At 43.3% G+C, this 286,991-nt stretch overlaps 10 protein-coding genes across 26 annotated transcripts; 6 read left to right on the plus strand and 4 right to left on the minus strand.

Annotated features, from left to right (window-relative positions):
- The first annotated feature begins 18,928 nt into the window (after window positions 1–18,928).
- On the plus strand, window positions 18,929–35,914 carry dpy30 (dpy-30 histone methyltransferase complex regulatory subunit). Of its 3 annotated transcripts, none has more exons than XM_052024515.1 (5): window positions 18,929–18,982; window positions 28,017–28,063; window positions 28,166–28,213; window positions 31,644–31,786; window positions 35,598–35,914. In XM_052024515.1, the coding sequence occupies exons 1-5, from the start codon at window positions 18,973–18,975 to the stop codon at window positions 35,668–35,670; spliced, it is 321 nt and encodes a 106-aa protein (XP_051880475.1). In that variant the 5' UTR covers window positions 18,929–18,972; the 3' UTR covers window positions 35,671–35,914. The 3 variants fall into 3 exon arrangements, with proteins under 3 accessions (XP_051880475.1, XP_051880474.1, XP_051880476.1); XM_052024514.1 differs by having other exon boundaries at window positions 18,958–18,982; window positions 31,641–31,786; XM_052024516.1 differs by lacking the exon at window positions 28,166–28,213 and having other exon boundaries at window positions 18,964–18,982.
- psen2 (presenilin 2) lies at window positions 32,517–65,608 on the minus strand. Of its 5 annotated transcripts, none has more exons than XM_052024510.1 (12): window positions 65,381–65,608; window positions 58,384–58,526; window positions 57,596–57,828; window positions 56,759–56,900; window positions 54,625–54,692; window positions 54,313–54,533; window positions 52,110–52,208; window positions 50,975–51,052; window positions 43,649–43,777; window positions 42,676–42,794; window positions 41,476–41,583; window positions 32,536–32,679 (listed from the first exon to the last, which is right to left on the minus strand). In XM_052024510.1, the coding sequence occupies exons 2-12, from the start codon at window positions 58,513–58,515 to the stop codon at window positions 32,551–32,553; spliced, it is 1,458 nt and encodes a 485-aa protein (XP_051880470.1). In that variant the 5' UTR covers window positions 58,516–58,526; window positions 65,381–65,608; the 3' UTR covers window positions 32,536–32,550. The 5 variants fall into 5 exon arrangements, with proteins under 5 accessions (XP_051880473.1, XP_051880470.1, XP_051880469.1 ...); XM_052024509.1 differs by having other exon boundaries at window positions 58,384–58,567; XM_052024513.1 differs by lacking the exon at window positions 57,596–57,828 and having other exon boundaries at window positions 32,517–32,679.
- A 17,360-nt stretch (window positions 65,609–82,968) lies between these two features.
- On the minus strand, window positions 82,969–91,225 carry fam89a (family with sequence similarity 89 member A). The gene is made up of 2 exons (XM_052024724.1): window positions 90,835–91,225; window positions 82,969–85,641 (listed from the first exon to the last, which is right to left on the minus strand). The coding sequence occupies exons 1-2, from the start codon at window positions 91,147–91,149 to the stop codon at window positions 85,363–85,365; spliced, it is 594 nt and encodes a 197-aa protein (XP_051880684.1). The 5' UTR covers window positions 91,150–91,225; the 3' UTR covers window positions 82,969–85,362.
- A 4,696-nt stretch (window positions 91,226–95,921) lies between these two features.
- On the plus strand, window positions 95,922–134,882 carry LOC127574971 (E3 ubiquitin-protein ligase TRIM9). 3 transcript variants are annotated; one of them, XM_052024541.1, is made up of 11 exons: window positions 95,922–96,811; window positions 103,095–103,190; window positions 106,446–106,568; window positions 107,570–107,680; window positions 109,112–109,265; window positions 115,352–115,509; window positions 118,244–118,382; window positions 122,776–123,079; window positions 123,384–123,546; window positions 125,681–125,808; window positions 127,706–134,882. In XM_052024541.1, exons 1-10 carry the CDS (start codon window positions 96,017–96,019, stop codon window positions 125,771–125,773), a joined length of 2,136 nt encoding a protein of 711 aa, XP_051880501.1. In that variant the 5' UTR covers window positions 95,922–96,016; the 3' UTR covers window positions 125,774–125,808; window positions 127,706–134,882. The 3 variants fall into 3 exon arrangements, with proteins under 3 accessions (XP_051880501.1, XP_051880500.1, XP_051880502.1); XM_052024540.1 differs by having other exon boundaries at window positions 125,681–134,882; XM_052024542.1 differs by having other exon boundaries at window positions 115,364–115,509; window positions 125,681–134,882.
- Window positions 134,883–137,701: 2,819 nt separating this feature from the next.
- Window positions 137,702–146,439, minus strand: c10h1orf131 (chromosome 10 C1orf131 homolog). 2 transcript variants are annotated; one of them, XM_052024548.1, is made up of 7 exons: window positions 146,263–146,439; window positions 143,578–143,963; window positions 142,784–142,840; window positions 142,052–142,147; window positions 141,141–141,221; window positions 140,894–140,937; window positions 137,702–138,572 (listed from the first exon to the last, which is right to left on the minus strand). In XM_052024548.1, the coding sequence occupies exons 1-7, from the start codon at window positions 146,333–146,335 to the stop codon at window positions 138,449–138,451; spliced, it is 861 nt and encodes a 286-aa protein (XP_051880508.1). In that variant the 5' UTR covers window positions 146,336–146,439; the 3' UTR covers window positions 137,702–138,448. The 2 variants fall into 2 exon arrangements, with proteins under 2 accessions (XP_051880508.1, XP_051880509.1); XM_052024549.1 differs by lacking the exon at window positions 142,784–142,840.
- Window positions 146,440–147,054: 615 nt separating this feature from the next.
- On the plus strand, window positions 147,055–183,430 carry gnpat (glyceronephosphate O-acyltransferase). Its single transcript, XM_052024543.1, is given in 17 exon segments — window positions 147,055–147,181; window positions 158,761–158,952; window positions 159,595–159,771; window positions 161,087–161,216; window positions 161,350–161,477; window positions 168,567–168,642; window positions 170,779–170,897; window positions 170,899–170,931; window positions 171,027–171,157; window positions 171,720–171,943; window positions 174,266–174,511; window positions 175,748–175,827; window positions 176,300–176,440; window positions 179,059–179,161; window positions 179,688–179,781; window positions 179,889–179,950; window positions 181,271–183,430. Coding segments are annotated over 17 exon segments (2,037 nt in total). The 5' UTR covers window positions 147,055–147,124; the 3' UTR covers window positions 181,315–183,430.
- A 12,739-nt stretch (window positions 183,431–196,169) lies between these two features.
- On the plus strand, window positions 196,170–202,965 carry exoc8 (exocyst complex component 8). 2 transcript variants are annotated; one of them, XM_052024539.1, is made up of 2 exons: window positions 196,170–198,463; window positions 202,949–202,965. In XM_052024539.1, exon 1 carries the CDS (start codon window positions 196,298–196,300, stop codon window positions 198,440–198,442), a length of 2,145 nt encoding a protein of 714 aa, XP_051880499.1. In that variant the 5' UTR covers window positions 196,170–196,297; the 3' UTR covers window positions 198,443–198,463; window positions 202,949–202,965. The 2 variants fall into 2 exon arrangements, with proteins under 2 accessions (XP_051880499.1, XP_051880498.1); XM_052024538.1 differs by lacking the exon at window positions 202,949–202,965 and adding an exon at window positions 202,301–202,512.
- A 5,535-nt stretch (window positions 202,966–208,500) lies between these two features.
- On the plus strand, window positions 208,501–220,876 carry selenol (selenoprotein L). The gene is made up of 9 exons (XM_052024550.1): window positions 208,501–208,971; window positions 210,163–210,241; window positions 212,593–212,646; window positions 213,518–213,563; window positions 214,548–214,672; window positions 215,295–215,406; window positions 216,743–216,865; window positions 219,198–219,335; window positions 219,803–220,876. The coding sequence occupies exons 1-6, from the start codon at window positions 208,860–208,862 to the stop codon at window positions 215,362–215,364; spliced, it is 486 nt and encodes a 161-aa protein (XP_051880510.1). The 5' UTR covers window positions 208,501–208,859; the 3' UTR covers window positions 215,365–215,406; window positions 216,743–216,865; window positions 219,198–219,335; window positions 219,803–220,876.
- Window positions 220,877–224,560: 3,684 nt separating this feature from the next.
- epm2a (EPM2A glucan phosphatase, laforin) lies at window positions 224,561–277,839 on the plus strand. Of its 6 annotated transcripts, XR_007956985.1 has the most exons (7): window positions 224,561–225,023; window positions 230,843–231,017; window positions 240,099–240,340; window positions 248,056–248,767; window positions 249,405–249,499; window positions 269,180–269,304; window positions 277,708–277,839. XR_007956985.1 is itself a non-coding variant. In XM_052024544.1 (4 exons), exons 1-4 carry the CDS (start codon window positions 224,783–224,785, stop codon window positions 248,334–248,336), a joined length of 939 nt encoding a protein of 312 aa, XP_051880504.1. In that variant the 5' UTR covers window positions 224,561–224,782; the 3' UTR covers window positions 248,337–249,252. The 6 variants fall into 6 exon arrangements, 2 of the variants coding, with proteins under 2 accessions (XP_051880504.1, XP_051880505.1); XR_007956984.1 differs by lacking the exon at window positions 249,405–249,499; XR_007956982.1 differs by lacking the exons at window positions 249,405–249,499; window positions 277,708–277,839 and having other exon boundaries at window positions 269,180–270,982.
- Window positions 252,264–277,349, minus strand: tbp (TATA box binding protein). Of its 2 annotated transcripts, none has more exons than XM_052024547.1 (8): window positions 277,244–277,349; window positions 274,209–274,394; window positions 268,395–268,723; window positions 259,806–259,893; window positions 258,650–258,741; window positions 256,973–257,140; window positions 256,082–256,176; window positions 252,264–253,634 (listed from the first exon to the last, which is right to left on the minus strand). In XM_052024547.1, the coding sequence occupies exons 2-8, from the start codon at window positions 274,263–274,265 to the stop codon at window positions 253,555–253,557; spliced, it is 909 nt and encodes a 302-aa protein (XP_051880507.1). In that variant the 5' UTR covers window positions 274,266–274,394; window positions 277,244–277,349; the 3' UTR covers window positions 252,264–253,554. The 2 variants fall into 2 exon arrangements, with proteins under 2 accessions (XP_051880507.1, XP_051880506.1); XM_052024546.1 differs by having other exon boundaries at window positions 277,197–277,347.
- Window positions 277,840–286,991: the final 9,152 nt, after the last annotated feature.

A 286,991-nucleotide genomic window follows, 5' to 3' on the forward strand; every position in this document is an offset into this window, starting at 1 on the left:
TTGGCTTAATGGTGCAAACTTCATAAGTATTGCTGGAGTAGCACTTATCCACTAATAAATGGTGAAAAACTTTGGAAGGTAGGTCATTTGCTGCACTACATCCAATCTATTACCTGTTTTGTGGCCATAGTTCTTGATGTCATTGTCCAGTTATGTTTTGGATCAATAATGAGCCTTTTTGTTTGGTTACTTTGTTAATTTTTGGGGATGTAGACTTTGCTGGCAAGGTCAGCATTTATTTCCTGTACTTAATTGCTCTTCAAAGATCAATGGTGAGCTGCTTTGCTGAGCTCGTGAAGGGACTTGCAAAATGCGGTTGAGTAGGGAACTCCAGGATTTAGAATTGTCACAAAGAAGAAATGACAATATTATATCAGAATCCGGGTGGTATGCTGCCTGGAGGAGAACCAGCAGGCAGTGGTGTTCCATGTGCCAGATGACATTGTCTTTTCTTGGTGCTGGAGCTCACATGTTTGGAAGGTGGTGCTGGAATAGTTTAGGAAAGTAACTGCAGTACCCGGTGCGCCAATGGAGGGAGTAAATATTCTGGGTGGTGGATATGTTGCAAATCAATTGGGCTGCCTTGAGGTTCTTGAATGTTGTTGAAGGTGCATTTATCTGGGCAAGTAGAGAATATTCCATCATGCTCCTGACCTGTGCTTTATAGATGATGGAAAGACTTTTACATGTCAGGAGGCAAGTCACACACTGCAGGATACCTAGCCTCTATCTTGTTCTTGTAGCTAAAGTATTTGTGGCTAGTCCACTTTAATTTGTAGTCAATGCTGTGCCCAAGATATTGATGGTGGGGGACAGGAAGTCATTGGTTGTCAAGAAAAAGTTAGATTCTCTTGTTGGAGATGATTGTTGCCTGGAACTTTTGTCGGTGGGATAATTTGGTAAAGATAGCGATCTTTAATGTGACTGGGAAGTGGTTAGATTTTCTTGCTCTCTTGAGGTTTGTCATTCCCTAGCACTTAAGCTGCAAACAACATCTATGCCACAAATCACCTAAAGGCTGAATACTGCCTAGATGTTGACCTATGTCCATCACTAAGGACCCCCACCACCCGGGACATGCCCTTTTCATGTTACTACCATCAGGGAGGAGGTACAGGAGCCTGAAGACCCACACTCAACATTTCAGGAACAGCTTCTTCCCCTCTGCCATCAGATTTCTGAACAGTCCATGAACACTACCTCATTAGTCCTCTTTTGCATTATTTATTTATTTTTATGATTTACAGTAATTTTTTTATGTCTTTATTTCTTGCACTGTACTGTTGCCACAAAACAGCAAATTTCACGACATATATCAGTGATAATAAACCTGATTCTGATGTGTGCAAAGACAGTTTCATTATCTGAAGGACATATGAATCTGCAGGCACGGTAGTGTAGCGGTTAGCGTAACGCTATTACAGCACCAGCGACCCAAGTTCAATTCCGGCCGCTGTCTGTAAAGAGTTTGTACGTTCTCCCCGTGTTTGCATGGGTTTCCTCCAGGTGCTTTGGTTTCCTCCCATATTCCAAAGACATACGGGTTAGGAAGTTGTGGGCATGCTATGTTGGCACCGGAAGTGTGGCGACACTTGCGGGCTGCCCCCAGAACACTCTACGCAAAGATGCACTTCACTGTGTGTTTCAATGTACGTGTGATTAATAAAGGTACCTTATCAAATTAGGATAAGTAGTCTTCTTGATTCTTCACCCTGCACTGCCATTTAATAAGACAATGGATAGTCTGAAGTAACCTCTACTTCTCATTCCTGAACAGCCTGGAGTAACGTTTTATTGCCTGGCTCATCAAGAATCTATCTATTGCTGCCTTAAAAATATTCAAATTCTCTCTTCCTCAAATTGTAATGAAAGGATATTTGCAAAGATTCACAACACTGAAGAAATTTCACTTTATCTTTGTTTTAAATGGCGAGTCCTAATTTTCAACAGGGACTCTAGTTCTATATTTTCCCCACAGGAAAAGACATCCTATCCACATTCACCCTGTCAAGGTGCCTCACTTTTGTATGTTTCAATCAAGTCCCCTCTCCTTCTAAACTGCAAAGACAGAGTTATAGAGCAGCAGCAGCATTTTACAAATGAGCAGAATGAGAAGAGTTGGCAAAAGAGATGGGGAATGAATAGAATGGGTTGGCAAGTGTTTGAATAAAGAAACAAATTACTATTAAATAGATGTAATATTAGCAAGAGTTTAATGGGGTACATTCAAACCAATAAGGCAGAGTACATGAACAGCTGAAGAGGTATTCGTAAATACTTGAATTTTTGTACTGCCTATTTTCCAGTTACACCAATAATTACATTTTTGGAATTTTTACTACATTAAAATTGGTACTATAAATTGATACTGGTTTATTATCGTCACATGTACCAAGATACAGTGAAAAACTTAGTTTTGCATGCCATCCATACAGATCATTTCAAAACATAAATACTTTAAGGTAGTACAAGGGTAAAGCAATAACAGAGAAAGTACAGCGCAGGAAGACAATAAAGTGCAAGGGTCACGACGAGGTAAATTGTGAGGTCAGGAGTTCATCTTTAATGTACAAGAGGTTCATTCAAGAGCCTTATAACAGTGGGATAGAAGCTGTCCTTGTAAATGAAAGTTATTGCTGTGCTATGGAAGATTTTTTTCAACACAAGATCACAAGACAAGGGAGCAGAAGCAGGCCGTTCGGCCCATCGAGTCTGCTCCAAGGAAAAGGGAAAAAGAAATGGGGTGGGAAAAAAAACCTATTCTAATCCCATTTTCCAGCCTTATCCCCATATCCCTTGATACCCTGACTATTTAGATATCTGTCTATCTCCTCCTTGAACACCCCCACTGATCTGGCCTCCACTGCTGTGCGTGGCAAGGAGTTCTACAATTTCACCACCCTCTGGGTAAAGAAATTTCTCCTCATCTCTGTCTTGAAACTGTACCCTCTAATTCTAAGATTGTGCCCTCTGGTCCTGGACTCGCCCACCAAGGGAAACAGCCTAGCCACATCTACTCTATCCTTTCCTGTCAACATTTTAAATGTCGCTACGAGGTCCCCCTCATCCTTCTGTACTCCAGTGAGTACAGTCCAAGAGCCGACAAACGCTCATCATACGTAAGCCCTTTCATTCCCGGAATCATTCTCGTAAATCTCCTCTGAACCCTCTCCAAAGTCAGCACATCCTTCCTAAGATGTGGGGCCCAAAACTGCGCACAGTATTCCAAATGAGGCCTCACTAGTGCCCCGTAGAGCCTCATCAACACTTCCTTACTTTTATACACTATACCTCTCGAGATGAATGCCAACATAGCATTCGCTTTCTTAACCACCGATCCAACCTGGTGGTTAACTTTTAAGGTATCTTGTACGAGTACCCCCAAGTTCCTTTGTACTACCGTACTTTCAATCTTCTCTCCTTCTAGATAATAATCTACCCGCTTATTTCTGCTTCCAAAGTGTACAACTGCACATTTCTCAACATTGAATCTCATCTGCCATTTCCTTGCCCATTCTCCTAAACTGTCTAGGTCCCTCTGCATCCTTTCTATTTCCTCTATGCTCCCTACTCCTCCACTTATCTTGGTGTCATCCACAAACTTAGCCACACAACCATTTATTCCATCATCCAAATCATTGATGTACAAGGTAAAAAGGAGCGGCCCCAACACCGACCCCTGCGGCACACCACTAGTAACCGGTAACCAACCAGAACGAGATCCTTTTATTTCCACCCTTTGCTTCCTGCCAACCAGCCAATGCTCCACCCATTCTGCTATCCTACCCATAACTCCATGACCTCTCATCTTATTAATCAGTCTCTTGTGAGGCACCTTATCGAAGGCCTTTTGAAAGTCTAAATACACAACGTCTACCGCCTCTCCCTTATCCACCCTACCTGTGATTTCTTCAAAAAACTCCAATAGGTTGGTCAGACAGGACCTCCCCTTCACAAAACCATGTTGACTAGGTCCAATCTTGCCTTGCGCCTCTAGGTATTCGGTAACCTCCTCCTTGAGGATAGATTCCAATAATTTTCCCACCACTGTACATTCCCAAAATTGCACTTTCTGTTCCTTATGATATAGTTTTCCTCTTTGCACTAGTTTAAACCAGACTAAGGTATCAAATAGTTAACAGTTATTAGGCCAGCTTATCACCACATTTCCTCTCTCAATCTGCAGATTTACAATGGAAATTCTAGCTACAAAACATTTTTTTTAAATTGGCCTGGCCAATAAACAATCTGTGCAAAATTGTATATTTGTAGTTACTGCATACAGTTTGTCAATGATGTAACAAAATAAAGGTTCTGTTATTTTAGTGACTGCAAACAGTACAGAATCACAGACTCTCACCTGGCTTCACACAGTTTGAAAACTCAGAAGCAGGGTGCTGGGTCCCCTGTTTGTCATATACCGTATATTAACAGTTTGGATAAGAGTGTAGGTGGCATGATTAGTAAGTTTGCAGATGACACCAAAATTGGTGGTGCAGTGGACAGTGAAGAAGGTTAGAACAGGATCTAGATCAACTGGGAAAGAGGGCAAGGGAAAAGGCTGATAGAACTTAACTTGGACAAATATGAAGTGATGCATTTTGGGAGGTTAAACCAGGGCAGGACATACACAGTGAATGGCAGGGTCCTGGGGAGTGTTGTAGAACAGAGATACCAGGGAGTACAAGTGCATAGTTCCCCAGAAGTGGCAACAGAGGTAGATGGTGGTGAACAAGGCAGACCATCAGTCAGAGCACTGAGATGTCATGTTACAGCAGTACAAGATGTTGGTGAGACCACACCTCAAGTGTTGTGTGCCATTCTGGTCACCATGTTATTGGAAGTCTGTGATTAAACTAGAGATGATGCAGAAAAGATTCACAGGGTTGCTGGAACTGGATGGCTTGAGTTATAAGGCAAGACTGGATGGGCTTCCCCAGAACATAGAATGTTGAAAAATGACCCAATGGAAATTTATCCTAGTCGTTTTTTTTCCCAATATTGGGGAGTCTAAAACTAGAGGGCATAGGTTTAGGGTGAGAGGGGAAAGATTTAAAGGGACGTGAGGGGCAAATTTTTCACACAGGGTGGTGGGATGATTGAATGGAAATGAGCTGCCAGAGGAAGTGGTAGAGGTGGGGATAATTATGTTAAAATACATTTGGACAAGTTCATGGATAGGAAAGGTTGAGAAGGATATGAATCTAGTGCAGGCAGATGGGACCAGCTCAGGTAGGCACCTTGGTCGGCAGAGACAAGTTGGGCCGAAGTGTCTATTTCCATGCTGTACAACTCTGACTCTATGGACTTCCAGTTAGGGAGCCATTGGTCAAAACATTGTAGCCAATTATTGTTCAAGCACCCATTCCCTGGCCAGTGATATAGATGTCAATCTCAGGTTTAAACAAATCAAAATAAAACCTGCAAATGTTGTAAATATGAAATTTTAAAAAAAAGAAAATGAAGATCGGGCAGCTTCTGTGGAGAGGAAAAAAATGTAACATTTCAGGTCATCAACCTGGTCAATAGTAGAAAAATTAATCAGTAAATTAGAACATAGAAAAACTACAGCACAATTCAGGCCCTTCGGCCCACAAAGCTGTGCCGAACATGTCCCTACCCTAGAAATTACTAGGCTTACCCATAGCCCTCTATTTTACTCAGCTCCATGTACTGATCTAACAGTCTCTTGAAAGACCCTATCGTATCCGCCTCCACCACCGTTTCCGGCAGCCCATTCCACACACTCACCACTCTCTGAATAAAAAACTTACCCCTGACATCTCCTCTATATCTACTCCCCAGCACCTTAAACCTATGTCCTCTTGTGGCCACCAATTCAGCCCTGGGGAAAAGCCTCTGACTATCTATCCTATCAATACCTCTCATCATCTTACACACCTCTATTAGGTCCCCCCTCATCCTCCGTCTCTCCAAGGACAAAAAGGCCGAGTTCCCTCAGCCTGCTTTCATAAGGCATGCTCCGCATTCCAGGCAGCATCCTTGTAAATCTCCTCTGCACCCTCTCTATGGCTTCCACATCTTTCCCGTAGTGAGGCAACCAGAACTGAGCACAATACTCCAAGTGTGGTCTGACCAGGGACCTATATAGCTGCAATAATACCTCGATTCACAATTAAAGTACCTTAATTTCTGTCAGATTTGTACCGAGTCATTCTCCAGCTACAACACACTAACCAGATGTACAATCCTCCAAATGCACCATTTCATTATGCAAAATAATCATTCAATACATAGCTAGAATTACTATTTTTCCCAATTAGAGCAATACACCATCAGATATTCAGCAGGACTCCATTATATCAGGTGTTTAATCCCAGTAGATGGACTCTTGTTATGTAGGGTGTTTACTCCAAGCATATTCCCTATGCTGTCATAGGAAAACAGAAATAAAAGTAAACTATTCAGCCCCTTGAGTCTGTTCCACCAATAAATTATGTCACAAAAGGGGTAAGACCAAGACCAAGGTCAGCACACTGACTTAAACAATTGTCGTTGTCATGTACTGCATAATGTTTGAGATGAGATAGATAGTCCCTTTTCTTGTCCTAATTGGAAATCTTCAAGTGAATTTAAATTTTGAATGCAAAGGTTCTGCTTGCGTGTTTTGTTAATGGAAAATGACTAACGTCAAATAGAGCGAAGGAAGGAACAAAATAATCAGATGGGCAAATAAGGAGAATTTAGAGGTTAAGAATAATTTAAGTGAATGAAGGATATCTTTATTAGTCACATGTACATCGAGACACACAGTGAAATGCATCTTTTGCATAGAGTGTTCTGGGGTCAGTCTGCAAGTGTCGCCACAATTCCAGCACCAACGTAGCATGCCCACAACTTCTTAACCTGTAGGTTTTTGGAATGTGGGAGGAAATCAGAGCGAGATGGGGAGAATGTACAAACTCCTTACAGACAGCAGCCGAAATTGAACATTGAGCTAATCACCTCACTAACGTGGAGGGAACATAGCAGGAACATGAAATTAAACAACAATTCTTTACAGATTTCTTTGAAGGTTTTAAAGAAAACATTTCTGATAGCTGGGGGAGTGCCTTTGATGGTATTGCATTCATACCCACATGACTCCTGTCAGCGTTGTGAGTCATGAAGAATCCTTCTGTGAGCCAGGCACTATACTTCACCTGCACTTCTGCAAAACACCAGGCATGTCCTTCACACTGAAAACAAGCCAGATACTTTCTACAGTTCTACCAAACACCGCAGATCCCAGCTCAGATCTGGCAGTGGGAGGTGATCCCAAGCCTTCCCAATATAGCCAAATTCCATTCCCATATCCTGTATTAGTTATCGGAATCCAACTGAAGGCTTAAGCAGCTTCAATATGAGCATAGATCTGAGCTGAAAGGTCTATTTTACTGTTACAAACATATCTAATTTATCTATGTCAATGTCTAATTGAATATCTTCCAATCCTTCATTTAACTCTTATCAACATAACCATCTATTCCTCTCTCCTTCATCCAGCTTCTCCTAAAATGCATCAATGCTATTCACCTCATGCAGATTCCACGTACTCTTTACTCTCTGCATAAAGAACTTTCTCCTGAATTACTTCATGGAAAGAATAGTGACAATAATGTTTTAGTCTCACCTCATGAACAGAAAAACTTAAAGAATATCCATTTTATTAAACTTTTTGCAACTTCAAAGACCTCTGTCACGTCATCACTGAGGCATATCTTTTTTTTGCCATGGATGAGGCATCAAAACTATTTGGGTGAGAACACTTTCTTAGAGTCAGGGATAAGGCATAGAAATGGGCCCTTCGGCCCACCGAGTCCATGCTGACCATCAAACACCCATTTACATTAATCCTATTTTTATTCTCCCCATTGACTCATCAACTCTTCTTCTCCCCCCTCCCCACCCACTCAGGTTCTAGCACTCACCTACACACTAGGGGCAAGTTAAATTGCCTAGTTAACCTACCAACTCATATCTTTGGGATGTGGGAAGAAACCGGAGCAACCAGAGGAAACCCATGCAGTAACAGGGAGAACATGCAAATTCCACACAGACAACACCCGAGGTCAGGATCGAACCCTGGTCTCTAACACTCGGAGGCAGTGGCTTTACTAGCTACACCACCAGATGTTGGTTCATTTATTCTCTCACTGGATCTGGAGGAATTTGCAGAGAAGGTGTTGGTAGTACCTCCCCAGTGCTTTGAGGTGTCTTTAGTAGGTAATGCATATCTTAGAAGCATTGAGGAGCATCACTGCCCAGTAGACCAGGGGAACTTTGTGCTGGGTTTAAGGTCTTGATCATCAACCAATCTTTTCTAAATATACACCCTGAAAGTGGGGCCTCCCAATCCTTTTGACTACACCTGTCACTTCATAAAGCAGGTCTTCTGATGAGCTCGGGAAGAACCAAATCCTTCTGTAGAGCCGAAGGGCAAAAGCCTGTTCGATCTTGATTTCCAGCACAATTTCTCAACAAAGCTGGACTTCAGTGATGAAATTCACCATCATCTTTAATGTGGAAGCATCGCCATTGGGCGTTTCTGGAAAAGATTGGTTGATGATCAAGACCTTAAACCCAGCACAAAGTTCCCCTGGTCTACTGGGCAGTGATGCTCCTCAATGCTTCTAAGATATGCATTACCTACTAAAGACACCTCAAAGCACTGGGGAGGTACTACCAACACCTTCTCTGCAAATTCCTCCAGATCCAGTGAGAGAATAAATGAACCAACATCTGCAGTATTGGTGCCCAAATTACAGTAACATTCCTTTAATCCAGTATGCCCGGGAGCAAAAACAAATTCCTGGAGGAACTTGGTGGGTTAGGCAGAATCTGTGGAGGCAGACAGATGTGATATTTTGGGTCAAGACCCTGCATCAGGAACCTGGATCGTACTCAGGACTTTGGTGCTCCTGGACTAGCAGATTTTCTGAACTATCAGAACATGTACATTGAAACACACAGTGAAATGCATCTTTTGTGTAGAGTGTTCTGGGGGCAGCCCACAAGTGTCGCCACGCTTCCACTGCCAACATAGCATGCCCACAACTTCCTAACCCGTTCATCTTTGGAATGTGGGAGGAAACCAGAGCACCTGGAGGAAACCCATGCAGACACGGGGAGACCATACAAACTCCTTACAGAGAGTGGCCAGAATTGAACCCGGTCACTGGTGCTGTAATAGCATTATGCTAACCGCCACAAATTTAGTTCACTTTTTCTTTTAAATGTTATAAAGTATAATAATAAATTTTATGGTGTAGTGGTTGCTAACGCGAAATAAAACAAGACGCTAGTCGAAGGATTGCCAAACAAGAACTGGTTTATTTTCCCGCCTTGTGTGGGCCTTTTAAGGGAGACTGTTCCCGCTCAATGCAACCGGCAATGACGTATATGCTACGTCATCAAGTCTTTCCCACGCGCGGGTTCTCCCCGTTGCTCGGGGAAGACGAAGGCCCGCTGCCAACTTGGGCCTCGCCGCTCTGACGCCGTGCGACCAGACTGCCGAGCCGGTTTGCTCGCCCAGATGGTGAGTTGCTACACAACCACGCCCCCCCCAGAACTGGCGATACAGTCCCCAAGGTCCGCGGGCTGTGCCATCCGCCGCTTAGGGGGTCAGCCTCTGCGTCGTGGCGTTGAAACCTCGACTGGTTGTTGCAGATCTAAATGGGCCAATTTGAGGCGGTCCGTCATGAAAACCTGTTCCCTGCCCCCAACGTCCAAAATAAAGGTGGATCCATTATTCCTGATGACTCAGAACAGTCCCTCACATGGTCGTTGCAATGGCGCCCAAGGTGTGCCCCTGCGAATGAAAACAAACTTACAGTCTCGTAGTTCTTTGGGCTGACAGGATGGGGCTTAACCGTGCCACGAGGTGGGGATCGGGGCCAAGATGCCGAGCTTCTCGCGCAGTCTTTGTAGGACTGCTGGGAGTTGTTCCCCTTGGTCTCGAAGGGCAGGTATGAAATCCCCTGGGACAACTAGGGGCGCCCCGTACACAAGCTCAGCTGACTAAGTGCGGAAGTCTTCTTTGGGGGCAGTGCGTATGCCGAGCAGGACCCAAGGCAGTTCATCAACCCAGTTAGGACCCTTCAGGCGGGCCATCAAGGCTGATTTCAGATGGCGGTGAAAACGTTCCACTAACCCATTTGATTGAGGGTGGTAGGCCGTGGTGGTGTGCAGCTGCGTCCCCAGCATGTTCGCTAGTGCAGACCAGAGGCTGGAGGGAAATTGTGTGCCTCTGTCTGAAGTGATGTGAGCTGGAGCACCAAAACGTGAGATCCAAGTTGTGAGCAGCGCCCGGGCACAGGAATCAGTCATGATGTCAGATAGAGGGGTTGCCTCTGGCCACCTTGTGAACCGGTCCACGATGGTAAGGAGGTACCAAGCCCCTCTTGAAACCGGCAGAGGGCCTACGAAGTCGACGTGGATGTGGTCGAACCTTCTACGGGGGGTAGGCTCGAATTGCTGTGGCGGAACCTTGGTGTGTCGTTGGATTTTCGATGTCTGGCAGTGCTGACAATTCCTGGCCCACTCTCTGACCTGTTTGCGCAGGCCATGCCAGATGAACTTGCTGGCGACCTGTCGGACAGTGGATCTGATGGACGGGTGCGCCAACCCATGTATCGAATCAAAAACGCATTTCCGCCAGGCTGCAGGAACTATAGGGCGGGGTTGACCTGTTGCAATGTCGCAAAGGAGGGTCTGCTGACCAGGACCAACCAAGAAATCTTGGAGCTGCAGGCCCGAGATTGCGGTTTTGTAGCTGGGCAGTTCGTCGTCGGCTTGCTGTGCAGCAGCCAGGGCCTTGTATTCGATACCCAGGGACGAGCTGTGGATGGTTGGTCTGGAAAGTGCATCAGCAACGACATTGTCCTTCCCAGAGACATGTTAGACATCCGTTGTGAATTCAGAAATATAGGACAAATGTCTCTGCTGAAGAGCTGACCAGGGATCAGAGGCTTTGGAGAAGGCGAAGGACAAAGGCTTATGGTCAAGTGAAGGCGGTGAAAGGCCTGCCTTCCAAAAAGTACCGGAAATGCCGGACCGCCAGGTACAGTGCTAGAAGTTCCCGATCAAAAGCGCTGTATTTCAGTTCGGGTGGTCTAAGGTGCCTGCTGAAAAATGCTAAGGGTTGCCAACTGCCTTCGATTAGTTGTTCCAGTACTCCACCAACCGCAGTGTTGGATACGTCCACCGTGAGGGCGGTTGGGATGTCTGTCCTAGGGTGTACAAGCATCGCGGCATTTGCTAGGGCGTCCTTGGCCTTAACGAAGGCAGCCGCAGCCTCGTCGTTCCAGGCGATGTCCTTGCCCTTACCAGCCATCAGCACCAACAAAGGGTGCAGGCTGCTGCAGGGATGAACCGATGGTAAAAGTTGACCATCCCCAGGAATTCCTGTAGGCCTCTGACCGTGTTGGGACGGGCAAAATGGCGGATAGCGTCCACCTTGGCAGGTAGGGGTGTTGCCCTGTCGCTAGTGATTCTGTGGCCGAGGAAATCGATAGAGTCAAGCCCGAATTGGCACTTGGCCAGGTTGATTGTGAGGCCGAAATCACGGAGACGGGAATACAGCTGGTGGAGGTGGGAAAGGTGTTCTTGGCGGTCAAGGCTGGCGATTAGTATGTCATCTAAGTAAATGAACACGAAGTCCAGGTCTCGGCCTACCGCGTCCATCAGCCGCTGGAAGGTCTGCGCGGCGTTCTTAAGGCCAAATGGCATTCGAGGGAATTCAAAAAGGCCGAATGGGGTGATAATTGCAGTTTTGGGGACGTCATCCGGATGGACTGGGATTTGGTGGTATCCCCGAACGAGGTCCACCTTGGAAAAGATGCAGGCCCCATGTAGGCTCGCTGCGAAGTCCTGGATGTGAGAGATGGGATAGCGGTCCGGGGTGGTGGCGTCATTCAGCCTGCGGTAGTCGCCGCAGGGCCTCCACCCGCCGGTGGCTTTGGGGACCATGTGCAGGGGGTGGCCCAGGGGCTGTCTGACCTGCGAACAATTCCCAGTTGCTCCATGCGATGGAACTCTTCCTTTGCCAGGCAGAGCTTGTCTGGAGGTAGTCGTCGAGCTCGGGCATGAAGTGGTGGTCCTGTGGTGATGATGTGGTATTGGGCCCTGTGTTTGGGCATAGAATTCGTAAACTGAGGTGCCAAAACTGACGGGAATTCGGCTAGGAGCTTGGTGAACTCGTTGCCGGACAGGAAAATGGAGTCCAAGCGCGGGGCTGGTAGGCTGGTTTCTCCCAAGGGGTAGGTCTGGAAGGTTGTGGAGTGGACTAGCCGTTTCCCTCACAGGTCGACTAACAGGTTGTGGGCCCGAAGGAAATCGGCTCCTAGGAGTGGTCGGGCGACGGTGGCAAGGGTGAAGGTCCAGATGAAACAGCTGCCGCCGAATTGTAACTGAAGTGTACGGGTACCGAAAGTCCGTAGCGTTGTGCCGTTTGCGGCATTGAGTATTGGACCTTGTTGCCTGTTACGAATGTCACGGCCGGTCGGGGGCAAAATACTGACCTCTGCTCCAGTATCGACGAGGAAACGCAGCCCGGACTGCTTGTCCCGAACGAATAGGAGGCTTTGTCGGTGGCCAGCCGCCGTAGCTGTTAGTGGCAGCTGGCGCTGGCGTTTCCCTGACTTGCAGGGTGGGCGGCATCGACGGGCCTCCGCGCCCCACCTCTGATGGTAGAAACACAGTTGGTTGGCAGTGTCGTCGTCTGTGTTTCTGGGGCGTGGTCCCCCAGTTGCTGGGACTGGTTCAGGCGGGCGTTGGGCTCGCGGCCTGGCGATTTGGCTGACGGACGAACCGTGCTTGCGTTTGACCTTCCACAGGACGTCTGCCCGAACAGCCACCTCACGAGGGTTGCTGAAATCAGCGTCGGCCAACAACAGGTGAATGTCATCGGGTAGTCGTTCAAGGAAGGCCTGTTCGAACATTAGGCAGGGCTTGTGCCCCTCGGCCAATGCCAGCATCTCATTCATTAGCGCGGATGGGGATCTGTCCCCCAGGCCATCGAGATGAAGCGGGCGGGTGGCGCACTCATGACAGGAGAGGCCAAAGGTCTGAATCAGAAGGTCTTTGAAAGCTGGGTACTTATGTTCCTCCGGAGGGGACTGGGTGAAATCACTGACCTCGGCGGCTGTCTCCTGGTCCAGAGAGATGACCACATGGTAGTACTTTGTGGAGTCGGAGGTGATCCGCCGAAGGTGGAATTGCGCTTCGGCCTGGTGAAACCAGACGCTGGGACGAAGCGTCCAAAAGGTGGGCAGCTTGAGTGCCACTGCGTTGGATGCTGCGTTGCCGTCCATTGTGCAGGTCCAAAATTCATTTGGACCGTCAGGGTCACCAATGTAGCGGTTGCTACCGCGAAATAAAACAAGACGCTAGTCGAAGGATTGCCAAACAAGAACTGATTTATTTTCCCGCCTTGCGCGGGCCTTTTAAGGGAGACTGTTCCCGCCCAATGCAACCAGCAATGATGTATATGCTACGTCATCACGTCTTTCCCGCACGCGGGTTCTCCCCGTTGCTCGGGGAAGACGAAGGCCCGCCGCCATCTTGGGCCTTTCCTCTCCGACGCCGTGCGACCCGACTGCCAAGCCGGTTCGCTCACCCGGACGGTGAGTCGCTACAATGGTGAATCCTAACTTTAAAAGGAGTGTGGGTAGCGAGTCCCGGTAAGTTTAAAGGGAGTGCGGGAAACAGAACCGGGCAAGTTGCAAGAGGGTGCAGCCAACAGAACCAGTTTAAAGAGAGCACAGGATCCAGGGCCCCAGTGAGCAGAAAGGAAATGTGGCAAACATCACCTATGATGCAACAGGCAATCAATGATGCCTTTTTAAAAGTATCCGTTTGGTCAGCTGAGCTTGTCTAGTTGCCTCATTCCTTTCTTTCAGCAAAGTCAGATGATGAGCCTGACGCCAAACCACTGGGATTTACAAATAGTTGGATAGTGGATTATCGGAGTTCTACCATACACTCAAATGGCTCCTAATGGTCGGCCACAGTGTTCACATCCCCAAGACAGGGATCTCAAAACAGAGACTCTACTCATTCCATCATGGCAAGAGATTGTGTAACATTCCACTCACTAGTGGGAATCCCTGAACTGTAACGACTCAAAATGCAGAAGGATCTTTTGGGTTGGTACTGAGAACCTAGAGTGCATTCCTCAGAAGCCCTGTGTAAATGGAGAAAGGAATGCACCACCTCGCTAACTACCCACCAACCCACTCCAAGCACCTCCTACCCAACCTCTAGCAGAGCCTTCAGATCACACATTGGTCTTATCAACCACTGTAGAACCCATTGTCTAAGGAAATTCTCATGGATGGGCAGCTCCAACAACATCCAAGGTGAACACAGAACATTACAGCACAGTACAGGCCCTTCAGCCCACGATGTGCTGACATTTTATCCTGCTCTAAGATCTATCCCTTCCCTCCCACATAGCCCTCCATTTTTCTTTCCTTCATGTGGCTATCTAAGAGTCTTAAATGTCCCTAATGTATCTGCCTCCACCACCTCTGCCGGCAGTGTGTTCCATGCACCCATCACTCTCTGTGTAAAAAAAAAACCTTACCTCTGACTTCCCCCTTGTATCTTCCTCCAATCACGTTAAAATTATGCCCCCTCGTGTTAGCCATTTTCACCCTGGGAAAAAGTCTCTGCTTGTCCACTCGATCTATGCCTCTTATCATGTTGTACAGCTCTATCAAGTCACCTCTCATCCTCCTTCTCTCCAAAACAGAAAAGCCCTAGCTCACTCAACCTATCCTCATAAGACATGCTCTCCAATGCAGGCAGCATCCTGGTAAATCTCCTCTACACCTTCTCTAAAGCTTCCACATCCTTCCTATAATGAGGCAACCAGAACTGAACACAATACTCCAAATGTGGTCTAACCAGAGTTCTATAGAGCTGCAACATTACCTCGTGGCTCTTGAACTCAATACCCTGACTAATGAAGGCCAACACATCATACACCTCCTTAACAACCCTATCAACCTGCATGGCAACCTTATGGATGTGGACCCCAAGATCCCTCTGTTCCTCCACACTGCTAAGAGTCCTGCCATTAACCTTGTATTCTGCCTTCAAATTCAATCTGTCAAAGTGAATCAGTCCACACCTCTCTGGGCTGAACTCCATCTACCCCTTCTCAGCCCAACTCTGCATCCTATCAATGTCCTGTTGTAATCTACAGCAATCTTCTACACTATCCACAACACCACCAACCTTTGTATCATCTGCAAACTTACGAACTCACCCTTCCACATCATTATCCAAAAATCACAAAGAGCAGGAGTCCTAGAACAGATCCCTGTGGAACACCACTGGTCACCGACCTCCAGGCAGCATACGCTCCCTCTACCACCATCCTCTCTTCCATGGGCAAGCCAATTCTTAATCCACACAGCCAAGTTACCCTGGATCCCATGTCTTCTGATTTTCTGAATGAGTCTTCCATGAGGAACCTTATCAAATGCCAAGTACACCATATCGACTGCTCTACCTTCATCAATGTGCTTTGTCACATCCTCAAAGAATTCAAGCAGGCTCGTGAGGCACCAAGCCATACTGACTGTCCCTAACCAGACTATGCTTCTCCAAATGCCCATAAATCCTGTCTCTAAGAATCTTCACCAGTACTTTGCCCACCACTGAAGTAAGACTCACTGGCCTGTAATTCCCAGGGTTATCCCTACTCTCTTTCTTAAACAAAGGAACAACATTTGCCACCCTACAAACATCTGGCACTACTCCTGTGGCCAGTGAGGACGCAAAGATAATCGCCAAAGGTGCAGCGATCTCTTCCCTCGCTTCCTGTTATAACCTTGGATATTTCCCATCTGGCCCTGGTGACTTATCTCTCCTAATATTTTTCAAAAGTTCCAGCAAATCCTCCTTCCTCACGTCGACATGCCCTAGTGTATCAACCTGTCGTACACCATCCTCACAAACATCAAGGTCTCTCTCACTGGTGAATACTGAAGCAAAGTATTCATTAAGGACCTCTCCTATCTCTTCTGACTCCAGGCACATGTTTCCTCTTTTATCCCTGATCGGTCCTACCCTCACTCTAGTCATTCTCCTGAAATGTTGATAATTCCTTTGCTCCCACAGATACTGCCTGACCCGCTGAGTTCCTCCAAAAGATTTTGTTACAGCAGAAAATGATTCTATTTGGCATAAAATCCATCAGCCTGCTCTTTGAAAGATCTATCCAATATCCACTTTCCCTATCTATTCCCCACAGTTCCATAAATGTTCCACTTCAAGTATCTGTCCAATTTTCATTTGACTTTTTGTAATATATTCACTTACATTACCCTTTCATGCAGTGCCTTCCTGATTTCTCATTTTGAAAATAAATACATTAGCTGCCCCACCTCATCCACTCACTAGTTGAAGGAAAAAAGTTGTTAGTCAAAGACTATTTGCCTGAGAGAGAGAGAGAGAGAGAGAGAGAGAGAGAGAGAGATGCTACTTTTGTGCTAAAAGCAAGAAGATAATGAAGGTCAAATGTAATAGATGGATTAATGTAGGAAATGGGAGTTTATATGTGCCAAATTGTGCAGTTTGATCATAGGATCCTGGAGATCAATTATCAGGGCATGATTTTCATCAAAGGAGGCAACACATGTAAATGATGCAGCCACATATTGGTTACTGAGGAACACAAGTAAATCATTACTTCCTCAAATCCTTCCTGCCATTCACTTAGGTTTTGGCTGAATTGTACGTTGGTTCCATAAATCTGCTTTGGTTCTATAACCTTTAATCTAACAATTTCAGTTTTCAAAGGGTCTGGATTTCCTCTGCCTCTTCCTGACATCACCCTTGAAAACCTGACTCCATTTGTAAGATTACGTCTCCTTGTTCTGGATTCCCCACCAGAGAAAATTGTTTTTCTCTGTCCACCCCATAAACTGTATTCATCTTAAATGCCTCCTGTAAATCACCCTTAATCTACGTTCAAGAGAATATAAAACTAATCTCAGCAATTTACTCTTTTCATTTAATCCTTTTCATCCAGGTATCATTTTGGTGAACCTGCATTGCACCCCTTCCAATGATCAGAGGTGCCATGGTCACAACTGAATGTAGTGCTCTAGCTGGAATCCAACCAGCTGGGCAGCTCAAATAGAACTTTAATCCATTTGTATTCTCCTTAAGAAAAAGGCCAAAATTTCATGTGCCTTTTAAAATTACTGTTTGTGCCTGCCAACAAACTTGAAGTGATTTCTATAGTCAAACTAAATCTCTCAGATTCTCCACATTCCCAGTTTCTTCCCAATTAGGTGATATCCATCTTATGTTCAAAGTAGATGACCTAACATTCACTTACATTAAACTTCAACTACTCAAGTTTTGGCCACTCATTTAGTCAATGTCCTTGACACTTTTTTGTTCTGATCAATGTTATATTTATTTTCCCAAAAGGCAAAATACTGCAAATGCTGGAAACCTGATTTAAAAGTAGAAGATATTGGAAGTATTCAGCAGGTCAGCCAGAAACAATATTAACACTTCAGGCCATCAACCTGAAATGCTCTCTCTCCACAGATGCTGCCTGACCTGAGTATTTCTGCTTTTTATGATTTCATTTACCATGCCAACTAACATCGAGTCATCAATAAATGCTTCACTATTCCTTCATCCATTTAATTTGGTTACTATGATTGATGCACAGCAAAAGATAAACTCTGTATTTAATAAAATATTGTTGCTGATGTTATTAACTATATTAATAAATGAGATTACCTGAAATGCTTGATGTGTCTGAATGGTGGTTAGATAAGTTTAAAGTTTTCATGGCATAGTTCACAGGTTTCCCCTTGGGTGCAGATCTTTACATGGGAAAAAAACATAAAACTTAACCTAATTGGATAGGAAGTATACTTGGACGTAATTTGAAACTGACAAAATGGGCATGACACTGGACATATTTAAGGGTCTAATTTCCAGGTTCCAACAGAAACAAACTCCAGGCCTTGATGCCATGGTTGTCAATTCTGGGTGTGCATATTCCTGCTGGAATCATCAATAAAACGAGTCACCTACGACAAGGTGTAAGCAACAATCTGCTGGAAGCACTCAGCGGGTCAAGCAGCATCTGTGGGAGGAAAGGAAATGTCAATGTTTCAGGTCGAAACCCTGCATCAAGACTCCCACAGATGCTGGTTGACCCGCTGAGTTCTTCCAGCAGATCATTGGCCCAGATTCTAGCAGCTGCAGTCTCTTGTGTCTCTAACTTGTAAGCCAAAATGCCTTTCCTCCTGTCTCCAACAAATAAATTAACGGATTCAAGACAAATAACAAATACATTTCGTCTTATTGTCGCCTATTATGCAACATCCCTTGTAAAAGACCATTTAATAGACTCCAAAGAAATTCTGGAGATCAGCAACCCTACCTGGTGCCAATTTGGGACATTCTGTCTTAAGAGCCTTACTCATTACTATGCCTCATTTTAAGTAACAGATTTTGCCAGATTCAATAATGTTCCATGATATTAAGGTTTTTTTTCCTTCAGTGTTTAATGTTCTACCAATGGTGTATATTTACCAAACCCAACTGAAGCACCAACCTGCCCACCTCTTCTTTGTTGCTTCTACTGCGCATGCGCCAGGTGGACATAACATCACCCAACCTCTTGGCGTCACGCAATTTCTCCTATTCTCGACGCTTTAAGGCACTGGAGGGATGTAGTGTATTATAGACCGATGGTACAATAGTGAATTATATTTTATTTGTGTTCCAAATGAAACCATTTCTAGAAATTTAACAGAAAATCTCGCAAAGAAGAAGAAAAAAAGTTGCTTTCCCGCCCACCATCCAACCAACCAATTGGGTTCTTCCTCTCAGAGCGCACCAATCAGAGGTCCCCGCTAAAGGGGCGACCAATCGCCGGGCTCGTCTCATAGGGAGCCGCAGGACGCTGCGTAGAAACGGACAACAAACATGGCGGAAGGTGAGTCTGGAGAGGTCCGGCCTCTTGCCGCACGGCTGCTCGCTGCTTGTGCTCCGGCGGGGAGCCGCTCGATCAGCAGCACGGTCGGAACGCCTTCCGCGGGTTCCCAGCGACGGCGGGATTGGTCGCGGTGATGGGGAAAAGGAGCGGGAAGGCCGCAAGCCCCGCGCTAGGCGCCGCAGCTTCCTCGGCGCTGCATCTGGGCGACCGCAGGGCCCGGAGGTCCCAGGTCCCGCGCCCCGGTTTTCCAACCCCACCACCACACACCCCCTCAACCACCCCCCACCCCAACACCCAACACTCGCCCCACCACCACACACCCACTCAACCCCCACCCCACCACCACCACACACCCCCTCAACCACCCCCCACCCCAACACCCAACACTCGCCCCACCACCACACACCCACTCAACCCCCACCCCACCACCACCACACACCCCCTCAACCCCCAACACTGACCCTACCACACACCACCCCAACACCCCCACCCACCAACACCCACTACACACCCCCAACACTGACCCTACCACACACCACCCCAACACCCCCAACACTGACCCTACCACACACCACCCCAAAACCCCCACCCACCACACACCCCCAACACTGTTCCTACCACACACCACCCCAACACCCCCAACACTGACCCTACCACACACCACCCCAAAACCCCCACCCACCACACATTCCCAACACTGACCCTACCACACACCACCCCAACACCCCCCACCCACCAACATCCACTACACACCCCCAACACTGACCCTACCACACACCACCCCAACACCCCCCACCCACCAACACCCACTACACACCCCCAACACTGACCCTACCACACACCACCCCAACACCCCCCACCCACCAACACCCACTACACACCCCCAACACTGACCCTACCACACACCACCCCAACACCCACCTCACACCCCCAACACTCCCCACCCAACACCCATCCCACCACCAACACCCCCCAAAACCCACCCCATCACCACCCACCCCCCAACATCCACCCTACCCCCACTCAACACCCACCCCACCACACCACTATTCCCCGCCCCCAGGGTACCTCAGGTTCCGGTGTGGTCGTTTATTGTCGTGTGCACAAGTATGACTCGTGAGTTATATGGTCAGGTACAGGTACAGTGAAAACATTGCTTGCAGCATCATCACAGGCATGTAAACAACACACAGAACATAAGTTATATAAGACTGGGGGGGGGGGGGTGAAGTGTGCAAAAGAGCACAAGCTTTACAAGCGCATGGTAGTTCCAGAGGTGGTCTGTAGTGCTCAGTTGCTGAGGTAGGTTAGGATTGTGCAGGTCGGTTCATGAACTTGATAGTTGTAGGAAAGTAGTCGTTCTTGAAGCTGGTGGTATGGGACTTCAGGCTTTTGTGCCTCCTCCCTGACAGTAGCAGTGAGAAGATGGTATGACCTGGATAATGGGGATCCTTGATGAAAGATGCTGCCTTCTTGAGGTACTGCCTTCTGTAGATGCTGACCCGGAATTCCCACGTCTGTGTCCTGGGGTCCTGAGCCCCCTTTCCCCACCCACTCCATCTGGCTGGAGACTTCCTTGCCACTCTGCACCATCCTTCCTGCAGATCCTACCATCTCCATTCTTGAACTCGGGGGGCCCAATCTCTGTCTCACCCGCAACCCTGAACTCCTAAACATCTTCCACAGCATATGGGGGTCACGGGTAATGTCATTATTGATTATCTCCCAATTGCACCTCCACTGAGTAAGCAGTTTAAAAGTCTACCATGTTGCTTGGTACGGAGTCATATAGTTGTCGATTAAGGATGGCAGGTTTCCACCAGATGGGGTTTTAATAATCCAGTATTTTTGTGCTTGCTGTATTAAGACCAGCTTTTTTTAAATTCCAAATTAATATAGAGACTTTATATTCCAAAGTTCCTTTAGTGGGATTCAAATTCCCCTCTCAGTCAGTAGTCAAGTAACTTAACTCGGATTTAAAAGAGATGGGTGGGGGGGTGGGGGGGAAGCGAGAGGAGGAGGAGGGATGGTGTTACTGTTCAGGGATACTATTACAGCTGCAGAAAGGGTGGATAATGTAGCAGGATCCTCTCTAGAGTCAGTATGGGTGGAAGTTAGGAACAAGAAAGGAGCAGTTACTCTACTGGGAGTATTCTCTAGGCCCCCTGGTAGCAGCAAGGATACTGAGGAGCAGATCGGGAGGCAGATTTTTGAAAGGTGCAGAAGTAACAGGGTTGTTATCATGGGAAACTTCAACTTCCCAAGTATTGATTGGCACCTGCTTAGTACCAAAGGTTTAGACGGGGCAGAGTTTGTTAAGTGTGTCCAGGACAGATTCCTGTCACAGTATGTTGACAGGCTGACTAGAGGGAATGCCATGTTAGATCTAGTATTAGGTAATGAACCGGGTCAGGTGACAGATCTCTCAGTGGGTGAGTATTTGGGGGACAGTGACCACTGCTCCCTAACCTTTAGCGTTGTCATGGACAAGGATAGGAGCCAAGAGGACAGGAAAATATTTAATTGGGGAAGGGCAAATTATGAGGCTGTAAGGCTAGAACTTGCAAGTGTGAATTGGGATGACTTTTTTGAAGGGAATTGTACTATGGAGATGTGGTTGTTGTTCAGAGATCTCTTGCAGGATGTTAGGGATAAATTTGTCCTGGTGAAGCAGAGAAAGAATAGCAGGGTGAGGGAACCATGGTTGACGAGAGGTGGAACATCTAGTTCAGAGGAAGAAGGCAGCATACATAAGGTTTAGGCAGCAAGGATCAGATAGGTCTCTTGAGGAATATAGGGTAGCAAGGAAGGAACTGAAGAAGGGGCTGAGGAGAGCAGGAAGGGGACATGAACAGGCCTTGGCAAGTAGGGTTAAGGAAAACCCCAAGGCATTTTTCACTTATGTGAAGAGCAGAAGGATGACGAGCGTAAAGGTAGGACCGATGAGGGACAAAGGTGGGAAGATGTGTCTGGAGGTTGTGGAAGTGGGTGAGGTTCTCAATGAATACTTCTCTTCCGTATTTACCAAGGAGAGGGAACTCAGTGACACTGAGGACGGTGTTGGTAAGGTTAATGTTCTAGAGTATGTGGATATCAAGAGAGAGGATGTGTTGGAGCTGTTAGAAAATATTAAGACAGAAGTCCCTGGGGCCTGACGGAATATGCCCCAGGCTGCTCCACGAGGGAGGAAATTGCTGAACCATTGGCTGGGATCTTTGAGTCCTCGTTGTCCACGGGATTGGTACCAGAGGATTGGAGGGTTGCAAATGTTGTCCCCTTATTCAAGAAAGGTAGTAGGGATAGTCCAGGGAATTATAGACCAGTGAGCCTTGTGTCTGTGGTGGGCAGCTGTTAGAAAGGATTCTTAGAGGTAGGATTTATGGACATTTAGAGAATCATGGTCTGATCAGGAACAGCCAGCATAGCTTTGTGTAGGGCAGATCATGTCTCACAAGCCTGATAGTGTTCTTTGAGGAGGTGACCAGGCAGATTAATGAGGGTAGTGCAGTAGATGTGGTCTGCATGGATTTTAGTAAGGCATTTGACAAGGTTCCACATGGTAGGCTTCTTCAAAAGGTCAGAGAGCATGGGATCCAGGAAAGCTTGGCCGTGTGGATTCAGAATTGGCTTGCCTGTAGAAGGCAGAGGGTTGTGGTGGAGGGAGTGCATTCAGATTGGAGGGCTGTGACTAGCGGTGTCCCACAAGGATCGGTTCTGGGACCTCTGCTTTTCGTGACTTTTATTAATGATTTGGACGAGGGGGTAGAAGGGTGTGTTGGCAAGTTTGCAGATGACACAAAGGTCGGTGGTGTTGTGGATAGTGTGGAGGATTGTCGAAGATTGCTAAGGACATTGATAGGATGCAGAGTTGGGATGAGAAGTGGCAGATGGAGTTCAATCCGGAGAAGTGTGTGGTGGTACACTTTGGAAGGACAAACTCTCGGGTGGAGTACAAAGTCAATGGCAGGATTTTGGGCAGTGTGGAGGAGCAGAGGGATCTGGGGGTTCATATCCACAGATCACTGAAAGTTGCCTCACAGGTGGATAGGGTAGTTAAGAAAGCTTATGGGATGTTACCATTCATAAGTCGTGGGATCGAGTTTAAGAGCCGTGAGGTAATGATGCAGCTTTACAAAACTCTGGTTAGACCACACTTGGAGTACTGTGTCCAGTTCTGGTCGCCTCATTACAGGAAGGATGTGGAAGTGTTGGAGGGGATGCAGAGGAGATTTACCAGGATGCTGCCTGGTTTAGAGAGTATGCATTATGAGGAGAGACTAAGGCTTTACTCTTTGGGGAGAAGGAGGATGAGAGGAGACATGATAGAGGTGTACAAAATATTAAGAGGAATAGATAGAGTAGACAGCCAGTGCCTCTTTCCCAGGGCACCAATATTCAATACAAGAGGGCATGGCTTTAAAGTAATGGGTGGGAAGTTCAAGGGAGATATCAGGGGAAAGTTTTTTACCCAGAGAGTGGTTGGGGCATGGAATGCACTGCCTGGGGCAGTGGTGGAGGCAGGTACATTGGTCAAGTTCAAGAGATAAGTATATGGAGGAATTTGATATGTGGGAGGAAGGGGTTAGACAGTCTTAGGCGAGGTTTTAAAGTTTGGCACAACATTGTGGGCCTGTTTTGTGCTGTACTGTTCTATGATTAACCATTGTACCTACCACTCAGTAGACCCCACTTACCTTTTTTTTTCTCCTCCACAACCTCCACCCACTCCCTGAGGGGGAGAAAACTGGTCCTGTAGACCCCTCCCTCCAACAATCCTTGGCCTTGTTCTATTTGTGCTTTTTATTGTCTTGTTGGTGGACCATGAAGGATGGCTCTGGTGACAACAATGTCCATAGGTAGATGGAGACTCTCAACTCCGTGATCTGTTGGCAGCGACATTTGTTGAAGTGTCATGATGTCTGGGTTTCCTCTGGTGCCTTAAAATTCTCATTTTATGTGCAGCTCTTTTTTTCTCTCTGCCTCCATCCAAATTTTTGGCCACTTTGCATAATAACTATGCCTTGGTATGTATTTTTTTTGGTAATGCTTCCTTCAGTCATCTTGGAATGCTTTGTTGTTTTAAAGGTAATTTATAAATTTGAGTTGTTTAAATTCTTCAGTGTTCTAGCTTTCTAACTGATGTTCCATCCCTTGTATTAAAGTGAGCTTGCTGGTTTCTGTGATTGAGACAATATGGAATTGAGTTGCAGATTAGCTGTGATTTTGTTGTATGATAAGGCTTGAATGGCTGGTTCACCTGTTCTATTTCCTAGCCTTCCATCACACCTCTCGGGCATTCCAGCTATCAGCAGCTGTATTGGACTGCTTGTGTCCCATTCTTTGGAATGTTGTGCTGCATTTCAGTTTCCCTTCTTGAGACACTTTTTGACCTACCAAGGTTTTGGATATTGGTCTAAATCAATCCTATGATTCATTGTCTCTTGTCATGCCTGTGATAAGCCTTGGGTGTTTTTCTACATGGAAGAAGTTATATAGGTTATTATTGAAATAGCAACTAATGGCAGTATATATTTAATTTTTCCCCATGGGGTTTTGTGGTACAGAGGTGAGATCTTTGGTATGCTTGTCGTATCTGCTTTAGCTTTCCTGTCCAAATTTGCCTTTATGGCATCTTTGAGTTAATGCAAGTAACTGTGCTTTGAACAGGTTCTTTTACTGGTGTTTTATATTTCAAACATTGCTGAGGAGACCCAATGCATTTTTCAATGTTTAAAACCTACTGCTATACTTCCTTCTACTAGGGAACAATGGGAAACAAAGGTGTTTTAACAGTTTGACCTCTGTGCACTTGCCTGTTTATGAACTTGCAGAGATGTTCACACCTAGATCAATTTCAGGAATAATTAGGCTAGCAGCCAGTGTTAAAAGTCCCTAGGGACCAAAAGTTGTCTTAACATAAACCGATATGTTTTAACCTGTCTCTGCCTCTCCCCAACATATGTTGAGGCATTGGTTTGTCTAAAAGTAACCTAGAAGAGGTTTCATGCTAAACAGATGGTGATTATGGATAGGTAAAGGAGATCTTGTTATCGTGATAAAGTACTTGTGAAATATTATTCTAGAGGAACTCAGCAGGTCAGGCAGCATCCGTAGAAAAAAGCAGGCGGTCAACATTTCAGGTCAGGACCCTTCTTCAGGACTGAAAATAGGGAAAAAGGAAGCTCAATATATAGGAAGGAAATGCAGAGCAGTGATAGGTGGACAAAAGAGGGGAGGTGGGGTGGGTACAAGGTGGTGATAGGTAGATGCAGGTAAGAGAGTGATAGGCAGGTGCAGAGGAGAAGGAGAGAGCAGATCCACCGGGGGATGGGTCAAAGGTACGGAGGGAAAGGGAATTAAAAGAAAAGGGGGAGAAAAAAAAGAGGCTAGGAAAGGGAAGAAGAGGAGAAGCATGGTGGTGGGTAGGGGGATGGGAATTACTGAAGGTGGGAGAATTCAATGTATATGCCGTTAGGCTGCAAGGAAGATGAGGTGCTGTTCCTCCAGTTTGCGCTTGGAATTCTCCTCGCAGTGGAGAAGGCAGAGGACAGTCATATCAGTGATAGTTGGGGTGGGGAAAGAGTTAAAATGACTGGCAATGGGAAGATGCAGATCATGGTTACAGAGTGCAGGTGTTCTGGGAAGCGGTCACCTAGTCTTGTGTTTGGTCTCACCAATGTAATAGATCCAAATAGCACTGAATGCAATAGATGATATTAAGGGAGGTGCAGGTGAATCTCTCTCACCTGAAAGGACTGTTTGGCTCCCTGGATGGAGGTGGTGTAGGGGCAGGTGTTGCACCTATGGTGGGAGCAGTGGGAAGTTCTTGGGCAGGAGGGAGAGGAGTGAAGTGGAGAGAGCAGTCCCTGCGACAGACAGAAAGGGGTGGGGAGGGCAAGATGTGCTTGGTCCCATTGGAGGTGGCGGAGAATGATGTGTTGGATGTGTAGGCTGGTGGGATGAAATGTGAGGACAAAAGGGACCCTATCCCTTTTGGGTCTGGGAGGGGTGGGGGTGAGAGCGGAGGTGTGGGAAATGGCAGAGATATGGGTGCGAGCGCTCTAGACCACAGTCAGGGCTTTCTCCAGCTGCAACAATACCTCACGGCTCCTAAATTCAATCCCCCGATTGATGAAGGACAATACACAATATGCCTTCTTAACCACAGAGTCAACCTGCGCCGCCACTTTGAGCGTCCTATGGACTCGGACCCCAAGATCCCTCTGATCCTCCACACTGCCAAGAGTCCTACCATTAAGACTATATTCCGCCAACATATTTGACCTACCAAAATGAACCACTTCACACTTATCTGGTTGAACTGCATCTGCCACTTCTCAGCCCAACTCTGCATCCTATCGATATTCCTCTGTAACCTCTGACAGCCCTCCAAACTATCCACAACACCCCTAACCTTCATGTCATCCACAAACTTACTAACCCACCCCTCCACTTCCTCATCCAGGACATTTATAAAAATCACAAATAGTAAGGGTCCCAGTACAGATCCCTGAGGTATACCACTGGTCATCTCCTTTGCCACCAAGAGTATAGCAGGTAGTGCATTACTTTCCAGTGTGCTAGTTTTAAATACGGAATTAGAAACCTAAAAAGAGTAGGCCATTCGGCCCTTTGAGTCAGGCCTGCTGTTCATTGAGATTATGGCTGATCTGCATCTCCAGTCACCAGCTCTACCATTTTGTGGCTAGCACAAGTTTTTTTTTAAAACTGCTAATTGAACCTTTTGCTTCCTTTAGTGGGAGAGTTCCGCGCCTTTTATCTTTTGCATGAGGTAGTGCTTCCTAACTTTTCTCTCAAATGGGCTAGTAATGGTTATAAAGATCATTGCCCACTTCATCTAGAATCCACCACTGGTGGAAAAAGTTTCTCTCTTTACCCTATCGATTCCTTTCAAAATACTTAAACTCAATCAATTGTTCCTCAACCTTCCACATTCCAGGTACTTTTTCAAAAAAAAATCTTATATTTGGTGCTAATGACTAAGGATTCATTACTCTTTCCTTTGAAGTAATTTGGTTGGAAGGACTGAGTCTTCGCTTGACTTTTGTTTACTTGACTACATTTTAATGTATTCATGAACTCCTAGCACATTTTGGGTTTCAATGGCACCCTACACTACACCATTTAAATATTCATATTTGTCCCTTTTGGATCCTGCCACAGTTTTGCAGCACTTGCTTAATCTGTTGATGTCTCATTGTAATATTATTCTCCCATCTGTGCTACTTGGTGTCACAGGTCTTCTGTCATCAACAAAAGTGGGTGTATAACTGTGTTCTAGTGATTAAAGAAATTGACCTCAACATAAATCCCCTGTGGGATATTGCTTATAAGTCTGGCTATTAATACATTATACTTGCTTGATCATCTATTGTAAAGCCAGTATCCCAACCAGGTCAACAACTTTCCTTCAACTGCACTTGTAATACCTAATAGAAATTTTATGTAGACATTTATCCAGTTCCTCTGGAAGACCACTGGTTGGGGGGGGGGGGGGGGGTGGGGGTGGGGGGAGAAAGTTGATTTCATTATACATGATTTGCCCTTAAAATCTACATTGGCTTTTTGTGTTTTAGCTGCACTGTTTTAGCATTCCTTTCATCTTGAATGTTTACTTCATTGTATGTGGGTTCCCAGCTTTTTTGTATTTAAATTACAACTTTTACTACTACCAATTTAGCCCCTGCCTTCCCTTGCCATGCCTCTCAATTTGATAGTTTAAGATCCTTTTTGTTAACTTATCCTTTCTGATGGGACTTTGGTCTCATGTCTGATCAGATGCGGCCATCCTGCGAATTCAGTTATCTCCTGTGTTGCTGTCACTTCCTCCCACCTCTTTTAGTCGTATGTTCATCTTCCTGCTCTTTGTCCTCGTGCCGGTTGGCATGTGGCTCAGTTAAAAATGCTGAGATATTAAATGTTATTTGTATGAAGTTACAAAATGTCTGTATTATCGTTTTTCTTCCCATTGGCAATTCTCCAGCATCTAATTGTACTGCCTCTTGTTTCTTAGAACATGGTGAAACACTCACAGAGCCAAACTTGGAAGGACAGATACAGGTAATTATTGAAATAATTGACAAGCAAGACCATAAGTTCCTTGGCTTTTATTTGAATTGGACAGAAGCAGTAATTTTCTCAGATTAAATGTTTCTTTTTCAGATGTCAGAAAATCCTCATGCAGACTATGGTCTCACGGAGAATGTGCAGGTATAGATCCAAGATGTGGCTGTTTACTCCAAGGACAGCTTCATGTAGTCAAGCCTATGTACATGCAAGTTTTTACCATGCTGACAAATTGCAGAGTTATCCTTACTAAATATTTATAATGGTCTATATGTCATTATTTATAATGGCCTAAATACTGATGAGATCTTTGGTTTGTAACTAGCATTTGTATTTCTATAGCTGGCTGTTGCCCATGTAACGTTGTGTTACAAAAACAATGTAAATAAGCTTGACCACAGACTGTTTAAATATTTAAAAGGTCTTGCAGCACCTGACAGGAGAGAGGAAAACTATTTAATGTCAAATACATTTCATCAGAATAGTTGTGATTTGAAACATTAATCTTCTCTTCCCATAAAGAATATAATCTGGAGTTTTATTGTGCAGACACCTACTGGCAAGAAATGCTATTGTGTTAATATATTTACTAAATACAAATTTTGTATTAAATTCTGTGATTGTTACAGCATGGGTGACCATTTGGTCCATTGAGTTGATGTGACTCTTATCCCATTGAGCAATTTTATCAGTTTCTTTCCCCAAAGCTGTGCAATTTTTTCCCCCCACTTGCCTTCTAAAAGCCCTGATTGTTTCTATCACCCCAACAGGCTATGAGTTCCAGATAATAATTTCCCTCTATATTTTTGAGTTTTTCTTCACACTCCTTTTGGCTTAAGTTTGAAATTTGTCTCCTGGTCCTTGATCCATCTGCTGTGAAGGACAGTTTCCCTCTACCCTATCTAAACCGGTCATGATCTTGCATACCTCTAGTAAATCTCTCCTCTATTGTTATAAGGGAAACCTAAGCTTCTCACTCTAACCTTAGCTGTAAGTATTCTAAGAAATCCTTTCTGTATCCTCTCTATGGCCTTCGCATCTTAAAGCTGTGTGCTATGAACTGGGTGTATTGTTCTGGTCATGCCTAACCAGTGTTTCTTGCAGGTTCAGTGTATCAATAGCATCAATATAGCATTCCTGCTTTTGTAGATATATGAATCCCATGTGTTTTACTTTCTGAACATACCAACCATTTTCAAGGATTTGTGCACATATATATCCAGGACTCTCTCAGTTTCTGCACACCCTATTGACCTATACAATTGAGTGTATATTATCTCATTCCTTGTATAAAAAAAATTTCACTTCAATTTATGTTAAACTTTACCCACCAGTTGCCTGACAGCCTGACTGTCAACTTGTAGACTAGTACTATCCTCCTCACTGTTCGCACTTCCAGTCTTTGTTATTCAGAAATTCTACTCTGCCCACTCCATCTAAGTCTCTACAAATATAAAAATAAGCAGTGGTTCCAACACTATTTGTAGGAACACCATCCTCCACTGTGAGCTTGCATGTCAGACTTTACCTAATGTCCAGTATTGGATGAGCAGGAATTTCTTCCCAATTGTGTATTGGGAAGATTGAAGCCATTAACTTGTCATAAATTTATCCTGCTCTCTAACAATTGTTGCAACCTCACTGTTGTATTTTACCCTGAGTTGAGTTTCAGACCACGTGTGTCGTCTTTAAGTCTGTCTTTTTTTTAACCCACTTCCGTAATAATGACTCAGCACATCTTGGACTAACTCTTCATCCAAGCCATAGTTGCCCCAGACCTGACCATTCCAGTGCACTGGTTGGCCCCTCACCCCTCCTCATTCCATTTTGCAAACTTGAGGTCACTTAAAAACTCTGTAGCCTCTGTTGTAATTTGCACCATCCAATTCACTCGTCACTACTGTGTTTGCTGACCTTTACAAGGCTTAAGGTTAAACACCAACTCTTTAAATAAATTATCATTTCTTGTTTTCACATCCCTCCAGTCTTCTACCCTCTAAGATATCTGCATTTCTTTAGCATTAGCCTCTTGATCATTCCCAAACTTGATTGCTTCATAGTTGCAAGCTGCTCTCAGTTGCAAGGCTCTAAGTTTGAGAATTCCCTCTGGACCTCTTCACTCCTCTACCTGGCACTGTCTACCTCATTAAAATACTGGAGGAACTCAGCAGATCAAGCAGCATCTGTGGGGGCAAAGGAAGTTAATATTTTGGGTCAGGACCCTGCGTCAGGACTGAGAGTGTAAAGGTGAGATAGCCAGTATAAAGAGTTGAGGGGGAGAGGTGAGGCAGGACCTGGCAAGTGATGGATGGATCCAGGTGAGGAAAGGGTTGATGGGCAGATGGAGCCTGGTGGTGGAGGGAGGGATGGAGCCTGGTGGTGGAGGGAGGGATAGAGATGGCGGTAGAGGCTGGGCGGTGATTGCTGGTGCAGTTGATGGAATCTAATAAGAAAGGAAGGTGATGAGTGAAAACAGATAAGGGAGGGATGCTGGGCAGATGGGAGCGATGAAGGGATGGAGGATCAGGTGGGTAGTGTGGGTGATAGGAAGATGGGGGAGGGGAAAAAAACTGGGTAATGAGGGCTGGGGGTGTGGGGCAGGGAACTCTACTGGCTGTCTCCCCTTTGCACTCTAAGTCCTGATGCAGGGTCTTGACCTGAAATGACTCTCCCTTCTTTGCCTCAACAGATGCAACCAGATCCTCTGTCAGTTTGTTTGTTGCTTCAGTTTCCAGCGTCTGCAGTCCTTTGTCTCTTTAATTGAGGCTTTGGTCATTGGACATGTAGATCTGGGTGTGATCAGTATTTTTTGGGTAAATTCTATAAAGTACTTTGGGACACTTGCTATATTAAGGTCATGTATAAATGACAGATTTTATGTGGCTGACTTCTCTGGTTCATTACTTCATACAGCACTTCCCTGATTTTAAGCCTTTTCTGATCCCTTTGTATGTCTGTGTACATATTCCAGACAGCACCGAACCAACAATGTATTTTAAAATGCTCTCCCTCTTGTATTTATTCCAAAAATTTCCAAAGGATATAAATTGGCCTTTTCCTGATGATTGTGCCCTTCTAGTGTAACAATACATGAACAGGATCATGCTCTATCATGAAGGCCTTGCAGCCAAGTGGGCTGCTGACAATTGCTATTTGTGTTTGCTCAAACATTCTCACTTCAGTGAGGGAACAGTGATTTTTGTTCAGTGGATGTCACTGACAAAGCAGGTGTTTGAGGAATAACACTTTTACAAAGTTGGCTTGAACACTTCATGTGGTCCATACTGCCCTGCACATTGCCTCAATTTTGATCTCCATTACCTAACTGTAGGTGGTCTTCCTCAATAGTTGGCCTGAACTACAGTCATAAATGGAGGCAGATCAAAATGGTTGCCCTTGAGGCAATGATTAGAAGTACAAATCTTTTTGTTTGAAAGAAGCTTATTTTAAAAATTGTTATTAACAAAGAAATGGTGATTTAAGGCAAAACCTATTTGGATTACAAGTAGTGTACTAATTTGAAGATGCACTGAGGTCTAAAACTGAAGCTGTACATATTTTCTCACTGGAGCAGAGGATAGTTGAGAATGAAAAACTGAATGCAGAGAAAACATCTAAGCAGAAAGTGGATCTGCAGTCCCTTCCAACTCGGGCATATCTGGATCAAACAGTGGTGCCCATTCTTTTACAAGGCCTGTCGGTTCTGGCAAAAGAAAGGTAAGAGATGTTGTGGAAATTTGAGTAAACGCTGCTGTTTTGATCATCACTGCTTACTGGATGAAATGCTTCCTGTGTTAAATGGATGGAAAAGTTCCCTAAGTTCAAGGATAACTAGGAGCATATATTTTGTATCCACTAGTCATCAGACATTCGCAGATATTGTAAAATAAAGTGAGACTGTTAAACTGACAGTTTAACTGAATCATAATACTTAGGCTGGGTTCCAAGGCAGTAGTTATATTTTCATAGTTCGTATTTAACACTTTCTGTTAAGGTGGGATGGACAGTCCAAAAATGAGGGCAGCATGAGGTATTGGACTACCAACAAGTTGCTGCTTGTTGGTAGTCCAATATCTTATGCTGCCTTCATTTTTATAATCACGAGGACTATCTGTCCATCCCACCTTGGTTAGTGGCTGATTGCCCATACTCGCAGCTTCCCTGTCTTCATCAGTGGAATCCTGGACCTGAAGCTGCCTGCTGATCGGCAAGGCTCTGTCAATTGAAGGGCCTCCCCCCGAAAATGCCAGGACTGTTGCAGAACTGTTTTGACAGGTTAAGTCATATCCCCAGGCTTGCTGGATGTCAAAGGACGTTGAATGTCAGACATTCAGACAGAGGCATTCAGAACAAACTATTTTTAAATTCTATTTGCTTTTTAAAAAAAAAATCCTGTATTTCCCCTCTTATTCCTCTCAGTTGAAATGAATGGAGCTGATGAGCCTGTACCATTATTTACGGCTGATTGACTGATCAGCATATTAGTTGGGTAACTGCAGGAGATGGGGATCTGCTGCTGGATTCCAATGGTAATGATAACAAGTACCTTTTGTGGAGGTTTGGGATTCCCACATTCGTGAGTGATCCTCAGTGTTTCGATTCTTCATTTCCTGCAAAACAAAAAGCTGTGTACCATCCTCTTAACCTCCGGAGATAACAATGCGGGTTAATGTTTATTATTGAACAGTCTAACAGACAGGGGTATTACTTCCCTGAGAGATTTTCCCACTCTTTCAAATGTGACTCAACAAGATGTGATTCAGAGAGGGTAGAGCTCGATAGACAGAGCGAAAGGATAACTATGCTTGTATGATGCTATGTGCCCGTGATGCTGCTGCAAGTGAGGTTTTCATTGCACCTGTGCACACATGTACTTGTGCACATGACAATAAACTCGACTTTGACTTTGAACTAAACAAGGAATGCGCAACAGTAATGGGATGCAGGGTGACTGGAGGTATACCTCAACGTGAAGAGTTGCAGAGCAATGAGTCAACGTACCAGGTAGGGTGAAGTGAGAGAACTACTTTGAAGGCAGTGCAAAGTGAGAGTGAACTATGAGGGGACAGGCAGCAGGATGATCCGGAGTGGATCTGGCAGGCTGGAGCTCAAGCGGACCTGAAAGGGAGAAGGCAGGCTGAGGTTCAAGCGGACCTGAAAGGGTGGAGCTCAAGGGGACCCGATAGGGTGAAAGCCTAGCGGTCCGTGGAGGGTGAACCAGGAACAGGGATGGACAGAGCGAAGGGGCAACTAACCAAGGAACGCGTAGCAGTAATGGGCCGCAAGGTGAAGCAGGGAGAGCAGTGTGACTGGAGGTGGACCGGGTAATGTGAAGAGGGTGCGGACAAAGCAGGGTGAAGCAGAAAACGATATGGGTAAATGGGATTAGTTCCATTGTAGGTGGGATCAAGGGAAGCATAGACATGGTGGGCCGAAAAGCCTGTTTCTGTGCTGTTTGATGCTATAACTACCTGACTTATTAAATTGAAGATTTTCTTTTACCCCCCCCCCACCAATTTATCCAATTGCATTTTATTACCTTTTTTTTTTGCATGATTCAAATCCATTTGAGAAGACACAATACAACTTTCTGCTCTGACAAATGAGTTGTAGATGAAGTTACTTGAAAGATATCAAATCCATGGATCCAATGCACAGAACTGCCAGCAGTTTGCTGCACATGATGACCAGTGTGGAAACTGTACAATTCCTATCTGTATATTTGCTACTGCTTGTTCACGGTTGATAATGAGGTGACAGCAGAACTTCCCCCATCTTGTGGGTGATACCTGAATAGGAGTACCATATTCATTTTGAATGATTTATTTCTAAGTAAGCTGCAGCTTTGTTTCTCTGTAAAGTGCATCCCATTTTTTTCACCAATATGCAAGATTGAATGTGCAAAATTTTGTTAATTTTGGGGTCAGTATTAGATTCTAGACATTGAAGACCAAGTGATTGGTTGCTCCTGTGCTTAAGACTAGGTTGAAATCGTTTAAAGCCAAGCATCAAGTATTCCTGGTATCTTCAGCAGCACTGAACTTTCAAGAATGTTGTAGATATTGGCTTTCTCTTCACTGGTCCATTAATGACTATTGAAGCCCTCTCCACAAGGGTGTTCCACCACGGTAACTGTGGGATGAGATTCCAGGATTTCTGGCAGAACCAGAGTTTAATGTGGCAAGGGCTTCCCTGTTATCTCTCAATCTATTAAGAGGGCTAACTTGTCAATGAACTGTTAAAGCAAATCCATATTTGTGGCGGAGGGGCACTACTGATTGATCTCATCCATTTCAACTCTGAATAAACATATCAACCCAGGCAGTTGAAGAATGTGCTGAGGAATTCTATTCCCAAATTGTGTTCTCCACAGATTCTAGCTGTTCCATTCTTGTATTGCTCTGAGAACTTTATTTACTTTAAAAGGAATTTAAATGGGAGGGAAGAATCTAGAATACATTGGAATATTTTGGCATGGAAAAAATAGTTCTAGTTCCATGTTTATTTTACCAGCTCCTTCTTTAGAAACATGTATTCAGCAGTCTATGTGAAGTGAGCTGCTTTGGATCATGTTATTGCATCTATTTTGAACCTAAGCAGCTTCTGCAATCCATGGGATTAATTCTCTCAATAGAGTTTCTGTTGTGTTGTTATCTGGGAGAGTGAGGACCTCCCAGGACATATCATTCAACTTGGCTGATCAGCAAGTCTAGCCAACCTCAGCTGAATTTGAGTATTGCGGAAACTGTACCCCAGATTATTGCTTAGCATATACTGATTTTGCTGAGGACTTTTTATACCTCTGTTTTTGATGATGTTCTAGTTAAAAAGGGAGAGGTTAAACTTTTACAGAATAAAAAGCATCAATGTGTTGAAGTTGACGAGCATTACATCCAAAAGGATCATTTACAAAATTCTTTTTATTTAATATATATACTTAGCATCCTGCCCTGAATTCCCCCACTGGAATAGGAGAGAGCTGGAAATAACTAAAATTCTGAAGTCTGTAAACATCAGTACTATTTTGTACATCAAATCCAACAAGGCAGTAAAGAAATGTGGCAGGAAAATTCATGTAAATTTGACAATAGAATGGATGTGGCTAGCACCCAAGGAGCAGATATTCAGAACGATAACATAGGGAATTTTTCAAGTTTGCTACTTTAATTTTCAGAGTAGAAGTGTAGAGTGAGAATCCTCTTTTCTCTCCCGTTATCTATAACGTGGAGTTCAAATTGAGCTCAACTGATTTGGGCATATCTTCTGAACTTAGTTGCCCCTTTAAGCCTTCCTCATGTACGTATTACATGGGAGTCTCTTTTTCACAATTTGCTTTAGCAACTACTTGGTCACGTTTGCTATCAGTGGTGGTTTAAATTTGATGCCACTCTTATCCTTTGAATTATCTATATCTTAAATGAACCTGTAATGAAAATGCACAAGTACTTTCCTTTGGATATTTATTAATGGGAAGTTTGCTAACCCTGGTTTACATAAAACATGATCCAGTAAATGTTGTGCTTTCCAGACCTCCCAATCCAATTGAATTCTTGGCTGCCTACCTTCTGAAGAACAAGACACAATTTGAGGAGAGAAATTAGCTTGCACAGAACTCCAGATTTGGACCTCGCCAGTCCCGTACGATTGAGAGGGCAGAAGTGATTCTAGCTTTTAACATCAGTTTGTAGAAACAAATTTTAAAAAGAGAAATGGGCCAATGTGGAAGACCAGAATATGTATGGAATGGCCCATTATCGATATATTGTAACTGTGCAGGGTTCCCCATTTACTGTAATTTATGTAAACATTGTGATTCTAAATAAACCAAGTGTTTTTACATGTGCACTTCATTTTGCCTGTTTCTTCAGAAAACTAGTCACCTTTTTTTTAAAAAAAAGAATTTGGAAATGTGTGATGGATATATTTGAGGGGTTAAAAGATTATAATTCAACTAATAAGGGATAGGGATGGCCCTGGGCCAAATGTTCTGTTCTCACCATACAAGCTGGATATTATATTTTTCTATAACTTGTATTTTCTCCTTTGATATATTTTACTTTTAGTTAATGCACTAAAGTGACTTTTTTTCAGGTAGATGACCTTGAGGCAAGTTATTGTTTGTCTCGAAAGACAAGTTGACTTAATATACCACAAAACATTTGTTTTCCAGCTTGCAACAGCCTGCTTCATATGAGGTAATTTATAATTAATCTCCTGCATCCTAATCTGACAGGCCAGCATTTCTGCTTAAAAGCCTGACCACCAGCATCTAAAATGTGGGTAAAATATAATTCTGTACATAGAATCAAGGATGCATGCTTAGTCCACTGCCCTGCTCTCTCGCGCTCTCTACACTCCTGACCATGTGGCTAAGCACAACTCAAACGCCATCTATAAATTTGCCGATGACACCACTGTTCGTTGGCAGAATCTCAGATGGTGATGAGGAGGCGTACAGGACTAAGATAGATCGGCTGGTTGAGTGGTGTCGCAACAATAACCTCACACTCAACGTCAGCAAGACCGAGGAATTGATTGTGTACTTCAGGAAGGGGAAGTCAGGAGAACATACCAGTCCTCACTGAGGCGTCAGCAGTGGAAAGGGTGAGCAGCTTCAAGTTCCTGGGCATTAACATCTCAGAGGATCTATCCTGGGCCCAACACATAGATGCAATCATGAAGAAAGCACACCAGCAGCTCTACTTCATTAGGAGTTTGAGGAGATTTGGTACGTCACCAAAGACCCTTGCAAATTTCTATAGATGTATGGTTGTATCACTGCCTGGTATGGAGGCTCCAATGTGCAGGATCGCAAGAGGCTGAAGAGGGTTGTAGACTCAGCCAGCTCCATCATGGGCACAACCCTCCCCACCTTTTGAGGACATCTTCAAGAGGTGGTGTCTCAAGAAGGTGGCATCCATCATTAAAGGCCCTCACCATCTGGGACATACGCACTTCTAGTTACTACCATTGGGGAGGCGGCCCAGGAGCCTGAAGACCCACACTCAACATTTCAGGAACAGCTTCTTCCCCTCTGCCATCAGATTTCTGAACAGGCCATGAACACTGCCTCATTATTCCTCTTTTGCACTGTTTTATTTATTCTTTGGTAACATAGAAATTACTATGTCTTGCACTATACTGCTGCAAAACAATAAATTTCACAACATATGTCAGTGATGATAAACCTGATTCTGGAGCATTGAGATGCTGGGATGATGCCATGATGGCACATGCAGAGAGGCACAGTCAGGTCAGAAAGTAATGGCCAGAACAGTAGTACTGAACATGAGAGGAATCAGATCAAACAGAAATGCAGTGTGTGTACATAGCCCCATGGAATCCTGGCTAACTTTAGGACACTTGCTTAGAAATTATTAATGGGCTATTTATTTCTGGTCAGCTCAAGTTCAAAACGTGATACTGGTTCCATATAGTCCAGTGGTTAATGCAATTCATCCTGATCAATGATCCTTGAAAAATGTTCCTGTCAGAGTGAAGGGTAAGGTGGGTAAGATTAGGGAACCCTGGTTCACAAGGGATATCGAGGTTCTGATCAGGAAAAAAAGAGGCCTGTCAGGTATGGGCATCTGGAATCAAGCAAATCCCTCGAGTCTAAGGAATGTAGTATACACGAGTGAAATCAGGAGGGCAAAGAGGACATGAGATGGCTTTGGCACATTAGATAAAGGAGAATCTGAAGAGATTCTAAAAATATATTGAGTAATATACTTATAGAATATACAACAGGCAAGGACTGTAGTGTAGTGGTTAGCGTAATGCTCTACAGCGCCAACGACCTGGGTTCAAATCCGGCCAGTCTGTAAGGAATTTGTATGTTCTCCCTGTGTCTGCATGGGTTTCCTCCCACATTCCAAAGACGTACGGGTTAGGAAGTTGTAGGCGTGCTATGTTGGCGCCGGAAGTGTGGCGACATTTGAGGGTTGCCCCCAGAACACTGTGCAAAAAGATGTATTTCACTGTGTTTCGATGTACATGTGACTAATAAGAGGGTAACCAGGGAGAAACTAGGTCCCTTTAAGGATCAGTGTGGTTGTCTATGTGGAGCCACAGGAGATGGGTGAGATCTTAAATGAATATTTCTTGTCTCTATTTACCATGGTCATGGAAGCTAAGAAATTCTGGGAAGAGTAGTGATGTCTTGAAACATCCATGTTACAACAGAGGAGGTGCTGGCAGTCTTAAAGTGCATAAAGGTGGCTAAATCCTTGAGGCCTGACCAAATGCATCCTAGGACATTGTGGGAAGCAGTGATATTTGTACCATCATTAGCCACAGTAATGTTGTGCCTTTATTTAAGAAAGGCTGCAGGGACAAGCCAGGGAACCACAGGCCAGAGAACCTAACATAAGTGGTGAGTAAGTTACTGGAGGGGATTCTGAGGAACAGAATTGGTCCGCATTTGGACAGGCAAAGACTGATTAAGAATAGTCAGCATGACTGTGTGCGGGAAATAGTGTCCCACAAAACTGAGTTCTCTTGAAGAGGTGACCAAGAGGATTAATGAGGGCAGCGTGGTAGATGTTGTCTTCATGGGCTTTAGCAAGGTTCCTGCATGGTAGGCTAGTCCAGGTGGTTAGCTCACAGGATCCAGAGTGAGCTAGCCAACTGGAAACAAAATTAGTTTGGTGGTAGGAGTCAGAGAGTGGCAGTGAAGGGTTGTTTTTCAGATTGGAGGCCTGTGATCAATGGTGTGCCACGGGGATTAATGCTGAGTCTACTGTTGTTCTTGTCTATATTAATGATTTTGATGAGAATGTAGTTGGCCTGGTTTGTAAGTTTGTGGATGGCACCAAAATTTGTGATATAGTGGAGAGTGAAGAAGGTGATCTTAGGTTACAACAGAATCTAGAATCAACTGGGAAAGTGGACCAAGAATTGGCAGATAGAATATAACACAGACAAGTGTGAAGTGTTGCACTTTATAAACCAGGGCAGGACTTGCACAGTAAATGGCAGGGTCCTGGAGAGTGCTGTAGAACAGAGAGACCTAGGGGTACAGGTACATAGTTCCCTGAAAGTGGTAACACAAGTAGACAAGGTTGGTGAACAAGCCATTTGGCATGCTTGCCTTCACTGCTCAGGGCACTGAGTACAAGAGTTAGGACATCATGTTACAACTGTACAAGATGTTAGTGAGAACACACTAGGAGTATTGTGTGCATTTCAGGTCACTTGGCTATATGAAGAATGTCATAAAGCTGGAAAGGGTGTAGAAAAGATTCACAGTATGTTACTGGGACTGGTGGGCTTGAGTTATAAGGAAACTGGATAGGCTGGGACTTTTTTTTTCCTTGAGTGCAGGAGGCTGAGGGGTGACCTTATTAAGCTATATAAAGTCATGGGGTATAGATAGAGTGAATGGTCACAGTCTTTCTCCCAGGGTAGGGGAGTCTAGAACTAGAGGGCATAGGTTTAAGGTGAGAGCAGAGAAACTTAAAGGGGATCCCAGGGACAACTTTTACCACACAGGGTGATGAGTGTATGGAACGATCTACCAGAGGAAGTGGCAGAGACAGGTACATGATCAGAAAAGGTTTAGAGCGATTAAGGGCCAAACGTAGACAAACAGGACCAGCTCAGGTAGGCAGCTTGGTCGAGTTGGGCCGAAGGGCCTGTTTCCACGCTGTGCAACTCTCTGACTCTAATGTGAACAGAAGCACAATTCAATCCAGTAATAGAAGAAAAGGCAGGAAATGAAGTTTTTGTAATAATCAATTTTACTTGTCACTAAAAATCTCAGATCATTATAACTTCCAGATATGAAGCTGACATCTCATTCAGTTGCATGTTATGGAAAACCATCACAAACATCCTAGTTGTTCTGTGCCACCAGATACCTTCCAGTACCTTAAGTGATTTGCAATGGCCCAATGGTTTGGTAAAGTTGTTTGAGAATCCCAAAGGAGCTCCCTATACAAGTACTTCCACCCAAACAGGCAGAAGGGACTATAGTCACACAACTCTCATTAGTATTTTCATGCTGAGCCAATTTTTGTCAATATTTGCAAATTTGTGAACCCTCAACCTGTCACTTGAGCTTCATGAAGAGAGCCTCAGTGACTCGGCAAAGATGAGGAGGTCAATTTAAATTTACTGAGCAATAAAATTCTGGCTGTTCGCCAGGTTTCTGTAAGTAAATATTGAAATAATACACTACAGGAGTCCATCCAGCTGTTTGAAGCTCTCCAACCACTTCTCTTTGCTTCCTCATTGTCCTGTAAAATTTTCTCTAAGGATTTATCCAATTTTTTTTTTCAGTTACCATTAAACAACCTCCCCCATCCTTTCATACCTTTGTGTAAAACACAACCCTGCTATTTCTGGCTCTTTTGCCAATTAAAGTGAATATTCACCCTTTGCCTCATTCTTTTGAAGAGATGGGGATGATTTTACAAACGCTAGTGCCCAGCCATTATCAGGGTGCTTTGGCATTAATCACCAATACCTTTGTTCCGATAGCATTAATCTGGGGAATGCATCACAGTTACACTTTGAAGTCCTTTCAGAGAGGCTGAAATTTTACGATAGTTTGGCAAACATTTCCTTCAAGATGAATGTACTAATCAAAAGGCATGCAATTCTATTTTACTCACTGAAATGCTACAAAAACCTGAGGAAATATTTGGGCAAGATTGTTGCATAAAAATCACTTGTACAAAAAGTGCTTCCTGTTCTGTGCAAATTGGCCTGCTAGTGATCATATTATCACAATTAGTGACATTAAAAGATTTCCTTAAAGTAAATAGAAAATAGTTGAGCTTGTAGAGAATCATTCACATCCAATTAAAATGTAGGATAGATGCTACTCCCTTCATTTTAACTTGGGGTACCAGTTCCCCAATACCTCAGCTCACAAAATGTAAGGTAATGAGGATGAGATGCAATTATTCTGAAACAAGTGAGAATGTTGGAATAATTAACTCCTCATTTGACCCCTGTTCCACTTTATATTGCCTTTAAATTCTACCCTCAGTCTTAAAGGGATCAAGAACCTAAGGTTTCTCATTGATACAAGGGTTGCGTTTTGTAGGACACCACCTTTAAATCCTTGATGGCTAGTCAGAAGGATGACTAACTAAATACATTTCAGTTACTAATAGACCTGCTTTTATAATTTGTTTCTATGAAGACACCACAAAAATGGATCTTAACTGACAGTCTGCTTGCCAGAATCAAAATGGTTGCACCACTTTCATCATTAAATTACAACAAATATATATAAATGATAATATTTTGTTTTTCTTCTGAAGTTCTACAGTGTAACATTGCTGCAGGTGTTTCCCCAACTTTGCACCCAGCTCAAGGCGAGGTTTTATTCAAGTGTCATTTGCTTCCTAAATATAAAACTGGTGAAAAGCAAGAGTGTCCATGAAAGGACGCACCAGGTTGTCAGTGGAGAAGTAGAACACCAGGCCAAAGGTGATGGAGATAGGAAGGGCCGGCAGGGCTTTCTTAAACACGGCCAGCAGCAAGAGGGTGAGGCACAATCCCTGTTGAAAGGAAAGAGAAAGTGTGACTTTGCTGCAATTAACATGCCTAAAATTTGGGGTTGGAGGGAGAGGGCTGTACTTATTGCTAGGAACTATTATTGGATGTATTGTTACATGGCCTTCAATCACAAGGTTCCTCCCAATCGCACACCTCCATCCCTCTCTCAAGCTATCCCTTCCTGGGGCACATTTTCAATCAGATTACAAACTCGCCCTGCATTAGCCAAACAGATGATTAGAGTCACACAGCACGAAAACAGGCCCTTCAAACACCCATTTAAACTATTCCTCCACTGATCTCTTTTTAATTCTCCTCACCCTCCCATGAACTTCCCTCGCCCACTCCCACCAGATCGACTGCTCACCTACACACTGGGAGCAATTCACGGTGGCCGATTAACCTACCAACCCTCGCATCTTTGGAATGAGGGAGGAAACCAGAGCACCCCTCAAGGAACCCACACGGTCACAGGGAGAACGTGCAAACTTCACAGACAGCACCCGAGGTCAGGATTGAACCCGAGTCACTGGTGCTGTGAGGCAGCAGCTCCACCCACTGTGCTGCCCAAGTCAAAGCTAAGAGTTCATCCCAAGGACGAGGGCGCAAGTCATTCAATGATCTCATCAGAGTGGTTAAGGTCAGGGAATTCATCTTCAAACGCCCCACCCATCCATGGCATCATTTGCCTCAGACCTACTCAAATCACCTCAACACCCTCCCATCAATCTCGATACTCTAATATCCTTCCCCTTCAAATCACCCTCAAATGCTTGGGAGTGCTGCAAGCCCACATCTCACACATTGCCAACTATTCAGCTATGACAGCCACATGTATGGCAGTGTCATGTTAAATTCTTGACTATTAGTCAAAATGGCTTTATTCCTTCCAACCTCACGCCCGACAGTTTTAGAACTAACAAAATTATTCTGAAAATAAATAACATCTTAAAAGCACAAATCCTCAACGCCCCTAAAGAATTTCTCCAAGGGTTTGTGCTCACTGCTGCCTCTGGGAGATTAAGCTTTAGGACATTCCACGAAGGGAGGCAGTTCCTAGAGAAACATGCAAAGTGCTCCTTCTCTCGACTTACAATGAGAATTGCGATGAAGCAGGCCAAGGTTGTGTTCCAGTCTCCGCTGGCACCTGCCGCAGCCTTGCCCACAAGGACGCTGTAGAAGATGAAGTCTCCCAAGCCTAGCTTCACGCCCTCTGTGGAAAGAGCCACAACAGTGATAACAGTACCCAAAGGTTATGAAGATAATGAAAGGCTGACCAGGCTGATGCCGTTTCCACGTGGGGGGGGGGGGGGGGGGTGAAAACCAGAGGACACAAGTATGATCGTCGCTAAGAATCCAGCATGGAATTCAGAACAAATCTTACGAGAGATCGGGGGAAGATGGAACTCACTATTGCTAAGAGTAATTGGGGTCAACAGAGCAGATGCATTTACAGTCTTGTTATATACGCACCCAAAGGAAAGTGGAGTAGGAGACCAGGCAGATAGAGTAAGATGAAGAGGGATTGGCATTTTGATTGGAATACTAACAGCCCACACATATAGTGTATAAACTGAACTGGTACACTTTAATTTTTTTTTAAACAATGCTGCAGTTGCAGTGTAAATGCAGCTCATAGCTTGCAGGAGAGCGCAAAGATTTAAGATTCTGACTCTGCCTTGCTTTGGAGCCAACAACAAACCATTCGAGGCAGAACTGTTGGCAATTGAGAAAACTCCATGCTTTTCTTCCAGTAATACTAGCAGAAGAGTAGGTGAAGTTGGTGGTAATGAGTTAGTGGAATCTGTTGCATCCAACTTCAGTTCAATGTCCCTTCTGAAAGACAACCTCTGACTCAACAGAGAGAGTGCTATCACACCAAGTGGAGATCGAGGTGCAATAACTTGCATGCCAGGAGCGATGACCAAGAAGTTGGTCAACAAAATATGTTTCATTGAGGATTTTAAAAAGAGAAGTAGGCACACAGGTTTAGCGGGACCTAGACAGCTAACTGTATGGGAAGTGAAGAAGGGTTGGTGGTTCAATGAGCAGAACTAAGCCACATACTTTCCTCCTCCGGTTCCTCTGAAGCTGAACGGTGCACCCCCTCGACCTGGGCCTGGGGTAAATTGGTGATGTCATCCCATCCTTGGGCAGCTTCGTGGTTCACCTCAATATCCACATCGGGATAATTCTCTACATAGAAGAGCAAGAAGATAACAGCATCTAACTTGACTAAGATCTTCAGATGAAGAATTCCAGTTTAAATAATAAAGGATTTCACAGACATGTAGCTGCCAACACTGCTTCAATATTATTCCTACAGATATTATTCTGTTGCTACACCCCCACGTTCCCACCATTGGTCACTTAACATGTCCATCCTTATACTATCCAGCCAACTGGAAAGCAGACTTCTCATTACCTCATTGGTTGATTCCTCAGTATCAAAGTACCCTTTTCCCACACCTGTACTTCCAATATTTTTACGATAAAAGTACAGGGTTCTGGCTTACAAAAGAACGAACTTACAGAAATCTGCCTTTACACAAATTCCCCCAGACTCTGCTCTTGTGTATAGTACTTGAATCGCTTCAGTGCAAAGATCACCCACAGAAAAAGCCAATGCCTTCTCCAAACTCTCCTTCCGGTTCAATCAAATGTTCGAACCCTGAGCCACTTCCCGTTGGCGCACACTTTCTTTTAATAAACTACCAATAATTTTCTCATTGATTTGTGGATCAGCTCTGCCTCTCACTCCACCCAGGCTGCATTCCATCCAACATCTGTCACAGTTCACTTGCTGGTAACAACTATCACCTGCGCTGACCTGCCCCAGTCTACCCTTTGCAAATCAGTCCTCAAGGGCTGATAGACCAAAGATTTCACATTACAGTTCTGGGAGAAATAGTTTCTGACTCTCAGAAAATTCAGTTTACATACAGTTCTCAGGAACGGAACCCTTATGAAACTTGGGGACCAACCACATTCAAAAACACTTCCGCGAGTTCTCTCGCCTTTTTCACACTGGCTGCAGCATCCTTGAGATTCCAGGAGACACCAGGGCCGTCCTGAAAGGCTGGCAACCCTAAGGGACCCTTCCTTTTAGAAGGACTGGTGAAGAGTCTGGATTTCAATCTTAACAGCATAAACCCCTTCCCATAGATACCCACATAATAATTTCCACAGCTTTCCCTTTACAAGCTAGATTGACAAGGGCCATTTATAAGAAAGCACCATCTCGGTAGGCTCCCAAAGAGAGAACTCAAGGCAGAGCATTTCAGATAGTGTTGTATGTTGGCCAAATGCACCTGCATCAGCTCTTTGAATGAGCTAACTAATCAGTCCACTTGCTCCCATTCTTTCCCAGGATTCCGGCAGGGATTTGGAATTGGATATTATTGTCACTTGTACCGAGGTACAGTGAAAAACTTGTCTTGCATACCGTTCATACAGATCATTTCATTACACAGTCCATTGAGGTAGTACAGGGTAAAACAGTAACAGAATGCAGAATAAAGTGTAACAGCTACAGAGAAAGTGCAGCGCAGGTAGACAGTAAAGTGAAAGGTCATAACGAAGTAGATTGTGAGGTCAAGGGTCCATCTTATCGTACTAGTCTTATAACAGCAGGATAGAAGCTGTCCTTGAGCCTGGTGGAATGTGCATTCAGGCTTTTGTATCTTCTGCCTGATGGGAGAGGGGAGAAGAGAGAATGTCTGGGGTGAGTGGGGTCTTTGATTATGTTGGCTGCTTTACCAGGGCAGCAAGAAGTATAGACAGAGTCCATGAAGGGGAGGCTGGTTTCCATGATGAGCTGAGCTGTGTCCACAACTCTGTAGTTGCGATACCAAGCCATGATGCATCAAGATAGGATGCTTTCTATGGTGCATCGATAAAAGTTGGTGAGGGTCGAGGGAACATGCCAAATTTCTTTAGCCTCCTGAGGAAGTAGAGGCGCTGGTGAGCTTTCTTGGTTGTGGCATCTACATGGATGGACCAGGATAGACTATTGGTGATGTTCACTCCTAGGAGCTTGAAGCTCTCAACCCTCTTGACCTCAGCACCATTGATGTGAACAGGAGCATGTGCACCACCCCACTTCTTGAAGTCAATGACCAGTTTTATTATTTAGTATTTGTTTTTAAATGCTACACAGTCGCTGTTTGCAAAGTTACCAGTATTTCTTGATGGGACTCTCAGAACCAGTTGAAGATCTCATAGAATTCAGTCTGCTGGTAGGCAAGATCATTTGCTCTCCCAGGTCACATCAGGAAGCTGATCTGTTGCTCCCATGTGCTGGTCAAGCACATCATGCTGCACCTGATTTTCCATCATAGAACATCCTGCTCCCTACTTCCCAACACAGTGCCCTTTACGGAACAGGATGACGGTCACTCATCCTTGGGAGTAAGGAATGGGAATTAAAGAAAGTGAAAAATAAAACCTTGCGACTAAGCAACATTTATCCAATGTGTTTCAGTTACCAATGCAGGAATGACCCTTGCTGGTGAGATTCAGAACCGGCCAAGGACTAACTTACTGCTGGGCCCTTTATCACAGACACAAAAAAGGATTAGCACAAGATTTAGACCATGGTGTATTGTGTCGAGGATCGTCCTCTCATCAAACCCAGGGGCAATCCAACAAACATGAAACTCAACACACAAAGAGGCTCTCACTTGGCCCCACAGGTGCACGTGCACTAAATAAATCAGAAGCTTCCATAGCCTGTGGATGAGGCACAGATCCCACGAGTGAGTGGATCTGTGATTGATTTCCCGATGGGATGCAACTCTACATCTCTGACTGGCTGGTGAAGAGCAGGAACTCAGTTGTTACCCAATAGTTTCTGCAGTAATGGATCTACCAAGACGACTGTCATGTGGCCAAGGGCACCAGACCTGGACTTGGTCATTCAGTCTCTCAAGCCAATACTTCTAGAATTCCTTGACACCAAGTTATGCCACAATCTGAGAATCCTTCTACAGCTCACTTACCCGGCCATCTCTGAGCACAAAGGACAGACCAGCGTTACTTTAAAGCACCCATTCCTCACCACACAGTTTTATGGATAAAAACTGCACTGGTCTCCCGAATCTCAGCTCATGGAATGTTTTAAAATCATGGGCCGGCATGGACCTGATCGTCTGAAACAGCCTCCTTCTGTATCGTAAAGTAGTAAAGGAATATGTCACAGTGCAGACCATACCACAGCTTTCATTGCCAGTACAACAAAAAGCTAAGCATCAGCAACACAAGCTATTTCTAGGGGTTGATAACAACCATTTAACCCACTTTATCTGATCCACTCAAGCAATGCCCTCACATCCCACCTTCCCCCTTGCTAGGTACCCATTCCTCACATTTTTCACTCTCTGTACGTGAATAATTTTTGTGCCAAATCTTCTAGTGCAAACTAGCTCCTGACTACTTGATTTGAAGTAATACTCCTCTCCCTTAGAGATCACCAAGGCATTTCTGATTGCTGCACAGATGCTTCCTTTGCAAGGTTTTATAGAACATAGAATGATACAGCACAGGAACAGGCCCTTCAGCCCACAATGTTGTGCCAAATTAAATTAGTAATTAAACGCCCAACAAAACTAATCCCTTCTGCCTACACAATGTCCATATCCCTCCATTTCATAGAACATAGAAAAACTACAGCACAATTCAGGCCCTTTGGCCCACAACGTTGTGCCGAACATGCCCCTACCCTAGAAATTACTAGGCTTACCCAGAGCCCTCTGTTATTCTCAGCTCCACATACCTATCCAACAGTCTCTTAAAAGACCCTATCGTATCCGCCTCCACCACCGTCGCCGGCAGCCCACTTCCTGCACATTCATGTGCCTATCTAAGAGCCTCTTAAATGCCCCGATCATATCTGCCTCCACCACCACCCCTGGCAGTTTATTCCAGGCACCCACCACTCTCTGTGTAAAAAAACTTGCCCCGGACATTCCTTCGAACTTACTCCCTCCCACCTTAAATGCATGCCCTCTGGTATTAGGCATTTCAACCCTGGGGAAAAGATACCAGCTGTCTTTCTCTGCCTCTCATAATCTTATAAACCTCTGTCAGGTCTCCCCTCAGCCTCTGCCACTCCAGGGAAAACAACCCAAGTTTGTCCAGCCTATCCTCATAGCACATGCCTTTTCTTTCAGTTAATGAGAAAAAAAAAGAGAAAAATATAGCAGGCCCTAATGCTGCCTTTCAATAGCCATCCCCATCCCAAACAACGCCACCCCCACTATATCTCCCACTTTGCCAGGGAATTCAGGACGCAGCCCGCCCTCCGAGGGCCTTTCGGCTGTTTCCGTGGAACAGGCTGGCGAGCAGCAGCTTTCCTTCACTGGGTGACAACTGCTTTACAGAGGGTGGACTATGCACAAAATATTTACCCTTGTGAAGCCTGCAAGACCAATAGATTGCCCTTGTCTGCGTGCCCGAGAAGGTGATCTCCAGTTCACTTCTTGAATCCCTGCAGTGTTACAATGATGCAGCTCTACAAAACACGAGGTAATGATGCAGCTCTACAAAACTCTGGTTACACCATACTTGGAGTACTGTGTCCAGTTCTGGTCGCCTCGTTATAGGAAGAATGTGGAAGCGTTGGAAAGGGTGCAGAGGAGATTTACCAGGATGCTGCCTGGTTTGGAGAGTATGCATTTGGAGGAGAGACTAAGGGAGCTGGGGCTTTACACTTTGGAGAGAAGGAGGATGAGGGGAGACATGATAGAGGTGTACAAAATATTAAGAGGAATAGACAGAGTGGACAGCCAGTGCCTCTTTCCCAGGGCACCAATGCTCAATACAAGAGGGCATGGCTTTAAAGTAATGGGTGGGAGGTTCAAGGGAGATATCAGAGGGAGGTTTTTCACCCAGAGAGTGGTTGGGGCATGGAATGTGCTGCCTGGGGTAGTGGTGGAGGCAGGTACATTGGTCAAGTTCAAGAGATTGTTAGATAAGCATATGGAGGAATTTAAAGTAGGGGGATATGTGGGAGGAAGGGGTTAGAAAGTCTTAAGCGAGGTTTAAAGGTCGGCACAACATTGTGGGCCGAAGGGCCTGTATTGTGCTGTGTTGTTCTATGGTTACTGGCAGAGGTCCAGGATTTAGACCCAGCGACCCATGCAAGGACTGCAATACTGAGAAACTCCAATAACCTGGCACCCTCAGGACTTTGGTGGTGTTGGACCAACCAGTTTTCTGGACTATTGGATGTTATTTCTATTAATACCCAAACACACTTTTATTTCACTTTTTTTGTTACACAGTTGCACAATAAATTTTCTATTAAACCCGATGAGTTTGAAAAGGAGTGGAAAATACACAAGCACTCTGGATCCTGGTTCCAGTCACAAACCCGCCCACATTCCGGAGCCCCCGGCCCCGGCTCCAACTGCACACCCAACTCACAGTCCGGACCCCGACCCTGGCCACACACCAATCCCCAGCTCTAACCACACACTCAACTTGCACTCAGGCCCCCGGCTCACGTCTTGAACTAATGAGTGTGTCAGATGCCAGACCAACGGGACCTGTGAACAAATCGGATGCCAGATTATCGGAGTTTTACAGTACATTTCCAAGGCAAAAGGTTGCTGGCAATATATACATATATAAATCACAGAACCATGAGCAAAATGTGGGGGAAATGAATTTAATCTTAAGTGGGCTTGAATATAATGTGGGTGGAGATCATGTTATAATTGTAAATGGCACTAGTTAGTGCTGCTCCTGGAGAACTGTGTTCAGTTCTGGACCTTGCATGTCAGGGATGGATATCCTGAAATAAAAACAGAAAATGCTGCAACTGCTTGAAATGTTAACTCTCCACAGATGCAGCCTGACCTGCTGAATACTTCCAACATTTTCTGTATTTCCAGCATCTCCAATTTTTTTTTAACTTTCAAGGAATAAACTGACCTTGAAATGAATACAGCAGGGATTAGATTCACCAGAAGGACATCAGTCTACAAGGGATAATTATGAGAACCGATTTCAAAGGTATGGTTTGCATTTGAGTATAAAATATTAATTGACCTGTTTAAGGTCATAAAAGGAATTGAAACAGATAACCCGATTCCTCAGGTGAAGAGAAACCAAAACACGGCTTGGTACGGCAACTGCTCTGCCCGGGACCGCAAGAAGCTGCAGAGAGTTGTGGACACAGCCCAGTGCATCACGCAGAACAGCCTCCCCTCCTTGGACTCGGCCTTTACCTCTTGTTGTCTTGGTTAAGCAGCCAGCATGATCAAAGACCCCACCCACCCGGGTCATTCTCTCCTCCTCCATCAGGTAGAAGATACAGGAGCCTGAGAGCGCGCACCACCAGACTTAAGGACAGCTTCTACCCCACTGTGATAAGACTATTGAACAGTTCCCTTATACAATGAGATGGACTATGACCTCACGATCTACCTTGTTGTGACCTCGCACCTTATTGCACTGCACTTCCTTGTAACTGTGACAGTTTACTCTGTACTGTTATTGTTTTTACCTGTACTACATCAATGCACTCTCTGTACTAACTCAATGTAACTGCACTCTGTAATGAATTGACCTGTACAATCGGTTCGTAAGACAAGTTTTTCACTGTACCTCAGTAAAAGTGACGATAATAAACCAATACCAATACAAGGCGTGTGACCATAAAATTAGAGCTATGCTGCTCAGGGGGTGATGCTGGGAACCATTTCCTCACACATGGAGACAGAAGAGACTGCAGATGCTGGAATGTGGAGCAACACAAAGTGCTAGAGGAACTCAGCGGGTCGGGCAGCATCTGTGGAGGGAAATAGACAGTCGATGTTTCGGGGCGAGACCCTTCATCTGGACTGCAGTCTCGACTCGAAACATCAACTGTCCATTTCCCTCCACAGATGCTGCCCGACCCGCTGAGTTCCTCTAGCACTTTGTGTGTTATGTCCTCATACAGAAAGGAGGTGGAAAACAAACGCACTCTCCCCCATAATACCCAGGATAATAACTGCGACTGTCAGATTTTTGTCAGGCAAGAGTGCCAAGTTATGGAAGCAAGGATGAAGTTAAGGTACAGATATACCATGATCTAACTAAATGGTGGAACAGCCTCAAGGTCTCAATGGCCTTTTGCTCCAACACTTTGGGAGTTAGGTTTACTGTAGACTGCAATGTTTCAAGGACATTGCACCAACATCACCAACATCATGGGACTAATGAAAGCCAGTTCTTTCAGACCTCTGTAGGATTCCATGACAATCCATCATCACAATATTGTCATTGACATAACCCTTTATAAAAAGGGTCTTGGACCTGCCTTCTACAAATCGTCCACCTCCCAAGTTCAGACATAATATTTACATTGCCTAACTGTGAATCTCCACATGTCAGTCTTACACCTACCTGAATTGCATGGGTCATTCAGAGGCTCCTCTGTCCCCAAGTCTCGCTTTGCCATCGTCACCAGCCAGACCATGGTGGCTGTAGAGAAAGACAACTGGGTTAAAGAAGAGTGTCCGCTTGTTTGGGTCAAGGCCAATTTAATTTGACTTCCAGTCATCCCAAGCTCCACAGGATGGACCTGTGATCTGGCTCTCCCATGAACAGCACCTTGGAAATCTCAGATTCGTCCCATTCCACTGTGGACTGGGTCACAGATCCAGCCTTCAAAGCACAACCCAATGAATAATACACTGAGCAGTTTTAGACCAATGGATGAGCAACTCCCAGCCAAGTGAACAGACCAATCAGGGTGGCACCATGGCACAACCAGTACAGCCACTGCCTCACAACTCCAGCAACCCTGGCTCTCTTTCCTCACTGTCTTGTACAGTTTATAATTCTGTGTGTTGTCTGTACCTTCATGCCTGTGATGCTGCTGCAAGCAAGGTTTTCATTGTACCTGTACCTCACTGCACTTGTGCACATGACAGTAAACTCGACTTGACTCAGTCTTGACCACCAGCACTGTCTATGGAGTTTTCACGTTCTCCTTGTGACTATGAGGGCTTCCCCCCAGTTTCCTCCCACATCCCTGAATGTGCAGGTTGGTAAGTTAATTGGCTACTGTAAGTTGCCCTTAACGTGTAGGCAAGTGGCAGAATCTGGGAAGAGCTGAGCATTATTCAGGGAGAATAAAATGGGGTTAGTGTAAATGGGTGATTGACAGTCAGCATGGACTCTTGTGGGCCAAAGGACCTGCTTCTGTCCTGGATGACGACGACACTGTGACTCATTATGACACCAATGTTTAACAAATTACTGTTCCCAACATCAGCCATCAGAATACCTAACGAGAACTGCTACTCTTCTGTGCAGTGGCCTTATTACTTACCTGGACCCCACCAATCCTACTCCATCATTATTGCACTGAACGTCAATTCCACACAGTACCGTACTTCCCCCAAATCTACTTCCATTATCCCACTAGTGACTGCAACCTTCCCAGTGTCTGAGAATTTTCCTTTAACAATCAAGTGTGACGTCTGCTCTAAAATCAACCAAGTGTGAACAAGAAAATTAAAAAAAGTGGACTTACATGAATATATCAAGGCTGGGAAAATTGGTTCATTCCTCTCCTGGGCTGTCTCTACGAGCATCCTCAGGGGGCCTTTGGGGCACAGCACTGCAATAAGATCTGCAAGAAAACATGGGACAATCTAGCATCAATGTGTTTGTGGCCAACCCCTGTACTTAGAAGGCTCAAAGTGCATTGCTGATAAAAGCAAAGTATCTGTCATGGTCCTGTTACATTCCTCGTTGCTAGTTTATCGTTGGCACAATCTACTACTTTGCTTACACTTGGTTCTCAAGACATTGAATTAGCAATAAAGTCTTAAATTTATACATCACTTCTCATAAATTCACATAATGAGCATTCAGAGTGATGTCAAAGTAGATGGGGCGAGACGGTAGTGTAGCGGTTAGTGCGACGCTATTACAGCGCCAGCGATCAGGGTTCGATTCCCGTCACTGTCTGTAAGGAGTTTGTACGTTCTCCCCGTGTCTGCGTGGGTTTCCTCTGGGTGCTCCAGTTTCCTCCCACATTGCAAAGATGTACGGGTAGGTTAATTTGGGTTAAAATGGGCAGCGTGGACTCGTTGGGGCGGAAGGGCCTGTTACCACGCTGTAAATAAAATTTTAAACAATTTTAAAAATTAATTAATAAGTATGAGAGGACATGGCTTTAGGGTGAAAGGGGAAAGGTTTAGGGGGAACTTCTTCACTCAGAGTGGTGGGAGTGTGGAACAGGCTGCCATCTGACATGGTAAATGCAGGCTCACTCTTAAATTTTAAGAATAAATTGGATAGATACATGGATGGGAGAGGTCTGGAGGGCTATGGACTGGGTGCAGGTAAATGGGACTAGCAGAATAAAGTTTTGGCACAGACTAGAAGGGCCAAATGGCCTGTTTTCTGTGCTGTAGTGTTCTATGGTATTATGGTTCTAAAATGTGGCAGCCGTTTTATGCGCAGCAAACACCCACAAAAAGCAATATAACGGCCAGATTATTTGTTCCTCAAAGTTGGTTGTGAGCTAAATATTAGCCAGGATACCACAAAAACTTGAAAAATATCAAAAAACTGCAGATGCTGGAAATCTGAAATAAAAACAGAAAATACTGGAAACACTTAGAGGGTCGGGTGGCATCTGTGGAAAGAGAAAGAGAGATAATATTTCAGGAACGAGACCTCCCTATGGGCGTTTCCAGCATTCTGTGCTTTGGCAGCACTAAAACTTGCCTTGTGTACTTCCTAGTGGTATCTGTTCCGTCCGACTGGTCAGGCTGGGTGAACAGCCCCTCTGGCAGCACGGGCCCCCTCAGCACTGCACGCAAGTGTCAGTCTCGAACATCAGCACTGGGACACATCCAAACACCCCCTCTCAAAGGCAAGTCAATCCCCAGTCTGGCATGTCCGATGTTAATAGGGCAGATAATTCCCCTTTCTCCACTTCTTTCAGGTGCACGTTGCACCTCACTTTACATGCTTTCTGTCCTTCTGTCCTTGGCTCTTTGCTTAAGGGCTCTGCCTGAGCTCATCCTAATCGTAACAGAAGCACTAATTTGAATGTTAAGCAGTTTCTAGAAACATAGAAAACCTACAGCACAATACAGGCCCTTCGGCCCACAAAGTTGTACCGAACATGTCCCTACTTTAGAGATTACTAGGCTTACCCATAGCCCTCTATTTTTCTAAGCTCCATGTACCTATCCAAAAGTCTCTTAAAAGACCTTATCATATCCGCCTTCAACACTGTTGCTGGCAGCCCATTCCATGCACTCACCACTCTGAGTAAAAAACTTACCCCTGACATCTCCTCTATACCTACTCCCCAACACCTTAAACCTATGTCCTCTTGAGGCAACCATTTCAGCCCTCGGAAAAAGCCTCTGACTATCCACACAATCAATGCCTCTCACCATCTTATATACCTCTATCAGGTCCCCCCTCATCCTCCGTTGCTCCAAAGAGAAAAGGCCGAGTTCACTCAACCTGTTTTCATAAGGCATGCTCCCCAATCCAGGCAGCATCCTTGTAAATCTCCTCTGCACCCTTTCTATGGCTTCCACATCCTTCCTGTAATGAGGCAACCAGAACTGAGGACAGTATTTCAAGTGGGGTCTGACCAGGGACCTATAATAGCTGCAACAATTTACAATACATTACAATTTACAAACAAATCTACATTACAATGCAATTTCAAAGGCTGATGGCTATGTTGCCAATGACACACATACCATAAACAGATATTGCACCAAGAATGACCCAGGCTGACCATTCAGGAAGGTATTTAATGAAGACCAGGGCCATCAGTGCACTGATCATGATGAGGTATGCCTGCTGCAGCTGGAGGGGACCCTTCCAGTGGATGCAAATCATTCCAACCGCTCCAAAGTTCCAAATGATGAGGATCAGGGTGGGGTAGTCCATGGCCACGTTGTACGTCTTAAACACTTCACTGGATGGGGAATAGGTCAAACTGTTACCGCAGGAAACTACATCAAGCTGCAAAAAGCTGCTACGAAAGAGGCAGAAACACAAATACATACCCTAAGTATATGTAGGTGAAGAGGAAAAGTAACAGCAGAGAGGAGAGGATCAACCATCCGTGAATAAACTGGAAGACACAAGCATTGTGGTTAGGCAGCAGTCTGACGACATCCGTTTTATCTGCTGTTGGAGTTGGAGAACCTCACTTTTTAAGACCTGGTTGATGGTCACAAGGTCAAATTCCAACTGTACCATACCTTAAGGGATTTTATCATAGTAATCACAGGTCACAAATAGATTAGAAAAACTTGCCTTCCTCACAAGTTCACATTGTCCCAAAGTGCTTTATAGATAATGAAGTCTGGTCACTCTTGTAATGCAAGAAAGGAGGCAGGTAGTTTTTGCAAACACTTGTTCCTGATAATGATTGGATAATCTTTCTTATGATGTTGATTAAAGGATAAATATGTTACCCCAGAACACTGGGGAGAACCTGATGTTTATCGAATTTGTGCAATGGGATCTTCTCCGGCCAAGGGACACATGGTCTGTGTTTAATCTCTCTTCTGAAAAATGGCAGCCACAACAAAGCAGCTCTCTCTCGGTTTTCCTTGAAGCGTTAGCCTGGACTATATGTCAAAGTCTCGGGAATGAGGCTTGACTTTCCAACTCAACAGGTGAGAAAGCTACCACTGAGCCAGGGGTGAAGGTTTGTGAAATACTCATATTGATGGAAATTCTCACTTCCTTCCCTCTTGCTATTACTGTTCTGGGTTCAGGTGCTTGACCCGTGCAGTTGGCACCTGACGTCATGGTAGCTGATGGAGAGCTGAGTGTCACCTTCTGTGAGACAAAGCCTTGTTGTTTGGAGCCAGAGTGTGTGATGTGAAGGAGCCTGCAGAGGCTGAAATGAGATACTAAACCTCCCCTGTTGCATTTGCCAGTGAGGAATAATTGGAATTGGTTTATTATTGTCACTTGTACCGAGGTACAATGAAAAACTTGTCTTGCAAACCGTTCATTACACAGTGCATTGAGGTAGTACAAGGTAAAACAATAACAGAATGCAGAATAAAGTGTAACAGCTACACAGAAAGTGCAATGCAGGTAGACAATAAGGTGCAAGGTCATAATGAGGTAGATTGTGAGGTCAAGAGTCCATTTTATCGTACTAGATCTCCGTGTGGGTGACAAAATTGAAGGCGAATGACAAATGAGGTTGAGCCTAACGCTCTGACACAGTGCACGCCATCTTACTGTGCACCGTGTTGACCGCCTCTGCCAACATCAGCCCTGCAGAAGGTCAGTGAGATGAGGACAAAATAATTGGTTTCAAAAAGGAAATAAATCCACCCAAAACAGAAGCAATTACTGCTGTTTCGCAGAGTTTGATGAGTTCCATTTACACCAATTCCAAAAAGTTGCAGAACACAGCTCGTTACATTACACTGAGTGAACACAGCTCACATCTTTAAGCCCACGATCTCATACTGTTTGAACACAGCAAGTAATATTATATAGTTCACAATTCTATGCAAGCTATAAATTATCCAAAGTATAACATTTATCCTAGTTAATGCTTCTCCATTTTGGAATCACTGTAGCAACTCACCAAGACTCCATAGAAAGCACCGTCCAAACCCAGCTAGAAGGACAAGCATGGGAACACCAGCACTGGAAGTTGCTCTCCAAGTCACACGTCATCCTGACTTGGAAATATAGCGCCGTTCCTTCACTGTCACTGGGTCAAAATCCTGACACTCTCTCCCTAACAGCATTGTGGTCTTCAAGGACTGCGACAGTTCTAAAAGGCAGCTCACCACCACCTTCTCAAGGGCAACTAGAGATGGATGATTAAATGCTGGCTCAGCCTGTGAAGCCCACATCCCTTGAATGAGTAAAAAAAAACCAACGTGGGCTCGTATGATTTATCCGAAAGTACCACAGCCCTGACTCCAACTCCCAGTTGCTGAGATTCCCCCCTGGAGTGAGGACTGGTTTGACTTCCCTTCTGATTTAGCTGCAATACCTGGCTTCTTAATGTGTAGTTTAAGATATGAAGCCTACAGAACCTATTTAAGATAAGCTTTCATTATTAGCCACACGTACATCGAAATACACAGTGAAATGCAGCTTTTGCATAGTTTCACTAATTTGAATTTATTACATAAATAGAAATATAAAAATTCCTACCTTGTAACATCGATACTTGTAAAGAAAAACAAGAATTATTGTCATTACAACAATAACACTGATCATGATCAAAGTGTTAAGGATAGAGTTGAGAATCCGCTGCCCGACCGAATCGGTATCCTCTGTGAACGGGGTGTAGATTCTGTGGAAAGAGAAGTTCAAGCAGTTTAATGTATCTCCAATAATTAGTCTCAATTGTATCTGGATAGCAACTCCTGCTAAAACTTTAATTTTGCACTTACGATGTAATAAAGATATCCCAAGGCACCTCACGGGAACATTATCCACATAAAGAGATATTACAACAGGCAACCAACGAGGGTAAAGAGTTAACTTTTAAAGAGTGTCATAAGGAGGAAAGAGAGGTACAGATGTGGAGTGGTTTTGGGCAGCAGTTGCTAAGCCTGGGGCTTCCACATCAGTGATGGTATGAGAAGCAGCCTCCAGATTCAGAGGCATTTTACAATGGCGAAGGCTCTACATCAAGGCATGTTGTTATGTAATAAAAGATTTAAACCAGAAAGCTGCGGGATAGCTTCTGACAATAGTATCCGACTCAAAGCATGTCAATCACAATTCAGAAAGTCGTGAGTTCACATCCCACTCCAGAGAACGCAGCACAAAATTCCAGCCCTACCCTCCCAGTGTAATACCAAGGAAACGCTGCCTTGTCAAAGGTGCGGACATTCCAGTGAAATATTAAACTGCGCACTCTGGGCCTGATACAATGCCAGCTAAGGCAGGATGTGAGAAAACTTGTGCGCAGGTTTCTGGAAAGGCAGCCACCTGGGCAAGGCTTGCCCCAGAGATCCTTAAATTGCCGCGCAGGACACTTACAGCTGCCCGTCCTTCCTCGTGTAAAAGCTGACCGACTTGATTGTCACCACCACCACCACCATGCACAGAGTGACCGGCACAAACAGCATGATGACGTGCTTCGCCCCGTACTTCAGGATCAGCTCCTCCTCCTCTTCCTCACCTTCTCCGCCCGCATCCCTGCTTGCAGGCCCACCCCCTGAGCCCTCGCTCCCTTCCGACGGGTTCGTGGGGCGACTGGCTGCCGACCTGCGCTGCAAAGGTCAGAGAGCACGAGGTACAACACACAGCTACATTAACTCGCTTAGTCCTCCCTCCCAGGAGTGCCATGCACGTGGAACAGAAGGATGCAATGATAGGGCGCGATGAAGCTCAGCCGGAGAATGGACACTGGGGATAACCACGTGGGCAGACGGGCCCACTTCTGTAATAAAAGTGGGAAGAGTTGGAAACCTCAGCAGGTCAGGCAGCAACTGTGGAGACAGAAACAGGTCATTGACCAGAGATCAGAGAAAAGATCACTGACTTGAAATGTTAACTCAGTTTCTCTCTCCACAGGTGCTGCCTGACCTGCCGAGTGTTTCCAGCGTGCACAGCCTGCTTCAGTTCTGTAACCACCACGTAACGTGTGCAATTCTGTGCAGAGCTGTGTAATTCAAGATACTTCAAGTGATTCCAGTGTAATTCCATGTGGCACCATATTACATAGGTAATACTGTGTTCATTTTATTTAAGACTCCCGCCCGCTATCAGAACGGAACAGGCACTGAGATTAGCCGCAGCCCCACAACAGGTGTTGCAGCTCTTACCCGGTTAGTCCGCGTGTCGCTGGGGCCATGCACCCCGTCCATATTCTGGTGGGAGGGCATGGTGGAGGCGTTGGCTGATATCAGAGCCGTCCTCTCACTGTACAGTTCGTCTTCACCGTCTGATGAAATCATGAACGAGTTTTCTGCGGACAACAGCAAGTAATCTCACAGGCACTGGGCTAGGCTGAAACACGTAATGGGAATGGACAGAAAACATGAGTGGTTATTAATTGGTAGTTAGTTTATTACTGTCACATGTACCAAGGTACTGTGAAAAACTTTTTTCTGCATGCCATCCGTACAGAACATTTCACAGCATCAGTACATTGAGGTAGTACATTCACAGGTCGAGGACAAGCCAATCCCTTGATGACAATGAAAAGATTAAGAATACCCTTAAGAGGGAAATCAAAGGAGGACAAAGAGAGGGTATGAGATGGATCTGGCAGGTAAGGTTAAGGAAATTCCCAAGAGGTTCGATAGCTATTGTTACAGACTCAGTGAAAGTCCCTTTAAGATAGAGAGTGTGTGTGTATGTGTGTGTGGGGCGTGCTTACGTCAATAGAAGATAAAGGACGTAATGACGTTGTTGAAGAAGTCAGAAGAAGAGAAGAGAGAGAGAAGGGAGAGAGACACCAGCCTGCTTGTTTTCTCTATCGATGGATGAGAAACAATAACTGTGTCTGCCACTGAAATCCATGTATGGAAGTTGGAAGTAATCCGGTGGAGTTCACTTTGTTGCTGACCTGTAGAAGGAAACAGGTATTTGTGTGTGGACGACCACGGTTCGGATGCTTTTCAGGGTGAGGAAGTCACTACCGAGTAAACACTGGAGTGTCGTTTGGGGGTCCATCGTGGAACATTTGGATTTTGTATGTACTCTCTCTCTATGTTTTTCTACATCTACATCTTATCTTCAGACAACGGTGGTTGTTGAAGAAGCCCTTGCTCATGTTTCACCTTATGACTTGCGGAACTGAACTTTAAGAACCATTCCGGAACTTGGAGTTTGGGACTTTGTCACACACACACACGACGAGTTTAGTTTTGGGGTTAACGTTCGAGGTTTAACATTATTGAATTCTAACATACTAACATTTTTACTTTTATTTTACGTATTATCATAAGTAGTAATTAATAAAATAGTTTTTAACACTGAATCATGCTCAGTGTGTTTCTTTTGTTGCTGGTTCGTGACACTATTTTAAAAGGATGCCTAGGGAGAGAGTAGGTCCCCTTAGAGATCAGCAGGGCCACCTATGTCTCGAGCTGCAGGAGATGGGTGGGATTTTTTAACGAATATTTCTCCTCTGTGTTTACTGAGGAGAAAATCATGGTTGCTCAAGAGATAAGGGAAACAAGTGGAGATGTTTTGGAGGACACTCATATTACCAGGGAGGAGGTACCTGCAGCCTTACAGCCCATTAAGGTGGATAAATCCCCACGGCCTGATCGAGTGCATCCTCAGACCTTGTGGGAGGCTAGAGAAGAAATTGCGGAGGCCCTTGCGGAGATATTTACTTCATCGTAAGCCCCTGGTGAAGTTCCGGAAGGTGGCTAATGTTGTTCCGTTGTTTAAGAAAAGTAGCAAGGACAAGCCAGGGAACCACAGGCCGGTCAGCCTGACATCAGTGGTGGGGAAGTAACTGGAGGGAGTTCTGAGGGACAGGATCTACCAGCATTTGGATAGACAGAGTCGGATTAGGAGGAGTCAGCATGGCTTTGTGCGTGGAAAGTTGTGCTTGACAAACCTTTTAGATTTTTGAAGAGATAACCAGAAAGGGTAGATGAGGGTAGGGCAGTGTTGTCTGTTTAGACTGTAGCAAGGCCTTTGACAAGGCCCCACATGGTAGGCTGGTCTGGAAGGTTAGGTCCCATGGAATCCAGGGAGAACTAGTTAGGTGGATTCAAAATTGGCTCGGAGGTAGGAAGCAGAGGGTGGGGGATGAAGGTTGTTTCTCGGAATGGAGGCTGGTGACTAGTGGTGTGCCGCAGGGGTTGGTGTTGGGACCTTCATTATTCGTTATTTACATAAATGATTTGGATGAGAATGCTTGATCAGTAAGTTTGTGGGTGACATGAAAGTAGGAGGTGTTGTTGATGGTGAAGAAGTTATCGTATATTACAGGGAGATCTTGATCAGTTAGGGAAGTGGGCCGAGGAGCGGCAAATGGATTTCAATACAGATAAGAGCGAGATGTGCAATTTGGAAGGTCAAACCAGCATAGGACTTGTACTATGAATGGTAGGGCACTAAAGAGTGTAATGGAACAGAGGGACCTAAGAGTACAAGTGCATAGCTCGTTGAAAAAAGCATCACAGGTTGACAGTGTGGTGAAAAAGGTGTTTAGCATACTGGCCTTCATCAGTCAGGGCACTGACTATAGGAGCTGGGACATTACATTGCAGTTGTATAAGGCATTGGTGAGGCTGCACTTGGAGTACTGTGTACAGTTTTGGTCCCCCTGTTATAGGAAAGATGTGGTTAAACTAGAAAGAGCACAGAGAAGATTTACGAGGAGGTCGCCAGGACTGGAGGGCCTGAGTTATAGGGAGAGGTTGGCCAGGCTGGGTCTTTATTTCTTGGAACGTAGAAGAATGAGGGGAAACCTTATAGAAGTGTTGAAAATTATGAGAGGCATCGATAAGGTGGATGGTAACAGTCATTTGCCCAGGGTAGGGGAGTCCAAAACTAGAGGGCATAGATCTAGGGCGAAGGGGAAAGATTTAAGAGGCCTGAGGGGCAACCTTTTCACACAGAGGATGGTGAGTTTCTGGAACGAGCTGCCAGAGGAAGTGGTTGAGGCAGGTACAACAGTATCATTTAAGCAGCACTTGGATAGGTACATGGAGGGGAGGGGTTTAGAGGGATATGGGCCGAACACAGGAAATTGGGACTAGCTAGGTGGGCACCGTGGTTGGCATGGACTGGTTGGGCCGAAGGGTCTGTATCCATGCTGTATTGCCCTATGACTCTACGAGGGAAAAACAGTAACAGAATGCAGAATATAGTGTTACAGCTACAGAGAAAGTGCAGTGCAGGCCAACAATAAGGTACAAGGGCCATGATGAGGTAGATTGTGAGGTCAAAAGTCCATCTTATCATGCAAGAGGTCCATTCAATAGTCTTATAACAGCGGGATAGAAGCTGTCCTTGAGCCTGGTGGTACGTGCTTTCAGGCTTTTGTATCTTCTGCCCGATGGGAGAGGAGAAGAGAGAATGTCCGGGGGTGGGTGGGGTCTTTGATTATGCCGGCTGCTTCACCGAGGCAGTAGGAAGTGTAGACAGAATCCATGGAGGGGAGGCCGGTTTCCGTGATGTGCTGAGCTGTGTTCACAACTCTCTGCAGTTTCTTGCAGTCACAGCAGAGCAGTTGCCGTACCAAGCCGTGATACATCCAGATAGGAACACCTCCTGGAGTCATCATCTCCCTTTCAAAATCTTTCTTAATCAGAGACTAGGAAATGTGCTTCTGATTATCACTCAGTATCCTCCCTCTGCTGTTGAATCAGTATTCCTTCCATAATTTGGATGCAGCACCTCTACAATGCAGGACTTTTAACACCAGATGAGCAACATCATCAGTGCCCTTGCTGACTGAGTCTCAAAGAACATAGCTACCAGACTGGCTTGCAACAGGAGGGAAATTAAACAGCACACGACAAATTCCTCATCCTCGCCAATCAGACCCATGACTTCATGGTAGAAGTCACCACTGCATGGTCTTTGTGCAAAAGAACCAGGTTCACAATGAAAACACAGTCACAACATGACACAATGGCATGAATGTTGTGCTAAAGGAGATCGTTTCGGAATAGATCTGGCAGCTGAAGGGAGGCATGCAGTACCTCAGCAGCAGATCATGTTCCATTACATCTCACGGCACCAGGCGTATCTGTAAAATAAGGTGCCAACCCAAAGTTACGAGACAGGATCAGAGCTGAGCAACCTCACAACTTATGGATCAGATCAAAGTTCAGCAGTCTTTCCATTTCTTGTTGGACAAGCAAATAACTAATGAGAGGAAGCTTTACAAATTTCCCCATCTTGAATTATGGTGGAGTCCAGGAACCAAGTCGGGAAAAAAAAAGATCCTAACACTTGCAACCATCTTCAAGCAGAATTGCCATGGGGGTGACCCAAATTTCACAGAAGCCAGTCTTCACCATGAAGATATCACGAAGCAGCTGAGTGTACAGGATACACCACACACCGAACAACATCCTGCCTGCTGTACTGTCAAACTTCTCTAAACCAGCAGCAATGATTTTCTTCTTCTTGTTCTTGAACTTAATTCAGCAAATGATTTTGCTGCTTCACCCCGTCAGTTTGCTCTTATTGATTGGCCACTTCTATCTGACAATGTGCAGAATTGCCCAGATATTTCCAATCACAAACAGCAGGACAACTTCAATCCCAACAAATACCACCCAAACAGTCTCTTCTCAATCAGCAGCAGAGTAATGGAAAGAGTCATGAACTATGCTATTCTGTGTGAGCTCATCCAAGATCATTCAGCTCCACACCATGTCACTGCCTTGGTCCAAGTTGAATTCCAGAGGTGAAGTAAGAGACGCTCCCTTAGGCTGAGGCAACAATTGACCCAGTGTGGTATCAGAAGCCCTGGCAAAACTGAAGTCAAAAAGAATAAGCCAAATTTTGCCAACTAGGGTTACAACTCACACAAAAGAAGATGGTCGTAGTTGTTGGAAGTCAATTTGCTCAGCTCTCAGATATCACTGAAAAAGTTCCTCAGGACTAATGCCCTAAGCCCCTGCACCTGAAGCTGCTTCAATGATCTTCATTTGAGGAGGTTTGCTGACGACTGACGTTTCTTTCACAATGTCCATATCTCCAATGCAGCAAGTCCAAGACAGCATGCACGCTTGAGTTAATGATCACCTCCACCAAGAGAGAGCCTAAATACTGACCCTAAACAACTTACCATTTGCAAACCCTATAACCTATGCTCTGATGATTACCAGTCAGCAGTAACTTAGCTGATCTTGCTGCAAGAGGCTGGGTATCCTGTGATGAGTACATTTCCCAACCCCAGAGAGCTCTTCCACCACTGATAAAATCAGCCATGATCCTATTGAATGGCAGAGCAAGTTCAACAGGCCAGTTGGCCTACTCCTGCTCCTATTTCTTGTTCTTCAGACTCAAGTCAGGAGTGTGATGGAATACTTTTGATGTACGATGGAATAGTGGAGATTCGACGGTAAAGAAACTCAACACCGTCCAGGACAAAGCAGCTTGCTTGATTGACACCTCTTCTACAAGCATTCACCATCTGCGTACCGAACCCACAGGGTACAGAATCTACAAGAGACACACTGCGCCAACTTGGCAAGGCTTCTTCAACCAGCATTCCCAAATGTGTGACTTCTATTACTTAAAATCACAAGGGCAAACACCACTAGCTCTGAAGGTCCCATCCAATTAATAAACCCTGCTAACTGGGAAATATGATCCTATTCCTGAAACTTCCTGTAAAAGAGCATTGAGGAAAACCTTCACCACGTGGATTGTTACAGTTCAGGAAAGTGGCTTGCAATAACACTTTCACAATGGCAAGTGGAGACACTCACATTCCATGTGTCAATAAGGAAAAGAATAAATAAATGACTGTGAGGAGCAAGTTTTAATAATCTAAGCCAGCTAGCGCAGGACGCTGGATGAACAGGATGTGGTACGAGTTTGGACGAAGGAGAGTTTTGGAGGATCTCCAGTTTATTGGGCATAGGAGAGGGGCGAGCCAGAGGGCATTAGGATAGTCAAGGCCAAAGAAGGGCAAGGATGAAGGTTTCAGCATGAACGGGCTGAAGCAGGGATAGTAACACACAAGATGCTGGAGGAACTCACCGGGTCAGGCAGTAACTGTGGAAGGAAATGGACAGTCAATGTTTCGGGTCGAGACCCTTCACCTGGACTCAAGTCTTGACCTAAAATGTCAACTGTCCAAAGCAATAACTCCAAATGTTAACTGTCCATTTCCTTCCGCAGATGCTGCCTGACCTGCTGAGTTCCTCTAGCATCTTGTGTGTAGCTCCAGATTCCAGCATCTTGTGTCTCCATGAAGCAGGGAAAGAGTGAGGTGATGTTACAGGAGTACATATGGGTAACCTTCATGACTGAATAGCTAAAAGGGTCCAAATCATGTTAGAATCAGAGAATCGTGCACTTGTTTAGAATCAGAGAATCATACAGAGGCAGGGACCATTCGACCCGCTCTAGCTGTGCCAGCTCTTCAAAAGGACCATCCAATTAGTTCCACTCACCCTCCCTTATCCCATAATCCTGCAAGATCTCAAATTATGCAACTCCATTTTCCAAAAACTATTGATGAATCTGGTTCCACCACTTGTCCTGACTTTGCATTCCGTCCAGAATCATAAGGGCTTGTGGGTTGGGGAGGAGTTGGGGAGTGAGTGGGGGGTAGGTGGGGGGGGGGTGTTGGGGGGGGGGGGTTGGTGGGGGGGGGGGGCAGGGACTTTACTTAAAGCGGCCTAAGGGCAGGCAATCCCAGCCGGCTGTGTTCCCAAGGGGAAGTGAGAAAACTTCCTCACACAACTCGCCAGTGGGCTCAAAGTAAGGGGAAGTGCAAGGCAAATCTTTACATTTCCCTGCGATTTTTCTTCCGGATTCTTTTGGTCTCGAAAACGGAGTGGGATAAAATACTTGAAATCTTGCAGGGCTTTGGTAAGAGTGGGACCAGTTGCCCTGGAGCCTTAACCTCCGAGTCCCACCCACCCAATCAATCAATCCATGACTCGCGTGTGTGCTGCGCCCCGGAGAGTTACATTTAAGTGAACCCTCCTCAGCCCCGGCTGACGGCCGGTTCTCTTGTCGTCTGCCCGGCCGGAGCCCACAGAAGGCTCGCCCTGGACCGGCTCCCTTCGCCCTGCAAATCACACCGGGCAGAGAGGCCCGCAGTGCTTTGCATTGCATTCCCTCCCGGCCCGGCCCGGCCCAACCCTTCCCTTCTCTACTTGCCTGGAAGAAGAAGTGTGTGGCGGGGAAAGCCCAAAGCAAGGTCGGTGCTTTGATGTCGCTAAATATCTACCAGCGGGAGGGGCATTCCGCCGGCAGGAAGAATGCAAGAGGGAGGAGGCGACGACGGCAGTTCAGCAGCTCGGATCAAAACACAGAGAGCAAGGGCTTTCCCACAAGCCCCACGTCTCATGAGAAGCGTCGCTCCCCTGCACGGCGCTTGGCAGCGAGGGCTGCGTCTGGCAGGGTGACTGCCCCCTCGCTTGGCTGCACCGTGCAACTGTAGGCAGCGCACTGCAGCCGTCGGTTTAACGCCCTCAACTCTGACCGAAGCATCTTGAAATTTATCCATTTAAAAACACCCTCAAGAGATTAACTTAAATCTTATAAGAAAAATCTGGAAAAAGTTGTAAGGATCCCAATTAACTTTTTTTTCCCCCCAGAGTGAATTCAATTCCAAAACCAGATTTGCATTAAAAAAAAGCTGCTGGAGGAACTCAGCGGGTCGGGCAGCGGCTGTGGAGGGGAAATGGACGATTTCCTCCAGCAGTTTTGTTTTGCTCGGGATTCCAGCATCTGCAGTCTCCCGTGTTTGCATTACGTTCCGCAGACTGAGGTCAAATCTAAACTCTTGCATCCAACTCGGTACACTTGAAATGTCGGCACAATTCGATGCAGGGTTCAGGGAAGCCGATTTAATTTCCACAAATATACAAGGAAACTTTGTTTTTGTGATATTGGTTGTGGGGTAAATATTGTTCATTGTGTTGAGAAGCAAATGTTATTCAGTTCATGAGATATAACTCCCCCGCTCCTCTTCAAAATAAAGGCAATGGGATATTTTATTCCACCTGAGATAGCAGGTCAGGTCTCTGCATCGCATCTGACCCAACATAGAACATAGAACAGTACAGCACAATACAGGCCCATAGGCCCACAATGTTGTGCTGACCTTTAAACCTCACCTAAGACTATCTAACCCCTTCCTCCCACATATCCCTCTATTTTAAACTCCTCCATATGCTTATCTAGTAATCTCTTGAACTTGACCAATGTACCTGCCTCCACCACCGCCCCAGGCAGCATATTCCATGCACCAAAACCTTCCTTTGATATCTCCCTTGAACTTCCCACCCATTACTTTAAAGCCGTGCCCTCTTGTATTGAGCATTGGTGCCCTGGGAAAGAGGCGCTGGCTGTCCACTCTATCTATTCCTCTTAATACTTTGTACAGCTCTATCATGTCTCCCCTCATCCTCCTTCTCTCCAAAGAGTAAAGCCGTAGGTCCCTTAGTCTCTCCTCATTAATGCATAGTCTCTAAACCAGGCAGCATCCTGGTAAATCTCCTCTGCACCCTTTCTGACGCTTCCACATCCTTCCTATAATGAGGTGACCAGAACTGGATACAGTAATCTAAGTGTGGTCTAACCAGAGTTTTATAGAGCTGCATCATTATCTCACGACTCTTAAACTCGATCCCACGATTTATGAAAGCTAACACCCCATAAGCTTCCTTAACTACCCTATCCACCCGTGAGGCAACCTTCAGGGATCTGTGGATATGGACCCCCAGATCCCTCTGCTCCTCCACACTGCCCAGAATCCTGCCATTAACTTTGTACTCTGCCTTGGAGTTTGTCCTTCCAAAGTGTACCACCTCACATTTCTCAGGAGCATTTTTGACAGTGCATCCCTCCCTCAGTATTGGATCGGATTGACAGCATTGAATTCCTCAATTTCAGGTAACTTGCTCTCCCTCTGTCCCTTCACTGTCTCCTTCTGATCTAACTTGTTACTGGTAAACACACACTCCTCCCGCAGGGTCCCCATCCCACCCACTGTCCCCACCTGCCCACCCCACCTCCCTTACTTGGTTCCATGCCCCACCTTCCTTTCCTATCGGATTCCATCCTTTGTCACCTCCACCCATCACCTCCCAGCCCCTGTCGCTATTCCCACCCTTCCCTCCTCCGCCTGCCTATCACCCTTCCTCACCTACTGCATGGCCAACTCTTGCTTCACCCCTTCCCCCTCAACTCTTTATACCAGCCATCTCCCCTCTACCCTATCAATCCAGATGAAGGGTCTCGACCCAAAATATTGACTGTCCATTTCTGAAATCAGAATCAGGTTTATTATCACTGTCTTACATGACGTTAAATTTGTTGTTTTGCCGCAGCAGTATAGTGCCAAAGACATAAAAAACTATAAATTACAAAATAAATAAATAGTGCAAAATAAAAGGAACCATGTATTCATGGACTGTTCCGAAATAAGATTTCTTTATTAGTCACATGTACATTGAAAGATACAGTGAAATGCGTCTTTTGCGTAGAGTGATCTGGGGGCAGCCCGCAAGTGTCGCCACCACAGCATGCCCACAACTTCCTAACCCGTATGTCTTTGGAATGTGGGAGGAAACCGGAGCACCCAGAGGAAATCCATGCAGTCACGGGGAGAGCGTACAAACTCCTTACAGACAGCGGCCGGAATTGAACCCAGGTCACTGGCGCTGTAAAGCATTACAATAACCGCTACACTGCTGTGATGGAATCCGATGGCGGAGGGGAAGAAGCTGTTACTGAAACATTGAGTGTGGGTCTTCAGGCTCCTGTACCTCCTCCCTGATGGTAATAATGAGAAGAGGGCATGTCCCGGATGGTGAGGGTCCTTAGTGATGGATTCTGCCTTCTTGAGGCACCGCCTCTTGAAGATACCCTCGATGGTGGGGAGAATTGTGCCCATGATGGAGCTGGCTGGGTCTACAACCCTCTGCAGCCTCTTGCGATCCTGCACATTGGAGCCTCCATACCAGGCAGTGATGCAACCAGTCACAATGCTTTCCACTGTACATCTGTAGAAATTTGCAAGAGTCTTTGGTGATATTCCCTCCACAGATGCTGCCTGACCCACTGAGTTCCTCCAGTAGTTTGTTTTTTGCTTGTGACGGCCTAAATTGTTGTGCTCTGGAGTCAGAGGTGTTACCAAATGAGCCACAACTGAAACAGTTAAAAACTTCTTTTCAACATTATGGGCAGGGACTGTTTTCCCTGGAGTGAAGGAGGCTGAGGGCTGACCTTACAGAGATATATAAAATTGAGGGGCATAGATAGGGTAGATAGTCTTTTTCCCAGCACAGTGGAAATTTAAAAGTACAGGACATAGATTTAAGGTGAAAGGGGAAAGATTTAAAGGGGATCTGACAGGCAAGTTTTTCACACAGAGGGTGGTGGGAATGTGGAATGAGCTGCCAGAGGAAGTGGTAGAGGCAGGTATAATTACAACATTTAAAAAAAAATTGGACAGGTACATGGATAGGAAAGTTTTAGAGGGATATGGACCAAATACAAGCAAATAAGATTTGCTTAGACAGGCATCCTGGTCGGTGTGGACGAGTTAGGCTGAAGGCCTGTTTCCATGCTGTATAATCATAAATCTATTAGTATTTTTTGACAGTAGCTATGTAGCAATAAAGTCTCATTAGCCCCTTCTCATTGTTTTCAATGTTTGTCTATTTTGAAACTACTTCGAGCAGCACCATGGTGTAGCAGTCAGTGCTGCAGCCTCTCACCTTCAGGGTCCTGGGTCTGATCCTGACCTCTGGTACTGTGTGTAGAGTTTGCACATTCTGTCTGTGACTAGATGGGTTTCTCCCTGATGCTCCGGTTTCCTCCCACCTCATCACCAGAGCTGCTGTGGAGATGGTCAACATCTTCAAGTTCCTTGGTATCCACATCACCAGGGACCTCACCTGGTCCCTTCACACTGATGTGGAGATCAAGAAAGTGCATCAACATATTCACTTTCTTAGGTGTCTGAGAAGGTTCCATAGAACCATAGAACCATACAGCACAAAACAGGCCCTTCGGCCCACCATGTTGTGCCATCCATCAAACCACCCTCACACTATCTAACCCCTTCCTCCTGCATATCCCCCCATCCCACATTCCTCCATATGCCTATCCAACAAGCTCTTGAACCTGTCCAATGTATCTGCCTCCACCACCACCCCAGGTAGTGCATTCCATGCACCAACCACTCTCTGGGTGAAAAACCTCCCCCTGACATCCCTCTTGAACCTCCCACCCATAACCTTAAAGCCATGACCTCTCGTCTTGAGCACTGGTGCCCTGGGAAGGAGGCGCTGACTGTCTACTCTATCTATTCCTCTCAGTATTTTATATACCTCTATCATGTCTCCTCTCATCCTCCTCCTTTCCAGTGAATAAAGCCCTAGCACCTTAAGCCTCTCCTCATATTCAATACTCTCCAATCCAGGCAGCATCCTGGTAAATCTCCTCTGCACCCTCTCCAACGCCTCCACATCCTTCCTATAATGAGGCGACCAGAACTGAACACAGTACTCTAAGTGTGGCCTAACTAGAGTTTTGTAAAGCTGCATCATCACCTCGCGGCTCTTAAACTCAATCCCGCGACTTATGAAAGCCAACATCCCATTGGCCTTCTTAACTGCTCTTTCCACCTGTGAGGCAACTTTCAGTGAACTGTGAATATGAACCCCCAGATCCCTCTGCTCCTCCACACTGCCAAGTACCTTGCCATTTACCCAGTACTCTGCCCTGGAGTTTGTCCTTCCAAAGTGTACCACCTCACACTTCTCCGGATTGAACTCCATCTGCCACTTGTCAGCCCAGCTCTGCATCCTATCAATATCCCTCTGTAAGCTCCGACAGCCCTCCACACTATCCACAACACCACCTATCTTAGTGTCGTCTGCAAACTTACTAACCCAGCCCTCCACCCCCTCATCTATGACATCTATAAATGTCACAAAAAGTAGAGGTCCCAGAACCGATCCCTGTGGGACACCACTAGTCACTGCCTTCCAATCCGAGGGCACTCCCTCCACCACAGCCCTCTGCTTTCTACATGCAAGCCAATTCCTAATCCACACAGCCAAGCTTCCTTGGATCCCTTGGCCTCTGACCTTCTGAAGAAGCCTACCATGAGGAACCTTATCAAATGCCTTACTAAAATCCATGTAAACCACATCCACCGCACTGCCTTCATCAATCTTTCTGGTCACCTCCTCAAAGAACTCTATCAGGCTTGTGAGGCAAGATCTTCCCTTCACAAAGCCATGCTGGCTGTCCCTAATCAGTCCATGATTCTCAAGGTGTTCATAAATCCTATCCCTTAGAATCCTTTCTAACAGCTTACCCACCACAGACATGAGACTCACCGGTCTATAATTCCCTGGCCTATCCCTATTACCTTTTTTGAACAAGGGGACAACATTCGCAACCCTCCAATCCTCCGGCACCACCCCTGTGAACAACGAGGACTCAAAGATCCTTACCAACAGTTCAACAATCTCCTCCCTAGCCTCTTGAAGCAGCCTGGGGAAAATCCCATCAGGCCCCGGAGATTTATCTGTCTTAATATTATTTAACAACTTCAACACATCCTCTCTCTTGATATCTACAACCTCGAGAACATTACCCCTACCAGCACTCCCTTCCACATCATCAAGACCCCTCTCCCTGGTGAATACCGAAGAGAAGTACTCATTGAGAACTTCTCCCACTTCCGCCGCCTCCAGGCAAATTCTCCCACCTTTGTCCTTAATCGGACCTACCTGTACCCTAGCCATCCTCCTACCCTTCACGTACTTGAAAAAGGCCTTGGGATTTTCCTTAACCCTACTAGCCAAAGCCTTTTCATGTCCCCTTCTAGCTCTCCTCAGCCCTTTCTTAAGTTCCTTCCTCGCTACCCTATATTCCTCACGGGCCCTGTCTGAACCTTGCTGCTTATACCTCACGTATGCTACCTTCTTCTCCCTAACAAGTCGTTCCACCTCTCTCGTCACCCATGGCTCCTTCACCCTGCCTCACCGGGACATATTTATCCCTAACATCCTGCATAAGATCCCCAAACATCGACCACATCTCCATGGTACATTTTCCTTCAAAAAGGACATCCCAGTTTACACTCCCACGTTCTCTCCTTATAGCCTTGTAGTTCACCCTTCCCCAATTGAAAAACCTCTTGTCCTCTCTGCACCTGTCCCTGTCCATGACAATTTTAAAGGTTATGGACACGAGGATTCTCTCAAACTTGGGTTGCATCTCAGCCTGGTACGGCGACTGCTCTGCTCTTGACCACCTGAACCTGCAGAGAGTGGTAAACGCAGCCCAGTCCATCACAGGCTTGTCTCTTCCTTCCATCCGGTCCATCTTCACAGCGTAATGCTTCAGGAAAGCTAGTAGGATGCCTCCCACCCTGGCCATTCCCTTTACTCTCTTCTGTCTTCTGGGGGAAGGTGCAGCAACTTGAAAGCCCAGATGTCCAGACTTAAGAACAACTTCTTCTCCACTGCTAACAGACTCCTGAACCAATCACCTCTTTCACATGATGATACGATACGATACGATGAGATGGACTCTGACCCCACCATCTACCTTGTTGTGACCTCGCACCTTATTGCACTGCACTTTCTCTGTAGCTGTGACACTTCACTCTGTACTGTTACTGTTTTTACCTGTACTACATCAATGCACTCGGTACTGACTCAATGTAACTGCACTGTGTAATGAATTGACCTGTACGATCGGCGTGCAAGTTTTTCACTGTACCTCGGTACAAGTGACAATAATAAACCAATACCAACCCCCTTCTCGGTGGTGCTGCCATGTTCTCAGACTCTTAACTCTACGTCTCTCGGTTATTCCGCTATTGTCACTTTAGCGTTTTTTTTCTTCGCACTACCTCAGATTGAACTACCTTTTTCTGCTGTTTACTGCTCATCATTGTATTACCACCATACATATTGTTTCCTCTGTGAGCTTCATGTGAACAAGAAATTTCCTTGTACCCTGCTGTATTTGACAATAAACTAATCTAATCTAAAGATGTGCAAGTTGATTGGCCACTGTGCATTACTGCAAGTGTAGGTGGGTGGCAGGAAAAGCAGGGACTGTTGATGAGAATATACAAGAGAAAAGGTCACAAGAACTAAGTGGGCAGATGAAATTACTGAAAGCCAGCTTAGACTCAATGGGCCAAATAGACTACTCCTAATGCAATATGAAATATGAAACATTTTTTTTCCACCTGCTTTACAAAATAATTCTAGAAAAGGGTGTTCTTAACATATCATCAAAATTGTAACAAGGGAGACGGGCTGTTCAGTCCAATCAGTTGGTGTTGGTGTACACCCTACACACAATTAGTGGATTAATCCCACATTCTCCCTATATCCTGTTATCCCCTTTTCCTTCAACAAACTTGACTAATCTCATGCAACAAACAATCTGCTGGAAGAACTCAGCAGGTCAAGCAGCATCTGTGGGAGGAAAGGACCTGTCAATGGTACAGGTCTCGACCCGAAACATTGACCATTCCTTTCCTCCCACAGATGCTGCTCGACCCACTGAGTTCTTGCAGCAGGTTGTTTGTTGTTCTAGAGTCCAGCATTTGCGGTCTTTTGTGTCTCCATTAACTAATCGTATCACTGCTGAATGAGACTTTGTTGCAAATTAATTGGCTGTCACGTTTCTAAAACAACAACTTGCATCTCCAGTGACTGAATAATCTAGGGCACAGATAGTGCAAAGAAGTCCAGGAACCACGGCAACAGCCTGTCCCTGGTGACCATAGGCAATCCCCTAGGGTATCCACAGACATGCTGTGGATTGAACAGCCTGTTTTCCTTCTTACAATTTTGATAAAATTTTAGGAATGTCCTTATCCGGATTGTTTTTCGTTCTGCTTTGAATTAGGAATTCATTTATTCAGCCCATTGAGTCTATGCCAGCTCTTAGTAATCCCATCCCCCCACTTAGCTCCCCATAATCTGTTCCCTTGTGTGTTCCCAACAACACCCCTCGTTTCTTCTTGCACCAAGTACCTAGACAAATCTAAGAGCGTGTACCTGCTTGGTTTTAAAATTGGTGAATTTTCAAAATTAGATATTCTTAGACAGTGAGCCAATGTAGGTCATTAGAGTGAAGGATAAATTGACAGTTGGAGTGAGTGTGCTGACAGCAGAGTTTGATATAGTGCAACTCCGTGCAGAGCGGAAGAGGAGGCTGGTCAGTGGAGCATTGAGATAGCTTACAGTTAACAAAGGCAGGGATACGGTTTCAATTGCAGATGAGCTGATGCAAGTGTATAGATGCACAACATTAAATGTGGAAGCAGACAATCTTAAGTGATGTCGAGAGTATGGGGTTAGAACACCAAGTAGAAAGCCAAGATGTAATCAATCAGGTTGGGTCTCAGGATGAACGGGGATAAGATGGAAGGCAGCGCGACCAGCAATTTCATCCACACTTCCCAAAATCTAGGACGTTTCTGCTCTTCCGGTAATAGTGGAGAGTTTGAAAGAGGAATGCCAGTGAGTTCAGTGTCTATGTGGAGAATAACACTATTTTAGGAGGATGTTGCTACTTTTAATTAAAAGTAGCATTGATGACCCAGGATCATCAATAATATCTAATAAAAAAATTGACCTCTTTTTCAAGAAACAGAAATAATTGAATCACAATTGGCGATGAGGAGGCGTACAGGAGTGAAATGTTTCACCTGGTAGAGTAGTGTTGCAACAACAACCTCGCACTCGACGTCAGCAAGACCAAGGAATTGATTGTGGACTTGAAGGGGGAAGTCAGGAGAACACACACCAGTCCTCATTGAGGGGTCAGCGGTGGAAAGAGTGAGCAGCTTCAAGTTCCTGGCAGTCAACATCTCAGAGGATCTATCCTGGGCTCAACACATTGATGCAATCACGAGGGCGGCACGCCAGTGGCTCTATTTTGTTAGGAGTTTGAGGAGATTTGGTATGGCCTCAAGACCCACACTCAATGATTTAGGAACAGCTTCTTCCGCTCCATCAGATTTCTGAATAGTCCATGAACACTACGTCATTGTTGCTTTTTTTTTTGCATTATTTTGTAATTTATAGCAATTTTGTGTGTTTGAAACAACAAATTTCACAACATATACCTCTACATATACAAGTCAGTAATAATAAACCTGATTCTGGTTGAAGTACAAATCTTAGAATAGGAGTTGTAACATTTAACAAATTAAATAAAAATGTTACAACTCATGTTCCAGAATAGGGACTGGACTGGCATATTCCAGTCCCTATGGTGCTAACTATTTAAACGTCAAGCATACTCACGGATGCTATCTGCTTTTTATCTAGTGACAACCAGGCATGGACAAGGCAGCAGAAGGCAAGATCCTTGGGGATCTCCAGAGGTGCTGAAGCAGAATTAATATATCTTTCATTATATAGTGACAGCATTTACAAAGTACCTCATTGATTATAAAATGCTTTCAAACATTCTGATGAAGTGAAACAAGTTTTTTTTAAAAAAGCCATTATTTAATATTGTCGTTTCAGTGGAGAATTTTCTCTTTGTGGAGAATTCTGGTGCATTGCAGCCTTCTGTGTGAAAAACATTATTGACTTTCTGCCTTAAATCTTTAATCTTAGATCGATGTCCCCTCTTCCCTTCCTGTCGAACCATCCACTCACCACCCAAACACTGACCCATCTCTACATAAGCTTAGTCAGGCCCCGATTCCAGTTGGTGTGGTTTTTCCTCAGCACATGGCGAATATAATAGGCTAAATTCCTCAAGTAGCTGTCAAGCTTCCAAAGTAACCTGTAGACTAAGTGGTAGACAGCCTCCCCACACTGATTGTGATTTTACAGTTCGGTTTGCAGAGCCTTCTGCTAGAGGGCACCATTCAACCACTCATCTGAACAGTTTGCTCAGAACACAATAAAAAACACAAACAGGAACACAACATACAGGAAGAAAGCCTTGGACAGCTTTCAGCCTTGGGCTGATAAAAGACTAATAATATTTGCACCACACAGGTGATCATCTCCAGCCTAATCACTTGCCCTTGACATTCAATGAGATTACCACAGCTAAGTCTCTGTGCCCTTTCCTCCACTCTCTCCCTCTGTCAAGTCAACATCTGGGAGTCAACACTGACCAGAAACACAACAGGACCAGCCATATGATTACTGCAGAGGTTGGAATGCTGTGGAGAGTGACTCACCTCCCAATTCCCCCAAACCCTCTGCAAGGCACAAGGCAGGAATGCGATGAAATATGATGCTCTCGCCAGAATGAGCACAGCTCTGACAACTCAGGAACCTTGAACCCATCCAGAACAAACCAAGCCTGTTTGATCGGTACCCCTAGCTACCAGTCTCTCCCTCTACCACTGTGGTTATAGTGAATACAAGAGTTAATGAAGACATTTGCCAAGGAGCGGCAAAGGCTGAGGGGAGATCTGATAGCGGTTTATAAGATTATGAGAGGCATAGATAGACAGCCAGCATCTTTTCCCCAGGGTTGAAATGTCTAATGCCAGAGGGCATGCATTCAAGGTGTTGGGGGGTAAGTTCAAAGGAGATGTGCGGGGCAAGTTTTATTTTTTTCTTTACACAGAGTGGTGGGTGGTGGTGGAGGCAGATACGATGGGGGCGTTCAAGAAGTTCTTAGGTGAGGGAAATGGTAGGATAGGGATTAGTTTAGTCGGGCATTTTATTACCTAATGTAATTGGTTTGGCACAACATTGTGGGCCGAAGGGCCTGTTCCTGGCTGTACTGTTCTATGTTTCTTCAACAGCATCTCACAAACCAGAGACTTTCACTGGAGGGCAGCAAGTACAAGGAACACCTCTTTTCTCCTCCACCCCCCCCCTCCATTTTTAAATCCCTCAACAGCTCAGCCTGTTTTTGAAAATTCTTCTAGTCCTATCTGAAATATTTGTGTTCCTTCAAACATTGGCTCTTTATCATTCCCAGATTTTATCACATCACAGGCAGCTGTGTCTTCACTTGCCAAGGCAGTAAACTCTGGAATTCCCTTAAACCTCTGCTTTTTGCCTTTAATAGTCATTAAAACCTACCTCTTTGTCCAAGCGTTTATCCCCATTTGCTCTATTATCCCTTGCAGGGACAATAGACAAGCGTGTGTCAAATTTTGTTAGCACTTCTTGTAGCTGTTTTATACATGAAATTAGATATCTTTATTAGTCACACGTACATCGAAACACAGTGAAATGCATCTTTTGTGTGGAGTGTTCTGGGGGGCAACCCGCAAGTGTCGCCACGTTTCCGGCACCAACATAGCATGCCCACAACTTCCTAACCCGTACATCTTTGGAATGTGGGAGGAAACTGGAGCACCTGGAGGAAACCCACACAGACATGGGGAGAACGTACAAACTCCTTACAGACAGCGGTGGGAACTGAATCCAGGTTGCTGGCGCTGAACTAGCGTTACGCTAACAGCTACACTACCGTGCCTGCCATTAGTTGCTGGCCATTAAATGCTAGCCTTTCCAACACATACACATGAACATACAAAATAGGCCACTTGGCCCCTCAAGTCTGCTCTGCCATTGTCAGATCTTGGCTGATCTACAGAATATATAACCTTAATTCTGCATTCCCATTTACCTCTGATAATCTTTTACTCTTGCACGAAAATCTAACTCTGCCTTAAAAATATTCAGATATTCTGTTTTTAAGAATTCCAAAGACTCACTACCCTCTGAAAGAAAAGATTTTACTTCACTGCAGTCTTTAAGAGTGCAAGCCCTTATTCTTCCAACTGTGACCACTAATTCTAGGTTCTCCCACAAGAGGAAACATCCTCTCCACATCCGCACTGGTGAGATCCATCAAAACAGGAACACAAACAGGAAAACACAATACAGAAACACATCAAACAAACAGGAACACATCAGTTCCCAAAGGAAACATTTGAAATATGCTAAAATTAAGCCATTTTCATACATGCTAAAATCACAAAGCTTTACTGTTCTAATAGTAAAATTTAGCAAAACAGCAAGCTTTCTATTCTGCAAGTCACTGCCTCCTCTAAAAATGATGATCCCTGGGATTAGGCTGGGTTTAGTTGTTTAATGCATCGAAGCCATCAACCTCAATCACCAATTCTGGCTCACAGATTATTTTCTGTCAGTATCTGCTTAGACCAAGGAAGGCTATAGGATTTGAACAAACAGGAAGAATTGGAACATTCAGAAAATAAACCCACCAAAACCAGTTCCATTCAATTAGTTTGCTCCTGGTTACTTACTTACAAAGGGAGACCATTTAATTCATCAGGTCCATTCCAGCAATCAGTGTAATCCCGTCAGTCTCATTTCACTTGTTTCCTTATAACCCTGCAGTTTTTTTTCCCCTTTCATATGTCCATTTACTCCCAAAATAAACAAGGATTTAGAGGAGTGCTTTGCAGATTGAGCATCTAGATGGTCAAGATGCAATCAAACACAGATAAGTGGGAAATAGTCAATTTATAGATGGGCTTGACGAGAGGTTTCAAATGGATATTGAAGAGCTGAGTGGGTGTAAATGTGGCAGATGAAATACGATGTGCAGAGACGCAAAGTCATTCAATTCAGTGTACAAAAGCAAAGTTTTTTTTAAAAATATTGATATATTGGGAAATGTTGATGTTTGAAGGCGTCAGGACGACCTTCTGTCCACTGAAAGCTAACATGCAGGTGAAGCAAGCAATAGGAAGGCATTATTCCAACATTTCAGTATAGGAGTAAAGATGTCATACTGTAATTATAGAAGGCCTTGGGAAGACCACACTTTAAATAATGTACACGGTTTTTGGTCTGCTTACCAAAACATATATCCATGTCACAAGGGGAGTCCAGCGAAGATTCACTAGACTGATTCCTGGGGTTGGACGTTTGCATAAACTGGCAGTGCATTCTCTATGTTTTGAAAATGAGAGGTGATCTCATTGAAACCCAAGAAAAGTTCTTATAGGGCTCAACAGGGTGTATGTAGGAAAGATATTTCCCCTGGCTAAGGAGTCTAGAACCAGGAATCAAAGTCATAGAGGATCAGAATCAGGTTTATTATCACTGACATGTCATGAAATTTGTTGTTTTGTGGCAGCAGTACAGTGCAAGACATAAAAATTACTATAAGTTACCAAAAAATAAATAAAATACTGCAAAAGAGGAATAACGAGGTTGAGTTCATGGACCGTTCAGAAATCTGATGGCGGAGGGGAAGAAGTTGTTCCTGAAACAGAGTGTGGATCTTCATGCTCATTTACCTCCTCCCTGATGGTAGTAATGAGAAAGGGTATGTCCGGGGTGGTGAGGGCCTTTAATGATGGATGCTGCCTTCTTGAGGCATCGCCTCTTGAAGATGTCCTCGATGGTGGGAAGGGTTGTGCCCATGATGGAGCTGGCTGAGTCTACAACCCTCTGCAGCCTCTTTCACTGCAGCCAGTGAGATTGCATCCACTGTAGACCTGTTGTGGCTGTAGGCAAATTGCAGTAGATCCAGGTCCTTGCTCAAGCAGGAGTTAATTCTAACCATGACCAACCTCTCAAAGCACTTTAACACAGTACCAGTCAACAGTCATTGAGACAGCTCACCCTGCTCTTCTTGGACACTGGTCATACAGCATGGAAACAGGCCCTTTGGCCCAACTGGTCCATGCCAACCAAGAAGCCCCATCCAAGCTAGTCCCATTTGCCAGCATTTGGCCCATAACTTTCTAAACCTTTTCAATCTATGGACCTGTCCAAATGTATTTTAAAAGTTATTGTACCTGCCTCAACCACTTCCTCTGGCAGCTCATTCCACATAGATACTATCCGATGTTGTAGAAAAGAGAATAAAATGTTAGGCCATATAGGATTGAGATGAGAAGAAATTTCTTCATTCAAAAAGTAGCAAATCTTTGGAAATCAAACAGATTAGGATATAAGGACAGTGTGCCAGTTACCACCTATAAACGGCACTGCCATCACTCACCCAAACTACTGTCAACTTATTAGTTGTGAATGAAATTGAGAAAGTAAGTACGAGAGGACATGGCTTTAGGGTGAAAGGGGAAAGGTTTAGGGGGAACATTAGGGGGAAACTTGTTCATTCAGAAAGTGGTGGGAGTGTGGAACAGGCTGCCATCTGACGTGGTAAATGCCGGCTCACTCTGAAGTTTTAAGAATAAATTGGATAGATACGTGGATGGGAGAGGTCTGGAGGGCTATGGACTGGGTGCAGGTCAATGGGACTAGTGGAATAAAGTTTCAGCACAGACTAGAAGGGCCAAGTGGCCTGTTTTCTGTGCTGTAGTGTTCTATGGTTCTAAATTTAGTGAATGTTTGTGAACTTACGAGATGAGAGAGCTGGCAAGTGGATTTAAAAGGAGAAAAGGCGGCGGGGGGGGGGGGGTGGGGGGAAAGAGATGTCCCTCAAAACATACTAGAACTAGTAAATTTTTCCATGCAAGACAAAAAGGGAGGAACTGAGCCATCCCTGCCTAACCACCTGACACTCAGTTGATGTCATAGAGCCGCAAAGTCGTACAGCAAGCAAACAGGCCCTTCAGCCAACGGTGTCTGTATCAACCATTAAGCACCCATTTATACCAATCCCATCTTTTGAGGCGATATGAAATGGCATGCAATAACATTTTAGCCCACCTAAACTCCTCTGTCAAAATCCAATATACACTGATTCTTACCAGGTGCACATTATGAATAACTTTAAAAATACTGCAGATGCTAAAAATGTCAAATTAAGACACAAAATGCCAGATATTCAGCAGACCAGACAGCAACTGTGGAGAGAGAAACGGTTAATGTAGCAAGTGGACGCCATTTGCTTTGTTTAAAAATAAACCTTATAGTTAGAGTTGCATAATTACTACTCCCGTCACTGGAAACAGTTTCATCCATCATGATGAAGGTGGAATCAGGAAAGTGAATTGGAGAGAAGTACACTAAAGGAGATCAGGAAGAATGACTACCAGATCACCAGCAACACATGCAAGAAAGTTCCAAAGTGACCCAGAAGCCACAGACAGAACTACATTAAAGTAGACCAACTGAAGAACTACCTACTTCCAAAGCACTACATTCACTTTCAAATCCCAACCATTCTAACTTGGAGATGCATTCCTATAGCTTCAAAGTCTTTCGATCAAAATCCTGGAACCTTTCCCACAGGCACTACAACAGTTCAAGATAAATCGCCAATTTAAAAGGTTACTAGAGATGCTTATTGAATGCCAGCCTTGTTGTCAACACTTCTATAATCAAAAATTAGCAATCACTTAATTTAAGTGCCAGACCACGCACAGATCACCCTTCCCACATCCTCCACAGATCCCTGCCCCACACACCCTTCCCTCCAGCCAGCCACCAAACTAACTTGATGAAACTACTGGATCAAATCCAGACAAAGAAATGGACCTCCCTCCCTCCTTCTGAATCAGCTTCAGATGCTGCTACAAAAGATAACTTAAATTTGCCCAGTTAGTTTACCAAGTTCTTTAGGAAGAGGAAAACTGCTGTTAAAGACTCAAGATGAATCCTAGCAAGATGAAGATTCAGTCTCCCAAATTTCCTGATCAGCATATACCCTACTTATTGCAGCTTTGACCCTGATAACATGGGATAGGAACCAACTTCAGAACTTCTTGTACATCTTGAGGAGACTAATCATAATAGAATGTAGAACATAGAAAACTTACAGCACAATTCAGGCCCTTTGGCCCACAAAGCTGTGCCGAACATGTCCCTACCCTAGAAGTTACTAGGCTTACCCATAGCCTTCTATTTTACTCAGCTCCATATACCTATCTAACAGTCTCTTGAATGACCCCATCGTATCAGCCTCCACCACCGTTTCTGGCAGCCCATTCCACGCACTCACCACTCTGAGTAAAAAACTTACCCGACATCTCCTCTATATCTACTCCCCAGCACCTTAAACCTATGTCCTCTTGTGGCCACCAATTCAGCCCTGAGGAAAAGCTTCTGACTAACTACCCTATCAATACCTCTCATCATCTTATACACCTCTATCAGGTCCCCCCTCATCCTCTGTCTCTCCAAGGAGAAAAGGCCGAGTTCCCTCAACCTGTTTTCATAAGGCATGCTCCGTATTCCAGGCAGCATCCTTGTAACTCTCCTTTGCACCCTCTCTATGGCTTCCACATCTTTCCTGTAGTGAGGCGACCAGAACTGAGCACAGTACTCCAAGTGGGGTCTGACCAGGGACCTATATAACTGTAACAATACCTCACGGCTCCTAAGTTCAATTCCCCGACTGATGAAGGACAATACACTATATGCCTTCTTAACCACAGAGTCAACCTGTGCAGCCGCTTTGAGTGTCCTATGGACTCGGACCCCAAGATCCCTCTGATCCTCCACACTGCCAAGAGTCCTATCATTAATACTATATTCCGCCAACATATTTGACCTACCAAAATGAACCACCTCACTTATCATAAACAGTCCAATCCATGCTTCTATGAAGATTCCACCATCATCCTCGACTTCATTATACTGATAATAAATGCCTAGGGAAACTTCCATCAGACAGATGCAGATCCCATACAAGATGATATTAATAAAACAACTGCACTTAAGGCCAATTTAGTGGTGTTCACTTAACCCAGTAAAATCACAACCAAAATAGTCAATACACGTTGCAGACTTCAGCACTTTCTCAATCCTCGTCTCTGATAAGTGTAGTATTCTTATCCACTGATTACATACAAATGAAGGGAATCTAGACCCATGACTTTGAATAAGTATTAATAATAAATTGTTAAAAAACCAGATTACATTCCAAACATCACTCACAAAATAATGCAATGCCAAATAAAAATCTTACGGTTCACTGGAAGCACCTCATTTTTCCCCCATTTCCGTACAGTGGAATTGTTTAGAGTCTATGCCAGTTCAGAGAGCAATCCCAGTCTTGACTAATTTTACCTGAAACCCCATATACTCACAAATTCAATCCCAAAATGGAATTGGCTGTGCCAGATGGCTACCTTCCTCTACATAATCTGATCTGAACTTATTGGCCATGCACAGACACACTGCTCCCACTATTAGACCCATGGAAGATTTGCGAACCTCTTCATCTGAAAGATTGTAGGGCTGGAAGGAAGAGTAGAATAAAGGCAAAAAAACCTTTTTCCTATATAAAGAATTAATTTAAAAGTTTTATTAAAATTAAAGATCATTTTAACCACCTTTAGATGCTCTTAAATGTCAGACATTCAAAATCTTTGACAGATAGCAAAGCTAGGAACAGGATCTTGCTGAAGATACGCAGGGGAGAACAATGGACAAGACATGCTCTGGCAGAGAAATGATGACATGGGCCACTCTGCTACAGGCCTTGTTGCTCTATTCTGGGACCACCTGGTCCAGCAAGATTGGCCTTACAGATCTACAGAAGCCAAGGTCAGGGGATAGGGAGAGGAGCTGCAGGTCCTCTGCAAGGAAATGTGTGTCATCCCAATTAATTTGCCACATCCAGTCATGCTGCATCACTGTTAGGAGTGACACAGCTTGTACCATTCTCAAAAGCCTAGATCAGTGTCCGCTCAGACCGAGGTAAAAGGATCACAAGCGTCACCCAACAAGTAGGCGCAGTTAAGTCACTATTATCTGCAGGCTGAATTGCATCTCCCCCATGCCTCCACCACCACATTCTTTCATCCACAGTAAACACATTGCAGAAATATGCAAGAAATGCACATACACAAAACACAAGCCGAAAGCAAATCTGTTAGCAGTTTAGGTTTATTATCCTTTAGGAAAACATCCACTTTTCAACATGGTTTCTGTATTTGGTCACTGCATCTTTAAAAGTGAGGTTTAAACAAAAAAAATCACAGTAAAGTTTTATAATACGTGAAATACACTTGAAATGTGTGCATTCAGCAATAGGCTGGGCATCTAGAGTTCCTATGTTTCTTTGCTAACAAATGTAATGATGAAAGGTTTTTTCTTCCCAGGTTTTAGCCTAAACAAGTTAGAGCCCATTACACTGCATGCAGATTAGTCTCACGTATAACCACAACCACTCCAAAGAAGCCAAGAGCTAATATTTGAAATATACAAGTGCAAATGGACAAGAAGCACGTTTTATAATGAATGTCCCAGCTGCATAAAAACCTGCTTTCACTGGACACATTCAGTATAGTAAACTGGAAGACTTGTTGATTTTGCAGTTTTTTTTAAATAACAAATAGGACAGTCTTAAAATTGCACCAATTAAAAATCAAAACAGTTAATTGTGTAGGAGGCAAGAACAAATTACAAATCACAAGTGTCATTGTCTTTTTTGAAAACATTCTAGTGGTCAGTATAATCAAGTGATGTTAAATTCCCTTGCAATGTTGAAAGAAAAAAAATCAGTTACTCTCGAAAGGCCATGCACAAGTACCTAGTCAGAAAACTTAGTACAAATAGCTAGCACTTGAAATGCAAGTCCAAAAAAATCAGAAAGTCCTGTGCAAAAGTTATTGAACTGGATTTTCTATCCTCTTAAAGTGTCCTAAACAAAACATTTTCAATTATAATTCTGCACCAAACTTTATAAATTAGAAATATTAAAAAAGCTGAATTAACAGTTTCAAACATCAAACCTCACGATACAAAATGAGCAGATATAAAAACAGATTTGCAAACCATGAAAGAATTAAAGAAACTGCATTTTCAATATAGGTCTCTGTTTAGAGAAGAAAGTTCACTCTACGTGAAGTAGCCCCAGTTGCATGTTTATCTTCCATTTATAATAAAACAATTTAATTTGGTATAAAAGCTATTGATCTCCTTAATGAAATTTGTATACTCTTGCTGGGCTTTAATCCTTGGATTATTATTATTTTTAAAAACCCAGAGTACCTTTGCAGTACAAGTTTATAAAAATCAAGTAAATAAAATTCATTATGACTTGACCAAGGAGATTAGTTCCTGATGACAATTCAAGTAGTGCTGCAGTTAAGTGATGGGATTTGGTTGTCTCCTACTTCACACAAATACATTTTATTCTGCAGTAAAATATTGCTGTTGCTTTAATAAATTCAGATCATCCTATATTCAACTCATTCACCTCATGACCACCTCAGGGCTAATCTAATTATTTCATTTTCATTATTCACTAGCAGTTATGCAAATATTTAATTACATCTTTGTAATAATTAGTATTAAATCATTCTTTCTAGACAATTCCCAGGAACTCTTTCACAACAGCTTTATATTCTGCTGGCTACTTTCCAGCTTGCACATTACAATTTGTATTTTTCAGTGTGTTTTGGATCATTAGACCAGGTAAAAACCATCTTTTCTGGATTAGTGCAGAACAAGACAGCCCAGGTTAGGTGTAATGATACAAAAATTCCCAGTTTAATACATTCCTACTTCATGTTAAGGTCAATACACTCCAAATATACTGACAAGCTTAATCACTTTCCAGTTTACTCTAGTCCAGAACTGCTGTACATCTCTTCAAACAGGAAGGGCAGGACAGTCTGACATGCAGAACCGCATCAACATTTTATTGTCACCACAAAGTATTTACACATGGCAGGGGGTGGATTTTCATTCTGATACAACGCAATTAGAAGGATTGGTTTAATTCTTCTGTGACTGCAATTTTGCAAGATTTTTTAAACCAAACAAGTTCTCAGCCCTTAATATGGTAATCACAGTGTTTTATATTGTTTATGCCTACAAACTCATTTGTTCAACTTGAGAATTAAGCCTGCCACTTTGCTACTTTGATTACTCAAAGACCAAGTAACAACAGCCCAACACTAGTGCTTCGGCATCTAGAAATAGTAAGCCTGGCCTTAGCCACAAACTTAAGTCCCTGCTTTGGCATCAGCCAAAAACAAATAAATAGTACTTGGCTCAAAGCGATTTGCTCCTTTCAAATAAAAGACAGTTAAGTACCAATCTTATCAAATGATCCTTACATGAATGTGTACAATGCTACAAATGACACAGCTTAAGTAATTTAGCTTAATGAACTCTGGTTACTATAACTTTCTCTTTCCACCATCCACCCCATCATCTCCCCAGATCGCATTGACCCCCATTCTAACTGGTTTCAAAAATCTACAACAGTATTATCTTGGAAACAGTGTGAAGGTCAAGGCCACAGAACATCCCCTATATGATAATGTGAAAAGAATCCTGCATCCACTGGTCTCGGGAATTGAGAGTTTTAGGCACTGCAAGATTTGTCTCCAAGTTGTCAGCTTTCCCATTTTCCACACCTTCCTGGAAATATTCTTCCTCTTCATCGAAGTATCCATTTTCCAATCCATAGGAGCAATCTGAATTTGCTGCAGCTGATAAGTCTTGGCATGTTCCTTTATATTCCTGAATGGATTCATAAAGAGACCACAGCTGGCAGAGCAACGACATATCTAACTGGCGCAGACCAACCTGTTATATTTACAGAAAAAGATAGAACTTTTAAATGATTGACACAACATTTTGCACTTAGATTACAATGCAAGCTCAAACTAAAAATGTATTCAAATGAATGCATGCACAAAGTTATACAGGGAGAAGCAATGTTTCATGATGGTGCACTAGCAACTTGAATGAATCACCACTTTTGTTAAAGATATAGGGATGGGGCGGTGGGGGGGGGGGGGGGGGGGTGGTGGGTTGCAGCAAGGCAGTGGTTAGAAAAACAAAATTCCACAGCCTTCCAACACAGTTCCAGAACAAGCTTGGAAAGTGTGAATAAATGGTCAGAACAAGACTTGAGGCCCAAGATTTTCCCACCAGTTTCAAATGATACTTGAGGCAGAAGCCTCTATTGCCTTTAAACATATCCCAGCCCATTCCAGCAATTCTCTCCATGTTGTGCATCAGAAGGAGCGAACCAGGGTTGCGAGAATTCCTTGGTTCCTAGGGGATCTGCCAGAACATGCAAAAGATTGTGTTATGCATCTAACATGGTTTAACATAAAACTTAAAGGAACCATGATAAAATTAAGATTAGCAATATTAAGAAAATTATGAATATATTAAGGGAGTATAGATGAAGATGAGGAGAGACCAAACGAATATACCTGAAAAAGGCTAGAAAAGATGCAAGGAAATAAGGCCTTAAAAGAAAAATATAAACTTTGCTTTGAGCATTTGGGGATCATTCAAGAATGATAGGGGAACCTGGCTGTGGAGGATCTTAAATAAACTTAGCATCAGGTTTGACTGCACTTGTGCAAGATAGAGAGGAACAGTGGCACAAATGACCAATGGAAACGAGTTGATTATTTTGGGGGAAAAAGTAGTAGAACTCAGGCAGTCAGCATGCATCTTGGGATGCTAAAGGACATCAGTCAAAGAGATAGAGGCCCTGATTATATTATATATATTGATCTCCAATAGTTGAGCAAACTGCAAGATAGAATAGATAAAGTAATACCTTGGTTGAAGGTCAGTGACAGCTTAACATTTTACTATAAATATTCTTAGGTTTTAATGATACTAGGCCCCAACAGAAGAAATTCAGCCATTAGGTTTCAAGTGGGCTGATCTTTTGGACTTGATCCAAATTGGACATTTCAGTTTTACAAGTTTTCGTCTTTCACACATGCCCCTGCTTGGCTTTCTAATCATTTCTAAAGCTGGGCAAGCAAACATCCTGTAAAATAATCTTAAGATCTTTGAATTGGTTTGTTTCACAACAAGTTAATAGAGCAACAGTAATGATCAGATTTGCTCAAATTACTGGACCTGTGCAAAAATATGCATCTATACTTAAAAACTATTCTCACACCCAGTCAGTGAAAAACCAGCCCAAAGCTTTGCAAAAGGATGTACAACTAATACAACTACACCAGGTGTGAGGTAACCAGCATACTATAGATATCACAACCTACATTCATGGATTTTCAAGTTCAACTGAATATTTCCAACACATGTACAAATATCATTCAATTGAGAATGCAAGGAGCAAGGACATTTAAAAAAAAGCTGTTGATCTTCGTAAAAATAATTTTAGAAGCATAGTAAGGAAGAAATGTGGATACTACTTGGAATGAAACAGAATACACAGTGATCCGGGTTGGGGTGTAGCAGCAACAAAACATCTTCCAGGAGAAAATCAGTCACATCAAAAACAAAAGGGCATGGGTTTAAAGTGAGAAGAAGGAGCTTATCTGAAACTCTCTGCCAGAAGAGGTAGTGAAGTCAGATACAATCACCACATTCATTCAAGAGTCATTTAGACAGACACTTAAATATGCAAGTCTTAAAAAGATACAGATCTAAAGCAGGTAAATGGGATTAGTGTAGATGGGCAAAAAGGTCAGCATGGACATGGTGGGCTGAAGAGTTGTACAGCACAGAAACAGGCTCCAAGACTCTGTCTTGCACCATTTCATTTGCTAATTCTGACCCTAAACAGCCTCAGAAAGAAATATCAATAGCTCATAGGTGTACCTTGGTGAATTATTATGATGAAGCTAGCCATTGGCTTCGATTTGTATTCCACAGATTATTGCATCTATCTTATGGCTCACAATGTGCCACTACAATCCATATCCATTATTAACAAAGTCTTCTGATGGCTTGAACAAACATCAGGATCAGGAGGCAATCCTTTCTCCATTGATTTAACAAGGTGAGAACTGGAAAAGTGAAATAAATTCATGCAAGTTAGCGATTAGCATAGCTTCGCTAACTGACTGCTCAATAGCAAGGCCTTCATATTAAGTAATAGACTTGGAAACTTGATATTCCACTTATTAAATTAAGCAAAGCATGTAAATTCCAAAGATGGGAACAAGATTGTAATCAGTCAGGATAAGGATTCTAATAAAAAGAGCTTACATGAAGAGTCTGCAAAAAGAAAAGCAATCAATGCAATTCAGTTGATCTGCCATCTTAACTTCCATGAACAGGAGTAGTTAAACATTTCTAAATGCCAAAAGATGTCAAGTTAGTTGCTAATTTTAAATCTGACATTGGTTAGCAAAACTTATCAAATGAATTTAATGGATATGGGTAAGAGGAACTATAAATTTGAATCTCAGTTCAGCATGAACTTGAACGATGGAACCAGTTCGAGGAGTGATTGATCTACTCCTACTTCTATGGTCCTAACTGCAGTCAAAATTTGCCTTTATAATACAGCAACTATGCAGCTAACATGGGCAAGTCGTCTCTCCACAATAACAGAACAGTAGTTAGTCCAAGGCGTACTGTTCCAATTACTTTAAACATTAGGTCACACTATGGCTGCAAGCCAAATTTATACTCTGTATGGGAAACATACTGGTAAAGAGCTCAAATGGAAATAGAAAACAGTGATCTGTGTACTTCTGTGTATCACCAAGAACGGTGAAAAAGAGCTCACTGACAATAGACAAAACAATCCATTTTGGGATGAAAGCAGGGAAGGTTGGAGAAAGTGGGAAAGAAGCCAACTGGTGCAGATGCCCAGCAGTGGTCAGTTAAAGAGGCACTATTACAACCTAAGCAAGTGTAAAGTGTTTGCAATTTAGCCAAAAAGAAATCCAATCCATGAGTGCTAAAGTGTGTGTAAGTATATATATTTTATGGAGAAGAACAAGGTTAAATGTTTTCTTGGCTATAATATAATTCACTGAGTATTTTAAGAGATTTGAACCCACCCTAGGATGCAAGAGAGGATATGTCATGCAGAGGAAGGCACCAAATGATGCCAGCGCTAGTATACATTGGCTAGAATGATAGGAAAGGAATTTCAGATCTTTTTTTTCCTTGTTTAATTAGCCTTGGGTTTTGCCTCTTGCAAGAAATAACCATTGTGCCAAGATTTTGGTCCTGTTAAAACATCTGGAATACACAAGATGGAAATAAACTGTGGCAATTTTTTTCTGTATGCCTTTTGGTATTTGTATACAGGTAGTCCCTGGGTTACACAGGGTTCCTTTCCTGAGAACTGTCCATAAACTGATTTTTCCACAAGTCAGACACAAATGATTTCAATGAGGATCAGTTAATGTGAACATTTGTTTATTGTCTTCCCTGTGATTATAATGGTAAAGAATCAGAATGTCCAATGGCTAGTTTCAATGGCTTTCAAGTATCAATGAGTGTTACATTGTTTGATAAATTTTACAAATGCCAATAGAAGACATTGCCTTGTCAGTTTCCAAAGCAAATCTTTTAAGTGGATTCCCACTGTAAACCAGCAGCCTACAGAGAGGTAAACAAGTTGTTTTGAAGACTGATTGTCTTTTGAATTAACTAGTTGCTACCCCATTTCATACTCTTGAAGATGTTTGCATTTCTGTAACTAACTTTCCCCATCTTGAAATAAAAATCTTTAAAATTTAAATTGTGAAGGTCAGATTTCCACAAATCAGGTCTCCTGTAACCTGGGGAGCACCTGTATATCCATCACTTTCTGTTCATCTATTAACAACCCAGTTTATAACAGTGGGGACTTAGTGACAATCTCAACCCAATACACTAAGGAATGATTGTCCATCAGGGTTACCTGGAAGAGCATCCTATTGGTTCCCCCCCCCCCCCCAATACCAGATATTGGAGATATGATAGCACAGTGATTAATTTACTGGATTAACAATCAAATGGCACAAGTTCAAATTCCATCAAATTATGGTTAATTAACTGAATACTGAAATTTAAATTAAATTAAAATTTGTATGAAAATACATGTATGTGATTGAATCTTAACTGCACCCTAAAATAGGCAAAAATTAGTTCAGGGCAGTTAATGTTTAGTGTTGCCTGTGACACAACTCACCCGCAAATAAAGACAATTAAGACGATTTCATATTCAATGTGCAAAACTGTTATAACAGCAAACGTTTCTACTTCTTTCTCACAGGATGTATATCAGACATAAAATGATGCATCTGAATGTTGTGCTCTATCCAAAGCTGGTGCATAGCACTGAACAACCCCAAGTGTGGCATGATACTCCTCACTGCCCAGGAACATGGAACAGCACAACCAGCTTCTGGGCAAGCCTCCAGAAGCGTGGGACAAGGCAAACCCCAGGCCACAAGAGAGCAATGAACGCAGGTATCACTCATCCTCAGAGTTACAGAAAAGGGCATGCTCCCCAGGGTAGGGAGCACCGTGGCACACCACTGGCACCATGAGCACCCCAGGGCAAGGAACACCACAGCATACCCCTGGCACCATGGCACACCCCTGGCACCGTGAGCACCATGAGTACCCCAGGGCAGGGAGCACCATGGCACAGCCCTGGCACACCACTGGCACCCCAGGGCAGGGAGCACCACAGCACACCCCTGGCACCCCAGGGCAGGGAGCACCACAGCACACCCCTGGCATCATAGCACACCACTGGCACTGAGCACCATGGCACACCCGGCACAGTGGGCACCCCAGGGCAGGGAGAACCACAGTACACCCCAGCACCACTGCACACCACTGGCACCCCAGGGCAGGGAGCACCACAGCACACCCCTGGCATCATGGCACACCACTGGCACTATGAGCACCCCAGGGCAGGGAGAACCACAGCACACCCCTGGCACCATGGGCACCCAGGGGGGAGGGGGTCCTGGCACCAGGGGTATTCCGGGCCGGTGTACCAGTGCACCCTGCTGCCGGGCTCCTCCCCCTCCGCCTTGCACTCACCATCTCTTTGCGGAGCAGGGCCAGCGCGGCGTCCAGGTTGGCGGGCTTGCTGGGCTGCTGTGCGCGGCGGCTGGCCGCGGGCCGGGCCCGGCTCAGCTCCTCCTGGATCATGCAGCGCTTGGCGTACACCCGCTCGATGTCGCGCCAGGAGCCGCCGCTCGAGTTCAGCAGGCCGCTCAGGCTCTTGGGCAGCGGCGGCAAGCCCTGCAGGCACGTCGTGTTGGGCGCCGCCCCGCCGTTCGCCTGCCTGCCGGCCATGTCAGCCGCTCCCCGGGGCAGCTCCGGCTGGTGAGGAGGGAGTGGGGGAGGGTCCATCACTCCCTTCGCCGTTCCTCGGGGGACTGGGCGGCTCTCACCTCCCACGCATGCGCACCTCCCTCAGCCGGCGCCCGTTAACTCACACGGACCCGCCTCGCCGTGACGTCGGCCGCCCGCGATCCGACCGAGGACCAGAAATCCCCGCCCTCGCCCCTCTCTCATTGGATGATTTTCTACCGGTTTCGCCTCCCCCCCGACAGGCCCGATTGCGATTGGCCGTACTGTTTGCCAATCATTGGTAGGAGACGATCTGATTGCGCGAGTGGTGTGCGGGGCTGGAGAATGGTTCACGGTGGCCAAGAGGATGAGCTAATATGCAGCTGTGGGAGCTATTGCGTGAATCCTACAGGACAGTGATGATAAACATATTTTCTAGGCCTCGTATATATTGCATGGAGTGGTCAAAGTGCTAATTTCGGGCCCAGAGTTTGAGCAATAGACAGAGGCATCTGGTATTTTCCCGCTATTAAAATCTTGACTAACCAACTTAAATGCATATGTTTTCCCCTTCATAAAATTTTAATGTGATCTGAGCTGGAATATTGAGTTAATTCTGGGCACTACACTTTTTGCAGATGGCAGAATCCTTAGTTCTGCACTAGGATGATGAACCCAGCTTCAAGTGCTCAAGTTTAAGTGTATCTTGAATCCACCAGCTTCTGACTCAGGCGAGAGTCCTGCACGTCGACTGTGGGTGGCACAGTGGAAACATCTTCCACGCATCTGTCCTTTAAAACAATTTCAGAATTTTAAATTACTCAATGAGGACACTCCTTAGTCTTTCTTTAGAGAATAATGACAAGCCTGTAAAACTTTTCCTGATGGTGGTGTGAACATCCTTGTGAAACTTTTATGCTGCTTTACCCGTGCCTCCATATCCAATTTTACGCAACAAGGAGGCCAAAACACAGTAATGTAAATGCCAAACAGCCAAGTTTTTATACACGCTTTAGACATAACTTCTCTGCTTTTCAATCTTTTCTTTTGCATCGCAGCAATTTTTAAATGACCAGATTAACCTGTAGCGTGATATTTTTTGAATTGTGAATCTTTTGTACCTTCTATCTTCCATTTAAACTTCCATTTTCTAAACAAGATATGGTCTCTTTATTGTTCCTACCAAGATGCTCCACCTCACATTTTTCTGTACTGAGAATAATTGCAAATTCTTCATGTCCTGAAGCAGGGTCCTGATCCGAAACGTTGACCGCCTGCTTTTCTCCACGGATGCTGCCTGGCCTGCTGAGTTCCTCCAGCATCATCGTGTTTTTCATTTTAATTTCATAACAATGTTTCAGCATTACTTTTTTCCCCTTACAAGAGCACTATATTTGATTAAAATATATTCTGCGCTGAAAAGAGAACTATGTTTCTCTCTCTCCACACATGCTGCCTGACTTGCTAAATATTTTCAGCATTCTCTGTTTATATATTATATTTGAGCATGTCTTGGAAGAGAGTGGTTTCTGACTGAGTTCACCATTGCCAGCTTACATATATAGTCTATGTTGTAAATGGTGACCTGAGTATGTCCTCAAGGTGCTTAACATGGTTGATAAAGATGTGGTCATCCCTAGGCAAGACAGGCATTCGATATTTTATCTCTCTGGTGAGGTAGGATAGCCAGTGAGGCCATGGGATATACCAGAGACCCATCAATGCCTCTCAAAATTTCTTCCAAATTTTTTCTTCAGCTACTCGACTGATCTTTTGAACTATGTATGAAAATGACATCATTTAAGACATTTTAAGGTGAAACATCGTTTCGTTTTTTGACACGTTGGCCATTAGGAGTGATATACTGTGCTCGGATCACGTTATTGGGCAACAAACATCTTAGGCACAATGTTAATTAAGAAAACCAGATTTTCTCACATACTGTACAAGTTTGTAAACGGCTGGAATAGCGCCACCCAAGATCTTGGTCTCCCAGCTCTTTCTGGTGAAGGCACTGCCTAGCTGTAAATCACAACGGTGCAAAACATAATAAAGAATCGCCACAGTAAGCATTTCTGTAATGTCAGCAAACAAAGGTCTTCATTAATCCTTCACGAGCCTGGATGTGCATAGTACCAATCACGAATCAGAACCAGAAATAGGGAAGATTTCTTTTGCTGACAGTATATAATTCTGTCCCAATTACCCATGATTCTTAGCAATAGTTGATTTTTTTTGAGTTGGCTCTTTTAAGAGCCTTTGTCTAGAATCACTATCACTTTACATCACATATAACTTTCTATGGGACGCGGACATAAGAAGAAATCATCCAAAACACATTAGTATTCCCAATGATGATCGATGTAGGAATTGTATTCCTGTGACGTGGATTTTCGAGGTCACAGCATCCTAAACATTTTGGAAAATAGTTGAAAAGACATTGATTATTTCAGCAGTTAACGACTTTTTTCTGATGCCATTGTGCCAGTTATTTTTTCTGTTTTGTACGCAGCACTGATAATAATGGATATCTCAATATGCAATCCCCTAATCAAGTTACATGAAACTACCCAGGAAGGTGAAGTTTTTTAAGCTACACAATGGATTCCTGTACCAGCTCGCTAGTATTGTATTTTGCACTGGCAAACTGACGTCAGTATATCGCGCTTCTGTCGGCGACTAATATATGTTGGGACTGCAGATCCGATCCAAAAAATCCAAATCCAAAAAAAATCCAAAGCAGACACAACAGAAGCACTCCAATCGGAGTGTGTTATCCTTTCAGTGGCATTACACTTGACTAATGATAACAGTAAATGTCCCCGAAATATCCAGATTTATGAAGCTCACTAGTGTAATAATTGCAGACACCGGGACACTTTCCTGGCAATGACGGAAGGAAATGCTGTTAAAATTGCGTGACTCAAAGTAACGCGGAGAACAGTCGCAGTAACTGCGATAATATTTGCATTAACCGTGCAGCTTAAAGCCAGCCTTCCGGTAAATTGTAATGCTGGAGTGGCACAATGATTTCACCTCCTCTGAAAAACAATTTCAGCCGGCATGGCTGCAGCAGCAATATCGGAATTTGATACCTCCCAGTTTATACCCCCAGGATGAATTCTTGATTAATTTGGGTTGAGTGCTATTTCAGCTTTGTGGCAAACTGCTACTTGAAAAACAACGGACTCAAAGCTGGAGTAACTCAGCAGGTCAGGCAGCATCTATTGGAGGGAAATGGACAGTCGACGTTTCGGGTCGAGACCCTTCATCTGGGTTGGACCCAACCTCGACCCGAAACGTCGACTGACAACTTTTCTCCATAGATGCTGCCTGACATGCTGAGTTCCTCCAGCTTTGTGTGTGTGTTGCTCCGGATTCCAGCATATGCAGAATCTCTGTGTCTCCATTTCGCTACTTTTAAAACTCGGCCACTATCCGGTGCGAACCGACTTACTCTGCTAAAGCTTACAGCCTGACTCCGGATTCGAATTGCATTTACAAATATACCCACCGAAACAGCCTGGCTGGCCCTGATGCATTGGGGCAGTGTACAAAAAAAACGAGTTCGTGATTAGTAATACTAAAGGAAAAGTGATAACTGTGGAAACTTGCAAAAACTAATAGGAGAGGGGTGTAGTCGCCCTAGTCGCACTATTACACTAGTGAGCGTCATAAATCTGGACATCTCGGGTACATTTACTGTTATCATTAGTTACGTGTAGTGCCACTGAAAGTGCGATTGGAGTTCTTCTGTTCTGTCACTGGGACCACAGAGGGACTTCCTCAGTAGGCTAAAGAGATTTGGTTTGTCCCCTTTGACTCTCACCAACTTTTACCGATGCAGCATAGAAAGCATCCTATCTGGATGTATCACGGCTTGATACAGCAACTGCTCTGCCCAGGACCGCAAGAAACTGCAGAGAGTTGTGGACACAGCCCAGCGCGTCATGGACACCAGCCTCCCTTCCATAGACTCTGTCTTTACCTCTTGATATCTTGGTGAAGCAGCCAGCATAATCAAAGACCCCACCCACCTGGGACACTCTCTCTTCTCTCCTCTTCCATCGGGTAGAAGATACAGGAGCCTGAGGGCATGTAACGCCAGACTTAAGGACGGCTTCTACCCCACTGTGATAAGACTATTGAACAGTTCATTTATACAATGAGATGGACTATGACCTCACGATCTACCTTGTTGTGACCTTGCACCTTATTGCACTGCACTTTCTCTGTAGCTGTGACACTTTACTCTGTACTGTTATTGTTTTTACCTGTACTACATTAATGCACTCTGTACTAACTTAATGTAACTGCACTGTGTAATGAATTGATCTGTACGATCGGTATGCAAGGCAAGTTTTTCACTGTACCTCGGTACAAGTGACAATAATAAACCAATACCAATATACACACCTAAACAGCCTGGCTAGTCCAGATGCATTGGGACAGTGTACAAAAAAAACATGTTCGTGATTAGTAATACTAAAGGAAAAATGATAACTGTGGAAACTTGCAAAAACTAATAGGAGAGGGGTGTAGTCGCCCTAGTCGCACTATTATACTAGTGAGCTTCATAAATCTGGACATTTCGGGTACATTTATTGTTATCATTAGTTATGTGTAGTGCCACTAGTATAACACACTTCGACTGGAGTGCTTCTGTTGTGTCATTTGGATCTGCTGCAATACAAGGGACTACAAATCCCGGCAAGCAGCGCGAGGGTTCGCTCCCGCCCGGCGTCCGAGGAGTGCGCACATGCGCAGTGCACGGGTTCGCTCCCGCCCAGCGCCAGAGGAGTGCGCACATGCGCAGTGCGCGACGGCGGCGCTGTCCCTCGCCCGGTGCTGGTGAGCGGCTGGAAGCCGCGCCTTCGGCTCCGCCGCCTCCTCCCTCTCCGCACGACGGATCCGCGGCCGCCGCTGCATGGCTGACATGGAAGACGAGCTCAAGTGCCCGGTCTGCGGCTCCTTCTACCGCGATCCCATCATCTTGCCGTGCTCGCATAATGTGTGCCTGCCGTGTGCGCGCACCATCCTGGTGCAGACCCCCGAGGCCGAGCCGCCGTCGCCTCAGGGCCGGCCGCCGGCCTCGGCCTCGGCCTCCGACTACGACTACCTGGACGTGGACAAGATGAGCGTGTACAGCGAGGCGGACAGCGGTTACGGCTCGTACACCAGCTTCGCGCCGCCCGTTGCCAACCAGAAGTCGCCGAACGGGGTGCGCGTCTTCCCGCCGGCGCCGCTGCCGCCGCCGCCGCTCCGCCACTCGAGCCTGACGTGCCCGCAGTGCCACCGCAGCGCGCTGCTGGAGGAGCGCGGCCTCCGCGGCTTCGCCAGGAACCGCCTGCTGGAGGCCATCGTCGGCCGCTACCAGCAGAGCCGCGCCGTGGCCGCCCGCTGCCAGCTGTGCGAGCGCAACCCGCAGGAGGCGGCCGTCGTGTGCGAGCAGTGCGACGTCCTCTACTGCGAGCCGTGCCAGCGGCGCTGCCACCCGGCCCGCGGGCCCCTGGCCAAGCACCGGCTCCTACCGCCCGCCCAGGGCCGCGCCGCCGGCAAGGCCGCCCCTCGCAAGATCGCCACCTGCACGGAGCACGAACTGGAGAACCACAGCATGTACTGCGCCAACTGCAGGATACCCGTGTGCTATCAGTGCCTGGAGGAAGGCAAGCACAGCAAGCACGACGTGAAGGCACTGGGAGCCATGTGGAAGCAGCATAAGGTAGGAGCTGGCGGAGAGGATGTGATGTGAGAAGCCCAGGAGGGGCTAGTAATGTTAGAGAGGCTGACTGGCGACAGATTAGGGGCAAAGAAAAACCTTTACACTTAACAGATGGTTAGAGCATGGATAATGGAGCAATTCAATAAATCTAATCCCTTTCTCGGTTGGTAATCAGTACTGAAATCATTATCTCTCACTTGTAGGGGTCTGAGCAGGAGCTGCTTGGCTTAGCTTCTCAACTTTGACGGTTGAGCTTAACTGTGGGGCTGTTTGATGCCTGAGTGCCTCAGACTACAGTTTGCATGTGGGCGAGATTTATCAAAATCAGCTTTGCTTCATCTGTGACATTTTTGGAACATGGTAAATGAATTCAGAAGCATTTCTCCCCGACTCAAATCGATGCTGACTTGTCTGCAGTTCCTAATTAGACACCGTGAATCTGTACAATGCCCAAACTGGTCAATCAACTGTAACACTGGATCTGGAGTGTTCAGCAAACTATCTTCCAGTTGTTGAATGAATTTGTTAATTGGACTGTTGAGTGCATCGGCTCAGCTGGTCAGATATGCTGCGACTACTCTGATATAATTTGGGTCTGGCTGTTGTATTATCCCCTAAAGCAGGAATTCACTTGAGATCTCATCACAGAGCCATTAACTAGGGAAGAGATCCTTGTTGGCTTCCTCCGAGCATTTGCCTTCAAAGTGTACCTGGATTACAAATAATGTTTCAAAAGTTTCACCCCCTTCAATAGAAAGACAGAGCCAGTACCTTTCAAAACAAGTGCACATATGGGATACCAGTACATTGAGAGCTGTTGCTGAGATCTCCAGTCATTCTGATGTTTTTGAAGGATTCATTTTGATCTATTGAAGGTGGATCAATGAGTAATTGTAACTGTCCAGGTCAGATGTGCAAATTATTTTCAATATAATGGGTGCATTCAGGCTGAATATATAACCTTATAAACCAGGAGGCATCCTTTCAGTAAATCAAAATCACTACCCGGTAGTTTGAATATCATTTGAGTGATAGAAAAAAAATCACTAATGTAGCAGCTGAACATGTTTGGGGATGGGGTGATTGGCTTGCAACAATCACAGTTACCTTACTTTTTATGAGCTATGATTCCAGTCAGAAGAGTTTTCCCTATGATCCCCATTGATCTCAGTTTTACCAAGGCTCCTTAATGCAATCTCAGTCAAATGTTGCCTTAATGTCAAGAGCAGTCACTCTCACCTTGCCACTGATGTTCTGCTCTTTTATCTATGTTTGAATTATGGCTTTAATGAGGTCTGGAGCAGAGTGTCCTTTGCGAAGCCGAAACTGAACATTGGCAAGCAGGACATTGGTAATTAATTGTCACTTGACACATTCCAACACTGATGTTGAGTGAAAGTTGATTGGTGGTGCAGTAATAGGTGATAATGAATTAGTCCTGCTTTTTGTGAATGTATCTGGGTAATTTTCCATCTTTTTAATTATTCATTTTTGGGATCTGGATGTCATTGACAAGGCCAGCGTTTACTGCAAGTACCTATTTGTTCTTGAGAAGATGATGGTGAGCTGTCTTCTCGAACTGTTGCAGTCCTTCTGCTGAAGTTACTGTCATAGTGTTGTTGATAGAGAGTTCTAGGTTTTAGACCCAGTCATAGTGAAGGAACAATGATATACTTCCAAACAAGAATGGTGAGACTTGAAGGGGAACCTGCAGGTGGTGGTGTTCCCATGCACCTGCTGTCCTTCTAGGTGGTAGAATTTGCAAGTTTGGGGGGTTATGTCTGAATAGCCTGGCCAAATAACTACATTGCATTTTACAGATAGTACACACTACAGCCGCTCTGCACTGATGATTAATGCAATGAATATTTCGGATGGTTGATAAGATATCCCTAGATGGGCTGCTTTGTCTTAATTGGTATTGGGTTCTTGAGAGTTGTTGGTGTTGCCGTCATCCAGGGAAGTGAAAGGTATTTGATCATGCTCCTGACAAGCCTCACAGATAAAAGAACAGTTTTGAATCTCAACTTGAGTACTTTCACCCTCTGGCCTGCTCTTGTAGCTACAGAATTTGTGGCTGGGTTCAGTTAAATTTCTGATCAATGGAACCCCCAGGATGTTGAAGCTGAGGAACTTGGCAGTGGTAATGTATCAAATGTAAAGGATAGATGGTAAGACTCTTGTTGGAGAAGGCCATCACCTGGCACACTGTGGTGTGAATGTAGTCTAGGTTTTGCTGCATCCAGGTACAAGCTGTTTACTGAAGATTTATGAATGGAATTGAAAATTGTTCAATCATCAGTGAACCTCCCCACTTCTGACCTTATGGAAGGAAGGTCACTGAATAAGCAGCTGAAGGTAGTTGCACCTAGGTCACTGTCCTGAGAAACCCTGCAGTGATGTCCTGAAATTGGGCTTCTTGATCTCTGACAACCATAGTCATTTTATTTTGTGTGAGGTATGACTCCAACCACTGGAGTATTTTCCTTTTGATGCCCAGTTTTACAAGGACATCTCAATGGCACACTAAGTCCAGCGCTGCTTTGATTTCAAGGCCAGTCACTCTCATCTCACCTTAAGCTGTTTGGTTCAAGGCTGTGATAAGTTCTGGAGTTGAGGGGTCCTGGTGAAACCCAAACTGGGCATCAATAGGCTGTTGGTGTTAAATGCTGCTTGATAGCAGTGTCAGCAACAGCCATCATCACTTTGCTGATAGAGAATGGACTAGTTGTGTGGCCATTACCCTGATTGTATTTGTCCTTTTTTTTTCAACAGGACATACCTGGGCAATTTTCCCCAATGTTGGGTAGACACCAGCATTGTAACTGTGTTGGAACAGCTTGACGAGAGAAGCAGCTAATTCTGGAGTGCAGGTCTTCTGTGCTACAGATGGGATGTTATCTCTTCCCATGGTTTTTGCGGTATCCAGATATCATGTTTCTTGATATCATGTGGAGTGAATTGAAATGGCTGGAGACTGACTTCTCTGGTGTGGATCTCAGGAGGAAACTAAATGCTGGGCTCCTCCTTTGTTGAGGATGGGAGTGCTCTTGGAACTTGCTCCTCTTGTTAGTTGCTTAATTGTCCATCATCATTTATGAGTTGATGTAATGGATGACTGCAGAGCAGCGATTGGTCCTAGGCTGGGGAGATGCTAAAGGTGCAGCTCTGCTGGAGTAGCTTGGCTGGAATCATGAACAGTTCTGGAGCACATCCTTAACACTGCAGCCTGAATGTTTTCTGGTCTCAGAGCCTCTGGTCTCAGGTGTGACTTGACATCATGTGGAACAAATTGAATTAACTGAAAACTGGTGCCTGTGTAGGAGTGGTCTTAGGGGATGCCAAAACGGATCACACTTGCTGTGGATTATTGAAAATGCTTCAGCCTTGCCTTTGGCACTCGTCCTGGGCTCTGCGTGATTGAGCATGGGGATATTGTTCTAGCCGCCACCTTCCATTACCTGTTTGATTATATCCACCACCATTAAAGACAGCATGTAGAGCTTCGCTCTGATCTGTGGAATCACTTAGCTTTGTTTATAGCATGTTGCTTTCCCTTTTTAGCGTGCATTCGGTTCTGTGTTGTAAGTTTTCCAGATTGGTACTTCATTTTCAGATAGTCTCTCTTGGTCCTGGCATATCATTCTGTACCCCTCATTGAACGAGGGTTGGTCTCCTGGCTTGACGTTGAGTGAAGGATATGCCAGACTATAAGGTTACAGATTGTGGTGGAATACAATTTTGCTGATGCTGATGCCTCATGGATGCTCAGTTTGAACATGTCTTAACTCACATTTTGCACAAATGTAGTGGCCCATAACTAGGGTGTTCCCAGAATGAAGATGGAACTTTGTCTGCATAAGCACTGTCTTAAGGTCATCCTACCAATACCTCAGATGGACTCGCCTGCAACAGATCGATTGGTGAGAACTGAGGTTAAGTAAGTTTATCAGTAGCCACAGACTGATCTGGTATTTATTAGAAGTAGGATCAGGAGTAGAACATTCAGCCTTGACCTTTCTCCACCATTCAATAGTATTGTGGCTGATCCAACATTGCTCAAGTCCACTTCTTGCCCATTACCCATAACCCTTGATTCTCTTAATGATCAGAAATCTATCTCAGCCATCTTTAATGGTGTTACCAAACCAGTCTAGGTATTGAAGCCATCCACCTAGAGTGTATTGTCTGTGTTCTTGCTTCTCTCAGTGCTGCTTCGAGAGCTGGAAGCATATTGATTCATCAGCTGAAAGAGAACAAGTGTGTGTATTCAGCAGGTTTCTTTGTGCATATTTGATCCAAGACCATCAGACTTCATGGAACTGGAGTCCGTGTTGATGACTCCAAGGTCACTAAATCCTGATCATGTACCACTGTGCTGCCGTTTCTGGTGGACCTGCCCTGCTAGCAGGACGGGATTAACTCTGGGATCAGGATGAAGTGTTGGCTAAATGTATGGAGTTGGGAATAATGGGCTGTTACTTGACAGATCCTATTTATCCTATTGTGTTTGTAAATACCGGTTTGACATAAAATACTAGGTCACTTCAGAGGGTAGTTTAGAGTCTGGAGATATATTCTCTCTTCCCCCTCTCTTCCCCCTCTCTTCCCCCTCTCTTCCCCCTCTCTTCCCCCTCTCTTCCCCCTCTCTTCCCCCTCTCTTCCCCCTCTCTTCCCCCTCTCTTCCCCCTCTCTTCCCCCTCTCTTCCCCCTCTCTTCCCCCTCTCTTCCCCCTCTCTTCCCCCTCTCTTCCCCCTCTCTTCCCCCTCTCTTCCCCCTCTCTTCATATAGATATATAGTAAAATTTTTAAAAGAACTGAATTTACATTTCCTAACTGTTGTGATGGGATATGGACAAGTTTCTCTGGATGAATAGTATTTGGATTGCCAGTCTAGTAATGGTCAAAACAGACCTTTATTATTTTGGGACCTTGGTATAAAAGATTAATTCTCTCATTCTTGATTAACATCTTAGATAAGGAGATTTCTGTATCAGACAAATGATCAGATGAATGAGCATTTGTATAGTTCCTTATTGTACTCTTAGGACAGCATAATGCACTTGACAGCTACTGAATTCTTTTTAAAATGTAGTCACTGTTATCCAGACAATTTGCACAGAACATACATTGAAATATAAAAAGTCACAATGCTGAAACTAGTGACTTTTGTGTCTGTGTGTACCTTCCACGTGAGCAAGTATTTCTAATCACAATCCAGCAGCTTGTTCCTGTATCTGTTCAATCTCTCTTCCTTCATCTGCTATCCAATCTGATCTTGAATGGTGACCTAGTTTCCTCCTCGGTCACTAATCCTAAAAGTCAATTTCATGGTTTGTAACCCTATGAAGCTGTTCCTTGTGGTTTTAAAATCTCTTGCATTTAAACTAGTCCCTTGTTGATCCCACCAAACTATAAGAGGCAGCTGGATTTGTCTAATTTATTACATTCTGGCAGTGTTAAAGTCTGTACATTACCCTGTAATTTGAGTATTAATATAAAGACCCAAGTTTTCAATTTTTTCCTTGTATTTGCATTTCTTCCTATCGAGCAACATTCCAGTGAATTGCTGACATATCCTTTCTGAATCTTAGTATCGTTCCTCTAATATGGAGCCCAATAATACCACTGAGATCTTATTGAGGTTTTATTTTAGTTAATTATTTCTTTCTTATATTCCATTTTTCTTTTACAGAAATGCATCAAATTACAACTGATATTACAATTTCATGTATTACTCTTTAGCTCAATTGCTCCATCTAATCAATCAATTAATGCTGAAGTTACCTTTAGTTGGCTAAGATTTAACCATGCCCCCAATTTGGTATTGTCTTCAAATATCAATACCCTTCCCTCTAGACTTGTGTCCAAGGCTCCGTAAAAATAGGATGAAAGGTCATTTAATCCATTTTTGATGGCTGGTTCAGAGAGGAATGCTGGCAAGGAGTATAGTCTGTTCCTCGAATAGTGCCATTGGATCTTTTGGTCCAGCTGCTGAGAGAGGGTATGATCTCTGCTCCAAAACCTCCAACAACACTGTTGTCCCTTGCTTTCACAGTGAAGTATGAGCTTCATGAGGTTCTTAAGAACAGGTTTGGAGAAGGAGTGGTGGGTGATGTATTGAAACTTCTAGCCCTCTGATTTAGAGAGATGAATGTTACAGCTAACCTAACCTGATGCTTAAATCCATAACTGGTTAAGGTTAAAAATTAATTCTCATGTCTGTGAAAGTTGTAAAGGGGAATATCTGGTTTAATGCCTGTCTTTATTTTTCTTAACTATAGGCCCAACTATCTCAAGCATTAAGTGGTGTTTCTGATAAAGCAAAGGAAGCCAAAGAGTTTTTAGTGCATTTGAAAAACATGGTACAACTAATTCAGGTAAAACAGTTATGAGATTCATGGCATTGCATGTTATGGTTGTTTTGTGAAATTACCCAGTTTTGTAGTAAGGAAATGGTTAATGGTTAAACTAGTCCCTTGCTGATCCCACCAAACTATAAGAAGCAGCTGGATTTGTCTAACTTATTGCATTCTGCCACAGTGTTAAAATCTGTACATTACCCTGTAATTTGAGTATTAATATAAAGACCCAAGTTTTCAATTTTTTCCTTGTTTGCATTTCTTGGCCTTTTGTAGTAAGGAAATGGTTAAATTTCTAATTCTGGCTGTATATAGGTCCAAGGATTGAAAATTCTTCTACTACATTATATTTAATGTTCGATTTCTTCATCAAATTCTTTTAATATGATTACTGCTGTTTTTCTTTACTTCCTGTATCAGGTGTGTGATCATAGAGCTATAGTTCCATATATGTAATTTGACAGTATTTACCTTATTTACTGTAGTGGTATCTCTTACATCCATCTAATCTAATTTATTTCTCAGCTGAGAGGCAGAGCATTGCTATTCAGCTTTTAGCTAGCCAGTGATTCTTGTAATTTTTCTTTCTTTTCTGAACATGTCTATTTAGGTCCTAAACATAGAATCGTAGAAATTTATGGCACAGAAGGAATCCATTCCATATTATCAAAAGAAAAGTAGACTATTTTGTTGATTCCCAGCCTAGCCTTGTAAGTTATGGCTCTTCAGGTGAAAATCCAGGTACCTTTTGTGAGGTTTTCTGCCTCCACCTCTCTTTTCAGGTCCTTTGTCATCCTTGAGTCCAAAACCTGGAACTCTGTGGGAGCATCTTCACCAGAAGGACTCCTGTGGTTCAGGCAGGCTGGTGCTCACCATGTTCAAGGCAATTAGGATTGGGCAATAAATGCTGGCCTTGCTAGCATTACCCAGATCTCCAAAATGAATAAATTAAAACAAAATTAAATCTCCCATCAGCCATAATCGTAGAGTCATACAGCAGGGGAAGCAGGCCCTTCGGCCTACCAAGTCTGTGCTGACCATCAAGCACCCATTTAGGCTAAAAAACCATTTTATTCTCCTCAGATTCCTATGAACTCCCCCTAGATTCTACCACTTACATACACAGATTGTGGGCAATTCACAGTGGGCCATTAATCTACCAGTGTAGGAGGAAACGGGAGCACCTGGGAGAAACTCGGGCAGTCACAGGGAGAACGTGAAAACTCCACACTGACAGCATCAGAGGTCAGGATTGAACCTGGGTCACTGAAGCTGTGAGGCAGCAGCTCTATTAGCTTTGATCCACTTTGATCCATAGTAACAACTCCAGCTCTGGAAATATTCTCATAAGATATAGGAGCAGAATTAGGCCATTTGGCTTATTGAGCCAATCAGCCATTCAATCATGGCTGATTTTATTTTCAACTCTATTCTCCTACCTTCACCCTGTAACCCTTAACCCCCTTACTGATCAAGAACCTATCAATCTCTGCCTTAAATACGCCCAATGACTTGGCCTCCACCACCCTCTGTGGCAATGAATTCCACAGATTCACCACCCTCTGACTGAACAAAATCCTCCTCATCTCAGTTTTAAATTTATTCCTTTTTATTCTGAGGCTGTGCCCTTGGATCCTAGACTCTCCCACTAATGGAAACATCCTCTCAACGTCCACTCTATCCAGGCCTTTCAGTATTCAGTTAGTTTCAATGAGATCCTCCCTCATCCTTCTGTACTCTTAAACCCAGAGCCATCAAACACTTGTCATACGTTAAGCCTTTCATTCCAAGGATCATTCTTGTGAACTTCCTCTGGACCATCTCCAGGGCCAGCACATCTTTCCTTAGATACAGGGCCCAAAATTGCTCACAATATTCCAAATATGGCCTGACCAATGTGTTAAAGCCTCAGCAGTACATCCTTGATTTTAAGTCCATCCAAGTACATCCTTGAATCTTTGTTCATGAATTTTTTCTGCACCCTCTTTAGTGCTATCAAGTACTTCCTTTGATGTGATGGCCAAATCTGTTTATATTACAATTGTGGTCTCTCAAATCTTTTATACAGTTCTAGCATTAGCTCCCCACCCCTGCATTCTCTGCCTCAGCCAGTAAAGGCAAGTGTCCTGTAAGCCTCCTAAACCAGCTTCTCTAGCTGTCCTGCTACCCTCAAGGATTTGTGAACATGCACTCCAAAAGCCTTTCACTCCTCTGCAATTCTTAGGATCCTACTGTTTATCATGTATTTCCTTGCCTTGTTTGCTCTTCCCAAATGCATTACCTCATACTTCTCCAGATTACATTCCATTTGACACTTTGGTGTCACTTACCTGGTATCTGATATCTCCGTGCCATCTAGCGCTCTCTTGCTCATGATCATCCCCACTGCAAATTTTTATATCAATGGCAAATTCTTAATTATGGCCCCTACATTTAAGTCTACAAAAAGCTAGGGGCCTACACTGAGCTTTACAGAACTCTACTCTGCTGCAACAGTCCTCCATTCACCAAAATTCTCTCCAACCAACATCCTAGGCTTTCTTCCTCTGAGTCAACTTTTCCATGGGCTTTTTATTTTCCTAAGCAATCTCTCATGTGTCAAATGCCTTGCTAAAAGTCATGTACTATATCAAATTCACTAGCCTCATCAACACTCCTTGTTATCTCCTCACCAAGATAAATTGTTAGTCAGATGCGACCTTCCCATAATGAATCCATGCTGACTATCCTTGATTGATTTGTGCCTCTCTAGATGATTACATGCCATTCCTTGGGAAATTTTTGCGACAGTTTGCCCAATACTGATGTTATGCTGACTTACTTGGTCTATGCCATTCTCCCCTTTTATACAACGATATTGCATCAGTTGTCTGCTGGTCCTGCTCAGCACCAGTGGCCAAAGAATATTGGAGAATGATTGGAGAATACTTCCTCCTCTGCTCTTATTTTTAAAAGCCTGGGATACATTTTAATCAGGCCTGGCATGTGAATATGGGCTACTTCAGTCCTTGAATTGAAGCATTGGATATTGAACGATCTTCTGGAAATATTTGCTTGGCCTGGTTTACATGTGATTTCTTGCAGAAATGTTGCATAATTTAAAGGGAAGATTTAAGAAATTTCTAAAAATATTTTTGTAGTGAAGTTTTAGGATATAACTAAGCTGTTTGCAAAAATAATATACTTTCCACTGCTACCAACATTGGTAAAGAGGTGATATTTCTTTGACATGTTATTTCTAACCTCACAGTAGTTTGGGTTGCTCTTTTGCAGGAGAATGGTGTGGAATTTGAAGCTTGCCTTGTGGCACAGTGTGATGCACTTGTTGATGCATTAAATCGTCAAAAAGCAAAATTGCTTACTAGAGTTACCAAGGAACGTGAGTTTAAATTAAAGGTGGGTTCTGGATTAAAAAAAGGAAATTTTATATATTTACTTATTTGTTTAAGAGTTGTGGTCATCAGTGGCAAGCCAGTATTAATTGTCCATACCTAATTGTTCATAGGAATATAGTGGTGGACTGCCTTCATGAAATGCTGTAGTCCATGGCATTTAATTGCATTACCATTCTTCAAGTTCCCCCACCATGAGGTTGATTTGGGGGAACTTGAAGATCGGTAATGCAATTGGTTGTCATGGAAAGATGCTTCGACTCCTAATTTGGACCTGATCATTTCCCATCATTTGTGTGGCATTTGTGATGCCATGATGTTACAAGACATCAGATACATACAGATATAGGCCATTCAATCCCTCTTTGAGCTATTCAGTTAGACCCACTTCATGCCTTTTCCCCTTTGTCTTGCAGATTTTTCTCTTTCAAGTATTTATCCAGCTATCTTTTCAAAGTTGCAAATGAATCTTCGTCCACCACCCTTTAACTGTATCTAAAAAATATCTTTTCCCAACATCCTTTGGTTCTCTTACCAATTATCTTTAGTCCATGTTGTTCAGTTTAAATGGACTGGCAGCATCCGTGGAGGGGAAAGTAGTGTAACCTTTCCAGGTTGATGAACTTTCATCAGAACTGAGAATGTTTAGAGATAAAGCACATTATAAAATGCAGAGCAAAGGGGAGGGAAGGAGAATACAAAAGAAAGATCTGTGATAGGGTGGATATTAAATGAGGAAAAGGATGATTAATGTAAGTAATGGAGGGTGGTATAGGACAAATAAGAGAAGTGGGTATTAGTGAGTAAATGTCCTCTGGCCATCTTAAACACCAAATTTTTAACTTACTAGCAGGCTTCATTTCATAGCTACTAAATGTTCAAACTTTACAACAAGCAGTGTTTTGCAGGATAAATATTTCTATATTAGAATGGTTAAAAAATATACTTATAAACCATTAAAAAAAACCATGCTGTGTTGAATTAGATTATATCCCTGCTTTGCAGGTTGTTCGGGACCAGATAAGCCACTGCACATTGAAGCTTCGTCAAACAACTGGACTCATAGAATACTGCCTAGAAGTACTAAAAGACAATGACTCCAGTGGATTCCTACAGGTATGTTGCATACCCCTATTAGCAGCAATTAACATGGTGGTGTGGTGGCCGAATAACAAATTAACAAAACTTTGCAGGCGTTGGAAATCTGAAATAAAATAAATGTGGGAAATACAGTGCAGGTCAGAGGAAATCTATGGAGAAAGAAACAATTAATGTTTTGGGTCAATGATCTTCAGTGAGAACAAGGTCATTAACCTGAACCATCACCACTGTCTTTCTGCCTGATCTGCTGAGTATTTCCAGCATTTTCTGAGACTTACTGTAATGTTACTGGGGTGAAGGACTTCATTCCTATGGAAAGATAGGAGAAGCTGGGCTTATTTTCCTTTGAACAGAGAAGTGTAAGAGGAGATTTGACAGAGGTGTGCAAAATCATACATGATTTTAACACGACTTAATAAAGAGAAACCTTTTACAGTGGCAGAAACTTCAGTAGTTAGAGAACTGACATTTAAAATCTTCCAGGGTAATGAAAGGACTAAGAAAAGAACGAGATAGGGACTAATTGGGTAACTGTACTGATGAGCTGACATAGGTACGACTCAAACTGAACTGGAGATTTAGTGCACAGAAACAAATTGTTTTTCAGTTGTGTCACGAACCAGCAACAAAAGAAACACACTGAGCATGATTTAGTGTTAAAAACTATTTTATTAATCACTACTTATGATAATACGTAAAATAAAAGTAAAAATGTTAGTATGTTAGAATTCAAAAATGTTAAACCTCGAACGTTAACCCCAAAACTAAACTCTTCGTGTGTGTGTGTGACAAAGTCCAAAACTCCCAGTTCCGGAATGGTTCTTAAAGTTCAGTTCCGCAAGCCATAAGGTGAAACATGAGCAAGGGCTTCTTCAACAACCACCGTTGTCTGAAGATAAGATGTAGATGTAGAAAAACATAGAGAGAGTACGTACGAAATCCAAATGTTCCACGATGGAACCCAAACGACACTTCAGTGTTTACTCGGTAGTGACTTCCTCACCCCAAAAGCATCCGAACCGTGGTCGTCCACACACAAATACCTGTTTCCTTCTACAGGTCAGCAACAAAGTGAACTCCACCGGATTACTTCCAACTTCCATACATGGATTTCAGTGGCAAACACAGTTATTGTTTCTCATCCATCGATAGAGAAAACAAGCAGGCTGGTGTCTCTCTCCCTTCTCTCTCTCTCTCTTTTTTCTTCTTCTAACTTCTTCAACCACGTCATTACGTCCTTTATCTTCTATTGACGTAAGCACGCCCCACACACACATACACACACACTCTCTATCTTAAAGGGACTTTTACTGAGTCCGTAACAGTTGTAATATAAATTGCCTCATCCTGTATTCATTTAAACTGTGAGCATTTCTCTGAAACAGCTTTGAATCAAAAAGGTTGACTATTACAGTTAAAGTGTAATAAACAATGTTTTGGTTCTAGATCTCAGATGCATTAATCAAGCGTGTGCAAGTGTCTCAGGAGCAGTGGGTTAAAGGAGCTTTAGAACCCAAAATAAATCCAGAATTTGATCTGACGCTCGATAATAGCCCATTATTGCAGTCAATTCACCAACTGGACTTTATTCAGATGAAAAGTAAGTAACGGTATATAAGCAATGACTTGGTAATATATTAGATTACCTTTTGCAAAAGGTACCTTGTGATTTACTTCATCAAAGTATGCTGAAAATTTTATATCATATAATTGGTTTACAGTGGTTTCCCCACATGTTATTGGGGGAAGTGTGTTTGCATGGTTACTCTCTCTCTTCTGTGGTTATCATAGAAGACAGAGTTGGAGTGCATGGATCTTTTACAGGCTGGTAGGATGTAACTAATGGAGTGCTCCAAGGATCAGTCCTTGGCCCCTGATTATTTATGATTTATATTAATAACATGGAGGAGGGGGCAGAATGTAAGGTTTGCCATTGACATAAAAATAAGTGGGAGAATGTGACGAGGGCTGTTTGACTCTGCAACAGGATGTGGATGGGAGTGAGTGTTTAATGTGGGAAGTTTGAGCTTTGTACTTTAGTAAGGGGAATCAAAAGGCAGACTGTTATTTAAACAGGAAAAGATTACATGTGAGCATAGTACAGAGAGGTGTAGGTATTCTTGTGCACAAACTGCAAATGTTAACAGGCAGGTGCAGCAAATGGTTAGGAAAGCCGATGGCATACTGGCCTTTCGAGGGTTGGAGTTTAGAAATGGGGAAGTATTGTTACAGTCATACAGGGCACTGGTGAGACCATACCTAGGGTACTGTGCATAGCTTGGTGCCCTTATTTAAGAAGGGATATATTGGCATTGGAAGTGGTCCAAAAGAAATTCCGTAGGTAATTCCTGGGATGAGTGGATTGTCCTATCATGAGTGGCTAAAGAAATTAGATCTATATTCTTTGGAATTTAGAAGATATAGGATTAATTTTATAGAAACATAGAAGGGGCATGACAGGGTAGATGTTGAGATGTTTCCACTAGTGGGATAATCTCGATTATGGAGATATAGTTACAAGATTAGGTGGCATTGTTTAAAATTCTTCACACAGAGGGTGGTGAATCTGGAATTCTCTTAACATTGGGGTTGTGGAGACTAGATTATTGGGGATATTTAAAGATAAATTTTTGAAAGATCAAGGAATTGAGGGCCATGGTGAACAGATACAGATAAGAAGACGAGGTCTGGGACAGATTAGCCATGATCATATTGGGTGGTGGGGCTGAATGACCTATCCTCAGCTCCTGCTTTCTTGTGTACTTTGTGAATCCAAGTATATTTATAGAAGTAGTGACATGGAATTTTGAGTTTAATATCTGTTTTAAATGCTTTTTTTGTATTTATCTCAAAAGCAAAGTTAAGGTTTTATGATTCTTAGAGCTTAAATGTGGCTTGTGATAAGGATAATAAGCAAGCACAAATTTAAAGTGTGAAAAGCAAGCAATGCTGATGTGGCTGCATTAGTTTCATTGCCTGACACCAATGAATAGTATTATTCCTCTACAATCTGTTTCAACTTAGAGGTCAAGGAAGCTGAGACCTGGTGTTCTCTGTTTATAATTTATTGTGGACTTGTGGCCATTTCTGGGAGGGGTGGAGGTAAAGCCCGATAGAGGCAAAAGCATGCAATTGAAATGGGATTAATGTCAACTTGTCTCTTTCCTCAGTTTTTCCAGTTCCTGCTTGATGCTGAGGCCATCAGCATTTTGCTGCCTCTGCTTCCAGACGGGGGATGAAAGTAATCCTTGCACTATCTCTCAGCAGGATGGGTTATTTCTCCTCTGGCTACTTCCACCCATCTGGCTGCATGCCCATTCCAGGGAGGGGGTTGTGGTTCCTGGGGAGGAAAAGACTAGACATCCTAATAATACACTCAACTAGCAATACTGACAGTTTCAAACATGACTTCAGGAGCTCTCCATCCACTTTATGCTGAATAATGGAACAGGGGAATGTTACAAGAATGCTTCTCAGTGTTGGAGACGTGTCAAAATCTCAGTAATGTCAAGGGCTACAGTTCTGACGTTGTATGAGCCATAAAGACAAACACTATTTCTGAACAGTCAGATCAACATATACATGTTATCTGTTGTTCCCAGAAACTCTCGGAAGTTCCAAGTGTGAACATTAACAATTAGAATTCTTTGTGTGCTAGGATCTGAATTCAGCCCCTTGCTACAGATTGATATGTCAGTTGATTTCCTTCTGGATGAGAGTACATTTAGTGACGGGCAAATATGCAAATTGGCAAACATCCTATCCCCTAAGGGTGTCCCCTCATACATCAACACTTTGATGCATGACCTTACTTGACAGTTTATAGAACATAGCACAGGAACAGGCCCTTCAGCCCACAATGTCTGTGCTGACTAACTCTACAGAAACATTGCTTACTCTCCTTTAAGTACATCTTATAGGAGAGTAAGCAATGTCTGTGTAGAGTTTCTTTGGCTACATGTTTTCTCCTCAATGGTGGCAGATCTGAAACAAATCAACTCTGGGCAACAAATCAGTAATTTGAAACGTGAACAAGGCTGATCCTCAGACCCTAGCCTGTTGCTGATTGCCAACTAGCTAATTTTGTCCATACATTTGATCGAATGAGAACAAAAGGGCTTGTGTTTAATCATTTGAGTGGTATCATGAGTTAATTAGTGCCACCTTCAATTATTTGTCAGAAGGTTATTGAATGAAACTTCTCCAGGACCTGAGCCTGCAATCTGCCAGGACATTCTAGTTCAGTTTGGTGAGGGCATGCTGCATTTTTGGAGATGTTTTACAGATGTTTTGCATAGCTGTTTGGCTAGAATCCATGCCACTGTGAGAAGGAGAGAAAGGTATCCTTGCATTATCGTTCAAGAACCGCAGTTAAGAAATTAAGCAATCATGCATTTCGCTATTGTTTGTGGGATCTTTCTCACGTAATGGTGAATGTCTTGATGTGATGATGCATTGTATGAATGTGGCTCTCTGATCTGAAAGAAAACGAGCAGTTCTTGACTCAATGCACCAATTAGAACATAGAACAGTACAGCACAGGAACAGGCTCTTCAGCACATAATGTTGTGCTGAACTAATTAAGTTAATGACACCTAATTAAACTAATCCCTTCTGCCTCCACATGGTCCATATCCCTCCATACTCTGCATCTTCCTGTGCCTATCTGAGAGCCTCTTAAACACCTCTGTTGTACCTGCCCCCACCACCACTCCTGGCAGTGCATTCCAGGCACCCACCACTCTTTGTGTCCCCGCACACCTCCTTTAAACTTTCCCCCTCTCACCTTAAATGCATGCCCTCCAGTATTAGACATTTCAACCCTGGGAAAAAGATGCTGACTATCTATGCCTCTCATAATTTTATAAACTGCTATCAGGTCTCCCCTCAGCCTCTCCTGCTCCAGAGAAAACAACCCAAATTTGTCCAGCCTCTCCTTATAGCACATGCCCTCTAATATCTTCCAAATACTATTCAAATCACAATATCCCTGCAGAAGGATGTTCATGTCTTTATTGAATTCCTTTTTTTTTCAGCAAAAGCCTATATTATCCAATTGATTTGTTGATCATAAGGTATGCTTTATAAGCCATTGTGCTTTGAGCTTTAATTCATTCACTTCATTTTGCTTTTATTATTCATTTTTGGGATCTGGGCACCACTGGGAAAGCCAGCACTTTATTGCCCATCCCTAATTGCGCTTGAGAAAGTGGTGGTAAACCACCTTCTTGAAGTATTGCAGTCCTTCTGGTGAAAAAAATTTTCTATTATTTCTTTGCTTGGCTCTTCACTTCCTTTATCAATAAATAAAGTAACTGATAATTTGGTAGTTAAACATGCTTTGAAGATTTGGTTACAATTTAGAAAATACTATGGTTTATTGAATTTTTCTTTGTCTAGTCCTGTTTTTGCTAATTTTTTCTTTAAACCTTCTATGACTGATACAGTTTTTAAAGAATGGGATAGATTGGGTATTACTTGTTTTCAGGATCTGTTTGTTGGAGGAAATTTCTTAATGTTTGAACAATTGGCAACTAAATATAATTTGCCAAAAACTCACTTTTTTCGATATTTGCAAATTAGAGATTTTCTCCGATCTCAAGTACATACCTTCCCTATAAGTCCTGTTAAGAACTTAATAGATGTAATTTTTAATTTGAAGCCTTTCTATGATGCTTCAATATCTAAGATTTATGGTAGATTATCAGGAAAGAATAAGGTCCCTTTAAACAAAATTAAAAACACTTGGGAACATGATCTGCAGATTTCAATTCTGAGGAAACTTGGAATCAAATTTTTAAACTGGTTAATACTTCATCATTATGTGCACGTCACTCCCTCCTTCAATTTAAAGTGGTCCATAGAGTCCACCTGTCCAAAGACAAGTTATCATGTTTCTATTCCGATATATCTCCTTATTGTGACAAATGCAATAATGGAGAGGCTTCCTTAATCCATATGTTTTGGTCATGTTCGAGTTTGGAAAAATTCTGGATAGAGGTATTTCAAACTTTTTCCGTACTTTTTAAAATAAATTTTAAGTCAAATCCTATAACTGCATTATTTGGGATTGTTGGAGAAAAAGGTATAATTCTGGAGACTTCTGACTTACACATATTGGCCTTCATTTCTCTTATAGCCAGGAGGGCTGTATTGCTTAAATGGAAGGAGACTATTCCCCCTACTCATGCTCAATGGTTACGGGATGTTATGTCATACGTAAATTTAGAGAAGATCTGTTGCTCTATTTCTGGATCTATTCTGAACTTTCTAGAATTACTTCCAAAACCACTGATTTGGTGCTAAATTTACAGATATTGGCCAATACTACTATGTCTTTAGGATGTTACTAAACAGCTTTGGTTTTGGTAGTGGGGTTAGATTTTTTTATAATAAAATTATTCCAACTTATGAATATCAATTGATTTTTTTAATCAAAATGAAGCATTGTGATTTCTTGTGTGATTCAATACAATCTATTTTGTAACACTTTCTTGTTTTCCTTTGTTTCATGCATTTTGTACTTCTTATTTGAAATTAATAAAAATATTGACAAAGAGAAAGAAGCTCCACAGTGCTGTTGGGTAGGGGATTCCAGGATTTAGACCCACCAACAATGGAGGTCTGGTGACATACAAAGTTTGGATGATGTGCAACTTGGAGGGGATCCTGCAGGTAGTAGTGTTCCCAGACACCTGCTGCCCTTGTCCTTCTTGGTGGTAGAAACCACAGGTTTGGATCATGTTTTTGGAGTATCCTGGGTGAATAACTGTATTGCATTTTGTAGATGGTACACACTGCAGGCACTGCGCACTGGTGTTGGAATGAACGAATGTTTAGCATGATTGATGGGGTACCATGTGGGTTGCTTGGTTTCAAATTATGTTGAACTTCCTGAGAGTTGCATTTATCCATTCAAGTGGGGAATATTCCATCACACTCCTAACTTGTGCCTTGAAGATGGTGGAAAGACCTCATGGTGTCAGGAAGTGAGTCACTCATTGCAAGATACTCAGATTCTAACCTGATGTTGTAGCCGTGGTATTTATGTGGCTAGTCCAGTTGAGATTCTGATTCATGGTGACCCCCCCAGGATATTGATGGTGAAGGACTTGACAGTGCTAATACCATTGAATGTCAAGGGTTGGTGGTTAGATTCCATCTCGTTGAAGATGGTCATTGCCTGAAACTCTTGTGATGCAAATATTTTTTGCTACTTATCAGCAGGTGCTTGAATGATGTCCAGCTCTTGCTGCATACAGGCATGGTTCATTTGCTGGGGAGTTCTGGATAGAACTAAACATTCTGCAATCATCAGCAAACATTCCCATAGAAGGAAATTCATTGAGGCAACTGAAGATGGCTGGGCCTAGGTCACTGCCCTGAGGAATTCCTGCACTGATGTCCTGGGCTGGGATGATTCTTACCACAATTACTTCTTTTTCATGTAGAAATAAAAGTAGCCTGGTGATTGTGTGAGACCTTGTGAGATTGTTTTTCAAAAGAATGTCAATATGCTTAAATGATGAATTCCCATGAAGCTGAGTATAAATTCTTTTGAACTCTAAACCCCTTCATATCATTTCAAAACATGTTTTGGCAATATGTATTTTGTGAAATGGGAAACTGATTCTAAATTTGTTAACGCTTCTGTGCAAAGACAGAGTTAGACTGAGATGTGCTTAGTTCTTTCTGCAGTGCCACCTGTGCCAATTCTACAGCTGGAGAAATGTTGTACCCATAACAATAATGCCACACTTGCATGGAAGGCACCTCCACTCAACCAGACTCAGATTGAAGGCTATATCTTAGAACTTGATGATGGAAATGGTGGGCAGTTTCAAGTAAGTATTTCACTTTACCTGTGATCAAGATATACTTGTAGATAAAAAGAACAATGATTTTCTGCATTACAATAGATGATGAATTTGTAAGATGTGTTTGTTTTAAAGTAAGCAAAACAATCATTTTATAATAATGTTTTGCAGGAAGCTACAAAATAGATATTTCTCTCTCTCTGTCTCTCTCTCTCTCTGTCTCTCTCTCTCTCTCTGTCTCTCTCTCTCTCTCTGTCTCTCTCTCTCTCTCTGTCTCTCTCTCTCTCCTTTGTTCCTGAGAACACTGACTTCTTGTTGAAGTCTAGTTCCATAGGACCAGTGTATTGGGTAGTTTGTATCAATAAATGGTCATCCTCCATGCATACGTCTTCAGAGAAAGCAGTTGTCCATTGCCTAGTCTCTCCAATCACTTTGTTAATTGATAGCAATAAGTTGAATGTTTTTGCAGATTTTAGCATTTATAGTCAAGATTGTATGCTCGTACAATATCAGCAAAATCTTTTGTTTTTTTCAATTCTAATAGCATGGGCTGATTGCAAAAGGTTTGCCTCTGTCTACTCTCAAACTATTGCAGGCAAACAAAGCTTACTGAAACCAGAATTGACTTGCAGCCAAAACTTCCACCTGCATGATTTATTTATAGTAACAAAAGCTGTGCTGTGTTTCAGGAATATGATGGATCCCTGGCTTGGTGCTAATAAATTACTCTTGCAGTTTGACATCATTATCAAAACACTTACTGCAGCCTAGAAACATACTCTAGCCTCTGTAATGTTCCATAAGTAATAAAAAGTTATCAGCTATTGACCATAAGTGGAAATTCATCTTTCCATGTATTATTTCCGATAATCAGCCATGAATGCCAAAATTATTAGCCATTCAGTGTTGATTGCCTACATGATTAAGCATGCTGTTAGCATGTGCCATGGCACAGACTACCTGTGAATAAATACAGAAGATAAAGTAAATCCCATTGACATCTATTTAGATGTATTAGTCTCCAAGCTTTGGTATTGGTTTATTATTGTCAATTGTACCGAGGTACAGTGACAAACTTGTCTTGCAAACCGATCGTACAGGTCAATTCATTACACAGTGCAGTTACATTGAGTCAGTACAGAGTGCATTGATGTAGTACAGGTAAAAACAGTAACAGTACAGAGTAGAGTGTCACAGCTACAGAGAAAGTGCAGTGCAATAAGGTGCAAGGTCACAACAAGGTAGATCGTGAGCACTTGATGGGTTGTGTTTAATTTAATCCATAACAAATATTTGGATTTGTCTATTTTCAGTTTGGAATGAAATGTAGAGAAAAATTAGTCACGTGGCTTCTAGAGAATACTTCATTGAACTGAGGACTGAATTTGAGTGCTGGGAAAGAAATTGGTATTCTTCCATTTCCCTGGTGTAAACACGATAACAGTGTGCCTTTATAGTTGTGAGGTTTTGTTGTTGATCTGTGCCAGAGAGAAGAATGCCCTACTGTTGAACTTTGTTGCTTCTAGATGGCCATCCAAAATCACCATTGAATCAATTTAAATATCTAAACCTGGGTTTTGTCTGTTTTGAGACCTTGCAGCAAATGGGTAAAGGTAAAGCTTAGGCATACGTGTTTCACGCTCAGATCACTGTTTCCTGTTTTACTGTGGCCTGACCAGCAGTCAGGGTAAAATGAGAAGAAAAGTTTTTAGGTACAGTATACTTCTGCTGCTGTGATGGTGAGATGTACAATAGTTCTGCTCCTCCAGCATTGTAGCCCAGTTGCTAGGCTGTACTTGCCATCACAGGTTTTCTTCCACATTCCATGTTTACTGCCAGCAGGTAGCAATCCAAGTCCCTGTTCCTGACACAGATAGCTTATCACTGTTAAAATGAAAACCATGGTCCAATTTCAAGTGAGCCTCAGGATTGTGGCTTAAGATTGGGTACAACTAAATCTTCAAAGCAATTTCTAAACTACATCTTCCCATTGAATTGAATATCATAAGAACATGGTGAGTTGTGAAAACTTAAAATTATTTGTTTCTGACTGAAGTGGGTGAAATCAATTGTTGCATTTACTGAATACATCAGAAAAAGGTGCAGATATTATTTGTAGTGTTAATTTACAATAAACAAGTACTGAAACTAAAATGGGTTGATGGCTCTATTTCTAACCGTAGGTAGAATTGTCACATGAACACTTTAAGCTTTTGGATTCTAATATTATAGAGTGATTTATTGGCATATGCCAGCTGTTGATGTTTTGTACTATTTAGTGAGTGTGATTCTAAGACAAGATATCTTTATTAGTCACATGTACATTCGAAACATACAGTGAAATGCATCTTTTGTGTAGAGTGTTCTGGGGGCAGCCCACAAGTGTCGCCACACTTCCGGCGCCAACATAGCATGCCCACAACTTCCTAACCCGTACCTCAATGCACTCTGTACTAACTCAATGTAACTGCCCTGCATAATGAATTGACCTGTACGATCGGTATGCAAGACAAGTTTTTCACTGTACTCGGTACAAGTGACAATAATAAACCAATTTCAATACGTACAAACTCCTTACAGACAGCAGCCGGAATTGAACCCAGGTCACTGGCGCTGTAATAGCGTTATGCTAACCGCTACACTACCGTGCCTGCCCCTTCTTAGTGCTGTATCACTTTTGCAACAAACAACCTAAAGTTAGAAGTATTTTGGATCTGATTATGCATTCATATTCTAACTTCCAGTATACTTGAACTTTCAGGAGGTGTATGTTGGCAAAGAAACTGTGTGCACAGTGGATGGACTTCAGTTCAACAGTGCTTACAATGCAAGAGTAAAAGCCTTTAATTCAGCAGGTGTTGGACCTTACAGTAAAACAGTTGTGTTGCAGACATCTGAGGGTGAGGGATGAACGATACATACTCTTCTTGTTTTATACAATTGTATTTGCTGTAACGCTCAGAATTGATAGTATTATCTTGGAATTATTTTTATCTCTGCTCAAGTTTCTGCTGTTGGTTTTGACTTCAGCTAAACCCTAATTTTTGCTACTCAGTCTTACTATAATTCTTCAATCTCTCATAAATGCTGACACATTTGAAGTAGCTCATCAAAATTATTAAATAAAAGATAATATCATCAAAGTAAAAGGTGAAAATAATTCAAAAACAAATACTATTGTAATCAAATTGAAATTCTCAAAAAGTAAGTTAAGTAGGATCATACAACATAGAAGGAGTACGTTTAGCTAATTATTCCTTTCCACCATTAATAGGGTTACATTTTCTGCAGTCTCAAAGTATTCTCTGAGTCATTGGTATAAACCTTATTTCTGTCACTGTATCACATCTCCATTTAACTAATGCATTATAAAGTGTCAATATTTTTATAATTAGAAATCTATACTTGTGCTTTGCTTAACACTCTGGGAAATGTCATCTTTTGCAACATTAATGTATGCATTCTACACTTGTTCATTGTTTGTTTCTGATGCACGATCTCCAGGTTTGTCAAGTATTCAGTCAGTCAAAAAATAAATGATCGGAAAGTTGTAAATTCATAAAGAGCAGAAAGAATATAGAAGGGGAAATGCATACAATAAAGCTAAATTACATATATTTTGTATGCAGCAATTATAACTCAGTTAGATTTAGTTTAGTTTTGGAAAATGGATTAAAATAGACCAGGAGCAAAAGCTTTAAAATGGCTGAGACCAGTCTTACTACAATGTGATGATTTAGCTACTTTAACGTAAATTCATATCAAAGCAGTGGAAGATATTTAAGAAGATGGTGAGGGTTCAGACTGTACACGTTGCCATTAAAAGTCAAAGGCAGACCCCTAACTCTAGTCCCCCATGAATGTCGAAGAAAATACAGGAGAGAATAATGCAAAGAAAGGGAAGCTTATGAGAGTTACTGAGAACTCAACAGTACAGAAAGACTAAAAGAGTATAAAAGGTGCGGGGGTGAAATTAAAAAGGGAATTAGGAAGCCAAAGAAGATACATGAGGAAAAATTGGCAGGTAAAATCAAGGAAAATCCTAAGATGTCATGAGTATGTGAAGGGAAAAAGGATATCCAAGGAAAGAATAGGGCTGTTAGGGATCAGTGTTAACCTGTGTGGAGGACCTATATAGCTCTAAATGAGTATTTTGTCTTCATGGTACTTCATGACTTTGATATTAAAGAGGAAGAGTATCGGTGATGGGCAAATTATTGCAAAATTTTCTGAGCGAGAGTACAAATCAGCATTTAGGGAAGTACATATTAATGGAGAACAATCACTTAGTTTCTTGAGGTAAGGTTGTGTCCAATGTTTTAGGAAGATAACGAGGAGGGTCGATAACGGAGCAACATCTGATGTGGTGTATATGGATTTTTGCAAGGCATTTTAAAGGCCTACTTAACAGATTGATCAGAAAATGCAATGGAAAGTGTCAGATTGAATTTAAAAATGCTCAGTGGGAAAGAGCAATGGCTAATGGTCGATGGGAATTTTGGTGACTGGAGGACTGCGTATATTGGGGTTCGGCAGGGCTCAGTGCTAGGTCCTGGATTCTGATCTGAATAATCAATGAATTGCAATGGTGCAGAAAGAGACCATTTGGCCCATTAAGGCTGTACCGGCTTTTTGTAGAAAAATCCAAACAGTCCCATTCCCCAGCTCCTACTCCAAAGTCATGCAAACTATTGTCCTTCAAATGCCTATTAAATTCACCTTTGAAAGCCTTGATTCTTGCTGTTTCCACTATCCTTACATACATTGTGTTCCAGATCATATGAGCCTGTTTCTTTTTTCTAAAAGAAAAGGTTTTTCTTCATATCCACTGCATCATTTGCTCATCTCTTTGAAACTGTATCTTCTGTCCTTGAACCATCTGCTAATGGGAGCAGTTTCTCACTTTTTGCCCCTCATAATCTTGTATACATCTGTCAAATCTCCTCTCCATTTTCTGTGCTTCAAGGAGAACACAGTCTAAACTTGCATCTAAAATCCCTCAATTCTGTAATGATTGTAGTGAATCGTTTCTGCACTCACTCTAGGATTTCCACATCCATTTTAAAATGTGGAAACCAAAATTGTATGCAATATTCTAGTTGTGGCCAAACCAGTGTTTTGTAAAGATTCAACTGAACCTCTCTGCTTTTATTTTTAATTCTGTATCTCTATCTCCAAAGCCCAGGAACTCTTTTTTTACTAACCACACTCTCAAAATGTTCAGCTGCTTTCTAAGATTTCTGCAAACTCCACTTTCTGCCATCCTCCAGCTCAGAAAACTACCATTGGAGATCAAAATTGTATGGGAGGCTCTAATTGTGTTTTATGAAGATTTAACTGAACCTCTCTGCTTTTATGTGGAACAATCCAATTGGTCCTATTCCCCAAATCCTATCATAAAGTCATGTAAATTATTGCCTTTCAAGTGTCTATTCATTTCTCTTCTAACCTTAAGCCAATTTCTTATCTATGCTGCCACTGAGCCTTAATTCACCTCAGTTTTGCTAATCAATCATTTATGTGGGACTTTGTCAACTGCCTTCTGAAAATCAATGTAGATTATATCTTCTGTGTTCCTTTGATTGATCTACTTTGTAACATCATCAAAAAATGCGGCCAGGTTGACAAAAAAACAATTTGCAGACAACAATTTTAAACTGACCTGTGTGTATTTCTTAGGCATGTCCTTATCCCCCTTTTTTGAACAACTGTGGTTTCTTAGTCCTCTGGCACCTCCCTGGTACCTAGGAAATATTGGAAGATTATGGTAAAAGTGGAATCTTCAATCCCACTTTGCTCAAACCCAGGATATATCCCACCCAGACCAGATGACTTAATTATTTTTTCAATATCCAGCCTTTCTACTATCTTCTCTTTTTCAGTTTTCACCTCATTCATTATCTCCACTCTTTCCCCTTGTACTGAGATTTTGGCAGTGTCCTATTTGTTTGTAAGCACAGATATAAAGTATTTCAGCCTTGTCCCCTGCCTTTGTGTACAGGCTGCCTTCTTTGCCCCTAATCATCCCCTCCCCTCTTACTACCTGCTGACTATTTACATGTCTATAAATAACTTTAGTGTTAACTGCCATTCTAGTCTCCTATCCTTTCTCTGTTTGTTTTATTTTCCTTTCCCTTTCCACACCCAGCTTGGTTCTGAGTTGAATTATTCGGCTGACATGCATCATACACTCCCAGTTTTATGCTTCATGCTGTTCTCTATTTCTGTGCCATTGTGGCCTTGGTTTTCCTACCTTTCCTCTAAATCGCTGTTTCTTCTAGGTTCACCTCACTCACCGTAACATGATCCAGCAATACCACCTTCCAAGTTGGACTGAAACCATACTTTCAAGTTGGCCCTCCTGAACACATTTCAGAACCTCATCTGTTTCTTTGCCATTTAAGGTTTCCACACTCACCGTTGGGAGACCTGATGCCCTACACCACCCTACAGTTCTTGCACACGTTTGTAATTTCTCATGAGATGTGCTTCTCTTTACCATTTGGTGGCTTGGTACTGCCTTGCTTCTTTAACCAAATGAATTCCTCAGAGGAGTCATCCTTCTCCAGCACTAAATATCTTCTGTAGTTCTGATCTTCTGTAGTTCTGCCGTCCCACCTTCTGCTTTTCCTTCTGTCTTTTCTAAATACGTGGTATCCAGGAATATTAAGTGCTCAGCTCTACCCTTGTTGTTGAGTTTTGGTTCAGTGACATCAAATTACATCGTATTCCTGTGCTGCTATTTGTGGCTATGATTCACCAACATTCATCATCATATTTTACTCATATTCTAAATCTGTCTTTGCATTACTGTAATCTTTCTTAGTTGCTCCCACCTAGTACTGTAGTACTTCCTAGTCTGGTGCTAACACTTTGCACTTTATTCTCTATATCTCTCTTCTGCTGCTGTGTGGTGGTGCCCATCAGTTTTTTGAAGGTCAGTTTATTATACCTGGTTAATGTAATCTGAGAGAACATTTGATGTTGCACTTATCCTCCGCCAATCAAAGAGATTCCTTACTGGGAAGTCGAAGTATCCGGACACCAAGACCATTCAGGTTGGCTGTGGTGGCCATTACAAAATCAACCTCTTGCACAAAAAAAATCCCAATAGAATAAGCTACCAATACTCACCTGCTCGGTTCACAAATAGAGTGGCCGCTTGCTGTTGAAGAGCTTCCACACCCTGCACAAGTCTTTAAGAGAGGAGGGGTGGGGGCTGAGGGTAGTTCCAGTTCTGTCAGAAAACCTTTCTCATTATTTGAAATTCCTGTACACTTATTTCATTTGCAGTGGCTTGGTTCACCTTTGATCCCAGTTCTGCTCATCCAGACATCCTTCTATCCAACGATAACCTAACAATTACGTGTAATAGCTATGATGATCGGGTTGTGCTGGGATCTGTCGCACTCTCCAAAGGAATCCACTACTGGGAACTATCTGTCGATCGCTATGATAACCACCCGGACCCAGCTTTTGGAGTGGCAAGAATTAACTTACTAAAGGATATAATGTTGGGCAAAGATGATAAGGCCTGGGCCATGTATGTTGACAACAATCGCAGTTGGTTTATGCACAGCAATTCCCATACAAATAGGTAAATTATTAATTTTATGTTTGCCAAAAACTTGACCAATGAAGTCACTTTTATTAAATACCATTTTCACATGGGATAAACAATTATTCAACTGCTGTAGTAACTTGTAATTTAGAACACTATCATTTAAAGAATGAAGGAACCATATCATGTGCAGAATTTGTCTTTTTTGTTAAAGTGGCTGTTTTAGAAATTATTTCCATAATTGCATTACTTTAGAAATATTAAATAATTGTTTGTATAAATGAATCAAAAAGGTTGTGTAGGTGTGAACCAAACTAGGGTTTTGTTTTTCTGATTCCAGGACTGAAGGTGGGATTTGTAAAGGTACAACAATTGGTGTTCTGTTGGATCTCAACAAGCGCAACCTCTCATTTTACATCAACAATGTGCAGCAAGGCCCTGTGGCCTTTGAAAATTTGGAAGGCATCTTTGTTCCTGCTGTCAGCATTAATAGGAATGTCCAGGTAAAAGCGATATGTAGGACAGTGGTGGTAGAACAACAGTGAATTGTTCATTCCTTATGCCTCCAGCTTGCTGAACTGTCCCCGAATGGATGGTGAGAGGTCACTTTTGTTTATTCAGGGGCACATCTAGCAGTGGACACGATTCTGTGCGAGCGCTGCGGAATTGTGGCTGGAACAATGCGGTGGAGTTGGCAGAGGGTGCAGGCACTATGCAAGTATCTTGGGGGTCCCCTTAAACTGAGGTTTTAATAAAGGAAGACCCTGGGGAAATTCTAAGCAACTGAAGGGTTGTAAATGCAGAGTGTTCTGCATGAAGAGTGGGCCATTCAGAGGAATGAATAAACTTACATATGCTTTCCTGCTCAATACCACACTGCTGTTCTAATTGGCAAAGGTCCTCCAGTTAAGCTATTACATAGTCCCAGTCAGCCTGGTTGTGGTTGTATGCAGGCTTCTACAAAGGCAGATGCTTCCCATCTGTATAACGATACATTCTGTTAGAACAGGTGAAGTGTCAAGCCATCAGCATGCTTTGGAGTCATTGGAGCATTCCTTATCAGACCTGAATTGCTCCTTTGTGGCAATAAGACAAACTGTTCTGAAAATTAGGTAGCTTGAACAAGGTAGGAGATCGGCGTGTAGCAAATTTTCTTTTATGATATCCTTTGAGATTTGGTAATGATTGACTCCTTTCAAATGGCAGTGTGGTTACTAGAAATGTAATGTTGTTACATACAAGTCTTCTATACTTTCTTGAAACTAAAAGCAAGACATGGATATAAAGTAGTCATGCTTAATGGTTCTAATGTACAACGTTGAACCTTTTTTAACATTCTGAAAAAAGACTTGCAACAGGAAGAGATTTCATTCAGTGTGAATATCTAAAACCTTGTGTGGGTTATTTGGATCTGCAGATGTAATTCTGATAGAAGATCATAGACTCCATGTAACCCAATTGCACTAAATCCCTAATTTTATGGGCTTGTGATGGGAGATGTTAGACAGTCTCCACCAATATCACACTGAAGTTCCAGTTAGAAACTAGGAGAAGCTTTGCATAATTTCTGACTCGTTCCAACTTATCCTAATATATTATAAGGCTTGCCCAACCAAAAAATAGTGTCTTAAACTTTTAATATCGGCAGGAAATTTTGGATCTTGTTCGGGAATTTCTGGTGGAAAGTTGTCCACTAATTGTGCACTGTTATTTCAATTACAAGATAAAGAAAGGAACGTTTGACCAATAGAGGGCAGTCTTATTACCGTAGCATGAGTGGATGGAATAGCAGAAGTCTGTAATAACGTCAAGGGCAGGCTGAAAGTGACAGTTCATCTGATTAGGAAATCCATACATGAATACTTAAATTTAAGTAAGTGTGTTTCCTTAAATAAGACACAATCCTGTGTTAAAGAAGGAAAATATCAGATTTGGGAAAAATTTGATTTACTTTAATCTTATTGAACTGGACACCCTCGTAACTGGACCATCCTGTAGGATCACTGACGGGGAATGATCCAGGTGCACACAGCTCTCCAGTAAGTCCGAAAATACAAAATCTTTTTTCCTCTGGGTCTATGCAGAAATTCAAAGATGTAAGTAGATCAGCTTAGCTTTAGGGAGACAGACCTTGAGATTTTCTCCCCTCAATGTTTTTTTTAAACACGGTGCCTTACTTTACAGCTCGTTGAAGCCACAACTGCACCTTTCATTTATTTTATTCATTGTTAGCAACGTGAATCTCAAAATCTCCATGGAGGTTTCATGAGAGCTTCCTCGTAATCATAGCACACACAGGCTTTTCAAGTAAACTGTTTTACCCGTTGAAATATTCCTTTGTAGTCTCTCTCTTTTTCAAATTTTCTGCTTTGCTCAAGCTTTCTTACTCACCCACCCTTTCTCCTCACATTGTGCCCCTCCGTCCCTTCTCCCTCTTCCCGCTGTTTTTTTTAAGTCAGAAGTGTTGCACCTGCATTTCCTTCACTTTGTTCATGAACTGAGTCAGGTTTCACAGTTCTGCATCTGACAGTAGTTTTCAGACCAGCTCATAATAAAATGCTTCTGTACTTAAAGTAAAGAACATGTTAATTTGCTCATACTGCTGTCAAATTTTGATGTGTGTTTTACTGCCAACAGGTGACTCTTCATACAGGACTGGAAGTTCCAAATCATATCAAACAAGTCAAATCCTCATTATCCTACAGCCCCAAAAGCAAGACCAAGTACTGACACTTCAGCAACCAGCAAAATGACAGTCAATTCAGGTACAAAACATTTCAAAACTCCCAATACCAAATACAGAAAATAGACTAGAAAACCTTTAAAAATCTTAGCTCAGTAAATCTCAGTTGCACGTCACTGGTATGAATTAGAACTCTAGAACTACTGGCAGTCATATAGCATTCACATCAGTTTTCACTAGTAACAAGCTTTAGTTACTCGTATGCCAACCTGTTGTGTTAGAAAACATGGATAACTGAGATCTCTACACTGATAGCAGACTTGTGCCAAGCAGTCTGTTACCTTTTTTTAAAAAAAAGTACATCAGATTATGAGATGATAAAATTTCATTTTCAGTGAGGAACGTAAAACAATTCTGAGACGTTTCGATTTCTTTTCAAAAGGTAATAACTTCCTTTTGGTCAACAAGAAACATAATTTGAACGGGGACCTTCATATACACCAAGGGAGAATTTTTTGCTTCCATACAGCCATTCCCGATGGTTGATGAATATCAACCAATTAAATGAAGTGTATTAAGATGGGACACCAAGCATTTAAATTGGTTAGAAGCAAAGTGAAGAGGATCCTTTACTTCAGTAAATCCTGGCAGTCTGTAAAATTGCAATGCCTTGGGTGTTGATGGAGGAAGCAATTAACTAGCTTGCTTGAGCAGCCAGTACATTTGTTACTTGCTCGGTACTGCTGTAGTCTCCTGATTGATTGGTCAATGCTAGGAAAGTTCTCATCAACAACTCAGGATTTCTGGAGAGCAAGTAAATGCAGGTCTAGTGGCGTTTTCACAGCGGGTGAGGGCTGGCTTGCCTTCCCTCTGCTACTTTCTGTTTCTTCAAGTAAAAGTCAGACAGGGAAACCATTTTATATCTCTTTAGAATGGAGCAACAGGATAGAGAAAACTCCCACAGGATTTTATCTGGGAGAGGAGGAAACCATTGGCCTAGAAAAGAAAGGGTGAGCTGTCCAAGTCCTTTGTGGGATTGCTTTACTTTTTCCAATAGTTTGACCCATGGAGAGGGCTTGATGCCACTGTTGGGATGCCTGCTAAAGCATCAGAACTTAACCTCTATCCATGCTCGATATTAACTTGTATTTGGGGGAATGTGGTAGGATTTGTTAATGTAAAATATGGGGAAGTTATTTTTTAAAGGTATATAGGGGTTAAAATCCAATTTCACCAGGCAGCTAATGATGCTCTCTATTGATTTTCCAAAATATGGACTTTAAATAATATTCTCTTTGATAGGAGGAAAACATTTAAGCAAAAAAGATTAAATGTGAATTGCCAGAATTACTGTCTCTGATAACTGGCCTGCGCTTTTGCAATGTAAACTGTGAAATTGCTGTTTCAGCATTCACCAAAACAAATATGAAACTGGTTACTAAAATAGCTTTAAGCTAGTCTCTACATGACTTTGATTCATTTTTCTGGTTGCTGAGGTGCCATAATCAAGGTTACCTTTGAAATTGCTGACTACATACATCCTCAGCAATGGGAGATATCCGTGATTCTGTTCCTTTGGCAAAATCCCAAACTTTTGGTTGAGATCTCCAAGGAGGGGAAGGGACATGTGAAAGGCCAAATCCACTACTACTGTTCCTGAGCATCATCTTGTGGCCGACTGGAGATCTACATTTCCAGACGCCCTGTCCAATCATGGATCGGCTGAAAGGACCAATGTAAAATTAGAAATACATGCCGAAGTATTTCAGAACCAGAATCAATGCACTTGTTTCCATTTACTTTGCTATATTAACCATAAAGTATTCACAGTATGAGAAGATAGTTTACGGGAAACTATATGGAAGGAAACAGTACAGATATAAGCTAAATACTGAAAGTTTGTATAAATATAAGTGTTTTGTGATTGTCATTGCAAGTGTCTGTTTTGCTAATGTTTGTCATTTTGTATTGTTTCGAAGGTAAAGTGGCGTTAGTGGCGGACACCAGAAATGTTTAAAATATTGCAGGTGTACGTTGCTTTGCATGGATAATTGAACAGAATTTGCTGATGTTGTGGACACTATTTACCTGATTACGCACTTTGGTGACGCTACTTAATTTGATGATGTGCAAAATTTTGATAAGGTCTTGGATAGAATTTAAGTATAAAACTTTAAAACTCTTAACATTGACCTAGTTGATCAAACCTTTATTAAATAATGAAGGCACAAGATTCTGTGGATGCTAGAATCTGGAGCAAAAAACAAACTGCTAGAGGAACTCAGTGGGTCAGGCTGCTTGACCTGCTGAGTTCCTCCAGCATTTGTTTTTTGCTGTTTAAATAATGATATTGGTGATACCAGTCAGTCACGGAGCTGGCATCGCCGACTGTTATTTTCATACTGGGTCTGCATATTTGAGGTCCAAGGGATAGGATCTCAGCAGGTGATCTTCTGCTAAACTTTGGGAGGAGGTCAGGAAAAATTCTGGCAGAAGATCTTCCTACACAAACGTTTAAGCAGGAGATTGGAAGAAACCTAGGAATATTCTATCCTGTGGCTAACTTCCAACTGGAAAGGTTCCTCCCCACCCAACGGGTTTGCATATCCTTGCTTTGTTAAGTGTGCATCTAAAACCTGCAAACCTACCAGTGTGGGGAAAAGTGAATCCTCAGCACATCTGCTAGTGGGTTGGATTGAATTTCAATTTGTGTACTCTGTGGGCCCTATAACTGAAGATGCCATTCTAATGAACCATTTATGTGAAACATATTTTTGGATGATTGCATTAATTCTGGTGAAATTAATCTGCAGAGTTCTGTAGACATGAGTTGATTGACTACTTGAGAGCAAGTTTCCTGGAAATGAGCAAAATAATTTTTCATTGCACTTAAATTTTCCCTGTCAAAAGACTGCACCTTGTAAATCAGGTTATGAGTAATCCTTTGTTAAATGCTTAATAGTATATTCCCTGTAATCACAGCAGTTCTGTTTATATTAATGAAGAGGAGTAGGTGAATCAGTGTATCTCTGAAGTAATAGCTTGTGAATTCAAACCACGTGCCAAAGGGGTTAAATGGATAATCCAGGCTCACGGTCCAGGCCAACGCTGTTGGAGATGTCATACACTCGATGATGTTAAATCCAGGCCAGGAAGGTGGCTTGTTCAACAATTCCATTCTAACCAACACTGCTTTAAAAAATGACTGGTGATTGATTTCATTGTTGTGTTCACAGTTATGTGTGGGATCTTGCTGTGTACAGTTAGGCTGCTATTTACCAGCTGAATAATTCATTGTTTACAAAGTGCTTTGAATTGCGATAAAATGTTATATAAATGCAAATCATCTTTGTTTACAAGGAACATTGATCCCAAAGAGGAACAATGCATACTTTGGTGGTTCCATCCCATCAACCACAGTCGATCACTTCCCTTTGACCAAATAATCCGTATTTTCTCTGCCTCCAGCAGTGTGTGGATGTTGAATGGAATTTAAAAATTGACCTTGTACAGTCTGCGTTGAACAGAAGAGCATTCTTAATCCAGTGCTCTAACTGTTCTTATCGTGCTGTAGGATCACAGCACTACTTTAGGGTATGTGAGCAGAGTAATGAAATCAAGTTCAAAATCCTGTGGTGTTTTAAAGACATTGGACATTCTTTCCCACTGTTGCTCTGTAAAGGAGGAAACACAGCTACACATTTCAGTGATGTGTACAAGCAGATGATTTTTTCAGAAATGTGAGGACAAGGTGTAAAGCTATACTTCATTCACTAGTGAGGTCAGAGCACTGCATTGAAGCTTGAGCAGAGTACTGAATGAAGTACTTTTGGAGTGTGGTAAGGAAAGTGAGTAAGCAAACATTGTACAGCAAACTTTCACACAGAGTTACAAGACCAACCGGAATAAAGAGAAAATGTTGGACTTACTCAGCTGGTCGGGCAGCATCTGTGGAGAGAGAAACAGTTGAGTTGATGGCCTTTCATGTAAACTAGCAAAGGGAGAAAATAAGCAAGCTTTAAGTTGCAGAGAGGTGGAGAGAACAAAGAGGATGTTGTAATAGAGAGGAGACCAAGATTGCCCAGGTGATGCATTTGCTGTTGGCATCGTCTATGAGGGGGTGATGATAGCTTGCTAGTCCTAACTGATCTGATCGGAGCAGTGTAAGTGGATGGAGATTAATGAGAGCAGCCAACTGAAAGAAATGGTAGAACAGGGAGCTGCAGAACATTACAGTTGTTGGAAATCTGAAATAAGAGAGAATGCTGGAAATACTCAGCAGATCATATTGTATCAGAGGGGGAAGAAAAGCTGAGTTACTGTTACAAGTGGATGGCCCTGCATCAGAAATGGCTCATTCTGATACAAACTGGAAAGACTAGGTATCTAAAATTGTAGGAAGCCAAAGATCAGTGGGAGTGGGATGGAGAATTAAAGTGACAGGCAATTGGAAGCTCAGTGTCACCCCTGTGGACTGAACGGGTGTCCTGCGGAGCATTCACCCAATCTGTGTTTGATTTCTCCAATGTAGAAGAGATCACTTTGAGAGAACCAAATGTGATAAAATAAATAGGAAGAATTGCGAGTGAGTTTGCTGCTTGCCTACGAGGAATATTTAGGTTCCTCGTAGGTGGGAAGGGAAGAGGTAGAAGAGCAGCAATTAGATCCCCTGTCCTTATATGGGAATGTGTAGGTGGTGGGCATAGAGTTTGCAGAGGGAACTGAGTGGAATGTGAAGGGGGAAACCCATCCTTCTGGCTCGGAGCAGAGGGACTGAGAGCAGCAGTGGAGGAAATGGAGGAGACGCAGTTGAATCCTATGTCGTCTCTGGTAGAGCGGAAACCACAGTAAGAGAAAAGAAAGACAACACAGAGGTAACTGTGGAAAGGCCCATCATCAGAACAGATACGACAGAGCCGGAGAAACTGTGAGAATGGAATGGAGGAAGCAGGATTTAAGAAGATGTAGTCAAGGTCAGAGCTTTCCTTGTCTTCACCTTTAAACCACCAACTTCCACATTCAATGGTTCATCCTCTGTAATTTCCACCACCTTCAACGAGATACCACCACCAGCTACATTGTCCCCTCCACTTCCCTGTCAACATTCTGACAGGACTGTTCCCTCCGTGACTCCCTGGTTCGCACTTCTGTCTCCACCAAACACTTCCCTTCTCCCAGCAATTCCCCATGCAACAGCAGAAGATGCAACACCTGCCTTTTTATCTCTTCCTTTCCCACCATCCAGTGACCTAAACATTCTTTTAAGATGAACCAGCAATTCACTTGCGTTTGTTCTAATTCGGTGCATTGTATTTAGTACTCGCAATGCGGTGGTGTCTTCACTGGAGAAACTGAGAGCAAATTGGGGTGACCCGCTTTGCAGAACACCTCCATTCAATCTGTGAGGGTGGGCCCAATTTACCAGTTGGCTGTCACTTTACTTCTCCTTCCCAATCCCACTCTGTCTTTAGCCTACACGGTTCCAAACTTGAGGAATACCACCTTATCTTCCACCAATGTATGTTGCAGCCCTTAGACTTAATGTTGAATTAAATAGTTTCAGATCACCAGCCTTTCCTGATTGTGTCAGAACTGGCCAGTTCCAATGGAAAATTAACTCAGATTTTCTACTAATCTTCTGAGTATTCACAGCTTTCCAGCAACTGCTGTGCTCTCTGTTTCATTGTACCACCACTTTTTTCTCTGTACTCTTCTCATTCATCTCACTCTTTATATGTTTCTAAACAGAGCAGCAACAATAAGCAAGCATTTATTACCCATTCTTTGATGGCACCAACAGCATTAATGTTACCTGGACAACCTTGGACCTCATGGAGGCAACCTTGGTGTCCACCTTATCACAGAAATTCCCTTTGTTCCCCATTTAAAACCTTAAAACACTTTTTTTTCTCACTTTTCCAGTTCTGATGAAAGGTCATCAACCTGAAGCATCAAGGTTGTTTCTCTCTTCACCGATGTTAAAAAATCTTCAGCATTTTCTGCTTATATTTTGGGTTTCCAGGATCTGTAATTGTTTTGCTTTCTAGATGTGGCATGAAGGCTAAATGTTGACAGGGATAAATCTGAAGACCAAGGAGAAAAGAGTATTTTATAGTTGCATTATGAAGTACAAAAGCAAGAATTGAACAAATTTTATATGAATTCCATTACTTAGCCCATAGCTGTGCCAGTCCCTTATGTTAGTAAAGATGCCAAGGTCACAGAAGAGATTTATTAGGATCATAGTATGGATGAGAAACATTGGGGAGGAGTGAGAGAAACTTTGATTTTTTTTCATTAGAACAACAAAAGATCTGAGAGTGGAATTTAAAATCAAGTTTATGATAAAGGGTCAATCTATTTCTGAAGATTAGAGAGCTAAAGGGGAAAAAGTAGATAGGGTTATCAGCAGAACAAATGGAAGCATTAAGAGACATTTCTTTATGCAGAGAGTAGTTAAAATGTACAATGTCCTACACAAATGATGAACACAATACATACAAGCTTTTAAAAGGGATATGCAAGGTACTATAACTGAGAATGGCACAGGCATGATGAGTGTGAATATGCTCTGATTCTCTCATTTCACCATTTGCAGAGGAATGTATTAGTTGCTGAAGTGGTTGACTACATCAAGTAATTGAAATAGTCTATAACCTTTTACTTCACAGCTTTTGATACCACTTCAACAACCCCAAGGAACACATTAATTTCAGAAGATGTTGAGTGTACAAAGTCCACAGAGGTTGCTTGATGCAAAATCCATTGGATAAGCATCACAGTAAATATTCCTCCTTCCCCCATCCCCTCTTATTTTTGTTTTGGGAGAAAAAGTGTTTGTGATGCTGTTAAACTGCAATCTAGTTGCAGCAAAGTATTGGTTGCATATGTGTTGAGATGGATTAGCAATTGATAGTAACCCTCCAGAAGACCCCTGTCCTCCTTAGATAAACAATAAATATATGGCACTCTACGAATGCAGGTTAATGCTGAAGTCGCTAAATTTTTAAACCTCATTCTTCATGGTGTCAGTTCTGTAAACTTTCTCCTAAATGCAAATTCCTTAAAGCAAAGCTGTTTAATTCCTTAATAACAAGTAAGCAAGCTTAGATCTCGTTCTCAAAAACGGGTAACATTGTCAAGTTTTTAATATCACAAGCTGTTTTATACAAAATCTCTTTTGAATGCATTGTTCTAAACTATTATTAGTGGACCATTTAATACATTTAGAAACTATTTGTAATCAGTATTAAATAAGGCACACTATACCGCAGGACAGAGAGTATTAACAGATTGATTGGATGTTGTTTGCCAGCTAAACCACTGCCACCCATTGTAATGGTGAATAGTACACACTCTTGTAGACGAATTTGCTACATAGCAGTGTTTACTAAAGGAGTTATTAAATGTAAATTATAAAGACTGTAATACAAATGATTTATATAAACATTACAGTCTAATGCAATGAGCCAAGAGTAAACAGATCTGCAATCTTCATTTCTTAAGAATTTTTTTGTTAGTGTTGTTATGCGTTTTACCCATTTCAGGGTATGGCTCAAATATATCTGAAAAATGTTAATTTAATAATCTTATTATAATGCACTGCCGTTGAAGTAAAGGTTTTGTAGCTGAATACTGTTTATTGTAGAATTTGCGTCACCTGTGTTAGATAACTTTTTGATTCCTTATAATGTGAACTTTGCATTGTGTAAAGCATTAAATTTTATAGGGAACAAATTTAATATATTTATTTAGTCAATTGTTTTATCTGATCAAAAATACTACAAAATATTGTCTGGTTACATTTATTTAAAGTTTTTTGCAGACACTTCATAATTTTTTAATGGCATTCTAAGTTTACCAGCAACTGCATCATTTTAATAGGATGGTGTCTATTTGTTGGCAAGCTTGTCACTTACCAGTTTTCAGGTGTGATAAAGCTTCTAGAAATGTGTTTCCCTAGTTATTATTCAAAATGAGCACAAGAGAACCTGCCTCAACCACAACTACAAGACACATTACTCATTTTGTATTTAGAAATATTGATTAGAAGTTCTTCAGTGTTGGTCCATGCTGGAAATCCCCACACAGAAGTTCCCCCAGCAGTTTATTTTAGCTGAAACTCTGACCATGTGAAAAGTGAGTTCAAACCTTTTGAGGAAAACCTGTTTTCCCCATTGGAGTTCTTGGGTAGAATATAAAAGGAAATGGCCTTTTTTTTGATGATTAGATTACACTGACCTTGATTTATTAAAATCTGCTCGATCCCAATTGGATTGTATCTTTCAGTCACAAGTTTGATGTTTTTTGGTATCGGTAATCACATGCCTGTTCAATGGGCATATTTCTGTTGCTTACATCTCAGCCTAAAGCCTGACTTTGCTGTCATAAATTGGGACTGGTAAAACATAAGATCAAACCTACCAACATGAAATCTTTCGCTCAACTTCACTGTGAATATGCTATTTTACATTCTCCATTGGTCAGTAAATTAGATACATAACATGATCTTCATTATTTCCAGGGAGAAAATGTGGCTTTTCATTTTTCAATTGTAATTTACTTTTTAAAAATAAGTGGCTTTGCACTACTTTAAATCTAAAGTCAATGTCATAGAAACCAGGCAGCTGGCATTGCAGAAATACTTGCCCTCATTGGGAGCAGAAACCTTTCCCTGAATAATGTGCAAGATAGCTAATGGATCACTCCTCCCCACATGCAAGCTTCTAAAACCTTTGGAGAGCACAACGCTTTTTATATTGAAAGTGCAATTTAGTACTGTGCCGTTCGTACTTTACCAGCATTGACTTGGGGATGGTCCGGGCCACTCTGAAGCTAGAAAGGAATGAGCTCTCTCCACTTCAGGTTCCATTGTATTTTTAAATAAAAACTCTTAAATGTTAATTCAGTCATTAGGAACTTAAGCGGCTGGTCCGCTGATTCTTTTTGTCGTAACTGGTGGGTATTTCATTAACACAAAACCTTTTTATGTACACTGGATAGTTTGGTACTTTTTTTGTGTTTTATACTTAATATTCTGTTACTCTGTCTACTCAGTGCTCTCAAACCAGGTATTGCATAAACAGTGAATATTTGTCCTGTAATTGGTGTATGTTCATAAATTGTGATGTGCCAAAAACGTCTGGTGTAGTTGGTTGATTAAATAAATCTATTACAATTTATACTGTCTTCTGAGTTTCATTATATAATTTCTTGGGAGATCATATACTAAATTTGCTGGCACATTTTATGAAAATAAAATATTTCTCACAATGCACTGTGAGAGGGATAGGGAATTGGAAAAATACAGGATCAGAAAGGCCTTTCCAAAAACTAGTAATTCACAGTTGCCCAGAATATCATGCAGTAGCTTTCAACCTTCTCTGGCAGCTTTGTTCCCCACCCCACCATCTGTTCAAAATCTTCAGAAAAACAGTTGAACCTTCCTTCCAAACTTTGAGCTGTAGTCCACTTGATACTAGGTTAAATAGCCTTCAGTCTCATTTCATAACTCAATTATAGGATTGATTGCTCTTGACTACTCTTCAATGCCTGGATAACTGTGCTGGAGCAGTGATAGAAAAGTATCAGTGTTTTGTGTAGAATTGTTATCACTTGCTGGAATTTGTGCTAAAATTCATCTGCTTTATATATCTCAAGATTTAGTTAACTCTGCAGTACACTAGGCTGCTTAATTCAAAACTCAGAATTAAAAGTGCCATTCTTAGGCTGAACATTAGGGGGAACCCTATACACCTGTTTAGAGTCATACAGCACAGAAACAGCCCATTTGACCCACCAAGTATCTATTACTAATCCCATTTACCAGCACCTGGCTTGTAGCCTTCTATGATTTGTCTAGCTATTTAAATATTAAATTTCTTATGCCTTAACCTACACCTTTGCCCTCTATTTTTGGACATCTTTGCTCTGGTAAATAGGATAGGTAGTATGAAACTATCTCATGACTTGTAAGTCTCTATCAGGTCCCCCCACCCAGCGTCATCCACACCAAGGACAACAAACCCAGCCTATCCAGTCTTTCCTCGTCACTGAAACACTCCATTCCAGGCAACATCCTGGTGAGTTTCTTTTACACCCTCTTCAGTGCAAATTGGCTTTTCTCCCAGCTTGAACATGAATAGGGTTTCCATTGTCTTTGCCTGCCAACCCCAGCCTCCACATTCAATGGATCATTCTCCATAATTTGTGCCACTTCCAATGGGATTTCACTGGGAAACACATTTACCACCCCCCCCCCCCCAACCAGCATTCGGAAAGGCCTGTTTCAGCTCCCTCTTCCATCCCTCTATTGTCTCCAACACCACAACATAAACACTTTTTCACTTTTCCAATCCTGATGAAGGGCCCTTGACTTGAAAATATTTCTCTCTTTCCCCCCACTGGTGCTGCTTAACCTGCTGTGACCTTCCACAATTTTCTGCTTTTGTTACAATTGACTGCTATTTTCCTCCAAACCAGAACTTTCATCCTAGTAACCACACTGCCAATTTGGTATCATTGGCAAAATTCTCAACTATGCTCCCTCCCTTTAAGTCTAATCCACTTACACATACCACAAAAGCCATAGGAACTAGTCCTTAGTTCTGTGGAAACCCGATGCATACAGCATTCCTGTCACTAAAATTCCCATTAGCCATTACCCTGTTTTCTCCTACTGAGCCTATGTTTAATCCAGTTTTCCACTTTCCCTCGCATCACAAGAGCTTTCACCTTCTCAATCAACCTGCCATATTGAACTTGTCAAACTCTTTGCTAAAATTGATGTACACATAAAATGCTCAGCTCTCCTTAACATTCTTTGTTACCTCCTCGAAAAATTGTTACCTAAACCAGACATATTATCGCTTCATGCTAACCATCCTCAATTAACCATTCTAAATGCTGCCTTATGCCATTCCTACAGAATTTTTCCCAACAATTTGCCCATCACCAATGTCACAACAACTGGCCTGTAATTAGTCAAAGCTTATGGCTTTCTCCATTTTTAAACAACACTACATCAGCAACCTTCTAGTCTTCCAGCATCACAGAGAAATCAAAGAGCATTATTAAATTATAGTCAGAGTCAGTGCAATTTCCTCTCTTGCCTTTTAAAAGTCTGGCATAAATTTATCTTGGGATTCATCCACTTAAGGATACTAGATCTCTCGATGTGCATTCTCTTTGTTTATCATTTGCAAAACTTCACATTCTTCTGTTTCTGTGGATCACATATACTATAGAACCTTGTAGTTGGTTGTGGCAACAAGAAACTCATAGATTCATTTTCCAAGTTATTAACATTAACAGAAGCCTAGTTTGGAATTAAAATATCAATTAATCCAGCAACCCTTCTAAACCTTTATGTCCCTTCTCTTTCACAAAACTTCTGATTCTTCATCCACCTGTTCCAAATACCAAGTATCCATAACTTTACACATCATCTTTCTCCACAGTTTGGTTTAAGATCCAGTCTGAAAAATGCCATCAATATTTCCTCAGTACTGGACATGAACATCAACCTAGCTTTTATGTTCAAGTGACAGGGTGGGGCTTGGAACCCATGACTTGCCACTGAGCCATGGCTGAAAATTACGATGAAGAGGCTCAGTCCCTGTCAAGATATCCTAGGCTGAGCAACTGTCACTGACAACTGAAAACTCACGACCCTATCCTCACTCAACCCCTCACTTTTGATTGTTGTATTAGGGTGCAGATTGTTGTTCTTATCGTGCTTTTCCTTGGAGTTTCAGCTTTCTTTACGCTTGCTTATACGTTTGTATAATCACCTGTTTGTAAACTTTCAGTAATTTGTAGTATATTTGGTTCTATGCTTCTGTAGTTTCTTTGTCTGCAAAGCTGAAGTGTGACTCAGTCAGTACCAGTTAACAGGTTTCTTATCTTAACCAGTCCAGATTGGTTTGCAGTATAAAAGGAAAGCATATGCTCAAGTTTTTTTGTTACTTCTTTACTTGCCTTGCTTGCTGGTACAGGCTGACCCTGTCTGACCAGTACCATAATAAACACCTAATAAAATGGCTGTAACCATAAGATTTGCACACCATTCTTGACTTCCGAAGAACCTTCTGTACAACATCATCTCCAGGTCTAACACGATTCAGGATAGTGCTTGATTCAATGATGAATTATTCAAAATTAGTCCAAAGCTTTGTGTTCCAAGTTAGCTCTTTTGTAGAAACAGTAGCATTGTCCCAAAAAAAATACAAAATCCCAACTTGAGAGACTTAAGCTGATGCTTGAAATCTTCAGAAGGAATAACCCAGTTTATTCCAGAACTCATATTCCAGAACTCATATTCCAGAGATATTAGACTCAGTAGCCCTTATTGAAGGAACTGGCAGGAACATAGCTGCCAGCAATCACAGCCAACTTTTGTAATCTGATTAATGTGCATCATGAATAATATTTACCCATTTATAGGTCATTTATCTGTACAGCAAACATTGCTAACAATTTCCAGTGTCTTCCGAATGAACCTACCTCTTAGGCAAACATTTTTTAACCACATTTACCACAAACAATTGAAGTAATATAAAAAATTAAGTTTCAGGTTCAGCAGCTTTGATAATTAATAAAAATCAGTCAGAAATTCTTTTAACTAAACATTACAATGAAAACAAACACCCATCTGAATGCCTTGTCTGCACAAAATTTATGACTAAAAATTTATTTTTCCATACTTCTGGAACTGTACAAAGTTATGTGTGTTTTGACTTTGAACTGCATTTGAGTTTCTTGATGTCATTGTCACTGAGGATCAGTGCTCCATTTTTAAATCTTCCCAGCTGTCCACTTAAGACTTTGTCAGCCTTCTTGTTCCGCCTGTGGATACCAAATCCCAAAGAATTTTAGCAGTTAAAGCCTTTTGCTCAGTATAACACGACGCTTATGACTAGCCAAGTCAATTGTGAATTGTCTAATTGCTAGAGATTAATTGATGGATTATACCACGTAAAGTAATGCACAAGAGACTGGAGATGCTGGAGTCTGGAGCAAACAACAGGTCGATCAGCATCCGTTTTGGGGGAGAGGAATTGTCAACGTTTTGAGTCAAGATCCTAGATTAGGACTTTCTGCATCAGAAAGTAATTTTTAATCTCAATTGATACATGAACTCTGTATTCAACAATAACATGCACATATAAAACAGCTTAAAAAAAATCTAAGGCATACAAGAACCGGCTTTAATCAAAGAGACAAATGAAGAGAGGAGCAAAAGTTTGGTCCAAGTAGTCAACTCGAGGGGGAGTCAGAAACAGCAGAAAATTTACAAAAAACTTTAGGCTCAGGGGCCTAATAAGCTATAGAGCCCTGTAGGCAAGAAGAAAACAGGGGTAGGCGGTGTCTCAGAGACTGGTCATGGGAGCAGACACACAGATGAGAGTTGAGGCAATGGGAGGCTGGAAATCACTGCAGGCAAGTAAGAACAAAAAACAATGATAAGCAGTGCTTTGTGTGGGACCCTTCTGGTCACCTCATTATAGGAAGGATGTGGAAGTGTTGGAAAGGGTGCAGAGGAGATTTACCAGGATGCTGCCTGGTTTAGAGAGTATGCATTATGAGAAGAGACTAAGGGATCTAGGGCTTTACTCTGGAGAGAAGGAGGATGAGAGGAGACATGATAGAGGTGGACAAAATATCGAGAGGAATAGATAGAGTGGACAGCCAGCGCCTCTTTCCCAGGGCACCAACGTTCAATACAAGAGGGCATGGATTTAAAGTAATGGGTGGGAAGTTTAAGGGAGATATCAGAGGAAGGCTTTTTTACCCAGAGAGTGGTTGGGGCATGGAATGCATGGCGTGGGATGGTGGTGGAGGCAGGTACATTGGTCAAATTCAAAAGATTACTAGATAAGCACATGGAGGAATTTAAAATAGAGGGATATGTAGGAGGAAGGGGTTAGATAGTCTTAGGCGAGGTTTGAAGGTCAGCACAACATTGTGGGCCGAAGGGCCTGTATTGTGCTGTACTGTTCTATGTTCTATGACCTCCCATATACTGAGAGTACAAGAAGCAAGGCCACTCAAAAGAGCATGGAATCATTATGGTTGGAGTTAGAAGGTACTGATTAATGTTTCAGTGGCAAGAGAGAGGTTACATGAGAAGGTGGTGGTGCTTATCATAAAGAACACACATCAACACAGAGGTATACATGCCCAAGGCCAATGTAAAACACTTTATGCCCAATTGGATCCTTTCTGTGAAATGGTCCAGCCAATGAGCACACACCACTATCCCATAAGTCTGGCAATGGCTGGCAGCTAAATTATTGATGAGGAGACAGGTGGGAAATCCCCTGCTTTTCATTAAAGAGTTCTGTGGTATTTTTTATGCTCGAATGGGAGGGTAGATTTAAAGTCTTTTTCAAATAAAAAATCTGTACTGCACTGGACTGCCAATCTGAATTATAGGTTCAAGTCCCTGGAGTCAGGCTTCTAAAAGTCAAGAGTTGTACCATCACAACTAGGTTGGCATCTGATAGCAATGATATCATTACTAAAAGCTCAGCTCATGGTTGAAACGGATACCAAGTCTGCAGACTGTCGAATCTAGAGACAAAAAATTCTGCAGATGCTGGAATCTGGAGCAATACACAAGAAGTGCTGGAGGAACTCAGCAGGTCAGGCAGCATCCTTGGAGGGAAATAAACAGTCGACGTTTCGGGCTGAGACCCTTCATCAGGACTGGAAAGGAAGAGGGCAGAAGCCAGAATAAGAAGGTGGGGGGAGGGGGCAGAGCACACACAGGCAGGGGAGAGGTGAATTCAGGACTGTCTAATTTGTTCTCTGACAGTAGCTGTGAAAGGGAATTGCTATAGTGGCAACAATACAGTGCCTTTACTTATCAAAGCCTTTTAACTGGAGGAACTGTCTGCTCATCGCTGAACACACAAGCAGTCTAACAATGTAGAGGAATTTAAAAGGGCTCAATTATGGAAAGTTCCAAATATATAAGCTGGATGACAAAGGGAGACAATACCACCAATTACCTGTCAACACCCATGGAAATGAGGTAGGGGAGGGTGGGCAGGGAAACAAAAAGGTCTCTTGGATGAGACAGACTTTTAAGAGGGAGAATATGACAGAAAGAGGGAGACACAGAGATCTTCTGCCACACACAACTGGTAGCATAGCCGGCTCACCTTTCGTCTGTTTTCTTTTCCCTCGACGGGGCCAATTTTGAGTTCTGAAGTGAAAAAGGGAAGATATGATGTGACCGAATGATTACGTTGTTAGATATCTCTTAACCAATAAACAGATTAACACATTGCGATGAGATATTATTCGAATATACTCTGAGGCATGTTTCACAAGGAAAGCAGCAACGACTTAAAGTCTAGGATCACGTTGGTCTGTTGAAAACACGCCCAACAATAAAACAACACTAACCATTTTCATTTGTTTTGCTGTAGACTTATTTTTCATCATTTCCTGGTAAGTTTTGTAGTTTACATATTCACGTTTTGGGGGCTGAAATAAAAACAGCAACAAAAAGGATTGTAAACTTTAAACTGATTTTCAAATTCAAACATTTATGACGATTACAATGTGAGAATTTTCAGTGTGTTGGGGGGGGTGAACATTCCGTGTGAATGCATTATACCCAGGAACAATATCCACCACACAAGGCACTAAGTGGAATTACATTGCTCCCTTCAAACACTGCCACGTGGGATCCATCCAGGAAGAGATTAGTTCCAACAGTGCGACACCCCACAAGTATCATCCTGGGAGTGTCAGCCCTTTTTAAATGCTCAAGTCTCTGGAAGAGATGACCTTCTGACTCAAAGACGAGGACGGTAGCAACTGAGCCATACCCGTCAATGAAAGAGGACCTGGTGAGGAAGGTGTGTAGTGTTTCTGTTCTCTCAGCCACATATACTGCAGAACACGTGGCTGTGCTTGGGGTGTCGATATGTAGAGTTCAAAACAACATTACCATAGGTCTACATCGCAAGTGGATTAGTATTAACAGAGGTCTACCTTGGGAGTAATTTCTCAATCAACTCAAAGCCCCCTCCAAACCGCCATTTCAATGGAATTCATACAAATAAAGCAGCAAAACAGAAAATGGAAATAGGACCAAGTTGCCCAAACATAACTTGCTTGAATGCCAGAGCAAAGGGCTGGACACCTCAGCCCTATTCTGTCCTGCTCTCAAATAGTTTAGAAAATGGATAAAGAGCACAGGTCAATATCTTGTACATGGAAACCGTCGATCTCAGGAGGAAAGAAAGATGAGGAACCACAGCAGGTCGCAAACAAATATGCATGCACCAGGTGTAATCCATATGACCTACCCTAGCACCAAGCATAATGGCTCTCTCTTGTTCTAAAATCCTTTGCTGTTCTTTTTTGTATCCTGTGATGCCAAATCTGTGCACTTCCAGACGGGCCTGTAAAGCAAAAGGCATCAACAGCGAGACTTGTGGTTTACTATTTACACTGTTCAATTGCCAGTTTTGGGGCAATAATCTATCTGCAAACACAATGCAAGCTTCTTCTCAGTGAGCCTGGTCAGCGAGTCTCCCATGGGTCCACCAATCAACTGAGCTAAATGCTGTCAGCCTTAAAAGGCTGGGTGTATGTGTTTTGCAGATACAGTAAGTGGGAATGAATCGGTATGGACGTGCAGCCCACCCCAGTCACATTCTCAGCAATACTCCCTGGTTGTGACCAGTGACCTCTTTGTAGGCCTTGAACTGAAAATGGAGTTGAAGCTTAGCCTTTATCAACGACCATCTGGACAATGTGCAGTTTCTCCCAACCCCTACCACCCACCAGCAGCCTTTATAGCAGCGGAGGAGGCAGCTCGTTGACCCACTGTGCCTAAGCGATTAATCTGAGCCCCCTCCTCCGCATGAGCTTGCAAATTTTCCCCTTTCCAAGCATATCCAATTTCTATCACTATACCTCAAGCTTTATGAGACCCTGTATAGCTTGACGAAATCGGAGAGGTTCCTCTGTGCCTCTGCAGAGGAGTGAGCTGATGGAGTAAGTACCAAAAACAAAGACACTGGTGCAAGACTCACCCTCTCCAAATTGAACGTGTTTTGTTTTGTGGTGCCCTGCTCAGCAGTGTCTGTCACCTAAAGGGGTAAAGATTTAAAGTAATTGCTTCAACTTATAAATCTGCTGAAAAGGCACTTTTCATTGCAATCGTAATTACTAGAGCTCTGAAATCGATGTATTCTTTCTCCTGCCAAAAGTTAACTGCTATAGATGGACACCTGTCCCTCTCTATACTACTCTCCAGAAGCACAAAGGAGTAGTACAGAGAGAGGGACAGTTAGATATTTGTGCGTTCGAGAAACTTAGTCAATGTCAACCACTTTCAACAATGCGAACCATGCCCAACAAGGCTGTTGGATACACCAACATTACACAAGAATCTTCTCCTACTGGAAGAAGCCAGTCTCTAGGTCTTTAAAGTCGCCACACAGTTCTGCACGCTGTGTGTTTTGTAGCTGTCTCCATCAATTCTGCAACACAACAGCCTAGGAATTTCCAACCCAGCAAACTGTGGCTAATGTTAGACCAGACATTTGTTGACAAATTACCTGGTCCTGCAGAAAATCTCACACTCCTTCACATCCCTCCTGCAAACCAGGAGGGCATGTTAGGATTTGTTTCAGCCTAATACTACTGCAGGAGGAAATGGCTAATATGCCAAATGAAGACAGGAGGAAAAAGTTCACAAGAACGGTTTAACAGTCAGCGGTGAGTGCTTCCAGCATTATTAGAAAGTTAGATCGGAGTTTGAGAGAAAGCTGCACACATGCAGTTTCAGGGTTGCATTGATATAATGACATAAACTGAAACATACTTTACTGAGCTTGTCTGTGACTGGTGGGTGCTTCCCTTTCGTGTGAGCACTTGTGAAGCATACAACTTCCACCGGCCTCTTTTGACCGACTGTTACATTCTGATCATCTGGCTCTTTTCCTCCCTCTTCCTTCGTGGACACTGTCTGGTCATCCTCAGAATCAAGAAGCTCTCTGCGCAGCCTGACAAGACACTTTGGAGTCTGACCAGAAGAGATCACCGTTTTCTTTGTATGCAAGTCACTTGTTCTGGGCACTGCGTTCGTGCAAGGCACAGGCTGAGACTCTGAGCAAACTATTTTCTCTTCTGGTTCCTTTTGTTCGCCTTTTCTCCCTTTTAGTTTTGGTTTCTTCCTCTTATTCTTCTTTCCATCCACCTCAGGATCCTCTGCAATAGTCAATATTAAATAAAAGGTCAATAAAGGAGACCGGCAGTAAAATGGCTGCACAGTGTTGGAACAACAAACTTTAACCAGTGATCATGAAGCATTTTAGGTTTTTCTGAGGCTGTGTTCAAGATGCTGCCTAATTTGGTTCATAAGAGCAGAAAAAGAGCAAGCCATTCAGCCCCTCTCACCCACTTTACTATTCAATAACCACCAGTTCTGCTCTGACCCTATATCCTTTGATTCCCTTAATAGCTAAAAATCTTTAAATCTTTACCTACTTGAATAAAGAATTCCAAAGATTCATTCCCACTGGGTAAAGAACTTTCATCTCATCTCTGCTTTGATTGGCTATTTTGAGATTGTTGTTCTTGGTTCAAGACATCTCAGCTGGAGGGATATTGAGTCCACACCTACCCAACCAAACCCTGCGAGAATTTTGTACCTTTCAATGAGATCACCTCTCATTTACAAACTCTAGACAGCGTGAGCTCAGTCTAATGTCTTCTCGGGGGACAAACACCTTACCTCAGTAGTCAATCTGGAGAACTTTCACTGTGCTCTCTCTATCACAATCAGCGAACCCATAAATAGGGAGGCAACAAATCGCTGCGATCTCCTGGTCTCAGCTCCATGGGCAGTTCTCTCCTGTCTCACTCCACTGACTTCAATGGCACAGCTGGTAGAGCCTCTGCCTCACGGCAGCAGAGACCTAGTTTTGATCCTGACCTCCGGTGCTGTCTGTGCGGAGTTTGCACGCGCTCCCTGTGACCACATGAGTTTCCCCGGGTGCTCCAGTTTCCCCCTCACATTGGTAATTGCTTTATTATCGTTACACGTACTGAAGTACAGTGGAAAACTTTGTTTTGCACGCCATCCAGACAGTTAAATTTCACATCAGTACATCGAGGTAGTACAAGGGGAAAGCAATATAGAATATAGTGTTACAGTTACAGAGAGAGTGCAGTGCAGGCAGACATTGTACAGCTCCTTATACAATGAGATGGACTCTGACCTCACAATCTACCTTGTTGTGACCTCGCACCTTATTGCACTGCACTTTCTCTGTAGCTGTGACACTTTACTCTGTACTGTTGCTGTTTTTACCTGTACTACGTCAATGTAACTGCACTGTGTAATGAACTGACCTGTACGATCGGTTTATAAGACAAGCTTTTCACTGTACCTCGGTACAAGTGACAATAATAAACCAATACAAGAAGAGTGGCGACACTTGCAGGCTGCCCCCAGAACACTCCACGCAAAAGATGTTTTTCACTGTTTGTTTTGATGTACATGTGACTAATAAGGATATCTTATCTTAAGGGCCACAATGAGGTAGGTTGTGAGATCAAGAGTGCATCTTATTGGACAAGGACATACCACATCCCAAATAAGTGCGGAGACACAAAAGCCTGCAGATGCTGGAATCTGGAGCAACACACAAAGCGCTGGAGGAACTCGGCGGGTCAGGCAGCACCTGTGGAGGGATGATCCAGATGAAGGGTCTCAACTCAAAACGTCAGCTGTCTACTTCCTTCCATAAAATAAGATTTCTTTATTAGTCGCACGTATATTGAAACACAGTGAAATGCATCTTTTGCGTAGAGTGTTCTGGGGGCAGCCCGCAAGTGTCGCCACACTTCCGGCACCAACATAGCATGCCCACAACTTCCTAACCCATACGTAAATAAGACCAGGCACGGTAGTGCAGCGGTTAGCGTAACGCTGTTACAGCGCCAGCGACCCGGGTTCAATTCCCGCCGCTGCCTGTAAGGAGTTTGCATGTTCTCCCCGTGTCTGCGTGGGTTTCCCCCGGGTGCTCCGGTTTCCTCCCACATTCCAAAGACGTACAGGTTAGGAAGTTGTGGGCGTGCTATGTTGGCGCCGGAAGCGTGGCGACACTTGCGGGATGCCCCCAGCACACTCTACACAAAAGATGCATTTCACTGGGTGTTTCGATGTACATGTGACTAATAAAGAAAGCTGATCCTAAATGCTGCCTGACCTCCTGAGTCCCTCCAAAGGCGAGAGGGTCGGTAGGTTGAATTGCCCCGAGTGTGTGGGTGAGCGGAGTAGGGGGGAAGGCAGTGAAGGTGAACGTTAAACACCGACTCTGCTTCTCTTCCCACAGGTGCTGCCCGACCCGCTGAGTATCTCCAGCGGCCTCCGTCCCCAGGCGGGACGGCGTGGACACAGGGGCCGGACGCTGCCCCTCTCGGCTGAGGGAGTGCCGCGCTGCCGGAGGTGCCGCCTGCTGGACAAGCCCCGGTCGGGCCTCGGCCGCAGCCCCTCACTTACCGCACTGATACAGCTGACCGAGCAGGCGGTCGAGCAGCCGCCGTTCGGCCTCGCCGGCGTCCCGCTCGCCCATAGCAGCCGCCGGTCCCACGCCGCTCCGACGTCCCTGCGTCAGGGCGCGAAAGCTCTGAGGTCATCACGTTATTGACGCCTGAGGGACTCTGTCCTCAGGCCATCGAAGCGGGTCACCACGGAGCTGGGGGGGCGGGGAGGCTCCTCTGACGTCAGCACGGGCTAGGCGACGACCAATCGGAGGCTCCTGTTGGAGGGGGCGGAGCTTACATGGGTCCGGGGGAGGAGGGAGGGGCCGCGGCTCGAGGGGGCGGAGCTTATGTTGGTTCGGAAGTTGCTGTCGTGGCCGTTGGTGGGGGCGGAGCCTGCGCTGACTGGCGGGAGGAGAGGAGGGATGCGGAAAGACGATTGGTTGATTGTGAGGATGATGGGCGGAGCCTGAGCTGGCTGGCGGGAGGAAAGGAAGGAGGCGGCAAGGCGATTGGTTGGTTGTGGGAGGAGATGTGAGGCGGCAAGGTGATTGGTTGGTTTGGAGGTTGGTGGGCGGAGCCTGAGCTGACTGGCGGGAGGAGAGGAGGGAGACGGCAAGGCGATTGGTTGGTTGTGGGAGGAGATGAGGGAGGCGGCAAGGCGATTGGTTGGTTTGGAGGTTGGTGGGCGGAGCCTGAGCTGACTGGCGGGAGGAGAGGAGGGAGACGGCAAGGCGATTGGTTGGTTGTGGGAGGAGATGAGGGAGGCGGCAAGGCGATTGGTTGGTTGGTTGGGAGGATGGTGGGCGGAGCCGGGGCCTGGCGGGGCGGCGGCTTGGTGTCTGGGTGCTGGTGACAGGCGACGGTATTATGAGCCGTAGATGCCTCACATGGCCCGGAATATTATGGCGGGCCCGACTGTGGAGTCACTGTACTCGGTGAGTGCTGGGCGGCGTTCACACAGGTAACAGCGGGCTGAGGGTGGTGCCTGTGGGGGGAGGTGAAGCGTATCTCGGGCCCCGCCTCAACCCGGCCAGGAGGCTGTCGAGTGCGAGGCCAGTGGTGACAGATGGCTGCCCTCCAAGGCGGCTCGCAGCTGCCGAGGGGGAGACTTAACCCACGTGTGAGATGGAAATTCTAGATCCTGAGGGCAAACACCCCCCAAGAACAAGCAGGGGTATCAATCCCAAGAAGCAGAACGGAATGGGTTTGGGAAATACTGACAGTCTTCTTCATGTAGGAATTACTCATAGATCAGTACAGCACAATACAGGCCCTTCGGCCCACAATGTTGGGCCGACCTTTAAACCTCGCCTAAGACTATCTAACCCCTTCCTCCCACATATCCCTCTATTTTAAATTCCTCCATATGCTTATCTAACAATCTCTTGAACTTGACCAATGTACCTGCCTCCACCACTACCCCAGGCAGTGCATTCCATGCACCAACCACTCTCTGGGTAAAAAAACTCCCTCTGATATCTCCCTTGAACTTCCCACCCATTACTTTAAAGCCATGCCCTCTTGTATTGAGCATTGGTGCCCTGAGAAAGAGGCACTGGCTGTCCACTCTATCTATTCCTCTCAATATTTTGTACACCTCTATCATGTCTCCTCTCATCCTCCTCTCCAGAGAGTAAAGCCCTAGCTCCCTTAGTCTCTCCTCATAATGCATACTCTCTAAACCAGGCAGCTTCCTGGTAAATCTCCTCTGCACCCTTTCCAACACTTCCACATTCTTCCTATAATGAGGCGACCAGAACTGGACACAGTACTCTGAGTGTGGTCTGACCAGAGTTTTGTAGAATTGCATCATTACCTTGCGGCTCGTAAACTCCATCCCACAATTTATGAAAGCCAACATCCCATAACCGGTGGATCAAATTTGTAGATTGTCTTTCTGTTACAATCTAGATAGTTAAGGGTCAGTGATGGCATACTCTCTGAATCAGAACATCGTGGGTTGAGGTCTTTGTATACAAATATAAGATTCCAGGGCATTATTGAAGGAAAAATTCACTGGAGATGCTTTGCTCTAGCTGACGTATTAAAGTAAGGCCTCCTCTGATGTACTTCAAAGATTCAGTAGTGTTACTTTATTTATCCCTCAACAAATATTGGTGAAACATGCTAGTTATCATAATGTTTGTATGAGTTTGCTCTGCAAAATGATAGTTGTGTTTTCTACATTATAATGATGACGAAGTTTCAAACATACTTTTGGTCAGGAAGTGGTTTGAGATATCTTGAGGTTGATTAAGGCAAAATATATGTAGTATCTTAAACAGCTGAGATACTGTCAGATCTTTAATTGTAAAGGAACCTTGAGAGAGATTTGAGAGGGGATCTGGAAAAGTACAAGAAACTAGTTGAAAAGAAATGAAGTTTATAATTGAGGGAGTGATGGCTGGTATTTAATCAAGTATACCACTAGTTGGTGCAGGTGATTCCAGAATTCCTATCTGGCAAGTTTATGACTAGATTCCAAGAAGGTGTAAAAATTCTTGGAAACTTGCCCTTAATCCATCTAATTGGAACAAAGAACACGGTCTTCAAAGAGATTGGCAAAAGAATTCTGGTACGATATTAAAAAAAACTTTTTGCTTGATTAATTGTAATCCAGAATACACAGCCTGAAAGTGCAGTGGATGAATTCATCTATGACTTCCAAAAAGTAATTGGATAAATATTTGAAAAGTTAGAAAAAATTCCTGCACTGTGGGGAAAGAGTGGAAGAATGAGACTGTCTATAACAAAGAACTGGCATCAGCTAAATGGGCTGAATGTCATCCCGTCTTTTAACAATTCTATGATTCATAACTTTATTGAAATTATAATCCTTTGATTGCTGTTGGTGAGCTGTAAATCTGAGGGTGTTGACCTGCTGGGCTGATAAATGTGAAGCAATCCTTAATTTTTCATTTAATTGCTACTTGTACATGACTGTTCAATTTCTAACACAGCTTTCTAAATGAGTGTTTTGAATTTTTGCTCCAATAAAGTATATTTCCACAAAATTTGACAGCTTCTGCAAATAGCGGGAAACAGAAAAATGACCATTTCCCTTTTAAGGAAAAAGACAAACAGTAATTAGTTATTGAAAGGGTTGTCTGAAAGTTAAAAAGAGACTACCAGGAAAACTAGTGATTGCTGCAAGGTGTTCAGGAGCTTTTACAAAATGGAATGACAGTTACATGCTGTGCGCAACAAACAGAAATGTTTCTCTTGAAGACGACAACTGCAGATGCTGGAATCTGGAACGCAAAACAGGATGTTGGGAAGAACTCTGTGGAGACAAAAGGTGTATGTTGACATTTCGGGCCAAGACCCTGCATCAGGACTAAGAGGGATGAGGAAAAATTCCCAGTATATAGCAGTACAAAGGAGGAGTGGGACAGAGGCTGATCGGTGAAACGTGGAACCAGATGGGGGGAGGGGGTGATGATGGGTAAATGGAACCTGGTGGGAGAGTAAGAGGGGTGAGGAGATGGTGTTACGTACCAGCAACAATAGAAACACAATGAACCATGAATAAGTGTTAGAAACTATTTTATTAATAACTACTTGTAATAATAAAAGTAAAAACGTTAGACATTAAACATAATCCCCAAAACTAATAAATTCAACATGTGTGTGTGGCAAATTCCCAAACCCCAAGTCTAGGAATAGTTCTCAAAGTTCAGTTCAGCAAGTCATCAGGTGAGATGTGAGCAAAGGCTTTTGCAAGACCACTGACTGAAGAGAAAATGTAGAGAGAAATTACGAAATCCACATGTTGCACGATGGAACACATACAACACCGCAATCAATGATGATCTCCACTGCCTTGTTCCGAAGTATCTGCCACCCCGAAGGCATTCAATACGTGGCCACCCACAGAAAATACCTGATTTCCAGTACAGGCTAATGACAAAGTGGACTCCACTTATTTGCTCCAAAAATCCATACGTGAATTGTAGTGACAGACACAGCTATTGTTCTTCATCCATTGATACAGAGACCAGCAGTCAGTCTCTCTCGCTCTCTCGCTCTCGCTCTGTCGCTGCAACTCACTGAGCAAAACCGCCAGTACGTTGTTATAGTCTTGTTGTCTTGATAACATCACACACACTACTACTACTACTCTACTGTCCAGGTGCCTTAAAGGGACATTCACCAAATAGCAACCTGGCTGGTAACAATGGGAAAGGTAAATAATGAGAGAAGAAACCTAGGTGGACAGGTGAGCATGTGTGGGAGGAGAACTCTGGGGATGTGGGTTACCTGAAATTGGAAAATTTGATGTTCATACCATTGGTTGCTAGCTACCCAACCAGAATATGAGATGTTGTTCTTCAAATTTGTGTTTGGCCATACCATAGCAATGGAGAAAGCCAAGGACAGACAGCTCGGTGTGGGAGCAGGAAGGAGAATTAAAGTGGCATGCATCTGGAAGCTCGAGATGGCTATTGCAGACAGAGTGCAGATGTTACACAAAATGGTCACTGATTCTGTTCGTGGTTTCCCCAATGTAGAGCAGGCCATGTTGTGTGCACTGATTACAAAAAAACAGGTTGGACAAGGTGCAGGTGAATCTCTGCCTCACTTGGAAGGTCTGCTTAGGTCCCTGAATGGTGATGAGGAAGGAGGTGCAGGAACAGATGTTACACCTCCTATGGTTGCAGGGGAAAGTACCAGGGGATGGGGAGGGTTGGGTGGGAAGGGATGAGCGAACTGAGGAGTCACAAAGAGAGTGGTCCATTTGGAAAACAGAAAGGTGGGGGGAGGAAGATGTGACTGGTGGTGGAATCATTTTGGAGCTGACGGGAATGGTGAGGGATGATATGCAGGGTGCAGAGGGTAGGGGATTAAAGTTGAGGACCAAGGAAACTCTAGTGCTGTTATATCTGGAGGGTGGGGGGTGTTGGGACGAGAGCAGAGATGCAGGAAATGGAGTGGTAAATTGGTTTATTATTGTCGCATGTACCGAGGTACAGTGAAAAACTTTGTTTTGCGTGCCATCCATACAGGTCATTGCATCATATCAGTACATAAAATCAGATATATCTTTATTAGTCACATGTACATCAAAACACACAGTGAAGTGCATCTTTTGCGTAGAGTGTTCTGGGGGCAGCCCACAAGTGTCGCCACGCTTCCGGCGCCAACATAGCACGCCCACAACTTCCTAACCTGTATGTCTTTGGAATGTGGGAGGAAACCAGAGCACCCAGAGGAAACCCACACAGACACAGGGAGAGTAGAATAAAGGAAAAAGCAATAACAGAATGTAGAATACACTGTTACAGTTACAGAGAGAGTGCAGTGCAGGCAGACAGTAAGGTGCATTGTGAGGTCGAGAGCCCATCTTGTTGGACAACACGTTTGTTCAGTAGTCTCATGACAGTGGGATAGAAGCTGTCCTTGAGCCTGGTGGTTCGTGCTTTCAAGCTTTTGTATCTTCTGCCCGATAGGAAGGGGGAGAAGAGAGAATGACTGAGATGGGAGGGGTCTTTGATTATGTTGGCTGCTTTACCAAGAAGTGTAGACAGAGCCCATCAAGGGGAGGCTGGTTTCTGTGACATGCTGAACTGTATTCACAACTCTTTGCAGTTTCTTGTGGTCCTGGGCAGAGCAGTTGCCATACTGAGCCATGATGCATCCAAATAGGATGCTTTCTGTGGTGCATCTATAAAAATTGGTGAAGGTCAAAAGGGATATGCTGAAGTTATTTAGCCTTCTGAGGAAGTAGAGGTGCTGGTGCACTTTCTTGGCCGTGGCATCTATGTGGTTGGACCAGGACAGGCTATTGATGATATTTACTCCTAGGAACTTGTAGCTCTCAACCGTCTCGACCTCAGCACCATTGATGTAAACAGGAGTGTGCACCACCCCCCTTCCTTAAGTCAATGAACCAGCTCTATTTTTGTTTTGCTGACATTGAGGGAGAGGTTGTTGTCATGACACCATGTCACTGGGTTCTCTATCTCCTTCCTGTACTCAGATTCATTGTTATTCGAGATTTGACATGATGGTGTCATTTGCGAACTTGTAGATGGAGTTGGAGCAGAATCTGGCCACACAGTCGTGAGTGTATGGGGAGTAAAGTAGGGAGCTGGGGACCAAACCGTGTGGGGCAGTAGTGTTGGGGATAATCGTGGCAGAGGTGTTGCTGCCAATCTTTACTGATTGCGATCTGTTGATTGGAAAGTTAAGGTTCCAGTTGTAAAGGGAGGTGTTGAGTCCCAGTTTTGGGAGTTTGGAGATGGATTTGCTTGGAATTAGGGTCTTAAAGGTGGAGCTGTAGTCAATAAATGGTATCCTGAGGTGGGTGTCTTTATTATCCAGATGCTCCAGAGATGAGTGTAGGGCCAGGGAGATGGCATGGATGTGTTTTGGCTGTAGGTGAATTGCAGTGGGTTGAGGTTGCTTGGGAGGCTGGAACTGATGTGTGCTCTTCATGATGGTCGATGTCAGGGCTACGGGGCAGTAGTCATTAAGGCACGTTACCTTATTTTTCTTTGGTACCTTATTTAAGAAGTGGTCTTTTTAAATTAGGTGGGAACCTCAGATTGAAGGTTGATAGGGTTCTTTGAGGAGGTGACCAGGAAGATTGATGAGGGTAGTGCAGTAGATGTGGTCTACATGGATTTTAGTAAGGCACTTCACAAGGTTCCACGTAGTAGCCTTCTTCAGAAGGTCAGAGGCCAAGGGATCCAGGGGGGCTTGGCCGTGTAGATTCAGAATTGGCTTGCCTGTAGAAAGCAGAGGGTTGTGGTAGAGGGAGTGCATTTGGATTGGAGAGCTGTGACTAGTGGTGTCCCACAGGGATCGGTTCTGGGACCTCTACTTTTTGTGATATTTATTAATGACTTAGATGAGGGGGTGGAAGGGTGGGTTAGCAAGTTTGCAGATGCCACAAAGATCGGTGGTGTTGTGGATAGTGTGGAGGGTTGTCGAAGCTTACAGAGGGATATTGATAGGATGCAGAGCTGGGCTGAGGAGTGGCAGATGGAGTTCAATCCGGAGAAGTGTGAGGTGGTACACTTTGGAAGGACTAACTCCAGGGCAGAATACAAGGTTAATGGTAGGATTTTGGGCAGTGTGGAGGAGCAGAGGGATCTGGGGGTTCATATCCACAGATCACTGGAAGTTGCCTCACAAGTGGATAGGGTAGTTAAGAAAGCTTATGGGATGTTAGCATTCATAAATCGTGGGATTGAGTTTAAGAGCCGCGAAGTAATGATGCAGCTTTACAAAACTCTGGTTAGGCCACACTTGGAGTACTGTGTCCAGTTCTGGTCGCCTCATTATAATAAAGGATGTGGAAGCATTGGTAAGAGTGCAGAGGAGATTTACCTGGATGCTGCCTGGATTAGAGAGTATGGATTATGAGGAGAGACTAAAGGAGCTAAGGCTTTACTCATTGGAGAGAAGGAGGATGAGGGGAGACATGATAGAGGTATACAAAATATTAAGAGGAATAGATAGAGTGGACAGCCAGCGCCTCTTTCTCAGGGCACCAATGCTCAATACAAGAGGGCATGGCTTTAAGGTAATGGGTGGGAAGTTCAAGGGAGATATCAGAGGGTTGTTTTTCACCCAAAGAGTGGTTGGTGCATGAAATGCTCTGCCTGGGGTGGTGGTGGAGGCTGATATGTTGGTCAAGTTCAAGAGATTGTTAGATAAGCATATGGAGGAATTTAAAATAGAGGGATATGTGGGAGGAAGGGGTTAGATAGTCTTAAGCGAGGTTAGAAGGTCGGCACACCTTGTGGGCCAAAGGGCCTGTATTGTGCTGTATTTTTCTATGAAGTAGGGAGAGGTTAAAAATGTCTGCAAAAAAAACCTCATCAACTGACCTGCGCAGGATCTAAGGAAACAAGTGGGGACACCATCCAGGCCAGATATTTCCACGGGTTCACTCTCCGGAAGACTGATCTGATGTCTGCAGTGGTGACTGTAGGTACAGGTGCACTGGAGGCTGTCAGGGCAGGTGGTGACATTCCATTCCCCTTCTGTTCAAAATGTGCATGGAATGCATTAAACTCATCAGGAGGGGATGCGCTGTTGTCAGTGATGCTGCCTGACTTCACTTTGTAGCCCATTATAGCATGTAAGCCCTGCCACAACTGACGGCTAGTCTGGGACTCTACTTTGTACTGTATTGTCTCTCATCATCCCTGATAGCTTTATAAAGGTCGTATCTCGATTTCTTGTATAGGTCAGGGTCGCCTGATTTGAATGCCACAGTCCTGGACTTCAGTAGGGAGTGGATCTCCCAGTTCATCCATGACTTCTGGCCTGGGAACACACGGATTGACCTCTTTGGTACACAGTCCTCTACGCACTTTCTGATAAAGTCCGTGATAGTGGTGACATACTCATCTAGGCTGGCAGCTGAGTCTTTGAACATGGACCAATCTACCGACTCAATGCAGTCACGTAGAAGCCCATCAATTTCCTTAGACCAGCACTGTACGACTTTCTGTACTGGCTCCTCGTGTTTCAGTTTCTGTTTGTATGCAGGGAGGGGGAGCACAGCCTGGTAGTCTGATTTACCGAAGTGTGGGCGGGGGTTGGATCAGTAGGTGTCTTTGGTTGTGTAGCAGTGATCAACAGTGTTTGGGCCTCTGGTGGGGCAGAACACATGCTGGTAGTATTTCAGTAACACACTCTGGAAGTTGGCCTGGTTGGAGACACGGGCTTTGTTGAAGAGGGCCTTGGGGTATTCCATTTCAAGGCTGTTGATCATGTATAGCTCATTGTGTGCAGGCTTCACATCTGGTAGGGGTGGGATGTAGACTGCCATTTGGATAGCTGGAGTAAACTCATGTGGCAGGTTCTATGGGTGGTACTTCACCATTAGATATTCCAAGTCAGGTGAGCAGGAACTCGCCAGGACTGTCACGTCCGAGCAACATGTGGAGTTGATTAGTAAGCAGACCCTTTTGCGTCCTACTTTGCCTGAGGATGCCGTCCATCTGGTGAATTGGTATTGGTTTTGAGAAGCCCTCTGGTAGTATGGTGCAGTCAGGTGAGTGCAGTGTAAGGTGATCTTACAGAAACATACAAAATCCTTAAGCAGATGCCTCACAGGTGGATAGGGTGGTTAATAAAGCTTATGGGATGTTAGCATTCATAAGTCGTGGAATAGAGCCTAAGAGCCGCAAGGTGATGATGCAGCTCTGCAAAACTCTGGTTAGACCACACTTAGAGTACTGTGTCCAGTTCTGGTTGCCTCATTATAGGAAGGATGTGGAAGTGTTGGAAAGGGTGCAAAGGAGATTTACCAGGATGCTGCCTGGTTTAGAGAGTGTGCGTTATGAGGAGAGACTTAGGGAGCTAGGGCTTTACTCTTTGGAGGGAAGGAGGATGAGAGGAGACATGATAGAGGTGTACAAAATATTAAGAGGAATAGATAGACAGCCAGTGCCTCTTTCCCAGGGCACCAATGCTCAATACAAGAGGGCATAGCTTTAAAGTAATGGGTGGGAAGTTCAAGGGAGATATCAGATGGAGTTTTTTCACCCAGAGAGTGGTTGGGGCATGGAGTGCACTGCCTGTGGTAGTGGTGGAGGCAGGTACATTGGTCAAATTCAACAGATTACTAGATAAGTATATGGAGGAATTTAAAATAGAGGGATATGTGGGAGGAAGGAGTTAGATAGTCTTAGGCGAGGTTTAAAGGTTGGCACAACGTTGTGGGCCGAAAGGCCTGTATTGTGCTGTACTTTCTATGATTCTATGTTGAGATGTTTCAGATTCTTCTATTAGTGGAAACAAGAAATGTAGATAAAAGATTAGGGGGTGGTCATTTAAAACTGAGATGCCTGAGAATTCCTCACCGAGGATGATGAATCTCAGGTATTCTCTACACTGGAGGGTTGTGGGGCTAGATCATGGGAAGTAGACTTTTTTCCCCCCAAAGACCAGGGAATTGAGGGCTCTCGGATATTGGGACAGAAGAGGGCATGAGGTCTGGAGCTGGTCAGACATGATCAAATTGAATGGCAGAGCAGGCTTGAGGGACCGAGTGGCCTACTGCTGTTGTCTTACGTTCTTATCATACTGCAGATGTTGAATGGAGATGAATATCTGTTGACAACCAAATATGAAAAGGATAACCCACGGTCCCTCTTGATTGACAAAGTCAAAGGCTCTGAGATCAAAGAAGGGCAGGTGAAATGGTGGATACTGCACACTGCATTTCTCTTGGGGGTGACTCACAGTGAAGGTTGTGTCCATTGTGCATGTAGAGGGACAAAACCTACAGACCATTTCAGGGAGCAGCTCTTTGATCATCATCCAGAAATTGCATTTGCACCTCTGCAAAATTACCCAGTGCTCTCCCTGCCTCTGTTCATCTGTTGCTGAGATAACTTTCTGTGCCACTCTTACCTCTGGCCTTGAATATTTGAACATGCTCCTGAATAGTGTATCTCACTTCACTCACCATAAAACTGAGATCATGCAAAATTGTACTGCTTATGCCCCAACTCATTCTGACTCTCATCATCCATCATCAATGTGCCTGCTGAACTGTACAAGCTCCTGGTGAAGCAACATCTCATCCTAATGTTCAGATCTCTCCATGGTCCTGTCCTTTCCAATGTCTGTAATGTTAACCTTATAATCATCCAAGATATTTGTCCACCCCACAAATATTGGTAACTGTTAAATTGGTTTAATATTGTCACATATACCGAGGTACAGTGGAAAAATTTTTTTTTGCATGACATCCATACAAATTTCATCACATCAGTAAATTGAGGTGGTACAAGGGAAAAGCAATAACAGAATGCAGAATATTGTAGCGGTTAGCGTAACGCTATTACAGCGCCAGCGACCCGGGTTCAATTCCGGCCACTGTCAGTAAGGAGTTTGTACGTCCTCCCCGTGTTTGCGAGGGTTTCCTCCGGGTGCTCTGGTTTCCTCCCACATTCCAAAGATGTACAGGTTAGGAAGTTGTGGGCGTGCTATGTTGGCGCAGGAAGCGTGGCGACACTTGTGGGCTGCCCCCAGAATATTCTATGCAAAAGGTGCATTTCACTGTATGTTTTGATGTACATGTGACTAATAAAGAAATCTTATCTAGTGTTACAGTTACAGAGAAAGTACAGTGTAGGCAGACAATAAGATGCAAGCCCATGATGAGGTAGATTATGAGGTCAAGGGTCCATCTTGTATAAGAGGTCAGTTCAATAGTCTTACAAATAGTGGGATAGAAGCTGTCCTTGAGCCTGGTGGTATGTGCTTTCAGGCTTTTGTATCTCCTGCCTGATAGGAGGGGGGAGAAGAGAGAATGTCTGGGTTGGGGTGTGTCTTTGGCTATGTTGGCTGCTTTACTGAGGCAGGAAGAAGCATAGAGTCCATGGAGGGGAGGCTGGTTTTCATGATGTGCTGAGCTGTGTCCACAACTCTCTGTAGTTTCTTTCAGCCCTGGACAGAGCATTTGCCATACCAAGCCGTGATGCATCCAGATAGGATGCTTTCTGTGGTGAATTTATAAAATTGGTGAGGGTCAACAGGGACATGCTGAATTCCTTTAGCCTTCCAAGGAAGTAGAGGTGCTGAGGCACTTTCTTGGCCATGGCATGTACGTGGTTGAACCAGGACAAGCTGTTGTGCTGCCTAGATCCTGTGTGGAATTAACTGCCAGAACCTCCCAATTCTTTCCTACTTTCTTCTGCTATGATGCTCCTTAAAATTCATTTCCTCGATTTTTCCTTTTTTGTTCTGCCCCATTATGTACTTATGTGGATTGACTTGTTTGTTTAAACACTTTTTGTGTAATACCTTCATGTTTTTGCTGAATTAATAGTATTAATGAAAGTGTTTTCAGGTTGAAAAGTAAGGGATTGGAATATCTGTAATTGTACATAGATGTATAGCACAGGAGTAGGGCACTTGACTCAACCAGCCTCTGCTGGATTCTTTGTCAAGATATTTGAGGTACATATATTGGTTTTCAGTACTCTTGGTGGTTTCAGTACTCTTGGTGGAAACTTTGTTTATCTTTATCATTAGCAAGACGTCAACAATATAAAGAAGTTTACAAGTTGCTAACAGGAAATCTACTCTACTTCATGTGACATCATAGCCAATATTTCAGTTGATAAGATTTCTTTATTAGTCAAAACACACAGTGAAATGCATCTTTTGTGTAGAGTGTTCTGGGTGCAGCCCGCAAGTGTCGCCACGCTTCTGGCACCAACATAGCATGCCCACAACTTCCTAATCCGTATGTCTTGGCAACTTCTTTGGATTTTGTAATAGCGTAACGCTAACCACGACACTACCGTGTTGAACACTTTTGCAATTTGTTTAAGAACTTAATGTCTGATTGAGCATCAACCAAAATAATTTAAGTGCACCTTGGTGCTTGAGCGCACTAGCCCTTCAGTTTTTAGGACCATACAGTGCAACCAGTGCAGAATACTTACTTTACGAATGTATGATCTCTTAGAACTTGAACCAGTAACTGGATTTGTAAATGAATTTCACTCTAGTTTTAATTTACATTTTTGAATCACAGCAGAAGGATACAGCACTGAATAAAAGAGGGAGATTTGAAGATTTGATGGAAGAGCGCAGGGAGAGTAGTGATCTGAAATATGCCATGCGATGTTACACTCCAGTGGTTTACAAGGACCTTGTGCCCCGTACACCCAGTGCTCTTAGGAGTGTCGTGTTGAAATCTGATCCAGTGCAATATGTCGTCAAACAGGTATGAGTAAATGTTAGGATTTAGGTTAATTAAGATTGTGGAACAGTCAGCTGTCTACCTGGTGTCACAATTAAAAGAAGAAAATGGACATCCTGAGGATCCTAATATTAAACTGGGGGGTTATGGGGGGACAGAATTTGCCAAAACAAAAGGACACAAAATAACTGTAACAAAGAAGATAATGGCATTCAATTGTGAGAAATCCCCATGACTGAACGCTTTAAGGATTTTAAAGGAATTGATGTGCATAATGCAGATGCCCTAATTATAATCCGTCAGACGTGGATAATTGTGAGTATACCTTCACTGCTTTAAAGAAGGTTAAGAGAAATCATACAATTATAAATCACAATAAACTAATCTAATCTAATCAGTTAGTATAAAGTTAGTTAGTATAAACTGTAAATTTTCCACTGAATATGATTAATTAATCTTCCCCGAACAATTTCTGTGTATTTCACTAGTCCTCCAATTAACTGGAGAGGAAACAGGCCACTTGGAAACATCACCTTCAAAGGCAGATTCTTTGTACTTTTTACTTGCTACGGTAAAAGATTTCTTGTCCAAGCAGGGAAGTATTTGGGGTTGTTGAAAATTGCCTGTGTAAAACTTGATGTTGTTGAAATTTTGTTTTACCTCTAGCTAGCAAAAGAAACTGGTGAATCTACAGATATCATCAACGATGAAGCGGCCGACATTTTGGAGAAGATGGGCCACGGTCTTCGCTTAAGTGTTGTACGATTCTTTGCATTCACTCTGAGCAAAATCTTTAAAGCCCTTTTTCAGAAAGTACATGTGAATGAAGAAGGAATTCAGAAGGTTAGTTTTGTCCTTTGTAATATTGTCATGCAGTAACTTTTTGCAAATATTTCTACTGAAATATAATTTTGCTAATATTTAACACAGTATAGCAGTGAGATAAACTTGGGGTTGCCCAGAGGAAATAAACTTTTTTTTCAAAAATAAGCCCATGTTTCATTTTTTGCATCTTTACTTTTCTGAAGAATATCACTGTGCTGGGCATGATTTCATGAATGATAAACTTTGTTCATAGTAACGTTCTGTAGAGTAAAGGATCCCCCTCAGAAAGAGAAATCATAGTAGAATTTCACATTTAGTTTCGGGGAGAAACTATTTGGTCTGAAACTATTGTCCTAAACTTAAATAAAGGCAATAATATTGGTAAGGACAGAGTCATTTAAAGTGGACTAGAAAAGGTTAAGGTGATAGATCAGCAGTGGCAGACCTTTCAAGAAAAGTTTCATAAGTCTCTGCAAAGGTATATTCCAGTGAGAAAGAGAGGCTCTTTGAGAAGGATTCACCTTCCCTGGCTGACTATGGAAGTTACAGATGGTATCAAATTGAAAGTAAAGGCATATGATGTTGCAAGGATTATTGGTAAGGCAAATGATTGGGAAGTTTTTAGAAAACAGGAAGGGATGATTTTAAAAATTGTAAAGAAGAAGAAGCTGGAGTCAGACAGAATGGAAATGGGACAGCCCACAGTGTTGGCACCAACGATCAAGTATCTATCTTCACCAATCACATCTTTCCTCTCACACCTCTATCAACTTGCCCTTGTCCCACACTATTGGCAATATACAGAAGCCAGTGCACCTACCAGCCAAAATGCCTTTGGTTTGTGGGAGGAAACTGGAGAACCTGAAGGAAATCTATGTGGTGACAGGGTGAATGTATAAACTCCACATAGTATTCAAGGTCAGGATTGAACCCAGGTTGCTGGAGCTATTAGATCAATGTGGATTCAGTGGATGGAACGTATTTGAGCAGATGTATTTCTTCCTTAAATGCACTATATAAATGTCGATAATCAACGTTGTATTTTCTCCCCAGCCCTCCCAGTGTTGGGATCTTGTCACGACCTTCATGATGTGGTGAACGTATCCAACCAGCTTCCTCTCTGCTGTTTAGACAGCATCCTCCAGTCTGAGGAACTACCTTCCCACAATAATAATTCCTTTAGAATATCAAAATGCTGCTTCTTAGAAGTAAATCTACTTTCCTGTAGCATGTTAAAAAAACTCTCGTGCCATATTTTAGTGAACAATTTTTCTTTAAAATGTGACTTGAGTGTATTAAATAAGGATCTGAGATTGTTGATGTTCTTTTTCAGCTCCATCAGGCTATTCAAGAATATCCAGTTGTTCTGCTGCCAAGCCATCGCAGCTACATAGACTTCCTCATGTTGTCATACATAATGTACACCTATGACCTCTCCTTGCCAGTCATTGCTGCTGGAATGGGCAAGTACCAATTTTAATGTAGAAGCTGTGCATAATGAAGTTAATTGGTATATAAAGAGTTGAATAGGGCTCAACTTAACAACTTTTCTTTCTAATGATCTTTAATTGAACAACTATTCTGCTTCCTCTTCAGATTTTATGGGAATGAAAATAGTCGGTGAAATGCTGAGGATGTCAGGTGCTTTTTTCATTCGACGCTCGTTTGGAGGAGATAGACTTTATTGGGCAGTTTTCTCTGAATATGTGAAAACAATTCTCCGGGTCAGTATTGTGTTTACTACTGATGTACTCAAGTATTCTTCTATAAATATTGAGTTTTTACAATGTGATCCATTTGCTATTGAAATATTAATATTGAAATTCCCATTAAACAGTAATGCTATTGCAGTATATCTTAGTGAATTAATCTTCCTGTGTTAGAACATAGAAGAGCACAGCACAGTATGGGCCCTTCAGCCCACGACATTGTGCCGACCTATATAAACACCTACTCCCTGATCAATCTAACCCTTCCCTCCTACACAGCCCATAATTCTCCATTTTTTTCTTACTTCTATGTGCCTATCTAAGAGTCTTTTAAATGTTCCTATTGTATCAGCCTCTACCACCACCCCTAACGGTGCATTCCAGGCACCCATCACTTTCTGTGCTTTAAAAAAAAAACCTGCCTCTGACATCTCCACTAAGCTTTCCTCCTCTAAGCGTAAACTGATGTCCTCTGGCATTGGCCACTGCTGCCCTGGGGAAAAGATACTGGTTATCCCCTCTATCTATGCCCCTCATAATCTTGTACATCTCTATCAAGTCGCCTGGCATCCTGCGTTGCTCCAAAGAGAAAAGCCCAAGCTTGCTCAACCTTTCCTCATAAGATATGTTCTCTAATCCAGGCAGCATCCTGGTAAATCTCCTCTGCACCCTCTCTAAAGCTTCCATATCCTTATTAATGAGATGACCAGAACTGAACACAATCCTCTAAGTGTGGTCTAACCAAAGTTTTATCTAGCTGCAACATGACTTCCTGACTCTTATACTCAATGCCCCGACCAATGAAGGCAAGCATGCCATACACCTTCTTTATCACCCTATCTACTTGAGTTGCCACTTTCAGGGAGCTATGGATTTGGATCCCAAGATCCCTCTGTTCCTCCGCACTGCTAAGAATCCTGCCATTAACCATGTACTCCACTTCATACTTTTCCAGACTGAACTCCACCTGTCACTTCTCTGTCCTGCATCCTGTCTATATCCTGTTGTAACCTACGACAACCTTCTACACTATCCACAACCCCTCCAACCTTCATGTCATCTGCAAGACTAACATTTAAAAAATTATAGCACAGGAAGGCTCCTTCACAAAAGTAGAATTAAGCTGATTGTGATTCTGCTAGATCAATGCTAGTGTAGCTAAGGGAGAATATGAAGAATCCTTCTCAAATTTGGCTCTCTTCAGAAGTTTATACGTCCTTTATTTGCCTCATGATGACATGCAAGCCATGATCCATTGGGACTTGTACCAGTGCATGTGGGTTCAGCGAGGCTCCACAGTCCCTCTTCTCAATCTTCTTTGTTGCAGTACAGCACCTCTCCTTCAACAAGCGTCCTGCTGGAGTGGAGTTGGGGCAAATAGTAAACTTTGCAGTATTTGCTCCAGAAGTAAGATCATTCCAACTTCATTCATGCATTTAAAATAAATAAATGTGCTTAGAACATAGAACAGTACAGCACAGGAACAGTCCCTTCAGCCCAGAATGGCTCTGTCGACCATGATGCTAGATTAAACTAATCCCATCTGCCTGCACGTGATCCATATCCTGCCATTCCCTGCATGTTCATGTGTCTGTCTAAATGCCTCTTAAACTCCACTATCATACCGACTTCCACCACCACCACCCCTAGCAGCTCATTCTGGGCATGTACTACTCTCTGTGTAAAAAGAAAACTTGCCCCGCTCATCTCATTTAAATTTTCCCCCTCTCACCTTAAAGCTATGCCCTCTAGTATTTAACATTTCTAACCTGGAGAAAAAGGCTCTATCTACCCTATACTTTCATACCTTTATAAACTTCTATCAGGTCTCCCCTCAGCCTCTGATGCTCCAGAGAAAACAATCCAAGTTTGTCCAATCTCTCCTTATAGCTAACACTTTAATCCAGGCAGCATCCTGGTAAGCCTCTTCTGAACCCTCTCTAAAGCCTCCACATCCTTCCTGTAATGGGGTGACCAGATCAGCACACACAACTCCATTGTGGCCTAACCAAAGTTTTATATAGCTACAACATGACTTCCTGACTCTTGTACTCAGTGCCCTGACCAATGAAGGCAAGCATGCCATACACCTTCTTTACCACCCTATCTACTTGTGTTACACCCACCCGGGACATTCTCTCTTCTCTCCTCTTCCATCGGGTAGAAGATACAGGAGTCTGAAGGCACGTACCACCAGACTTAAGGACAGCTTCTACCCCACTGTGATAAGACTATTGAACAGTTCCCTTGTACAATGAGATGGACTATGACCTCACGATCCACCTTGTTGTGACCTCGCACCTTATTGCACTGCACTTTCTCTGTAGCTGTAACACTTCACTCTGTTATTGTTTTTACCTGTACTACATCAATGCACTCTGTACTGACTCAGTGTAACTGCACTGTGTAATGAATTGACCTGTACGATCAGTTCGTAAGACCTCGGTACAAGTGACAATAATATACCAATACCACTTTCAGGGAGCTATGGATTTGGACCCCAAGATCCCTCTGTATGTCAGTGCTTATTAAGGGTCCTGCCATTATACTTTCCCCTTGGATTTGACCTCCCAAAGTGCAACACCACACACTTGCCTGGATTAAACTCCTGTCAGCTATTTTCTCTGCACATATCTGCAACTGATTTATATCCTGCTGTATCTTTTGACAACCACTTTCACTATCCATGACTATGCACACTCCAAGACATTGACTCCTTCATTGAAGTATGAGGGGCCTTAACAGGAAACATCCCAAAGACAAAGGTCCTCCACCAACTTGCCCCTGCTGCACAGGATGCCCCCGACAATCAAGATCCATGAACAAGTCCCTGGGAAAACATAGATCACTTTCCGTTCCTCAGGAGCCACCTCTCAGCAAAGGCAGATGTCAGTGACGAAATTCACCACTACATCCAGTGCACCAGCATAGCCTTTGGCCAACTGAGGAACAGTACATTCAAGCCCAGGACCTCAATCCTGGAATCAGGAGGGTGATATCACTCATTGTGTACTGAGTGATATCACCCTCCTGCATGCTTTAGAGATCTACAACTTGTAGCAGGCATCTCAAAACAATGGACAGGTGCCACCATTGCTGTCTCTGCAAAATCTTCCAAATCTATTGGCAGCATAGGTGAAGCAATGTCAGTGCCCTTTCCGAAGCCAGTGTCCTATGCATCGAGCCTCTGTCTGTGCTCATTTGGTTCCAGTGGTCAGGCCATATTGTTTGTATGCCTGACACCAGACTCCTGAACAAGTGCTCCACCCCAAGCTCCTGTTATGGCAAGAGATGTCAAGGAGAGCAAAGAAAGCTTTTCAAGGACGTTCTCAATTTCTCCTTGTAAAATGAAGAAAGTAACATCCTTACCAACTCGTGAGAATACCCATCTGATGAATGCTGAAAATGGGGAAGGAGCATCCAGGAAGGCTAAGTTCGTTGATTCTCCATGACAATAGTACACAAAGGCCATGCACAAAAAGTGGCAAGTGTGCACAATTTCCCAAGCAATTTGTCAACTCAACCTGCCCTATTTGTGGCAGAGTTTGCAGTTCCCACTTACGACTTCAACCCTCAGAACTGACATGAAAGGAAATCCTCTTCAACCCTGAAGGACTACGTTTAAAATTAATCCTACTGCTTCTCTCTCTCCCAAAAGCCTAGCAATTTGCCTCTGCTTTAACTTTCATCTACTCTTACTGTGCCAAAGCATGCTATGGTTCAGTGCCCCTTTATACAACTAAATGGTTCCCAAACTGTCTGGCAATGTTAAATTAACTTACTAATTCTGAGATCCCAATCAGGAAATGTTCTTAATCAGCATATGAAAACCTTTGGAATTTAGAACATTAAATCTCTTGTAGTTATTATATAGAAATAATATCCTACACAATGCACAACTCTACTTTCTCCATAGAAAGAAAGAGGGGCAACGGGCAATAGAATGATTTTTGAGAAACCTTGAGGTTTTTGATACCAGTGAGGGAAGTGACAAGCTGATGATGCTGATAGTGGGGTTTCTAGGGGATATGTGTGAGGGTCTTGACTAAGCTGCCACAGAAGAGGAGAATGAAAAATAGGTCAGTGTTAGAGGAATAATGATTACTCATAAGAAGTTGTTGGTGGTTAGTGGCCTGTAGGGAGGTTTGAAGGTGGTGTGAGAATTGTAAAGTTGATTTCCTTTACACAGCTACTGGAACTTGCCAAAGGCACGTGATTAGAAATGCAGATGAGACAACGGGTTGGAGCATTTTCCGTTTAATGGAGGATAGAGCTGGGAAATAGGCGAGCATTGGAAAAAACTGTGTGAGGAGTCAGTGACAAAGGAAAAGGATAGTGTAGGAGGTGGGTGATGCTTTAAAGATAGGGAAATGTGGTGCTGGGGGTGGTGAGATTAGTAAAGAGAGGATGAGATCAAGCAGTAAGGTTCTGACATTAAGCAAGTTTTAGCTCAGCAGTCAGAGCAGAAACTTGGAGGAGGTGCAACAAACCTGGGGTCCCGATTTCTTGCTTCCAGGTTATGCCACCAAGAATGTGCCACCTTGTGAATAATAATCAATAGGGGACCAAGAATAGATTTTCAGATGCCCAGAAGCAATGGCAACTGCAGGAGGTAACATAATGTTTGTCTTATGACACTGAAACCCAGCAGAGGGCTGTATCATGGAACAGAAGTGTTCAAGGGAGTTGTGTCAAAAGCAGTGGGGATTTCAAGTTAGTTCAGGAGGCGCAATGAGCTTTCATCCTGCAGTTTTGTCCTTAAGGGTGCTGTTGGTGGGAGTGAGAGTAGTTGTAAGCTGTAGCGATAGAGCTGAAGAATAGAAACCAGTTGATGCCGTGATCATAACTGAGAAGGGGGATGTTGACTGGTGAGAAGCTTGTAAAGGTGATGTGGACAAACTAAATCAATGATACTGTGGGTGAAGGAGGAACAGCAGTGGCATAATGAGAGTCTGGCGTGTAGAGAGGCAGAAAAATGAGACTTCTCATATTTGTTGTCTGGGGTGAAGGTGAAGTGTTCACTGAGAAGGACTTGACTGTTAATTGTGAAGACAGCTTCTGATTTTCTGCAAGGTGATCTCAGAACCGTGGAAAGAATTTACAAAACTCAGGTGGAGTTATATAAATGTATGAAGGCCATTCTGATTGAGTTCAAAATCCAGCCTCGCTATTATGTTAGTCATAATTGAGTTAGATGCTTTCCACTGTTCAGGGAAATGCATGGTTCAGATTAAATAACAAGTAAACTGCTTTGGACTTTGTGTAGACATTCATACTGGACGAGTAGTTTGAATTCAATTTATGTTCCCAGAGAAACTATTCAACCTTTGGTGATTATACCTGAACCAAAGTTACTCCAACCTCCAGTAACTCAGCTACAGTACATACACGATGCTACGTTTGTGCATGCTTGGAGATTGGGCTCCAAGCCGTTATCAACTTGTTCACTGAAACCTATGAGAAGAAGGTCGTTGCACTCATTATGCACAAGGCAAAGGTATTTCTCTGCTGTGCAATCGTGCCCTGTGATAAAGGTTCACAGCAAGGCCCTGTGGAAACCTTTGACCATCTTAGAAGCCACTTCTCATTGAGGGCAGGCATCAGTGGTGGAATTCGTACTTGTTTTCATTATGCCAGCACTGCCTTTGGTCAATTGAGGAAAAGGGTGTTTGAAGATAACAACAACAGACCTGACGTAAAGCTCATGGACTACTTCTGGGCAACAGTGATCCCTATTCTCCTATGTAATTCTGAGACCTGGGCTTATTGACAGCAAACACTTGAAGACTCTTGAAAGATGCTACAAATGCTATCTCTAATATCCTCCAAATCCACTGGAAAGGTAAGAACCCAATGGCAGTGTCCTCTCCCCGGCAAACATCCGCAGTGTTGAGGCCCTAGTTACATCCAGTTACTTTGGTCAAGCCATGTCGTTTACTTATCCAACATGACTCTCAAAACAGACGATCTTTTCTGAATTCTGTCATGGGGAAAAGCTTGCCAGGCAGACAGAGGAAAAAGTTCAATGGTGTGCTCAAAGCTTTCTTGGAAAATTGCAATGTCCCCACTGACACACAGAAGTCCCTGGCCCATAACCATTGAAAATGGAGAAGGAGCAGTAGGCTTGGTATTGAGATCCTGGAGGCCATACATCAGGAGCACACAGAAGCCCAAATAGCAGAAGGAACAGGCCACCTCACAAACTACCCACCCACTCGGTAGAAGTGTTTACAGCTTCCATGTTGGCCTTATCAGTCATCTTAAAGCCCTCCAAACCAGAACGGAAATCTTCTTTGACCTTGCATGACCGTCAACTATAACTCGACTACAGCTCCCATCTTCACACACAAAAAATCAGAAGTAGGGAAAAAAAATGTCCTTTATTCAATGATTTGTAAGAAGCATATTATGAAAATTCAGGAGTGGAAATAGAGCTTGTTAGAAGTCCTGTATAGCTGGATAGCAGCTGTTTGGTGAAGGCAGAATTCTCGAAAGGATCAACTGGGAAGACACTGAGAGGCTTTTAGCTAGAATTACGTGGAAAAAAAATCTCAGATTAAAGATTCTGTAACATCGGATTGAAATAAGGAGAAACCTCCCTCGGAGGGGATGTAGTTCTTTGAAATTATCCACCTCAGAGGGCTAAATGTGGTCAGTCATTGTGTATATTAAACACAGATCAATGAACTCTTGTCCATTAAGGGAATCAAGGGATGCAAGAACTGGGCAGGAAAGAATGAACAGACAAGGTCCCTCTTCTCAAGAGAAAAGAAGTTTGAGTGACCCTAATGGAAGTCTTTTCATGTAGAACTTCTGCCACAAGTAGGCTCAATGGACTGCATCACCTGCTCCCAGCCTATTTCTTGTGATAATAGAGTTTTGCTCAAAGAGTGCCATATTGGTCCTGTGATTTGCACATTTACATTGTGAAAAATCTGCACGAATAAAGTAATTGGTTCAAGCTGCCTAATAAACCTTTTGCTTCTTGGTTGCAAAAGGAAGATTCTGGTAAGAATCTTTCTCTGTATAAAAATAATTTGTTTAATTCTATTGTGTTTTCACTTCAGTCAATGCTTCTGTATTAATTTAAAATTTGTTTTTCAGAATGGTGATGCTCCTGTTGAATTCTTTGTGGAAGGGACTAGAAGTCGTACTGGAAAGTCACTGATGCCCAAATTAGGTGAGTGCAAAGGTTTGTTTTTGTGAGTATTAAAATGTTTTGATCATGTAATCCTGAATTGTGCAGGTCTAAAACGTGATGATTTTCATATTTATTCCTACTCTATTCATGATGCTTACCTACAAGAAGAGCCTTGGATTACTTGCAACCCTTCACCGTTATCTGCAAGAGCTTAGCCCCTATGCGTACATTCCACCCATCGCAACCAAGGAGTGTTGTAATGACTCGTCACTCATGATAATTGAGCTACAAACCAATCTGAAACCTAGAAATAATCTATTGCAGAAGAAAAATGTACATCAAATTAGCACTAAACCAGTGGGAGAAGCAGATAAAAGGAGTGGGAAACTGTAAAGTTAGAGAGAGATCATGCCTGGGAGCACTTCTTTGCTTCACACTGAGCAGTAGAGAACTGCCCCCAAAATGTTGTTAAGGCCAAAGTGAATGTGAAACTTTTGCAAGCAGTTGTAGTCTCGCAGCGAAAGATATTAATAAGCCATCTATCTCTTTTCCCCCCCCCCCCCCCCCCCCCCCAGTGTCTAACTGCCCTCATAAGCTACCAACCTGATGGCATGGTCTCAGCCTATCGGAAATATTCCCTTTCTCCAATCTATCCCTCCTCCATTCTCTCTAAAACTTAAAACTTTTTTTCTCTCTGCCATTTCTGACAAAGGTTCTCCAACCTGAAATATTAACTCTGTTTCTCCTTCCACAGATACTGCCTGACCCATTGAATATTTCTCGTATTTTTTACCTTTTTTTTCAGATCTCCAGCATCTGCAGTCTTTTGATTTTCATTTATTGCTAATTGATTGTTTGCACAAAGCATTTTTGCATTTCTCCACCTAGAGCAAATAATTTATTAAATTTTTCATACATGATCAGAATGTTAATTTTTTTGTAATTGCTTGCGTGACTCTGTGGTATGCAGCTGAGTGAAAACAAATATTTGTGATTCCCGTGCTGCAGTTAACGGAACCGACAATGTTAGACATTGGTCTTTATTTTCTATACAATATTAATGCGGTCTGTAATGGCAGTAATGAAATGTTGGCTGCCTTCTGATAGCACCAGCCCTCAATAACAATAGGCCTGAATTTAATCTGATTCAGCCTGTGCACAGAATGCTGATTTGATATTGGATGTTCTTTTTTTAAAATAAGAGAAAGGAAGGTGCTAACTGACTTCCCCATTTCTAACTCTCAACTTGTTAGACTGGTAGAGTTGCCTCTTATTTAAAAAAAAGAGAACTTGGATTTATAAGCATAGTTCACCGTGTCGGTGTGCCTCAAAGCACTTCAGTCAAAGAACTGATGTAATGTGGGCAATGTACCTGCTAATTTGCACACAGCTAAATCCTGGAAACAGCAAGGATACTGTCCATATCAATTTTTTAATGATAGTTAAGGGATAAATATTAGCTTGCACATCAGAGTACTCCCTTGCTTCTCTTCAGCATGGTGCCATGGGATCTATTACATTCAAATGAAAGAGCTGATGGTTTAATATCTCATAAGAGCTTCAGCGATTAGTATTCTGTCATTACACAGAAGAAACATTCTGCTTGTCTTTAGAATGGATAGAATGTGAGAATGCAACCACAGAGCCACAGTTGACACCTGTGCAAAGGTTCACTTAAACATTTTAAATACTCCTAATGTTTGGGAAATAATTTAAGTTGGTCAGAAAAATATTAACAAAACAGTTTGTGATTTCCAGCATGAGAATGGGCCAACTACATTTCAAATCATTGCAATATAATTTCATCTTTGCAATAGGGATATCAATCTGAAGGTAATTTTGATTTTTAGGAAGCAATATTTGATCTGTGGGCAACAGACAATCATCAACTTAAGTGCTTTTCAACCTTAAAAATCTTACCAGCATCGTGCTGCTTCTGCTTGGAGTTCCATGCAGTTCAGAGCCAGGCAAACGTGCCACTGGTTTAAGGCTGATAGATACAGTGTCAAGTTGCCGTCAAGTAAGTTGATTATAATTTTACAGTACATTAGTGTGGTAGAACTTGAACTTTCAATGTAACTGTGAATATTTCATGCTGTAAATAATGCTATTTAAGAATATTGTGGACAGTTGCTTTTTTTTCACTTTGCATTCTTAAAATGTTCTTTCTTATAGGACTGTTTAAACATAAGCAATCGAACCTTTTCTGATGGGGAGGTTTTGATATGTACTTAATTCCCGTAAGTATAAGCTATGACCGAATCCTGGAGGAGTCCCTCTATGCACATGAACTTTTTAGGCGTTCCAAAGCCAAAGGAATCAACTTCGGTTGTGTTCAAGTTTCTTGTTATAATGTCCTTAATTTAAGCTGTTTTCTGGAAATGTAAATGGAAGTTGGTGACCAAATTGGTTTTCTTTAATAGGGTTTGCTGAAGGCTAGGAAGATTCTAAGTGAAAACTTTGGAAGCATACATGTTTACTTTGGACAGCCTGTGTCAGTGCGATCCCTAGCAACAGGAATTGTTAGGAGATCTCATTACAATTTGTTACCCAGGTCAGTCATAAACATCTAAAGGAGCTTGTTAATAAAGTGAAACATCATAATTCTGTTTTGTAAACAGAAAATTCTGTGTGTGTTAATTGTTAGCCATTTTGTCAGACTAGACATGAGCCAGAATTGTGGAACGATATCAGAAATGGAGAAAATACTTGAAGCTGTTTATAAAAGGAGGTAGTCAATTCTCATCAAAAAAGCAAAGAGGTAGAAGAATTAGCACGATGAACATCCCCTGGTGTAACACAGGAAGGCAAACCACTTTTGCATCTTTATAACATGGTCAATCCTGGGTTGACTTGGACTAAACCAATGGCACAAATGGTTCGTACCGGTTTACTGTGGTAATAAGATCTAATTTAATCTGGTAGACATATTCATTGGAGGTTCATAACCCTCAAGGTGCAAAACACCTGAGCTTAGTACATGTGTGCATTCTGCTTGAGATAAAATTGGCCACTGTCTGCTTCCATCTGTTTATGCTTGTGCCGACTTCTGCTGCATAGGATGTTACACAAAGAAAAATCTTTTTAACATGAGATTCCTTTGAACTTTCAAACAGGCATATTCCACGAAAGCCCTCTGGAGATGTCTACAGGTTTCTTGATGATCTAGGCCATAAAATAGTAGTGCTGCAGCAGAAAAGTATGGTCATTAGTCCCTGGGTGCTGATGGCTACAGTGATCATCCAGAACCTGCCAGGCCTGACTCTGTCAGATCTTACTAGGCAGACACTGTGGCTCAAAACAATCGCAGAAACATTTGGTGCTTTCATCGACTGGCCAGGTAAGTAAAAGTTTTCTTTTATAAAATTTGTCTATTTTGATGGCACCTAATGACCCTAGCTATATTCAACCTGTACCTGTTTTACCAAGTGACAAAGCACCTTGCATGTAATATGTCAAAGCTCCACATGATACTGTTTTACAATGGATATCTTTTGCCTTCTAGAACTTTACCCGAATGATTGTTCTGACTGTAAGGGTCCAGAAAGTGTGAAACAGCCCTGTCCTATTTGCACAGGTTTCCTTTCCAGTCAGGCAGATGATGGCGACCAAGAGCAGAGACAGTAGCTGGTTACTCTGCTAACACTCCTGCAAAGAGCTCTGCTAATCTCTCTTTTTAATTGCTTTGAAATGTTCCCCTATATTACTGGCATGATGCAGGTTATTGTTGTTGAGAAGTGCACAAAACAAAAACATTTTTTATCTTGATCTCCTGCTGCAGAGGTGATTTACCTTCAATAATCACAGCCCTTTTCCTTAGCACTGGGTATGCCTGCAGACACTGAAAAGTTTTTAGTTTGCTTGATGCCCAGGGATTTCAAATATACTAGAGCTCCTTGATGCTGTGCTCGGACAAATGCTACATCAAGGGCATTCACTCCATTGCATCTCTGAAATTCAGCTCGTTAGTCCATGGTGTGGACAGATTTGTAATGGTGGTTAGAGAGTGATCGTGATGGAAACCAAACAGAGCATGAGTGAACAAATGACAGGAAGTACTAGAGAAACGAGGGACTGCAGATGCTGGAATCTAAATGAAAAACACGATGATGCTGGAGGAACTCAGCAGGCCAGGCAGCACCCGTGGAGAAATGCAGGTGGTCAACGCTTCGGGTCAGGACCCTTCTACCCCTTTCTTTTTTTCCTTTTGCTCCTTACCTTTGACTCATCCTCCGGTGGATCTGCTCTCCCCTCCTCCCCTGCACCTGCCTATCACTACCCCTTACCTGCATCTACCTGTCAGCACCCTGTGCCCACCCCAACTCCCTTCTTTTGTCCACCTATCACTGCTCTGCTTTTCCCTCCTATATATTGGGCTTCCCCTTTTCCTATCTTCAGTCCTGAAGGAGGGTCCTGACCCAAAGCGTTGACCGCCTGCTTTTCTCCACAGATACTGCCTGGTCTGCTGAGTTCCTCCAGCATCATCATGTTTTTCATCTTGACAGAAAAGTACACTAGATGGCACAATTAGAATTGGTTTATTATTGTCACATGTACCAAGGTACAGTGAAAAATTTGTTTTGCATCCCGTTCATACACATCAATTCATTATACAGTGCATTGAGGTAGAACAATACAGAATGTAGAATAAAATGTAACAGCTACAGAGAAGGTGCAAGGTAGATCGTGAGGTCAAGAGTCCATCTTATTGTACTAGGGAACTGTTCAGTAGTCTTATAACAGCGGGATAGAAGCTGTCCCTGAGCCTGGTAGTACATGCTTTCAGGCTTTTGTATCTGCTGCCTGATGGGAGAAGAGAGAATGTCCGGGGTGGGTGGGGTCTTTGATTATGGTGGCTGCTTTACCGAGGTAGCGAGAAGTCCATGAAGCGAAAAGATGCCTTTCACCGCCTCAGTGCAGATGAAGTAGGTTGTTAAGGGAGTAGAGGACTGATGGGGGTGGTACTGGGCCAAATTAGATTTGTCTGGCTTTCTGTGAACAGGACGTATGTGGACAGTTTTCACGTAGTGGTACATGAAGCATATTAAGTGCAGTGAGAGTGCAGTTAGGATACGAATGTTGTAACTTCAGCAGCTAATTTGTGTATCCTATTGAGATCAAATACTGCATGTTTTTGCCCACCTGTCTGCTGACAATTACACCTCATTATTTAGTTACATGTTCTTGGGTTGAAAGAATCATAACTTTTGCAGTGGTCAAAAGTTGAAACTTTAAAAGAAAATCTATTTCATTCTCCCTTGTTCAAAACTATCCAGAACTGCCTCTGACGGATTAGGTTATTTTTGAAATTTGAACTAATGTTTTGAACCAAAACTATAACTTCAGTCTTATAACAGAGGGATAGAAGCTGTCCTTGAGCCTGGTAGTACATGCTTTCAGGCTTTTGTATCTTCTGCCTGATGGGAGAAGAGAGAATGTCCGGGGTGGGTGGGTTCTTTGGTTATGGTGGCCGCTTTACCGAGGCAGCGAGAAGTGTAGACAGAGTCTATGGAGCAAAAAGTCACTCTTAAAGAGAAAGCAATTTAGAATGTTTTATTTTAATCACATAATTATTGATATGTTCATCATGTATCAGTTTTTTGTTTGTATTGTATGTGTATACAATGAAATGAATGCACTAATGACCTCTGATCTATTCCAGAAAATTTAACGCCTGACAAAGTGATTCGTTCCAATCTTGCCCTACACCACAATATAGTGAAAACAATCAAAAACCAGATCGTGCTTTGCCAAGAAGACACTCCAGCTAAATTCACAGTGGAAAAGATTTTCAAGCACACAATCTCGGTGCTAATGTGTGCTTCCTACAGAAATCAGATACTGCACGTCTTTGTGCGCCCTGCCTTGGTAGCAATTGCATTTCAAAACGCACAAAGTTGCAGGAGAGGTAAATACATAACTTTAAGAAAAATATCCATTATCTTTTACCTAAACTGAGGAGACAGTGGGTTGTCATCTTCAGAGTTTAATTTAAATCTACATCAGACAAATTCAGTGAAGGCCGTCTCTCTCTGCTGGCAGTGGGAATCATGATTTTAAAAAAAATTTCAGCGGAGTTTCTATTTATAGGCTGTCACCATAAAAATTGTACTGGTCTCCACAACAAATGTCAGAGTACAGGTTAAGCCGTATTGTTCAGGTGGGTGCAGAGAGTCATAAGAGAATGTGATCATGCTTTTGTCTGACTTGGCAGTGCTTGAGGTCAACAAAAGCTAATTTTGATATTAAATCTACCCATCATTTTAGTAAGCACAACAAATTAAAGGTTGAAGTGACAAATTTGTATTCCATATATAAAATCATATGTTTTATATATGGAATACAATATATTCCATATATAAAATACATAGAATATATACAAATTTGACCACCTTTAGAAATTGTTTCCCGGGGTTTCAAAACTTTGAAACTCCAGCATCCCTGGAGTCCTCCCGTTTGACAAGGTTTTAAAAAAGTTTTGTGTCATCCAATTGAAAACTTGCCAATTTATTTCATCTTCTCTTCACCCATTTTATCATTAATGGTTCTTTCAGTGGCTCCTTGGGTTATCTTCTGGCCCTGGGCTCAGTTTCTCAATTTGGAAAATCAATCTTAAACTTAAATTCAACAAAAAAACTTGTTTGTTTGAGGCTTATTTTAATTAAATTGGATATGTCAATCGAATCTGCCGATCCCATCACTTTAAAGTATTACTGTCCATCTTGTCATTTGTTAGTGGACTTTGAACATGCTGGCAAAGAGACACTGGATTTGAGATTCCAACCAGAGACAAAATGTGGTTATAACTAAACAGTTTTACTCAACTTCTGTCCCTCATCTAGAGCATTGTCCAAAAAAATGTAGGACATCTTCTGGTACCCTTTCTGCTGTCTGAGCAGTGGTATCTGGTGATAGTTTTGCCAAGATGAATGCTGTATGAAATGTATGTGGATGTGACCTGAATAAACTGACAGTACAAGGTGATGACATGCAATACAGTGCACCTTCATTTTCTAACACATGCAAAGACATGTTTTAAAGTATAATCTATCTCTGCATACCAGTAAGAGAAAATAAAGAGTGTCTGGCTTCCTCCAATCAGAAACGCAGGTTGCTCTTAATTCCCTTCTCTAATTTCTTCCAGAGGACATCTATGGCTGCTTCAGCTACCTGCGTGAAGTTCTCTCTGATGAGTTTGTTTTCTTGCCAGGAAATATTGTCAAGGTAACGTAAAGTAAAACATGAGAGTAAATCTTGGCCAGGAACTGACTGTTTAATTCCTCCATGGGCATAACCCAAGGAGAAAATGGACATTTCTACTTTCATAATGATTTGTGATAGGAAAATTCAGCTGTGTTTTTATTAAGAAGGTGGTGCACTTCATAAAGTCACTTACAACTATTAAGATCAATTAAAATATATTGTATATTGAGTGTTTTAGACAATTTGACAATCCTGCCTCCAATAATGCTAAATCAAAACATTTTTAAGATGGTGACAAGTTTTCAAAACTTGTTGCATCGGAATCCTAGATGAGTAACTGAATACAGAATTTGTTGGTCACACAATTGGCCATGACTGCTGTTACTGGTGACATCGTGTCTTCCTTGCTTGTGATCTGGACCATGAATCACAATCCATTTGGCATAAGATATTTTTCATGTGTAACTCGCTCTTGCTGTCTTTCTCCCTGCAGGATTTTGATGAAGGCTTGTACTTGCTGATGAAGAGCGGTGCCATTCAGGGGTCTCAGGCAGATCTCTACGTTTCTGAGAAAGGGAATGCCACCATTTCCTTCTTATCAGTGATGTTTGCACCTTTTCTGGAAGGTTATCAGGTCTGTGGCGAATTTCCTGTTCAAACACTTAAACTTCTGTTTCCTCGTAGTTTAAAATGGATTACTTTCAATTAGATTATTTTAGTTTGAATACTGTGCAGCAAATACTTTAATTCTCTCAGATGTCTGTGTTCACATGTAAATTGCATAGTGCCTTTCTAAATCTACTATTAGGTTTGATTCCTTCACTCTTTTATCTTTGTTAACTATGCAATAATTGTAAGTGATTTTGCTCTTCAGTTGTGCCCTTTATGCATCTTGTACTGTTGTATTAGAAATGAAGTGTTTAGAACTAAGGAAGGAAGATGGGCAGAAGTTATTCACTTAAAGGATAGAGGATTGAGTGTGTTACCAAGGAAGCCCATCGGTATAAATGGACAACATTTATTTATACCTAGAGGAGGAGAAGGATACAGTGAGTGATTTGATAGATCTAAGGTCCTTTTTCCCCTGCAGGCTATTTTTAATCTATTTTTTCCCATGTGTATAGATCTGTATGTATAACATTTATCTCCATGGCTTGGTAATTCTTAATTTTAATTTAAACTTTGTTCTGTGATCTATATATTTTCCTGTCCTATTTTTGTATTTTTCCATGGCAGCCTGCACTTTAAGGTTCCCTTTTTGTATCTGCTTGAGAAACTAAATGGGATACTGACAAAGATAATTAACGATTGGTACATACAGCAGAGCACTTCAGGGCTGTAGGTCTGACCTGTGATAATTCTTTTTTATAATTGCATTTCTGTATAGGTCAGGTGTATAATGTCAAACCATACCTCTCCGCAATGTCACACATTAGGCCTGAATTAGATATCACTGTGTCCAAACAATGCTGAATAATTTGTCAGCTAAATAATGTCTGAAAGAATCCTTGCAAATATATAAGGAAACTTAATTTGCAGTGTGCCATCCACGCCATGGAGATAACCTGGAGTGCTTCACAGCTAATAAAATATTGTTAAAGTGTGCTCATTACTGTAATATAGAAATTGCAGCAGCCATTTGTGCACAGCATCTGTCGCAAATAGCAATGTGGTAACGAGAAGATTGTCTGTCTGTTTTGGTGAGGGCTAAATATTGGCCAGGACGTTGATGGAACCACCACTAAATCTAACTGTGAAGGCAGCAATTGATGTGAACTGGCTAAAGCAGAACCACTGGATAAATTGACATGCTCTAGTATATATAAGGTATTAGATGCAAATACTGAATCACAGCATACATTATGAAGTCTTGCTTACACAAGGGATTACCTTTGCAAATGTTAAGAGCATATGTGACATGATCAGGACAAAGGCAACTCAGGAAATATCCCTGATCATAGATTAGCACCCATCCAGTTTGTTTACAAATCGGGTTGTTCCAAGTGAATTAAATAATTATGTTCCTTAATTCTAACCACTTTTATATCTCTTTTAGTAGCAAGATTAACATATTACTATATTCCCATGTAATTTTTGACAATTGATTAACCTGAGATCACAATAAGAGTGCCCTAAATCTCATCCATATCGTGTTGTACAGTGTACATCATAAATAACACTTGAATTCAACAAATAATTGAGCGTTAGGCATTGATTGTGCTTTTGTGTATGTCTCCGCAAGTGCACTATTTTCTGTACATTCCATGCTTTTACAAAGTTACTGTACCCAATGAGTGCTTCTGTACAAGTATTAATGAAGCATGCAGAGGATATATTAATTGTTGTTTTCTGTTTGTTTTTCATCAAAACTTCCTGAGAAAAGGCTAACATTTCATATGTGTTCTATCTGTATCTTTGGTATGGTTTCTCCAGAGCTTGTTTTAAATTCATCAAGAATGGGCTAGCTTTAGGAATTACTTGGTCTTTGCGCACATCATACATTGTTTTTCACACTTGTCCTCGGTCACCTAGTAACTGTGCATGTTGCTTCAGTATGAAACCTGTTAAATCCTTCACAACCTGCAATGGTTATGTTTGCAGCCAGTAGCCACTGATTGCCCTAACCCTTCATCACAAATAACTGTAGCCTCTTATACAGCTTTGTTAGTGCAGTGTGATCATTTGCTGAAATTATTCAATGCTGCTAAATGAAACCAAACTTTGGATACTAACCATTTATGACAAGTAACTGTTTCTGTCTAAGCCATACTTTACTGAATAATTCTGTAGTTGTCTAACTCTGCCATATTAACGTCAACAGCAACACTGAGTTTGGGATGTAACTGATGCTGGCAAGACTGAAGTTGTTGCCTTTGTATTGATATCAGTGGGTCATTTTGTGTTGCAAGCACATCCTGTTCCCCCACTATTTATATTGCCTATTTGTCTTCTATTTAAAAAGAACTGCTGAAGGAATATTTTGATTCCTCAATTACTCTATTGTGCTCTAATATAGTTAACTTGTGCAAACCTTAAGATATGGAAAAATAGTCCTAAGTTGAAAGTTTATTTTCTTGTTATGTTTAGATGTACATTGTAAAATACTAGTTTTAAAAATACAGTATTTTTAAATCTGTTTCTGCACAATCCTTTTAACTTTCTGGTTTTCTCTACAAAGACATATGGTTAAATAGATGCTTTAATTTTTAAAAAAACACTATGGAGATCTCTTATAAATGTTTGAATTTGTAGGTTATTTGCAAGTACCTGTTACGTTTGGAATTTACTGATGACCTTACAGAGAAGAGGTTTATTGCTGCATTCCGAAACTATGCAGCGGAACTCATTCTATCAGGTATCTCAGCTGCTAGTGTATCCATTCCCACTGACTTCTCCTTGAAGTGTCCCTGGTATATTTGACTCTGGAAGCTTTGATTTTGCACTGTCAATGTGAGTAATGCTGTGAGCTTCTGCATAATGATAGTAATTGTGATCATGATCTTATAATGCCTTTTTGAACTGGATTTTGTGGTGTTGAGTGTGGCTTCACTGGAGCGTTTACGTCTTGTCTTATTCCCAGTCCTGAGTGCGTCATCGTTAAAGGCTTTATTCACATGGGCAAGGTTGCTGTAACTGACAAAGTTGTCTACCAGCGGTGCTGAGAGGTGGTGGGAGGTTGTACTAATTATCAAGTGTCCTCCTCTCACCTTCCCTCATGCTTCATAGACTTGCAGAGTTGCATTGCTAATCAGAACTGGGTGTGAGCTTGTGCTCTATGACAGAATAATCTGTTGTCCAGCATCATGTCACTGGTTTATTACAGCGCTGCTGTTCACCTATTCTTATCAGAGTCTGACTCTCACTTTCTCTTCTGATTACAGGTGCCATAAAGTATAATGAGGTCCTTTCAGTAGACATGCAAAAAAATGCACTGGCTGCTTTAACACGGCTAGGTGCTGTGGAAAAACTTAAGATGTATGTATCAATAAAATGTATCTGAGCAGTTCAGTTTCAAAAATAGCATTGTGGCATTTGTATCTACTCTGAGGATATGATCAGATTATTGAATTTTTGCTTTACAGAGCGGATGGGATCATCTTTAAGGTGAATGAACAGACTCTCAGCAGGGTGGTGGACATGTTGGGTATGTTTTGTTATCATCATTTTCCACCAGCATAATAATTGCATGAACACTTACAACTCTGTGCCTGCCATGTGGTTTTGTTTGTACCATATGTACAGCATAGCTTCATTTGTACAATCTATATCGTGTATCATGCATCTCCACGTGCAGTAGTGTTTCCGGATGTAAACTCTGTGTAATGGAAGTATGTTAAGCAGGACTTCTGCATAATTGATTGAAAGTTAGCAAATAGACGGACTGGAGGCAGTTTAGACACTAAGCAGGAGCAGATTAGGGGATCCACTAGTTTGTGCCTTGTAGCGTCATGTTACAACTTTCTGATTCCTTACAGACGGTAAGGAGCAAATTAGAAATTGCAAGTTAACAAAATACATGTCATTGTAGAAGTTCAAAATCTAGCCACTCAGCATAAGCCATGCTGACAATATTGGTGAGACAAGCTGGTGGAATGAATTTCCTGGCCCGTCACTGTGGCTTGATCAGAATCAGGTTTATCATCACTGCCATATGTCATAACATCTGTTGTTTTGTGGCAGCAATACAGTGCAAGACATAAAAATTACTATAAGTAACAAAATAAATAAATAGTGCAACAGAAGAATAGAAGGCAGGTGTTCATGGATTCAAGGACCGTTCAGAAATCTGATGGTGGAGGGGAAGAAGCTGTTCCTAAATTGTTGAGTGTGGGTCTTCAGGCTCCTGTACCTCCTCCCCGCTGGTAGTAATGTGATGAGGGCATGTCCTGGATAGTGAGGGTCCTTAATGATGGATGCTGCATTCTTGAGCACCGCCTCTTGAAGATGTCCTCGATAGTGAGGAGGGTTGTGCCCATGATGGAGCTGGCTGAGTCTATAAACACTCTGCAGCCTCTTGAAATCCTGAGCATCAGAGCCTCCATACCAGGCTGTGATGCAACCAGTCAGAATGCTCTCCACCTGTAGAAATTTGCAAGTCTTTGGTGTCCTACCAAATCTCCTAATGGAGCTGCTGGCATGCCTTCTTTGTGATTGCATCGATGTGTTGTTCCCAAGATGTATCCTCTGAGACATTTGACACCCAGGAACTTGAAGCTGATCACCCTTTCCACCGCTGACCCCTCAATGTGGACTGGTGTGTGTTCTCCTGAATTGATGTAACATAGCTAATGGTCCCCAAGGAAATTCATCCCCTCCTTATCACACCTAATGCATATTTGGCAGTATTTCTGTTTATTTTAAATAGTAATTTGTAATAGTAATGGTTATAATGGACCAAATAGTCATCTGTGGTGTATAATCTAAAGATTTTTTTTAAACCAGTTAACTGTTGGTTCTTTTGCAGTGCCCAGGATGCCAATGAAAAGTGCTACTGTGGCCAGACTCTGAGTGCAGCCAAACACTGCATGATGGTTCCTGTTTGTTGGTTTTTTGAAATCACAAAGTGGGAACTACACCCAAATTGGGGAAAAATGATGCTTCAAATGGATACAGTGAGCTGATCACTTACTTGAGAATCCAAGGTCACAAGAAGCTGATCTGCACTGCTCAGAAGCAGGAAATCCCTATACTGCTCAGTTCATGCTTCAAATTGCTTTCACCTGTGGTGTCTTTTTTTTATATACAAGTTATGTAAATGCAGAGTTTGTTTCATGTAAACATTATTGTACACATAGTATTGAAATGTGTTCTTGACAACAGCATTCAGTTAAAAGTACAACAGGGTCTAAAAGGCAAAGTTTACTGTTCAATTTTTAACACCTAATGGGACAACACTCTTAAATTTTTGTGAAGCACCTGTTTAATCTGGGGATTTGGTGTAGCTGTCTTTGAAATCTAGTCTTGAGCGAGGATATTCCTGTTGTCACTGATTCCTATAAATAGCCAGTGTGGAAAAATCTGTTTTCAGCAAGAGGAGCCTGTTTGCACTTGCCTCAAAATCATAAAATGAGTTCTCAGTTCATCTCATCAGTTCACATAGAGCCTTAAATGACAAGGGTGGTGGAGTTTCAGGGCAGTTATAGTGTTCTTAAAAGGTCCCTTAAAATTGATAATCAGATACATTTAACTTTTACACTGCAGTTAAGGCAACAAAACCAGAAGCTTTTGCAAATGCAGAAATATCTAGGGTAAAGGCACTTAATCTAATCCAGGGCATAATAGTCAGTGGGAATTGCAATGGTAAGAGAGGCAGCAAAAAAATGGCTGGAGTGAGTCTAGCTCTTTTTTCCTTGTATATGGAAGTTAACAAAACAGCCAAAACAACTAATATTTATTTATGCTGTGTGCTTCACAGCATCACCAGAAGACCAGGAAAAGATCTCGCTTTGCACATGTCTAATTCAGCAGTTTTAGTGAATGTGAAACTGCCCAGTCTGGTGATGAAGGCATGTTCAATTGCTCTATTTGGATCCAGGAAATCACTGCAAAATGGGTGCTAATGTCATCACTCTGCTAATTAGCTTACTCTAGAAATGGAGCCATGTGGTCACTACAGAAGTGACCACATGATCAGGCTCATAATTGGATTACTCCTGAAATACATGATCACTCTGTCAGTTGGGTCACTCCAGAAAAGGGAATTGTGTGCTCACTCTGCCGACTGGCCCACTCCTTAAATTGGCCCATATTTGGGTCACTCCTGAAGTGGGGATTTTGGTTACTCTGATATTTGGATCATTCCTGAAATAGGGGCATGTGTTATACACTTTAACATGAGGTGAAGGGTTATATGGTCACCTCAGTAATTGTTCCATAAACAAGGGTGATGGTCACTCTGATAACATTAGTTCAGAATTGAACAGTCATGATTTTTTTTTACATACAGGTAATGGAACTAAACCATTTCAGTTATATAAAACCCTGCTCCAACTAGTTTGTTAAAAGAACATTTAAAACTTGGTTGGATATTTGTCAATGTCCCTTAATAAATTAACAGTGCTAATCCAATCAAAGCCTGAGTTTATTGATATCATGCTCTTTTTGATTTTGTTTTCCTGTGGCTATGTGGGCTATAACCAAATGAGAGATCACCTTGCACTTCTGGTTAATTTAAATGTTTTGACTTGTGTGCACTACCAGTTCATAATGGTGAGGAGCAGTACATGTGTTATAATTGGAATTAACAGTGAACTTGCAGAAAGATGAGAGTTTGACCAGTCCATGGTCTTATTTCCCCAAAAGTAATGCTCATCTGAAGCTCAGGAATTGCAGAAGCAGAACATTCCATCACATGCCAAAATTCATCTCTAAACAAATGTGTTAACTGCTTTTTTATAAAATATTAATAGTGGATATTTGAATTATGAGCATTTCAGATATAAACTCCTTCAGACTTGAGGTATGTATTAAATACAACTGAAGAACTTCACTGATAAACAGAATCAATGGGACAATTTTGTAATCAGTCTACAATTTGAGCCCAAGTCAGTTATCTTGTGGGTATGTTGGCATCCTTTGTATTTAATCCACAGCAACCCATTGTCAAAATTCCTCTTCTGGTTAAACTGCAGCAGATAGGCTACTATATTGATAAGTGATACAAATATTAAAATAAAGACAGGAAGTAGTCTGTTTCTCCAAATCTTTATAATCAACTTTAAAAAGTTATTTTAGTAAATGTCAGGTGCCATATCAAAGTTGCACAGCATTATCTTTTAAAATGTGAAAGGCATTAAATCTTTGATCATGATCACATTTGGTACAACCTCTTCTGGAGAGACTTGAACAGTTGAGATGAAAGAATGACTTGATAGTGAGTTAGTCAAAACATGGGAGAGTTTGGATAGAATCACAGAATAATGCAGCACAAATGTCACACAGCTCCGAGTCCTTGCCAACTCTTCTGACAAACACTCCACTCAGTCCCATTAGCTGGCCTCTTCCTCATATACCTGCATCTCTTTCTGCTTATTCAATTTTACTGCTTATCCAATTTTCTGAAGCTTCAACCAAATCTATTTCCACCATCCTATCAGATAGTCCATGATAAATCCTAAAATATTCATTACATGAAAAATTGTTCTCCTGCTATGTGTTATTCAGCTTAAAGCCATACATAGATGCTGGAAATCAGACACTAAATGCAGGTTAGCCAATGCCCATAATGAGAAAAACAGCAACATTTTAGAGCAACTTGAATCATCAGCTCAATTTCTCCACAGATGCTGCCTGACCTGAATATCTATAGCATTGTTTTAAACTGACCTTCAAATATCAACAATTAAACCTTTGAAAATGGTATTTGCTCAAAACACTTCATGATTGTAATCACACTGTAAAATCTGTTCTTGGTCTCCTGTTTAAAGAACAAGCCCAACTTTCAGTCCCTGCACATTACTAGAAATCCTGTTATTTACTCTAAAACTTTCCTAAGGTGTGGTACCCAAAATTGTTCCAGAACCCTTGGTCACAAGATTGTACTATATGACAAAGACTTAGGACAAAAAGCAGGAAAAGTCCAATTATAAAACACATTGACATGGTGGCCGAAGCACAGACAAATTCCAGTAGTAAATTGCACTGCCTTATTTTTAAATGATTTCCTGCTTTTTGTTCTAAATCTTCTTAGTATGTTGTACACTCTAGTGATTGAAGGTTCCAGAATGACAAGTCTGGGCAACGCCATCAAGGCAGCTTTGGAGTGAGTATGTAACAGCAAAGTGGAAGGATGAATAGCCAGAGATCACATTCTCTACAAGTGAGGTGGGTAGAAAATAGGATGAGGTTCTGCAGACAGTTTAGTTAGAAAAGAGATTAGTCAGGACCTTGAAAGGTAGGAATCTCCAGATTATTTCCAGTACTATATGCTAGCAGGTATGTGTGGATAAATGCAGGGCTAGTGAGATGTAACAGAGAGGACTATTGATCTGTTGGGGCAAGTTCTGAGGAAGGTGAACTTAGTAGATCCAAGATAGATACGAGATGTCTTTATTAGTCACATGTACATTGAAACACACAGTGAATTACATATTTTTGTGTGGAGTGTTCTGGGGGCAGCCCGCAAGTATTGCCACACATCCGGTGTGTGTGAGCGAGAGAGAGAGAGCGAGAGCCGAGCTAAGATTCAGAAGGGAGAATAGCAGATCTGAAAATGGAAAGCATGATATTAAGAGTTTGTAAGGCAGGGAAAATAAGCATTGGCAAAATAAATAGAGTCTGGTTGTGCTTAATGAATATGTACTCAAATGCAAGAATGCAGAGGGGTAATGGCAGCCTAATTCTCCTGGTTACAGATTTGTCAAATGAGAGATAGGGATAAAAGAGAAAAAAAACATCACAGCTATCAGAATGTTAAGATCACACAAGACTATATGGGTTCAACTGAAAGGAACAAAACAAAAGGGCAGTTACACTATTGGGAGTACCAAATCAAAAGAGGACAATTGAGCACATTTCTATTGTGCAAAAATATTAGGCTGGTAAAATAGCAAAAGATTTGAATTAGAAAAGCATTAACAGGGATTCAGTAAAAGACAGAGGGTACAGAATTTCCAAATTGGATTCAGATTTTTGTTCAAGCAAGCCCAACAGGGGTGTGGGGCAATTCTGGATTAATTTTGGAGAATGAGAGTGGGATGGTAAAAGGACCATCAGATGGAGAACATGGCAGACTGGAGGGTGGCAAATCTGATCCAAGAATTCCCAAGTGAGACAGAACTAGCTGGGGTTGCAGGTACTGAGGCTTCAAGGGGAGATGCACAGTGAGTGAGTGAGAGAGAATGTGGCAGATAGAAATAGAAAAACAAGAGACTATCCACGTCAGTACACAATCCATCCGTGAGCACAGTGGTGGATGTGACCGTGACCAGTCCTTGTCGAGGACAAAGTCCCATCTTTGCACAAAGAGCACCACCATTGCATACTGTGGCACAAATCATAATTGGTAATAGACTCAGAACTGGTAGCTCAAGGTCTGGCGTCATGGAACATTGATGACCATCAGCAGAAATTTAAAATTTCACAACTGTAAACTCAGGGCCCAGTGTATACCTCAATCCACCATTACAAGCAAGTCAGAATATCAACTGGTTCAATGAGTGCACCGTGCCTGCTGCTACTCTGGCTGTGCCCTCCACACAAGAAAAAAAGTCAATGAGCATGGAGGAGTAAACACTCCAGTGGTTCAATCACACCTCACAAAACAATAGCTATACTTGAGGTAAAACATCCCAGCACTAGAATATCACTTGCCAGTGTTCCTCAAGGGCAGTTATTGGCCCATTTTCAACTGCTTCATCAATGACCCTACTTCCATCATAAGGCAGAAGTGGGAATGACTGCATATATTCAATTCCATTTGTAACAATTCAGACAATGAAGCAGCCCATATCTGCATGCAGCAAGACCTAGATAACATTCAGGCATGGGCTGATTAGTGGCAAGTAACATTCACACCAAAAGTGCCAGGCAGCAACCATCTCCAACAAGAGAAAGTCTAACACCCTACCCTTGACGTTCAGTGTCATTACTATCTCCGAGTCCTCCACTATCAAAATGCTGGTAGTCACCATGGACCTAAAGCTCAACCTTAACCACACCAATCACATAACTACAGCTATTTGAGCAGGTCAGAGGCTGGGCATCCTGCAACGAGTGACTTCCCTCCTTTCCATCATCTAGTTGTTACTTACCTGGATGAATGCCATACCAACTCAAGAAGCACTGTCCAGGGCAGGTCTTTAAAAACAGTGGTTGATATCTGGAATGTACTGACAGAGGTGACAACTTAATCAGATTCAATGTTTAAGATGCATTTAGACAGGCAAGACACAAGGATATGGACTTAATGTAGACAAATGGAATTAGTGTAGATGGGTAAAGTACTTGGCATGGAGGTGTAAGTGACTCCATGACAAAACAGCCTGCTTGATTAACACCCCAACTACCCTAAACATTCCCTCCAGCATTGGTGCACAGTACCATCTACAAAATTCACTATAGTTACTCACCCAGACTACTCTGATGGCACCTCCCAAGCCCACGTTCTAGACTACCGTGATGAAGGCAGCAAGCTTCTACTAGCAGATTCCCCTCCTAATTGCACATCATCCTGACTTGGAAGTATATCACTGGGTGTACATCCCAAAACTCCCTTCCCAACAATACAGTGGAGATACCTTCACCAGACGGATTGCTGGCTGTCATTGACTCCCAATTCCTAAAAAAAAATAAAATCCAAACATCTGACTCAAACAGATTGATTGGCTCAACAGCAACATCCACCTTTAACATAGTAGAACATCCCAGGGCACTTCATGGGAGCACAAGCAAACAACAACTGATGCCAAGTCACAAACAAAATGGCGTAGATGACCAAGAGCTCAGTCAGAAGTAGGTTTTAATGAGCACAAGTGAAAGAAGAAGCCACAACAGAGATATTTAGGAGGGAATTCTGGAGCCCTGGACCATGGCAGCTTAGAATACAGCTGTTAAAGGTGCAATACAGCAGATTTGTGGTTGGATCAAGAGATGTGAATTCAAAGAATGTAACTATCTCAGAGAGAACATATTATTCATCTACTGGTATTATTTAATCCTCTACACCACCGTATACCAAATGGAAAAAAGGTCACTGTGAACTTTATTAGAAAAATATTCAAGTAACTTAGATCCAAAAATTGGCTTGCAGGAAAGGCATTGAAAAAAAAATCAACATTTTAATTGGCTATAAGAGTTAAGCAGGGATCAGGTTAAACCACAAAATATCTGTGGGCAAGATAAGCCCCCAAATTAACTCCCAGCCTCTCCTAGAGATTCTTACTAACCCTGACAGTTCTGAAGCGAAACTCACAATTTATATTTTCCTAATAAACTCTGTCACTGAAGGCACAAATCTAAGTGTTGGTTAATTTCAGAAGCCAAGACAGCAAAATGACAGACTGGGCAGTTAACAAGCACACTGCTGCCACCCTCACTGGCCAGAGCCACTGCCTGTGGAGGTAATGTGGCTGCGCCTTTCTGGCAGTGCTGATTCTCAGAGTCAGCCTCACTGGAAGTGCTTGGCCCAGCAGACTGACCTCCCTGTCTGCCTGTAGTCGATTTACCAAACACATGCAAAATGGTCCCTCTGGGAAAGGATGGCTCAGGCCGCACCTTCTTCCTGTCCCTTTGGAGAGGCGATCCATCCAAGTCAGAGATGAGGCGTTTTGAACAACTTTTTGGCACTTTCTTCTTCACAGAGTCCATTAACTCCACACTACCAATTCTAACAGGTGACCCGTTGATGCTGATAAAAGCCCTACTGTTGGAGACAGACTTTTTAACAGGTTTTAGGCTTGGGTAGTCTCCAGGGCGTTTTAGTGGCCGTCCAGGTGACCCAGAATCTGCCAGCAGAGAGTTAGACAAACTCGAGGTCTTTAGAACAGCTTCTTGCCCATTAGATTCAATGGTCCAGGACCTCGAGGAAGGTTCAGAACCCCAGGGAAGACGGTGGGACGATGGGGTGAGAAATCTCTCAGGAATCCTCCCTGGGGATGCACGTTGAAGGGCTGAGTTGGGGCTGGAGCCTCCAAGGACATGACCTTTTCCACTGAACGGGATGACAGTACGTATATCGACGCCCATGGATTTACCTAAATAACAGAGCAGGACAAAGATGATTACTATCCTGGGCTGACTACGCACAAAGCCAAGTGGTTGTCTTCAGTAAATAAACCAAAAGTTGTTAAAGATCACCAAGCATGTTCTGCAAACTGTATACATTACACTTCATAATGTGCACTAGGACTTTAATCCAGAGATTTACTCTTGGGATCTGGGTGTCACCGGCAATTAATGCATTATTGGCCGTGCCTAATGCCCTATATGTGATGGACTATTGTGAACTGCTACAGTCCATGTGGCAAAGTCACTCTCAGTCACACTACAGGGAAGTTAATGCAACACAATACCATATCAATATATCTGGGTCTTAACTGGTCTCTAAAGTGGCCTGGTCTCTCAGAACACAAACTAACTCGATGGGTATAGAAATGTGCCCCAGGATAAAGTGTGCCCCATTTCACAGTAATGCTACTCTTGGACAACATATGCGCTAGTCTCAACATTGTCAGGCAAAACACTTTGATTTCACTGCTTTATTTGGGCAACTCTTGTTCAATAAACCTTAGCTCACAACAAAACAAGAGCAGGATAGTTAAGGAATTCTGTTAATTCCCAGCTGATGAACATAGAACATTACAGCACTATACAGGCCCTTCAGCCCACGATGTTGTGCCGACATTTTATCCTGCTCTAATATCTATCTCACCCTTCCCTCCCACAAAGCCCTACATTTTTCTATCATTCATGTGTCTATCTAAGAGTCTCTTAAATGTCCCTAAGGTATCCGCCCCACAACCTCTGCTGGCAGTGCGTTCCACGCACCCACCATTCTCTGTGTAAAAAAACCTTACCTCTGACTTCAATACTTAAGAACCAACCCAAATAGGTAATGGGGTCAGCTGTTGAACAAATCTCTCAAGAATTTAAGTGAATGGGGCATTAAGTCTGAAGGGTAGTCAAATCTTGTCTTTGGAAAGCTGACATTTAATCAGTCTCAGCTCCTGCTGAATTGCAAACTGATAACCAGAAACAGAGAAAACTGCTTTAATCACTATTATGTCTCGCCCTTCAAAGTCAAAAATATACAACTGTCTGGTGTTATAATGAGTGCGAAGACCAAGAATACAATTCATTACTTCCATATTCCAAAACAATACGCTAATCACACCCACCCAGGGATATTCAGTACCTTTGTCCTTTGGGGGTTTTGAGAACTTTTCTGGCATCCCTTCTGCCTTCCCTTTCTTTGCCTTGTAATTCTCAGGCTCCTTGACTTTGGTATATGTCCCACCACAAGTCTGCTGATGCTCAGCCCACCAGGGGTCTCGAGCCGATGGTGCCCGGTTCATCGCCCGTTTAACGTAACCGTAGTAGGGCCGCCTGTTTTGGCAGGGCCCATTGCAACGCCACCAGTGCTGCCGATATTCATCCACCTCGTCGTGGAAGTTTGATAAATCTGAAAGAGACAGTCTAGTAACAACCGCTCAACTGTTAAAACAGCAACCAATCTGGAGCTGGAAATATGCTTCAGGTGCATCTTTCAATCTGTGCATTTCACTCTCATTCTTTCCTGCTGGCCAGAATAATAAGGATTTTTAGAAAACCAATGGCCCCTCCACAACCATATACAAAAGGAGCTCATCCAGATCACAGCTCATCTGAGAAACTACAGCACATCTCAGTACTTTTGTCCCAGAGCCAGGACCAACAGCTCTTTCCGACTTGGAGAGGAGGTCACACCACAGCTCGTATGCTACACGGGATGGCCAGTATTTCACTGGATTGCGTTTAAGAACATAAGAGATAGGAGCAGGAGTCAGCCATCCTGCCCTTCAAGCTTCCTCCACCATCCATTAAGATCATGGCTGCTCTTCTACCTCAGTCTTTCTGCACCCTCATGTCCATTCAACTCGACAACTGAGACTCTACAACCCTCTTGGGCACAGAATTCTCGAGCTTCACCAGAGTCTGGGTGAAGAAATCTCTCTCAGATCTCTGATCCCCGGTTCTAAACTCTCAGCCTTCTATGAATTTTGTACGTTCCAATGAGATCTCCTCATTCAACACAACTTCCCCTCTGGGTGACAAAATAACTCCTCGTCTCAGTCCAGGACCAAACAAATACAGACCTACTCAATCTCTCCCCACATGGCAAAGCTGCTCTGATGAATCTTTGCCACACCCATCCTTCTGTAGGTAAGGAGACCAAAGCTGTACATGAAAATCTAGACGTGGCCGCATCAAGGCAGTAAGATGTCTTTACTTCTCTGCTCTATTCCTCTCATAATAAAAACCAACATACATTTGCCTTCCTAATTTTTTTTTGCGCCTGCACATCAACTTTCAATGACTGTCCAAACCCAACAACATGGAATTGCAGCCAGGACAAATGGGCAGAAATCAATCCAAGACAAACTGCTCTTTACCGTCTTGGGGTTATCAAATACAACCATAATCACCTCTTCCATCCCCAGCCCCGATGAACTGGGCTTTATTCATCACTGCTTTAGCTGTTAGAAGGTGGGACTGATGTGTGTTTTGGGAAGAATTTAGAGACCAACCCCTGATTGGAGCCTGCCTTAGTACTTACAGTGATCTTGGCTCCAGACACCCCGTTGATCCTTCTCATGTGTTTGCAGAATTCAGGTCCGTGAGACTCGTGATCTTTGTCATTGTTTGTGACAAACAGCAGGGCGTGGATCATTTCATGTAACAGTGTCTATTGAGAAAGCAAAACTGCGTTATTGTAATCAGTTCCCTTTCCAAACAGTTTTCATAAAACAATCCATTTTCTCAACTGAATCACAATGCAAATCTGATCTCTCCTTACAGACTTGCATTTCTGTGGTTATAGGTCAACAAATGCCGCACTCCAAAGCTGCCATTACTCAAAGGTTGCACTCATTAACATGAGTGAAGTTCATGTTAAAGGCCTACATAAGCAAGTAGCACCGCAATAAAAGCAACTCTCCTCACCCAGATAAGCTGTTGGCCCACGACTTTAGAAAAACCCCCAAAATCAGTATCCTCCTCTAGCATTTATTACTGACCAGGAGTGTCTGCCTCTCCCAAGATTTCAACGTGAATAAATATTTACTTTCATCACAAATAACTCAGGTTATGTGGGACCAGGATTGTTTGCTGAGTGATGCACTAGCCATTATACCTTGGTGAACAACCTGGAGAGACCAGATTTTCCCTACTCCTTTTCTCATGGAATTATAAGTTACGACAAGTGTTTAAAAGATATGACTGGAGATACAATAATCAACATGCCATCTGCCTCTTTACTAGCACCCTGGTGTACATACAAATCTAGAAGAATCTGGACAAACACTTGAATTACTAAGGTATGCAAGGCTACGGACCAAGTGCTGGCAAATGGGATTGGTATAGATACGTGACTGAGGGCCTGTTTTTGCACTGTACAACTCTATGACATACCACTTAATGGCTTTGGAACATGCCACTTCTGGGTAGCATGGACATGGTGGGCCAAAGGGCCTGTTTTTGCACTGTACAACTCTATGACATACCACTTAATGGCTTTGGAACATGCCACTTCTGGGCTGCATGATAGAATTTTTTTTTTGGCAGATGCAACAGTTCCACTCAATCCAGTTAGATGGAAGTGGGATTCCATTTACCTGGCACACATCCCTTTAGTGTTGCTGACCAACAGATACATTGAAAAGAGAAGCAGCAGCTAACAGGGACTATAAACATGCCACTTACGTTGGTCACTTGTAGTGTGTAAGGGTGGAAACTGAAAGGGAACAACCACTGGCGTTGGCAAGGTGGATAACATCCAAGTTACAAATTTGTGCATCTTTCTTATGTAATGACTAAATACACAACTACAACAATTGCAAACTTATCACTTTGTGATAAGTGGCTGGCTACAGGGATTTATCATGGCAAATTCTCACTATAACGGGGAACTGCACAAACATTACCAAATTAAGCCTTGTTTGAATGAAATAATGGAATGATATTTAAATCTGTTATCAACTGGACAGAAACAATATTCAAATGCAGCTTTTCTGAAGAACAGAGCAGGGAGAGTGGGAGTGAGCAGGGATGTGCAAGGTTCATTGTAAAATGCAAGTGCCCACAAAGCAAGGGAAAGAATCCAGGTTCAAGATCCAATTCCAAATCTTTCAATATTTTAAACTGCAACCAACATGTTATGGTTTCCCCAAGTTGTGAATGTAAAGATTAGTTGCATTAGAAAGCGAGCTGATGTCACTGCAGGGATTACAACACTGTCAGAGCAAAGGAATTTGAATTTTGCCATTCCCACACAGCTGGAAAGAACACATCTCCACTGGGTTTCAGATTTATGCATTTTGTATCTCTGGGAAGCTCAACGCAACGTTGAATTAATTGTTGGTATTGGTATGTTATTGTCACTTGTACTGAGGTACAGTGAAAAACTTGTCTTGCATACCGATCGTACAGGTCAATTCATTACACAGTGCAGTTACATTGTTAGTACACAGTGCATTGATGTAGTACAGGTAAAAACAGGTAAAAACTGTAGTACAGTACAAAGTGTCACAGCTACAGAGAAAGTGCAGTGCAATAAAGTGCGAGGTCACAACAAGGTAGATCGTGAGGTCAGAGTCCATCTCATTGTATAAGGGAACTATTCAATAGTCTTATCACAGTGGGGTAGAAGCTGTCCTTAAGTCTAGTGGTACGTGCCTTCAGGCTCCTGTATCTTCTACCCGATAGAAGAGGAGAGAATGTCCCGAGTGGGTGGGGTCTTTGATTATGCTGGCTGCTTCACTGAGACAGCGAGAGGTAAAGACAGAATCCAGGGAGGGGAGGCTGGGGTCCGTAGTGCACTGGGCTGTGTCCACAACTCTCTGCAGTTTCTTGTGGTCCTGGGCAGAGCAGTTGCCATACCAAGTCGTGACACATCCAGATAGGATGCTTTCTATGGTTGAACCGGCACCAAGTGCTCAAGAGTTCTGTTCCTGTGACTGGACTATACCAAGGGCCCATGAACACAGTTAATGCTGGGAGGAAGAACTTCTGTAAGTCACCAGTCTGCATTGTATTCAAAATTGGAAAAAAACACTTAACAGCCTTTGTCAGGGTTCCTGACAAACTAAACAGGATTACATAGCACATACCTCAACCAAGTCACGTCTGGGTCGCAGTTTCAACAGAGGTTCACTGAGGCGTATTGAACACAGTCCCCCTCTCCCCTCATAGCAGCATAAACCCGCACACCTGCAACAACCCAAAGTCAACAAGACAGGCAATAAGTGGTACCAAACATTTGAAAAACAGCAACTGCTTATGTTACATTAATAAGACAAAAAACAAGGTTAAAAATTGATCTTCCAATCAATAATCACACTTTTCTAGGAACATACAAAGACGTTGGCAACTAGAATGCCCCCAACACCGACTTCTTTTCAAAAAGGCAATGTTTGAACAGGTTCCAAGCACAGCCCGACTCCACCACCAGAAGTTGTGGAGTCTGCAGTGGCAGTGTGCAGAATGGTTGCCGAAGAGCGGGAGAGCATAAGAAACAGAAACAGGAGAAGACCATTGGGCCTCTTGCACCTGCTCTACCACTCATTAGGATTACAGCTGATCTTGTACCTCTGTCATTTTCCTGCACTAAACCGCACCTCACTTACTGCTCGGGGTGCGTTCCCAGGAACGAGAGCATTAATGATAGAAACATAGAAAACCTACAGCACAATTCAGGCCTTCGGCCCACAAAGTTGTGCCAAACATGTCCCTTACCCATAGCCCTCTATTTTTCTCAGCTCCATGTACCTATCTAACAGTCTCTTAAAAGACCCTATTGTATCAGCCTCCACCACCGTTGCCAGCAGCCCATTCCACGCACTCACTACTCTCTGAGTAAAAAACTTACCCCTGACATCTCCTCTATATCTACTCCCCAGCACCTTAAACCTGTGTCCTCTTGTGGCCACCATTTCAGCCCTGGGGAAAAGCCTCTGACTATCCACCCGATCAATACCTCTCATCACCTTATACACCTCTGTCAGGTCTCCCCTCATCCTCCATCTCTCCAAGGAGAAAAGGCCGAGTTCCCGATTTCAGTGCAAGGACGGGTCACTGCAGCATCACACACACATAGATATGTCCCTGACCGCGGTGCTGGGAACCTGGCGCCAACTCACAAGGAAGGGTGACGGGGAAGGGGTGGGGGGGAGGTTGGAAGATGAAGGGTGACGGGCGGTGGGGGAGGGCGGGTTGGAAGATGAAGGGTGACGGGCGGTGGGGGAGGGCGGGTTGGAAGATGAAGGGTGACGGGCGGTGGGGAGGGCGGGTTGGAAGATGAAGGGTGACGGGCGGTGGGGGAGGCGGGTTGGAAGATGAAGGGTGACGGGCGGTGGGGGAGGGCGGGTTGGAAGATGAAGGGTGACGGGCGGTGGGGGAGCGGGTTGGAAGATGAAGGGTGACGGGCGGTGGGGGGGGGAGACGAAGGGTGACGGGCGGTGGGGGGGGGAGACGAAGGGTGACGGGCGGTGGGGGGGGGGGTGGAAGATGAAGGGTGACGGGCGGTGGGGGGGGGGTGGAAGGAAGGGTGACGGGCGGTGGGGGAGGGGGGGGAGATGAAGGGTGACGGGCGGTGGGGGGGGGAGACGAAGGGTGACGGGCGGTGGGGGGGGGGTGGAAGATGAAGGGTGACGGGCGGTGGGGGAGGGGGGGTGGAAGATGAAGGGTGACGGGCGGTGGGGGAGGGGGGTGGAAGATGAAGGGTGACGGGCGGTGGGGGAGGGGGGGTGGAAGATGAAGGGTGACGGGCGGTGGGGGAGGGGGGGTGGAAGATGGAAGGGTGACGGGGCGGTGGGGGAGGGGGTGGAAGATGAAGGGTGACGGGCGGTGGGGGAGGGGGGTGGAAGATGAAGGGTGACGGGCGGTGGGGGGGGGGAGACGAAGGGTGACGGGCGGTGGTGGGGGGGGGGAGATGAAGGGGAAGGGTCGAGGTAGGGGAGGGATCACTGACGATGGGGCCTTCCCCGCCACCGTCGCCGATGACCAGGGTGCGGACGGCCAGCCCCATTCACGGCGTCATCCGCGGGCTCCAGCGCACCGCCACCCCTGGCCCCCGCTCCGGCCCCACTCACAGCGTCATCCGCGGGCTCCAGCGCACCGCCACCCCTGGCCCCCGCTCCGGCCCCAGACCCCCGGCCCCACTCACAGCGTCATCCGCGGGCTCCAGCGCACCTCCACCCCCGCCAGCAGACCCCAGAAGAACATGTCGTTGAACTGAAGGAAGAGGCCGCGCAGGTCCGGGTTCGGGTCGATCAATTCCCACGACTCATCCACCACCGAGAGCGGGGCCTGGGGCTGCGCCGGCCTCGGGTGGTCGCCGCCGGCGTCCTCCGCCTCCCAGGCCGCCTGGAGCTGGAGAGCCAGCAGCAGATCTCCCTCCATCCCTCCGTCCTCCGCCATTGCGCATGCGCCGAATCCCGCCTGTACCACGTGACGGCGATAGACCCCATCGGATCAATGGGGCACGATAACCAAAGCGAAAGGACCAATCAAAAACCAGGAAGGGTGGGACAACGCCCAAACGACAAGGCAGACAGGATGCTAATTGGGCGAGCCGCCAAGCCAAATCAACCAATAGTGGAGCGATGGATTCCTACTGACCAATTGGGACAAGGAAAGGAGGCGGGATTAACCATCAGCTGCCAATCGGGTGGAGCTGTCAGTTAGCGGGGGCTGAGGGGAAGTGGAGGGACGGGGCCCGCTGCCCGGGAACCGAAGGCCTCGCCGTTAGTTCTCCCTCATCCACACCCCCCACCACCACCTACCCCGGCGGCGGGGGATGGCGGCCGACGGCGCCGGCAAGCTGCGGCGCCAGCTGGAGGCCCCGCGCTTCGACCCGGCCCTCTACGTCAAGCAGCTGTCGCAGCAGTCGGACGGCGACCGCGACCTGCAGGAGCACCGGCACCGCATCCAGAGCCTGGCCGACGAGACGGCGCAGAACCTGAAGAAGAACGTGTACAAGAACTACCGGCAGTTCATCGAGACGGCGCGGGAGATCTCCTACCTGGAGGGCGAGATGTACCAGCTCAGCCACATCCTCACCGAGCAGAAGGGCATCATGGACGGCCTGACCCAGCTGCTGCTGGCCGCCGACCGGGAGCAGCACCTCCAGCCCGGGGCTGCGGCCTCCGCCGCCTCCTCCTCCTCCTCCCCCTCGCCGCCGCCCGACGCCTCGCTGCTGCCCCCCCGGCAGGCGGAGGAGCACCGGCAGCGGACGCTGACGCCGCTGCTGCAGAAGGTGGAAGGCTGCCAGGAGCTGCTGCAGGCGCCCGGCCGCTCCCTCGTCTACAACGGCGACCTGCTGGAGTGCGACCCGGAGAGCGGCGCTCAGCTGCGGCGGGTGCACGCCTTCCTCCTCAGCGACTGCCTGCTGGTGGCCGCCTGGCTGCCGGGCCGCCGCGGCGCCGGCGCCCTCCGCTACCGCTTCGACGCCGTCTACCAGCTGGACAGCTTCGCGGTGGTGAACGTGAAGGACGCGGGCCCGATGCGCGACATGTTCAAGGTGCTGATGTTCCCCGACACCCGCGTCTTCCAGGCCGAGAACGCCAAGGTGAAGAAGGAGTGGCTGGAGATCCTGGACCAGACCAAGAAGGACAAGGCGCTGAGCGAGCGCCGGGAGCTGGAGAAGGCCGAGGCCCTGCGGCTGGCGGCGGCCCAGGAGGCGGCGGAGGAGGAGCAGCAGCGGAGGAGGCCCCTGCCGTCCAACCCGTTCGAGGAGGAGGCCGAGGAGGAGCCGCGGGACCTCACCCTGGACTGGATCCAAGAGCTGCCCGAGGACCTGGACGTCTGCATCGCCCAGCGGGACTTCGAGGGCGCCGTGGATCTGCTGGACAAGCTGTCGGCCTACCTGACGGGAGCCGACGGGCAGCCCGGGGTGCGGCAGCTGAGGGGCCGGGTGGAGCAGCGGGTGAGGCGGCTGACCGACGTGCTGGTGTACGAGCTGTCGCCCGGGCGCTCGCTGCGAGGCGGCCCGCGGGCCACCCGGCGCGCCGTCTCGCAGCTCATCCGCCTCGGCCAGTCCACCAAGGCGTGTGAGCTGTTCCTGAAGAACCGGGCGGCCGCCGTGCACACCGCCATCCGCCAGCTGCGCATCGAGGGCGCCACCCTGCTCTACATCCATAAGCTCTGCCACATCTTCTTCACCGGCCTGCTGGACACGGCCCGCGAGTTCCAGATGGACTTCGCCGGCGACAGCGGCTGCTACTCGGCCTTCGTGGTGTGGTCGCGCTCGGCCACCCGCCTCTTCGTGGACGCCTTCAGCAAGCAGGTGTTCGACAGCAAGGAGAGCCTGGCCACCACGGCCGAGTGCGTGGAGGTGGCCAAGGAGCACTGCAGCAAGCTGAGCGAGATCGGCCTGGACCTCACCTTCACCCTGCAGGCGCTGCTGGTCAAGGACATCAAGGCCGCCCTCCACAGCTACAAGGGCATCATCATGGAGGCCACCAAGCACCGCAACTCGGAGGAGATGTGGAGAAGGATGAACCTGATGACCCCCGAGGCCCTGACAAAGCTGAAGGAGGAGATGAAGGGCAGTGGCATCACCAACTTCGACCAGTACACGGGCGACGATTGCTGGGTGAACCTCAGCTACACCATCGTGGCCTTCACCAAGCAGCTGATGGCCTTCTTGGAGGAAGGATTGAAGCTCTACTTCCCTGAGCTGCACATGGTTCTGTTGGAGAGCCTCCAAGAGATCATCCTGGTGGCGGTACAACACGTTGACTACAGCCTGCGCTGCGAGCAGGACCCAGAGAAGAAGGTTTTCATTCGCGACAATGTCTCCTTTCTTTACGAGACGGTCCTCCCGGTGGTGGAGAGACGGTTTGAGGAGGGAGTTGGAACACCGGCCAAGCAGCTCCAAGATCTTCGCAATGGCTCCCGAATTATTCGTGTCAATCCAGAGAGCACCAATTCCTTTGTGTGAACATCTGAGTACTTATTGCAGGTATCCCCTACACAGCCACTGGCGCGCTTTCTGTATATTTCTTATTTAACACTAGCTGTGACTGGGGGGCAATCTTAAGTTATCTCACGTTATGAACAGGACATTATATCACCTGCTAGTTGTCAATTACAGCAGCACCTACTTTGTAAATACTATTGTTTTTGTCTGGTTATATTTCATTAGTAAAAGAAATTTAATGACAATACCTGGATTTGCGTAGAAGAGAAATCTCCATTTTTGCCTTTGGCGTCCAAGAGCCAAATCTCTGGATTTCACACCCCCCCCCCCCCCCAAAAAAAACATTTTCCTTTTTATCTCCCAAATACACTTTAAAAATGCTGTTCCATTGACTAAACATTTGGTCACCTGCCTTAATGTTGTGACTTGGTGCTTTGGTTTTAGTTTGATAATGTTGGTGGTGCAATAGAAATAGAATTTGAAGGTGGTTTCATCTTTATAGTCCTCAAGTTTAAATGCCGCCTTAATTCAATATCATCTTAAGCTCAGCATTTATTTTTGTCCATCTACACTTCCATGAAGTTCTTTGGGTTTAACTATTTTGAGGGAGCTTTATGGGTCTTCAGAGTGTGTCAGCATTACAGCTTGTAGGATTTTCGAGGTTGCTACGTGGTAATGCTGCTGTACGGTGCAAATTTGCCCTAACATTGGAAAAGACTTGCTTTGGGAGGACATAAGACTGGTAGTGCTGTATTGGGAATGCCATCCTGTTGGAGGTAATATCTTTCAATTGAGACTTTAAGCAAAGGTCGCCATCTACATACTCTGTTGAATACCAGAGGTCACCTAGTACTTTTCAAAGAACAGTAAAGTTAGCCCAAATACTCTGAGCCAACGCCACAAGAACTGATATCCATCACATTGCTTTTTGTATGGTCTTGCAGTGCATAAATTAGGCGTTCTGCTCCCTATACTCCAACAATTGAATCTCAAATGTACTTGTAGTTATTCTTTGGGCCAATTTGAGATCTTTTTTTATTTACGTCAGCTTAATGGCTTGAAAACTGCTTCACATTGTGGTGATCTTCTACTGTGAATGTGTCCTAATTCTAACTCTCTGCCTTAGTCCTACAGAAATGATTGGACTTCACTGTACCACATTCACAAAGCCAAGTTGTTTTTATTTTCATTTTGGAACTTATTTGGGTTATTTTTCCAGCATGCCACATTTTTGCTTTGGGGGCTGGGGTATTTCTTTGCGTGCTTCAAGGACTGGTAGGGGTCAGGAGATTAATGGTCAAAAATTTGGTGTAAATTGGAGTGGGAGGAGTTGGTGAGAAGTTGCTTTAAAAAGTGTCTGCAAAAGTTTAATGAGCTAGTGCTGTTCAGGATGCAGGAAATCTTTTTGAGATATTGCATTTGAAATCAAATCCAAAGATTTAAATTCTTTCTGCAACTGTCACTGGATATGTACAGTACTGCTGAAGGAAATCATTTCAAGTAATTTTGGCTGGTAGTGTATTTGAGTTTCATAGAATTGTAGAATGTTACAGAACAGATGGGGGTTTTCAGTGGTGCCAGCTGATATAGCTGCTGCCTCACAGCTCCGGCTACCTGGATTCAGTCCTGACCTCCAGTGCTGCCTGTGTGGAGTTCCAATGTTCTCCTTATGATTCTGTGGGTTTCTCCCGCATCACAAAGACGTGCAGATTGGTGGATCAATTAGCCACTGTAAATTGTGTAGGTGGAATCTGGGGGAGTTAATAGAATTGTGAGTAGAATAGAATGGGTTAAGTATAAGTATTATTTCCCTTGTAACAAATTAATGAACTGCCTTTGTAATTTGTTTCAATCATTTATATTCTAATGATCTATAGTGTTCAGTTAGTTTCTGTTTTTTTTGTACTCGGTTCCAGAAATAAGCAGATGAAGACTGCTGGGTTCTTTGGTTAACAATTTAAGAGCTGAACTGTTTTGCTCTCGTTTATCTGGATGTGTTGACTACAGAAGTTTGTCCTTGCTCTTGAACTGAACAGCTGCCCCGATTAATGAATAATCCATGCTTTTTAAGGATCTGTTGTATGATCAGTTAGCGCTTGGTGAATTAAGTGAAACTGTGATCTACCACTTGTGGCAGGTTTAGAATTGCAGCTTAAATATGGAGCCAGGGCCAGTGGACTGAAGTACATCTCATTTTCTTTTAAATTTTACCCCAGAGATTTGAATTTTCAATCACTTATTCCATTATCTCTTTGTGGATGGTTACACTTTTGCCATGTCCCAGTAACCCTTGATTCCTTTGAAATCTAGGAATCCACCAATCTCTGTTTTTAATACAGTCAATGATGGATGCTCCACAACCCCTCAGAAAATTCCAAAGATTCGCTAAGAGTGAGGAAACTTCTCCTCATCTCAATCCTACACAGCCTTGTTTTAAGACTAACTTCTAGTCTCGTCAACCAGGGAAAACAACCTTCCTCAGCTATCTTGTCAGTCTCTGTAAGAACTTTAGATGTTTCAGTGAGGTCCTCTCTTATTCTAAACACCAACAGTGTTTTTCAAAGCAGTGGTTGCTTATTGTTTATACAAAACAAGAAACGCAGACCAGGGATGGGTCAGTATTGAGTCCCACTGAGTTAGAACAGGTAGGATTGAAGAACACTGGGGAGAGAGGCCTGGGAAAGGCTGGGGTGAGAATTGCACGTCCTGCTTCTGTCTCCATACGTGTGCGTAACAGTGAAAATATACATGAAATATCATGTTCTTGTGACTCTGCCTTTAAGGTGCAACCAAAATGAATGGAGAGCATCAACAAAAGTTATTTATAGTTAACTAATTATTGTTGTTGGGATACATGAACAAACCATTTTGGTTTACCTAGAAAAAGTGAGAAAACTGTTGCTCTAGAGAATAAGGCCTTGCCTACAGTGTCCCCTTGCATTACAGACCTACCATCTTCAAAAACAGTCTTGTGAATCTTCATGGTAATCGTCTGTTGCAAGTATATCATTGAGAAAGGAGACCAAAGCTGTACACAATTTTCCAGGACTGCCTTTTGATTCAGACACTCTTGAACTCATCCTTTTGCATTGAAAGCCAAAGCATCATTTGCCTTCCTAGCTGTCTGCAGTATCTGCACGTTGGCTTTCAGTGACTTGTGTACAAGGACACCCTGGTCCTTTAAACATCAGCATCTCCCAGCCTCTTACCATTTAAAACAAAAATACTCAGCATTTATCTTTTTTTTACTGTATTGGATAATCTCAAGTTTCCCCACATACTCCATCTGCTGTGATGTTTCCCACTTCCTTTTAACCTACGTATAACCACTTGATGCCTCTGCATCCTCATCAATACCAACATTCCCCCTTGACCAAACTGTTGAAGTGAATAGTAAGGCAATAACTAATCCCTGCAGCATTCTATTTGTCACAGCCTGCCAACATCAGGAGAACCCATTTATTCCTCCTTTTTTTGTTTTCCACCTGTTAAGCAAATCTCAATCCATTATCTCCAATTCCATATTGTTGAACTTTATTCAGCAACTTTTTGTGTGGGAGCTTAAAGGGGGGAGAAAACTCATTGTTACAAGAAGTGTATTTAAAATAAGTGTTGGGAGCTGAGTAACATTGGCTGAAAAGAATGATGTCCAGTTTGAAAGAACCATATTTAGAAAAACTCTTCTATATTAATCTTGATTGTGTTTCTTTTCACCTTGATGTGTGACTTCTGCCTCCAAGAAGCTAGAGATGAAATTCAGTAACAATCAGTGTTTCATACTTGAGCTCACTGCCAGAAGAACTTGTATTAGGAATTGAAACTTTATATTTAAAGTGAATGGGTTAGAGCATGTCTGCACTAACAATCTGTTGTTGATAGCTGATTTATTGTAGGTAAATGGAACCACAATACAGATCTGCATTGAGCTGGGAAAGGCACTGAACAGCCCACTGCTGTTCTGGAACTAGTAGAGTAAGAATATCATTGCATTCAGTTGTATGAGAGGTCAGCATCACTGGAGTACGTGCTACGGCCGGCACTAACATTGTTTATATGATGAGAGAAACTGGAATAAAAATAAAATAATTAAAAATAAATTCTTTCACTGTTTCAGAATGAAGTTATTTTTTTCTTAAGAATCCTGTCAACCTGAGTTAGGATGAAGCAAAGCTTTCTCATCAGCTGAATGAGAAGGTTTTGTGTTCCCACACTAGATGTAAAAATGACACCAGTTGAGTTTTCTGTTATATTGGGTGTGATATCTTTTGGATAAAACATTACATCAAGTCATTCCTAGCCCCTTCAAGTGGGCACAAAGGATCCCACACACTATTTCAAAGAATAGCAGCATGTATTGGTTTATTATTGTCACTTGTACCGAGCTACAGTGAAAAACTTGTCTTGCATACTGATCATACAGGTGAATTCATTACACAGTGCCGTTACATTGAGTTAGTACAGAGTGCATTCATTGAACTAAAGAGAAAAACAAACTGAACCTTTAACTCTGTTTATTTCAATCCTTAGCTGGACCTATATTAGTGTCTTCAAGTGCACTTTTTTGCCCTTGTGCCTGATCTTCATTCTCTGCAAAAAAGGTAGTCAAATATTGTGAAGTGGTCTTCCTGTGCCGACTTATGGATTTGTTCCTTTTGATGTTACTGATGTATGGAATGAAGAGGAAGATTGATAAAACTATATCCCTGCCTTCATGTACTCAAAGCTTGAAGATCCTGCCCTCATCCTTGTAACATAGCTGTATCAGAGAAACAAAGGACTGCAGATGCTGGAATCTAGATGAAAAACACGAAGATGCTGGAGGAACTCAGCAGGCCAGGCAGCATCCGTGGAGAAAATCAGCGGTCAACGTTTCGGGTCAGGACCCTTCAGGACTGAAGATAGGAAAAGGGGAAGTCCAGTATATAGGAGGGAAAAGCAGAGCAGTGATAGGTGGACAAAGGAGGGGAGGTGGGGTGGGCACAGGGTGGTGATGGGTAGATGCAGGTAAGGGACAGTGATAGGCAGGTGCGAGGGAGGAGGGGAGAGCAGATCCACTGGGGGGTGGGTCAAAGGTAAGGATAGTGGGGGGGAAAGATTTAAAAAAAAGCTAGGAAAGGGCAGAAGAGAAGCAAGGTGTGTGGGGTGGGGGATTACCTAAAGTGGGAGAATTCAATGTTCAGGCTGCAAGGTTTCAAGACAGAGAATGAGGTTTGCACTTGGAATTCTCCTGACAGTGGAGGAGGCCGAGGACCGACATATCAGTGATAGTGTGGGAGGGGGAGTTGAAGTGACTGGCAACGGGGAGATGCAGGTCGTGGTTACGGACGGAGCGCAGGTGTTCTGCGAAACAGTCACCTAGTCTGCGTTTGGTCTCACCAATGTAGAGGAGGCCACACTTGGAGCACTGAATGCAGTAGATGATATCAGGGGAGGTGCAGGTGAATCTCTGTCTCACCTGAAAGGACTGTTTGGGTCCCTGGATGGAGGTGGTGTAGGGGCAGGTGTTGCACCTATGGCGGCGGCAGTGGTAAGTTCCCAGGGTGGGAGCGGGAGGAGTGAACTAGGGAGTCACGGAGAGAGTGGTCCGTTATAGCTATATCAGCATTGATATATGTCAAGTTGAGTTTATTGTTATATGCACAAGTACATGTGTACACAGGTGCAATGAAAAATTTACTTGCAGCAGCATTAGAGGCACAACATTCAGAAAAAAAGCAAATTAAACATAACTCGTACATAAATTATACAAGAATTGTGCAAGGAAGAACACAACTAGAACCAAAAAATAACCAAAATCCATTGTAGTGCAAAGTGGTCAACAGTGTTACTGTTACTGAGGTAGTGATTAGGGTTGTGCTGGTTGTTTCAAGAATTGAATGGTTGAAGGGAAGTAGCTGTTCCTGAACCTGGTGGTGTAGGACTTAAGGCTTCTGTACCTCCTGCCCGATGGTAGCGAGAAGATGGCACGGCCCGGATGGTGGGGATCTTTGATGATAGATGTTGCCTTCTTGAGGCTGCGCCTCCTGGAGATACTCCCAATGGTGGGGAGGGATGTGCACTACTATTTCTGTGTTGCCTTCTGTGAAAATGGACACACTGGTTGTTTAATTTCTCTTCCATTTCCTTATTCTGAAGTACGTTTTCTCCCAAATCTATGTAAAAGGCCCCATATTAACTTTTGTTATTCTTTTTCCTTTTTGTGTTAATGGATGCTTTCAGAGTTCTTTATTTCTATCCCTTGTCAGATGACTATCCTGTTCGACGCCTTGGTCCTCCATTGGGGAAAAATTCAGAATTCTGAAATCTTCAAGCCTATTGCTCCTTTTGGTAACATAATATCAGAATCAGATATATAATCACTGACATATGTCATGAAATTTGTTGTTTTGCAGCAGCGGTACAGTGCAAGACAAAAATTACTATAAGTTACAAATAAAATAAATAGTGCAAAAGAGGAATAATGAGGTAGTGTTCATGGATTGTTCAGAAATAGGATGGCGGAGGGGAAGAAGCTGTTCCTAAAATGTTGAGCATGTGCCTTCAGGCTTTTGTTCCTCCTCCCTGATGGTAGTAACGAGAAGAAGACATGGCTCGGATGGTGAGGGTCCTTAGTGATGGATACCACCTTCTTGAGACACCACCTATTGAAGATCCTATCAAGATGGCGCCGGAGCGTGGTGACTCGTTGCAAGCTGCTCTCTGCAGATCTACTCATTACTCCTATAATCGTTCTACTCTTTTAAATTTAAATTCTTTGTCACTAAGAATTACTCTGTATTCTGTTCCTGTTTTACCCTGTACTACCTCAATGTACTGTGTAATGAATTGCTCTATACGAACGGTATGCAAGACGATTTTTTCAGTGTACCTCAGTACAAGTGACAATAATAAACCAATGTCCTCGATGGTGGGTTGAGCCCATGATGGAGCTGGCTGAGTCTACAACTCTCTGCAGCATCTTTTGATCCTGCACATTGGAGCCTCCATACCAGGCTGTGATGTGACCAGTCAGAATGCTCTCCACCATATTTGTCTGTAGGAATTTGCAAGAGTCTTTGGTGATGTTTTAAATCTCCTCAAACTCCTAATGAATAGAGCCATTGGCATGCCTTCTTTGTGATTGCATCAATGTGTTGGGCCAGGGATAGATTTTAAGTCTTTTCCTGAGTTCTAATATTGTCATTGAGTTTCCTTGATATTCATGGCTGAACCACTTCCTTTTGGGATTTTAATCCTTAAAGAAATGTCTTTATTAGCTACATATGAATCATTTAAACAATACCCACAGCTTGTTTATTCTTGTGTCTTTCAATGACACTTCCCAGTCTACCATAACCAATTTAGGCCTTATACATTCGTAGTTTAGACTTATGACCCTATTTGCAATATGAACAAAATTGTTACATCTTTATATAAAATTTATGTGATCACTCTTCCCTCAAGGTGCCTTAACTACCAAATTACAATTAGTCTGTTCTCATTGAACAATATTAAATCAAAAAATATATCTATGATAAAAGACTAGAAAAAGCACAGGATTAGGAAAGTTTTAGAAACTAGAATACAACAGTAACATGCCAGAAATATTACAAATGATAATAATGCTTTCTACAAGTATTTAAAATGGAAGATGTAAATCTTTAGTGACTAAGGCAGGTGAGATTGCAATGGCACATTAAGGAAGTGCTAGATTTACCAAATATTTGCATCTATCCTCACAGAAGGCAAAATGTAGCAGAAATAGGGGGTGTACGTGTTTACAAGTGAGGAACTAAATGCAAAGCTACCAGAAAAAAAATACAAATGTGGAGCAGGTGACTAGCTTCATGGTTCTAAAACAGATGGAGCCCCTGGTGGTGATCTTGCCCAATGGATCAGAATGTTGCAACACTCCTATTCAAGCAAGGAGGGATACGAGGGAATCCACAAACCACAGTCCAGATAACCTGAGCTTGGTTATTTGGAAAATGCTGGAATCCATTATGAGGAGTTAGACAACTGAGCACTTTGTGTAATCAAATGTATTATCTGAGTCAGTGGTTTTATGAAGGGAAAACTACATTTGACACAGTTGTTTTTGAAGATGTAGCAAGCAGTGTAGTTGAGAGGGAAACCAGTGGATGCTGAACCTGAATTGTCAAAGTCTGGATAAGGTATCGTACTAAATGTTTAAAATGAAGGTGCAAATAGTTTGGGCAAAACATTAGTTAAAGGAGAGAAAACCAGTATGAACAAATTGATTACTTTCAGGTAGTCACCAGTACGTGTCACAAAGATCACCACTGGGTTTCAACTATTTACAATCTACATTGATGACAGATGAAGGGACCAGGTATAACATATATGCACATTTTCTTGTAAGCTAATCTTCAGTCTAAATATCCATAATCCAAAAGTATCTGAAATCCAAGAAATATGGATGTCAATGAATCAATAGGTTTTGTATACATGTTTTGCAAGTAAATACTGTAACGTTAAAATAAAATGTAAAGATTACATCACTGATCTACACACTAAATGTATCTGTACTCTGAATACAGCTGGGTCCTAAGGAGTGCTCACTTCTGTATTCCAAAGCTAGGTGAGATGGGATGCCATGAGGAAGTTACTAAGAATCTGGAAAGGGATATATTTAAGTGGGGACATTAGTCATTTTGGTATTAAGTATAGAAAACAGAATATCTAAGTACTGAGACAAATGTTTAGCAACCAGACAGATTTGGGTGTTCTGTAATTGAGAACTAAGTACAGCAAGCAATTGGGAAGAGGGATAATTATTGTAGGAAGTGGGCATATATGAAAGAGGAAGCCTTTTTGCATCTGTACAGGACTTTGGTGAGACCACAGTTGGATTCCTGTAAACGGTTTCGGTTTTCATACCTCAAGAGATACTCAGAGGACGAACAGATCATTAGACTAACTCCTGCAATAGTTCGACCTACAAAAGGCAGTGAGTAGAATGGGAGGTAACAATAAATAAACTTGACATGAAGGTTCTGTGCTCCCTTGCCAGGGAGTCTAAAATTAAGGCCCATTTTCAGAATGAGGAATCAGCACGTACAGGAGCATTTGTCAAGTTTAATCACCAAAACCTCTGAGAGTGGAGGCTTGGGTTTACCAATGCAGAGTACTGATATTGAGTGCCCATGCACATAGTGGAGCCTGTACCTAAAAGCCCAGAATTTGGCTGCAGTCACGCACGCAAACACGTGTGCGTGTGGGCGCGCAAACACACACACACACTCTCTCTCTCTCTCTCTCAGAGAGCATGTGTGACTAAATACCTGCAATTATATTTTTCATAAGTTGCCTTGGATCTCAGAATTGTTTACTGGGAGTGGAGATGAGCTAAATCTCTGGAATTCAAAGAATGATCTGTTGTTAAGCTGGATAATAAGGGAATTGAAGGATATTCTGAGTGGAGTGGAAAGTGCAGATTTTGTTGTTTATAAGGGGTGGGCATTGTTTGTAACGTCCCCCCCCCCTCCCCCATGATAAATTGCTGGAACTTGGTTAGAGATGCAATTGGTTCTGGAATAGCCAAATAAATACCAAATACCAAATAAATACCAAAAAAATTCTGATGTGCCTCAAGAAGTTTGAAACCATTGCAGGACTAAACAGCCTGTTTGATAGGATGCCATAGTGGCTGTGGTGTGTACCACCTACACTGCGGTTACCCATGTGCGGTAGAACCCACCCCCCCCCCCCAACCCCTGACCTCTACCACCAAGTAGAACAAGGGCAGTAGGTGCATAGCAACACCACCAGCAGCAGATTCCCTTCCATGTCACACACCACCCCGAACTGGAAGGATATTGCTGGTCACCGGGTCTTTATCCTGGAACTCCCTCCCCTGCACTACTACAGGAGCACCTGCACCAGATGGAGACAGTGGTTCAACAAGGAGGCACAACCCCACTTCCTCAAGGGCAACTGGGGGTGGGCAATAACTGCTGGCCTTGGCAGGGATGCCCGGGTCCCCAAATGAATATTATATATAAATAAAAATCAGGGAAACAAACTGCATAGTAAGGGGTGTTTCACCTGGCTCGGTGGAGATCGCCACCCCCACAGGCGGAGCAAGTCTTGGACCGCTCCTCCCTCCCCGGACCACTGCCCTCCCCGGGACCCCTGCCCTCCCTGGGAAACCACCCCCCCCCCCCGGGCCTGGGCACTGGACCCCTGCCCCCTGGGCCCGGGCACCCGAGACCTCCATCCCGGACTCCCGCCCTCCCCGGGCCCCCCGCCCTCTGCCCTCCCCGGGCCCGGACACCGGACCCCCGCCCTCCCTGGGCACCTGGTCTCCGGGCACCGCCCCCTGCCCTGCCCGGGCACCGCCCCCTGCCCTCCCCAGGCACCCTCCTCACCTCCCCCCACCCCCCCCACAAGTCTCCTCCCTCACACTCGGCGCGGAAGTGCGAGCCGGGGAGCAGCGATGGAGGAGCGTGTCCCGGCACCGGGAGAGGAGCAGCTGCTGCGGGCTCTCGGGGAGCTGTCGCAAGCCGGCCGGAGGATCCTGGTGGCGGCGAGGGAGGAGAGTAGCGCAGGTGGCGACTCCCGGGAGAGGGGAGGGAGCTGGTGTAACCTGCGGCCGGCGCTTGCAGCAACACGTCGAGGGACAGGGTAAGCCCGCGAACCTTCCCTCCCCTCCCCCCTCCTACTCACCTCTTTCCCACCTCCTCCCCCCTCCTCCCCCTCCTCCTCCTCCCCCCCCTCCTCCTCCTCCCCCTCAATCCCGTCCCCCTCTCTCCCCTCCTCTCCCTCACCCCTCCTCCCCCTCACCACCTCCTCCCTCTTCCCACCCACCCCTGCCCTCTTCCCCCTCCCCTCTTCCCCCTCCCCTCTTCCCCCTCCCCTCTTCCCCTCCCCTCCCCTCTTCCCCCTCCCCTCTTCCCCCTCCCCTCTCCCCCTCCCCCCCTCTCCCCCTCCCCTCCCCCTCCCCTCTTCCCCTCCCCTCTTCCCCCTCCCCTCTTCCCCCTCCCCTCTTCCCCCTCTCCTCTCCCTCACCCCTCCTCCCCTTCCACCCAACCCATGCCCTCTTCCCCCTCCCCTCTTCCCCCTCCCCTCTATGCCCCCCTCCCCCCCTCCCCTCTTCCCCCTCCCCCCTCCCCTCTTCCCCTCCCCTCTTCCCCTCTTCCCCTCCCCTCTTCCCCCTCCCCCCCTCCCCTCCCTCCCCCTCCCCCTCCCCTCTTCCCCTCCCCTCTTACCACCTCCCCCTCTTCCCCCTCCCTTCCCTCTCAACCCCTCTTCCCCCTCCACCCCCTCTTCTTATCCCTTCACCCCTCTCCCCCCCCCCCCCTCCTCTCACTCCTCCCCCTAACCCCTTCCCCCCTTCCACACCCCCCCCCCTCCCCCCCCCCCCCCAGCTCCTGGGCCAGTGTGGATCGGTTTCACTGCTTTACAGATGACTAGGAAATCTGAAGCATGGTGACTGTCGTGGGGATTGAAGAGCTGCGGAGCAGAGAGAAAGAAAGCTCCACCTAATGGACACCCCAAAGTGCCAGCCAGCTCTCCCACACCATGTACATTCGTTTTCACAGTTCAGCCAGTTTTACTTTTGAAAGAAGTGACCAAATTTATGAGATCTTAGAACTAACTTGGTTGGAAGTAGTCAGGCTGAATATTCCTTGCCTTAGTCAGGTGACACTGTTGCTAATTTTTAATCCCACATAAAGCTACCCAAATCTTTCTGAACTTCCGTTACTGAGGGCTGCGTTTGTATGGCATTTGTTTTCCAGATATGGTCCAAGAGTTTGTCTCCCAGAAGATAGGCTGTTTGGCTGGACTGATTCCGCTGTATGCTAACTTTTTCAACAAGTAAGTAACAAAGTCAGTTCCCTTGTATCAAAGGTGAACTCTGAAGAAAGGTAAATAAAATCCCCATCTTTTGATAGTGCTTGTCTTGCTTGGAATGTAATATAAAAATGGTCATAATGCAGGAAATGCAAGAGCCAAGATCTGCATGGCAAATTTCCACAAACAGCATTGGTATGGTGCGCAGGCAATCTGCTCCACTGACAGATACACCAACCAGAATTCCATGCTCTTATTCAAAACAGTACCACGGGATCCTTTATTTCAGTTGAGAGGACAGAGAGGGTCTTACTTTAATGTGTCAGAGGAACTTAAACAGCAGGAGAGGGCCAACCACGCTTTCTAGCCAGATGTACCATTAACTAAGATCATGGCTGATCTTATACCAATAGAACCATACAGCACAAAACACGGCCCTTCGGCCCACCATGTTGTGCCGTCCATCAGACCACCCTCACACTACCTAACCCCTTCCTCCCGCATATCCCTCTATCTCACATTCCTCCAAATGCCTATCCAACAAGCTCTTGAACCTGTTCAATCTATCTGCCTCCACCACCACCCCAGGCAGTGCATTCCATGCACCAACCACTCTCTGGGTGAAAAACCTCCCTCTGACATCTCCCCTGAACCTCCCACCCATAACCTTAAAGCCATGACCTCTCGTCTTGAGCACTGGTGCCCTGGGAAGGAGGCGCTGACTGTCTACTCTATCTATTCCTCTCAATATTTTATATACCTCTATCATGTCTCCTCTCATCCTCCTCCTTTCCAGTGAATAAAGCCCTAGCACCTTAAGCCTCTCCTCATATTCAATACTCTCCAATCCAGGCAGCATCCCGGTAAATCTCCTCTGCACCCTCTCCAATGCCTCCACATCCTTCCTATAATGAGGCGACCAGAACTGAACACAGTACTCTAAGTGTGGCCTAACTAGTGTTTTGTAAAGCTGCATCATCACCTCGCGGCTCTTAAACTCAATCCCGCGACTTATGAAAGCCAACATCCCATTGGCCTTCTTAACTGCTCTTTCCACCTGTGAGGCAACTTTCAATGAACTGTGAATATGAACCCCCAGATCCCTCTGCTCCTCCACACTGCCAAGTACCTTGCCGTTTACCCTGTACTCTGCCCTGGAGTTTGTCCTTCCAAGTGTACCACCTCACACTTCTCCGGATTGAACTCCATCTGCCACTTGTCAGCCCAGCTCTGCATCCTATCAATATCCCTCTGTAAGCTCTGACAGCCCTCCACACTATCCACAACACCGCCTATCTTAGTGTCGTCTGCAAACTTACTAACCCAGCCCTCCACCCCCTCATCTAAGTCATCTATAAATATCACAAAAAGTAGAGGTCCCAGAACCGATCCCTGCGGGACACCACTAGTCACTGCCTTCCAATCCGAGGGCACTCCTTCCACCACAACCCTCTGCTTTCTACATGCAAGCCAATTCCTAATTTATAACTGCATTTTCTTTAACTCTCCTACCTTATTTTCTTTGATTTTTCTGTTCTTATTTTCCCAGCTTCTCCTCGTATCCAGAAATCCATCAGTCTCTGAATAGCTCAACTCCTGAAGCCTCTTGGTACCGAATCCCAAAGATTCACAACCCCTCACTAAAGGAATCTATTCTTACCTCAGTCCCAAGTGGCAAATCCCCTTTGTTTTTAAGGCTGCAATCCCTTGTTCTAGACTCCATTGTCAGAGGAAAAACCTTCCACCATCTACCTTGTCAAGCTCCATATATTTCAATGAGATCGCCTCTCATTGACTCCAAGGATTACAAAGAAAGACATATTTACTGTTGTACCCTTCACAATCTAAGGAAGTTCTAAACTAATGCAGTACCTTTTGAAGAGTAGTAATGTTAAGAATTTATTTACTCTACTCTCTGCTACTCATCCCTGCTCCTCCGTAAAGCAAGTATATTCTTAATAAGTAGCAAAACCTAATGCAGTAATCCAGGCACGTTCCATAGCCCTTTGCAAAACTGGAGTCAGATTTCTTGCATGCAAGAAATTGCATTGCAGTCCACTTCTTACATCTTTGATCTGCATCATCATAGATTGCTTGCCTCTAGATTAGGAATTGAACCCACAACCTTCTGACTTGAGAGGTGAGTGTGCTACCCATTGAGCTACACCCGTCACGTTTGAGCAGTTTGTCAAGGTCCGTGTTAGTCCATAGTTGTACCTTTACTGTCATGCTGTGTAAACTACAAAACCCAAATGAGGCAAAGTTATTGAGTGTCTGAGTTAAACTATCTAATATAAACCTCAATAGATTAAATAAAACACCTCTGGATATTTTTCTATTAGAGCTAACCAAGACATTTTTCTTCCTTATTAAAGTTTGTGTCTGCGGAAGAGAAGTGATGCCGAAGATCTGTTCAAGAAGTTTTACCAGTAAGTAGCTCAAGAGATGAGCAGTTAAACTTTTTCGTGTAAACCTCTGGGTGTTGAAATGTGTTTTGTTTCTACGAGGACAGCTGGGAATATAGGATCCGAGGGCACAGCCTCAGAATAAAGGGATGTCCCTTTAAAACTGATTTGAGGAATTTCTTCAGCCAAAGACTGGTGAATCTGTGGAATTCGTTGCCACAGAGGGAGGCCAAGTCATTGGGTGTACTTAAGGCAGAGATTCATAGCTTCTTGATTGGTAATGGGATTAAGGGTTACAGGGAGAAAGCGGGGTTGAAAAAAAAATCAGCCATGATTGAATGGTGGAGCAGAATTGATGGGCCGAATGGCCTGATTCTGCTCCTATATCTTCTCTTACAGCAACAAGGGGTCATTCAGATTCTCAAGGCACTTCCAAAATCCAGATAGATTGTGGCTGACCTGCATCTTACTTCCTTCCACCTGCCTTGGTTCCATAACTCTCAGTACTCGAAGTATCAACGTTGGGTTCCACATTTTTATTTGAACTGCAACCTCAGCAGCTGTTTGGAGGGAGAGACCCACATATCCACCACACTTCACTTGAAGAAGTGATTCCTAAGATCTGCCTTGAATGGCCCGGCTTTTTTAAAGGATTTGTCTCCTTACATTGGACTGTCCCACCAGAGAAACTAATTTTGTTTAATTTTATTCTCTCTCTCTCTCTCTTTTTCTTCCCCTCCCAGCAACCCCCCCCCCCCATTTCACATTAAACATCTCTAAATGATGACCCTTTAATCTGCTGAGACCTATGTAAGCGTGGAGTGGGAAAGGAATAAGTTCAACAATGCATTGGACACCAGTCAGCTAAAACTGTACAACTATTTTGTATCGACAGCTCTGCCTCTGTACGGGATCAGGTGGAAGACTTGCTGGAGTTTGAGGTAGTTCTGCTTTGGTTTTTAAGTTATAATTTGTATGTTGAGTGCACTTCTTTTCCATATAACCAGCTCACCAGATATGTCAGAAATGTCTCAGCTATGTTCACCTAACTCACTGGGAGAGAAATGCTTCCAGCTGCCTGGAATATGTTTTCCATGCCTGAGCTTAGATCGACTTCACTGGAGAACAAAAGTTGGGTGAAGGGGCTGAATTCAGTTTTGTAGCTGTTCCTGCTGATTTACCTAGAGGCAGTTTAGGTTAAAATTGCACTGCACCTCCTTCCACTTGACCTTTGGTTCAACCTGAGTTTCTTTCAAGTGCCACTGCCAAGAATAGAACCACTTTATACAGTCAGGTTAGCATTTATATTGCACCCACTGATTGGGGGAATGGGCGTAGAGTCCATAGATTGCCTGGATTCTGCCGGCCAGGTTTAGCATTAGTACAAGTTTGTTTCCACGAACAATAAATTTGTAAACCAGCCCATCCCACCATATAACAGCTATTGGCGATTGCAGTGACAAATGAAGTGAAGGAATTAACCACCCGGACCTTGCAAAGTTCCTCTCTCACCCTGCAGTCAATGTTGTGATGTTGGCTGCCAATAACGACTAGTTTGATCTTTCTTACTTGGTTTCTTGTGGCCATCCTGTGCTGTCCTCTGGCTTTCTGACTGCCAGTGTTGACCTGTGGTGCGCCAATTGAAATCCACCACATGGTTGACCCTCCAGACCATCTGCTCAGCTGTTTGCTTTGAATGGTTTTCTGTTCTTGGGATGTGGGCGAGTCTGCCGAGCAGCATTTGTCACTGCTCCAGCACTATCACGATCCGTGTGCTGATAGACTGGGTAACAAATTCAATCCTGTGACTGAAAATTTGTGGCCCAGAGGGAATTCTAACAAAGATAAATCTGAACTGAGGGTAGTAATTTATTTTCCATTCAGTAATCTCTTCTCATATTGATTATCATCTCTCTGAATCCTAGGTGGAGTGGAACAATTTCCTTGGTGATATTGATAGTCAAATGAAGGCTAACTCTTTCCAGGCCCAGCTGAGATTGGGCGCACAGGTCCCTGGGTGCCTGGTGTTCACTGATGTAAGAAGTGAAAGGTAAATGATTGCACAAACTTAATGTCGTGAGATGAAAATCCCGGATATAGCTCCAGGAAAGCCACTCCATTAGCTACCTAATGATCTCTTTTGTAACTTGGCAGTTTGAGTAGTTGCAACAAGCAATCTGCTGGAAGAACTCAGTGGGTTGAGCAACATCTATGGGAGGAAGAGAACTGTCGACGTTTCAGGTCGAAACCCTGCCTCAGTCCTCAGGAACATCAACAGTCCCTTTCCTCCCACAGATGCTGCTCGACCCGCTGAGTTCTTCCAGCAGATTCCAGTATCTTGGGATTAGTTAGTTGTTGAGGAGCACTGAATATTCAAAACAATACTAGAGCAATCGCAAATGTGAATAGGCCATTCAGCCCTCTGAAGCCTCCCATTTACTAGCCCTTTAATCACACCTTTCCAATTAGTTCTAACACTCCCATCAGCCCATCTCTTTAGTCCCTCCACCCTGTCATTGATCGTCTCCCCAACTCCTCCCCTGAGGCCCTCTGTCATATAAGTGTGATGTTTTTTTGCAACATGAATTCCCATTGAATAAGTAGAAGCTCAGTGTTCAATGGGTGAACCAGGCTGGGCTTGTAGCTTCTCCTCATTCTGGTTTCCTTTTCAGAGAAGTTCAACTCAAAGAGTTCCTGCAAGGTCAGAAGTTGCTGCTGGTCTTGCTGAGGCATTTTGCCTGACTACCGTGACGAGATCACCTGGTACAGCTACAGGCACAACAGGTACAAATCCCATCCCTTGGAGCCTCCCCGTTGAATTCTTTAGATCAAGTAAAGAGCGAGCACGGTTAAGTTCTGTGGATATTCCTAACAGAGGCAGGCTGTGGTGTGCTAGTTATTCCCTCATATACATCACACCTTTAATCCAAGTCACCTCATACTGAAGGAACTGCAGTCACTGGGGACTGGCTAATGTGTGGACAGGGGCAGCTGTCTGGGCTCAGTTTGATCTTAAAGTGAGCTAGGAAAAGGGGTTATCAGTGCGCAGGTGATATCCAAAAAATCCAAGTTGCTTTTCAGTTCTCCCAGCTGAAATAATTCCTCATTGAGCGTACGTTGGCAACAGTTACCAATTAAAGTTGCTCCTTCAGTGCCCCTTGTTTACTTGCAGAAAGCAAGTTTCCATTGCGACATGTTGTGTAAGACCTTCGATGAATGTTCAGTTTAATTAGGTGGCAGAAGAAACCAAAGTGAAGAAGTGACTCACCTGAAGCAGAGTGGTAATAAATATCAGGTCACTTTGCCACAGCATGGTTGGTGTAGCAATGAAGGCTCTTCACAGGCCCTTGGTCAGACAAAAGGAGGTAGTAGTTCAGGTGAAGGGTCACAACCCGAAATGTCGACTGTCCATTTCCTTCCACAGATGCTGCCTGACCTGCTGAGTCCCTCCAGCATTTGTTTAATGCTCCAGAATGCAGTCTCTTGCATCTCCAAAAGGAGATGCTTGATCAGGGAAGCAAAAGCTTGGTTGTGGGTGGGTTTTAAGAAATGAAGAAAGTTAACCATATGGAAGGGTTGTGAGAGTAAATTCCAGGGCTTGGCCCAGGTGGTTGAAGGCACAGCTACCAATGGAGAAACAATTAAATCTGAGATCAATCAAGGCTCCATAATTGGTTGAACACAAAAATGCTGGGGTGTAGGGAGATGGGAAGAGGCCACAGATAAATTGGAGTACGTTATAATCAAAGTCAAAGCTAAAACCAGACTGGTACGGTGTACTGGTAAGAAAGTGGCAGATGCTGTGTTAGAAATACAACTATATCAATAAGAACTGTAAGTTGTTTTCACCCCAGTCGAGGTATTGCCAGACTGAGAGCCAACATAGGTAGAGGTACACATTCCTGATTCAACTTGCATCAGCAATGGCAGCTGTGCCTTCAGTTAGATGGGCCCTTGGTTCTGGAATTATCCCCTCCTCTAAGGCACTCTTTAAAGTCAACCCCTAAGTTTGATCACTTGTATTAATACCTTCTTATCAGTCCTGTGAACTTTTTGTTTCAAGGTGCTTTTGTTGTTGACTTTATCGAAGGTTTCATTGTTGGTGTTGTGTTTTACACAGAGCTGCCTTGATGCTGTGCCCCTGAAGGTCTTGCTGATCTCGTTTGGGTGTCGGGATGGAGCTGTTCAGTGGCTTCAGGAGACCAAATGTCCCTATGACATGTTGCTGGATCCCAGTCGGCAGGTGATTCACACTTCGTAGTGTTTTAGTTGGATCCCCAAATATATATGGTGATCCTAACCCGGTTACAAAGGAACCTTACAGCAGGGAAGAAGGTCATTGACCCACTTTGCCTGTGCCAGCTCTTCGAAAGTGTTTTCCAAATTGTCCCCCACTCCCTGATCTTTTCCCATTGCCCTACAAATTCCTTCATTTTTGGTATTTAACTAACTCGCTTCTGAATTAGAATCTGTCTGCACCTCCAGATCAGGGCATGCATTCCAAATCTTAACAACTTGCTATATATGTAAAAATAAATCCCCTTCACCTTCTGCTGTGGTCCTTTTGTTAATTATCTTAATTCTGTGTCATCTGGTTATGTACCCTTTCGCCAGTGGAAATAGTTTCCCTTTACTCTTCGTAATTCTAAACATCTCATTTTCTGACCTTACAAAAGTCTTGAACTCTGTCAGCCAAGGGGAACTTTCTCAATTATGGCTGTCCTCAGAAATTCATCTCCATTCTATATCAGCTACATGGTGCACACAAGCTATAATTCTAACCAACAGGTTCTCACAGACTTAATCCCAGTACACATTGCAAACAGGCTGTGTCGTCTCTCCAGCCCCTTTTTCTCAATCTTTCTGCCTGCAAGGCTGCACCTTATCTCAAACTCTCCACTGCAGTGGAACTAATCTACAGGATAAGTGGGAAGCTCTGACCTTGGTTCTGGAGCAGTCCAACCTCAGTCATTGATCTACATTGTGCAGATGAAACTTGCATAGACGCCAAGCTCCAACTCATTATTGACTGAAGTGTGCAAGAGAATAGGCTTTGCGTTAGACATACTTAAAACAAGAGTCCTCCAATAAATTAACCCCATTGAACAACACTGCAACCCCACCCCCTGAAGATAAAGGTCCACAACCAGTGTAGATCACTTCCCATATCTCAGGGACAACTTCTCAATGACGGCAGATATCAAATTCACTGGCGCCTCTGGTACAGTGGCACAGCTGAAGAAAAATGCTTGAGATCACAAAGCTCATCGTCTGCCAGGCAGCAGAGATCCCCACCCTCCGGCCCACTTCAGAGACGTGGGCCACCTATAGTAAGAGCGTCAAAGCACTGGAGAGCTACCACCAACGGTTTTCCTCCAAAATTCACTGAACCAATATCAGGATCCTGTCCCAGGCCAACATCCCCTGCATCGAGACTCTAATTACACCTGTCCGGCTTCATGGGCCAGATTGCCTGCATGCCCGACTCCATGTGAATCCCCTAACTAGCCCTCCACTCCAAACTCCATCACAGCAAGAGATTAACAAGAGGACGAAGAGAGCTCTTGTATTTTCTCAAAGCCTCCTTGAGAAAATGTAAGAGCCTCTTCAACTTGTGGGAATCCCCAGCCCAAAATGGAGACTAAGCACTCAGGAAGGCAGTGAGCATTCCGAGTGTCTTTGTTAGGAGGGTACAGAAGTCTGGTGAAGAGAGGGAAGTCCGTGGCTTTCCAAGTTACCCACCCGATCTCTCGAGCACCTCCTGCCCCAGCCATGGCAATGTGTGCAGATCCCACATTGACCTGATCAGCCACTTCAGATCCCTCAGAAGTGGAACGGAAGCAAATCTTCCTCACCCCGAGGTACTGCCTGAGAGACAGAGAGAAAGGAGAGCAGAAGCACAGGAGAAAAGCTCGGGGATAATAAAATATGTTCTGGACTTCTATTGACAACTCTTGCCCATCACAGTATATAAGTGTAATTAAGAAATCTGACCCACCATAATGTTAATAAACTATTGCAAATTCAGGGCGTTTTTCCTTGTATACCCTGATAAAGATGGTTCCTGATCCATATTCATTCAGAATATCCTGAAAGGGTCAGAAAAGTGGAGCTGAAACCAATTAGTCAGGGAACTGATGGGGAGCTCCCTGGATTTAAGTTATGACCTGCTGGATTTAACTTATTTTCACCTCTACAGATTACTCCCTGCCCTTGGGTGGAGAGGACTACAGATTCACCAATCCTTTAAATTAGTGTAAACATCTCAGCACAGTTCCCAGGAGTGTTCCTGCCAAAATGGTGACACTGAGGTGATACTAGCAAGTTTGATCAAAGGAAAGGGTTTTAAGAGCAGTGAGGAGAGGCTGATGGAAAAGGAGAGAGTTCCAGAGGAGCCAATGATAGGGTGAAGAAAATGGCCTGGACTCAGGAGCACAGAGATGGGGAAGGAACGAGACCATGGATAGATTTGAACAGGAAGTTAAAGATACTAACTAAAAGCACGTGTACAGAACGTGGACAAGACACGGAGTCAAAACGGGTGTAGTGCATAACCTTGTCTGTTTCTTTTCCAGTTGTACCATGCATTTGGATTGGGAGTATCCATTCAAAAGGTCTGGAATATCGATGTGGTTACTTATTACGCCGAGCAAATAGTCAGCAATCGGACCTTACCAAAAAAAAATCAAAGCATTTCTGATGATCCGCACCAGGTAAGTTCAGCACCTATTATTAACCAACCAGTATTCACACCTCTGCCCCACTCCCCTGAATGCCACTGGTATTCTAAATCGGCATTTGCAAAATGATACCATGGGCTCCAACCTTTATTGAGAACTTGGTGTCAGTTTGGTCTTCCACTTTTATTCCTCTTGTGGCCAACTGTGATCAACAGGCACAGAGCATGTAGAGTGTATTAGCTTCATCTGCTCTCAGTCCTTCACATCTGCTCTCAGTCCTTCACGAAGGATGTCAGTGCCAGTCATGGCTCATCTGTAAGCACTGAGTGAGTCAACAGTGGGTTCATGTGAAAATCTAGGCAGAGAGTCCAGTGCAATCCTGTGGGAGCGCTTTTTTGTTGTATTTAAGATTGACAGGCACCACTGAGCCTCCGCCATCCGCCAAGTTGTTTCTACATGGGGTACAAGAGGGGACTTTATTCTTTACTTTTTCCCAACAGCTTGGTGGTGACTTTGGTTTGAATCAACAAGGGACCATCATTTTCTTCCATCCGAGCGCCAACCCAACTGACCGACCCAACGTGGCAGAAATATTGAAAGCCATGCAATAAAGCTGTTTCCGTAGAGTAACAAGAAGCTGGAGAGAAAAAAATGAAATTCTTTAGCTGTAGTTTTAATAACCTTGATTCTGCATTCCCGCTTATTGCTAGACTAATTGATACAAGACAAAATAACAGGCAAATGATAAGCCTAATACCATAACGCAGCAAGAGTTCTACTTTCTTCATTTTACTTGTCTAATTGAGGATGGGAGTTCCACCAATGTTCAAGAGAAGATTGGATTAAGTTTGTTCCACCAGAATTTCCTCGTAGTAAGTGGGCAGGAAGGATCCCCTGAGCACAGGGTACGGTGGAGAACCAACTGGAAGTGTTTGGGGAAGGAGAGGGGGAGAAATCACATATCGGTAATGATAATTTGTCCCTTAATGAATACGAAATGGCTGGGATAAATTGAAATTAAATATCTGCAGAATATTTCTTTTGTGTTACACCCAGAGGTTTGAAGAGGAAGAAATGTAGTTCCAGAAAAATAAATTTAGAACATAATGTGCTGGGATTACATTGGATCTGAACTGGGAAAGGATGAGTTAAATTTTCATTAGAATGGCCTTGGGAAGTTTGGTTCATTTTTCTCTGGTGTCTCTTGAATTGAAGTAATTGTCAGGATCTGTGTGTGTTCAGTGGGAGGTACTGAGCAGTGTTTGCTGTTGCAATGAGAAGGGAGTCAGGTCTCAGCCTGTTTTATGTGGATGACAGTGGTGCTATCACTCAGGGTCTCTGAATGGCGCTGCTCGATGCAATTGTAAAACAGACAGGGGCCTCACTTTTAAACAAAGTGTCATCTTGAAAGTGTATGGGTTGTAAATGATAAGTGAAGGATGGAATTATTTCTTTAAATAAAAATCAAATAAATCCTGACTTTGTGGAGTCCTGTGGCTGCAGAAAACCAAATGTTGCATTTTCTGTAATGGTCTATGAAATTTTCTTTGCAAATCAATAAACACTGTGCAAGATAAAAATGTGGATCACTCACTGATTTTTATTCAATGCCATCCATTTAGGACGTGAAGAGGTGTCAAGGTCTCTCGCATCTCTCTCTCTGTCTCTCTCTCTCTCTGTCTCTCTCTCTCTCATAAGGCTCTAAGATCTCAGTGCTATTTTGGGACCTACAGGCACAACACTCAGTACTTTGACTATCAGGTTCTGCAACCTCTGCTGGGATACAAATCTAGAGGCTGAAAATATATGACCGCCACCAATGAAATCAAAAAGGGACTTGGGAGAAAAATCTTCACCTTGAGGGTGGTGAGAGTGTGGGACCTGATATCAGACAGAGTGGTTGAGGCAGCAGATGTGTGTAAGGGAGCATGATATATACTTAGAAGGGAAGGAGTAGAAGGGTTTGCTCTCAGGGTTAGTAGAAGTGGGCTAGGAGGGGACATGTGTGCACCATAACACTGGAATGGAGCAAATGTGTTTCTGTTTAAAATGCAATGTACCACCAGTTTTCCTTTCTGTACAATCTGTACTCCAATTAAGTATTTAGTACCATTCAGCTTCCCATCTCTCCACAGGGGAGAACCCTTATTGGAGAACTATCATTGTTAAAGGTTGACACTTGGGCAAGATATGGAGGGGCGCTGGCACATGTGGGGTGAGCATCAGTCCTGACCCAGTGGGTAGCTCTCCTCAGATTGTCCCATTCCAAAAACAAATACCTAAGCTGAGAGACTGCTGCACTGTTGGACTTGCTGTCTGCCGGATGAGCCATTAAACCAGGCTCATGTTTTAACTTTTATGTGACCCATACCATTATACCAAAGAAGAGTCTGGGAGGTCTTCCTGGTGCCCAGCCCCATCTCTCTAAAGCAGAGTATCTGGTCATTTATTTCAATGCTATTTGTGTAAACTTGCTGCGCACAAATTGGCTGAAGTGTTTCTTATAATAGTGACAATACCTCAGATGTCCTGGTTTTGTGATGGGTACTATTGATGCACGTGGCCTTAAAAGGTTTCATTTCACTCTTGCACAGTCGATCCCTGAAGTGATTGGTTAGATTAATTTAGCAGGCAAATTGGTGACAGATGGATTTCAGCATGGGTAATAAATCATTCATTTTGAATTTTTGAAAAATTCCTAAGTGATGGAAGGCTAGAGACAGCAGAGATTCAAAGGAATAATCAGACATTGTAGTGGAATGTTGCACTTTATCACTAGAGGGCTGGAATAAAAATGAGAGGAAACTATGTATGGCTGTACAATGCCTGGTTAGATCACCTCTGAATTACTGTGTAGAATTCTAGGTACCACACCTTAGAAAAGATATACTGACTTTGGAAGGAACACACTGCAAATTCAACAGAGTGTTACCAGGTTCAAGGGTGAGATAAGGAATGAATATGTAAACAAAGCTTGTAATCCATGGAATATTTAAGGTCAGAGGGTGATTTCTTATTTTTTTAGAATTTTAGAAGGAATTCATAAGGTAGTTAACGTTTCTCTGCTGGTGTGAGTTTAGGATAAGGGAATTCAGGAGAGAAAGGAGGAAACACTTCATACAAAAGATGGTAGATGTGTAGAATTCTATCCCATAAGAAATAGTAGATATTAGCTCAATTAATAGTTTTAAATATGAGATCCAATAAGTTTTGCAAGTTAAGGGAATTAAGGGAAATGCACCAAGGCAGGTGAATGAACTTAAACTACAATCGCATCGAATGACAGAATTGGCTCAGAAGGCTGAACAGCCTTCTCTTATTGATTTGTTCCTTAACCAAAAATAACGAGGACAGTTAATTGTGACAAGCACCATAAAGAGGACATCACAGAATTGGCAGATAGATGTCAGGTGGAATTAACTGAGGAACAATCCAAGATAAAGATAGAGAGGAGACGCACTCAAAACATTACCTTTGAAAGAAGTAACTTAGCAGTTTGACACAAATCTTTAAATCCAGAAGGAAGCTGTAAAAGAAAGGAAATCCTTGTTTTAGGAAAGTATCACAAAGCAAAGATTCAATATTTATCCTTTAAAATCTATTGGTTGATTCTCAAGAACCAGTTGCAATTTTTGACATTTTAGTTGGAAATACATTTACAATTGCTTATCCCCATCCATCACCTTCAGTGTTTGCCATTCTGAAGAACATGGGCCAACCTATCATTACTTTTCTCCTTTAACTCTTTTAAGGACACATCCCATCTGGCATAGAGGCCTTTGGATGCTTCACATGACTGCAACATTCACTTGTCACAGACCTGTGCAAGGTGGCTTGCTCCCCAGTAGCTAAGGGTACTTATTAGCAAATGTTAAACATGCAATTTATATTTTTTAGAAGGATTCATGTACAATGGTTCTTGTTTCCTTAAAATCCACCCTGGAACTCAGTAGACTCCTTTATTTTACATTTAAGACTTCCAGTGGTGAACAATCACAACCACAATTAAGAGACAACAAAATAGTAATTATCCAAGAAACTGCCCATAGGTGAAACAAATGTTCGAGGAACTGAGCACATAATGTAGACACTGCAAGGCCAGAGCTTATGTCTTTTGGAGAAAACATTAAACTAAGGTCATGTCTGGCTGTTAAGGTGAGAATAAAGGGCTCAGTAATATTATTTGAAGAAGGCCACTGGGGAATCTGGGGCACTGGCAGAGCTGACTGCAAGCCAGTGTGACTCAATCAGTTAAATCCGCAACATTAGCAGTTTGGGTAAGAAATGTAATGTACTTTCATCCCTGACTGGCAGTCAATATTCCTTCCTCAATCCACAACACTCAGACTAGTTTTTTAAAAAAATCTACTCTTGTGTGATCTTGCTGAAGGACAAATTTTCCTGACAGTAGTGGTTCTTTAACACTTCAAAAAGTTATGTGGAAGATGATGGGTATAGATAGGGTGAATGCACATAGTTCCCCTTCCCTGGGAAAAATAAGCCTAAAAGCTAGAGGGCATAGGTTTAAGGTGATTGGTGAAAGATTTGAAAGGGACTTGGGGGGCAACTTCTTCATACAGAGGCGGGTATTGGTATTGGTTTATTATTGTCACTTGTACTGAGGTACAGTGAAAAACTTGTCTTGCAAACCGATTGTAAAGGTCAATTCATTACGCGGTGCAGTTACACTGAGTTAGTGCAGAATGCATTGAGGTAGTACTGGTAAAAATAATAACAGTAGAGTGTCACAGCTACAGAGAAAGTGCAGCTACAGAGAAGCTGGGTATATGGAACGAGCTGCCAGAGGAAGTGGTTGGGGCAGGGACAATAACCAGCATTTAAAAGACATTTTGATAAGTACATGGATAGGAGGGGTTTGGAGGGATATGGGCCACAGGTGGCAAATGGGACTACCTTAATGGGCACCATGGATGAATTGGGCCGAAGCGTCTGTTTCCATGCTCTATTACTTCATGACACTGTAAATCCGATTTTCCTTATTTGAGTATATTACACTCTCTGGACAATATATAAGGAAACACTCTGGGCAGTATTTAACGCAAGTAGCAATGGCTCCTTCACCCCCACCAGCAGGGAGAGGATCACCAAATGCGATCACAGTCCCTGGACAAGGTCTGATAGAATAAACACACCGGAATGTGTAAACTTTGCAAGAGGGACGGCGGTCTGGGGTGGAGCTCGGAGAATAAAGCTCAATGAGGCAAGCAGACGGTAACGGTCTGTCCAGAAGGTCGGAAGGGGGCTGCGGGCGTGTTCGCCCTGAACATTGACGCAATCGGAACATGTGCCGTGAACTGACCTCCCCGTGTCTCCGGCTGTAAACATTCCCCGGTTATTTTTGGGTGCTCGGCCCAGCTTCTCCCTCGGCTTATTGGCTGGTGGCTGAGGGAGATGCCCCTGAAAGGCCGGAGCTGCAGGGTCACCGCCCGCGATTCGCCTCACCTCCCCGCCAGCCCGCGATGTTGCTGCGCTTCGGGGTGGTGGTGACACTGGAGGCCCGCCATGTCCAGCTGTTCGTGTGCGGGTCCAGGCCGGAGCTGGGACACTGGGATCCGGAGCGGGCGGTGCCGATGCTGGCTGCGAGCAGCGCCGTGAACGAGCCTTCCTTCTGGGTTGGCGAGGTGCTGCTGCAGGAGCCCAGCACCGAGACATTCTGGTTCAAGTTTGCCAAGCGGATCCATGGCCAGTTCGTCTGGGAAGGTACGGGACACCGTTACTGACTGGCACTGGTGCTGACAGCCACTAGACTCTGGCTCTATGGGCACTGTGCCCATGGTCACTGGACACTGGCACTGGTGCTGACAGCCACTAGACTCTGGCTCTATGGGCACTGTGCCCATGGTCACTGGACACTGGCACCGGGGGCTGACAGCCACTGGACTCTGGCTCTATGGGCACTGTGCCCATGGTCACTGGACACTGGCACCGGGGCTGACAGCCACTGGACTCGGGCTCTGTGGGCACTGTGCCCATGGTCACTGGACACTGGCACCGGGGCTGACAGCCACTGGACTCGGGCTCTGTGGGCACTGTCACTGCCCAGTGACTGGCACTGGTGCTGACAGCTACTGAACTCAGGCTCTGTGGGCACTGTCACTGCCCAGTGACTGGCACTGGTGCTGATAGCCACTGGACTCTGCTCTATGGGCACTGTGTCCATGATCACTGGACACTGGGGCTGACAGCCACTGGACTCTGGCTCTGTGGGCACTGTCACTGCCCACTGTCACTGGACACTGACTTCCAGGGCACTGGGTGCTGATTGGCTGTGGGCATTGTCTGTCACTGGGCTTCGGGCACTATGGGCAATGACCAGCTCCAGGCATTGACTGTCCTTGGGCATTGTTCCTGACCACTGGCTGCCCTTTAGGCACTGGCATGGATTGCCAGTGGCACTGGCTACTGACCTTCACTGGCATTGACTCAATGGGCACAATCACTGGCCGCTGACTCTCACTGAGCTCAATCACTGTCATTGAGCACTGACTTGTCACTGGACCCTGTCACTGAGCTCTGACTGTTACTAGATACCATCACTGAGCATTCTCACTGGATACTGTCACTGAGCACTGACTGTCACTGACACTTACTGTCACTGGGCACTGTCACTGACCATTCTCACTGGATACTGGCACTGAGCACTGACTGGCATTGGTCATTTCACTGGGCACTGTCACTAAGCACTGACTGGCACTGGACACTGTCACTGAGTACTGTCACTCAGCACCATCACAGCACTGTCACTGAACACTGACTGGCACTGGGCATTTCACTGGGCAACATCGCCATGCACCAACTTGATCTGGGCATATGATGAGCCATTGACTGGTTCTAGGCATTGAATCACTGGGCATTGGATCAGGCCATCACTGTGCACTTACTGCAACTGGGTGCAGTCACTGGTCATTGATTGGCTGAAGGCACTGTAATGGGACTATGGGTCTGAGCACTGATGGACAGATGGCCATTTTTGCTCTGTACAGATTGGCACTGACCACAGGAACTGGACATGGCCTATTGCTGGGCACTGTCACTGGTTGGCATTGGGCTCTGGGCATGGACTGTCACTGAGCAGGGACTGTTCTTGGGCACTGACTGCCACTGGCAGTGACACTAGTCACTGATTAACATTGGCCACCATCTAGCATTGACTGTCTATTGACCCTGTCAATAAGCACTGACTGGCACTGAGAACATTGTCTCACACAAGTTGGAAAGGGAGGGTTCAGGTGAGGGGAAATACAGAAACCTAAATGTCACAGTGTAACAATACGAGTTAAGGTTAGGGTGAGCAGAGTGTGTCAGGAAGGGACAGAACAACAAAAGAATGCAGCAGCAAATATGGTCAAAGTATTGAAAACAGGTTGAGAGTCAAAATTAAAGCCCAATGATTTGAACTCACAAAGTACTGCACTGTGTAATGAATTGATCTGTATGAACGGTGTGCAAAATGTTTTTCACTGTACCTCGGTACAAGTGACAATAATAAACCAATACCAATATTTGTAACAAGATAAATGAACTGATAGCACAAAGAAAAGCAAGTTTGATCTAATAGCCCTTGCAGAGACATGGTTGCTAGGTGACCCAGGCTGGGAACTGAATATTCTAGGGTACTTAATGTTCTTAAAGTTTCAAAAAGTTGGCAACCCAGTGCTAGTAAACGGGATTATTGTAGGTAGGTACTTGATGGTTGGCATAGACATTGTGGGCCGAAGGGCCTCGTTTTGTTCTGTATGACTGTGGGTTGAATGGAAGGGGAGGTGGGGCAGTGCTGATGATAAAATATATTGGGACAGTAATGGGAAATGATCTTGACTGAGATTATTAACAAATAGATCAGTTTGAAATAAGGGATAACAAGGGACAGGAAACATTGTCCCCTTTATAGTTCGTTGATCTGTATAGCTACTATCAGTCATAGAGTTATACAGCACAGAACTGTCAGTCATAGAGTTACACAGCCCAACTGGTCCATGCCGACCAAGATGCTCCATCCAAGCTGGTCCCATTTGCCAGCGTTTGGCCCATAACCTCCTAAACCTTTCCAATCCATGTACCTGTCCAAGTGTCTTTTAAAAGTTGTTATTGTACCTGCCTCATCCACTTCCTAGGGCAACTCATTCCACATAGATACCACCCTTTGTGTCAAAAAAGTTGCCCCTCGAGTTCCTATTAAATCTTTCTCCTCTTGCCTTAAACCTGTGCCCTCTAGCTCTTGGTTCCCCAGCCTTGGGGAAAAAGACTGTGGGCATTCACCCTATTAATACCCATCATGATTTTATACACCTCTATAAGATCATCTCTCAGTCTCCTACGCTCCAAGGAATAAAGTCCTAGCCTGTCCAACCTCTCCCTATAACTCAGTCCCTCAAGTCCTGGTAACATCCTTGTAAGTCTTTTCTGCACTCTTTCCAGTTCAATAACATCTTTCTTACAGCAGGGCGACCAAAACTGAACACAGTGCTCAAAGTGCGGCCTCACCAGCGTCCTGTACAACCGCACCATGACCTCCCAATACTCAATGCCCTGACTGTTGAAGGCCAGCGTGCCAAGAGCCTTCTTCGTCACCCTGTCTACCTGTGACTCCACTTTCAAGGAACCATGTACTTGAACTCCAAGGTCCCTCTGTTCCACAACACACCCCAGGGCCCTACTGGTCACTGTGAAAGTCCTACCTTGATTTGACTTTTCAAGTGCAACACCTCGCACTTATCCGAATTAAACTCCATTTGCCATTCCTCGACCCACTTACTCAGCTGATCAAGATCCCTCTGTAATTTTTCATAACCTTCTTCACTGTGCACTATACCACCTATTTTAGTGTCACCTGCAAACTTACTAACTATGCCTTGTACATTCTCATCCAAATCGTCCAGCAGCAACCCCTGAGGCACACCACTAGTCACAGGCCTCCAGTCCGAGAAACAACCTTCCACTAACACCCTCTGCTTCGCACCATCAAGCCAGTTGTGAATCCAATTTATCCAGCTCCCCCTGGATTTCATGTGTTTTAACCTTCCAGGACTTTAGATCTAACCTTTCAGTTGTGAAATACTGGAGGCTTGTCACAATAGCACTGTAATAATTATGGGGGACTTTATATAGATCGAGAGAATCACATTAACTAATTAAAACGGCAGAGGTGGTCCTGAGAATAAGTTTATGCAATGCATTCAAGACAGTTTGCTGGCATATGTGGAACATCCAGACAAGAACAGGCTATTTTGGATCTGGCAATGTGTTATTAATTTAGTAGGGTTATTTAGTAATTTTGAAGTAAAAGATTATCCAGGGAAGAGTAAACATAAATCAATAGGTTTCTATAAACGGTTTGGGAATGCCAGTTTTAAATCCAAAACTAGAGTCTCAAACTTACATAAATGCAATTGTGTAGATATTGTTAAAGCAGTTTGGGATACTGTGATGATATTGAGTGTAACCGTTCGAGAGCGCTAAACTTAAGTCAAGACTGTAAGCCCTATCTGGTATAAGTATCTACAAGTACCCTCACTTTAGAGAGATTATACTGTATCAACCTATACTTCAAGGACTAATTTACTTCACTACTTTAGTCTCTTCCTGAAGGGGTTTAGCTGTCAATAATCATTATTTCGAGCAGTGGGTCCCCCCTCCCAGCCAAGAAGGAGATACTTCCAGCTAACGAAGCAGATTAAACACAGTTTATTTCTAAGTGAAGCACATTTAATTGTGAGGAATAAGTCTTGATGGAGATTTATAACTTACAAAGGATTTCCAAAACTCAAGTACAATTCTGACAAATTAGAAAAATATACCACTGGGTTGCAGACAAACAGGTCGTCCATCGCAGAAACCGAGGCTGAGGAATGGATTCTGTGTTTGTTCCCTGTCACTCCTACCAACCCTGACTGCCTTCTAACATTTATACTGTTTTTCTACTAGTTGACATCATCTGTATGTGATGTTTCTCAATTACATTTATCAGGCCAGGTGGATGGAGTGTTTAATTAGGACGACGTGGACCCTCTTGTTCCTCTTGATTAGGCAATAGTTCAAACTAGGCCAAGTGGACCCCATTTTAAGTCAAGAGGGTGAGCAAAGTGTACTGGTTAGAAGTTTAACTTATGAAAAACAAACATCATGAACCTCAGACAATTTCAGCCGCTGTGCTAAAAAAAGTTTAACTTAGTGCACAACAAAAATCTTGAACCTTGGACAGTTTCTACTCCTGTGCTAAAAAGCTGAGGTTAGCAATAAACCTTATGGGCCTGGAAAGTGAATATCCATCACAATACTAGATTAAAAGACCTGATGGTAAATAAGCAGTGGTGGACATTTAAAGAAATATTTTATGATTCATAATAGTGATATGCCTGGGGATTAGGAGAACTTTAGAAACCGGCAAAGGGTAACCTTGGTAACCATGTTGGTAAAGAGGGAGAAAATGAAATACAAATCCTTAATTTGTGAAAAGTGCTATCAACATTCTTTCATTCTTTATATTGGTATCAAAGAAGACAATTGATCACTGGAAGCATTCAGCAGGTCAAGAAGTCTCCCAAGTGAGAAGAAACAACTTACTATTCAGATGGAAGCCCCATCTGAGACAGTAATTTTTCTGCTGTCTGAAGATTCTGATTTTCACTGGTTTTAGTGATGCTTTGTGTTTACGCAATGATGTGGATTTAATGCTGCCAGCTTTGTAGCAGGTGCATTTGACCTTTGTGGATTTAGTGATCCAAACTGGCAGTGATGTGCAACGACCATAGCAACATCCAGCACAACACGAGACTATGCAGCACATCACACCAGTGCTGGTTCTTCAAAAGATCTGTCCAAATAGTCCCAGATCCTGCTTTTTCCCTATGACCCTGCAAGTTAGTTCTTTTCAAATGTACATCCCACATCCCTAATGGCCGTTAGTCATCCCCTGGACCTTTGTGTCATGAAAACAAATTGAATGATATATTTAAAAGGGTTGTCTGGGCATTTACTACTTTGTGGTTCCAACGTAGCCCGAATGTTATGATGCAATTGCTGGCCAAGAGGCAGTCATTTGGCCACTGTGCCCATTCTCATTAATGTTGACCATAATTATGCATTAGTGGGAACTCAGCAGGTTCAGTGACATCGGCAGTGCAAATCCACCATCTCAAGGCTTGTGAGGGGAGTTCTGTGCTAAATCTGATTAACGAGACCCATTGTTACAAAAGTAAGGCATTTAATAACTGCCACCAAGAAAGAAGGATGTGAGGGACTTAAAGAAGGGAAGATTTGCGTTGATGTGGCACCTTTTACAACCACAGGATGTCCCAGACAACCAAATACATCTTTTCAAATTCCAAAGCTAGTCTCTGTCACACATTGGAAATGCAGTGTCTAATGACCCTAATAGTCTGGTATAATGATTGGCCAGAAAACTGGGGAGAATTCACCTCGATTAATTATGCCTTGTGATCTACATCCAACAGAAAGGGCCTCATCTGAAAAGTGAGCTGATTGCTGAGATGCTGCCAATCTCTTTTCGTCCACTTTAGGAAATGGGCCGCATCATGATCGGTGCTGTGAATACGATGACAGCAACTTAGTGGATGATGTTTACTGTCACCCTGTCGGACACTATATTGAGGAGAGTGGGTATACCAATGAGATGAAGCATACCACTGATTTCTACTTTCACATCGCTGACCACCAAGCCATGCACTACTCCAGGTAAAGCAGCTGGGAGGCCTAGACTTAACGTACTGTCCAACAATGCTGCTGATTTTCGAAGGTTGCTACAGGTTAGGGATTATCATGGAGTCATACAGCACAGAAGTATGCTTTCAGCTCAATGCATCTGCCATGACTTTAAGGCACCCCTGCACATTAATCTCAAGTTTCCCTTTGCATGTCCTTCAATTCCCCCTCCCAATCCTTCAATTCTCCCACCAGCCAGCTACACTAGGGGCAACTTACAGTGGCCAGTTAACCTATCAACCTGCATATCTTTGGAAATGGGTGGGAACCAGAGCACCCAGGGGAAACTCAGATGGTCACAGAAAGAACTTGCAAGTTCCACACAGAGAGCACCCAAGGTCAGAATCAAACCTGGGTCCCTGGAGCTCTGAGGCAGCAATGATAATTGCCGTGCTATTGTGCAGATTTAGAATAATATCCAGGCCATCCCCGGGTTGAGGACGCCCAACTGATGGACACCCGTAGATATAAATGAACTCCCATTACATTATTAAATTCAGAAGTCCGACATACATACACGCATTTGTTCCTATGAATGGCAGAACTAGTTTCCTTTCTCTCTCTATACTTTTAGTAATTGTTCGTTCTTATCAGTCTTATGTGTTTTTGATGCCTTTCATCACAATACTGTGGAGGTATGATAACCGTATCAAGCTATTTTTATGTATTTTCTGACTAATGGACAAAATAAATAAATGGACATCTGTAAAAACAGAACCTCTTCATTTCCCAGGGATGGCCTGTATACTTAAAGCACACAAACAGCCTTTCTTCCCAATTGGAGCATATTCTGATCATATTCCACACAACTCTTCTTACCATAATTTCCAACTCTTCTATCTTTTCATTTGTTTCACCCACGTGTTTATCCAGGTTCTACTTCTATGTATCAATGCCATTAACCTCATCAGCTTAGTGTGATAGCAAGTTCATTCTCTGGGAAAAGAGGTTTCTGCTGAATTTCCATGTAGTTCATTTATCAAGTCTGAGGACAACAAGTATTTTGATATTAATTTTTGCAAATCAATTTTTAGCCTTTCCCAGTTGTGAGTTCCCTCTAGAAGTCTGAAGATGACACAGATGTGTCTTATATTGAGTAATTGTGATTTTGAAAGGAACATCTAAGTTGGTTAGTTAGTATCAGACGCAGAGCTTTAGGCTGTTGTCACAAACCAGCAACAAAAGAAACACACTGAGCATGATTCAGTGTTAAAAACTATTTTATTAATCACTACTTATGATAATACGTAAAATAAAAGTAAAAAAAAATGTTAGTATGTTAGAATTCAAAAATGTTAAACCTCGAACGTTAACCCCAAAATTAAACTCGTCGTGTGTGTGTGTGACAAAGTCCAAAACTCCCAGTTCCGGAATGGTTCTTAAAGTTCAGTTCCGCAAGCCATAAGGCGAAACATGAGCAAGGGCTTCTTCAACAACCACCGTTGTCTGAAGATAAGATGTAGATGTAGAAAAACATAGAGAGAGTACATACGAAATCCAAATGTTCCACGATGGAACCCAAACGACACTTCAGTGTTTACTCGGTAGTGACTTCCTCACCCCAAAAGCATCCGAACCGTGGTCGTCCACACACAAATACCTGTTTCCTTCTACAGGTCAGCAACAAAGTGAACTCCACCGGATTACTTCCAACTTCCATACATGGATTTCAGTGGCAAACACAGTTATTGTTTCTCATCCATCGATAAAGAAAACAAGCAGGCTGGTGTCTCTCTCCCTTCTCTCTCTCTCTCTCCTTCTTCTTCTTCTTCTGACTTCTTCAACAACGTCATTACGTCCTTTATCTTCTATTGACGTAAGCACGCCCCACACACACATACACACACACTCTCTATCTTAAAGGGACTTTTACTGAGTCCGTAACTAAGCCATAGGCTTCCCTTATTCTAGCCACATATATCTCTCAGCCGTGTGAAGAACAAGACAATCTTTTGGCAGTTAAATATTGTACCAGGATACTACTTCCAAAGTCAAATCTAAGCCAGGAATGTAGTCATTGACATTGCCAACTGTTCATTAATCTCCATTTGAACAGCTGACATTCCCCATTGCTTGTATCTCACCATTCAAATACTGACCAGTTTATTCGTACTCTCTGTTTTCTTTCCTGTATCCATTTCTCTTTCTATGCTAGTATATTAATATTTGTATGAGCCATAATCTTTTATAACAATCTTTCATTTCGTACCTTATCAAAAGCTTTTTAAGTATCCATAAAACCTTATCTGCTATCTGTTTATTACATCCTCACGAAATATATTTGTCAAACATGATTTCCCTTGCAGAAACCCACAATGAGTGTGCCGAATCACTTTGTGAATTACTGAGTGCCCTTTTGCTATCTCCCTCATACAGATGGCAATGTTCCTGGCCAGTTGTTCCTTGTTATTTCTCTCCCTCCCTTCTTGAATAGTACTTCTATCTGAATCTTCCAATCCACAAGCAGAAATCTAGAACATTAACAAATTCTGAACAATTAAAATTAGTGAATCCATTATGTCTGCAGGCCCCTCTTTTGAAATGCTAGGATGTAGGCCATTAGGTTTGGAGCACTGCACAGCTTTTATTTTCTTTTAATCTTCCAGTACATTTTTTTCCTGTTATTATTTGCTTTAAGTTTTGTCCTCTCAATAGATATCTCATAATTTCTGGTATATCATTTGCGTCTTCTACTGAAGATGCAAATATACACGTAATGTCTCCTTATTCTACATTATAATTTCTCATGTCTCTGCCTCTCAGGGACTCAAATTTACTTTAGCTGCTGATCTTCTTCTACATGTAAATGTCTTTAATTGATTGTTTTTATATTTCTTGATAACTTACTCTATGTTCGATTTTCTCTCTGTCTTTTAAAAGTCAAAGTTGAGTTTATTGTCATATGCACAAGTACATGTGTGCATATGTGCAATGAGAAGCTTGAAGCAGCATCACAAGCACACAGCGTTAGAGCCACAACATTCACAATAAAAAGATAAACAAAATATATAAAATTATACAAGAATGCAATTAGAACAAATAAACAAAGTTCATTGTGGTGCAAAGTAGTCAGTGTTTTTCTAAATTTTTTAAAAACTTTTAAAAAAAGATAAATTTTTCTATTGAGCAACTTACTGACTTTGAACATTTACCACCCCTAACCATACTACTTGCCTTCTTTGTGAAGACAGTGATGTGAAATCAGAAAATTACACAAGGCCATTTGTCCATCATCCCCAGTTTAGTAGCTATCCAATTAATTGTATTCTCCTATGTTTTGGCATAGCTATGTATTTGCTTTGTCTCTAGTAGTTATCCAATTTCTTTTCAACATTAAGATTTAATGTGGTTCTACCAACCTTTTAGGCTTTGCATTCTGAATAGTAACATCTCAGTGTATAATAGATTATTTATATAGATTTGCATAAGGTATTTAATAAAGATTTTGTCAGCTAAAGCTGAAGTTCATGGAATCAAAGGCAAATCATTGACCTGGATAGAAAATTGGCTAAGTGAAACAGGCAGTGGGGGCAATGGAGAGGCACTGAAATTGGCAGAATATTGCTAGGGGTGTCCCGCAGGGATTCCTCTAGGAACTTCAATTATTCATTACATCTGTAAATTATTTTGTTGATGTAATGGAAAGCCCACACATCCAAGTTGCCAAGGACGCACAAGATAGAAGGCACTGTAAGCAGTGTGGATGGACCATTAAATTACAGACGCATTAATAGATGATGTGAATGGAGGAAAGCAGGAGTAAATGGATTTCAGTTCAGGAAGATGTGAAACCATTCACTTTTGATTGCAAAAGGAGAGAACAGCGTACTCTCTAAGTGGTGAAAAACTCAAAACATTGGAGGCCTGGTGGCCAAGGGATCCAGGTACATAAAGCATTAAAATGTCCTACAGAGCTGCAGAAGATGATCAAAATGATAATGGAATGTTGGCACGCATATTTATAGAATACAAGGAGATAAATGTGCCATAACAAGTCCCGGTTTGACTACACCTGTAGTAATTTGAGCAGTTCTGGATACCACATCAAAGGATGGATGTATTGCCCTTGTGGAAACCATGGTGTAGATTTATTAGAAGACTATTTAGTTTCTAGGCTTAATTTATGAGGAGGGTACACAAAACTATTCCCTGGAATTTAAAGACTGAGGAGTGAAGCTTTCAAAATATTATGGGGACTGATAGGTAAGATAGGGCAAAACTATTTCTACCGGTTGGGGTGTCTAGGACTAGGGATACAGTCTACAAATTAGACCCAGAACTTAAATGAATGAAGTTAGGAAACACCTGTCCACCCAAATGGAACCCCCTTCCACCAACAGTAACTATTGCCATGTTAAGTTTAAATCTGATTCTGATTGATTTCTGTCAACTAAAGATATTAAGAGTTATAGAGAAAAGGTTTTTGGAGCTAAGTTACAGATTAGCCATGATCACACTGAATGGTGAAATGGGAGGGGTGGGCCAAGCCGCCTCCAGTTCCTATGTTCTTAAACCAGTGTCACCACAATACCTTTAGACAACACTGCAATCTTGCTTCCTTCATCCTTGGATAGTGCTACCCTCACCATCACTAGCCCCTAACTAATGATTTTGTAATTTTTTTGCTCTTGAGTCTTTCCTCTTCTATGTATGGGTTTCCTGTATTCTTTATGTTTATTAGGTCCTTAGTGCTCCTTAATTAATTTTCAAGTTTGGTCTGACCTTCCTATTACCTGTTTAAATGTTTGACTTTGCTGGTCAGTGATTTTTTTTCCCCCTTCCATGTAATCTGTGATTTTATAACTAATATAATTTACTCATTTTTCTAGTCAGTCATTTTTGTAATCGATTTTTACATTTTATTCTCTTCATGCACCGAACCTGGTTATTGTTTGCTTATTGTTGGGTCACCTCCAACCTGCTGTTCATTAACCACAATCAAACCAACTTGTTTTTAATTAAACTTGTTTTTAATTAAACCATTACCACATCGATTCCAAAACAGAGCCCTGAACAAACTTCAAAAAACTTCAGCTTTCTCAATGCAAAGATTTTTTTTCTTTTTCAGTCTATCTTTGAATAAATATTCATCTATAATCATAACATTTTAACCCACAAATCGACACTACAAATGGTAATAACTTTTAGTGGCACAGAGTGGAATTCCAATGACATATGCTTTAACTCCACCCTAAAAAAAACACAGATTGCACTAGTGTGCCAGCTTCAGACAGTATCTTCAGGTTTTGCCTCCCCCATGAGATTTATAGAGGTGGGAAGAAAGTGTTTTGAATAAGGAAGTGTGGGTTAGTTGGTGAACGTGAAGGATACGAATCCACTAATGGTTCTTTATCCTTTTCATGTACTGTAGCTTTTATCAGAGTTAGGTCTGCATGAATTTTCTTTTTCCCAGTGCGACATAATTTTAAGGTGATTGGAGGAAGGCATGAGGGGGATGTCAGGGGTAATTTTTTCTTACACAGAGAGTGGTGGGTGCGTGGAACGCACTGCCTGCATGTGGGGGCAGATACATTAGGGACATTTAAGACACTCTTAGATAGACACATGAATGATAGAGAAATGGGGGGGCTCTGTGGGAGGGAAGGGTTAGATGGACCTTAGAGCAAGATAAAATGTGGGCACAACATCGTGGACCGCAGGGCCTGTACTGTGCTGTAATGTTCTATGCTCATTGCACTCCTGGACGTGAACCATTGTCCAACGATATCTGAGTTCTTTTGTGCAACACATCTCTAGCCGCGCACGTACTTTAAAACAAAAGCAAATACTGTGAATGCTGGAACCATGAATAAAAACAGGAACTGCTGGAAAGTGTGAATTTTTCCATTTTAGTAGGAAGTTCTTCCAAGACTCCTCAATAGGTCGGAGGCAGGGGCTGGGGTGGGAGGCTGGGTTGTGCTCCCAAGGTGAGGAGTCTAGAACCAGGGGTCGCAGTCTCAGAATAAGGGATAGGTCATTTAGGTTTAAAAAAAAGATTTTTTCACTCAGAAGGTGGTGAATCTTTGGAATTAGCTTTAGAAGAGGGCTTTGGAGGTTCAGTCATTATTCGTTCAAAATAGAGGTTGATGGATTTCTGGATATTAAGAGAATCAAGGAAAATGTGGTAATGCCGAGATAGATTAAATATAATGATGAATGAAGGAGCAGGCTCTTTAAGGGCAAGATAACCTACTCATTCTAATTCTTATGTTCTTAACAGGTGCCAACTGGTTGAATACATTCATGCTAAATAGCAGACATACTATGCTTTAGACAGAGCCAACTTATTTCACAACCAACAGATCAGATTAAAACCATGGAGTCCTGCCACAACAATTTTGAATAGTAGTATTCAATTAAACAACCAATGCTAGGATCGTTGTTCCATAAACATCTCCATCTTGAGTGTTGAAAACAAACAATAAGGCTGATATTTGTAACAATCTTCAGCCAGAAGTGCATGAGATATTATCCACTTTGCCCTCCTACTTTGGGATCCACTTTGATCCTGAGATCAAAGAAGTCAGTCTTCAGCCTTCAGTCCTCATTATAAAGAGATAAGAATGTAGGGAGGAGTAGGTATTCGGCTCCTGAAGTCTGCGTCAGCATTCAAGATAATGCCTGATCTATTTCAGCATTTTTCTGCATTATCCCCATATTCCTTGTTTCCATTAATATCCAGATATCTATCAGTTTGTTTTCAATGAAATCAATAACTGAGCATCCACAGTCTTCCAGTGCAGAAAATTCTCAATCTCTCAATTCATTTTAGTAAATTATCCCCAATTCCAATTGCACTAATCTAGGCAACCCCTACATGTGTGGAATCTTATCAAAAGCTGTCAGAAAATCCAAATACACAATATCCACTGGTTCCCTCTCACCTACTCTGCTAGGTACACCTCAAAGAACTTCAATAGGATAGTCAACTTGATTGCATTTTCATAGATCTTTGTTGACTTTGCTCAATGATATTATTTTCCAAGTATCTTGATATCACATCCTTCCAGCCATTTTCCATATCCCTATGTCAGACAAGCTGGTCGATAGTTCTCTTTTTTCTCCCTTCTTTTTTACATTGTGGCGTAACATTTGCCACCCTCCAATATGCAGGAACCACTCTAGAATCTTTAGAGGACAACCACGGCATCCACCATCTCCATAGCCACTTTTTTGAAAACTTTTAGATATAGTTCATCAGGTCCTTGGGATTTATCAGTTTTCAGGTTCATTAACTTCTCTACCCTTGATTCTCCTACGTTTCTGGGAGATTCTTTGTCTTCTTCTGTGAAGATGAACACAAAGTATTTATTTAATCCTCTGCTGTTTCACATTGTCTTGTCCGTGTCAGTGAGGAACCCACATTTGTCCTCACTGGTCTTTTCCTTTCAACAGACCTCTGGAAGTTCTTACAGTCTGCTTTTATGTTCCTCGGTGATTTATTGTCATTCTATTTTCCCTTTATTTAGTAATTTTTTGGTCTTCCTTCATTGAATTCTAAAACACTTCCAATCCTCAGGTTTACTGCTTTTTCTCCCAGGACTGGATGCAGCAAAGTGATGAGCTCCAGTATCATCCTGGCAGTAGTTCTGAAGACCTGTGTTTCAGAATGAAATCTACTTCCAGTCAAGCTATTTCAGTGTAGTTGCAATACTGGTATTTACTCAACAAAACAGGAAATTGTGCTGTTCACAGAGTGATCAATTTAATCCAACAACTGTTCAATCAATCAAATATCAGAAGTGATTTGAAATGTGTTATGACTGTGCTATCAAGTAGCGCTTACTCAACAATAACCTGTTCAATGATACTTAGGCAGTAGTGCTGCTACCTCGTAGCTCCAGCAACTGGGGTTCAACTCCGACCTCTGGTGCTGTCTATATCGAGTTTGTATGTTCTCCCTGTGATTGTGCTGGTTTCCCCAGAGTGTTCTAATTCCTCATCACAAAGGTGCATGGGTTGGTAAGCTCAGTGGCTACTGTAAATAGTCCCTGGTGTGTAGTTGAGTGGTAGAATCTGGGGAGAATCTATCATGTGGGCCATCACTGAGCAGATCATGGAGTGAAGTTCTTCAGACTCTGAAAATCTTTTCTATCAAATACAAGGCACATGTCAAAAGTCTGATGGAATAACCTCCAGTTGCCTGGATGTGTAGAGTGCCTACAAAAACACTCAACAAGCTCAAATTATCTAGGTTAAAGTAGCTCAAATAACTGGCACACCATTCATTTCCCTGAACAATATCTTTCTCCACCACTTCACCTACCACAGTCTCCATCACCTGAAACACAAATGAAGCAGAGGCAAGGGTAGACCATCATTTGCAAGTCACACATCAATCTGATTGTGAAATATTTTGTCATTCCTTCATTGTTGAAGAGTCTAAATCCTGGATCTCCCTTCCCAACAGCACCATGAAAATAGTTTCATCATTGGGCTGCAACAGTTCAAGTAGGTACAACACCATCTTCGGAAAGGGAACTGGCGATGGTCAACAAATACTGGGCTCGTGAGCAATTCTGGCATCACGTTAATAAAATAAGAATCAGCCAAAGGTAGGAACAGACCTCGGGTCCATCACTCTAATGACCAGAGGGGTATGAGGAAATGCATCTACTCTCTTCACCAACTCATTCCCAGCTATTTAATCTCATAGAAGAGACAATCAACTCTCCCCCCATCCCCCAATAAGATCAATGAAATGTTATATACACTTGAATAGGCCTCTCCAACCTCTTCAATTCCTTAAAAAATGCCACATTGAATCAAGCAATAACTATACAGTTGCACCTCTATAGAAATAAACCATGGAACAAAAGTATTGATACTGTATGATGTATTTATTGAAATATATTGTGGAAGTATTGCATGGTTAACTCTATGTCCAAAGATTTCAGCAATACAATCTAGTTTACTCTTAGCTTCCATTTTATATTGTTAGACATAATTGTTTACTTCATTATGGAGTGAATTTCTTTTGCAGTTTACTGCAACCATAAATGTGATATAGTTACTTAAGTAGTCTTACAATGAATTGCGTGCTCTGATTTCCAGGATTCTACCCAGGATTTGGCTTGGTAGCTGTCCACGACAAATAGAGCACGTGACCATCAAACTCAAGCACGAGTTGGGGGTGACTGCAGTAATGAATTTTCAAACAGAATGGGACGTTGTGCAGAACTCGGCTGGATGTAACCGCAAACCAGAACCAATGAAACCTGAATTCATGATGGAACTATACAAAGATGCTGACATAGCCTATGTATGGATGCCAACTCCAGATATGAGTACAGAAGGTGAAATATTACTCATTTTGATTAATTATTGCCTAAAATATGATAGAACTTTCAGTGGAATTGGTTACCATATCCCACAAGATAAAAACAAGTAGCACAAAAATAAGCTCACAAATAATCAACAACTTGCATTTACATAGCCCCTTTAACATGGTAAAACAACCCAAGGACCACCACCAAACATACTGACACTGAACCAGCCAACAAGATATTAGGAAGCGTGAATAAAAGCACAAAGAGGCTGGTTTTGAAAGTGCCTTAAAAGAGAGATTTGGGTTTGGAATCTTGAGAGCTTAGAGCCGAGACAGTTGATAGCACAGCCATTATTATTGGGAAGAGGACATCAGGCCAACAATGAGCACAGACATCTTGCACGCTGTGGAGTTTTGACTCCATCGTTGGGTTTTGGTTTTTAGAACAGGAACCCTTCCTTAGAGGTCTGATCGCCAGTCTTGGCATCCATTGGGACGTGAGGCATTCCGAAGCAATCCAAAATCTCAGGGAGGGAAGCTGCAACTGCCACTTGAATGTCAGGGGATTCTTAATTAAAGACAAGAGGAAGCTTGAGACAAGGGGTAAGTGGGGAGCGCTCTTGCTTTACCTGCCCCCCAGGAAGTGTTGTAGAGGCACTCTCTTTCTCTCTGAAACTATTCTCATCTCCCTTCAACTGTTACTTTTTCCAAGGACAGGAGGCCAGTCAGGGTTACACCCAACCCAAACCCATCCTCTTTGGGGGGGTTGAAATCCACATCCTTCTGGAAAGGATCATTAGGAACTGCAAATAAATAAGCACCACGTGACTGAAGACTTTCTTTTGTTTTCCCTATCAGAAGGAAGGGAAGCGTGATTTTTGTTTAAAGCTGCCTTTTTATGAGAGCCACAAACATACCTAAATTACAGTGCATCATAAAAGGTATGACACCATGTTTTTGATGTGTTGGAAGATCTGAGGCAGTACAGTGGTGCGGCCAGTAGAGCCGCTTCCTCACAGCTCCAGCAATGCTGGTTCAATCCTGACCTCCGGTACTGCCTGTGGAGATTGCATGTTCTCTGTGACCATGTGTGCCTTCCCCTGGTGTCATAGAGCAATATAGCCTGACCAGTCCATGCCGACAAAGTTGTCCACCCAGCTAGTCCCAATTTCCTGTGTTTGGCCCATATCTCTCCAAGCCTGGCCCTTTTATGTACCTATCCAAGTGCTTCTTATATGATATTATTGTACCTGCCTCAACCACTTCCTCCAGCAGAAAATTCCATATACTCAGCACTCTCTGCGTAAAAAAGTGGCCCCTCAGGTACCTTTTAAATCTTGGTGCTCTGGTTTCCTCCCACATCTCAAAGTCGTGCAAGTTTGTAGGTTAATTGGCTGCTATAAATTGCCCTTTGTGTGTAGGTGAGTGAAGGAATCTAGGGAGATTTGATGGAAATGTGGCAAGAACAAAATGGGATTAATATAGGATTGGTGTAAAGGTTAGTTTACTGGTTGGTGCAGAACTGGTGTGCTGTTGGGCCTGTTTCTGTGCTGTATGACTAGGAACAACGATCATTTTGGTTGTTTACCAATGCATTAAGATTAAGTTCCATCCCCAAATTGCATCAGGTGTTGCACATTTTTGTCCTCTTCTGAGACTGGGATCAAGAGATTGGTCAAGACAGTGGTCACCAGGGCACAGCATGTGGGTGGGCTGTTTGGGATCAGGAAGCTGGAACACTTTCAAGGCGGGATTGCCGAGGCTGGCACAAAGAACTGGGGTGGAGCATGACTGAGGTGGCTGGCATTAAGAGCTGGAATGGCAGGAGGTTGGGAAAGAGAAGTTGGGTATGGGTGGCAGATTGGGGAGGGTTGCATGGAGACTAAGTCTGAGCAAAGATTGGGCACCAGGAATGAAGAGTGAGGAATAGGTAAGAGATTGGTCAGTGTGCCCGAAGTAGTGTCTGTGTGGTGTATATAGTTGGATTTATGCCAGGAGTGGTCAGGCAAGTCTAATAATTTACAAGCTCGTTCTAATAATTTGGAGGTACAAATTCAAATCCCACCACAGCAGGTGAGGTAACTTAAACTAATCTGGAATTTAAAAACAATTATTCACAATGTTGAAAATATACCATCCAGATTGTTCCATTAAAAGCACATCTAGTTCATTACCGTCCCCGAGAAGGAAACCTGTCATCTTTCGTTATACATGACTTCAGTCACATGGTAATATGGTCGATTCTTAATCACCCAAGAATATCTTACAGTATCGCAGACTCTGCCATCATCACCCCAGATATACCTTATCACACTAGCCATACCAGTGGTATGGATTTGGGAAGGACTGGTTTTGGGTGTCCTTAACATTGAGTCTGGATATGATGACCCCACTAAGTCACTAAATCTCATAAAATATTAGGTCCAGTATGGACCTCTCTCACAATTATCTCTCACAATCTTTCACAATTATCAAATACTGCTTTCTTTCTGCTGATGAATCAGCATTTCACAATATTATACACCACTTGGTAGAAACATTGATTATAGCAAGGTTGTACAAAGAAGTATTTCAGTGTCCATCACCAAAACCATCTTGGTTGCAACACCACCACTGATTAATCTGGATAAGTCCCGAAAGACACAGCTATCAGGCTGGGCCTGTACAGGTGCTGAGAACTAGGTAGGGAAGAATCACCTTTCCACACCAATCTATCTGTTGATGACAGTAATGGCAGGAGTGACCCCTGCATTGTCCTTTTGAAAATGAAGTCCCATCTTCATGCTCAGGACACCATCTTTCAAAAGTAGACACTTATGAAACAGAACTGTCACAAACTGTAGGCTCATGGCCTGGCATACATCTCACTCTATTATTACCATCAAGCTAGGGAACTAATGTGGCTCAACAAAGTGTAGAAGTAAATTGGTTTATTATTGTCACATGTACTGAAGTACAGTGAAAAACCTGTCTTGCATACTGTCCATACAGATTTCATTACAACAGTGCATTGAGGTAGTACATAGGAAAGCAATAAGAGAATGCAGAATAAAGTGTTAGTTACAGAGAAAGTGCAGTGCAGGTAGACAATAAGGTGAAAGGCCATAACAAGACAGATTGTGAGGTTAAGAGTCCATCCTATCGTACTAGGGGACTGTTCAATATTCTTATAATAGTGGGATAGAAGATATCCTTGAGCCTGGTGGTACATGCTTTCAGGCTTTTGTATTTTCTGCCTGATGGGAGGGGAGGAGAAGAGAGAATATCCAGGGTGGATGGGGGTCTTTGATTATGTTGGCTGCTTTACTGAGGCAGCGAGAAGTGTAGACAGAGTCTATGGATGGGAGGCTGGTGTCCGTGATGTGCTGAACTGTGTCCACAACTCTCTCAAGTTTCTTCTGGTCACAGGCAGAGCAGTTGCCATACCAAGCTGTGATGCATCCGGATAGGATGCTTTCTATGGTGCATCAATAAAAATTGGTGAAGGTTAAAGGGAACATGCCAAATTTCTTTAGCCTCCTGAGGAAGTAGAGGCACTGGTGAGCTTTCTTGGCCTTGGTGTCTACATGGTTGCACCAGGACAGGCTATTGGTGATGTTCACTCCTAGGAAGTGGAAGCTCTCAACCCTCTCGACCTCAGCGCCATTGATGTGAACAGGAGCATGTGCACCACCCCACTTCCTGCAGTCAATGACCAGCTCTTTTGTTTTGCTGACATTGGGGAAAGGTTGTTGTCATGACACCATGTCACTGGGCTCCCTCTCTTTCCTGTACTCAGACTCATCGTTATTTGAGATACAGCCCACTACAGTGGTATCATCTGCAAACTTGTAGATGGAGTTAGAGCAGAATCTGGCCACAGTCGTGAGTATATATGAAGTAGATTAGAGGGCTGAGGACGCAGCCTAGTTGGGCGCCAGTGTTGAGAATAATCATGCTGGAGATGTTGCTGCCTATCCTCACTGATTGTGGTCTGTTGGTCAGGAAGTCAAGGATCCAGTTGCAAAGGGAGGTGTTGAGTCCCAGGCTTAGGAGTTTGGAGACGAATTTACTTGGAATTATAGTACTGAAGGCAGAGCTGTAGTCAATAAATAGTCTAACATAGGTGTCTTTATTAGTCCAGATGCTCCACAGATGAGTGTAGGGCCAGGGAGATGGTGTCTGCCGTGGACCTGTTTTGGCAGTAGATGAATTGCAGTGGGTCGAGGTTGTCTGGGAGGCTGGAGTTAATGTGTACTATGACCAGCCTCTCAAAGCACTTCATGATGGTGGATGTCAGAGTTATCGGGTGGTAGTCATTAAGGCACGTTACCTTGTTTTTCTTAGGTACCGGCATGAAAGTGGTCTTCTTAAAGCAGGTGGGAATCTCAGATGAAGCAGGGAGAGGTTAAATATGACTGTAAATACCCCCACCAGCTGATCTGTAGAGGATCTAAGGTCATGGCCAGGGACACAGTCCAGGCCAGATACTTTCTGCGGGTTTACTCTCCAGAAGACTGATCTTACATCTGCAATAGTGACTGTGGTTCGGGTGCATTGGAGGCTGTCAGGGCAGGTAGTGAGCTTCCAATCCCCTTCTGTTCAAAATATGCATAGAAAGCATTAATCTCATTGGGAAGGGATGTGCTGTCGTTGGCAATGCTGCCCAACTTCATTTTGTAGCCCGTCGTAGCATGTAAGCCCTGCCACAACTGATGGCTGGTCTGGGACTCAATTTTGGACCGATATTGTCTGTTGGCTTCCCTGATAGCTTTACGGAGGTCGTATCTCGATTTCTTATATAGGTCAAGGTCACCTGGTTTGAACACCACAGTCCTGGACTTCAGTAGGGAGTGGATCTTCCGGTTCATGCATGGTTTCTGGTTTGTCCTCTTTAGTACACAGTCCTTGCCGATAAAGTCTGTGACAGTGGTGATATGCTCATCTCGGCTAGGCTGGCTCAAAGCAGTCGTGTAAGATTTCTTTATTAGTCACATGTACATCGAAACACGCAGTGAAATGTATCTTTTTGCATAGAGTGTTCTGGGGGCAGCCCACAAGTGTCGTCAAGCTTCCGGCGCCAGCATAGCACGCCCACAACTTCCTAACCCGTATGTCTTTGGAATGTGGGAGGAAACCGGAGCACCCGGAGGAAACCCACGCAGACACGGGGAGAACATACAAACTCCTTACAGACAGCAGCCGGAATTGAACCCGGGTCGCTGGCACTGTAAAGTTTTACTCTAACCGCTACACTACTGTGCATACCCTACTATGTAGAAGCTCATCTATTTCCTCAGACCAGCACTGTACGACCTTCTGTACTGGATCCTCACGTTTCAGCTTCTGTTTGTACATAGGGAGAGGGAGCACAGCCTGGTGATCTGAAAGTGCGGGTGGGTAGCTCAGTAGGCATCTTTGATAGTTGTGTAGCAATGGTCAAGGATGTCTGGGCCCCTGGTGGGACAGAAGATGTGCTGGTAGTATTTTGGTAACACTCTTGAAGTTGGCCTGGTTGAAGCCACCGGCTCTAATGAAGAGGACCTCAGGTATCCCGTTTCAAGACTGATGATCACCGAGTATAGTTCATTGAGTGCAGGCTTCATGTTCGCCTGGGGTGGGATGTAGACTGCCGTCAGGATAGCTGAAGTGAACTCCCATGGTATGGGCGGCACTTCACCATTAGATATCCCAAGTTGGGTTGCAGGAACTTGCCAGGACTGTCACGTCTGAGCTCCAGGAGTTGAGTAGGAAGCAGACCCCTCTGCCCCTAACCTTGCCCGAGGATGCCATACAGTTCATCTGGTGAATTTCCTCCACCCATTCAGCAAACATCCTGATTTTACACATGTTGTGCAGTTCCACTGGCTGCATCTCAAACCAAGCTATCCTAATACAGTCACAACATGTGTCAACCTGAAGTTGAAGATTACCTGGGTATATGCCATGCTCAGAATGCAAGACAAACTGAATCCAGCCTTCAGCAATCCTGCTCTCAGTCAATGGCAGGTGTCATGAAGGCACCATCAAGTCACACTTACTCAGCAGTAACCCGCTCACTGATGCTGTCCTGTCAGGATCATTCAGCTCCTGACCTCTTCACAACCTTGGTCCAAATCCAGAATTAGAATCAGGTTTATTATCACTGTCACAAGACAAAGGAGCAGAAGTCTGCTCCATGAGCTACACTAAAAACTATTCCTATCTAGCCCCAATTTCCGGCCTTGTCCCCATATCCCTTGATACCTTGACTAATTAGATACCTATCTATCTCCTCCTTAAACGCCCCTAATGATTGGGCCGCCACAGCTGTACGTGGCAAAGAATTCCATAATTTCACTACCCTCTGGTTAAAGAAATTTCTCATTTCTGTTTTAAACCAGTACCCTCTAATTCTAAGATTGTGCCCTCTAGTCCTGGACTCACCCACCAAGGGAAACAGCTTAACCACGTCTACTCTGTCCAGTCCTTTCAACATTTTAAATGTTTCTATGACATGAAATTTGTTGTTCAGTGGCAGCAGTACAGTGCAAATATATAAAAAAACTATAAACTACAAAATAAATATAGGGCAAAAAAAGAAACAATGAGGTAGTGTTCATGAACCATTTAAGAAATCTGATGATGGAAGGGAAGCTGCTGCTCCAGAATCGTTGAGTGTGGGTCTTCAGGCTCCTGTACCTCCTCCCTGATGGTAGTAACGAGGAGAGGGCATGTCCTGGATGGTGAGGGTCCTTTGTGATGGATTCTGCCTTCTTGAGGCACTGCCTCTTGAAGATGTTCTCGATGGTGGGGAGGGTTGTGCCCGTGATGGAGCTGGCTGAGTCTACAACCCTTTGCAGCCTCTTGCAGTCCTGTGCATTGGAGCCTCCATACCAGGCGGTGATGCAACCAGTCAGAATGCTCTTCACCGTACATCTATAGAAATTTGCAAGAGTCTGGTTGCAAGAGATGAGGTTAGCATTTTCCCTCAACATCAAGGCAGGGTTTGATTGAGCCCTATTAAAATTTGTCTACACGAATCAAAGGCAAAACTCAGCAGTGGCTGTAGTCATTTCTAACATCAAGATGGTTGTGATTTTTGGAGGCCAGTCATTTCAGCAATAGGACAGCAATGAAGAGCTTGGACAGGGCAGTGTTACAGGGCCAGCCATATAGTCATCAACTATCACCAAACTTACCACCATTGTTTTGGTGGTATGGGAGGGGGGTGGGTGTGGACACACTAACCTAAAACCCAACAGCCCATGTAAATATTTGAGCAGATCAGAGGCTGGTCAAATACAACTAAATGTAGAATTTGCCACAGCCACAAGCTTGAAGCCCAGTAAAGTGAACTCCACTTAGCTGGATGAATTTAGATCTGACAACACATAAATTGATCATCATCCAGTGCAAGGCACACTACGATTTGCACCTCATACACTCCACTGTGGCTGCAATGTTCATGTTCAAAGTACACCATTTACAAGATGCACCGCAGCTCCCAAGGTTTTCACACCTCCCAAAGCCATGACCTCTGTTACCTTAGGGCAAGGGCAGCAAGCATATGGGATGACTACTACTTCAATCCTGGCTTTACTTTTGTCGACCACTGCACCTCCCCCTATACTTGCAGTTAAAGTATAAAGTTCTTCTTCACTTGTCCAGTGCAAAGTGTTACATGAGAAACTTTCTTCATTGTTAAATTAGATTTTTGTTCTCTGACTTTTCATTAGTGTACAGTTGCATGCTTCTGTTCTGATTTTCTCCCCCCCACCACAGGCAGGGTGAAGATGCTCCCTCAGGCAGTTTACTTGCTTCATGGTTTGCTGGAGAATGGCCACACTGTGTACGTGCATTGTAATGCAGGGGTAGGACGATCGACTGCCACTGTGTGTGGGTTCCTGATGTACATCACTGGATGGAGTCTAAGGAAAGTTCAGTACTTTGTGACTTCCAAACGACCTGCAGTATACATTGATGAAGAGGCTTTGATCCGTGCCAAGAATGAATTTCACCAAAAATTTGGACATATCCATTCTTCTGTGTGTCACAACTGTTAAGAGTACAATTACACCTTGGAAGCACTATCTTTTGGAGGTTACAAATTGTGTTTTTGCTTTTAAATGAGTGGAGCTTTTATGTTCATTTGAGGACAGCACATGAGCAAATAATTCTTGGCAAAAATTCAGATAACTTTTTGAACATACACCCTATCTAGGTTCTGAAACACCTTGGTGCCATTTTAAGAACATTTGGCGATTGCAAGCAGGCTGTGATTTTTTACCTAGGATATTGGATGGAAACTGCTTGTGGGTAACAAACTACTCGAAGATGTTTGTTTCGTTACCAACATATGTCAAGGTCAACAGGGTACAAGTTATTCCCCGAATGAAATCCTACTTTAAAAAAAAATCCTAATGGCTTGTTATCAAGAAACTGCTTCCCATTGGAAAAGCATACAGACTTAACTCAGAGTGGGAGAGCTAATTCGGTAAGCATGGATAGAGAGTAAGATGTTAATTGATTGCATTGCCAGCTAGCTGCTTACCTTTTATGAAACAACATAACAGAAGAATGCTGTGTTACATAGCAGAATACAACATGGATTAATTATCCCTGATACCAAATACCTGGGAGTTACAGATAAACAAGTCTTAGCCCAGTTACTTGATACTGCACAAACTTTTTCCCATTTATCATCACCTATTCATCTCCTCACTCCTCCTTAAATATATTTCTCATTCGCTTCAACTCCTTCTTGAGATATCATGTTCTACACTGTTACCAGTTTCTTTTAAATCCCGTTGGACTTAGCAATGACAAATATTTAATCTCGTTTTCAAATCCCTTCATGGCTTTATTTCACCCTGTCTAAAACAGCTTTACTCATGCCCTGCATTCCTGTTACTGCTTGTATAGCAATATCGCCAGAGGGGTTGGGGAGGGGGGGGGGGGGGGGGGGGGGGGGATGCCTCTGTTCATCCTGTTAGCCAGAGTGCAACCAGAAAACAAGGGAATCAAATCTTTGAAACAGTGCAGCAATGTGACAATCTACTACTGCTAAATTATACTGTAATTATACTAATTTTAATGACAATTTCGATCTATGTTGTTGATTTTGAATGCAGTTATCTAATCAAATGAAAAATCAAAATGGAGTGAAGATTTCATCCTGCTATTACTGAAAACAAAATCTGCTGCTGCAGTAAACAGTAAAATTGTGGTACTTCTATTTTCATATTTACTATTTTAAATACAAAGTTAAATATTTAGATTTGAAATTCAATGCATTAACAGCTTAGATGTAGTACATTAAAATAAAGGTGGAAATTAACAGGGCCAGACAATATCTGTGGACAAAAGCAGAACCAATGTTTCAGGTTGATCTGCTTTCATTGGAACTGTGCATTATATGTGTTTCAAATCTTATGTATAATCAATAACTGACCATATGCAATGGAGTAGATATGCACTTTCAACAACTCTGTCTAGTTTTATTTTAGTTTATTTGTTGCCAAAGTAAATGATTCTATTACAACTATGAACCTTCAAATCTGGCCCATTGAGCCATAAGGCAGCTGGCATATGGTGTATTTTGGAACAGAGTTTCATTTCCATTTCTAAACCTTGTGCGTTACATCTCCCACAATTGAAAAGGGACATTTTTAGTCTATTATACCTCTCAACTCTGGGCTAATCAGTACGACAAATTGGATTGGTATACCACCTTTAATCAAGGAACACATCAAGAGGTGCATAAAATTTGAGACAGGCACATAAGATAACTGTTAAGATCTCCTGAAAGAAGGGCAGAGAAGTTATGAGGGGAATTCCAGAGCATAGGGCGTTGACAGATGGTGGTGCAGCCAGCAATAGGGGAACAAAGATAATCAGCAAGGTTCAACCAGCCAAAATTGGTGGAATGCCAAGGCACACAAGTTCCACAGCTGCAGATCACAAAACAGAGAATGGAGTAATTTTTAAAAAAGCCCAAGTATTCTGAAATTTAAGTTTAAAATTTTAGCACCAACCCTCATGTTTGTTTATCAAGAGCAAAGTGAGGAAAAAAACCAAAAAAACTTGGGGCTAAATCTGAAAGAAAGGATCCTACAAGTAAACTTTGTTCCCTACAGCAATCAAAACAACTCTCCCATTCTCCTTAAAAGTTCTCAGAATTATGAGAATTTTTTTTTGTTCTTTGATTGTTAAAGATCTTGAACGTAATCTGGTGGCTAATATTATGGTGGTGAAATTACTGGCAAATTGGAATGGATACACGTCAGATGCCTTCCCAAGTACCAAATCACTGCCAGCTTCAGAGCCAATATTGGTCAGTGGGTACAGGAAGTGATAATCAAATGGGGCATGTTGAAAGTTAGGACACAGGCAGCAATCTTTTGGGTGAGGTCATGTTTACTAAAACAGAGGCAAATTATTTTACAGCACTCAGTCATATTAAGACTTGAAACAGAATATACAAACCTACAAAATGACAGACAGATGTTTCATTGGGCTTGATCATACAAGCATTTTGCAATTAAAGTAATGCCTATCCTCCGGCACCAACCCTCGTGTTTGTTTACCAAGAGTGAAGTAAACTCTCAAGTGAGAAAAATCAAATAAACCTGGGGCCAAATCAGAACAGAAGGATCCTAGTTCTACTTTGTTCCCTACAGCAATCAAGTTTAGATGACGGTGATTGTGTAATATCACCAAACTTGCCTACAATTCGTAGTCAAGTAACATCAGCCATTTCTAATTATTTGCAGTGAATCCATGCACACCACAAGAACTGACATCTTGCTTGACCCTCTGGAATTAAAAAAACTGACAGCTAAGATAGTTATGGTGTTATACTTCTTCCCCTGTGTCCTCTGCCTCCTTCATGGTTTAATTCAAACCACACTGTTTGTAAATATGGGTGGATAGAGAGATGTACTGCTTTGGCTGGTGTTCATCTCTACAAAAATTAAAATGCAGAACCTGTTCCTACATACATCTCCCATGCAGATTGTCTGGTAATCTTATCCGGGCAAGTAACAGATCAGGAAAATACTTGGAACCACTTTGGCTGGTTAGTAACAAGATAATTTATCCAGATAAAATCCAAGTCACATTTTTAAGGGAGACAAATTAGTTGGTAGTAATTCTTCAGTTTTATCTTTTCCCACGTGATCACATATCCCAGAAATCTCACAGCTGACAAACTTCTCCTGCCTATTCTTGTATTGCTCTTTTGATTGCTGTTTTTTTTCTCTGCATGGATTTCAACTTTTGATTAGAAATGGATACAGCATTCAAGGTGCTCACTACAGTGCTGTCGTTTAATCTCAGCTTCTGCTAACTTGCATTCTACTGTTTTAACTGTGGAAAGAGAGAAAGAAAGTAACTTGTATTTATAAAGTGCCAACCTAATTTATGTGCTCAAGGAACTGGAGTGGGGCATGAAACTACAATTGTACAATTCAACATTACCATGGCTGACACACGCTCAATGTTCCACAGACTGCCAGCTGCTGTTCTGCACCAGCTGGACATGTCAACCTAAACCTTGAGACATCTGGGTTTTCTGACCTCTAGTTATTTCAAAACATTCATAGAATACAACTACTGGCCATTTTTCCTTACAATTTACTATAAACTTCAACTCTAATCTCTCAAAGAAAAAAAAACAATTATGGAATTATTGCAACTGACCACTGTACACTTCAAGATTTGCACCAAAGATCAAAATAGGTTTCAAAGGCACAGATGCAGTCTAATAGCAGCCAAGCAATCCACATATATTCAGGGCAGAAAACTGGTGGTCTTCTCTTTAGGACCTCTGCATACAATAGCTGCAAAGGCCGTTGACAACTCTGTAAATGATTACCAGCCCCAGGGTTTCATAACCTGGCTAAAATTATCAACAGTGTACTCAAATGAACACATCTTGAAGTAAATAATTATATTGTACTGCTGCCCTAACTTGGTGGTGGTATAGTTGCAATAAAATCTGGAGGTTCTGGATGCAAGTTCCACCCTTGAAATTTGAACATGTAATCTGGGCTGACAAATCAGTACAGAACAGAGGGAAGGATGCACTGTCAGAAGTACTAGTTTTCTAATGAGTTGCTAAACTCAGACCATGCCTTCCTTTTGGGTTGAAGGAGGAAGACCCCATGACACTATACAAAGAGCAATCAGCTCTCATTTGTGAGCTGGTTAACATTTATCCCTCAATCGAAAAAATCTAAACAGATTTCCTAGTTATTTACCTCATTATTGTTTGAAAGCCATTGATTAAAACAAATTATAACACCTTGTTTTAGGAGTAATTAAAAGTTTCAAAATTAAATTTTTATAAAAAAATTCCTTTCACTTTAGGAAACCTTAAAGCATTTTACAACCAATGAAGTACCTCAAATGACATACTGTTGTAGGCAATTTACACAGAGCTGCTCCCAAAAACAACGTAACAATGATCAACTAATTTGTTGTTTTTTTTGAGTATTAGTTGACCAGTACAGCATGGAGAATATTCCTGCTTTTTTCTGAAATAATACTATTGGATCTTTGATGTACACCTGAGTATGCCACCAAGCTTCTGACTTGGAGGACAGTTGCTCCCATCTGAGCCAGTACATAACCTACAAAAGTGGATGACCAAAGGTTTCAACCCATCACCCCACTGATGGAAGAGGGAAGTTTTAGTTATCACTGTTTGCTGTGAAATGTTTCACTTAGCTTCAAAGAACCTATCATCACCACCTCAAATAGTCAGTCTCAACACAAGTTTGTCATTAGTAAATTTTACGAATGAATTGACTGGGGAAAAATTTTTAATCTAAAAATCTCAGTTGTAAATTGCTTGACAATTCAGTTCACAATCTTTGATCATGCTTGAAAAAGCAGGATATATTCAAGTAAAATTGAGTTAAAAATTATGCTTCAAATATTTTAAGATACATTTACATGGCTTACATTTTATAAAAAGTTCAATATAAATAACATGCAAAACAAAATGTTCTATCGGTTGATAAAATTCCAAGTAATAGAGCGTTCGGGTCCTGACAATGATTTTAAAGCAAAAAAACTGCTGTCATAGGGTGACTAGATTGGTACTGTAGTTTAAAGGTACTGATATTTACTCCAAAATCATTGCATATAATAAGTCTGAATAACCCCATGTAAATGCGGCATTGGAACACCAGCAGGAAACACCTTCAACTGTAGGAGTATGCAAGGCAACAGGCAATAGAAACGGTCCTTCAGAGTAGAATGTACTTGAGAGTAAAGTTATGTTGTCTTCCTGAAACCTTTCAAAATCGGATAGATGTTTTCAAATGCTTCATAGATTTCCGCACGAACCTTAGCACCTTCAAAATACAAATTGCACGTCAATTAACAAACTTGGGGGTGGATTGATGCATTAGAAAGACAAGGGATTTTGCTTTTTAAACAAAAAATAAACAGTACAGAAGGAACACAACAGCTGAAGCAAAGCTACATAAAGAAGAAATTAATAATGTCGATAAGCATAGGTAGAATAAGAGACAGTTTATTTGGAGCTTGGTCCAGATGGCTTGAAGGCCTTTTTTTTTAAATTTAATTTTCAGTAAGATTATGCTGATCTGTTACGTCAGAGCCACTTTCCTGTAGTAACATTTTAAAAGATGTTTCTCAGGTAAGGACTTGTGTTTCTAGAGCAGCAGAGGAGAGGAGCCAGCAGCATTTTAAAAGTTGTTTTTCAGGTATAAAAGGGAAACAGGCTCTCAGGGAGAAGCCATTTTTAGGAGTGGCCATGTTTGAGCTGTAAGTGCTGTGGTTGAGTACAGTGTTGAGGCTTTGGTTTGAGAGGCTTCGGTGAGGGGAGGCTGAGCAGCAGAACAGAAAGGTTTTCCTTAGAATTACTCTCCCTATTAAAGTAGCTAGGGTGGCAGTTAGTGGCATGCTCCTCCTGCATGATGAGAGGGATCAGGGATACTTTCAGTGTCCCTGGTGACTTCACCTGTAGGAAGTGCGCCTAGCTGCAGCTCCTGGCTGACTGTATTAAGGAACTGAAGTTGGATGTACTTAGGATCATCCAGGATGGTGAGACCATCATAGATAAGAGTTTCAGCGAGATGATCACACCTAAGGTGCAGGCAGCAGATAGTTGGGTGACCATCAGAAAAGGTAAAGCGAACAGGCAGGCAGTGCAGGATTCCCCTGTGGACATTCCTCTCAGCAGCAAGCGTACCCTCTTTGGATACTGCTGGGGGGGGGAATGGCCCATCAGTGGCAGCAGCAGCCGCCAGTGGCACTGTGGCCGGCTCTGAGGGTCAGTGGGGAAGAGTGAAGTCAGGCAGAGCAATAGCGATAGGAGACTTGAGAGTTAGGGGGACAGACAGGAGGTTCTGTGGCCTTAAAAGAGATGCCAGGATGGTCACAAGATCACAAGACAAGGGTGCAGAAGTAGGCCATTTGGCCCATCGAATCTGCTCCAAAGAAAAGGGAAAAAGAGAAAGAAATGAGAAATGGGGGAAGAAGTCTGCTCCATGAGCTAAAGGAGAAACAAAAACACTATTCCTTTCTAGCCCCAATTTCTGGCCTTATCCCCATATCCCTTGATACCTTGACTAATTAGATATCTATCTCCTCCTTATACGCCTCCAATGATCGGGCCTCCACTGCAGTACGTGGCAAAGAATTCCATAAATTCACTACCCTCTGGCTAAAGAAATCTCTCCTCATCTCTGTTTTAAACCTGTACCCTCTAATTCTAAGATTGTGCCCTCTGGTCCTGGACTCACGCACCAGGGGAAACAGCTTGGCCACATCTACTCTGTCTAGTCCTTTCAACATTTTAAATGTTTCTATGAGGTCCCCTCCCATTCTTCTGTACTCCGGTGAGTACAGTCCAAGAGCTGACAAATGCTCATCATATGTAAGCCCTTTCATTCTAGGAATCATCCTCGTAAATCTCCTCTGAATCCTCTCCAACATCAGCACATCCTTCCTAAGATATGGGGCCCAAAACTGTACACAGGTGTGTTGCCTCCCAGGTGCCAGGGTCGAGGATGTCTCAGAGCAGCTGCAGATCATTCTCAAGGGGGAGGATGAGCAGCCAGAGGTCGTGGTGCACGTTGGCACCAATGCCTTAGGTGGAAAGGAGGGAAGAGATCCTATGTAGTGAGTATAGGGGTTAGGAAAGGAGGCTGAAAAGCAGGACCTCGAAGGTAGTAATTTCTGGATTATTCCCAATACCACTTGCTAGTCAGGGCAAGAATAGAAAGATAGAACAGATGAATGCGCGGCTAAAGAACTGGTGCAGGGGACAGGGCTTCATGTTTTTGGATCATTGGAACCTCTTCTGGGGCAGGGGCGACCTGTACAAGAGGGAGAGGTTGAACCTTAACTGGAGGGGAACCAAAGCACAAGGTCAGAAAGTGGAGGGATTGAGAGGAAGGTAGATGTCATGATCAGTAATCTTGTAAGGAAGAACAGGCAGGAGCAAGAGAACAGATAGGATGGGACAGACAGGTTAAAGTGTGCTTACTTTATTGCTAGGAGTATTAGGGAAACAATGTTCTAAGATGTGTATATTCATCAAGGCAAAGGAAGAAGTAGATCTGGAATATTTTAAATTCTGAAAATAGTTCAAAGGGATAAGAGTTCAAGCTAGTTAACCATAAAATTTAGACTGAATATCAGGAATTTCTTTACATGGAGTAGATACCTAGGAAAAAAAATAGGCAAGAAAATCAAGATCCAGATGCTAAAATAAGGGGCAACTATAATCACGATAAACAGCCAAATTAAACAAAGAATTGATGCAACTTACCTGTCAATACAACTTTTCCTGACACAAATATTAGTAATACAATTCTTGGCTTGATCATACGGTAGATTAATCCAGGAAACAGCTCTGGTTCATAACTGCAAAAATGAAATTAAAAAAGTTTGATATTTGACTTTTTGAACCTACTGCATTATATAACTGGCCAAAAAATGAGCATAATATATATGCTTGATTTTTGTTCTAATTGTAACCTGCATTATGTTGGTGCAGTGGTTCCATTACTAGACCTAGACCATCCAGAGGCCTGGACTAACAACCCAGAGACCAGAGTTCAAATCCCACCAGGGCAGATGTGGAATTTAAATGAAGTTAATAACATAGAATTTGCAACAAGTATTACAAAAACTACCAGATTGTCATTAAAACCCATCTGGTTCCCCAATGTCCGACAGGGGATAAAAGCTGCCATCCTTACCTGGCTTGGCATACATGTGACACTAGACCCACTCCATGTGGTTGACCCTTAGATAACCTCTGAAATGGCCTAGCAAGCCACTCAGTTCAAGGCCACTTAATCATACCCGTTCTAAAGCAATGAAAGAGTAAAAAGAGAGACCACCTATGCATTGAATTTTGATTCATTTTGTATTGGTAGCCCAGCTGACCTTGCAAAATCTACCTCCTAAGTATCTGGAGACAGGACTTAAATTGAGAGGCTATCCCACAGACTATTCAAATTTTGGTACTTCACAGTATTCTCTGTGCACTGAATAACTTGACAGTCAATCATTGTGTGGGACTGAGATCACATGTAGGCCAGATCTGGCAAGGATAGCAGTTCTTTAAAAGAACATAAATGAAGCAAAACAAAGCTTTAAGTATTGCCTTTGGATTACATGTTAAACCTGTACCCCTTTTCCCAATTATCATTACCTGCTGAACTGCTGATGAGTGAGCACCAGCCCTTCTAGTCGAATAGGAAATTTCACGTCACAGCTGCCTACCATATTCTGAATTTTAAAATCCAGAAACTTGGCTGGAAATCCCAACTTCTGTACAACTCTGGCATATTTCCTTGCAGCCAATCTTGACTGTTCTTCACTGGAACAAAAGACACGGATGAACACTATTCAAGCAACTGATAGATATCCACACTAATAAATCATAGGTGCTGTCCAAGATGCTGAACACTTCCAGCACTTTTTGGTTTTAATCGCTAATCACTAAATTTAAATTACTAAATATTGAAGTGCTGAGCCAGCAATAATACACAACATAGTTTCTTGTTTTCTAAATCAGAAGTAATGCTCTTAAAAGTTGGGAACAAATGATTTTTCATGCAGTACTTTGAAAATTCCTAATTTAAAATGAAAATATAATTTAATTCATGTAATCCACATAATACTTCAGACAAACTCTGGTGACATGTAATTCTCAGGCCATTTACAACTCCAAACATTCACGAAGTTATCAGAATAGAAAACAGATTAGAGCAAGTGACTATTAAAGCCAAGTGAATTGTGAATTTAAAAACATAGTAGAATGGAAGAGTACTATGGGCTAAATGGCCCTTTGGGATGCTGACATTTTATGATTCTACACAACCATGCACTAATTTAGCATCTACAATTGTACTTGTGTCAAATCCTTTACAGTTGATTCCATATTAAATTTGCCATAACTTACATAACAAATAATTTATATTAGAAAATGCATTCAATAATTTAGTAAATTGAATTACCCAATTTGCTAACTTGCTGTCACAATGATCACTTTGAAAATGACAAAATCAATTTTCTCTATACAAAACAGTCATTTGTGTGTCAATGCCTTTAAGTCTGTCAGTCAATTGGGGAATAAGGAATTTTCTCAGTAATATTACAGCCTTATATTACAACATTCATTTTACCTCACATGTGCATAAGTCATTTTGATACAGTCATGAAATCACATTGTACTTGACCCACGACACCTATGTTAATGAATCAAAAGGCTCTCAAATTTGTACCACTTCTCTGCTCTTTCCTCATTTGGATTTTTCTCTTTTAAGCATTTATCCAATTCCCTTTTGAAAGTTACTGGTGAATTTATTCCAAGCACCCTTTCATCCAAACGCTCACCTTCTCTCTCTTACCAATTATTTTAAAACAGAGTCCTCTGCTGTAGAAATTGTTTCACCTCATACAAAAATGTAATTGAGAGCCTTTATTAAATTTTCCCATAACCCTTTCTCAAACTAAAACAATCCCAATTTCCATAGTCTCTCCACATCACCAAGTCTCTCTGAATTTATTTATTCTACATTTTAACAGAAGATTCTACACTAAATTACCTATTCAAAACAGCATTAAGACTGCTTCTTTCCAGTGAATACTTTAATTTCAGATCATTGAGGAATGTGTACTAAACCCACTGGGTAAACTACTTAAATATAGTTAAAGACCACACAATATTAATGTTCCCTGACAATTGCAGTATTTAATAAGTAGGATAAAGAACAACTTGAAAGCTCCAGAAAGATTCACAAGGAGATTATTTTTGCATATCAATATCTTCAAAACTGGTTAATAAAAGTATTATCAAAAGTATGGTTAAAATCAATGTCCATACCTCTTTGCGCCAGTACACACCATTTTCCCAGAGCTGAAAATAAGTGCAGTTGTACGAGGTTCCCGAATTCTCATGATGACTGCAGCAAAACGCTAAAAAAGATTTAAGTATGTTACATTTATGCCAATACTGTAAATTTCCTATATAGTCCATTATAACTGAGAATCTCAGGATTTAGCAACACTGTGTTAGACAGACCTAGGAAGAGATATAGGATAAAGAAAGTGTTCAGGAAAGCTTTACTTTGCTGCCTTATTGAGCACCTGATATCAAAACTGGGCTACTTTAAGTGCAAATAGTTCCACTTACAATACTCCTCATCTTCAAATGTATAATTTATTTTACAAAATATCATTTGTGGGGGTGGGTGTGCTTTATTGAGGAGTATATAGCAGCAAGATTTTGTTTGCCAGAACTTTATATTCTGCAGATATCAAGCTCTCCTCAAAAAATGTGCTTGATTTTTGCAAGCTGAAACAAACATATGTTAACTTGCCTCATAGAATCATAGGGAAATACACCATGGAAGAAAGCCCTTTGATCCATTGAGTCCATAACGGCCATTAAGCATCCATTTTTCCACTAATCCTATCGAAACCCATTTTTATATTCTCCACATTTCCCTTTGACTATCTGCCCCATTACACTCCATAACACTCATCTACACATTAGGGGTAATTTACAGTGGCCAATTAACCTATCAACACACATTTTCAGGATGTAGGAGGAAACCAGAGCACCCAGAAGGAAACCCACAGTTACAGGAAGAATGTGCAAATGCACACAGCACCAGAAGTCAGAATCAAACCCACGTGGCTGGAGCTCTGCTAGTTGTGCCACTGAGCCACCTTTATATTAAATGTGAAGAATAAAATACAGGTCTAGAACTTTTGGAGTGGAAGGGGAGAGAAGTCAAAACAGTTACTCTCTGTCTCTCATTCTCATTGCATGACCACCTACTCATGCACATTGACAGACCATGCTAATATTAAAATGTACACATAATACTAAGAAATACTTAAACAGAACATGGATTTCTCTCAACTGCAATATTTTAAACAAAATCCTGCGGCTCAGTAAAATAACTTAAGGGGATAAAATCATTATCAACCCACAGAAAGTAGTATTTGGTTCAATAAAAAGGCATAACACTCACCTTTGGATTATATTCAGCATTTCTTGCTCGAAGAGCTATTGTCTTCAGATCCAGTTTGCAACCCAGATTGACAGTGGACACAATATTTCTAGACACAAAAAGTATTTAATATTCTTTATAGAAGTCACTACATTTTAATAACATTGCAGCCCTTTGAAAATTTCAAATATTTTTTATTACAATACCAATACTTAAAATTTAACATTATTCTAAGGAAATAAGCTTAAAGGAAGACCAGTTGTAGACACACATCAAAATCACCCAACCATTCATTGAAGTTAACAATTCCAGTTATTTTAACATTTTGCATTTATATTACACCTTCAATAAAAACATCCCAAAGTTCCTCTCAGATGCAATATCAGACAGAATTTGACACCAAGGCACATATTGAGATTAAAAATGGCAACCACTTTGAGTTAACCAAAGTTTGGGTTTAAGGAATATTTCACAGGAGAGACAGGCGAGATGGACAGTCATTGTGGCCATAATGGTGGAGCTTAGAAATCAAGGCTGAGAAGAGACTAGAATTGACGGGAGAGAGAGATCTCATTTTTATGGGACTGGAGGGGACTACAGAGATAAGGAGGGGTCAGACCATGATGGTACTTGAACCCAAGGAGAAACATTTAAGGGGCATTGCTGTACTATAGGTCAGAAACAAAAGGGATGAATTCATGATTACTATTTTATTGATGTCATCTACAAGGAAATATGTAATGTAGTCAACAAAGGATCGAAGTAAAGTGGGAGGGTGATTAATTTTTATGTTCCACATAAACTTATAATTAGTGGCTGTACACATGATGCACATAAAATAAATTGTATAAATGACAACAATCCTCCTGAAAATGTTAATTGCTGCATACTTGAGACCTCTTTCTCATATCGAGGTTAGCTCCTTGGCATATATTTGCAGCATGTTTTAAGATCTCAGGATGTCCCAAAGCATTAGAGTCAGCAAAGTACTTTTAAAGTGTAGTCACTGTAGCATATATAGTTGACATAAGCTAAAGGTGCTGGTAATATACTTCCAAGTCAAATTTATATCAAATTTTGTGGAGTACTGTCTTCCCCCAGCTGTACTAGAACTGAATTTCATATATTGAAAATCATAGTTTGAAGTATAACACAGTAAGGAAACACAATTGAACCTTACACCTGTTATTAACACCACTGAAGATATTGTCTGGATTAACACACAAAGCTGGTGTTATGCAATTTTTGCATTTCCTTCAAACCAGTGCCAAACCATCTACTGTTATGCTGTGAAGAGTGCCTTCTTGCACCTCTGGAATGCTGTCTGCCTAAGTTCTAGTTAAAATATAAAAAGTTGCTCTGTATTTTTAATTTACTATTCCCAATGCTTTTTTCTCATTATAATTCACCGGAAAAGATAGTTAAGATGGGAAAGGTAAAAGGCAAAAGGAAACTGGAAACACTAATCTCCAACCCAAACTTGCAAAACAAAAATCAGTTTCCTGAAAGTCAAAAAATGAGCAACTGCCCTACAAAAAGAGGCAAAATTACTATTCTTTATTCCTCCATGCACAAACTAATGATGCAATCAAAATATAATGCATGATAATCAAGGCTTGCCACCCTCACTGGAGTTGAAGCTGAGGTCTTTTACTTGCAGTCTTGTATGTCTACAGGTCAGCCTTAGACAAATTCTGTATCCAGTCCTGTGTCTCTGTTCAACATGAGTGAGAAGAAAATGAAGAAAAATGCAGATATTGGAAATTTGACACAAAAACAGAAAATGCTGGAAATACTTTGCAGGTCAGGCAACAACTGTGGAAAGAGAAACAGTTAACATTTCATATCCAAGACTAGTTCTCACGAACGGCCTTGGAACTGAAACGTTAACTGTGAGTGGGAAGGAAGGCTGGGAAGTTGGATGGGAAATAGTCACAGAATCCCAGTATTTTTCAGCCTTGATGCTACCCATCAGAAAGGTATTCATAACTCATGTAGGGTCACAAGCCAGAGTCAAGAATCACTGCTTTAGACTGAGCAGCAGAGTGGCACAATTAGTAGAAATGCTGCCTCGCAGCTCCAGTGACAAGATTCAATCCCGATCTCCAACACTAACTGTGTGGAGCTTGCAAGTTCTCCCCATGACCGCATGGGTTTTGCCTGGGTCCTGCCACATTCCAAAGACTTGTTGGTTCGTAGGTTAATTGGTCTCTGCAAACTGCCTCCAGGTGAACGGTTGAATCCAGGAAGAATTTTTGGGAATGTAGGGAGAATTAAATGGTATTAGTGCAAATGGGTGCTTGGAGCAGACTGGGCCAAAGGGGCCTGCTTCCATGCTGTATGACTCCATGACTGTTCACCATCTTACCCTTTATTGTATATGATCTCATCTCATTTGTTCTCCTCAAATCCATTATCTCACACTCAAGATGGAATTCTATTTGCCTTTTCTCCCCCCTTCACTTGACTCATCCACAGCTATCTCCATACAGTACTAAACTTTCTTCCTCGCTAACTATACACCCAATTTTTGTAATATCTGCAAGCTTTATTAATGATGTCAGCTATATTTAAAATTAATGCATTGATATACATGTCAAAAAACAAGAGATCTGCAGAACCCTAATGCAAACTATTATGCCAGGCCATTATTACTGTTTCCTGGAAGTAAGTCAATTTTGAATCCAGTTTGACACTCTTGCATTTGGAATTTTACTTTCCTTACTAATCTGTCATAAAGAACCTCATCAATAGCTTTGCCGATATTCTGTACTCTGCATCAAATTCATTATACTTGATTAAATTTTTCGAACCTTTAACATGTTAGACATAACATTATTAATATGATAATTTATTTTCTTAATAATGATTAACATATCCATCTGATCTGATTTTGATTAATCAGTGCTTTTCTAAATGATAATTTAAACTATTCCATAATTTTTTTCAATAATTTGTCCAACACCGTTGTTAAGCAACTTTGCTTATCCCATTCTCTTTATAACACAATGCCACCTTAACAAAAGTCTAGTTATCCGATATCACACATGCAGGCAAGGGAATGGAAAATGTTTATCAAAGCCTCAGCCTTTTTTGTCCCTTGATTCTCTCAGCCTGAGTTGCAACTCATGGAGGCCTGGCAGTGATATATTTTTAAAGTGTCACAAACCAGCAACAAAAGAAACACACTGAGCATGATTCAGTTAAAAACTATTTTATTAATCACTACTTATGATAATACGTAAAATAAAAGTAAAAAAAATGTTATGTTAGAATTCAAAAATGTTAAACCTCGAACGTTAACCCCAAAACTAAACTCTTCGTGTGTGTGTGTGACAAAGTCCAAAACTCCCAGTTCCGGAATGGTTCTTAAAGTTCAGTTCTGCAAGCCATAAGGTGAAACATGAGCAAGGGCTTCTTCAACAACCACCGTTGTCTGAAGATAAGATGTAGATGTAGAAAAACAGAGAGAGTACATACGAAATCCAAATGTTCCATGATGGACCCCAAACGACACTCCAGTGTTTACTCGGTAGTGACTTCCTCATCCCAAAAAGCATCCGAACCGTGGTCGTCCACACACAAATACCTGTTTCCTTCTACAGGTCAGCAACAAAGTGAACTCCACCGGATTACTTCCAACTTCCATACATGGATTTCTATGGCAAACACAGTTATTGTTTCTCATCCATCGATAGAGAAAACAAGCAGGCTGGTGTCTCTCTCCCTTCTCTCTCTCTCTCTCTCCTTCTTCTGACTTCTCCAACAACGTCATTACATCCTTTATCTTCTATTGACGTAAGCACGCCCCACACACATACACACACACACACACTCTCTATCTTAAAGGGACTTTCACTGAGTCCGTAACAAAAGGTGCTAAACCCCATAATATTTCCTTTCACACTGTGCTCACCTCATACAATATTTTTACACTCTTCCCCATTACACCCTTGTTTCCTGAAGGCAGATGCAAAGCAATGATGAAGGACCAGTCCCATTTCTTCCATCTCCAAAGGCATATTGTCTTTTTCGTCTGACAGATCCTACTCTTTCCTTAGTTACCTTAGCACAATTTGCTCTTTAATATCCACGGAGCTCTGAACTTGGAAGTCCTAATCTGTTTCTTTGCAAGCGGGTTTACTTAGAACACTCATTAATCTTCCATTAATTATCTCTAACTGCTCCAAAACAAATTTAACTTCTAGTAACTGTCCCAGTCCAATTTTGCTAAAACATAGCTGAGCCTGGCAAAGATAGCCTTTCCACAGCATTCCCTTTTGTTCCGCCAGCCACACATTCATCTGCACTTTCCTCCTAGTTCTCTACTCATTGACAGCATGAATAACCTAGAGATTACTAACTTAGGGATCCAGTTTGTACTTACTTCCCTGGCTTTCCAAAATCTGGATCTCATCCCTTTTTCTCCCTATGTCAATAGTACTGATAATGGATCATGATCTCTGGCTGCTGCACATGGAAACGGTTAAATTGATAAAGCATCAAGTTGCTGAAACTGCAACCATCTGATTTGGTCGCCAAATTTAGTTTTGATCAGCATATTTACCATTACCTTCATGGGGCACAGTACTGGACAGTTTTTAAGAAATATAGGTGCATTCCTTTCAATATGCTGAACCAAACATCTTCCCAGTTGATTCTTTACTCTTCCTTTCATTGTGCTCCAAAGCTCAGGAGTTACACATGAATCCTTCTGCCAAAACCATTAATTTGTCAAAAGATTCAAGAAATTTGGATTGTATGGATAGGGGCTTAAAGTTACTCCATCTGTACTCAGCTAAATCTGGCAGTGTGCTCCCCTTTAAATGTTTTGAGACCATCTAAAGTCACACTTAACTCATGAAATGAGCAGATTCACATCTTCAGATGGGTCAACATACCCACGATGTTTAACACTCTGAAACTATTACATTCTCTCTCTTCCTCCTCCCTCCCCCCCACCCCCAGTGGGTGGCAGGAGAATTAGAGTGAGTTGGTGGTCACTTGAGAAGGTACAGTTACAGGGAAATAAGAGAATTAGGAATGCTCCAAGCCTGCATAGATTTGATGGGCCACCTACAACGTTACAAAAAAAAAGAAAATGCATTGCACTGGTTGGAAGGGACAATACTCAGGTTCCCCAGACATATGCAAATGTGAAGAACTTGTTTCATGCCAACACTCAATCTTGAAATCAGGCATTCACCACATCTTCCCAATTATTGGAGATTAGTTTTTTTGAATAGTCTAATAGGAACACAGCACTTCAAAGGACTTCAATAAGGGTTTTTCTTTTGTTGCAAGACTCCTTCTCAAATAGATTATTTAATCAAACACCCTCAACTAAATAATGCTATGCAATAGTCGTAATACAGAAGTGCGGCTTGGAAAGAATATTTTAAAATGCTTTTAAATGTACCCTTTTGAATGTAAATGTTATGAATTTGGTGCTTTATTTCTCCAAAACCAAAATTTCAGTCGATCTTATGAGCAAAGAGCATCAGAATATTAGTAATACAACATCTTAACACAAACATACCTGGCCTCAATTTCCAGTCAGAAGATATTGACAAGAAGTTAACTGAATAAAAAAAGATACTTCCCTCTAATAGGGTTTAAATCAGTAATGGACATTGGAAAAGTTTTAATATTTTTTAACAAAACACAATTCTCTTTTTTTTGCCTATGCATCTCCTAACTGTAGGCTGAAAACCAGACAGCAATAACTTGTAGACTACCTCACAGACCCTCAAGTCATATACTAGCAACCTAGATTACAGGGAGCTTTTCCACCAGCAGTGAACTGTATTCCATCTGAAATCCTTAGTGCTTTGGCAATATTCATTAATTATCAAAGGCTTTAGAGCAAATTCAGAATTCCCAATCCTGACCATAAGCTCCAAGTTACCCAATTTGAGCATGGTAATATTTTGCCATTCCTTGGCCTAACATAGGTACCATGGGCTTTAAGGGAGCATGATTGCTGCTCATTATTGCCTTCCCAAGAGAATTAGAGTTGAGCAATGCATTCCAAAACTTCAATATGTGAATTAAGAAAGAAGCTTGTTAATAATTTAAATCAGAAGGAGCAAGAAAATCTTTCTATATTGAGATTATTTTTTCCTAATTTATTCTTTTTCAGGATCTGGGCATCACTATTATCCATCCCAAGTAACATTCCTAATAATATCCCTACCAAGTACATGGAGAAAGAACCTTGTAACTAAAATTGCTAAATAGATATATTTGTAAGAAGATAGATTTTTTTGCAACTAAACAACTAGAACCCTCAACATGGAAGTAGCAGCATATGGGTAATAATAATTTGACCAAATTGTGTTTATCTTTTTTGTGTTAGAACATAGAACACTATAGCACAGTACAGGCCCTTGGGCCCACAATATTGTGCCGACATTTTATCCTGCTCCAAGATCTATTTAACCCTTCCCTCCCACATAGCCCCCTCATTTCTCTATCATTCATGTGTCTATTTAAGAGTCTCTTAAATGTCCCTAAATGTATCTGCCACACAACCTCTGCAGGCAGTGTGTTCCACGCACCCACCACTCTGTGTAAAAAACCTACCCCTGACATCCCCCTTATACCTTCCTCCAAACACCTTAAAATTACGTCCCCTCGTGTTAGCCATTGTCGCACTGGGAAAAAGTCTCTGACTGTCCACTCGATCTATGCCTCTTATCATCTTGTACAACTCTATCAAGTCACCTCTCATTCTCCTTCTCTCCAAAGAGAAAAGCCCTAGCTCGCTCAACCTATCATCAGAAGACATGCTCTCCAATCCAGGCAACGTCCTGGTCATGTGATTGCATAGATCAGAAAACTTCATCAAAACACACGTACCCAAGTAAGACTTTAATTCTGAGTACATGTTATGTTAACATGGGTAAATAGAAGGAATGAAATTGAGGAAAAGATTAATATTAAATTTATAGGAAATTAAGTTAAAACCCCTGAATTACAAAAATGGACTATAACATTCTGTTGTCACATTCTTGCAAACTGGCACAGGCTACTGCTGTAACAAATGACCAAATCCAAGTAAAAAAAAACTGAATTTCAGCATTAGTAGGGAAACACAGGGCCTTGGTTAATAAAACAGTGCACATAAATACAGGAAAAAAGGATAGACTCAAAAAGTACCAAGAAGAGGGATTTTAATCCATGAGAAAAAAAGAACTGGAAAAGGCCAGTCAGAAATGCTAATGCCTTAGTTGAAGAGGTGCATTTAATTTGACAATAATCAAAACTTCCCTCCAACATAAACACGACGTGCGCGTATGTTAACCAATGCAGTTTGAAGTGAATTGTGATCCAACTTTAGTACAAGTATTGTAGAGGCTGGCATCAAACTGTTTCACTTGTACAAAGTGCAATCTCCTGAAATTCATCACACTCCTTTTCATCATTAAGGATTTCGATCTCTGCACTTCAGCTTTCAATATAACTTCGTTTTAACTGAGGCTTTGAGGATAAAAATCATTGTACTTCACCAATAAATTGTTCTGAATTAACAAAAAAAATGATTTCTTGTACTTCCTAAACCTTCCCATTTTATCACTCCACAGGATAACCATTGCAATTAGCTTAAAATGTCTTAAAAATACTTGTCCATGTCTTACCTTTTAAGAAGACTAACAAAATGCAATCGAAGCCGCAACTACAACTCTTGAACAGTAATTTTCACAGAAAAAAAATTGATGCAAGGATCCTTGGGCATCATCATAAAAAACGTGACCCTGATTTTGGCCACTATTCCCAATACTTAGTTTTAGTCACTACTTATTCAAAGGCCAAAAAATCTATGTGTTAAAAAAAAGGTGCAAAAATCTTTTCCTTTCTATTTAAAATAATGGAAATTGTCTTTAATAAGTGGTGTCCAGGAAGTTAATCCTGATGAGATGTGCATTCTCTATGGTTCCTTATAGCAGAATCTCACACCACAAAAGGTCATTCAGTCCAATATTCCTTTTGAAACAACCATCCAAATAGTTCCACTCACCTAATTCCCCCCTCCCCACCAAATCCTACAATATTTGTTCTAAGAATAAATCAAATTCCCTATTGCAAGTTACTATTAAATGTGTTCCACCATAAAATAAAACTTAAATGAACCCGACAAGTTTTGCAAAACTACAAGTATTTTCTTATATAAATATATAGGAGCAATATCCATGATAGAGTGTATAAAAGCCATCACTGTCACAAATACAAATCAGCACTGAAATTTCAGGTCGGGGTGAACGAGTGTTTAATTTATAATTTCTGAGATTTACACCAAGCAGTTATGGCTGTTCCATATGCATCAATCTACAATAGGTCAGAGTAATCACAGAACAGTATATTCAGCACATATTAGTGCTACAAGGGCATTAGTGAGATCACAGCACTGAAGTTAGAGTCCTCTTCAAAATCTGATTAAAGTACTTCCATTACACTGGGTAGAGAAATTTTATCCAATGCATTACAGTTCTTACGCTCTATCTGGGACTGTTTACTATTAACAACTAGATCAGTAGTTGTAAAAATATTGTCTGCCAAAACCTTACACCTTCAAATCCTTACACAAAAAAGGCTAAGAAATGTACTTACTGTAGCTGTGGTACAATTCCTGAACTCTCAGAAGCAGGAGTAGCTGGAGTTATGGGCGTCATGGGAGTCATTGGTGAGGCATAATGAGATGTGATGCCCGGTAAATTAGTTGTGGTCATTGTCTGTGAATGAAAGAGCTGTGGCGGTTGATTGGAAGTAACTTGTGTTGCTAGTTGAGATGTTGTGGACTGCTGTGCTGCTTGTTGTTGCTGTCTTTGCTGCTCTTCCAAGAGAGATATGCTATTGGAGCTTTGGACAGGCTGTGGAGTCAAGCCAGTGCCATATGGCATCATTGGACTAAATATGGTGTTTCCTGGTGTCATGATACCCTAGGTGTGGGAAGATAAATGGAAATTAAACTTATATTGCACAGTTTCCAAATATTACAATTGCAACTTGTATTTGCTTCTCTACCTCAACCACCCACTCTACAACCCTACAAGATCTTTTCCTTCCTATAATCTCACTGCCCAGATCATCATTGTTCCACCACAGGTAACTGATCCGAACAGCTGCCCTGGTGTTCCCTTCCTAACACACACTGCCTCTCCCCTTGTAAGGCTCATCTGAAATACAATCTCTTTGACCATGCTTTTGGACAAAATATTGCCTTCTGTAATTCAAATGACATAAGTGCATGTTGTCGCTGTAACTGCACGCTATGTAGAAGCTAAAATATGGATTATTAGAGAACTGTTTGACAAATTGCACAGAAAGCAATGCTCTCTTGAAGCAATTCCTTAAACAATGCCAACAAGGATATGCATTATTTTTATTTACTGCAGACCACAGACATTTATAGGCTATGACCAACTGAGAAGACAAAAGAGGGTGCAGAAGCTGGAACCTAGAACAAAAACAGAATGCTAGAAGAACTCAACAGATCAAGCAGCATTTGTGGAAGCAAAAGGTACAAGAAGCTGGTAGCTGACACATGGAATTTACAACCCAATGGTATGAATATTGAATTTTCCAATTTCAGGTAACCCACACACCTGGTTTGCTTCTCCTACACACACTCACCTGTCCACATAGTTTTCTTCTTCCTTTGTTCATCCCTCCCCCACCTGGATCCATCTTCTCTTCACCCCCTCCCCATCTGGTTCCACCTATCACCAACTAGCCTCTGTCTTCCCTATCCAATGTATTGTTAAATACCGGCAATCTTTCCTGTTCCCTCTCCGTCCTGATGCAGGATGTAGACCAGAAACGGCAACTTACACCTTTTGTATCCACAGATGCTGCCTGACCCACTGAGTTCTTCCAGTGTTCTGTTTTTGACCAATTGAGAAATCAGAATATGATACGATTATTTTTTCTTCAGCAACTCTCCTAGTCTCTTGAATGTGCAAACCCTTTGCTGATCTAAAGTGGACATACAACAAGCCATCCTCCACTAACTTGTCTCATGACCATTGACAGGAAATACCCTCTGATCATTGATTGGCATAATATGGAGTTCTGCTTTCAAACCCTCCTAACGTAACCATAGCTACTAATCTAATTTTCAGAATTCCTCAAAACATTTGTAAAATTCACAAAACCTCATTGAATAAAGAGGAATGAATTCAGCTCAATATCCTAAATGAAAACAGACAGAATTATGGAGTTTAATCTTCAAAGCATCGATAAAATACAAAAAAAATCAATGTAAAGTAAACAGAATCCACAGGAAATAACAAAAGACCATTCAGCCAGAGTTTGCTCCACCATCCAAATGGATCATGGTTAGGCAATATATGTACTCCATTCAGCCACCTTGCCTCCCATATCTTAAACATCAATCTCAAATCTATAAGTCTGATTGCAACCAAGTATAACTTGCTCCTTTGATCTAGTTAAGTAGTTGGAAGATGGAGTTCTACTATAGGAATACTCAAGAAGCACCAACTCTTGTTAATTCTATGCTGCAAAACCACCAAAATTTTGAATAAAAATTCAGGTGTTCAACTTCCAGTACAGATTATTTTCCATGTCTTTTCTGTATATTATTTACACAAGTTCCCATGGTTGCACCATTTTGTTTCACTATGACAGTTTATGGATAGTCTCTACATTACAATTTTCAATCCTAATGCAGATTATTTTAATCCCAAAAGAGGAACAAGGTATTTTAGACCATTGAATATGTCCTACCATTCAATAAGATTGTGGGCAATTTAAATCCAAATAACTACTTTCCTGCATCTCTTATTAATGGTGGTTAACAAAATTTATCAATTTAAATATTAAAATTAATTTGCTGAGCATCAATTACCATTTGTAGAACTATTCCAAATTTATACAACCTTCATCATATAGAAGTGTTCCTTCACTTCAGTCTTGAAAGGCCTGACTAATTTTTTTTGGACCATGTCTTCTAAACCCAGTTACTCAACCAGGAATAGTTATTCTCTATCCACCCAATCAGTTTCCCTTCATATCTTGAAAACTAATCAAATTGCACACACCCCACTCCCAAGTCTTGTACATTCCAGTAAATATAGTCTTATTTTGTGAATCTTACTTTGTAATTTATATCGTGTGGCCAGGTATCATTTCTGTAAATGGGGATGCAGAGATCTGTACGTGCAAGTGCACGATTCACAAAAAACATATGTGCTAGGGTGAATAATTAGGAAAGCCAACAAAATGTTGCAGAATTATTGCTTGGGGAAATGAACCCAAGTAGGGAATATATGCTCCTGTTACATAGGGCATTGGCGACATCACATCCAAAGTTCTCTGTATGGTACTGGTCTCTTAATTTAAGCAATAGTATAAATGCATCGGAAGCAGATAGAGGGTGTTTACGAGACTAAAACCTGGTGAAGGCAGAATATTTTGCATGGAAAGATTGGACAGGCTATGCTTTTATTCACTGGAGTTTAGAAGAGTGAAAGGGGACTTGACTGAGACACCAGATCTTTATGGGTCTTGACTGAGTGGATGTAAAAAGGATGCTTCTTGAGACACACTAGAATTATGGACCACTGTTTAAAAATAAGGGGTTTAAGATAGATAAGACAGCCTTTTCTCTCTCAGAAGGACATGAGTCTTTGGAACTCTATTCCACAAAAGGCAGAAGCAGAGTCCTTGAATGTTTTTGAGAGGGTGAATGAGAGTAGATGAGTGAGGAGTTGAGGTTACAATCAGATTAACTATGATCTTATTGAGTGGCAGGGCAGGTGTACACGATACAGTCTCCCCAAAGCCAATATATTCTTCCTATGGTGTGCTGCCCTTATCTGCCTATATATAGATATACATCTATATGGTATTGTATATATCATAATATAGATATTACAAGTATATAGAACCAGGGCTTTGTCCAGTTGTTGAATGACTTCTACCCCAGTGCACTCCAGTCTTCTACATGTAAAGGCCAACATTTCAGACTGATTATTTTCTGTACCTTCTGTGGCATTTTAAAGGTATGTGTACTTGGATCCAAAGTTACTTTAGACCTAAAGAATTTTGAGCTTCTATTTAGAAAGAAGTTCTTAGGGCTTCTGCAATGTTCTCACCAACTTGCAGTCCTGGGTTTTTGTATCCTTTACTGCATTGTGTTAGTCATTACTGTTATTTGGTTTGTTAATTTTAGGCCTGACTCACAACATTAACAATGATTGTTTATTAAAAAGAACTTCCACAACAAGAATCCATTAAGAAAAAACTAAAACAAATTGCTAAAATCTCACCCAAAAGCACAATACTATAAATGCTACAAACAAAAAAAACAAACACACTCAGCAGGTTATGCCACATCTGTCAAGTGAAATCAAGTCACTCTCTCTTCCCCCCATTTCTTCCAACCCATTGTCCCTCAGGTTAGGGACTCAGGGTATTTAATTAGAAACTCCCAACCAGAATGATGAATTTGGATAAGTGTGTTTTCCCACAGGGAATCTGCAACATGTAATGCTTTGTCATAGCATGGTAGGAAAAAGCAAGATTCATTTCTGTACTATTTTAGCAAAAAAAATTGACCAAACAAGTCCTCTATACTATAGATTTGAGATGCCTATTAGATCCAAAGTTACATTGTGGCCTAATGGGAGCTTTGCCACGAGAAAGCTAAATGAATCAAAGACCTTATCTATCTACCTAAAATATTACTACTTGTGTCCAAAACCAAATCAACAAATGAATTTATCATGCTATAATTACTGGCACTATGAATGGTATTATTAATTTATCCAAATATCTACAGTAAATAGAAGGTTCAGAATCTATTATTGCAACTTAAAAATTCAAAATAAATATAAATATATTTCCCTCAGTACTGCACCGGACCGTCACTTCAGATTTTTGTGCTCAAGTTTCTGTAGACTCAGGCGAAAGAGTGCTACCAAATACCAAATCCCCACAGCCTCCGGTGACCCTGTGATCTGACTCAAAGGCCGATGTCAGAACATCCTTCAAGAGGGTGAACCCTAGCAAGGCATCAGGCCCTGACAAGTGTACCTGACCTGGTACTGAAATGTGTGCCGACCAACAGTCTGGACTCTTCAAGGACATCTTCAGCCTCTCACTGCTGCAGTCTGAGGTTGCCAGCTGCTTTAAAGGGCAGCAATCATACGGGTGCCCAAGAAGAGCACAGTAAGCTACCTCAATGACTATCGCCTGGTAGCACTCACATCTACCATAACGAAGTGCTTTGAGAGGTTGGTTATGGATATTAACTCCATGAGCAAGGACCTGGACCTGGACCTGCTGCAATTCACCTACTGCCACAACAGGTCTACAGCAGATGCAATCTCACTGGCTCTTCACTCTGCTTTGGCGCACCTAGACAACCACAATTACAGCTCAGCATTCAATACCATCATCCCCCCGTATTAATCAACGAGCTTCTCAACATGGGCCTCTGTACCTCCCTCTGCAATTGGATCCTTGACTTCCTTATCAGGAGAACACAGTCAGTACAGATTGGTAATAACATAATCTCCTCACTGACAATCAACACAGGTATACCTCAAGGATGCATGATTAGCCCACTGCTCTAGTCTCTCTACACTCATGACTGTGTGGCCGAGCACAGCTTAAACGCCATCTATAAATTTGCCAATGACAGAATCGTTGTCAGTAAAATCTCAGATGGCAATGAAGTGGTGTACCACAGTGAGATGGATCAGCTGGTTGAATGGTGTCACAACAACAACCATGCACTCAACATCAGCAAGACCAAAGAATTGACTGTGGACTTCAGGAAGGAGAAGATGGGAGAACACACACTAGTCCTCGTTGAAGGGTCACCAGTGGAAATGGTGAGCAGCTTTAAGTTCCTGGATGTCAACATCTTGGAGGATCTATCCTGAGCCCATGAAGAAGGCATGCCAGCAGCTCTACTTCATTAGGAGTTTAGGAAGATTTGGTATGTCATCAAAGACTCTTACAAATTTTTATAGATGTACAGTGGAGATTATTCTGACTGGTTGCATCACAGCCTGGTGTGGAGGCTCCAATGCACAGGATTGCAAGAGACTGCAGTGGAGCCTCCATACCAGTTCCATCATGGGCACAATCCTCCCCACCATCGAGGATGTCTTCAAGAAGCGGTGGCTCAAGGCAGCAGCATCCATCACTAAGAACCCCCACCATCCAGGACATGCCCTCTTCTCATTACTGATTTATTCTCACTCTGATTTATTCTCACTCTGATTTATTAAATATACTAACTCTCTCCTGCTCATTACTGGCAGTAGCTTCAATCGCATTGCTAAAACCACTTCTAGTTTTCTACATATCTTTCCACCTTCAAAATAAGTATCTCACTATAAACTTCGTATTGCAAGAAAGATGACAGAGGAATGCAAATTACAGCGAACTTACTTGTGGTGATGATAATCCCTGTGCATAGGGGGGCAGGCCGTTGTTAGACTGATCCATGGCTGAGACGTGTGTCTGACACTCCAGGAGAGGTTGATCCACTTTTCTTCTTCACCTCAAAAACAGGATCCAATAATTCCAATGTAGCTTCAGATGTACCTCATATTCAAAATACTCACAATTCAACTGCTGCAAAAGAGAACACCAAGAAAGCACAACGTAGTGAATGGTGAAGAGTAGGAAATGAGAATATGTGAGAAAACGCAAGATGGGGGGGCAGATGGGGGGGGGGGAGGGGAGGAGAGGGGGGGGGAGGGGAGGAGAGGGGGGGGAGGGGAGGAGGGGGGGGAGGGGAGGAGGGGGGGGGAGGGGAGGAGAGGGGGGGGAGGGGAGGTGGAGAGGGGTGGAGGGGAGGTGGAGGGGTGGAGGGGAGGTGGAGGGGAGGGAGAGGGGTGGAGGGGAGGGAGGGATGAGGAGGGAGGGGGTGGAGGGGAGGGAAGGGGATGAGGAGGGAGAGGGGTGGAGGGGAGGAGAGGGGGGGGAGGGGAGGAGAGGGGGTGGAGGGGAGGAGAGGGGGTGGAGGGGAGGAGGAGGGGGGGAGGGGAGGAGAGGGGGGGAGGGGAGGAGAGGGGGGGAGGGGAGGAGAGGGGGGGGAGGGGAGGAGAGGGGGTGGAGGGGAGGAGAGGGGGGGGAGGGGAGGGGGGGAGGGGAGGGGGGGGAGGGGAGGGGGGGGAGGGGAGGGGGGGGGAGGAGAGGGGGGGAGGAGAGGGGGGGGAGGAGAGGGGGGGGAGGAGAGGGGGGGGAGGAGAGGGGGGGGAGGGGAGGGGGGGGAGGGGAGGAGAGGGGGGGAGGGGAGGAGAGGGGGGGAGGGGAGGAGAGGGGGGGAGGGGAGGGAGAGGGGGGGAGGGGAGGGGAGGGGGGGAGGGGAGGGGGAGGGGGGGAGGGGAGGGGGAGGGGGGAAGGGATGAGAGGGGGAGAGGGGGAAGGGATGAGAGGGGGAAGGGATGAGAGGGGGAAGAGGGTGTGGGGGAAGGGATGAGAGGGGGAAGGGATGAGAGGGGGAAGGGATGAGAGGGGGGAGGGGAGGAGAGGGGGAGGGGAGGAGGGGGGGCAGGGATGAGAGGGGGAGGGGGGGAGGGGAGGGGAGGGGGGAGGGGAGGGGGGAGGGGAGGGGGGAGGGGAGGGGGGAGGGGAGGGGGGAGGGGAGGGGAGGGGGGGAGGGGGGGAGGGGAGGGGGGAGGGGAGGGGGGGAGGGGGGGAGGGGAGGGGGGAGGGGGGGAGGGGAGGGGGAGGGGGGGAGGGGGAGGGGAGGGGGAGGGGGGGAGGGGGAGGGGAGGGGGAGGGGGGGAGGGGGGGAGGGGGGAGGGGGGGAGGGGGGAGGGGGAGGGGGGGAGGGGGGAGGGGGGGAGGGGGGAGGGGGAGGAGGGGGAGGGGGGGAGGGGGAGGAGGGGGAGGGGGAGGAGGGGGAGGGGGAGGAGGGGGAGGGGGAGGAGGGGGAGGGGGAGGAGGGGGAGGGGGAGGAGGGGGAGGGGGAGGAGGGGGAGGGGAGGGGTGGAGGGGAGGGGGGGAGGGGGGGAGGGGAGGGGTGGAGGGGGGAGAGGGGGAGAGGGGGAGAGGGGGAGAGAGGGAGGGGGAGGGGGGAGAGGGAGGGGGGAGAGGGGGGAGAGGGGGGAGAGGGAGGGGGGGAGAGGGGGGAGAGGGGGGAGAGGGGGAGAGGGGGGAGGGAGAGGGGAGAGGGGGGAGGGGGGAGAGGGGGGGAGGGAGAGGGGGAGGGGGAGGGAGGGGGAGGGGGGAGAGGGGGAGGGGAGGGGGGAGGGGGGGAGGGAGGGAGGGAGGGGGAGAGGGGGAGGGGGGAGGGGGGAGAGGGGGAGGGGGGGAGAGGGGGAGGGGGGGAGGGGGGAGGGGGGAGAGGGGGAGGGGGGGAGAGGGGGAGGGGGGGAGAGGGGGAGGGGGGAGAGGGGGAGGGGGGAGGGGGGGAGGGGGGAGGGGGGGAGGGGGGGGAGAGGGGGAGGGGGGAGGGGGGGAGGGGGGGGGAGGGGGGAGGGGGGGAGGGGGGAGGGGGGAGGGAGAGGGGGGGAGGGAGAGGGGGGGAGGGGGGAGGGGGAGAGGGGGGGAGGGGGGAGGGGGGGAGGGAGGGGAGGGGGGGAGGGAGGGGAGGGGGGGAGGGAGAGGGGGGTGGGGGAGGGAGAGGGGGGGTGGGGGGGAGGGAGAGGGGGGGAGGGGGGAGGGGGAGGGGGGAGGGGGGGAGGGGGAGGGGGGGTGGGGGAGGGGGAGGGGGGGAGGGAGGGAGAGAGGGTGGGGGAGGGAGGGAGAGAGGGGTGGGGGAGGGAGGGAGAGAGGGGGTGGGGGAAGGGGGAGGGGGAGGGAGAGAGGGGGTGGGGGAAGGGGGAGGGGGAGGGAGAGAGGGGGTGGGGGAGGGAGGGAGAGGGGGTGGGGGGGAGGGGTGGGGGAGGGAGGGAGAGGGGGTGGGGGGGAGGGGTGGGGGAGGGAGGGAGAGGGGGTGGGGGGGAGGGGAGGGGGTGGGGGGAGGGAGAGGGAGGGGGAGGGAGAGGGAGGGGAGAGGGAGGGGGGAGGGAGGGGGGAGGGAGGGAGAGGGGGTGGGGGGGAGGGGTGGGGGTTGGGGGGAGGGAGGGAGAGGGGGGTGGGGGGGAGGGAGGGAGAGGGGGTGGGGGGGAGGGAGGGAGAGGGGTGGGGGAGGGGGAGGGAGGGAGAGGGGGGGTGGGGGAGGGGGTTGGGGGAGGGGGTTGGGGGGAAGGGAGGGGGGGGAGGAAGAGTAGACAACTCCTGGTCCGTGACCGGTTCCATTCCCCTCAGCCGGCTCCCGCGGCCCGGCTGACTGTTTAATCAGCCCACTCCCGTCCCGTGTTGCCGCAGAGGCCAGGACGGGCCCGATCGGGGAACGCAGCAGGTGCGGGGTCCCAGGTCCAGATCTGCTGCTGAGGGGAAGGGAGGGGGAGCCGGGCCGAGCACGGCCGCCCCGAAGCCACTCACCGGTGCGGCGGCCCGGCGCCCCCCTGGCCGGCGACCCCGACACTAACCGCGCATTCCCGCTGGCGCGCCATCCGTTCCCGGCGGCCACCGCGAGGCGCGGCCGGACGCCAGCCTCTGGCGCATGCGCGCGGCTGGGCGGGCAGAGGCTTCCGACGGAGCCCCGCTCCTTTCCCTGCCGGCTCCGGGCTCCGTCTGAGGCGGGCCTGGGGGCTGAGGAGATTTCCACTCGGTTCTGCAGCGCTGAGGATACAGGTGGGGCAGGAAACGGAGTACGTGAGGAGGGGCTAAGGTTCTGGGAGGTGGTCAATGTGATGGTCCGCTGAGCCTTCCACCATGTCTGCTGGGCTTTGAAGTGCTCGGGAATCATACTCCACTGGTTCTTAATGCAGTCATCCCCAGTGCTCAGTCTCCCCTGTGAGCAGTCATGGGGCCCAAGGATTACCAAGAGCTGATGGCTTACATTTTTTTTTAAGGAGGCAACATTTTTTGAATCTTTTCCTCTATTTACCAGGTAATGCCTGACTGATGGAGTGGAGTATCTCGGGAGTTTGGTGTCAGACATGGGAACAATGTGATCTGCTGTAGGTCGTACAAGTCTCAGAAGCATCCAGGAGATAAGGACTCACTGTTGTCTGGTAGACTAGCTGGGTATGAGGTCTTAATCTTTAACTGCCCCTTTCCTTAGATGGCCAAAGGCAGTGCTGGCACGCCAGAGACAATGGTGAATTTCATCTTCAATGTCTGTCTTCACTGAGAGGTAGATTCATGTTTGGTAGGGAAATTTAAATCATGACTGGAACAGAGTGCAGGGGAATCAAAGGACTGCACATATTGGAATCTAGATGAAAAACACTATGATGCTGGAGGAACTCAGCAGGCCAGGCAGGACTGAAGAAGGGTCCTGACCCAAAACATTGACCATCTGCTTTTCTCCATGGGAGCTGCCTGGCCTGCTGAGTTCCTCCAGCATCATTGTGTTTTTCATCACAGAGTGCAGGGGGGCTGGACAGGAAGAGTCAGAGTATGGACATGACCGGGAGCTGGGAGAGTTGGAAGGTGGGCAGGGGTGTGGCTGGGAGTGGTGGTGAAGTGAGAATTGAATTGAAACTTAGCTGGGATTGAAAGAGGGGGGTTGGAATGCATGATGGAGTATAGCTGGGAACAGGGGTGTCAGAATCTGGCCAGGAGTGGGAAAACAGAATGTCAGAATTGGGAGTGGGGCACAGGGAAGGAGAGCCAGAGCATAGTCAGATCTGAGAGTGAAGAGCTGGAGCATGCCAGTAATGGGAGCTGATGGTAGGGGGAGAGAGGTTGGTCAGAATGTAGTTAGGTGTGGAGGTAAAAATGTATGATTGGGAGTTGGAGCATGGATGGGAGTAGGGGAGCATAGCACTGTTAGTAGTGGCAGGCTGGAACAAGGTCATGAACAGGAGAGGCTTACCAGACAGTATTCAGGAACAGGACGTTGGAGCATGCCTGGAAAGGGAGTGGGGTTTCACTTCCTACCCAAGAACCTGGGCAGTTGTGTCTAGAAAATATGGGAGGATCTGAGAAAAGGGGTAGGGGAGTATGGCTGGGAGTGGATACTCAAAATAGAGATTCAGCACATGGAGGATCGAGGGGCAAAGGCAAGGCCTAGTCACGAGAGGTAAGCAAGGAGGAGATGGTAGGCAATGCCATCTGCACCTGAGCCATCTATGCCTGCATGCATGCTTGTGGACTTGCTGAGTGGTACCTACACATCTATGTTTGAGCATTAATATCCACACAGCAGAGTGTAGTATCCAACAGTCTTAGTCCCCTTTGCCCCAGGATCCAGACCTCATTCTGTCAAGTTCAGATGGTAGCTGGGGTGCAACAGCTAGCACACTTTAAAAGAAATCATGGACAGGCAACTTCCCCCCCCCAACGATATGAAGTTTAGGACCTGGAATTTCAGGAGCCACCCAGACAGCTCCAACAGACCTAAACATTGCAATGCTATCAGAATTCTGTAACTAAGACATGTTGACATCAAAGTCACCGCCTGAGTGAGACACAAAAGGCAGGAAATTATCTGTCTCAAAGAAAAAAAAGATATACTTTCAGAAGGATAAATGGGACGAGGAACCCCATCTTTATGGAGTGGGATTCACTGAAGAGTGAACTACTCTGGCATCTCATTGCAATACTCCCAGTCCAGCATAATTAGCAGCTGTTGAGGAGACTGTTGGCTCCTTTACCACATCCCTGGCCAGGGGGAAGGAAGGTATGTCCTCAGTTGGCAATAACAGAACTAGCTCTGCTGCACAGCAGAATGAAAGCCCAGCACATCCACAAGAGATTAATGCTCTGATGGTGGTTACGATAAGATAAGATATCTTTATTAGTCACATGTACATTGAAACACACAGTGAAATGCATCTTTTGCACAGAATGGTCTGGGGGCAACCTGCAAGTGTCGCCCCCAGAACATGCCCACAACTTCCTAACCAGTACATATTTGGAATGTGGGAGGAAACTGGAGCACCCGGAGGAAACCCACGCAGACACGGGGAGAAGGTACAGACTCCTTACAGTGGCCAGAATTGAACCTGGGTCGCTGGCGTTGGAATAGCATTACGCTAACCACTACACCACTGTTGCCAGCCTTCTAGCATTGCCCTGAAGACTCCAGGAATTAAAAGTTAATGTCCAGAATATCACTATTCACAAAATGTCTAGGAGAAAAATGACAGAGCTTTGAACAATTTTCATTATGTTTTTTGAAATATTTTGGAATGCTACTTATAAAAATATTCCAACCGTCTAAAATCATCATCTGAAGGGACTGCTGCAGTTGCCTCGGGCTCTCTTTGCATCCTGGACAGTTGCCTAAGACTCTTGCCCTTCTCCGACTGTTATCGCCAACTCTTTGTTTTCCCATTCTGACTGTTCACTCACCACTTCACATCCCTCTTCCCACCTCTCTCTATCCTTTCCTCCCCAACCTCCTCCCTTCCACCCCATCCTCTCCCACCCCTCTTCCCTTCACTACTTTCCCATCCACCACTCCCCCAATCCTCTCCCCACCATTACCTCCTCCCCACTCCTACCCCTAAGCCATGCCGCTACCCCTTCCCTCATTTCATCTCTCCCACCTCTCATTTCTCCCCCCTCCCCCCACATTTCTTCAAAGGTCAGCATGAAGTTCCTGCCAATGGCTTGGAGTTTGGGCAATGAACACTTGACCTTGCCTCTTGATGCCTCAGAATCTGCCGGGCAGCTGGAGCTCCAAAATGATTGGGAGATAGATGAGAGAGAGATGGAAGGAGGTAGATGAGTGGGAATGAGGTGAGGAAAAGAGGTTGGCAGCAATGGAAAGGAGAGAGGGTGGAGGTGGACAGAAAGGGATTAATCAGAAATAACTTTCTTTAGTCATTCGGCAGAGAATAATAGAAAATTGATAGAGGGCATACATCTGTTATGTATTGAAGAACCCAGGTGGGGAAGAGCAGTTAAATCATGTATTCTATAGCTGTATGTAGTATACAACTAAATTGACAAAAACCAGCCTCCCCTATGTGGACTCTGTCTATACCTCTGGCTGCCTTGGTGAAGCAGCCAGCGTAATCAAAGACCCCACCCACCCGGGTCATTCTCTCTTCTCCCCTCTCCCATCAGGCAGAAGATACAGGAGCCTGAGGGCACATACCACCAGGCTCAAGGACAGCTTCTATAAGACTATTGAACAGTTCCCTTATATGATGAGATGGACTCTTGACCTCACAATCTACCTTGTTATGACCTTGCACCTTATTGTCCACCTGCACCACTCTTCCTCTATAGCTGTGACACTTCACTTTGTATTCTGTTATTGTTTTTACCCTGTACTACCTCAGTGCACTGTGTAATGAATTGATCTATACGAATGGTATGCAAGACAAGTTTTTCACTGTACGTCGGTACAAATTACAATAATATACCAATACCAAATTGCTGCTATATAGATTTCACATCAGTTGGCTTTAAATATGAAGTCAAAAGAAGTTGTATCCTTGGAAGTTAACATTTTGTAAATTGAATTTCATTCTATGCAACCTTATTCCATAAATTCTAAGTAAAATTTTCACATTACAGCATCCAATTTTTGCCATAAGCCTATGCTGTTTTATGTGTAAATAATAAACATTATCAGAGAGAATTTAAAGGTCAATTACAATATATTGTAGAACTTTTTCAAATCACATGGGATACCACTTCCTCAGAATTTTTCCCATTTGACCTATGCTAATTGATATTTATTACATTGTCATGTTACAGGTAACTCTCCAGGTTTACTTCTGATAAAATCTTTGTTTCCCCAATATTGCTTTGAGACCAATGGAGCTAATGGTATTGGATCTTATGGTATTGTTTTGTTATATTTTGCTAATGGGCTTTGGATTAACCTTTTTCCAATGCTTCACTGATATCCTCTTCACCTTCCAGAGCTCACATCTCCCTTCTCATTATTCTGGAATAAAAATCATCCGTACCTCAGCATTTATTTTCTTTGAGCCATTTTAGCCTGCCCAGGATTACTATCCTATAATGTCAGAGTTGATAATTCTGCCTGCACTATCATCAATAATTTTTATTTATGTACAGGCTGTTTCAAAATGAAATATTACAATTAATTAGGTGAAGCTCAGAACTTCCCTGATGAATTATCCAAGTATTCATTAGGGAAGTTCTGGTTAAAATAAATCTGAAATAAAGTTATCTTTTACCACCAATATTATACCTATCCTCATATTTTATCTAAGCAGCATCTTTCAGAAAGATGAAAGCCTCCAGCACAGAAGGCAACCAGTTTCACTCATTACACCTGTAGTAGGCTTTAGTAAGAACAAAACAAAATCATCTGCATATTTCTGACCCCATAGACCTGCTCTTGCCACAAGGAACCAATTCTTTCTTATTCATACATTCAGAACAGTTCATAAGTTTAAAAAAAGCTCTGCTAAATTCTTTTTAGCTTTATGACTTTTAAGGTTACCAGTATCCCATGCCTCTAACCTCTGGTTTTCCTGGGCAGTCTAGATCAATGTGCCTGAGGTTCTGCCTAGGTTTTGTAGCTTCTAATGAGGCCAAGGTGGGAACCGTTGCCTCTTCCACAGACAGGGCAGGAGATGACTGAAGGCATGGGCAAGTATTTTGTGAGGATGTGTGCTGCTTCCTCTGCTTACATTGGGCTTCTATGTGTTCTCAATGCATGAACAGGAGGTTCTCCGTACCACCCTGAATGCTCCTCATCCACTTTGAGTGTCATACCAGAGATTCCCAGGAGCTAATGGGGATGTTGCATTTCTTTAAGGAGGCATTGAGCACATCATAAAAGTGTCTTGGTGAAGGCTGACATCAATGAGGAAATTCACCACTGCTTCCAAAGGGGCAGCACGGCTTTTGGTCAATTGAGGAAAAGAATATTTGAAGATCAAGACCTCAGACCTGGCCCAAAATGCATAGACTACTGACTTGCCGTTCTATATGCTTCTGACACCTAGACTACCTAAAGTAGGAATCTCAAGGCATTGTAAAGTACCACCAAAGCTATCTTCTCTCTGGTATCATTCTAATTAATCCATGAACTACAACATCTCTGCTTTAATGTACTTTTTCTCATGGGGATGCCAAGATGGGAAATAGTACAGGCAATCCCCATGTTAAGGCATTTCTTTAAGGAGTCTCTGAGCACATCCTTGAGCTTTTTCCACTGCCTGGTAATTTCTTTGCATCCCAGAGCTCAGCGTAAAATGGCTCTGAATCTGGTGTTAAGCATGTAATCATGGCCTGCTCCATGGAGCTGACTGAATAACTAGGGTATCAATACTGGGTATATATAAGAGGATAGGTCTTACACTCAACGTTTGAAAGACAAAGGACCTCTATCAACCTGCGCCTGCTGCACCACACTGCCCTCCAACAATAGATTCACAATGGACCACTTCATGTTTCTTGGGAGCTACCTATTGGTTCGCTCTTATGGAAGTCACATCACTACCAAAAAATCTGGGATACAGAATAAAAATTAGGTCTTATGAAATTTATGTGGAAAAATAAGTAAATAAACACAAAATTAATTTTTTGAACTCGCATTTCTTAACACGTGCAGATGACGTGGTGTTGCATTATGAGAAATCGTGATACAGACCATTTTCTAGGAACACAACCAGCAACCCCGCCTGCCCCCCCCCCCCCACCCCCGGTAAAGCCGATTGCCCCTCATCACACTGAATTGCATAAAATCTATTGCACTGCAATAAGCCATTCATTCCAAGAGATCAATGATGATATGAGTTCTTCCTAGTCTATTTCATCCAAAGCCACCTGCAAAAACTTTATTTTTTCCCTGATATTTAACAAGCCTTCTCTTAAAGCCATCTCTGCTACTCTTGACTCATCCTTGAGGTAGCAAACTCTACATTCTCACCACTTTCTGGATAAAGCAGGATTGTCTGAAGTACTTAATTGGATGTATATTTATTATCTTGTATGTCGACTGTCCATTTCCCTTCATAGATGCTGCCTGACCTGCTGAGTTCCTCCAGCATTTTGTGCATCGCTCCAGATTTCCAGCATTCGCAGTCTCTCTTGTGTCTCCATATGCCCCTTAGTTTTCCATCATCTCAGAAACGGGAATGTTGGTTCAACCTCTACCTTATAAATGCCCTACATAATTTTAGAGACCACTATTAGGTTACCTCCCAGCCTTCCCTTTTGTGGAGTAAACAGTCTTGTTTATTCAGTCTGTTCTGATAGTTGTAATCTCTGAGTTACTTTCTAGTACTGAGATAAATCTTCATTATTCTTTGTCTGGACCTATGCTTTCCTCAGGATCCTTTTTGCCACTTAGTTTATTTGAAATGTTGGTTCGCATTCCCAAATTTATCCCAGTGAACTCTCTTCCCTTTTTTCGTGTGGTACCATGACCCAATTGTTTTTGTTCCTTGTCTGTATTTATCTTGCCTGCTCAACATTAATTCTTTACAGATCTCCACATTCACTGAAGCAATGTTAATCATAGCCTATCAATTCATTGGTGTAAATGGTTCTCATATTAATTTAAAGTTAGCTTTGTTGAAATTATACATGCTTAGTGGCAGAATCCAGTCTACACCATGTTTCTCTTGATCTTTCTGTGGTAGCAGTTACAATTTGGATGCATTCCAACTACTTTTTTCCTATATCCAACTTTATGGCACACTTATTCTCTTAAACTAAAATGTGACCCGTGGAGGAATACAAAATGAGAATGCAACTATTTTAATATTGAACTACTTACCGGAAATGATGCAGCTGTAAAATTCTACACCACGACTGATTGAAAAGTGATGTTCTGACTGATCATATATCTCAGGCTGCAAGTTTCATATAAAGTTTCAGAACATGTGAAATGAATCTCAAGCATGCAAGACCAGCAAATCAATGTTCTTTCACAAAGGAAAACTCATTATCTCAAAAAATAACTAACATTATTATAGCACTGAAATAAATCCTTACTTTTGTCTGTTCCTGTGTCCTTTTTCACGTTTCAGCTTTTTCCTTTCACCATCCTATTAGCATATCGTCTGCTTATCCTAGTGTTTATCCCAGTAGACCCTATTAGTTCCCTTTCCTTTGAATTAATTGCATGTTTCCTCCCCGTTCACCATATTATTTTCTCATTAAATTGTTAATCCATCTGGATTTATTCTTGTTCAGTCATTATTTACTATTCCTCATTTTGCCTTTAAGGATCCCCATTTTTCTCTGCTGAACAGTATGCAACCAAATAATGTGTGCAAGGTTCTCTTATATAAAATTCTACATGCATCAACTGGAGTAGATGGTATACAGTGAACATTGGTTAAGGTTCAAGGTATCAGCCATGGCAAAGTCATACCCCTCTCACTTCTAAATCGGAAGGTTGTAAAGTCCCACTCCAGACACTTGAGCACAAAATCCAAACCGATATGGTTAATTACTTGGCTCGTAGCCTGGACTAAAAATCAAGAGACAAGAGTTCAAATTTCATCATGGCAGTTATGGAACTTAAATGCAGTTGATCGCCTCAGTAATGATGATCACAAAATTATTGGATTGTCATAAAAGTGCATTTGGTTCTCTAATGTCATTGAGGGAGGAAAGCTGCCACTATTACCCAGTCTGACCTAAATGTGACTCCAGGGCTACAGTGATGTGGTTGATTCCTGAACATCCCCTGTAATGGCCTGGCAAGGCGCTTTTATCATCGCCACTATTTTAAGGCAGAAACACCAGAAGGACCACTCAGCATTGACCTAGCCCATTAGACCTTGTAAAGTCCTCTTCATAAACATCTAGAGATTGGTTGTGTTAATTGGGAGGCTGACCCATGAACCATTTAACCCGCAGTCACACTTACAGACTCAAATCATGCAATGTTTCAGACTGCTCCATCATAATATGTATATGTAAGTACTGTCCCACTGGCAGGATAGAACCACCAGAGGGGGTAGCATAGTGATGTACAAGCATAGGAAGTAGCCCTGGGTTTCCTCTATATTGACTCCAGATCCTGTGAAATCTCATGAGATCAGATGACACATGATCAAGGAAAATACCACCTGATTGCTAACCTCAGCTGATGAATCAGTACTAATCCATGGTGAACAAAACTGAAGAAACACGAAGAGCAGCAAGGGCACACAATATACAGTGAGGGGGAGGTTTCATTGCCCATTACCAGAAGTGGTTTGGTAGTACCATCACTGACTGAGTTCTGAAGGGCACAGCAGCCAGACTGCCTACAGCAGTAGTGAGTGAACCACCTCGAGAGATAAATGTACTTAAGCTTATCTTCACCAATCTATTTCATGCAGCTGCATTTGTTCATGACAGCATTGGTAAAAGTAACTGTACAATCCTTGTCTTCACAATGAGGACACCTTCCATCATGCAACATGAGACAGATTCAGATCAGATATGGCAGTTCAAAACTGGGTATCAATGAGACACTGTGGGGCAGCACTAGTGTATTCCACTGCAATCTGTAACCTCTTAGTTCAGTATTTCACTTCCTGCCAAACCAGAGGGCTAACCCTGGTTCAACGTGGATTGCAGAAGGCATGCTGGGAGCAGCACCAGACATACCTCAAAAGGAGTTGTCAACCTGGTGATACTGCAGCAAAGGACATGTACGATAAACAACAGAAGTGGCATGAAAAAGACAACTATGTGATCTGACAAACAATGGATCACACACCAAGAACATTCCCCACCATAATAGTGATGGAGCCCAGCATGTGAGTGCTAAAGACAGGGTTGAAACATTTACAACCAATTTCAAACTGAATGATTCATCTTGGATTCTTCCTGTGTCTCTACCATCACAGGAAACAGTCTTCAGCTAGTTTGATTTAACCCACATGATACCAAGAAATAGTTGAGAGCACCAGAACTGGATTCAGTAATGTACTGAAGACGTGCACACCAGAACTAGCTGTACCTCTAGCCAAGCCATTCCAGTATAGTTACAACACTGACATTTACCCAACAATGTGGAAAATTGCCCAGGTATGTCCTATTCACAAAAGGTAGGAGAAAGCCAAACCAATTAATTACCACCCAATCAATCTACTGTCAATCATCAGCAAAATGATGGAAGGTACCATCAACCATGCTAAAAAGCTGCACATTCACTAATAACTACTGACTGATTGCTCAGTTTGAGTTTCATCAGGACTACTTGGCTCCAGACCTCACCACAGTCCAAATGTAGACCAAAGAGTTGAATTCTGAAGGGGAGGTGAGGGTGATTGCCCTTGACACTGA

This window comes from Pristis pectinata, chromosome 10 (genome assembly GCF_009764475.1).
Source record: "Pristis pectinata isolate sPriPec2 chromosome 10, sPriPec2.1.pri, whole genome shotgun sequence".
NCBI classification, from domain to species: Eukaryota; Metazoa; Chordata; class Chondrichthyes; order Rhinopristiformes; family Pristidae; genus Pristis; species Pristis pectinata.

Bases quoted from the DNA above. Each gene is read 5' to 3' on its own strand.
- dpy30 (XM_052024514.1), top strand. The intron at 28,214-31,640 runs GTATAGATCCAA...TTCTCACTGGAG, and splicing joins GTCTCACGGAGAATGTGCAG to CAGAGGATAGTTGAGAATGA. The intron at 31,787-35,597 runs GTAAGAGATGTT...TGTGCTTTCCAG, and splicing joins TCGGTTCTGGCAAAAGAAAG to ACCTCCCAATCCAATTGAAT.
- selenol (XM_052024550.1), top strand. From the start codon at position 208,860: ATGGAGGAGCGTGTCCCGGCACCGGGAGAGGAGCAGCTGCTGCGGGCT. The intron at 210,242-212,592 runs GTAAGTAACAAA...TCCTTATTAAAG, and splicing joins TATGCTAACTTTTTCAACAA to TTTGTGTCTGCGGAAGAGAA. The intron at 212,647-213,517 runs GTAAGTAGCTCA...TTGTATCGACAG, and splicing joins CTGTTCAAGAAGTTTTACCA to CTCTGCCTCTGTACGGGATC.
- exoc8 (XM_052024539.1), top strand. From the start codon at position 196,298: ATGGCGGCCGACGGCGCCGGCAAGCTGCGGCGCCAGCTGGAGGCCCCG.
- psen2 (XM_052024510.1), bottom strand. From the start codon at position 58,515: ATGATTTCATCAGACGGTGAAGACGAACTGTACAGTGAGAGGACGGCT. The intron at 54,693-56,758 runs GTAGGAATTTTT...TGTGTCTTCCAG, and splicing joins ACAAGTATCGATGTTACAAG to TTTATTCACGGATGGTTGAT. The intron at 41,584-42,675 runs GTAAGTCGAGAG...TCCTTTCAACAG, and splicing joins GCTTCATCGCAATTCTCATT to GGATTGTGCCTCACCCTCTT.
- tbp (XM_052024547.1), bottom strand. From the start codon at position 274,265: ATGGATCAGTCTAACAACGGCCTGCCCCCCTATGCACAGGGATTATCA. The intron at 259,894-268,394 runs GTAAGTACATTT...TTTTGTGTCTAG, and splicing joins GGAATTGTACCACAGCTACA to AAATATTGTGTCCACTGTCA. The intron at 258,742-259,805 runs GTGAGTGTTATG...AATCTTTTTTAG, and splicing joins ATGCTGAATATAATCCAAAG to CGTTTTGCTGCAGTCATCAT.
- fam89a (XM_052024724.1), bottom strand. From the start codon at position 91,149: ATGGACCCTCCCCCACTCCCTCCTCACCAGCCGGAGCTGCCCCGGGGA. The intron at 85,642-90,834 runs GTGAGTGCAAGG...TAAATATAACAG, and splicing joins CCCTGCTCCGCAAAGAGATG to GTTGGTCTGCGCCAGTTAGA.
- LOC127574971 (XM_052024540.1), top strand. From the start codon at position 96,017: ATGGCTGACATGGAAGACGAGCTCAAGTGCCCGGTCTGCGGCTCCTTC. The intron at 103,191-106,445 runs GTAAAACAGTTA...GCTCTTTTGCAG, and splicing joins ACATGGTACAACTAATTCAG to GAGAATGGTGTGGAATTTGA. The intron at 123,547-125,680 runs GTAAAAGCGATA...TACTGCCAACAG, and splicing joins GCATTAATAGGAATGTCCAG to GTGACTCTTCATACAGGACT.
- c10h1orf131 (XM_052024548.1), bottom strand. From the start codon at position 146,335: ATGGGCGAGCGGGACGCCGGCGAGGCCGAACGGCGGCTGCTCGACCGC. The intron at 142,148-142,783 runs GTGAGTCTTGCA...TTTGCTTTACAG, and splicing joins ACACGTTCAATTTGGAGAGG to GCCCGTCTGGAAGTGCACAG. The intron at 140,938-141,140 runs GTTAGTGTTGTT...TTTTCACTTCAG, and splicing joins CAGCAAAACAAATGAAAATG to AACTCAAAATTGGCCCCGTC.
- epm2a (XM_052024544.1), top strand. From the start codon at position 224,783: ATGTTGCTGCGCTTCGGGGTGGTGGTGACACTGGAGGCCCGCCATGTC. The intron at 225,024-230,842 runs GTACGGGACACC...CGTCCACTTTAG, and splicing joins TGGCCAGTTCGTCTGGGAAG to GAAATGGGCCGCATCATGAT. The intron at 240,341-248,055 runs GTGAAATATTAC...CCCCCACCACAG, and splicing joins TCCAGATATGAGTACAGAAG to GCAGGGTGAAGATGCTCCCT.